This window comes from Epinephelus fuscoguttatus, linkage group LG7 (assembly GCF_011397635.1).
Source record: "Epinephelus fuscoguttatus linkage group LG7, E.fuscoguttatus.final_Chr_v1".
Taxonomy (NCBI): domain Eukaryota; kingdom Metazoa; phylum Chordata; class Actinopteri; order Perciformes; family Serranidae; genus Epinephelus; species Epinephelus fuscoguttatus.
Window position 1 is genome coordinate 138,327 of NC_064758.1, and position 212,299 is coordinate 350,625.

General features: G+C 41.0%; 2 protein-coding genes across 8 annotated transcripts; one reads left to right on the forward strand and one right to left on the reverse strand.

Annotated features, from left to right (window-relative positions):
- Positions 1–35,796: 35,796 nt before the first annotated feature.
- On the reverse strand, positions 35,797–70,219 carry mthfr (methylenetetrahydrofolate reductase (NAD(P)H)). Of its 5 annotated transcripts, XM_049581670.1 has the most exons (13): positions 69,372–69,908; positions 69,132–69,164; positions 68,790–69,051; positions 67,636–67,874; positions 61,084–61,194; positions 60,797–60,990; positions 54,216–54,466; positions 50,461–50,595; positions 50,048–50,228; positions 45,784–45,966; positions 41,787–41,888; positions 41,580–41,699; positions 35,797–38,088 (listed from the first exon to the last, which is right to left on the reverse strand). In XM_049581670.1, the coding sequence occupies exons 3-13, from the start codon at positions 69,035–69,037 to the stop codon at positions 37,867–37,869; spliced, it is 1,986 nt and encodes a 661-aa protein (XP_049437627.1). In that variant the 5' UTR covers positions 69,038–69,051; positions 69,132–69,164; positions 69,372–69,908; the 3' UTR covers positions 35,797–37,866. The 5 variants fall into 5 exon arrangements, with proteins under 5 accessions (XP_049437627.1, XP_049437628.1, XP_049437629.1 ...); XM_049581671.1 differs by lacking the exons at positions 69,132–69,164; positions 69,372–69,908 and adding an exon at positions 69,917–70,219; XM_049581672.1 differs by lacking the exon at positions 69,132–69,164 and having other exon boundaries at positions 68,790–69,046; positions 69,731–69,908.
- Positions 70,220–70,876: 657 nt separating this feature from the next.
- On the forward strand, positions 70,877–193,608 carry clcn6 (chloride channel 6). 3 transcript variants are annotated; one of them, XM_049581656.1, is made up of 23 exons: positions 70,877–71,025; positions 71,965–72,024; positions 72,169–72,234; positions 73,595–73,660; positions 73,750–73,816; positions 79,166–79,272; positions 79,810–79,936; positions 91,453–91,520; positions 95,514–95,572; positions 95,696–95,828; positions 96,813–96,926; positions 109,212–109,378; positions 110,483–110,594; positions 121,978–122,107; positions 122,723–122,876; positions 146,923–147,079; positions 147,288–147,394; positions 150,821–151,007; positions 170,333–170,493; positions 176,900–177,056; positions 177,209–177,316; positions 177,455–177,580; positions 191,754–193,608. In XM_049581656.1, the coding sequence occupies exons 1-23, from the start codon at positions 70,951–70,953 to the stop codon at positions 191,787–191,789; spliced, it is 2,544 nt and encodes an 847-aa protein (XP_049437613.1). In that variant the 5' UTR covers positions 70,877–70,950; the 3' UTR covers positions 191,790–193,608. The 3 variants fall into 3 exon arrangements, with proteins under 3 accessions (XP_049437613.1, XP_049437614.1, XP_049437612.1); XM_049581655.1 differs by having other exon boundaries at positions 70,878–71,025; positions 186,338–193,608; XM_049581657.1 differs by lacking the exon at positions 177,209–177,316 and having other exon boundaries at positions 186,338–193,608.
- Positions 193,609–212,299: the final 18,691 nt, after the last annotated feature.

Consider the following 212,299-nt stretch of genomic DNA (forward strand, 5'->3'; position numbering starts at 1 on the left):
TCTGATAGTATATATATGTGACAATAATCATATGTGTGTAATAACAGGAGAAGTATGGCACACACAGACAGACACGGACACACACACACACACACACACACACACACACACACACACACCACTCCCTATCCCCTCTCTCTCTCTCTCTCTCTCTCTCCTCTGTCCTCTTTCTCTTCTCTCTCCTCTCTCTGCATGTTGAGAACTCGGCCGTTTATGTCTGTCTGTCTGTGTTTCTCATACTTCTGCTGTTATTATACACATATGATTAGTGTCACATATGTATACAATCAGATATTAATTCAACATATTGTACTATAATTGCCAGAATTATAATTATCATATTATTACTTTTATTAATGTTGTTGTAAGCTACATTATGTGCAATAAACATTTTGGAGCTACTCTGACAGATTGACAGTCTGATCCTTGTGCACAGTGTTATTAAAACAAATAAAAATAAAAAAAGGACAGAGGTTTGATTTGATCATCACACATGTCAAAGTTTCATTAGGTCACATGGCTTATGTCTTCAACTTTCAAAATATACGCTCACACCACCTTCATAAGAACCCTTTACAGTTTTTAAAATTGAGTTTGACTTATGATTCTGGCTATTGTGGTACAACATGTGGGAAGTATATATTAATATCTGATAGTATACATATGTGACAATAATCATATGTGTGTAATAACAGGAGAAGTATGGCACACACAGACAGACACACACACACACACACACACACTCCACTCCCTATCCCCCCTCTCTCTCTCTCTCTCTCTCTCTCTCCTCCCTCTGTCCTCTTTCTCTCGTCTCTCCCTCTCTGCATGTTGAGAACTCGGCCGTCTATGTCTGTCTGTCTGTGTGTGTCATACTTCTAGTGTTATTATACACATATTATTAGTGTCACATATGTATACAATCAGATTTTAATTCAACATTTGTAGGTCTTAGTATATATTTGTGTCTGTTTGCTGCACTTAGATCCTCAAAGCAGCCAGTACACATCACTCAAGCTTTCACTAGGTCACATGATTTCAAATGAATATGGATGTGTTGTTTGATCATCACACATGTCAAAGTGTCATTAGGTCACATGGCTTGTGTCTGCAAGTTTCAAAGTATAAGCTCACACCACCTTCATAAGAACCTTGCATTTTTAACCCTGCGGGCCCTTATAAAAATCACACCTGTCCTTCGAACGGTGTGAACAACAGAAAATATTAAATATTAACATATTTCTACATTTTTTGCTTTAAATCTTTTAAGCAACTTGTTCTCAGATTATGCATATCAAATATTCAGTCCTTTTGAGGATTTTCACAATATCTTTGCCAGTTGATTTACATGAAGTCACTGTTACTTTAATGAAAAACATGAATTAAGATTAACTATATAATAAATGTTGATGGATTTTTTTATTTTATTTATCACAGTCTGTGATATGTGAATGATAAATAACAACACCAATTTTGATGCATTATCATTTTTGGGGCAGTTTCTATTTTTCAATAAAAATAGACACTGTTCCCCTTCAGGACTTTTTTGTCTTTGTTTTGTTGAAAACAACCATAAAAATATATTAAGATTTTTAACTATATTTTAACTTATATATATATATATATATATATATATATATATATATATATATATGTAGAGAGAGAGAGAGACATGGAGAAAAAAAATAATGTAACCTTAAAGCAACCTGCAGCTCATAATTTGCAAATTTTAGCGACACAATTACACTCACACACACACACACACACACACACACACTCCACTCCCTGTCCCCTCTCTCTCTCTCTCTCTCTCTCTCTCTCTCTCTCTCTCTCTGTCTCTCTTTCTCCCCCCTCTCTCTCTCTCTCTTTCTCTCCCTCTCTGCATGTCACTAACTCTGCCGTACTGCATGTCAGTAGTATACATACCAAATATTCATTGTGGGTGTATGTATGAGAGAGAAAGACAGGGAGAGAGAGATAGACAGAGAGAGAGAGAGAGAGAGAGAGAGAGAGAGACATGGAGAAAAAAAATAATGTAACCTTAGAGCAACCTGCAGCTCATAATTTGCAAATTTTAGCGACACAATAACACTCACACACACACACAAACACTCCACTCCCTCTCCCCCTCTCTCTCGCTGTCTTCTCTCTCTCTCCCCTCTCTCTCTTCTCTCCCTCTCTGCTCGTCACTAACTGCCGTACTGCTTATGAGTTACTCGGCCTATTCTGCAGAGGCTGTGTGTTCCACTGTCTTGCAGGTTAACTTCTATCACAGCGGTGCCTGGATAGTGTGATGTGTGTGTTGTGTTGCTGCTGGGGTGTCACATGCGCACTGCTGATTCTGTTATCATTAGTCATTAGTCAAACTGAACTTGAAGTGCCTGTGCTGTCACCTAAGTACGTGGTCATTAATTAGCATAACAATGGCTTCACTCTGACAGACACAGGCCTGTGTGTGTTTGTGTGTGTGTGTTGTTTGATCATCGCACATGTCAAAGTTTCATTAGGTCACATGGCTTAGGTCTGCAACTTGAGCTGGGGGACGACGGCGGGGGGCCGAGGTCCCTCCCAACGCTGCTTGCAGCTTTAATTATTATTATTATTATTATTATTATTATTGTTTCTTTCTTTCTTTCAGCGTACGCGACTTTCAACTGGAATTTGACCCCCTAAACATGCTCAAAAACTCACCAAAATTGGCACGTATGTCAGGACTGGCGAAAAATTTTATAACATGAAAAAATTAATCTGAAAAGTGCCAAAATGGGCTCTCTAGCGCCACCTATCTGTCTAGACCACTAAAATGGCCGCTGCAGCCAGTAGGAACGTCGTAGGAAGATCAAACCAAAACAGCCTCGTTCGTCTCATCAAGACCTACAAATCACACACTCGCACCTATGACCTAAATCCAACAGGAAGTGAGCTATTTCCTTTCAAAGTAAGATTTTTCCTAAAAAAAAGAAATTCCTTTAAAAAACATCTCCTCCTACACCGTTTATCGTATCGGCTTCAAACTCGCACACATTATTCTTCAACGTGTCCTTATCAATTATTGTGCGTAACTTTTTCAATCCTCGACTGGTTTGGATGTTATGGCGCGTTTCAGGTGATGTGCGCCAAAACCTCCTGAGGATTTGTTGTGCCACCTAGACACACTAAAATGCCCGGTGTGACGGGTAGGAACCACTTAGAAAGACCAAACCAAAACTGTCTCGTTCGTCTCATCAAGACCTACAAATGTCGCGCTGCAACCCCTGACCTAACTCCAACAGGAAGTGAGCTGTCGGTCTTTGAATGTAAGATGGCGTGTTTACAAATTCTGTCGATCAAAATTATTTGCTCCTGCACCGTTTATCATAACTGCTTCAAACTTGCACAAATTACAGCTCTACCCTGCTGAACATTACTTGTGAAGGACTTTGTCATAACTTGAACGGTTTGGATTTTAGAAGCGTTAGAAGGTGCAGGACACAACTCTCCTGATGATCTCTGGAAGAAAAGATGAGGGCCAACACACTGTAAACCTGTGATTAAGGTGACATTTTTCAGTCCATAGACATACAAGCTTTATATGTTTGCGTTCAGAACAAATTTATCTATCTGGTGATGTTTTCAGATTGAAGATGGGACCCACGGTTTGGCATCTGGAAGGATTTGTTTGAGAAAGTTTCAAGCCATTCTGCTCTGTGTCTGAGCTGCATGCAGTCCTTAATTAGCATAACAAAGGCTTCACTCTGACACACTGTCAGAGTGAAGTGTGTGGTCACACAGACATGACAGTATAACATTTACCAAACTCATTCCTAAAACTTTGTCATACTTATGTGACAATAATCATATGTGTATAATAACAGTAGAATTATGGCACACACAGACAGACACGGACACACAGAGACACACAGACACACAGACACCACCACCCACACTGCACTCCCTTTTATTATACACATATGATTAGTGTCACATATGTATACAATCAGATATTAATTCAACATATTGTACATACACTCCACTCCCTGCACCCCCCCCTCTCTCTCTCTCCTCCCTCTGTCCTCTTTCTCCCTTTTCTCCCTTTCTGCATGTCTAACTCGGTCGTCTATGTCTGTGTGTGTTATACTTCTACTGTTATTATACACATATGATTATTGTCACATATGTATACTATCAGATATTAATTCAACATATTGTACCACAATTGCTAGAATTATAATTTTAATATTATTGCTTTCATTAATGTTGTTGTAAGCTACTGTCATGATCATCTCTCATGCATCTCTCTCTGTCTCCCTTTCTGTCTCATGGGGTCCTGAGGATAGAGGGATGTTGTATGCTGTAAAGCCCTGTGAGGCAAATTGTGATTTGTGATATTGATTGATTGATTGATCGATATTTGTTTCTTGACTCAACAGCATTCAGTGACAGTATTTCAGTTACAGATGTAGTAAATTTAAAGACTCTGCAATGTTGCACCATTGCTCACTCAGAAATATTAACAAATAATTTGCAATATTAGGCTATAGGAATTATGTTCCATCAGTGTGACTAATAACATCATTGATAGAGATTATTAGTCATTGATAGTACGTCTTTGAAGCGTCATAAAGATTTTTAAAATGTAAACAATAAGACCTACATATTATGAGCATTAAACATTTCAGAGCTGATCTGACAGACTGACAGTCTGGTCCTTGTGCACAGTGTTATTAAAACAAATAAATATAAAAACGACAGAGGTTTGATTTGATCATCACAAACTGTCAAAGTTTCATTAGGTCACATGGCTTATGTCTATAACTTTCAAAATATACGCTCACACCACCTTCATAAGAACCCTTTACAGTTTTTAAAAGTGAGTTTGACTTATGATCCTGGCTATTGTGGTACAACATGTGGGAAGTATATATTAATATCTGATAGTATACATATGTGACAATAATCATATGTGTGTAATAACAGGAGAAGTCTGGCACACACAGAGACACACACACACACACACACACACACACACACACACACTCCCCTCCATTTACCCCCCCTCTCTCTCTATCTCTCTCTCTCTCTCTCTCCTCCTCTGTCCACTTTCTCTCTGCTCTCCTCTCTGCATGTTGAGAACTGGCCGTCTATGTCTGTCTGTCTGTGTGTCATACTTCTAGTGTTATTATACACATATTATTAGTGTCACATATGTATACAATCAGATTTTAATTCAACATTTGTAGGTCTTAGTATATATTTGTGTCTGTTTGCTGCACTTAGATCCTCAAAGCAGCCAGTACACATCACTCAAGCTTTCACTAGGTCACATGATTTCAAATGAATATGGATTTGTTGTTTGATCATCACACATGTCAAAGTGTCATTAGGTCACATGGCTTGTGTCTACAAGTTTCAAAGTATAAGCTCACACCACCTTCATAAGAACCTTGCATTTTTAACCCTATGGGCCCCTTATAAAAATCACACCTGTCCCCTTCGAACGGTGTGAACAACAGAAAAATATTAAATATTAATATATTTCTACATTTTTCGCTTAAATCTTTTAAGCAACTTGTTCTCAGATTATGCATATCAAATATTCATTCCTTTTGAGGATTTTCACAATTTATTTGCCATTTTATTTACATGAAGTCACTGTTACTTTAATGAAAACAAAACATGAATTAAGATTAACTATATAATAAATGTTGGATGGATTTTTTTTATTTTATTTATCACAGTCTGTGATATGTGAATGATAAATAACAACACCAATTTTGATGCATTATCATTTTTGGGGGCAGTTTCTATTTTTTCAATAAAAATACACACTGTTCCCCTCCAGGACTTTTTTTTGTCTTTGTTGAAAAACAACCATAAAAATATTAATTTTTTTTTTTTGATTTTTAACTCCTAGTCAGAGTATACATACCAAATATTCATTGTGGGTGTATGTATGAGAGAGAAAGAGAGGGAGAGAGAGATAAAGAGAGAAAGAGAGGAGAGAGAGAGAGAGAGAGAGATGGAGAAAAATAATAATGTAACCTTAAAACAACCTGCAGCTCATAATTTGTAATTTTTAGCGACACAATTGCACACACACACACACAAATTCCACTCCCTGTCCCCCCTCTCTCTGTCTCTCTTTCTCCCCCCTCTGTCCTCTTTCTCCCTTCTCTCCCTCTCTGCATGTCATTAACTTGGCCGTCGGTGTGTGTGTGTGTCATACTTCTACCGTTATAATACACATATGATTAGTGTCACATATGTATACAATCAGATATTAATTCAACATTTGTAGGTCTTAGTATATATTTGTTTCTGTTTGCTGCACTTAGACCCTCTCAACAGCCGGTACATATCACTCAAGCTTTCACTAGGTCACATGATTTCAATTGAATATGGATGTGTTGTTTGATCATGACACACGTCAAAGTTTCATTAGCTCACATGGCTTATGTACACAACTTGAGCTGGGGGATGACGGTGTGGGGGGATGACGGCGGGGGGCCGAGGTCCCTCCCAACGCTGCTTGCAGCTTTAATTAGGGACCTCGGCTGAAGGGCGAGGACCCTATTGTTCTTGTAAGGTTTATTCTTATTATTATTATTGTTTATTTCAGCGTACGCGATTTTCAACTGGAATTTGACCCCCTAAACATGCTCCAAAACTCACCAAAATTGGCACGCATGTCAGGACTGGCGAAAAATTTTATAAAATGAAAAAATGAATCTGAAAAGTGCCAAAATGGGCTCTCTAGCGCCACCTATCAGTCTAGACCACTAAAATGGCCGCTGCAGCCAGTAGGAACATCGTAGGAAGATCAAACCAAAACAGCTGTGTTCGTCTCATCAAGACCTACAAATCACGCACTTGCACCTTTGACCTAAATCCAACAGGAAGTGAGCTATTTCCTTTCAAAGTAAGATTTTTCCTAAAAAAAAAGAAATTCTTTTAAAAAACATCTCCTCCTACACCGTTTATCGTATCGGCTTCAAACTCGCACACATTATTGTTCACCGTGTCCTCATCAATTATTGTGCGTAACTTTTTCAATCCTCGACTGGTTTGGATGTTATGGCGCGTTTCAGGTGATGTGCGCCAAAACCTCCTGAGGATTTGTTGTGCCACCTACACACACTAAAATGCCCGGTGTGACGGGTAGGAACCACTTAGAAAGACCAAACCAAAACTGTCTCGTTTGTCTCATAAAGACCTACAAATGTCGCGCTGCAACCCCTGACCTAACTCCAACAGGAAGTGCGCTGTTGTTATTTGAATGTAAGATGACGTTTTTCACAAATTCTGTCGATCAAAAATTATTTGCTCCTACACCGTTTATCATAACTGCTTCAAACTTGCACAAATTGCAGCTCTACCCCTGCTGAACATTACTTGTGAAGGACTTTGTCATAACTTGAACGGTTTGGATTTAAGAAGCGTTAGAAGGTGCAGGACACAACTCCTCATGATGATCTCTGGAAGAAAAGATGAGGGCCAACACACTGTAAACTTGTGATAAAGGTGACATTTTTCAGGCCATAGACATACAAACTTTATATGTTTGCGTTCAGAACAAATTTATCTATCTGGTGATGTTTTCAGATTGAAGATGGGACCCACGGTTTGGCATCTGGAAGGATTTGTTTGAGAAAGTTTCAAGCCATTCTGCTCTGTGTCTGAGCTGCATGCAGTCCTTAATTAGCATAACAAAGGCTTCACTCTGACACACTGTCAGAGTGAAGTGTGTGGTCACACAGACATGACAGTATAACATTTACCAAACTCATTCCTAAAACTTTGTCATACTTATGTGACAATAATCATATGTGTATAATAACAGTAGAATTATGGCACACACAGACAGACATGGACACACAGAGACACACAGACAGACAGACACCCACACACACACTCCACTTCCTTTTATTATACACATATGATTAGTGTCACATATGTATACAATCAGATATTAATTCAACATATTGTACACACACTCCACTCCCTGCACCCCCCCCCTTTCTCTGTCTCTCTCTCTCTCTCCCCCCTCTGTCCTCTTTCTCCCTTTTCTCCCTTTCTGCATGTCTAACTCGGTCGTCTATGTCTGTGTGTGTTATACTTCTACTGTTATTATACACATATGATTATTGTCACATATGTATACTATCAGATATTAATTCAACATATTGTACCACAATTGCTAGAATTATAATTTTAATATTATTGCTTTCATTAATGTTGTTGTAAGCTACTGTCATGATCATCTCTCCTGCATCTCTCTCTGTCTCACCTTCTGTCTCATGTGGTCCTGAGGATTGAGGTATTTTGTATGCTGTAAAGCCCTGTGAGGCAAATTGTGATTTGTGATATTGATTGATTGATTGATCGATATTTGTTTCTTGACTCAACAGCATTCAGTGACAGTATTTCAGTTACAGATGTAGTAAATTTAAAGACTCTGCAATGTTGCACCATTGCTCACTCAGAAATATTAACAAATAATTTGCAATATTAGGCTATAGGAATTATGTTCCATCAGTGTGACTAATAACATCATTGATAGAGATTATTAGTCATTGATAGTACGTCTTTGAAGCGTCATAAAGATTTTTAAAATGTAAACAATAAGACCTACATATTATGAGCATTAAACATTTCAGGGCTGATCTGACAGACTGACAGTCTGGTCCTTGTGCACAGTGTTATTAAAACAAATAAATATAAAAGACAGAGGTTTGATTTGATCATCACACATGTCAACGTTCATTAGGTCACATGGCTTATGTCTACAAATTGCAAAATATATGCTCACACCACCTTCATAAGAACCCTTTACAGTTTTTAAAACTGAGTTTGACTTATGATTCTGGCTATTGTGGTACAACATGTGGGAAGTATATATTAATATCTGATGGTATACATATGACAATAATCATATGTCTACAATAGCAGTAGAAGTATGGCACACACAGACAGACACACACTCCACTCCCTGTTCTCTCTCTCTCTCTCTCTCTCTCTCTCTCTCTCTCCCCCCTCTGTCCTCTTTCTCCCTTCTCTCCCTCTCTGCATGTCGCTAACTCGGCCGTCTATATCTGTCTGTCTGCGTGTGTCATACTTCTACTGTTATTATACAAATATGATTAGTGTCACATATGTATACAATCAGATTTTAATTCAACATTTGTAAGTCTTATTATATGTTTGTGTCTGTTTGCTGCACTTACATTCTCAAAGCAGCCAGTACATATCACTCAAGCTTTCACTAGGTCACATGATTTCAAATGAATATGGATGTGTTGTTTGATCATCACACATGTCAAAGTTTCATTAGGTCACATGGCTTATGTATACAGCTTTCAAAATATACGCTCACACCACCTTCATAAGAACCCTGTATTTTTAAACCTGCGGGCCCCCTTATAAAACATCATACCTGTCCCCTTCGGGACGGTGTGAACAACTAAAAATAAGAAATATTAATATTTCTCTACATTTTTTTGCTTAAATCTTTGAACCAACTTGTACTCAGATTATGCATATTAAATATTCATTCCTTTTGAGGATTTTCACAATTTTTTTGCCATTTTATTTGCATGAAGTCACTGTTAATTGAATGAAAAAAAAAACATGAATTAAGATTAACTATATAATAAATGTTGGATGGATTTTTTAAATTTATTTATCACAGTCTGTGATATGTGAATGATAAATAACAACACCAGTTTTGATGCATTATCATTTTTGGGGGCAGTTTCTATTTTTCAATAAAAATAGACACTGTTCCCCTTCAGGACTTTTTTTTGTTTGAAAAACAACCATAAAAATATTATTTTTTTTTTTTTTGATTTTTAACTCCTAGTCAGAGTATACATACCAAATATTCATTGTGGGTGTATGTATGAGAGAAAAAGACAGGGAGATATATTATATATTATATATATATATATATATATATATATATGTAGAGAGAGAGAGAGAGAGAGACATGGAGAAAAAAAATAATGTAACCTTAAAGCAACCTGCAGTTCATAATTTGCAAATTTTAGCGACACAATTACACTCACACACACACACACACACACACTCCACTCCCTGCCCCCCCTCTCTGTCTCTCTTTCTCCCCCCTCTCCCCTCTCTCTCCCTTCTCTCCCTCTCTGCATGTCACTAACTCTGCCGTACTGCATGTCAGTAACTCGGCCTCTTCTCCAGAGCCTTTGTGTTCCACTGTCTTGCAGGTTAACTTCTATCACAGCGGTGTCTGGATAGTGTGACGTGTGGTTGTGTTGCTGCTGTGGTGTCAAATGCGTCCTGCTGATTCTGTTATCATTAGTCATTAGTCAAACTGAACTTGAAGTGCCTGTGCTGTCACCTAAGTACGTGGTCATTAATTAGCATAACAATGGCTTCACTCTGACAGACACAGGCCTGTGTGTGTTTGTGTGTGTGTGTTGTTTGATCATCGCACATGTCAAAGTTTCATTAGGTCACATGGCTTACGTCTGCAACTTGAGCTGGGGGCAACGGCGGGGGGCCGAGGTCCCTCCCAGCGCTGCTTGCAGCTTTAATTAGGGACCTCGGCTGAAGGGCGAGGACCCTATTGTTCTTGTAAGGTTTATTATTATTATTATTATTGTTTCTTTCTTTCATTATACGCGACTTTCAACTGGAATTTGACCCCCTGAACATGCTCCAAAACTCACCAAAATTTGCACGCATGTCAGGACTGGCGAAAAATTTTATAAAATGAAAAAATTAATCTGAAAAGTGCCAAAATGGGCTCTCTAGCGCCACCTATCAGTCTAGACCACTAAAATGGCCGCTGCAGCCAGTAGGAACGTCGTAGGAAGATCAAACCAAAACAGCCGTGTTCGTCTCATCAAGACCTACCAATCTCGCACTCGCACCCATGACCTAAATCCAACAGGAAGTGAGCTATTTCCTTTCAAAGTAAGATTTTTCCTCAAAAAAAGAAATTCCTTTAAAAAACATCTCCTCCTACACCCTTTATCGTATCGGCTTCAAACTTGCACAGATTATTCTTCAACGTGTCCTTATCAATTATTGTGCGTAACTTTTTCAATCCTCAAATGGTTTGGATATAATGGTGTGTTACAGGTGATGTGCTCCCAACCCTCCTGAGGATTTGATGTGCCACCTGGACCCACGAAAATGCCCGCTGTGACGGGTAGGAACCACTTAGAAAGACCAAACCAAAACTGTCTCGTTCGTCTCATCAAGACCTACAAATGTCGCGCTGCAACCCCTGACCTAACTCCAACAGGAAGTGCGCTGTTGTTATTTGAATGTAAGATGACGTTTTTGAGAAATTCTGTCGAGCAAAAATTATTTGCTCCTACACCATTTATCATAACTGCTTCAAACTTGCACAAATTACAGCTCTACCCCTGCTGAACATTACTTGTGAAGGACTTTGTCATAACTTTAACGGTTTGGATTTTAGAAGCATTAGAAGGTGCAGGACACAACTCCTCATGATGATCTCTGGAAGAAAAGATGAGGGCCAACACACTGTAAACTTGTGATTAAGGTCACATTTTTCAGTCCATAGACATACAAGCTTTATATGTTTGCGTTCAGAACAAATTTATCTATCTGGTGATGTTTTCAGATTGAAGATGGGACCCACGGTTTGGCATCTGGAAGGATTTGTTTGAGAAAGTTTCAAGCCATTCTGCTCTGTGTCTGAGCTGCATGCAGTCCTTAATTAGCATAACAAAGGCTTCACTCTGACAGTCTGTGTGTCAGAGTGAAGTGTGTATGTGTGTGGTCACACACACATGAGGTTTTAAATTACTTTAAAAATGACCTTAAAAGTATTTCCATGTATTTTATCAATTTTATGTCTCTGAAACCAAGAGACTGACCTGGAGGGTTGCAGTAAATCACCTCATTTCAAGTACAAGTCAGTAACAGTGTTACAAAGATCAGGAAAGAATATACATCTTTGAGGAAATGTTACATTCAACAACACAGTAGTCTCATCAAACACCTTTCTTTTGATGTAATTGACAGAAAAATTAAATGTAGTCTTTTTGATGCATACAACATTATGTATACTTCGTGCAATCTGTAACTCCCTCTGCCAAAAACAGGAAGTATGTAAACATGTGAGATATGTCAAAATGTCAGCAAACACTCTCTCTCTCCCTCCCTGTCCCCCCATCTCTCTGTCTCGTGTCCTGTTACTGCATGTCACTAACTCGGCCATACTGCATGTCAGTAACTCGGCCTCTTCTCCAGAGCCTTTGTGCTCCAGTGTCTCGCAGGTTGACTTCTATCACGGTGCCTGGATAGTGTGATGTGTGAGGAATTTTCAAATATAAGCTCACAATACCTTCAAAAGCACCCTTTACATGTGACATTGAGCTTGACAATGATTGCATACATTAGTTGTATACCCAAGCTTTTAACAGATGAAGAGGTTTTAAATTATTGTAAAAATAACCATAAATGTATTTCCATTTATTTGCACTAATTTGATTTCTCTTAATTCAAGTGATTGACGTGGAGGGTTAGAGCAAATTACATAATTTCAAGTGCAAGTCAATCATAGGAAAGAATCTATTTCTTTGAGGAAATGATATATGAAAAATTACAAGCTATTTTGTTTAATAACTGATGAGTCTTTGTAAAAATCATTGTCTTTTGTTATTCACTGTCCTTTATAATTCATGATTTTTCCCTGGTAATATTCTGGTATTGTGTTAAAATTTTGTTTGTAGTTATGCATTGTTATATTTGCAGTATAATGTTTACATAGCAAACCAGAGTGAAGTGTGTGTGTGTGTGTGTGTGTGTGTGTGTGTGTGTGTGTGGTCACACAGACATGACAGTATAACATTTACCAAACTCATTCCTAAAACTCTGAAAGAAATGCCTGATACCAAAAACCTGTAAATACAAGATGTCCTGGTGAAAGTCTTTTAACTCATGAAGAATGGGAATATATGTAGTCCTGCTCACTTTCTCCACTGACATTAACTAGTATATATTTGTGTGTGATTGCTGCACCTAGATCCTCAAAGCAGCCAGTAGACCTCACTCAAGCTTTCACTAGGTCACATGATTTCAAATGAATATGGATGTGTTGTTTGATCATCACACATGTCAAAGTTTCATTAGGTCACATGGCTTGTGTCTACAAGTTTCAAATTATAAGCTCACACCACCTTCATAAGAAACTTGCATTTTTAACCCTGCGGGCCCCCTTATAAAAAATCACACCTGTCCCCTTCGGAACGGTGTGAACAACAGAAAAATATTAAATATTAACATATTTCTCTACATTTTTTTGCTTAAATCTTTTAAGCAACTTGTATTCAGATTATGCATATCTAATATTCATTCCTTTTGAGGATTTTCACAATATATTTGCCATTTTATTTACATGAAGTCACTGTTACTTTAATGAAAAAAACATGAATTAAGATTAACTTAATAATAAATGTTGGATGGATTTTTTTATTTTATTTATCACAGTCTGTGATATGTGAATGATAAATAACAACACCAATTTTGATGCATTATCATTTTTGGGGGCAGTTTCTATTTTTTCAATAAAAATACACACTGTTCCTCCTCAGGACTTTTTGTCTTTGTTGAAAAACAACCATAAAAATATTAACTTTTTTTTTTGATTTTTAACTAAAAGTCAGAGTATACATAACAAATATTCTTTGTGTGTGTTTGTATGAGAGAGAACGACAGGGAGAGAGAGATAAAGAGAGAAAGAGAGGAGAGGGAGAGAGAGAGAGAGAGAGAGAGAGAGAGAGATGGAGAAAAATAATAATGTAACCTTAAAGCAACCTGCAGCTCATAATTTGCAAATTTTAGCGACACAATAACACTCACACACACACAAACACTCCACTCCCTCTCCCCCCTCTCTCTCTCTGTCTCTCTTTCTCCCCCCTCTCTCCTCTCTCTCCCTTCTCTCCCTCTCTGCTCGTCACTAACTGCCGTACTGCATATCAGTAACTCGGCCTCTTCTCCAGAGCCTTTGTGTTCCACTGTCTTGCAGGTTAACTTCTATCGCAGCGCTGCCTGGATAGTGTGACATGTGTGGTTGTGTTGCTGCTGTGGTGTCAAATGTGTCCTGCTGATTCTGTTATCATTAGTCATTAGTCAAACTGAACTTGAAGTGGCTGTGCTGTCACCTAAGTACGTGGTCATTAATTAGCATAACAATGGCTTCACTCTGACAGACACAGGCCTGTGTGTGTTTGTGTGTGTGTGTTTGATCATCGCACATGTCAAAGTTTCATTAGGTCACATGGCTTAGGTCTGCAACTTGAGCTGGGGACGATGGCGGGGGCCGAGGTCCTCCCAACGCTGCTTGCAGCTTTAATTAGGACCTCGGCCTGAAAGGGCGAGGTCCCTCTTGTTCTTGTAGTGTTTATTATTATTATTATTATTATTATTATTATTATTGTTTCTTTCTTTCTTTCAGCGTACGCGACTTTCAACTGCAATTTGACCCCCTAAACATGCTCGAAAACTCACCAAAATTGGCATGCCTGTCAGGACTGGCGAAAAATTTTATAAACTGATGAAATTAATCTGAAAAGTGCCAAAATGGGCTCTCTAGCGCCACCTAGAAACACAAAAATGGCCGCTGCAGCCAGTAGGAACGTCATAGGAAGATCAAACCAAAACAGCCTCGTTCGTCTCATCAAGACCTACAAATCACGTGCTCGCACCCATGACCTAACTCCAACAGGAAGTGAGATATTTCCCTTTCAAAATAAGCGTTTTCCTCAAAAAAAAAAAAATTCCTTTAAAAATCAACTAGTCCGACACCGTTTATCGTATCGGCTTCAAACTCGCACACATTATTCTTCAACGTGTCCTTATCAATTATTGTGCGTAACTTTTTCAATCCTCGACTGGTTTGGATGTTATGACGCGTTTCAGGTGATGTGCGCCAAAACCTCCTGAGGATTTGTTGTGCCACCTCGACACACTAAAATGCCTGGTGCGACGGGTAGGAACCACTTAGAAAGACCAAACTAAAACTGTCTCGTTCGTCTCATAAAGACCTACAAATGTCGCGCTGCAACCCCTGACCTAACTCCAACAGGAAGTGAGCTGTCGGTCTTTGAATGTAAGATGGCGTTTTTCACAAATTCTGTCGATCAAACATTATTTGCTCCTACACCGTTTATCATAACTGCTTCAAACTTGCACAAATTACAGCTCTACCCCTGCTGAACATTACTTGTGAAGGACTTTGTCATAACTTGAACGGTTTGGATTTTAGAAGCGTTAGAAGGTGCAGGACACAACTCCTCATGATGATCTCTGGAAGAAAAGATGAGGGCCAACACACTGTAAACCTGTGATTAAGGTGACATTTTTCAGTCCATAGACATACAAGCTTTATATGTTTGCGTTCAGAACAAATTTATCTATCTGGTGATGTTTTCAGATTGAAGATGGGACCCACGGTTTGGCATCTGGAAGCATTTGTTTGAGAAAGTTTCAAGCCATTCTGCTCTGTGTGTGAGCTGCATGCAGTCCTTAATTTTCACTCTGACAGTCTGTGTGTCAGAGTGAAGTGTGTATGTGTGTGGTCACACACACATGAGGTTTTAAATTACTTTAAAAATGACCTTAAAAGTATTTCCATGTATTTTATCAATTTTATGTCTCTGAATCCAAGAGACTGACCTGGAGGGTTGCAGTAAATCACCTCATTTCAAGTACAAGTCAATAACAGTGTTACAAACATCAGGAAAGAATATACATCTTTGAGGAAATGTTACATTCAACAACACAGTAGTCTCAACAAACACCTTTCTTTTGATGTAATTGACAGAAAAATTAAATGCTGTGTTTTTGATGCATACAACATTATGTATACTTCGTTCAATCTGTAACTTTGTCTGCCACAAACAGGAAGTATGTGAACGTGTGAGATATGTCAATATGTCAGCAAACTCTCTCGCTCTCTCTCTCATGTCTGCATGTCCTCTTTCTTCAGAGCCTTTGTGCTCCACTGTCTTGCAGGTTAACTTCTATCACAAACTGTCAAAGTTTCATTCGGTCACATGGCTTATGTCTACAGCTTGCAAAATATACACTCACACCACCTTCATAAGAACCCTTTACAGTTTTTAAAATTGAGTTTGACTTATGATTCTGGCTATTGTGGTACAACATTGGGGAAGTATATATTAATGTCTGATAGTATACAACGTTCAAAATATAAAGTCACACCACCTTTATTGGTTCCTGAAGACAGAGGGATGTTGTATGCTGTAAAGCCCTGTGAGGCAATTTGTCATGTGTGACATTGATTGATTGATTGATTGATTGATTGATTGATTGATTGAATTTGTATCTTGAGTCAACAGCATTCAGTGACATTATATCAGCTACAAATGTAGTAAATTTAAAGATTTGAAATGCTGCACTATTGCTCACTCAGAAATATTAATAAATAATCCCCAATCCCCAGGGATATATATATATATATATATATATATATATAGAGAGAGAGAGAGAGAGAGAGAGAGAGAGAGAGAGAGACATGACAAAAAAAATAATGAAACATAAAATCAACCTGCATCTCTTAATTTGCAAGTTTTAGTGACACAATTACACTCACTACACACACACACTCTCACACACACACACATACACACACACACACACACACACTCCACTCCCTGTTCCCCTCTCTCTCTCTGTCTCTCTTTCTCTCCCCCCTCTCTCTCTCCCTTCTCTCCCTCTCTGCATGTCACTAAGCCTGCCGTACTGCATGTCAGTAGTATACATACCAATTATTCATTTTTTGTTTATTTATGATAGAGAAAGACAGGGAGAGAGAGAGAGAGAGAGAGAGAGAGAGAGACATGGAGAAAAAAAATAATCTACCCTTAGAGCAACCTGCAGCTCATAATTTGCAATATGTAGCGACACAATAACACACACGCACACACACACACACACACACTCCACTCCTCTCCCCTCTCTCTCTGTCTCTCTTTCTCCCTCTCTCTCTCCTCTCTCTCCCTCCCTCTCTGCATGTCACTAACTCTGCAGTACTGCATGTCAGTAACTCGGCCTCTTCTCCAGAGCCTTTGTGTTGCACTGTCTTGCAGGTTAACTTCTATCACAGCGGTGCCTGGATAGTGTGACGTGTGAGGTTGTGTTGCTGCTGTGGTGTCAAATGCCTCTTGCTGATTCTGTTATCATTAGTCATTAGTCAAACTGAGCTTGAAGTGCCTGTGCTGTCACCTAAATACATGGTCATTAATTAGCATAACAATGGCTTCACTCTGACAGACACAAGCCTGTGTGTGTGTGTGTGTGTGTGTGTGTGTGGCAAAGTGTGATTTGTGATATTGATTGAGTGATTGATTGATTGATTGTGGGCTGGGGGACGATGGCATGGGGCCGAGGTCCCTCCCAACGCTGCTTGCAGCTTTAATTAGGGACCTCGGCTGAAGGGCGAGGACCCTATTGTTCTTGTAAGGTTTATTATTAGGGACCGAGCCCTAAGGCAGAGGACTGCTCACAGAGCAGTCCTCGCCAAAGGCGAGGACCCTATTGTTTTTGCTGTGTTTATTATTATTCTTTATTCTTTATTCTTTCTTCCGCCGCCTCTTTGAACTGGAATTTGACCCCCTAAACATGCTCAAAATCTCACCAAAATTGGCACGCACATCAGAACCGGTGAAAATTTTTATAAAATGGTGACATTAAACCCTAAAGTGCAAAAATGTGCTCTCTAGCGCCACCTAGGCACACAAAATGGGGCCACGTGTAGGAACAGAGAAACATGAAACCAAAGTGGCGTGTTAGTTTAATCAAGACCTAAAATCACACGCTGACAATCCAACAAAAGTGACATATTTGCCCTTTCAAAGTAAGATTTTGCCTTAAAACTGCCTTTCCTAAAAATCATCTTCTCATACAGCGTTTATCCTATCGACTTCAAACTTGCACAGATTACAGATCAACTCCTTCTAATCAAAAGTTGTAACTTTTTCATTACTCGCTGCGTTTGGATTTTGTGGCCTCCATAAGGTGAGATGTCAGAAAACGTCCTGACGATCTTCAAAGCTGTCCCATAGGAAATGAATGGCAGCGGGGGGGAGAAAGAGACCAATCTTCGGGCTTTTTCTAGCATTTACAGCGTCTCCATACTTTGTGCTACAGACTCCATTCCAACTCTCAAATGTTGCCACAGGTCTCATCTATTCACTCATGTTTTCATCTTTTTCATATCTTTTACCGTTTTTGATCTGTGCCTCTCAAAGTACCATGAGCAAAGTGGAGAAATTCTCACTTTACAATGGGTGTGTATTGCATGGAATGCTGTGAGCTAGAGTGGAGAGGGCTCTAAAAATCGTCTAAAACTTTTGTCTTTAACTCGCTGCCATGGCCACAATTTTCACTGTACAGACACAATTTATGCCACAAAACGTGAGGAAAATTTGTCCTGCTCGCAGATATGTTGACATGGAATCTCTCACACGTACACATTTTTGCTGAGTGGCTCCAAAGCGAAGGAGCGCCGATTTTCACTCTAGGAGAAATTTCTGGAAACAGCTTAGGTGCAACACATTTTAAACTCGCTCCCCTGACCATATTTTTGACTCGAGAATATCGTGTCACGTCACACGAAGTGGCTGTCTCTCAAAATCACTTTATTTTCTTGCTTGGACCAACGGGTTTGGGCATGCGAAGCATTTGTTCGAGGAGTTAAAACCCATTATAAACAGCCTTTGGTGAGCTGCTCTCCTTAGCTGTCTGTGTGTGCCACAGGTGCTGACAAGTCATTAATCGCCATGACAACAGCTGCACACACACACACATAACCACACGGCTCTCTCTGTCTGTGTGTCTCACAATCTATAAAGGACAGATTAGCAGCAGAAACTTCATTTGAAACAGCAAATACACATTATTAACCCCTACAGTGCCAAAATGGGCTCTCTAGCGCCACCTAGACACACTAAAATGGCCACTACAGCCCGTAGGGATGTCATATCAAGATCAAACCAAAACTGGTGTGTGTTTGACTTCACGCACTGACACCCATGACCTGATTCCAACAGGAAGTGAGCTGTTTGACCTTTCAAAGTAAGATTTCGCCTCAAACGTGGTCTCAAGAAAACACATCTCCTCCTACACTGTTTATTTTATCAGTTTTAAAGATGCACACATGCCACCTCAACTGCTACTAAACAGATCTTCTGTATAACTTTATCTCTCTCATCATCACATTATTTTATTTTGGACCAACAGTTTGGACCAACATGATTTATTTATTGTTTTGTGTTGTTTTGTCGTCTCTTCCTCAAAATGAAGGAAGAGGAATCTGATGGGAAGAAATTCGCCCATCTAATTTGCATAATGTGACATCACTTCTGCATACCTACAGCTACAGAAAACATTCAAACATCAAACACTCAGCTCTGTAAGGATTTTCTGATGTTTGTGGCAATATGTTTGATGTTTCTAAATAATTCACAGTGACGACATATGCTGGGGGCCGAAATGGGCGTGAGTGCGAGGTCCCGCCAAACGCTGCTTGCAGCTTTAATTCTTTATTATTCTTTCTTCCGCCGCCTCTTTGAACTGGAATTTGACCCCCTAAACATGCTCAAAAACTCACCAAAATTGGCACGCACATCAGAACCGGTGAAAAATTTTATAAAATGATGACATTAACCCCTAAAGTGCCAAAATGGGCTCTCTAGCGCCACCTAGGCACACAAAAATGGCCGCCACGGCCTGTAGGAACGTCGTAGAAACATGAAACCAAAAGTGGCGTGTTCGTCTCATCAAGACCTAAAAATCACGCGCTGACACCCCTGACCTAAATCCAACAGGAAGTGAGATATTTGCCCTTTCAAAGTAAGATTTTGCCTTAAAACTGCCTTTCCTAAAAAATCTTCTTCTCATACACCGCTTATCCAATCGGCTTCAAACTTGCACAGATGACAGATCAACTCCTTCTAATCAAAAGTTATTCGTAACTTTTTCATTACTCGCTTAGTTTGGATTTTATGGCCTCCATAAGGTGAGATGTCAGAAAAACGTCCTGACGATCTTCGAAAGCTGTCCCATAGGAAATGAATGGCAGCAGGGGGGAGAAAGAGACCAATCTTAGGGCTTTTTCTAGCATTTACAGTGTCTCCATACTTTGTGCTACAGACTCCATTCCAACTCTCAAATGTTGCCACAGGTCTCATCTATTCACTCATGTTTTCATCTTTTTCATATCTTTTACCGTTTTTGATCTGTGCCTCTCAAAGTACCATGAGCAAATGTGGAGAAATTCTCAGTTTACAATGGGTGTGTATTGCATGGAATGCTGTGAGTTAGAATGGAGAGGGCTCTAAAAATCGGCTAACTGTGCGTTCACACCAGACGCAAGTGAAGCGAATTCCACGCGCGTGACGCGAGTAATGCGCCGCCCGTCACGCCCGAGTTTGGACGCCTGACCATTTTGTTCATTCGCGTCATCGTGTCATTCGCGCGAGTAGCGGGGAAGCCGGCTGTGCTAACCGGAGCTTAGCTAGTGCTAACGTTCATAGTACAACCATTCTGCAAACTAATTAAACACACATATTTACAGAACTTACCAAGTAGACCAGTTTCCTCGGCAACTTTCACCCAAGCCTGCTCCTTTTTGTTGCGGTCTCTGTAGAGTAGACACATAGTATCATATAGCTCCGGGTAGCCACACACAGCAATGATAAGTTTCTCCTTCATCTCGGCATCAACAACTGGACGTCGGGGCGTCAAGACGTCACTGACGACCATGGCGGAGATAACCACCATCGCTGCTTTGTTGTTTACCTCCTCTGGAAGTCCCAGATGCGTCGGAGGGCCAAACGCCGTCGTTTTTGGGTTCACCCTATCCTGCAGAAGCACATCCAGCTCAGCGAGTTTCACCACCTCCTCCAGGAATTCCGTCTGGATGATAGCCGCTTTCAGCGGTACTTCAGGCTGACTGGGGCCCAGTTTGAGGACCTATTGGCGAGGGTTGGCGCCAGGATCTCCCAGCAGGACACCAACTACAGCCGCTCCATTTCAGCTGCGGAGCGTCTGTCCATCTGTCTCCTGTGAGTAGCAGTTTATTGCTGTTGACACACGCTAGTGACGTCGGGAGAATCTCAACGCTGATTGGCTTTCGCGGCACAGCGTCACGCGAATTCGCCTCAAAAGTTCAATATTTTCAACTTGAGCGATGAGGCATTGGATGCGAATTTCGCGTCTATCGCACTGCGCTGAACGCCTCTATCACGTCCATCGCGTCCATCGCGTTGCGCTAGACGTGTCCATCGCGCCGCCCGGCGCGAATTCGCGTCTAATCGCGTCTTTGCATTGACTTTGTATGTAATCTTGACGCGCGAATTCGCAAATTCGCGTTTGGTGTGAACGCAGCTTAAAACTTTTGTCTTTAACTCACTGCCATGGCCACAATTTTCACTGTACAGACACAATTTATACCACAAAACGTAGGAAAATTTGTCCTGCTCACAGATATGTTGACATGGAATCTCTCACACGTACACGTTTTTGCTGAGTGGCTCCAAAGCGAAGGGCGCGCCGATTTTTTTTTCTCATTCACACTCAGAGGAGAAATTTCTGGAAACAGCTTAGGTGCAACACATTTTAAACTCGCTCCTCTGACCACATTTTTGACTGTAGAAATATAAAACAAGACACGTGCGTTCACGAGAAGTGGCTGTCTCTCACAATCACTTTATTTTCTTGATTGGACCAACGGTTTGGGTATGGGAAGGACTTGTTTGAGGAGTTCAAACCCATTATAAACAGCCTTTGCTGATCTGCTCTCAGGAGCTCTGTGTGTGCCCCTCAGGTGCAGGCAAGTCATTAATCGCCATGACAACGGCTGCACACACAGACACAGCCACACGGCTCTCTCTGTCTGTGTGTCTCACAATCTTTAAAGGACAGATTACAGCAGCAGAAACTTCATTTGAAACAGCAAATACACATTATTAACCCCTACAGTGCCAAAATGGGCTCTCTAGCGCCACCTAGACGCACTAAAATGGCCACTGCAGCCCGTAGGAATGTCGTATCAAGATCAAACCAAAACTGGTGTGTTTGACTTACAAATCACGCATTGACACCCTTTAGGTGCCAGAGTTAATTGAGGAAAATATTCCATTTTCATTTCAACATTTCAAAAGGCTGTGGCTTTAAAGTGGTGACAGATAAAGGCATACTGTGAATGAGAAAACTATTCATCATGACCCAAAGTTTGTGATAGGAGTAAATTAACTCATCTAATTTGCATATTGTGGCATCACCAGCAGGCAGCCATATTGGATTTCATAAATCTCAGTCAAAAAACATTTTGAACACATTTACACAGTAGATTTATTTTGTTTTGTGTTGTTTTTGTCATGTCTTCCTCAAAATGAAGGAAGAGGAATCTGATGGGAAGAAATTCGCCCATCTAATTTGCATAATGTGACATCACTTGTACATACCTACAGCTACAGAAACCATTCAAACATCAAAATGTTCAGCTCTGTAAGGATTTTCTGATGTTTGTGGCAATATGTTTGATATTTCTAAATAATTCACAGTGACGACATAAGCTGGGGGCGGAAACGGGCGCGAGTGCGAGGTCCCGCCAAATGCTGCTTGCAGCTTTAATTGTTTCTTTCTTTCATTATACGGGACTTTGAACTGGAATTTGATCCCCTGAACATGCTCCAAAACTCACCAAAATTGGCACGCATGTCAGGACTGGCGATAAATTTTATAAAATGAAAAAAGTAATCTGAAAAGTGCCAAAATGGGCTCTCTAGCGCCACCTATCAGTCTAGACCACTAAAATGGCCGCTGCAGCCAGTAGGAACGTTGTAGGAAGATCAAACCAAAACAGCCGTGTTCGTCTCATCAAGACCTACAAATCACGCACTCGCACCTTTGACCTAAATCCAACAGGAAGTGAGCTATTTCCTTTCAAAGTAAGATTTTTCCTAAAAAAAAGAAATTCCTTTAAAAAACATCTCCTCCTACACCGTTTATCGTATCGGCTTCAAACTCGCACAGATTATTGTTCAACGTGTCCTTATCAATTATTGTGCGTAACTTTTTCAATCCTCAAATGGTTTGGATGTAATGGCGTGTTACAGGTGATGTGCTCCCAACCCTCCTGAGGATTTGTTGTGCCACCTGGACCCACGAAAATGCCCGCTGTGATGGGTAGGAACCACTTAGAAAGACCAAACCAAAACTGTCTCGTTCGTCACATCAAGACCTACAAATGTCTCACTGCAACCCCTGACCTAACTCCAACAGGAAGTGCGCTGTTGTTATTTGAATGTAAGGTGACGTTTTGGACAAATTCTGTCGAACAAAAATTATTTGCTCCTACACCGTTTATCATAACTGCTTCAAACTTGCACAAATTACAGCTCTACCCCTGCTGAACATTACTTGTGAAGGACTTTGTCATAACTTGAACGGTTTGGATTTAAGAAGTGTTAGAAGTTGCAGGACACAACTCCTCATGATGATCTCTGGAAGAAAAGATGAGGGCCAACACACTGTAAACTTGTGATTAAGGTGACATTTTTCAGGCCATAGACATACAAGCTTTATATGTTTGCGTTCAGAACAAATTTATCTATCTGGTGATGCTTTCAGATTTAAGATGGGACCCACGGTTTGGAATCTGGAAGGATTTGTTTGAGAAAGTTTCAAGCCATTCTGCTCTCTGTGTGAGATGCAGCTCTCATCAATTAGCATAACAAAGGCTTCACTCTGACACACTGTCATGAAGACATGACAGTATAACATTTACCAAACTCATTCCTAAAACTTTGTCATACATATGTGACAATAATCATATGTGTATAATAACAGTAGAATTATGGCACACACAGACAGACACGGACACACAGAGACACACAGACAGACAGACACCCACACACACACTCCACTCCCTTTTATTATACACAGATGATTAGTGTCACATATGTATACAATCAGATATTAATTCAACATATTGTACACACTCCACCCCCTCCCCCTCTCTCTTCTCTCTCTCTCTCCCCCCTCTGTCCTCTTTCTCCCTTTTCTCCCTCTCTGCATGTCTAACTCGGCCGTCTATGTCTGTGTGTGTTATACTTCTACTGTTATTATGCACATATGATTATTGTCACATATGTATACTATCAGATATTAATTCAACATATTGTACCACAATTGCTAGAATTATAATTTTAATATTATTCCTTTCATTAATGTTGTTGTAAGCTACTGTCATGATCATCTCTCCTGCATCTCTCTCTGTCTCCCCTTCTGTCTCATGGGGTCCTGAGGATAGAGGGATGTTGTATGCTGTAAAGCCCTGTGAGGCAAATTGTGATTTGTGATATTGATTGATTGATTGATCGATATTTGTTTCTTGACTCAACAGCATTCAGTGACAGTATTTCAGTTACAGATGTAATAAATTTAAAGACTCTGCAATGTTGCACCATTGCTCACTCAGAAATATTAACAAATAATTTGCAATATTAGGCTATAGGAATTATGTTCCATCAGTGTGACTAATAACATCATTGATAGAGATTATTAGTCATTGATAGTACGTCTTTGAAGCGTCAGAAAGATTTTTATAATGTAAACAATAAGACCTACATATTATGATCATTAAACTTTTCTGAGGTTATCTGACAGATTTTCAGTCTTTTATTTGTGCACTTTTTTATTAAAAAAAATAAATATAAAAACGACAGAGGTTTGATTTGATCATCACACATGTCAAAGTTTCATTAGGTCACATGGCTTATGTCTACAACTTTCAAAATATATGCTCACACCACCTTCATAAGAACCCTTTACAGTTTTTAAAATTGAGTTTGACTTATGATCCTGGCTATTGTGGTGCAACATGTGGGAAGTATATATTAATATCTGATGGTATACATATGACAATAATCATATGTCTATAATAGCAGTAGAAGTATGGCACACACAGACTGACACAGACACAGACACACACTCCACTCCCTGTTCCCTCTCTCTCTCTCTCTCTCTCTTTCTCTCCCCCCCTGTCCTCTTTCTCCCTTCTCTCCCTTTCTGCATGTCGCTAACTCGGCCGTCTATGTCTGTCTCTCTGTGTGTGTCATACTTCTACTGTTATTATACACATATGATTAGTTTCACATATGTATACAATCAGATATTAATTCAACATATTGGTTTGGATTTTAGAAGTGTTAGAAAGTGCAGGACACAACTCCTCATGATGATCTCTGGAAGAAAAGATGAGGGCCAACACACTGTAAACCTGTGATTAAGGTGACATTTTTCAGTCCATAGACATACAAGCTTTATATTTTTGCGTTCAGAACAAATTTATCTATCTGGTGATGCTTTCAGATTGAAGATGGGACCCACGGTTTGGGATCTGGAAGGATTTGTTTGAGAAAGTTTCAAGCCATTCTGCTCTGTGTGTGAGCTGCATGCAGTCCTTAATTAGCATAACAAAGGCTTCACTCTGACAGTCTGTGTGTCAGAGTGAAGTGTGTGTGGTCACACAGACATGACAGTATAACATTTACCAAACTCATTCCCAAAACTTTGAAAGAAATGCCTGATACCAAAAACCTGTAAATACAAGATATCCTGGTGAAACTCTTTCACCTCATGAAGAACTGGAATACATGTAGTCCTGCTCACTTTCTCCACTGACATTAACTAGTATATATTAGTGTGTGATTGCTGCACTTAGATCCTCAAAGCAGTTAGTACATATCAGTCAAGCTTTCACTAGTTCACATGATTTCAAATGAATATGGATGTGTTGTTTGATCATCACACATGTCAAAGTTTCATTAGGTCACATGGCTTTTGTCTACAAATTGCAAAATATACGCTCACACCACCTTCATAAGAACCCTTTACAGTTTTTAAAATTGAGTTTGACTTATGATTCTGGCTATTGTGGTACAACATGTGGGAAGTATATATTAATATTTAATAGTATACAAATGTGACAATAATCATATGTGTATAATAACAGTAGAAGTATGGCACACACAGACAGACAGGGACACAGACACACACTCCACTGCCTGTCCCCCCCCCCCCCCCGCCCCCCCACACTCTCTCTCTCACCCCTCTGTCCTCTTTCTCCCTTCTCTCCCTCTCTGTATGTGGCTAACTCGGCCGTCTATGTCTGCCTGTCTGTCTGTGTCATACTTCTACTGTTATTATACAAATATGATAAGTGTCACATATGTATACAATCAGATATTAATTCAACATATTGTACTATAATTGCCAGAATTATAATTATAATATTATTACTTTTATTAATGTTGTTGTAAGCTACATTATGTGCAATAAACATTTCAGAGCTGCTCTGACAGATTGACAGTCTGATCCTTGTGCACAGTGTCATTAAAACAAATAAATATAAAAACGACAGAGGTTTGATTTGAGCTGAGGATAATTCATGCAGTGTAATATTTGAACGTTAAGACAAAAAGTGATGTTCAAAGAAATGACTGATCTGCATAAATTCAGTAACTTAAGACAGTCCTGAGTAACAAAGAAATATGCAGCAGGTTAACTTCTATCACAGCGGTGCCTGGATAGTTTGACGTGTGAGGTTGTGTTGCTGCTGTGGTGTCAAATGCCTCCTGCTGATTCTGTTATCATTAGTCATTAGTCAAACAGCGGTGCCTGGATAATTTGACGTGTGAGGTTGTGTTGCTGCTGTGGTGTCAAATGCCTCCTGCTGATTCTGTTATCATTAGTCATTAGTCAAACTGAGCTTGAAGTGCCTGTGCTGTCACCTAATTACATGGTCATTAATTAGCATAACAATGGCTTCACTCTGACAGACACATGCCTGTGTGTGTGTGTGTGTGTGTGTGTGTGTGTGTGTGTGTGTGTGTGTGTGTGTGCCTGAGCTGGGGGATGACGGCAAGGGGCCGAGGTCCCGCCCAACAGCTTTAATTAATATTAATAATTAATATTACCTACAGGCTATTAAACATTATTCCACTCACATGACATGCAGGACAATTAATGATGGGCAAATGTGTTTGTGTGTGCGTGTGTGCATGGTGTTATATCAACACGTGTGGTTCTGGACACAAGCAGCTGCACATTTAACAGCCACACATCACCGACAGACCGCTGAACAACGCAACGGGTTGTGAATGAAATAAACTTAATTAAAACATGACAGTCTTGCATGAAATATCATTAACATTACTCTTTGTAGTCACATAGGCACGTGAACTACAGCGTTTCATTGCAAAGAATACATGTAACGGGTACACTTGTGCTGTTTCTCCACCATCTCGTTCAAATGAGCCAGATGTAGAGGGCAGGTATTTATACATCATGGCATTCAGCTGAAAAACTCTTCCGGATAGGAAGCTCTCGACCATCCTAGCTCATAGCTGCTTAAACCTTGCTGCTAGGTCCTAGCGCTAGCTCCTCACTACACAAATAAGAGACTTGGGACGGCCTAGAAGATGGCAGACCTCGAACGACTTCCGGTTCAAGCGAGGAGCTAGCAGTAGCACTTTAAAAATAAGAGACTTGGGTCTCTCTTAGACCTCTTTAAATCCCTCTGGATTTACTCTGGGTCCCTCTGGACCTGAAGTCTCTCTTCTCAGACTTCCAACACACGATTTGGCCCCCCTCAGGCTTGACCAATAGTCCGTTCCCCCAGCTGCTCTTTTAATTTCTGGCTGTTTCGTTTTAGACACAATGCCAATAACTCGTAATCAAATTTCGCTTCACTCTCTTAAGTTCAGCTTGTCTCTTAGCAGCTGTTCTGTGCACAGAACTTTGTCCTCCCCCCGACAACTTCTCTGTCTGCGAGGGATATCGTTATGCAGTGACCTCTTGGAGCACCCAGCCGCGCACAGTGACTGAGATTTTCAGGGTGTTTTTATCTTAGCCAATTCAGAATTTGTGTAAGGAGTTTTAAAGGTCCTTACCTTTAGTTTGCGCGCTTGTCACCCCACGCAGGGAGGATGCTCCTCGGAGTTACCACTAACTGCCGTCTTCCCTTCAGAGACGACTGTTCGTGACGCCAATTATGTAAGGAAAATGCCCAACTTCAGCAAATACTGAAATGAAGAGACTCGGAGAACCATGGAAAAAAGTTACAGCAAACGAGATCACTTTAATTGCAGAACTCAGTATACAAGTTGTAGGTACAACAGAACACCAGGTCTGAAAAGAGCAAAACCGTGAAAACAGTAGCGAACAATCAACCTTCAAATGCCTTTATAGTGGGCGTCTGTTCGTTCATGTGCATGTGAGTGTATGTGTGTGTGTGTGTGTGTGTGTAGGGACACGCTTGGGTCATATTCCCTGGGAATCCAATGTTCTCCTGCTTCCTTTGTTTGCTCCTAAAGCTGGACTTCATGCGCTAATATTTTCCTGTCTTCTTTGTTTCTCTCAGAGCTGGATCACACGTGTCTTTATCATCTCAAAACCAACTCTTCCTATTGCGAAACTTGGCACACCTGTTCCAACGGTCAGGTCACCCTAACCCAGAACGTTCTACCTCATTTGACCTCCCAAGGCTTGACTTACGCACGAACTACTCAAATTATCAAAACACTTCTTAAGGAGTCCTTTTTGCTGCCAAATCTGATATTTGATCAACTGCTTCCTAAACCTTGTAATACTGACCTTATTTTCACCTCTGGTATAAAATGATACATTATCTGCCTTTACACAATTAAATAGGTGGAGTAATACGGTGATGCAGTCACAGGTGTATGGTCATAGTGGTTTTACAATGGCTTCCAGCCAATCATAATCAAGGCTTGGATCAACCCGTTTTATAAACGTCATTTTCTCAGTGGCCATCTCATATTGGCCGGGAGCGGCATGTGTTCAATGTAGGAACGACACATTCTGTGTGCACTGTGATTGTGTTTAGCACAGCAAGACACACGTTCAGAGTGTGAAGTTGCACCTTATATGTTTAATTCAAATAAATTTTAGTGTGTTTATTTTTTAAGTAACTGTGACAAGATATAAGGAATATTGTGGACAGAAGAGACAATGACTACTAATTTTTACATGGTATTTCTGTTTATTTCAAATACATGTAAGTTTTATAATTCAGTGTTATGTTTATTATTTATTGGAACTTTTTCAGATACTTACTGTCTTATTTGATTTCGTCTGTTGAAGAGAAATTGAGAGAAATTATATACTTACCTGCTTACTTACCTTTAAGGGAAAAATGGACATTAGATTGGAAAGTTGATTTTAAAATGTAAAAGAGGATACATGTTATCATTGGAATGTTTTATATTAAAAAGAACTTTTTTACCTCTGTAAATATTATTGAAAGAAACACAAGTAACACTTTACAATAAGGTACACAAAATTAGAGTAGTTACTGAAGAACTAATGAGGAACTAAAGTACACAAAATTAGAGTAGTTACTGATGGACTAATGAGGAACTAATGAGGAACAAATGAGTAGTTACTGAGGAACTAAGGTACACAAAATTAGAGTAGTTACTGGGGAACAAATGAGGAACTCATGAGAAACTAATGAGGAACGAACGAGTAGTTACTGAGGAACTAAGGTACACAAAATAAGAGTAGTTATTGTGGAACGAATGAGGAACGAATGATGAACTAATGAGTAGTTACTGAGGAACTAAGTTACATAAAATTAGAGTAGTTACTGAGGAACTAATGATGAACTAACTATTAGTTAATGGTCAGTTCTTCAGTAACCCCTGATCAAATTTCAGAGGAGTAGTTACTGAGGAACTAAGGTACATAAAATTAGAGTAGTTACTGAGGAACTAATGAGGAACTAACTATTAGTTAATGGTCAGTTCTTAGTAACCCCTGATCAAATTTCAGAGGAGCATTTACTGAGGAACTAATGAAGAACTAACTATTAGTTAATGGTCAGTTCTTCAGTAACCCCTGATCAAATTTCAGAGGAGCAGTTACTGAGGAACTAATGAGGAACTAACTGTTGGTTAATGGTCAGTTCTTCAGTAACCCCTGATCAAATTTCAGAGGAGCAGTTACTGAGGAACTAATGAGGAACTAACTGTTGGTTAATGGTCAGTTCTTCAGTAACCCCTGATCAAATTTCAGAGGAGTAGTTACTGAGGAACTAATGATGAACTAACTATTAGTTAATGGTCAGTTCTTCAGTAACTCATGATCAAATTTCAGAGGAGTAGTTACTGAGGAACTAATGATGAACTAACTATTAGTTAATGGTCAGTTCCTCAGTAACTCATGATCAAATTTCAGAGGAGTAGTTACTGAGGAACTAATGAGGAACTAACTATTAGTTAATGGTCAGTTCTTCATTAACTCATGATCAAATTTCATAGAGGGGTTAATCACGACTTAATAATTAGTGAACTAGTTACTTCATCAGTACAGAATCATTACTCAATAACCTGTCCATTAGTTAACCTTTTTATGTCCTAAAGTAAAGTGACACATATTGAGTGGTCTTTCATTACTTCATCATCTTTACAATTAGTTCCTTAACAAAAAAAATCACAGACACCAGGATTCTTGAGAAGAGTTTAATTCATTATTTTCAGACCACATACACATTAATATGATCATCCATGTTATTCTGTACAAGGTGCTGACACACCAAACCGACATCAAAGAACTAGCGGCAACAAAAGCCAACTGTTGCGTCGTCTATGTCACCTCACGTCGCCCTGTGTCAGGGCGACGTGAGGCACTGCCCCATTGTCAAAAGACTCTGGAGTGATTTTATTGCGAACAATACTGAAAAAGAATTTAAGCTGTTTTGGAGGGATGTGCTGTTTGAACCCAATGAAATATTTATTATTAATCTCATCTTACTTTTGGCAAGATTTCACATTCACAAATGTAAGTTTACACATAGAAAACCTTCTTGTGTTGCTTTCGTTACATTGATTCCATTAAATTTTCCCTTAATCAAAAGGCAATCAAAACCATTAATATTTGTGATCATTTTAATATTTTCTTGTAAACTCTTATCCCCCCTGGCATATGTGATATATGACATATATGTGTAATGTTGAAGATCTACATTCTGTAAACTTCCCGTCTTACATAAAGTTGTGAAAAAAAAAAGACTACATCCTACGGCCAAGTAGCACGTACGTTCTGCGCCTGCGTGAAAGGAAATAACGCAAAAAGGGAAACCGGAAGTCCGTTGAATGCATAAGATCAACAAAGTAGTGCGAAGTGACAGAGTGATACATCCTGTCGGCCGAGGGGTTTTCTATCTGTGCAGCCGAGCACCGCAGCACCTCCACGGATTATCCACCTTATTTTTCACAGAAACACGGAGCCAAAACAGAACGCAGCCAGCTTCCATTTTTTTGTGCGACACTTCCGGTCCAGCACTCCTACCACTGTGTAAATGGGAATCGCCTTGTTGTTTACCTTGCTGAGTTTAGCTATATATATGTATATATCACATTTTTCACATCACTTTTTCACTGTTTAGACTAATCTGATGTTTGTAAAGTCTATAAACACAATGACTAAACAAACATTAGTATTTTCTCTGTGTGTAATTAATAACATGGTTATCGTAGATTAGCTGGGCTAACCGTTAGCTGTTAGCCGTTAGCCGTGTCTGTAATAACTCACTAAACTCACAAAGTGGCCTGTGAAAAAATTTTTTTTCCAGCAGTTGTCTTAGTTACAACATGACTGAGCTAACTGGAGTAGTTTCATGTCATATCCGACAGCGGGAGGCTTTTAACGGATGACCATCCTGATGTTAGCTTTGCTGCTAGTGTTAATGTTAGCTGTCCCTGTCAGCTGCAGCCACTGATGCTTTCTAGACATCGTGATTTCCCAAAACTGAATAAATACCACACATAGCAACACTAAACTGCTTTGCTAGCTCAATCATATTGTAACAGCTGGATGTTTGATGCGTACATGCTGATTCAGGAGCTATCAGAGCCGATCCGCGCATCACTATGGCTTAATAATCAACCCAGTCAATAAAAACAACCCATCCTGTGTTAGGAGTGTATGTCACTGACAGAAAGAAAAGGGAAAAAAGATAGAAAAGCAGCGTACACCTCACATATTTATTTCTCACAGTTGCGCACATGTTTGGCTGGCATGCAGAAGCACCGTCTGTGTGTCGAGGGTGCGAGCGGCAGCTTCAGCTGCTCAGGTAGAGAGGCTGTGTAGCCTGGTGTGTTTTTTTGCTGATTCCGTTCTGCAGGTTCTCTGCTGGTACACTGGAGACGGGGATCAAGCAGTTTGTCTCACTCGGGGTAGACTGTGCTTTTTTGGTTCATAGTTTATGATTGACGTGCGATTTATTCGCGTTTAGAGGGAATAAATCCAGACCGTCCTGGGGTCCGTTTCACAAAGCAGGTTTAACAAACTCTGAGTCTAATCCTGAACTCTGAGTTGATCTACTTTGAGATAGGAAACTCTGAGTTTCCAGTTCCAGAACAGCTGATTTGAATCAGTTTAATCAACTCGGAGTAGTTTCACTTGGAGTTAAGCGTGTGCAAAAGCCAGCATCAATGGAGCCCTGATTTGACGAGTCACCATGGCAACGCGGAAGAGGGCTGCGTTTTTCACCCCAATAGAATTAGAAATCTTAATGCGCTCATACGGCGAGTTTGCACATGTTTTCAAAAAGAAGTGCAACACTGCTGCAGCTGCAAAAGAGAGGGAGACGGCGTGGGAGAACATTGCTGCTCGGGTCTTGAATGGTAGCCTATTAATTTATTTCATTTAGGTGCAATCCCGCGGGGGAGAGGCGCACTTGGCAGCAGTTTAGGATGAAATGTAAACACATTGTTCAAACAGGTAAGACCTCGGCATAATCTCATGGGGGTACCTCATTTTGATCATGTTTTACATTGTAAAGTAAATATTAAGTGGCTGTTTGACTGTGCAGTTGTTTTATCCCCAACATAATGCTGTTTTCACACACATAAATGTCTTCTCATCTATATCATGTTCTGTTAAATAATTAAGCCTATTTAAACTTACACATACTTCTGCTCAGCCAACAGAAAGAAGGCAGATGCCTGTAAAACGAGCACACTTTTCTGACTGCCCTGCATGCAGTTGCCTTACTCAAGTGCTCAGCATCTCCGACATTGTACAAAAAACTTCCATTTGCAAAGAAACGCAGCGCAACACACAATATCTGCTGGGATGTGAGAGCATGACTACGACTGGTAATGTTGCAAATGTAAGGACGGATTAGGTTGTGTATGTAGATGATGGACTGTGACGTGAAACGGTAGACTACAGCTCAAAAATATAATTGTCTGGAAATGCTAAAACATCTATGCGCGGTCTGATAACCATCTCCCGACGAATATTTAATTCTCTACGCAGTAATGCTGCTCCTTCATCCACGGGATCGTTATCAAAAGGACATGCCATGTTAGTGAAAAAAGTCGCCACCGACTGTGCCTGATGGACTTCTAATATACTGACTCTGATTTTTTTTTAAATGATTTTTTAAAATGACAGACGGCAGAAGTAGGCTACGCCAAAACTCGCCTGCTGACTGACTGAATGAGGAAATCAAATGGAGTGTGTGGCTCTGAAAGAGGGCGGAGACAGAGAGAAACTCGAGGCTCATTGAGAAAAACCTGGTCCCGACCAGGTTAGGTTCATAGAGTCTGTCACTACGGTAACTGACCGAGAGCTTAAGTTACCTCTCTCTCTGAAACAGGCTAGAGGTACCCCTCTTTCTCTGGTTTGAGTTACCTCCCTTTTTGACACGGAAAACTCAGAGTTTCCCTCATTTCAGGGTTAACAGACTCTGAGTTTTCATTAAACCTGCTTTGTGAAACGGACCCCTGGTGTTTCCTCCGCAGGCCCCACTTCACTCAACTTCACTCAACTTCACTCAGCTGCCCAACAAACCCGCTGCTTCTTCCCACTTTAACCTGAATAACAAGCCAGGGCTCGGTGCTCCGGTTGGATCCAAACGGAGAGCCGGGGCTAGCTGGGAAGCTAGCGGAGGCTAACTGGCTGCGCTTCCCTCCGGTCTTGCTGCGGCTAATGCTCTGCTAGCCGCTCCCAGCTAGCTCCGGTTTGTTATTCAGGTTAAAGAGGGAAGAAGCAGTGGATCTGTTGGGCAGCTGAGTGAAGTGGAGCCTGAGGAGGAAGCAGCCAGTCAGAGGGATCTCTCTCACCGACAAGCTCCGCTGCCGATTCAACATGCTCAATCGGCCGAAAATTTGGAATGAATGATGAGTTCATCACTCCTCTGAAATTTGATTAGGAGTTACTGAAGAACTGACCATTAACTAATAGTTATTAGTTAATGGTCAGTTCTTCAGTAACTCCTAATCAAATTTCAGAGTAGTAGTTACTGAGGAACTAATGAGGAACTAACTATTACTTAATCATTACCTGCCTTTTTTGTGTACCCTAAAGTAAAGCGAGACATCAACATGAGGTAATGATTCAGCAGTCCTACTCATTACCTACTCAATAGTTACTCTTTTTGTGTACCCTAAAATAAAGTGAGACATCAAAATGAGTAGGTAATGATTCCCTACTCATTACCTACACATTTTGATGTCTCACTTTACTTTAGGGTACACAAAAAGGGTAGGTAATGATTAAGTAATAGTTCCTCAGTAACTACTCCTCTGAAATTTGATCAGGAGTTAATGAAGAACTGACCATTAATGAGGCTAATAGTTAGTTCCTCATTCATTCCAAATTTGTTTCATAGTAACTACTTTAAATTTTGTGCACCTCAAACAACTGTACTGTGAACAACGGTGTGATCAGTATACAGTACTTTACACGCAGCCCCCATGATAAATTCTTTAAGCTTAGCCTACCTAAAATGTGACACACTATCATATTTATTTCTAAGGCATCATCGTACAGAATAACATGGATGGTCATATTAATGTGTATGTGGTCTGAAAATAATGAATTTAACTCTTCTCAAGAATCCTGGTGTCTGTGATTTTTTTTGTTAAGGAACTAATTGTAAAGATGATGAAGTAATGAAAGACTACTCATTATGTCTCACTTTACTTTAGGACATAAAAAGGTTAACTAATGGACAGGTTATTGAGTAATGATTCTGTACTGATGAAGTAACTAGTTCACTAATTATTAAGTCGTGATTAACCCCTCTATGAAATTTGATCATGAGTTAATGAAGAACTGCCCATTAATAGTTAGTTCCTCATTAGTTCCTCAGTAACTACTCCTCTGAAATTTGATCATGAGTTACTGAGGAACTGACCATTAACTAATAGTTAGTTCATCATTAGTTCCTCAGTAACTACTCATTAGTTCCTCATTAGTTCCTCAGTCAGTACTCTAATTTTGTGTACCTTGAAGTGTTACCGAAACACATTCTCTATGAAGCTGCCAGAGAAGAAGCATCGTGTCCGAGCACCTTTATTGATTTCTCCTGTTTCTGGGTGTTAAATTTTGGAGGCACTGCTGGGATGAATGTGACGAGAGCCAGCTGTCCCTGATAGACGCCCCCGATCATCTTTCAACCCTTCTCATTTAAAGGTGAGGTGGAAAGTTGTGTGTGGTGGTCCAACAACTACACAGAAACGCTTGCAAGCAAGCTGAGGTCAACCACTGGTGCCAGGAGAGCTGCGTTGTCTGTTCTGCAAGGGGAAGGTTCTGCATCACACTAATGTTGTCCATGGGTCAGAGATTGAAATGGATTCTTGTTATTATTGGAATGTTTTATGTTTAAAAGAACTTCTGTACTTCTGTAAATACTTTTGAAAGAAATACATTTTCTGTGAAGCTGCCAGAGAAGAAGCATCATGTCCAAGCACCTTTATTGATTTCTCCCCTTTTCAGGTCGTTACAATAACAAGACAAGGGCAAGCAGCCAGCAGGCGCTGGACTTCAAAGCTGATCCCCACAGGACTCCACTCAATCTTGACTGGAGAAGGCTTAATGGTTAATGCTGTTTGACAGGCATGTCAGAGGATCAGTTATCTGTGGGTGTAGCTGTGCTGTAAGTAAACAGTCTGGACTCAGATCAATTTTCTCTGACAGAGATGAAAGTTTAGTTTTAATCACTGACTCTGTGACAGGACACAAGTTTCAACCTACAGTGAGGTGGATAACTCAGAGTTTACAATGAACCTGGGTATAAATCCTAGTTGTCTCAGAGTTTTTGAGAGCATAAATCGAGAGATGTTAAACTTTTCAAATGATAATCAGTAAATGTGTGCCTGGAAATCACCCCTTAAACCTGGCAAAAACTGTCAGAGAAATGCAAGACTAAAACGACTAAAAATTTTCGTCGACTAATACTATGAGGGATAAAAATGACTAAAAGTTGACTAACCCTAACCCTTTTCATCTTAAGAGGAGGACTAAATCTAAAATGGCTATCAAAATGAACACTGCGGGCTCAGGTGGCCAAACACAGAGAAGAAAACTGAATGGGGCTTTCATTAAATTAACTACATTCAATTTATTGAATCAACTCAAAATTTTGAATATTTTGATTAGGTCAATATTGTGATGTTGTACCTTCCTGCACAACAACTTGCATTTGGCACCCTTTCATCTGGGATGTAGGTCTCTGTGGCAAGGGTGACTGCGGTCTGTCTGATGTAGGTGATCTGGTCAACAGGGACAAGGGAAGGCTTCCAGTGTGTGTGTATCTTATCTACACGACCTCATGCCATTTATCTGTGAGGTGATGATTTGCACATTCAATTGTTGAGATGTTGAGTTACTCAATGAGAAGAAATCCCTGCCATGTCATCTTGCTGCTGCAGTGTTCTGTCCTCTGGCCTGGTTTTTGTACTTGTAGTTATGTAGTGACACAACTTAGTAAGTCACTCAGTGGGTTGTACAGTACTGAAAAACTATTTGCTTTTAAAAGGCGGCAGAGCAAATAAATAGGATGTACATTTAAAACATGTTAAGGCGGCAGGTAGATAGTGCTACTGTTGTCAGTGGTACAATATGGTCAATAGCAGCTCACACATCTGATGGTTCAACTCAGTGGTACTCAACCAGGGGTTTAGGGACTCTCAGGGGTCCTACAGGGAGATCCAGAGGGCCCCCAGAAAAATGGGGAATAGTTTATTTTCACCATTTAATTCACTACAGAAGAGAGCCCAATGTGAGAGACAGTGAGATGGCTGACTATATTGATAACAGGTTTCAATTCCTCCACTCAACTGTAGTTGATAACTTTAGAATTTTGGTCTTAATCATATCTAACAACCAAAATCTTTTCAGATGGAGGTCCATGAGGGGAATCTTACCAAGACCAATCTGGATCAATTGACTGGTCCTTAACACAGCAAAGGGTGAGAACTGCTGACAGGGCATCATCATGGCATCAAATAAGAGTTCCACTCATACACAACATCTCATATCTCTATCTTGATTTCATCTCTATACAGTACGTCATTTGTAATCATTTCAACGTCTAATTTGAATGATTGTCTTCCATGAAAATAACATTTACTGATAAGCACTTTAAAAAAATATGTTACAAGTTAACAAACCATTGTATGAGGGTTTTTTTCTTGTTTTTCAGTTAGATCCGTCCTTAAGGAGTCTCTTAAATTAAAAAGGTGACAGGGTTAAGCCCAAACTGTATGAGCACAAGTGTTGTTAATCAGCTAGGAATGCTGCAGAGGACAAGGCTACTCATCATGGAGATAAAAAATATTCAGTCTTTTGTATTTCGCTCAGCTGTGACAGTATGCTTAAAAACACTAATAAAAACTCTTAAAAACACTGACATACATTTTTACTGTATGATATGCTCTGTAGTGTAAGTAGCAATTTTTTTGACAATGCATAAAAGATCAAATATCAGTTCCATAGTGTTCTTTCTGTCCATAAAAAAGATGGCTTTTATTCTGAGACTGTTCCATCATTGAGTGGCCCTGGAGGGGTGTCGAGCAGCTCAAACATATCATTGATGACTTGCCACAGACAGTTCTCCAGAGGAAAGTCATTGTCCACCAGATTGACCAGGAAGTAGTTGTCATGGATGTACTTGATGATCATCCGTGAAGGAGACTCGTCTTCATAGAGCTTGGCCCACTGTTCAATCCACAAGGCAAAGGCCTCATCCTGTGGAAAACATTGAGACAGGTTTGATGAGGGGCCAGTCAGACTGACTAGTCCTAAAACCTGCTGGTGTCAAAAACAATGTGCTTCTGATAACAGTTTAAGTATTAACTCATCAAGGCCAGTATTTATCAGTGGGAGTAGGTAACTCGAGCCAAAGTAAAAACATTTAGCAACTTTCTGAACCTGGGAAATCACTCCCATCTGTGCTGGTATTTCAGGGGTGCCATGACCTGTTAGGAGCTGCAGGAGATGGTGCTGAGGCAGAGATGTTTTGGACACACTTTTTGAATGGAACTTTAAGGTCCTTAGAACCTTGCAATTTTGGTAAAAAAAATCTTGCAACAACTGAGAATTAGAACAGTAATAAATCAATCTCTGATCACTACTAGCACCTTTCAAGAGTTCCCCTTGAAAATGGAAGAGACATTTATTTAAACACTATCCCATTTCCTCCTGGATGTTACTACTTAAGTATCAACCAGTACAAGGCTGAACATTAGTGAATCCCTGCTGCAACATCCACAGGCCTTGGGGTCAGTGTTTTCCTGTATTCCTGCTGTCCCTGCTTTCCTCTTCCAGAGCCTCCTTGATTGCCTGCCCCTCCCACCTCTTTAAGGGATTGGCTCCACCTGTTTGGGGCTTTTAAAAGCTGGGTGAATCCAAGATGGCTCCCTCTTCTCTCTCCCTCCTGGAAGGCTGGTGCCTTAAGTGCAACACACACCGCCGTTGTGGCACGGCGCTGTGGCCGTCAAGTGCCTGGCACCCTCCTTGGTTTGTTTGGTTTGGGTTGATTATATTGAGTTTAGCCTTGGTTTCCTTGACACATACAGTACAGGCCAAAAGTTTGGACACACCTTCTCATTCAATGCGTTTTCTTTATTTTCATGACTATTTACATTGTAGATTCTCACTGAAGGCATCAAAACTATGAATGAACACATGTGGAGTTATGTACTTAACAAAAAAAGGTGAAATAACTGAAAACATGTTTTATATTCTAGTTTCTTCAAAATAGCCACCCTTTGCTCTGATTACTGCTTTGCACACTCTTGGCATTCTCTCCATGAGCTTCAAGAGGTAGTCACCTGAAATGGTTTTCCAACAGTCTTGAAGGAGTTCCCAGAGGTGTTTAGCACTTGTTGGCCCCTTTGCCTTCACTCTGCGGTCCAGCTCACCCCAAACCATCTCGATTGGGTTCAGGTCCGGTGACTGTGGAGGCCAGGTCATCTGCCGCAGCACTCCATCACTCTCCTTCTTGGTCAAATAGCCCTTACACAGCCTGGAGGTGTGTTTGGGGTCATTGTCCTGTTGAAAATAAATGATCGCCCAACTAAACGCAAACCGGATGGGATGGCATGTCGCTGCAGGATGCTGTGGTAGCCATGCTGGTTCAGTGTGCCTTCAATTTTGAATAAATCCCCAACAGTGTCACCAGCAAAACACCCCCACACCATCACACCTCCTCCTCCATGCTTCACAGTGGGAACCAGGCATGTGGAATCCATCCGTTCACCTTTTCTGCGTCTCACAAAGACACAGCGGTTGGAACCAAAGATCTCAAGTTTGGACTCATCAGACCAAAGCACAGATTTCCACTGGTCTAATGTCCATTCCTTGTGTTTCTTGGCCCAAACAAATCTCTTCTGCTTGTTGCCTCTCCTTAGCAGTGGTTTCCTAGCAGCTATTTGACCATGAAGGCCTGATTCGCGCAGTCTCCTCTTAACAGTTGTTCTAGAGATGGGTCTGCTGCTAGAACTCTGTGTGGCATTCATCTGGTCTCTGATCTGAGCTGCTGTTAACTTGCGATTTCTGAGGCTGGTGACTCGGATGAACTCATCCTCAGAAGCAGAGGTGACTCTTGGTCTTCCTTTCCTGGCTCGTTCCTCATGTGTGCCAGTTTCGTTGTAGCGCTTGATGGTTTTTGCGACTCCACTTGGGGACACATTTAAAGTTTTTGCAATTTTCCGGACTGACTGACCTTCATTTCTTAAAGTAATGATGGCCACTCGTTTTTCTTTAGTTAGCTGATTGGTTTTTGCCATAATATGAATTTTAACAGTTGTCCAATAGGGCTGTCGGCTGTGTATTAACCTGACTTCTGCACAACACAACTGATGGTCCCAATCCCATTGATAAAGCAAGAAATTCCACTAATTAACCCTGATAAGGCACACCTGTGAAGTGGAAACCATTTCAGGTGACTACCTCTTGAAGCTCACGGAGAGAATGCCAAGAGTGTGCAAAGCAGTAATCAGAGCAAAGGGTGGCTATTTTGAAGAAACTAGAATATAAAACATGTTTTCAGTTATTTCACCTTTTTTTGTTAAGTACATAACTCCACATGTGTTCATTCATAGTTTTGATGCCTTCAGTGAGAATCTACAATGTAAATAGTCATGAAAATAAAGAAAACGCATTGAATGAGAAGGTGTGTCCAAACTTTTGGCCTGTACTGTAGCTTGTGTTAGCTTCCACAGACTCATAACACCCAACACCCTCACCACACTACTGATTGCTGACTTAACCATTAGTTGTCCTTTGAGTACTTCAATAAATTATTTGTTTATTTAAAAGCTCAGGGTTCCTACACATTTGGAATTTCAAAATTCCATACCCTAATTTCTAGACTTCTCTGCATTTTTTGTTTGTTTTTTTCTTTAGAGAATATGCAACATCTGAGTAAATATATCATTGTATCATATTTCACATCATATTTAATTATTCTTAATAGGCGATTGTAACCAAGTACCATAATGGCATGCAAATAAAAACTCAGGTAAGTTCAATGTTTGGGCTGAGGCAAAAAGGTTGGGACTCTGGGTGCAAGCGATGCAGTAACGAGATGTCTGTGTTTTTTCCTTTCATGTGGCTCAGAATCGCCTTCTCCCCCATGTTGGCGATGTCAGACAATTTCACACAAAGCTTGCATCTAGCTCTGTGTGTGAACTGGGAGTCCTTGGCCAACCAGTATTTATATACGGTATTGTCAAGCCATCCATCCAAAAATTTGCATCTACCCATTGTGAACCACGTGAAACTCTTCTTGTCGAAGGTGCAGTGTTGGAGTGAAACTTGATACCTAGGGGGCTGGAGGAGGGTCATGGGGCAGTGGACTGGACATACCACTTGTCAGGTAAAAGGGGCGGTATGTTTTCTGAGACGTTTGCTCTCACACAAACTGTGCTTTGCCCGGCATAAAACACGATCCGGATTGATTAAATTATTTTTGGAAATACCTAAACTTCTATTTCAGAAAACAATATTTTAGAACAGTGGTAATAGTCTGGAAACATAAATATTTTTCCATACTTTATTTTTCATTTTCCATACTTTTTAATACCTGGAAATTGATTATTTCCATACTTTTCCATACTTTCCATACTTGCGTAGGAACCCTGAAAGCTGATTCCTGTGTCATCCTCCCTTATTTGTTATGCTCTCCAACAAACTGGGCATAACACTGCACACTAGCAGGACAATCTCCATCTTACCTTCCAGTACATAAAGCTGTCTGGGTCCACTACAGTAGGCTGAACAATCTCCCTGCCAGGAAAGATCCCCCATGTCACAGCGTTTGGCTGCATGTCAGGGGCATTGGTCAGGTTATGGCCCTGCACACAAAATATTTATTTGTACATTTTAACAATACACACTCACACACAAACATGGGGCGACAGGTGCTCTCTGTTCAAACTTACATGCACATTAACAATGTGGTAGTTGACCCGAGGTTCATACTTCTTCAGTATTTTGAGGAGAGCATTGACATTTTCACTGGAGGTAAAGAACTCCAGATAGGCCTGTTGGATTTAAAACAGCATTAAGGCAGCATATCAACATATCAAACAAAAATACCAATTCAATTCAATTTTATATTTATAAAGCCCAATATAACCTAACAGTCTTTCCACAGAATCCCTCGCTATCGGATCATTATTTGATTACTTTTGATTTCTTTTTACTCGATTACACGCCACTCAGCAACAGTTACTATTTTAGATGTTTATGAGATACTGCTGTCGCAAAATTTAAGGAAATGATTCCTCCGTTGTTAAATTTAATACCATGTCCTTCAGTAACAGAGGTTTCCCATACCAACTTTAACCTCTCCCGAATTGTTCATCTTGTCGATAGTGCCGTAGGCTCGCTGCGAACAACACTCGACTCTGTAGCACCTCTTAAAAAGAAGTTAACAAAGCAAAGAAAGTTTGCTCCTTGGTATAACTCGCAAACCCGCAAGTTAAAACAAATATTGTGAAAATTTGAAAGGAATTGGCGATGAACCAAACTGGAAGAATCTCGATTAATCTGGGCAGACAGTCTCAAAACGTTTAAGAGGGGCCTCCGCAATGCCAGAGCAAACTATTACTCAGCTTTAATAGAAGAAAATAAGAACAACCCCAGGTTTCTTTTCATCACTGTAGCCAGGCTGACTGAGAGTCACAGCTCTATTGAGCCTTGTATTCCTTTAGCCCTTAGCAGTAATGATTTTATGAGCTTTTTTAATGACAAAATTCTAACTATTAGAGGCAAAATTCATGACCTCCTGTCCTCAGATAGTACCTATCTGCCCTCACACACAGCTGTAAGACCTAATATATATTTAGATTGCTTCTCCCTGATTTCTCTTCAAGAATTGACTGCAGTGATTTCTTCATCTAAATCATCAACGTGTCTCTTAGACCCCATCCCAACTAGGCTACTTAAGGAAGTCTTACCTTCAGTTAACACTCATTTATTAGATATGATCAATATGTCCTTATTAACAGGCTATGTACCACAGTCTTTTAAGGTATCTGTAATTAAACCTCTCCTAAAAAAGCCCACCCTGGATCCAGAGGTGTTAGCCAACTATAGACCAATATCTAACCTTCCCTTTCTTTCAAAGATCCTTGAGAAAGTAGTCGCAGACCAGCTGTGTGATTTTCTCCATGACAATTTATTTGAGGAATTTCAGTCAGGATTTAGAGTACACCATAGCACTGAGACAGCACTAATTAAAATTACAAATGACCTTCTGATTGCTTCAGACAAAGGACTTATCTCTGTACTTGTTTTATTAGATCTTTGTGCGGCGTTTGACACAATTGACCATCAAATTCTGCCACAGAGACTGGAATACTTAATTGGCCTTAAAGGTTCTGCACTAAGCTGGTTTAAATCTTATTTATCTGATCGTTTTCAGTTTGTTCATGTTCATGATGAATCATCCTTACGTACTAAAGTTTGTTTTGGAGTTCCGCAAGGTTCTGTGCTCGGACCAATCCTATTTACTCTATATATGCTTCCTTTAGGTAACATCATCAGAAATCACTCTGTAAATTTCCATTGTTATGCGGATGAAACACAGTTGTATTTATCGATGAAGCCAGAAGAAAGTAATCAATTAATTAAACTCCATAACTGCCTTAAAGAAATAAAAACCTGGATGAGCACCAATTTCCTTATGTTAAATTCAGACAAAACTGAAGTTATTGTTCTTGGCCCCAAACAACTCAGACTCTGTATCTGATGACATCGTTCCTCTAGATGGCATTGCTCTGGCCTCTAGCACTACCGTAAGAAACCTTGGAGTAATATTCGATCAAGATTTGTCTTTTAATTCTCATTTAAAACAAACCTCACGGACTGCATTTTTTAATCTGCGTAATATTTTGAAAATTAGGCCTATCCTAATCTCTCAAGACAGATTCAGCAATTTACATTGTAGAATCTGTCGGCAGCTCTGTGTGAAAGACGACTACGGGGTGGGGGGGGGGGGCGCAGGGCTTTGAGTTTGAACGATGCTGCGCTTTAGCCAATCACAATGCAGGTGTCCCCAGGAAATGTATACAGAAACAGCAAGCTCCGCGTCCATAGCGACCGCTCCACCCAAAACGCTGTCTTATCAACGTGAATTTTTTTTTTTTTTTCCCAGCGGATGTCTTAGTTACAACATGATTGAGCAAACTGGACTAGTTTCATGTCGTATCTGACAACGGGAGGCTTTTAACAAATGACGTCCTGATGTTAGCTTTGCTAACTGTCCCTGTCAGCTGCAGCCACTGCTGCTTTCTAGACATCGTGATTTCCCATAACTGAATAAATACCACACATAGCAACACAAAACTGCTTTGCTAGCTCACTCATGTTGTAACTAAGATATCCGCTGGAAAAAATATTTTATTCACGGACCGTTTACTGAGTTATTACCTTATTTTTATACAGTCTATGGTTATTACAGACACCGCTAACGGCTAACGTTAACAGCTAACGGTTAGCCCAGCTAATCTACGATAACCATGTTAATTACAAAACACACAGAAATAGTAACGTTTGTTCAATCACTGTGTTGATACACTTAACAAACATCAGATTAGTCTACACAGTGATATAGTGACGTGAAAAATGTGATATATAGCTAAACTCTGCTGATTTTCTACCCAAAGTATTTGTAAACAACATGGCGATTCCCTGGGGGCACTGCTGGAAGTTAGGGCGTGAGCGATTGCCGAGGGTCCTGCACTTTCGTTAGTCGAAAAACTCCGGGCTGTGCCTCCAGAAGTAAAGGAAGAAAAAAAATTATTATTTTTTTGCCGATGGATTTCCAGATTGGGCCTATCCTGACCCAAAAAGATGCAGAAAAATTGGTCCACGCTTTTGTTACCTCTAGACTGGATTACTGTAACTCCCTATTATCAGGTAGCTCTAATAAGTCTTTAAAAACTCTCCAGCTAATTCAAAATGCAGCAGCACGTGTACTAACAGGAACTAAGAAATGAGATCATATTTCTCCTGTTTTATCTTCTCTGCACTGGCTCCCTGTAAAATCCAGAATTGAATTTAAAATCCTACTGTTAACTTATAAAGCTCTAAATGGTCAGGCTCCATCATATCTTAGAGAGCTCATAGTGCCATATTATCCCACCAGAACACTGCACTGTGAGAATGCAGGGTTTCTCTTGGTCCCTAAAGTCTCCAAAAGTAGATCAGGAGCCAGAGCCTTCAGCTATCAGGCTCCTCTCCAGTGGAATCATCTTCCTGTTGTGGTCCGGGAGGCAGACACCGTCTCCACATTTAAGACTAGACTTAAGACTTTCCTCTTTGATAAAGCTTAGGCCTAGTCTGCCGGGGGACCTCCTGTAATACATCTAATTGATCAGTTGCTCTTTCTGAGGTTTCTACCGTTTTTTTAACAGTGAAAAAAATGGTAGAAACCTCAGGAAGAGCACTGACTACTGTGGAGCAACTGAGGATAGATCCCTCTTCCAGGAAGGACAGATGTACAATAGATGTCGTACAGAACTGATCAACCTAATAAATTTACAGTGTTCCATATGACAAAATTAGACAAAGAGAGACAGAGAGAGACCGAGAGAGATGTAGGACAGACAGTAATGACAGCTTACAACAACATTAATTTAAGTAATAATATTATTATAATAATTACGGCTATTGTGGAACGATATGTTGTAAGTATATGCCAATATATGATAGTATATGTATGTGACAATAATCATATGTGTATAATAACAGTAGAGGTATGACTAATAACAGCAGCAGTAAGCATTATTAGGCAGGATCACGGCAGCAGCACAACCATGTCACACGATCCAGGCACAGCTGCGATGCGATAGAAATTGCCACACAGTGGAGCACAAAGGCTCCCCAGTAACTACATCTAAAAAGGCACAAACACGACAAAAGTGTCCCTACCTTCTGGAAGACATAGCCTCCTGCAGGTCCCCAGCCCACTACAGGGTCTGTGGAGGGTTTGCCATTGATGTTGGGCTGTGAGTTGATGGTGAGGACCCCTCGTCTGTTCACCTTCTCCAATTCATCCTTCAGCAGGTTGGTCTCTGGGGCCAGAGGCTCATCATTCCATGGCAAACAAATCACCTAGCACAAGAAGAAATCTTAGTCTAAGATTAACTTGGTATATTGTCTTCTACTTGACAACAGTTAACGCTACATAACTATGGAACACCTGTTGAGACATTTCACCATTTTGCAATACAAGCTTATTTCCTGTCATTATGAAAGTGAGATGTTCAAAAGGATATCAGTCCCTATGTGTGTGTGTGTGTGTGTGTGTGTGTGTGTGTGTGGTTTGCCTTGCTTAGTATTAAGACTAAAAGCAGGAGGAAATGGTAAGCCTTTGTCCAGAGTTCAAAAATACACCTGCCAACAAGTTTAAAGCTCCCTGGTTAACATGTTATATCTGGTTTGTTTAAACTGCACACATAGCTTTTAAGAGGGAGTTATGTGCTGCATTATGAACAGAGACCAAAACTATACCCTGTGCTCACCAGCCTATCAAAGTTACTGCAATGACTGCTCTATCTGGCAGCCTGGCCTGTAGCCACAGACACTGAACAAAAGTGCATGATGGATGAATAAGTTGTTCACCAAAAACTAGTTGCCCCTAAAATCACAAATGTTTGTTTTCATGTTTTTGTCTGTGTGTAGACTAAATAAACTTTAAGCTGAGCTTTAAGCCCAGTTCAGACCAATGATTCATGACGACAACAACAACAAAACGTTTTAGAATACTGCAGGAAAAGTTGCAGCTATGTCAGCTTGTCAAGACTTCAGTGGCTGATTCTAGAACGCAAGGAAGGTCACCTGTTTCAACAGCCAATCAGCTTGTAGCAAAGTCAGCTGGTCAGGTCAGTTTTACACTATCAGGGGACCCACTACAATATTATATTGTATTATACTATTATTGCAATATGCTAAGTATTGCAATAAAATATAGTGATATATTACCTTTTTTCCAAATGCAAATTATTTCCCAAAAGGAAAACTTTGTCAGCATCAGTTTTACCTCATAAGATAAAGTTTTCAGTCTATTCATCTTACTTTAATCATTTTTATTGCAGCAAAATGTGATGCAAAGCAGACAGACTGACCTATAAGTCATAAAACCTGTCAGAAATGCTGCATAAACCTGACAAACTGTTGGCAGATCTAACATCTAACCCTCTGTGATGCCAGATTAAGCACTTGAGCGATGCAGGTATCCTGCTAACTGAATGGCAACACCCATGTTAGAAGTGTTGTCTGTTAAAACCACAATCCCCCATTGTTGTGCTGCATTTTTGTAGGAGGTCTGCAATGTTTGCCCCGGTGCATTCTCGGAACCCATCGTCTGTATTCTGCAGCCGGCTCAAACGTGACTGGTCAATATCACGCGGACTACAAACAGTTTACAACCGGAAACCAGGGCTCTTCCACTCTTCTTCCGGAGGCAAGATCTCCGGGGTTTGCCTACAGACTCTACATTTACTGAATGTAGAGTCTGTAAATAGAGACTAGCTCCAGTGTGACTTTCGTGTACTGCTCTAGTTTGGAGAACAAGAGAGAGCAGTCGCCAGTTCTCTGTAAGATAATGTGCCGTTATGGTAACATAAATCCACTGATCTTGAAGTCCAGGCTTCACAAGTTAATGCCACCCTTCCTACTGTACTCAAAAGATTCCTCAACTTTATGCTTCACTTCTTTGTAGAGCTTGGGTACGGCTGTGTCAGTGAGAAAAAACATCAGGATGGAGTCACATACCTGGGTTACAGTGTTTTTAGCATGTAACAAAAGTGTTAGTTTTCAACAACACTGTATGGACAGATCTTTGCACATGAAGTAGGTGAAGGACTCTTATTTTCTTAGCTCTCTCAGAGTTGGACAGCAGTTTTGTCAAGCAAAGTGTGTCCGGTGTTGGTTGATCTTTCAGCAGAGCAGGTTTAGCCAAACGTTAGCTTGGCCGTCAGCCATCTCTGGATGGTGAAGTGTGAGGTGAGTCCTCATGTTTGTAGTGTTCTTATGTGTCATATACAAGACCTCCTTTCATTCTGTGTTAAAAAATCCAAAGTAAGTCCAGATGTTTGATTTAAATGCCAACGGTACATTTCTGATCTCTTTCCCCAGCGCCTCCATCTTTGTTTTGATGAACTTCCTGCAAAATGCCGCTGACTGAGAGCTTTGCTGACCTCACCAGAAAAAAACAAACAAACATCAGCATCATCTAGTGGACTGAAAACAGCAAGTGATTTTATTATTTTAGGGCCAAAAGTTGTACTAAAATGTGTATTTGCAAAAATTAATGTATATAATAAAAGATAAATAGCCTACTTGGTGTCCATGTATCGATACAATATTGCCACTTTTATCATAGGACAGCTCGAGGATGGCAGGAAAGGAAGCAGACAGAAGGGGAATGACACACAGCAAAGGGCCACAGGTTGAAATCGAATCTGGGCCGCTACAAGGACCAACAAACACTTCTAAACTCTTCAGAGCAAACAGCATAGTGGAACTAGCAGGGAAAATTAGTTTTCCTTGTTTACTCTGGCCATTGTTTACATCCTGCCTCAGGCCTGTGTCGTGAGCCGTTACAAACCTGGCTGGCCACATTATTAATGCAGAGCACAAACAACCAGACTTCCTGCTCATCGCTCTTGAGGACTTTAATAGAGCAAATCTCAGCCATAAACTGCCAAAATACTTACAACATGTCAAGTGTCCCACCGGGGACAATAAAACACTAAACTACTGCTGTAAAGTAATAAAGGACACCTATCACTCTGTCCCCCATGCCACTTCTGGACTCTTTGATCACAGTCTAGGTCATCTTCTTCCGACATATTACAGGCACACAGACTAAAATGTGCCAATCCTGCCACTATCTGGATGAACTCCCTGACACTGCGACATCTTATATCAGTGTTTTTGAGGACACGTGTGTAAAGAGGAGGTTAACTGGCAGGACGGTGGCTATCGTCACAGAACATTGGTCAAAATGTACAGCAGGAGAAGAGACGTAGGTTATTTAAGGTAGTTTATTCTCAACATCCAGTGAACATGAAAAGGGGGAAAACAGACACACATGGATCAGGTCTGCCACCCCATGTGAAGGTGAAAAGAAAGAGTGAAGGGCAGTGCAGCCTTAAATAGGGGAGTGAACAGGTGAACTAAATCAAGGAAATGAGGTGGCAAGCTAGAAACCACCAGAGTAATAAGGAAGTGAGACAGGAAGGAAGAAAATGGTCAACAAAATAAGAGCTTTACAACACGTGTGTGCCAATGAAAAACCTTCTGCACATACAACAACAATAAACCCTTACAGCAAAACTCAGGCAGTTTCGTCAGGCCAGGAAGGAAACCTGAGAAACAAGTTTTCAGCCAACGGCCAACTGTGGAGAGGCCTGCATGACATTACGTTCCCCCCAAACTGTGGCGATGACCCAAATTACTTTATACTGCAGGTTTGATAACACCACCCCCCATGCCCTCCCCATACATCCCATTGGACATGCTTCTGGATGTTTTCCTAGTCTTCCAGCTCTCACTAAAACCCAACATTTTTGCAATATTTTTCCACCATACAGAAGTAAAGAAGGATTTTATCAGTAAAATTTTACATCTAAGGAGGCATTACATGATCATTGACTTGATATCGGCCTAATTCAAAAAATCTGTAATAATGGCTGTATCATAAATAAGACTTTTGTAAAAGTTCTGAGATGTGAAAAAAGAATTATTATCCAGTGGTTGTATACCTCCATGCATCAGTCAAGTTTCTCTTACAGTTTAAATCCATATCTGTGAAAACATGGAGTCTTCACACCCATTGCCCCCCCAAAATCCGATTCATCACTGAGTCGAAGTGAAGGTTTGTGACAAATATCCCTCAAGGTGTCTTCAGATATCACGATCATGAGAATGACATAGATGAGGTCACATAGACCTTGACTTTTGACCTATGACTACCAAAATCTAATTTGCTCATCATTGAGTCCAAGTGGAAATTTATGCCAAATTTGAAGAAATTCCCTGAAATCATTCTTGAGATGTCGCGCTACACAGAAAGCAATGACATAGGTGAACACCACACAAGAGACACACAGGCCATCAGCAGTTTCATTTGAGGAGCATAATCAGTCCAAAACATAGAAAAGGTATCCATCATTTCATCTTTGTCTACCTTGTGTCCTTTGTGGTTTGGTTTGCCTGTGATGTAGCAGGTGAAGACTTGATAGACGCTATCTTCATTCATCAGCTCCTCACCCCACATCTGCAGCAGTGCATCTTTGGATGACTTACTCTTCAAGTAGAACAGGTAGTAGTCGTTTAACTCTCCAAAAGCTGGAGATGAGGAGTGTCCCCTGAAGACATCAATAACAGGATGCCTTTTAGTCCTGAGAGTAGACTTCTACATTCTACACAACAGTGGTACATTAACACCAATTTGCACAACACTATATTAATACAAAAATAAAGGAAGTAAAATCATTGATAACAATTCAACATTTATTCAACTGATAAAAATGTATAAATTAAGACATTAATATTGAAATTTTGTCATTCAAAATGTTTTAAGTTCATGTGGAACCACACCATCTGCCGTTGGGGAAGTCGTCCCAGTCCTGGGTTCTGTAGATGTAGCTCTTGGGCCGGGATGCCCAGAAGATGGGTCGAACATCTTCTACTTTCCGTTTGGGATGGGCACTCACAGCCCAGGGAAGAGGACGCCTAGTAAAGAACACAAGCTGTGAAACTCTGGACCAGTTTGAAGGGAAACTAGAATTATTACCCCATGGTTGTATGCTTCCACCCACCAGTCACGTTTCTCTCAGAGTTGACATTCATGTCTATGAAAACATTGATACTTCTCACACACCTACAACCCAGCAGCACAGATGATCTATACAATCACCAGTTTCAAGGTGAACAACCAAGATGAGTGACACCAATTCAGTGTCTGGCCAAATGTCTTCCCTTCTGTTCCTGAGATATGATGTTAAATAATGGCCAAAAAATTGTTTTATGTTGGATATAAAATATCATTACTTCATCATTTGTGTTAAGTTTTGTCATAATTAGCATAGGGATTCGTGAGTTATAGCCAAAAACCTGACTTTGACCTTTGGCCACCAAAATTTATTCAATACATTCTTTAGTCCAAGTGCATGTTTGTTTTAATTTTGAAGAAATTCCTTTAAGGTGTTCTGGAGCTATCATATTCACAAGAATGGGATGGATGTAAGTTTATCATTGAGTCCAAGTGAACGTTTCTGCAAAATCAGAAAAATTCCTTCAAGGTGATCTTGAGATATCGCATTCACAAGAAAGAGACAGATGAAGTAACGTGACCCTGAACTTTGACCTATGACCACCAAAATTTGATCAGTTTATTGATGAGTTCAAGGAAACATTAGTGCAGAATTTTAGGAAATCTCCTCAAGGTGTTGTTGTGACATAATGCCTCCGGCTATGGCTATCGCTGGTGCGTTGATATAACAAGAAAACAAAGAGCAGGAGCCTGTTCCACTAAACAAGGTCTGGTCCCTGTTCTCTGACAAATCTGCCTTCACTAACCTAAATAAATTTACCAGACTATCTATGAACTTGTGCATGTGAAGCAGGCGGGTTTGTAACAAAGAGCAAATCATATGCTACATTTGGGATACAGACCTGCATGTTTGATTAATTATGAAAATATTGGATCTTAAGTTAATTTCCTGCAGCAGTAAAAGTTACAATAATTAAAGGCAGTGGTAGAATATAAAATACAGCAATACAAACTGAAGAAACTTATAACCAACAATGAAGGCAGTATGCTACAAATCAGGGAATAAATACTCAGTAGCCTTGAATGAAAAAGTAATGCAACACTAGGATTTGTGTTGTTCATTATAATACATCTCTACACCCTGAACTGAAATTGACAGCCTTGAAAGGCAAACCGCAGGAATTGCCTGTGGTGTGGCATAATGAGCACATGAAAGTAAGCATCCTCCAGGTTGATTGATGTAAACCACTCCCCTCTGGTAACAGTACGCAGAACCTCTGCAGTACTGAGCATGTGGAACTTCAGGACCTTCAGGAACCAGTTGAGTCTCCTTAGGTCGAGGATAGGGCGGAGTCCGCTGTCTCTCTTTTCCACAAGAAAGTAGGTTGAATAGAACCCCTCGGGTTGCAACAGGGGATCTATCGGCTTGATGGCACCCTTGTCCAGGAGGGCTAACAACTCCTGGTTCAGGGCCTGGATTTTTGCCGGGTCGCGTATGATGGTCATATTGACCCGGCCAAAGACTGGGGGCCAGCGTCGGAACTGAAGTTTGTACCCTTGGGTTAAGGTGGAAACCACCCAAGGGTCCGTGGTGGAAGCAGCCCAGTAACTGAGCCGCTGCTGGGAAAAAAAGCCGACGACTGGCCCAGGGCCCTCAACGCCCGGCCTCTAGAGGCTCTGGGGGGGCGACGGGCAGCATAAAAGGTCTGAGGTTGTCTAGAGGGCAGTGCTCAGGGACATGAAAGTCCTGGGCCCCCGCTGAGCAGGCTGCTGAGCCAGGGGCTGAGACCTAACGTAGCCACTGGGGTAAGTCTGTGGATGAGAGCGGCGCTGGGGGGCAGCCGAAGAACCCCTAGGCCTGCTGGGAGGAGGCACACTTCTGTGAAGCCCAGAAAGCTGCTGCATCATAGGCTTTGGAGAGCAGGTCATCTGTGACCCAACACTGGGGTGCGAGGACACCTTGCATCTGGCCTCAGAGCCTCATCAGGTGAGACAATGAGAGCAGCTATAGTCGGCTCAATCGCTGGCATGCAGCCCAAGCCAAACTTGGCCGCATCCTGCATGGCTGCCAAGGTTCGGCCATTGGATGTTGCATGAGAGAGGGCTCTAGTATCCCTCCAGCATGCATGCAACTCCCTCAAGTATTCATCCGACGGAGGCACAGTAGAGGTGGCAGTAGCCGGACCACGCCTGAAAAAAGCACTGGCAGGAGCCGGCTGAGCATGTGGAACATCCAACTGAAGGTGGGCCAGGGCCATACGAATGATGGCTCCCACAGAGTTTAATCAATCAATTTTATTTATAAAGCCCAATATCACAAATCACAGTTTGCCTCACAGGGCTTTACAGCATACGACATCCCTCTGTCCTTAGGACCCTAGTTAATTATACACACCTATGCTGGGAGCGGGAGCACTGCCTTCACCAACAAAGGGTAGATTGCTGTGGCTATAAACACAAAAATTGGCACAACAGAGTTGCCACCAAAATGTATAAATTAAAGCAGGCTGAAAGAAAACGCTGGTGATAACTATAAAATCAAAGCAAACACAGCTAACTCTTTCTATAGTTAATAATACACACCTATGCTGGGAGAGGGAGCAAAGAGCACTGCCTTTACCAAGAAAGGTCAGATTGCTGTGGCTATAAACACAAAAACTGGCACAACCGAGTTTCCACCAAAATGTAAAAATTAAAGCAGGCCGAGCGAAAACGCCAGTGATAGCTATCAAAATAAAGCAAACACAGCTACTAGTTAGCTCAAGTGGGCACAATGCTAACTGCTAAGACAGGTAAATAAAGTACGTTAAATAACACTACAAATGTCGGGAGAGGGAGCGAGTACACTGCCTTCACCAACAATTGGTTAGCGTTACACATAATAAGAAAAACCTTAATAAAGTAAACTTATCACTAAGCTTGGTTAACCAGCAGTAGAGACCAACCACATCTAGGATGATGATCTGAAGGAGAGTCCATGGCAAACCGCAACAATCCTCTCATCAGAGCGTTAGCTCGTCGCAGCCCTTGGAGAGTGAGCAGCTCACAACTCTGACAAAGTTGTCACAAGGCTACCCGCGATGAGCAGCAGTGAAACGACGTTGAAATTTAAGCTTTTAGCTAGAGCTCAGTGACGTGCAGTCCACCTGTGAAAGCGAGAAGATGAACAGGAACAGATCTTCTGATGTCACCGGGAGATATAGGTTATCCGGGGTCATCAGGGGTCACAGGTGACTTTGTTGGTATAGATACTTGACCTGCGCATGCGCGAGATGGAGACATTCAGTGCTTAAAGCACTGCCTCTGGTGGTCAGGAAGGATGAAATAGAACTGTAGTTTCGCTTAACTGTGCATGAAGCTTAACAGTGATGCAGTCTTTCTTTTGGGTAATAATGACATCATCACTCTGCTTTGTTGTACTAGTACTATTTTTCCAACACTAGGATCCTACAGGAAATTACTTTTTTCTGCTTTTTACCTTTCTACAGCTGATAGGAAGCGATTCTTTGCTATTTTGTCCCTAAAACCCCACAACTACTTCAGCCCTAATGTGTTGTTAACAGGCAGAGTGACAACTGACCTGGGGTCCTCTATCCACAGGCCCAGCTGTCTGAGCACCTCCATGGTGGCAACCTCTCGATTCAGTGTGTAGAAGTGGAGGCCTGGTACCATGCCACTGTCCAATAGCACACGGCACATCTCCACCGCCTGCTGGATTCCATAGTTACGGATAGCAGCATCATTGTCTTTGATGGGCTCGATGACACTGGTAATCTCCTCTGGTACCTCCAGCTTCGACAGCTTAACAAGCTGACGCAGAGACTGGTAACCCTGGAGAGAAATGGATTTAAGTCCAGCTTTATCCAATTGGATGGTCTATTTGAAATTATTTGATAATAGAGACCAATAGCACATTTTTTAAGCATATTAATACACAGTTTTGCGGTGAGCACTAAATTTGGAACAAGCTTAGCTAACTTTAAGGGACAGTTCACTCCAAAATCAAAAATACATATTTTCCTCTCACCTGTAATGCTTTCAGTCTAGATAGTTTTGGTGTGAGTTGCTGAGTGTTGGAGATATCAGCCATAGAGATGTCTGTCTTCTCTCCAGAATAATGGAACTAGATGGCTGTAGAAACTAGCCTATTACTTAGCCACGGAGATGTTTAACCCCAGAGTGACCTGGTTGACGCACCTGACTTTAGTTTGATTTACTGTATGCTGTGTTGCTTCTGAATTGAATCCACAGGTTGTTCTTGGTTGCAGCAAAAACAATTTATTTCATCCACAGGAGTGTGAACAACATCCATTTAATTCGAAAAGAGACCAAACACTGCATACGGCGTAACAAACATTTTAGCGCCGTAGCAGTCAAAAACCCATTGCCCTTCCAAGGTCAAACACCTGACAGCATCAGTAACTCTCCTACCTTTACACCTGAGCATGAGAGCATCACAGCAACACCCCGTGTTCAAAACAGTGAACTATAAATTAAACCCTGGATTATTTCACAAACATATTAGGCTGCTACAATGGCACTCAGCTTGTGATGCTCTGAGTACCAAAACAAAAACTCAGGCAGACATTTCTACAGCAGATACCTCCAACATTCAGCAACTCACACTAAAACAATCTAGACTAATACATTTCACAGCAGGTAACAGGAAATATATGCATTTTGGATTCGGATTAAAAACTGATCCAAGATTCATCTTTTTCTGAACTGGGGACACAGCTTTTGTCCCCAGTGACTCCGCACGCACGGTATAGTGTATCTCCACTAACTGTACGATAGTCCTGCCATTGTTAGGTAAAGGAAAACTGCAAAGTGATCTTGCTTGATTAACAAATATTGTGTGGAAGGCCATATACATTTTGAGAGACACGCCACGGGCCGTTTAAAATGGGTTTGCAGACCACATTTGGCCCCGAGTCGGACTTTGGACATGCTAACTCTAAACACTGCAAGATCTAATGACGATGGTACAGTTGTGAGCTATCATGAATTGAGGGATTCCACTCTGCGTCATCTGCCCTTGTACTGCTCAGATGTGGTAGCTCTGGTACCCTGCTGAATGTTGCTCCACGTCGAAAAGTCCACCATGGGCATGGGGAAAGGTGCTCCGACTGAGTACTCATCGATAACAATTGGCTGATATTCGTTCTAAATAGTTGGATCAGTGGTCTCTATAAAGGCCAATCAGATGATGCAAAACACATGCAATAATTTCTCTATGCCCAGCTAAAATTTCTTCACTGGTCTGGCAGCTCTGACAAACTGTAGCTCATGATGAACATTCACTGTTAGATTCACAGTTTACTGCTAACCTGATGTCCAGCTCACCTGCCTGTCCTGAGTGCAGACACACTGGCTCTCTCCCCTTATTTGCCACTTACACACCACACTAAATTCTAATTTAGAGGCTGTGATGTACTCCGCTGTTTTCTGACAGTGTTTACATTTAGTTTTGTTTGTCCTGTAAAGTGCCCAGGGGTGTAGTGCTATTTAAGCACCAGCACGCACCTATGACACATGTGTATACATGACAGTTGGCTCATTTAGAAGATTATGTAACCACTGTTCCTACAAAGTTTACAAACATTATTCAACTTAACTGATCCACAAACAAAGTAACAAACTTTAATTTCATTAAAGTAAAATTCCTGTGCTATTTTTATGTTTTTATTGGGGGATACATGTTCTAAATATTGAAAACATGCTCCCTGCGTGCCCCCTGAAATTGACACCAATGCTCCACTGGGGAGACATGGAGGCCAGCAGTGCTTTGGTTGTGTGGTTACCTGTGCTGTAATGTTGTGTGCATTGTAGCCATGGTGTTTAAAGCCACTCAAAACTGATAAATAATGCATGGAAAACACCATTATTAAAACTTTAAGCTTTAACTCACTCCCTGCCGTCTCTTAAATTTAATTCACTGTCAAGAATAGTTACATTATAGCTGCTGCACAGCAGTGGGTCTGGGTTGGGCATTTTTAGGAGCAAGAATAAGAAAAAACAAAAAGGTCGAACATCTCTAAGTAGTAGTAGAGGACAACTTAATATGGAGGGCGCATGCTCGTGCAGCGACCAGCAGCTTGTTGCTTCTGTTGTTTGTTTATCTCTTTATTTCACCTATCTCGTCACCCAGCACTTCAAGACATGATCTGGTAGATCGACAAAGTTGTTTGTAAGATCTGCACTTACTGTCGTCTCCTGTAACATCGGAATTATGGAGTAAAGTCATATTCTTACTGTGGTTCTGCTGGCAGAGGGCTGGCGTGATTTACCTCCAACTCCTCGGATCCAGTACAGCAGGAAGTTCCTCCTTCAATGGAGCGCCCGCCCGGATCTCAATCCTCCCTCGGATCTAACCACCTCCGTGTCTGATTTATTTGACTTTAACCAGGGTCAAAAGATATTTTCCAGCGAGCCTCACAGGAGAGTGAGGAAATGCGGAAGGAGAGGTGGCGTGCCGGAGAGAGTTAAGCGTCAGCCTCTGTCTCGTACCCCTCTGTGCTGTATTATCTTAATAAATGCTCAGTCTCTTCGTAACAAAACGGACTAACTTCAAGCACATGTACACTTCTGTCATGAGTTCAGAGACGCATGTATTTTGGCCGTGACGGAGACTTGGCTGGCAGAGAGGGACCTGGACTCAGAGCTGGTCATTGATGGATTCGGGGTGCCTTTACACATGGATCGAGATGCCCAAACGACCGGCAAGACACGCGGAGGTGGGGTATGTCTCTACATTAATGAATGTTGGTGTAAAACTGTTGTGGTGAGAGAGAGTCTGTGTACTAAGGACATGGAATTACTGACAGTGTCTTTGCGTCTTCATTACCTGCCATGGGAGTTCCCGCAGATATTTGTTACTGTGGTTTACATTCACCCCAATGTGAATGAGCTTGACGCTGCGGAGACCCTCTCTAATGTTACGCACAGACTTCAGTCTCTGTCTCCCGATGCTCCCAACATTATACTTGGGAACTTTAATAACTGCACCATGTTGAAGTCTCTAAGGAACTTTTATCAATACGTCACATGCCCGACGAGATATAATAAGACTCTGGACTTGTGCTTTTGGTCAGTTAAAGGCGTGTACAAATCCATACCACTACCCCAGCTGACCACAGCTGCGTGCACCTTATCCCGGTGTACCGCACTGCTCTGCAGAGGGGAAAAGTGATCACTAAGCGGGTTAAGATCTGGACAGAGGATTCCTCACTGACTCTGCAGGGGTGCATGGACAGCACTGACTGGAATATTTTTGTGGACTCTAGAAGGGACATTAATGAATTAGCAAATGTTGTCAGTTCATGGGCGTCATGTTGTGAAGAAATTGTGCTTCCTGATAAAATTGTAAAAATTTACCCTAACAGCAGGCCCTGGGTTAGTAAGTTCTTGAGGATTTTGTTGAACAAAAAGAGACAAGCCTTTAAACAGGGTAAACTCTCTGAATTTAACAGACTGCAAAAAGAAGTGAATTTTGAGGTTAGGAGAGCCAAACAGACATATAAAGAAAAAGTGGAGGACAAACTTAGCAGCAATAGCCTTGGTTCAGCATGGGATGTAATGAAAACTATGACTGGTCTGCAAGATAGTAAATGCAGGAAAAAAGTGGTTTTAGATTGTTTTGACAGTAAGTCACTGGCTGATAACCTCAATCGGTTTTATCTTAGGTTTGATGTTAATGATTTTTTTAAGGAATCTGAATTTTTAAAGGCCAATCTCTCCAACTCTTCTCCTGTTACTGTATTCGATGAACGCTTTGTAGTTAACATCTTCAAGCATTGCAAACGTAAGACTGCCCTGGCCCTGATAACATTGGGAGCCATTTGCTTTCCAGTTGCTGGGTCCCATTTTTTATCGAATTTTTATGTTATCACTTTGTCAGCAGAGGGTTCCACAAATATGGAAACAGTCCAATATAGTCCCTGTTGCTAAAAACAACCATCCCAAGGTTCCAAATGACTATAGGCCAGTTGCTCTTACTTCCCTGGTCATGAAGTCATTTGAGAAACTGATAAAACATGAACTTCTGGTTAATACACAACATCTCCTTGACCCCCTTCAGTTTGCATATAGGATGGGGCGGGGCGTTCAGGATGCTTCCATCACATTGCTAGATCTTTTATTTAAACACTTGGAGGGCAGCAAAGCGCTAAGCTCTTATTTGTGGACTTCTCGTCAGTGTTCAACACCATCCAGCCACACCTGTTGGTGGATAGGCTTCTTAACAACTTTGGTGTTGACTCCAGTCTGGCTGGCTGGATTCTGGACTTCCTCTCTAATAGATCTCAGAGGGTGAATGGGTGTATGTCAAGAGTGATGTCTTCATCCACTGGCTCACCTCAAGGGTGTGTCCTCTCACAACTCCTTTACAGCTTGTACACTGATGACTGTAGGAGCCAGTTTTTATACAGACACATCTTGAAGTTCGCAGTTATTGTTAGCTATTGTTAGTCTCCTGCATGATAATGAATCTAGCCATGGCCCTGTGATTGACTACTTTTTAAACTGGTGTAAAAACTCTTTTCTTAATCTTAATGTATCTAAGACAAAGCACATATGCATTGACTTTAGACGCCATGCTCCTGCAACTCAGTGCACTGTTATTGATGGCCAAGAGGTGGAATCTGTTGTCAAATACAAATATCTTGGGTCCATCATTGATAATAAGCTCACCTTTGAGGATAACACAGAAATGATTTGCAAAAAAGGCCAACAACGACTTTTTTGTTTAAGGAAACTTGCCAAATGTCACATTGACAAAACCCTGATGACCCTTTTTTTTTTTTTTTTTTTTAAACAAATCTTACATTGAATCAGTTTTGACATTTTCTTTTATCTGTTGGTTTGGCGGTTTGAACACTAAAAACAAGAATGCTCTGTCAAAAATTGTTACTATTAGCAGCAAAATCATCGGTGCCCAGCAGAGTATGATAGTCAGGTGGTGAAGAGGGCAAAGTCCATTCTCTCAGACCATTCTCACCCTCTTCATCAGGAGTTTCAGTCCCTCCCCTCTGGTAACTGTTTCAGATTCCCCTCAGTTAAGTCTAACAGATACAAACACTCACACATTCCCTCAGCCATCACCCTCCTTAATGCAGGGAAAAGGAGGTGACTTATAGCCTCATACATGCACATAGTTATATTTATTTACTTATTTATTGCTGTTTTTGTATTACACTGTGGATAATGTTGTTTGTAAGATTTGACTCAGCTGTCAATTTTTAACTATGGAGATGGCAGAACTGTTGTTGTTGTTGTTTTTGGCATTGTGACTAGCACAAGAGTGTGTTTCCTTGTGTGGTTTGTTTTTCTGCCTATCATCAATGTAGCACTGTTGTGCTTGTTCTGGTGTCTGTTTCTTTGTCTTTCTTTTTATGTCAGTACCATGCTGCAGCACAAATTGCCCACTCAGGGACAATAAAGTTTAACTTGACTTGACTTAAACTAATTCCTACAGCAAGAGCACAATTAACCCCTTAAAATTAGGCTACTGGCAAAACTTTTTGACAATGTCCGTGCCATTTTAAAAAGCGAATCCCTGTTCAAACTTTCCCAAACCACCTCATTTTCATGTAAACTCTTATCCAGTAATTAATTAATCCACCTACTGTTATTCACCCTACTAATACGCGATTAATTAGCTGTACAAATACTGTACAGTCTTATAAATATAGTATGCCAATGTTTGTCTGTCACTTTATTTTATTTCACCTGATGAGTGAAGCTGAGCCACTTACCTATAGTCAAATAAATATGATCTTTATAGTACATTAATGTGTGTGTATAAGAGAGAGAGAGAGAGAGAGAGAGAGAGAGAGAGAGAGAGAGAGAGAGAGAAAGAACTAAAGGGGAATTTGAGCTATGAGGAATATGTTTAACAATCCTTGATATCATAATGTCATAACAAATTAAAATGTAGCGCGATATCATAAAGTCAGCTTACTGGTCCTGCTGAGTAAAATGTGTAATGTGAGTGAGTAAAAGCACAAACAAAGGGAATGATGACCAAAACAACAAATAGAAGACAACACAGTGAACACAATTTTCACAGAGTTTCGCAGTATGACCCCTCAACAATCAACCTGGGACTTCTTCATGATAATGACAGCAGTATTCCTGTTCTTGGAAGCATCAGTAAGTTACCTGAATGGGGAAGATTCCAGGTAGGATGGGACATGTGATACCAATCGCCCTGCAGTCATCCAGGAACTTGAGGAACGTGTCCGCCCTGAAGAACAGTTGGGTGATGACAAAGTCTGCTCCAGCATCCACCTTCTCCTTTAGGCGTCTGAGATCCTCCTCATAGCTCTCTGCCTCAGGGTGGCCTGTAGGGTAACCTGAACATACAAGCATATTTAAATTACTGACTGATACTTAAAATGGAGTTTCACTTAAACTGCCTTCTACTGATCTGGAAGCTGAAAACATACCGGCAACACAGACGTCAAAGTAATCATCAAACTCTGATCGGATATGTTTAACAAGGTCGATGGCGTAGTTGAAGCCTCCCTCCTCTTCCTCCCAGTCTGTTCCCACTGGGTCTATGGAGATATCAGAATATCACACCTTAGTTGGCAGCCATATGTAATGAGCATCTCCAATACTGTATTGCCCCACTTCCACTTCATGTTTCAGCTAAACTCGACTCACTATTGGAATCAGGTCCTTTTCTCCAATTTGTTTTCCACTGCAGATAGCCCCCCTTAAGTGTAGGAGGGATTATCAGCTGACTGCCATAGTGACGCTGTGTGAAACTGCCGTGACATCATCTCCAAAGAAGTCAAGGTGAGTAAAGCCATGCTGTGACACAACAGCAGGATCAGAATTTGAAAAGCCTGATACATTTTCCAGTACTTTGTTTGGTTATATGAGCTGTCATAAATGACCCATTTAACTCTGCTAAAACACCCAAAGCAGTGTGATTACATGAACAGTCAGTAAACCTAAAACGTGTCTAAAAGAAATGAAACAGCAGTGTGCCTTTTAACTAGGGATGCCCCAGTCTGATCTCAAATATCGGTACTGGTAGATCAAGTAATTTTTTAACTGATCAGGATCAGCTAAACTGAGCCTTATAGAGCTCTGTTGTTTTACATCAGCTGTCACACAGGTGTTTTTTCCTCACTAACCTTTCATGCACAACAACTCTTCAACTCTTCGCAGTCTGCCTCACCTCCACTTTGCTCTCCCTTGGCTCACTACTTACACACTGCATTGAACTCTACTGTAGAGGCTGCAATACACTCTGCCATTTTCTGACAGTGTTTACATTTAGCTTTGTTTGTCCTGTAAAGTGCCTAGGGGTGTAGTGCTATTCAAGCACTGGAATGCATCTATGATGCATGCACATGCATACACACTCTTGGTTAAGTTTTGGCTAGTTCCAAAAGTTATGTAACTGCTGTTCCTACAAAGTTTACATATATTATTCAACTGTAACTGACCAACAAACAAGTTATTCTGCTTGTCTTAACAGGACAACAATGTGCCAGCAGCACTGGTTGTCAGAGCTTACAAACTATGAGCCACCACTGATGAGCTCTGACTCCACTGCAAGGGTGTAGTTTTTGTTTCTACGCAGTGGGGGGGGGGACATATATTAAATTAGGGGTGTCAAATTATCGTGTTAATTGCAAATAATTAATTACAGTCATATTTAAGACGCTATGTTTTTTGATCGCGTTAATCTCATTCTTAATCTCTAACTTTACTGTTTCTGTATGCCACAGAGTTGCCTTTTATAAAATCTGTCTGTAGGGGTACGATTGGGCTTCTTTGTGCTTGAGTTGTGGGAGAGCTGTAGCGCTACAGAGCAGAGCCCCGCATCAGCATTGATGACTGTCCCCTGCAGTGGTGGTCTGCTCACTCAGGAGCCTATGAAAAGCTGTCTGATTTAGCACGCAAGTATCTGACCTCCCTGGCAACCTCCGTGCCTTATTTGCCGAAAAATTCGGGACAGTCCCAAAATCCAAGCAGTTGTCCTGAATCCTGAATCCTGCCCTGATTGTCCCGAAAATTACACTAGAGCAGAGTCTGGAGTAGTTATTGCCTGATAAAACATTAAAATCTGATCATAGTGGTTGAGGTGTCATGCAGCTCCCACCGGCTGGACCTTGGCTGCAGCAGTTCTTAGATGAATTATGGGCGTTGTAGTTTGAAGAAGAGAAGACAGCGCAAGTTGCAGCCGCAAGGACAGGGAAAGCGCATGCAGCCACGAGAAGGAGTGATTTGCACGTTGCAGTGCAGCCTCGTTCTAACTGTTCTATAAACTGATACAGCTATAACGAATGTACCAGGTGTCTTTTATTTTGTTAGCTTTTATTTTTCATTAAGTTTAAAGGACACTTACATTGATCACTTCCATGAAATAAAACCAGAAATTGAAAAGAGGAAAATAATTTAGAAAATTGTTAAAATAAAATTAGGGAACTGATCACAGATGTATTGTTTCTGTGTGGTTTTACATCTATTGTTGCGTAAATCTGCAGCTATGCTTTTAATGAAGCTGACATGTCATGACAGTCAAGCACCCCCCTGGCGGTTGAGACTGAAGGTTGCAGCACTCTTTATTGGGACTAATCTCAAAAACAATAGAATGTAATGGCTAGGTGTACTGCATCTGTGTTCAAGTGTGTTATTGTTGAAAACAATAAATATGACTTTATAAAACCACTTTTTGTAATATATATCAATCTTTTGATCATCTGCTACAATAATGTAATGAATTTAAATGAAAATACCTCAAGTTGAGGGCTTTTCTCAGCAATTTTGAGATGAGATTAAAAAGAGATTCATTAGATCAATTAATTACAGATCATAATTAATTAATCTCTCCATTTTTTTAATCTCTTGGCAGCACTATATTAAATGAGGTTTTATGTACCGCTTTATGTCTTGTCTGCATCAATTTATAGTGGGAATGCCTTTTAATTTCAGTTAAGTTAAGTTTAAGTTCTGAGCACCATGTGTTTAAGAGCTGAGGCTGAGTGCCACCCGCAGCTAGGGCTGGGCGATATGGCCAAAATATCATATCACGATATGGGTCATTTCATATCCCAAAAATGATACATATCATGATATAGCACATTTTAATCCAATGAATAAAAAGCTGCCCGCTGCGTCTCTGTGGGGCTGAGCCCTCAGTGTGTGTAGTGCAGCAGAGACAGACGGCGGTGGAGTTATATAAACTCGTTATGTTACTGTTAAGTGTCATAAAAGCTTCGTGAATTAAAAAGCCAAGAAGAGTAATTTATCAATGTGATCTGTGCAAAAGATGGACAGACACCAAATGACGAAAAATATTGCCGTAAAAAGTGTAATTTGCGTCACAATATAAATGATCGAACAAAATATGAAACGATAGACATTTTTCTCTCATCACACTATATATATATATATATCGTAATATTGCACAGCCCTACCAGCAGCCAAACACCACACACCATAAACAACAGCAAAACTCAGAGACTGATATCCATATAACTTCAATTAAAAACCTTGTCCCAATTAAATGCCCAGTCCCTTTTATTAGCCACGTGTAACTACACATTTTAACAAATAAAGGCCAGTCTGGTTGCCAAGCAGTTCACTTTTACATAAGTTCTTTGGATTTATAAAGCTTGACTGTTGACTACCCACTTTAGCTACCATTACTTAGCTGTATAGATCACACATACAAATATAAATGTTTTAACTTTTGTCAATATGGAATGCTACATATTGTTGGCTTGGTTTATTTCATTTTACTAAAACCATGAGCACCTGAGAAGACCATGATTCATTCAGATTTACTTGGTTGTTTGCCAAATATTAAATTAGACGGTCACCAGAGCGCCACCTAGTGGCGGATCAGTAAGTCCTTCATCAGATATCCTCAGGAGGGCATTGACAATGATTATACCAAGTTTCGTTTTAATCCGCCCAACCGATGTTGAGATATAATATACTTCAATTTAAAGAGCGCCACCTTGTGGTCATCACCCAAAACTTTGCACAGAGCCTCAGGGGCTCATGGGGAAGTGGTAACCTGAGTTTCATGTCATTCGGATACACCAATGTGGAGATATGCAGCACTTCCTGTTTAGAACGAAATCTGCAGGAAGTTGGTATTTAATAACTTGAGTATTGTTTGGAATATTGAAATTCTTTTAATAACTTCTTGTCGGAAGGGTCCACAGATGCTGTGTGCAAAGTTTCATGCCAATTGGTGAAATTGCCTGGGAGGAGTTCAAAAAAGTAGGTTTGCGACATTTTGTGAATTTGCGGAAAAAAAAGGTAGGCGGAAATGGGCGTATACCACAAGATTCAGCACAATTCAATGAACATGTGGATATAAGGTTTTTGAATGTGCGACAAAGTATATGGGAGTTATGACCCAAAACCCACTGTCCTTAATAAAAGCGCCACCTAGTGGTGGAAATTCAGAACGACAATAGATTATAAAAATTTTTGCCAGGTGTGACTTATATTCCAAGTTTGGTGAGTTTTGGGGTATGTTCAGGCAGTGAAAAATGCGATCATATGGGCGGAAAAAAAATAAATAAATAAAAAAAATTATATATATATATATATATATATATACAGTACAGGCCAAAAGTTTGGACACACCTTCTCATTCAATGCGTTTTCTTTATTTTCATGACTATTTACATTGTAGATTCTCACTGAAGGCATCAAAACTATGAATGAACACATGTGGAGTTATGTACTTAACAAAAAATGGTGAAATAACTGAAAACATGTTTTATATTCTAGTTTCTTCAAAATAGCCACCCTTTGCTCTGATTACTGCTTTGCACACTCTTGGCATTCTCTCCATGAGCTTCAAGAGGTAGTCACCTGAAATGGTTTTCACTTCACAGGTGTGCCTTATCAGGGTTAATTAGTGGAATTTCTTGCTTTATCAATGGGGTTGGGACCATCAGTTGTGTTGTGCAGAAGTCAGGTTAATACACAGCCGACAGCCCTATTGGACAACTGTTAAAATTCATATTATGGCAAGAACCAATCAGCTAACTAAAGAAAAACCAGTGGCCATCATTACTTTAAGAAATGAAGGTCAGTCAGTCCGGAAAATTGCAAAAACTTTAAATGTGTCCCCAAGTGGAGTCGCAAAAACCATCAAGCGCTACAATGAAACTGGCACACATGAGGACCGACCCAGGAAAGGAAGACCAAGAGTCACCTCTGCTTCTGAGGATAAGTTCATCCGAGTCACCAGCCTCAGAAATCGCAAGTTAACAGCAGCTCAGATCAGAGACCAGATGAATGCCACACAGAGTTCTAGCAGCAGACCCATCTCTAGAACAACTGTTAAGAGGAGACTGTGCGAATCAGGCCTTCATGGTCAAATAGCTGCTAGGAAACCACTGCTAAGGAGAGGCAACAAGCAGAAGAGATTTGTTTGGGCCAAGAAACACAAGGAATGGACATTAGACCAGTGGAAATCTGTGCTTTGGTCTGATGAGTCCAAATTTGAGATCTTTGGTTCCAACCGCTGTGTCTTTGTGAGACGCAGAAAAGGTGAACGGATGGATTCCACATGCCTGGTTCCCACTGTGAAGCATGGAGGAGGAGGTGTGATGGTGTGGGGGTGTTTTGCTGGTGACACTGTTGGGGATTTATTCAAAATTGAAGGCACACTGAACCAGCATGGCTACCACAGCATCCTGCAGCGACATGCCATCCCATCCACTTTGCGTTTAGTTGGACAATCATTTATTTTTCAACAGGACAATGACCCCAAACACACCTCCAGGCTGTGTAAGGGCTATTTGACCAAGAAGGAGAGTGATGGAGTGCTGCGGCAGATGACCTGGCCTCCACAGTCACCGGACCTGAACCCAATCGAGATGGTTTGGGGTGAGCTGGACCGCAGAGTGAAGGCGAAAAGTGCTAAACACCTCTGGGAACTCCTTCAAGACTGTTGGAAAACCATTTCAGGTGACTACCTCTTGAAGCTCATGGAGAGAATGCCAAGAGTGTGCAAAGCAGTAATCAGAGCAAAGGGTGGCTATTTTGAAGAAACTAGAATATAAAACATGTTTTCAGTTATTTCACCATTTTTTTGTTAAGTACATAACTCCACATGTGTTCATTCATAGTTTTGATGCCTTCAGTGAGAATCTACAATGTAAATAGTCATGAAAATAAAGAAAACGCATTGAATGAGAAGGTGTGTCCAAACTTTTTATATATATATATATATATATATATATATATATATATATATAAAAATAATCAGGAGTAAAACAATAGGGACCTTGCAGGTCTCCTGCTCGGGCCCTAATTAAAGCTGCAAGCAGCTGTGATCGGGCCCTCGCTCCCCCATGCAACTGCAGGGGCCTGAGGCATGCGGGGGCTGTGGCGCAGAGCGACAAGGAAGAAAAACCTTGGCAGGATGTTACTCTCTTCCTCTGAAGCTGTCATAAAGTCAGAATATGTCAGAATGTGTCCATTCCTTGATTACCAGTTAAGTTATTCATATTTCTTTACTCCATAAGGGCCCACTGATCAAAAGAATCAAAAGTGTTTCTCATAGAAATTAATCCAGGTTATGAATATTGTTTTAACAGGATAAAGTGGCGTTGTGTCGGGATGCCGGGTGCCATAATACTTGGGTGCCGTAAAACAAGTGTCATAATATAACACATAATTTATATGTTAACTTGAAACCTAATTTTTATACTAGTAATATTCATACTGGTTCAAATTAACAATTTGATCGCATTTCCCATCTTTGCTAAGCAATGTGTAAAAGGAATTAAAGGCCTGTCCCAAATATACTGTTACACTCCTCTTTACTGAGAACTGCTGGCAGAATGCGGCAAACTATTATGTTGTGACAGGAGCCTCGAAAAACTATGGAGTGAAGAATTCCCTCTTTATTTACACGTTCTCCAACCACTCTGAATCACAGAGGAGTGTACTACATGTTACAACCAGTCCTGTAATTAAGAATGTAAGAATGTCATCTCTCCTACCTCCCCTTAGTGCCATGATGTTCTTGAGGCCCAGGTGCTTTGCTTTGGTCAGGTGGCCAGTAATCTTCACATTGGTCTGGTTGCAGCAGGTCAGGTGGAGGATGCTTTCCAGGCCACAATAGTTAACAGCTGTGCTGGCAATCATCATAGATGAGGTTTCTTTGTCGGAGCCCGGGTCCCCTGCTGGGTGCCAGGTAATGTCGATGAACAGTGGCCCTCCGCTGCCCATACGGTCAAATCTGAAGATACATGAAAAAATGCTTGAAAGAAATTGTTCAGCTGTTTCTTAGATATTTTTTTGAGTGTTTATTAATAATGCTATGTTGGTTTGAATTTTTGATATTTGATATTCATTTCAAACATGTAAAAAAAAAAAAAAAAAAAAAGACATAAACATACAAACAGACAGACAGACAGAAAGTAATATTTGTAAATAATGAAAAGCATAATGTGAAAGCAATTGTAAAAATATAGTTACTTTGATTAACACAGTTGAAGAGGAGCAAGAGGAAGTATAAACTTATTAAATCCCACCCCTTCTCCATAAGTCACTGAATGAACAGAAAAAGACAGCATCCTTACATAGGTAAACCTATACCTTACATTTTCTAAATATACAGTTTTTATTACCATTTAACATTGTCACACAAAAATAACCCTACTAAATATACTGTATAATATTAATTACCAAATATCTAGCTTACAAACTACATACCTGTCTTAGTATATAATATAAATGACCAATTATCCATGGCTCCCAAATATAAACCAGTCTAAATGTATGATATGTTACCAATTGTCTTTGCCTAACAAAAATATTAATATTACATATCTTAATCAACTTGTCCTTCTATATTTTTTATTTTTATATTTTTTTTATTATATTAATAAATAAATAAATAAATAAATAAAATATACAAAATATGAATATATATACATTTTCCAGCATATATTGATCAAGTATGATGCTGATCATTGTATTTTTTATCACCCTCTTTTCAGATTAAAATGGGCCACTGTAACATATACGCAAACTAACTACAACTTTTCACTAATCCTTTGACCATGTCCTTGTGCGCAGCCTTTGTTGAATCGAAGCAAGTCATTTTTCCTGTATAAAATAATGCATTCAAGTCCTGTCGAATTGCACATGCCTTGAGATGAGGTTGACAGCTCCACTGGCTGTGCGGGGAGGAAAGAATTCCAGCGAGAACCAGCGGTCTCCGGACTCCGTCCTCCTGCGCATCTTGTCCCGCAGCCTGTCTGATCGGTCTGCGTCCAGCACCGGCGTAGAACATCGTGAGCTTTCCTTGGAGCTCTCCCCCCCGCTGTTGCTGGCCCCGCTGGAGTCGCTCTTACATGACTGCCAACTACCGTCCCCTCGCGGAACCTGGTTCACCATGGTAGCAGACTATACTGAGGGGAAAAGAACACACAGAACATGTCTTTCTGACTCTGTTCTGTCAGTAACATACAATCTTGAGCTGTAACGTTACCTGCGCCATGGGCAACAAACGTCACACCAAACCCTGTTCAAAAGTACGGTATGTCACTTATTGTTGACTGACTTTTTGACAACGTAACGTTACAATCTCATAAAGCAAAAGCTGAACATCTCTTTACAAAGAAATCACAATACTCTACAATTAAGGGGCAGGTTAAAATTTCAGTTACACGTGTACGATTATGCTTGCAGGTTTCTGTGCAGGGTCCATTTGGAGAGCACAATATCCTACCTGGTCCTTTTGCAGCAAGGGTAACTGATGTATAGCAGCTGCTGCTGATAACTCTACATCCCAAACACACTAACACGAGCCACTCGTTTTATACCCAGCTACACGTTTAGTCATGCGCACAAACGCAGGTAAACGAATGTAAATAAACATCTATGTAGAGCTTGCTAGCGTTAGCTCTCTTAGCTGAGCACAGCTAACGTTAGCTCCGCACCTCGCGAGCGGTGTTAGCCCATCGGTCCCTAAATTATAAGAGAAAAACTGAAGTTGCTCTGGCAACGTCCTTTCACACCGAGCTCGAAGCTAACACAGGTTACGATCTGTTTACGCTCGCGTTAAAGAGCAAACGCTGCTTTTCTGACCTCTCCCAGCCAGTTGTCTTTGGGCTGGCGTGTCGGAGTCTGTTCCCCCCTCACAACAGCTACTGTGCTTACAGCGAGGGACCCACAAATGGGGTACCTCGGCGTATCAGATGCAGTGAGCCTTCAAAGAGACGGTGTTGCACACGTCACAACACAATTCATGGAATCAAAGGGTAGTTTACTTACTCCTTACGTGGGTTCAAGACGCTGTACAGACCTTTTATCTATTTTATTTTATGAACCTAACTTTAGCTCAAAAATGTAAGGCCCAACTCATGCACTTGACACTTTTGAGTTAGTTTCTCACATAACATATACATAGGCCTGCTTGCTAAATAATTTTGCTCATTAGTATCATGTGCTTGTTAATTTTGTTAAATTCAGTTGAAATAATTGCACATTCTTCTCAAACACAAAGAGCATAACAAAATGTTAATAATAAAGTTAAAAGTGAACTTTTTTAAGGAAGGCCCCTTTCACCAAATGCAATATGGGATATCCCTGTATTTAGGAGAATGGCAATTGCGCGCTATTTGATAGATAGATAGATAGATAGATAGATAGATAGATAGATAGACACTTTATTATTTTCGAGGGAAAGGGAGAGATGTTACTACAGTAGATATGATTGTAGTGCAAATGTAGGTGGTAAACAGTGCAGGTATTTCAATGTGAGGTGATTAAAGTGGAAGAGCAGTGCAGGAGTAATGAATATTTTGCAATTTAAGATAAATATATGTACAGATGCCAATGCAAATACAGATTTATTTTGCGCAATTATGAAATCAGTTCCTGGCCAGATTCATTGGCTTTCGTTGCATTATCTGAAAAAATACATAGGACATAATTTCCCCATCCATTCGTGCGTGCATTTTAAGTTTGTGGTGCCTTTATTAAAGAAAATAGGATTGTGCGTAAATAACACGCACTTTTGACGATTTGGAATAACCTTCTCCCTTTGGCGTCACATGACACTGTAGGAAACGGCCAATGTTGCGTTTACTTGCCCTGGGAAATACATATTTTAAACATAGCCGCAGTGTTATAAACATATATTTTAAAATCAAATTTTAGGACACTGCTATAGCTTTGTAAAATAAAATTTGTGCGATATACCACCCACTAAATATGTTTTCAGGTTCTTCCAGCGATTTCGAACGAAGAAAAAGTTTGACGTTTGTAACCACAGTCCCTGAAAGCCACATGACACAACAACGAAGATGGCCTGTTGTGGAAACTGTTTTTGTTGCCAATGTTGCTGCAGAGAAGGAGAGACGCGGACACCCGAGGAACTGGTAAGGAACGATAAACCATCTGGCCAAAGCAGGGATCTCTCTATTTTATGATCAGATATTTTCCCTCTGAATTTCTCCTGAGCTTTGCTCTGTGCCCAGTTTTCTGGGTTGCTTGCTCCACCCTGCTCCACAGTGATTGTGTTCTAGTGTCTCATAAGTTAGCTTTTGCAAACAAGTAACAGTGACCTTTAATCTTTTCGCAATTTACCGACACCTAGGTTGAAACTGGCAATAATTCTCTTTACACTGTAACTTCGCCTCATGGGGTTACTGTTTGAAGTTTTTACTATGCTTATGGAAAGAACGCCCCTGGGCCAAACTCTGTTTTCACAAATCTGGCAATTTAGGGCTTTCTTATAAACCCACCTATCCATCCTTAACAACATTTAGAGGTTTTATGGCTTACCAGAATCATTTTGGCATGCACGCTACACGCATATAAGTATTTTGTGTTTACGTCAACAACATACTTGTTTCATTACCCATTTATACCAAAGGTCATCTTCCATCCATCTTAGTTTAACTTTTGTTAATTTTAAATGCATGGGAGGTAATTAATATGTCGACTTTACCTGTACATCTAATCATGTCTTTAAGCTATGATCTTACTCTCGATTAGGTGTTTACATTTGCAAAATACTTTAAATGTATTCAAATCTGAAACTGGCCTGTTCCACTAACCATGCAGTAATGGAGATACCCTGATAATTTATTAATTTACCACTTATTTACTTCTTACTTACTTCTTTGATGGCAAATTTAAGCAGTAAATGTGCAGTCAAGTAAGTAGCTGCATTCTTGAAAGTCTCCATGTTGTTGGCATTCAGTGAAGGACTTGTAGTCTGTAGCTGGCTTAATTTCGTGTGAATTGTTCCTGCTGTGCTGGATGTGTCCCTTTATTGATTATATTGTACTTAGCTTATTCCTTTTTTCCACAAGACAATCCTTGGGGAAATCCGAGATGAAGAAGATGAGATTCTGCCTAGGAAAGACTATGAGGTGAGACACGTGAAAAAACATCATAAGGAGAAAGATTTCCGGCAAACGTCTATGGGTTCAAGCTTCTCCTGGTACAGATGAGAGTCATTGGATGTCTGACATTGGTCTGACCCAGGTAATAGTTACATGTTTTGGCTTTGACAGAGCTTGGATTATGACTGCTGCATCAGTGAGCCCTATGTGGAGATCCTGGAGGGGATGGACAACAGGGTGAGACAAGTTAAAAATGTCTTTTGTAAAGTCATTGCTCAGATATGGATAACAAATCTACAGAGCACTCAGATGAGATTCGATTCGGGTGTCTTCACCCTATCAAATCTTACACAGGAGGAATATGATATAGCCTACTGGAAAAGTAAAACTGTGGAAGATGTATGTTTATTGTTTTGTGCTATATTTGAGGATCTACACAGGGCTTCTGATAATAATAGTGACAGGCAAACAAAGTCTTACGGAGCTTTGGGCTATCTTTCTGTTTGTGCTGAGGAGATGCAAAGCTTTGGGGCTTTGAACATGGCAAACACAGCGACATCTGGTGGCTTGCAGAACAAAGAGCAGTCCTTCAAGCAAGGTTGAAGCACCATAACGCCTTTCTGTTTGTAAAAGTTTTAGTCTCATATGTGTTCAATAACAGGCATACCCAACATGCACTTATGATCAGATGTGTTGCATTAAATAATGTGGGTGGTATTAAATAGTGTTGGTGGTATTGTGATGGTGTTGGTGGTATTGTGATGGTATTGTGCAATGTTACAGTAGAATCATTAATGAATGTCTTGGCCAGAATCCTGCAGTTTTGCCGACACAAGCTCTTTCCACTGCGATCTTATGTGTTTTAAATTTATTGTTGATATACAGTAGATGATGTGAAAGAACCACTTTAACACGATTTCTTGGAGTAGTGCAAACTGTCTTAAAAACTACTCAGCTCAGAGGCAGAGCAGGTCATCCTCTAATCGGAAGATCAGCTGTTAGATCAGTGTATGGAGTCTGCATGTCAAAGTATCCTTGAGCAAGATACTGAACCCCAAATTGCTCCCAATGGCTGTTCCATCGGTGTGTGAGTGAGTTAAAAACTGAGTAGCAGGTGGCACCTTGTATGGTAGCCTCAGCCACCAGTATGTTAGTGTGTGCCAATGGGTGAATGTGACTCATAGTGTAAAAAGCGCTTTGAGTGGTCAGATGACTAGAAAGGCACTATACAAGTGCAGGTCCATTTACCATTTACTCATGTAGTATGCTTACCTAAGTATGTTTCAGAAAAATGGAATAATTTATGTTTCAAAAACATACAGAAACGCTATGCGCCCTCATCAATCACTGTGTGGAAGCAATCATATCATACAGATGATGTTGAGAGCATAGAAACTACGTGCTGGTGGACACAAACATAAAATGGGATATTTGTATTCTGTTGGTCATATGACAAAAACAACTGAGAACTAAAAAATTGAGAAAAAAGATTCATAGATTTAAATTCATGATAAAAAGTCAGTTTACAATTTTAATTCTCAGTTTAAAATATAGTATGCGAAATCTTTGTATTAATGTCTTTTTCATCTGCCAATAGAAAGCCAAAAAGTATGAAGCGATGCGGTGGATGATGATGTTTGCTATTGGAGTCACAGTGGGTCTGGTAGGTGCATTTGAGATATCTTGGTTTTCCTTGTTAGATTCCAACATATTGCAGATGACCAGGGAATGTTACCTTCATGTCTCTTTCAGGTGGGCCTGTTTGTGGATTTCTTTGTGCGCCTCTTGAGCAAAATCAAATTCACTCTGGTTGGCGATTGTATCCTTCAGCACGCCTCTGCAGATTGAAACATGGAGTAACAAACAGCAGAATTTACTGCACATCAATGTTCAATGATCGACAGAAGCTTTTATGAAAATGTATACTCAGAGTCCACTCAGTGATGTGCTGTCTATAACAGAGTGTTAGGGCTATTGTTAGGGTTGCTGCTAGTTTAATGTCATTAAAACATTGTAATGTTATGAAAATAACGTTAGAATTTGGGGAAAACAAGTCACAATATTGGGCGGCACGGTGGTGTGGTGGTTAGCACTCTCGCCTCACAGCAAGAGGGTTGCCGGTTCGATCCCGGGCGTGGGAGCCCTTCTGTGCGGAGTTTGCATGTTCTCCCTGTGTCAGCATGGGTTCTCTCCAGGCACTCTGGCTTCCTCCCACAGTCCAAAGACATGCAGATTGGGGACTAGGTTAATTGATAACTCTAAATTGTCCATACGTGTGAATGTAAGTGTGAATGGTTGTTTGTCTCTATGTGTCAGCCCTGCGATAGTCTGGCGACCTGTCCAGGGTGTACCCTGCCTCTCGCTCGATGTCAGCTGGGATAGGCTCCAGCCCCCCCGTGGCCCTCAAGAGGATGAAGCGGTTAGAAGATGAATGAATGAAGTCACAATATTACAAACATACAATTACAGTAATTCTGTTAGGAAAAGTGGTAACATTACCTAAGAATCAAAATTATTGTAACATTTTAAGAAAGACATTTTTAAATTATTACAACCTCTTCTTTTCAGATTTCAGATTTATTCGCACACCACACAGAATCAACATGTGTCAACAGTTACACAAGTACAAGACACAATTGTGTGGAGTGCCAGGTCTCCTATGAAGCTATTTAAAGCTTATGGTGGGAGCCTGATCAGGAAGATGAGCCGTGACATGGTACAAGACATGTTACAAACACAAAACATATTGCAGACACAAAACACAAAACACACAGGACAAATCAACATACATTCATTCCCAGATCAGTGAAGGATACTATACATACGAATTAAGCATTTTTTGTTTCAGTTTCTTTTTAAAAACAGAGATGGATTTAGATGTTTTCAGACTCTCATCAAGCCCATTCCAGATCTGCAGCCCCCTGGTTATTATACTTAGACTAGTGCATTTCAGTCGTCTTTTTTTACCGTTTATAAGAATTGTATTTCTGGTATTATAAATATGCATGGGGTGGCTGACTGGGATGAGCTTGGAGAGTCTTGGATTCAAGTTATGGACAACTTGGTACATTGTAGAAGCATTTTGATGAACATTGAACTCAGCAAACCTCAGGAGATTATAGTTGTGGAAGAGGGAATGTGTGGGAGTGTTATAACCAGACCAGGTTATGGCTCGTATAATTTTCTTTTGTAAACTTTCTAATTTCTTCAGGTGACATAAAAAAATGACTCTTGTGCTTTAACCTTAAAACTTCAAGTAAATTCCTAGTCCCCTTTACTAGCCCAGTGTGACTACACATTTTGGTAAATAAATGCCTGTCTCAATTAGATGCCTGGTCTGGTTACCAAGCAGTTCTTTTTTTTAGAAGAAGAAGTTCTACGGATGTATAAAACCTGGTTGTTGGCTACCTCAAATTATGTGTCCATTCCTCAATTACCCTGTAAGCTATTCTTATTCCTTTAGTCCATAAGCTTCCTCAGATCAAAAAAATCAAAAGGGTTTTCACAAAAATTAACCCAAGTTGTGAGTATTGTTTTAACAGGATAAAGTGGTGTTGTGTCGGTATGCCAGGTGCCTTAATCCTCAAGTGCCAGAACACTCTCTGGAGCTAGATCAAATTAATGATTCATAATTGATGTATTATCTATGGCCTAATTATTAAACAAGTAATGTTCATACTGGTTTAAATAAACAATTTGATTGTATTTCCCATATTTGCTGAGCAACAGTTTTGTGTGAAAGGAATTAAAGGCCTGTCCCATATAGACGCCTGTCCTAAATAGGCCTTTTGAGTTCAGTGATTTAAGAAAATAATAGCCTGGACTATTAATTCAAGTTTTATGGTATATTTTGACTTTTTTCAAATTTAAAGGTCTAGTGTGTAGGATAAAGTGGCATCTAGTGGCGAGGTTGCAGATTGCAACCAACAAAAACGTCTGTCCTGTACCAAGCATGTAGGAAAACTTAAGTGGCCAATGCAGAAACGTGAATGGCCCTATCTAGAGCCAGTGTTTGGTTTGTCCCTTCTGGACTACTGTGGACTCAATGGAAGAGGACCCGCTCGACATGTAGATATAAATGCCTCTTAGTTCTAAGGTACCTAAGAGACAACGATTCTTAGTTTTAGTTTCATACCAGGCCCCCAGGAAATGTGCTGGACTTTGGAGACAATTTGACATAGTGGCCGAACATAGATGTATAATAATATCTAGATACTGACACCAGGAGTTGCTTGCCTGGCGCATATGCCAAAAAAAAAGTTTTTTGGTTACGGGTTTACTTTTGCGCTGTGCGGCTCGCTGAATGTATGCAGTAGTGTTTCTCCCGCTGGCCCTGTTCCTGCTTGGCTTATAGACTTTACATTGCGATAACATCACATATTTTTAAATAGTTTTTCTCGGCTCAAGAAAAGTTTTTCAAATATGAAATCAAAACTCTTAATACAAACAGTTTTACAGACGTCTCTTTTACAGTGGTGGCCCATACAGGGGATTTTGTTTTACTGCCATACTGCGAGTGGCCACTGGGAAAAATTGGAAGTAAGGCTGAGTAGCATTCCTGGGGGCCTTTGGCCAGTCTGTGTAACTAAAACCTCTGGGTCCATCACATGGTGCCGTGGGGCCCAAAATACATTTTTTCCATAGGTGTCTGTAAATCAGTGGATATATTTTTGTAGCATCACAAGCCCCGCAAAATGACTCATTTCACTATCAGAATTTGATCCATTTAGTCCAACATTTTTATCCCCACTGAAGTTAGCAGAGCGTTACACTGAAGTTAACTGTTCGGCCGGCAAAGCCTCTTGTGCACCTGCCATATGGGACCAATGATGTGGAAGATCAGGGTAATTTTATGTCTGCAAAGTCAAACTTGTTTGGCTTCATGCACCACTTACTAGCTTTCATAGGAATGAACAAGGCCCTGCCTCCAACACTGTATGCAAGTCTCTTTGTTAGGGGTGGAAATCCCCAAAACGTTATTAACAGGATACTGAAGTCATAATACAATATTATTGCAATTTTAAATATGTTGCAATATGCTGAGTATTGCAATAAAATATATTTACTTTGAATTATATCCCCAAAGGAAAATTCCGTCAGAGACTGTTTTATCTATCTATCCTATCTATCCCAGCTAGAAATGCAGCAACAGGTCGCTAAAAAACACCCGAATTTGTTGGCTGAGGGTCACACATGAGTGAAATCAACACTTGCAAATCTTCGCCTCCTGTTCAGTTTCATTCAGTGTGAGCTGAGCTACGAATAAAACATTTGCTTCTGGTGGCAAAGCAAACTCACATCTTTGCATCACATGGAACTTTGTGGAACTCTGACCAGCGAAGTCACAGCCTCAACCAACGGCACAGAAGTATAGGTAGAAGAGATATTGATGGTTGCCTTGTTCAACCAGCTGATATTGTCCGTGAAAATACTAGGGCTGTAGTCAACCAAAGAAATTCTTGGTCGACTAAAGTCGTACATAATCTTCAACTACTCGATTACTCGTGGGGGAAAAAAAAATCTGCACGTTATTTTTACTTCTGCGGTGGTGTGTCTGTGCAGTTACACCTCCAAAACACTAGGTGGCGGTGGAGGACTCTGTTAAGTGCTGTAAAATTTAGTTGATTCAAAACACACATTAAATATGGCTTAATAGATACAATTTAAAACAAAAGTGCACAAATTGGCTTCACTATAAATTGCAGCGTTGACAGACAACCACTTGTCTGGACACATTTCCCCCACCAATACAACATGCTAACATTATTAGCATAAGTCTATGGCATTTTACATTGTATAAATTAGCCTAGCATCTAGCGATCTTTTCCTCTTCTCATATAAAACCAGGGACAACAGCAACATTAAACAAAGGTAATGTCACACAATTTGGCTCCCACAGCTCATAAGATTCACCAACAAAACAACTGTCTTATACTAAACACGTTTTCTAAGCAAATACAACATGCTAACGTTATTAGCGCCAGCCTATGGTATTTTACATTGTATACATTAGCCTAGCAACTAGCGATCTTTCCCTTGTCTCATATGAAGCCATGATAAATCCCAAAGTATAAATCCCTGAAGGATAGATCACATACAAGACTTAAAATGATACTTTAGTGGAGGCTTTATTGTCTTCACAATTTATTGTTTCTTATCTGTGAAATACAAGTAAATACAAGCTTCCTTTCCACTGAGGGAAATGGTTTCAGCTTACAGAAACTCACAAGAGGTCTGCATCACCGCGACGCTGAGCGTAGGGTGGGTGAGTTCAACTTTCTGTCAACAACAGGAGTGTTTTGAAAACACCCCCATTTTCATAGGTAACTTAGCCTGCCCCATTGTCTGGAAACACAGCAATGAATCGCTAAAAAATAACCGGTCTGGTTGTCTGTTTATAAAGTTTTCAGTCTGTTCATCTGACTTCAGCCATTTTGCAGCAGCAGCAAAATGTGTCAGGTGGACTGAAAAAGCTATTGATAATATAATTCTAGTAGACGACCTAAAGTTTAATATGTACTTGTAATATTAATAATTTATATAATAAAAAAATCAATAGTTGGCATTGTGTGACAATAAGATATTGCCACACAAAAATATTGTGATACCATGCTGTATTGATTTTTTTCCCCCACAGTTACTCTATACATCCATGGATTATAAACTAATGAAAACACAGTTATGAATATTAAATGAAATTTCTGCCAATATATCCTCCTTAACCCTACACACTGAATCTTTAAGACTTGATTCTCATAACAGTATCTTAATTAACACCACAGATTATTTTAACTTCATTCTTGAAATCTCTCTTTTTTCCCCTTACAGTACTTCTATGTATTTCTTTACCAGGATAGTACAATATGTAGGCCTGCAGTTTTTCTTTTGGTTTTGTGTTCTGCTTTCACTCAGTAAGTGTGCGTTGTGTGAAGATTATTAGTGGTCTCCCTGCACAGTTAAATGCAGAGTAGAGTAGTACCTGCTGGCATACAGCAAGGTAGCCATCATTCTCCATTCATTACAATATGTTCTGAAAATAAACCAGCTGTCAAATGTACATTATCATTGTGTTTGAACATTGTTGTATTGATACGGTAACATAATTCCCTAAAGAGACAGGTTTATCCTCAGTGTTGGTGTTTTTTTTACTTGAGCTGAACACCTCCAGCTATAGAGAAGTGCAGTGATAAAGGCTGTCTCCCTCTGTCTCTGCTGGAGCTCCTGGCTTTCAACATGACCTTTGTCTTCATTGCCAGTGTGCTAGTCCTCATCGAGGTAAGGCTGCTCAGATACAGTAGGTATTCAAATTTCAATTTTAGTGATTTTCTGCTGGCAATGAGCATCTGTGACCTGGACTTCAACTAGAACCTGCTGATCACTGTTTCCTCCTGAAACAAACAAAAAAAACTTCAGGTAAAAACTCCTTAAAATTTTAAGAAGAAGCATATTTGTTACAATTAAATTCTGGCATGAGGTCTTAAGCCAGTGGTGAGAAAAGTCCCTACATAAACGAAGAATGAGTCAAACTGTCTGCTGGACAGGTGTTCATCCTTTGGTATAAAAGGTCACAGACTGGTCAAGGTGGTAAATGTAGTTGCACTGCAGTATATGTGCTTTATTGTCATTACTTTACAGGAGAACATAAGTTTTATAGCCTTAAAGTGTTTGACCCCATTTCACCTATTACCAACAAATTGTGACATGTTGTTCAATTTTTAATTCAGATAAACTTTTTGTGACACTAGAGAATACACTAACCTGTGATTTCATGTGATGATGCTTACATGCTATGTTTTGGTGTTCTGTGATCAGCCAGTAGCTGCAGGTTCGGGAATCCCAGAAATCAAAAGTTACTTGAATGGAGTAAAGATTCCAAGAATTGTCCGGCTGCGAACTTTTCTCTGCAAAGCTGCTGGAGTCCTGTTCAGTGTGGCTGGAGGTAAAGTATGAGTACAGCACTAAATGTGTACAAGAGATGTGTTTTGATCAAAGTGGATGACCACTGACATTTTGATTCCAAATCGCACTGAATGTTGCCAGTTTTCCGGTAAAGACATTGAAAATGTGTCACGGTTTTTTATTTTGTGTATGTGTGGGCTTTTTACAACAGTGAGAGCAGAGAGTAAAGGGAAAATGCCCTACAAACAAAGAACAAGAAGATGAATGTACAGTATATTCACATTTTCTTATGCAGTCTGATAAGAGATAAGCAGTGTTGCTCTGATTATTTAATGAATATTTAAAAGCACTGAAAACTCACACTGAACTTATTTCTCTCAAATATTGGTAGCTTATTTGTTAAAATCTTCATTAATGAGCCCTTCTCCTTTTCCAAGATAATCCATCCACCACAAGTGTGGCATAGCAAGACATTAATTAAAAAGCTTAATTACTTAACAGGTGTGCCTTGGGATGGTCACAGTGAAATGTGCAGTTTGATCACACAACAAAATGCCACAGATGTCACAAGTTTTGAGGGAGCGTGTTACTGGCCTGCTGACTGCAGAAATGCCCACAGAAATATTCTCAGCTACATGTAGTTAAATGTGCAGTTTTACGGGTTATTTGTATAACCAGTGCAATAACCAGAAACCACATTTGAGACGTTCAGGCATGAAAAGCGCTCACCTTTTGCCGTTTTCAATACAAAATGGGTGACCTATGTGAATCGTGTAGATCCGATGACAAAATATGTGGACACGACGGCATGTTTTGTTTTGTTTTTTTTTTTTTACCTTAAAAGACCTTAAAAGAAATGAGTGTACGTTAACATATTCATATCTATAGGCCTAAGCCTCACACACGTCCATAGGCGTATATTTGTTTTACGGCGCAGATCAAGGTCGAGTTCATCAATCTATGGTAGTACAGTCACCTGCTTAAAAAAATCCAGTAATATGTCCTGTATGACAAACAGAAAGAATTCAAGGGGGATTCGGGGGGTTCTCCCCCAAGAAAATTTTGAAATTCACACAGTGAAGTCCTATTTTCATGCAATTTCATACAGAAATAGATAAATTCAAGGACTTTCAATTACCTATGTACAGGGCTGGACTGGGACAGAAAAAAATGCTGACATTTATGTATCTTATTTGTACGGAGTGAGTCCGCGCTGGAATGCACGTGACGGATCCAGTGGACATCCAGTATGCGGTCTAGGTGCTACCGAAGACATCAGACTACCAGTGAGCCGACTTACCTTTCTTCAAGTTCAGTCAAGCGCCTCTCAGTTCACTTGAAAAGTCACGTCCTCCCCGACGCGTGAAACGGCCCGTAGTCAGCTGGGACTAGAGCTGCCCAATCAAAGCGGAAATATGGATTGCGCATCAATCAGAGAGTAGTTTTCCACAGAAACATTTGGCTGCACTCCATTTCGCTCAACTGGTATGCCAGTCAGGCAGAGTCTGCCCCTCTCCTCTCCTCTCCCCTCTCCACCCACCCGGTGCGCCGGCTGTTTAAAATTAATTTAAAATACTCAGCTACCAGCCTTTTTCCAGCGATCGTCGGTGGCATGAGAATTAGTTGGGCAGAGTAAGACCATGAGATGGAAGGTGAATGCGTGTGTCACACGCCAGATGCGTGAGCGTTGGCAACCCTGACATATGCGCTTGGGCATTTCATGAGAGAAGTTGTCAGTCTCGTCCAATGGGGGATTGGCCATTGGGACATTTGGGACGAATCCCGATGGGCGGTCACCAAGTGGGCCGGTGGGGCTGGCCCGGTGAGACTAGTGAATGTTAAGCTAGTTGCTACCTGTCAGTACTGCAATGCGCGTCCCTCCCATACTAGTCTCGCCACCAGACAATCAGAGATCTCCGCCTTCTGATAGTCTGGAGACACTCCATTCTAAAGTGTGTTTAACACACCAGCGAAAACAGCCGGCAACAAAGCAACGCCTCCTGCATTTTTGAAAAGGACACTCCTCGGAAATGTGCTGTCCCCCTTTTCTCGTCCGCAAGGAAACAAGCATATAGAGAGCTTGAAAATAGATGCCGAGAGATTTAACTCCGTTTTATCAAATGTGTGCTTATCCGTGAAGAAAATATTTTTTCCAGCGAATGTCTTAGTTACAACATGATTGAGCTAACTGGAGTAGTTTCATGTTGTATCCGACAAGGGAGGCTTTTAACAGATGACGTCCTGATGTTAGCTTTGCTGCTGCTGTTAGCTGTCCCTGACAGCTGCAGCCACTGATGCTTTCTAGACATCGTGATTTCCCAAAACTGAATAAATACCACACATAGCAACACAAAACTGCTTTGCTAGCTCAATCATGTTGTAACTAAGATATCTGCTGGAAAAAATATTTTTTTCACGGACCGTTTGTTGTGAGATAACTTATTGTTCATATGAGGCTACCGTAGCCAGTGGGGGGCTGGGCATGATAACGTGATGACGTGACCTGAAGCCGGAAGTTTAGCAGCAGAATTTACTGTTAGCCATGTGTTGTATGCTGGTGAAATAAATGGAGTTACGAAGAACCCGTGTCTCCCTCCTGCCATGACATGGTGTCAGAAGTGAGGACTCAACGCTAACGCCGGAGACGAGATGGCTCAGTTTGGTCCCCCGGAGCCGTTCGACTTTTCCCACCCGGCGGAGTGGCCGGTGTGGAGGCAGAGGTTTTCCTGCTTTCGTGTGGCATCGAAGCTGGATAAAGAGAGCGGTGACGTTCAAGTGAATTCATTCCTCTATTCTATGGGGAGAGATGCGGAGCCTGTCTACAGTTCATTTGTGTTTCCTGCTGCCACGGAGGCTATTCCACACCCCGAGTTTGACTTTAAAATTGTGGTGGAAAAGTTTGATGAACACTTTGTACCCGAACGGAACGTCATCCATGACTGCGCCTGCTTTCACAAGCGGACCCAACGGGCTGGTGAGACCGTGGAGGCGTTTGTCCGGAGCCTGTATGAGCTCGCGCAGCAATGCGAGTTCGGCAACAGCAAGGATGAACAGATTCGGGACCGCATTGTGATAGGAATATTGGACAAAGAGGTTTCACAGAGGCTGCAGCTCGAGGCAGATCTAACGCTGGAGAGGGCGATCCAGCTCGCGCGCCAGAGCGAGCAGGTCAAACAACAGAACGCGGAGCGTGTGGAAACTGGAGTGAACGAGGTGAGACACAAACAGTACGGCAACACGAGACGGAGCTATGATAAATCACGACAGCCACATGGACAAAAATACAGCGACACTAAACTGAACTGCCAACGATGCAATAGAATGCATGATAAAAAAGAGAGCTGTCCTGCCCGCAATAAAAGATGCAGGAAGTGCAACAAGATGGGCCATTTTGAAGTTGTATGCAAGACCAGAATGCTAAAAGAAGTCAGGACAGAGGCTGTGGCAGATTTGAAGGATGATACATTTTTCATAGGCGGACTTTTCCTTGGAACTGTAACCGAGTCAAAGCCAACCATCATAGAAGAACCCGACTCAGACACAGATTGGGATGTTGAGCTGATGGTGAATGGTATCCCAGTTGATTTTAAAATCGATACTGGAGCTGACACGACTGTTATGACAGAAGAGACATTCAGTGGGTTACGGCGGAGGCCCAGACTGATCATTTCCAGGCCGACAGTGTACAGCCTGGGAGGGAAAGTTTTGTGTGTGGGAAAATTCCTTGTCACTACCATGTTCAAGGGGCAGAAATATCAGTACTGGATTACAGTCATTAAAGGACAATATATAAATAACTTACTGGGCAAGTCTGTGGCAAAACGAATGGGACTGGTTACAAGAGTCAACGAAATCAACAGCAGCGTAACAGAGGATGTGTTCGGAGAAATGGGATTACTGAACTGTGAGCCTGGTAAAATAGAACTGACTGATGACGCAGTGCCATGCAGTGTAAACACGCCACGCAGAGTTCCCTTTCCACTTCTCCCAAAAGTTGAAAAAGAGTTAAAGCGCATGCTCAGCCTGGGGATCATAGAGGAGGTCACTGAACCCACAGATTGGTGTGCACCAATGGTGCCTGCTCCAAAGCGCAACAAGGATGAGGTCAGAGTGTGTGTGGATTTAAAACGGCTGAACAAGGGAGTAAAGCGGGACAGCTACATTCTGCCCACACTGGACAACATAACGCCCAAGCTAGCCGGAGCCAAGGTTATCTCCACTTTAGATGCCTCAAGTGGGTTCTGGCAGATCCCACTGGACCCCAGCTGCCAGAAATTAACCACCTTCATAACTCCCATGGGCAGATTTTGCTTCAAACGTTTGCCATTTGGGACTACATCAGCGCTTGAAATTTTCCAGCGGCTGATGAGCACGCTGCTCAAGGACATGGAGGGGACCGTCGTCGTGATGGACGACATCCTTGTCTACGGGTCTAATAAGGAGGAACACGACCGCCACCTGAATATGGTGCTACGCACGATTAAGGCTTCAGGCCTCAAGCTCAACGGAACAAAGTGCCACTACAGACCGAAGACCGAACTACAGTTCTTTGGGCACATAATCAGCGCCGACGGTGTGAAACTGGATAACAGCAAAGTGGTGGCCATCACCAAACTGCCCAGCCCTACAAATGTGGAGCAACTGCGCCAGGTGCTTGGACTCATAAACTATGTGGGCAAATTCCTTCCTGGCCTGTCCACCATGCTGCACCCGCTCACCAGTCTACTCAGAAAAGAGACTGCATGGGTCTGGGGTGAGCCTCAGGAGCAGGCATTCAACAAGTGGCAGCACCAGCATTATGTTACTATGACGCAGGCTGGCCAACCGTGGTCAGCGCAGACGCCAGCAGCTATGGCCTGGGCGCTGCCCTGTTACAGGACCATGAGGGAGAGCTGCGAGCCATCGCCTTCTGTTCTTGCACTCTCACAGATGCGGAAAAAAGATATTCCCAGATCGAGAAAGAGTGCTTGGCGTCTGTGTGGGCCTGTGAGCGCTTCACCCCGTTACATCCAGGGGATGGGCAGGGTCCGTCTTCAAACAGACCATAAGCCTCTGGTGCCATTAATTAACACATATGGTCTGGACAAGACCCCATTGAGGTGTCAGAGGCTGCTCATGCGCCTAATGCGGTTCGATGTCATCGCGGAGCACGTCCCAGGTAAACAGCTGGCAGTGGCTGATGCACTCTCGAGGCAATCCCTGGATGGAGACCACAAGTCAGACACTGATGGTCAGGTCGGAGCATATGTGAACACTATGGTGGCTAACAAGCCAATCAAGTCACCCAAGCTGGAGGAAATCCGCAGAGCCACACAGGGTGATGCCGAATTTCAAAAAGTGATCACCTTCATCAGAAAAGGGTGGCCAGAGAGAATGGCAGAGTTCTCACCCCTGCAAGGATTTCACACAGCCAGAGCTCACCTTTCTGAATCAGATGGTCTCGTACTGTACCATGATTGCATTGTAATCCCCACAGCACTCAGATCCAATGTTCTAAACCAGCTGCACGAAAGTCACCAGGGACTAACCAAGTGTTGAGAGCGAGCCAGGTTAACGGTCTGGTGGCCCAGCATCGGGGCCCAGATCACCAAGAAAGTGAGATCATGTGACTTCTGTGCAGAGCATAAACCCACACAGAGACATGAACCACTGGTAATGACTCCCCTACCCAGTGGCCCCTGGCAAAGGATTGCAGCTGATCTGTGCGAGCTGGAGGGTAAGAGTTACGTCATTGTAGTGGACTATTTTTCAAGAGACATTGAAATTGCTCCTCTTACTACTACTACAAGCAGACAGGTTATAGGCAAGCTCAAGCACATATTTGTGAGATGGGGAATTCCATTAGAACTGGTCAGTGACAACGCCACGCAGTTCACATCGGCCAAGTTCCAAGACTTCAAACAGAGGTATGGTTTCACCCACATAACCTCCAGTCCCCATTACCCTGTGGGTAATGGGGACCGCCGAGAGAGCTGTCCAAACAGCTAAACACATCCTCAAACAGTCTGACCCCTGCCTAGCTTTAATGTGTTATTGCTCTACACCAATCGCCGCGACCGGAGCGAGCCCCACTCAGTTGATGACAGGACGACAAATCCGTGCCACTGTCCCAGCACTAGAGAAGTCATTGCTGCCACAGCCAGCCAACTGGGACCTCGTCTACCAGAAAGACGCTGCGGCTAAGGAAGCTTACAGGTTCTTCTACAACCGCAGGCATTCAGCTCGTCCTCTCCCTGAGCTGCACCCAGGTGAAAAGGTCAGGGTGAAGCTCGACGGGGACAAAGGTTGGAAGACACCTGCTACAGTCATCAGCATGTCTAAGGAGCCAAGATCCTATGTGGTGGAAATGGACAACGGTACAGTGACTCGTCGCAACAGGCGACATCTCCACGCTGTCCCTGAGACCGCCAATCCAGTGGAGCAACAGCAGTGTGCTGCTCCTGTCCCAACACAGCATGACTGCAGTTCCCCAGCTACGGTGGTGGCGACTCCACAGGAGCCGTCACAGGGCCAGCCATCGCCAGGTCCCGCACCGCGGTCTCCTCTCCAGTCCACCACTCCCCGGAGACTGACCTCCAGGGGCCGTGAGGTTAAACTGCCTCTCAGATTTAGAGACAAGATCCTATGTGGTGGAAATGGACAACGGTACAGTGACTTGTCGCAACAGGCGACATCTCCACGCTGTCCCTGAGACCGCCAATCCAGTGGAGCAACAGCAGTGTGCTGCTCCTGTCCCAACACAGCATGACTGCAGTTCCCTAGCTACGGTGGTGGCGACTCCACAGGAGCCGTCACAGGGCCAGCCATCGCCAGGTCCCGCACCGCGGTCTCCTCTCCAGTCCACCACTCCCCGGAGACTGACCTCCAGGGGCCGTGAGGTTAAGGAGTCCTCTTTATTAGATCTGTGCGAGTGTTTGTTCTTACAGGAGACACAGACAAGGATGAGGACTGAATTTAAGGGGGGGGGGGTTCATCCTCCTCTCTCTCATAAGGGCAGAATAATCCCTTCTCAGGACTGAGTGTAATCTACCCCGATGATGTCCAGTGTTCAGTTGAGGAGAGAGAATGGGAGAGTATTATTATGAAAAAAAGTTATGTTTTATACTGTCAAATGGAAACTGATACTGTTTATGCATGTTACGGTTTATTTACACTACAGTGGAATAGTTATAAATGTCTGCCTTTCAGATAGTAGGTTCAGATGTAAGAGAAAAATGGTTTGCAGTTCAGTGGCAAGTAGTAATTTCACTGATTACTTATAATGTTTATTTCTCTTCTAAAAAGGAGAGATGTTATGAGATAACTTATTGTTCATATGAGGCTACCGTAGCCAGCGGGGGGCTGGGCGTGATAACGTGATGACGTGACCTCAAGCCGGAAGTTTAGCAGCAGAAGTTACTGTTAGCCATGTGTTGTGTGCTGGTGAAATAAACAGAGTTACGAAGAACCTGTGTCTCCCTCCTTCCATTACACCGTTTAATTAGTTATTACCTATTACAGACACCGCTAACGGCTAAGAAATAGTAATGTTTGTTCAGTCATTGTGTTCATAGACTTTTCAAACAACAGATTAGTCTAAACGGTGGTACAGTGATGTGAAAAAAAAAAAAATATATATATATATATATATATATATATATATATATATATATATATATGTATAGCTAAAAGCTCTGCTGGCGATTCCCTCTATAGTCCGGCCGGACGCATGAGTCATGGCCTTGTAAAAGATTATGTTTGTTTCTTTTAGTTGGCGAGAATGTGTCGCCGCAAACGCGACAAACATCCACTAACTTTGACGGCGTTTTCTGCGAGTGCGGCTGAGCCATTTTGTACCGCTACATGTGTTTCTAGTGGGACTATGTTTACAAGCACAAGAGTTCAGCGAGCCACCGAAGGACCGCCCTGCGGATTTACTATTGGTTCTGCAACGTAGGGAGTTTTTTTTAAACTCTGAAATTGTATCCGCCCATCTAAACACAAAATCAGGGAGAAAGTCATCAGTCTTTAGTTAAGCAAAGCGTCTAAAGACTGACTTGTGAGTCTACTCCCATACTAGCTGTGTTCGAAATCGCACCCTATAGTGCACTATATAGTGTGTTCGCCATTTTGTAGTGTTGTTCGAATTCTCGCAGTTAATTTCATTCACTATATAGTGGACTATAAAATACCCACAATGCACAGCAAATGTGAGTGAACAAACGATGTACCCTACATTGTACTCGCATATTCCACAATGCAACGCAGTCGTCTTTTGCCAGAGGAGAAGAAGAAAAAATTTCAGTTAGTGTCCGAAATCTCGTTCAGTTGTTCCCCATGTAGTGCACTATATAGTAAACACGAAATAGGGAATAGTGAGTGAGTGAGTGAGTGGACAATTTCGAACACAGCTATTGTTTGTTTGCTGTGAGATGTTCAGAGGGAACGTAGGGGTCAATCTTGTGTTTTGATGCTTGAAGGAGGAGATAAGAGCGGCCTCCTCCAATACGAAAGAGGCTCTCGTTTTTCTTCAAATGTGATTGGCTCAGCCGCAGTCATCAGTCATTACTCATGGCAAACCAGGCTAGTGTGACCGTTAGTGCTAGCTACTGAGAAAGGAGAAAGACAGAGAACATGGATAAAGCCGGTAAAAAAGAAAGGGTGGCGTGGAAAAAAACTTGAATAGAAAAACTTAAATCTTTACAAAAAGAGGCAGCAAAGTGCTCCAAAATAACCAACCTGTTTGGCTGCGGCATTGGTTGACGGGCTGAGGCTGCTGGTGTTGCTAACGACGGAGATGGAGCTGGAGCCGACAGTGCCATTATAGCAGGTGTATTAACGTTAGCTAACGTTCGTGAGTGTGTAATGTGCAAGTTTGGCTTTGGCAAATTGCGTATTTCTTCTAGGTGTCTGTTTCAAGAGGCCAACTAGCCTACTAGGTATTGCAATAAGTCATTATAATTTAAACCTGTACTAAACGAAAATATGTGCTTGCTTTTTTCGTGTGGATGCACGCATTTAACATTAGGTGGTGCCCCCACCTAATTTTGTTGTAGTAATAAGTTGACTAAAGGTTGACCATAGGGCCTATTGCCCAATTTATATTTCTTCAGTTCATGGCTGTGAGTCATGGAGATAAATTGGGCTTATGTAATACAAGAGCAGGGCTGGGCAGGACAGGGCAGACAGTTATGTTGTACATAAAATTAGATGCATTAGGATAGAGTCATATGCTTTTATTTTAAGTTAAATAATAAGCACATAGCCATTTGTGGCCAATTCATTATTGCATTTATTTTATAGTATGGAATTAAACAATAACTGCTGATTTTCTTATGCAGTGGATTCTGAGGACAGCGTTTGTGTCGTGTATACAATCATATAGAGGATTATAGGTAGAAACGTGCGGGCCGGTGTGTGGGCCGATGCACCTGAATGTCCCAGGCTGAATTTGTGTCCCAGTCCGCCCCTGGTCTCGTCTCTTATACAACATATGTGAACATGTAAAGATACTTTATTTACACTTAATTATACATTCATACTTTTGTTTTTATGCAGTCTTGTAATTCTGCATGTGACCACCACTAGAGTAAATCTAAAAGAAATCAGATATAAGCATTTGGAAGCTAATTTTTCCACCAAAAAAACAATCGAGGAGCATAACCACTTGCATCTGGACAAGGGGAGCGGCACTGTCAGGATCCTCTTCCTGGACTTTTCGAGTGCCTTCAACACCATCCAGCCCCTTTTACTCCAGGAAAAACTCATCAGAATGCATGTGGACCCCTGCCTGGTTGCTTGGATTTCCGGCTACCTCACCGACAGACCGCAGTATGTCAGGTTGAAGGACATCACGTCTGACACTGTGGTCAGCAGCATAGGAGCTTCGCAGGGGACTGTGCTGTCCCCCCTCCTCTTTACTCCGTACACAGCGGACTTCTGCTACAACTCTGAAACGTGTCACATTCAGAAGTTTGCAGATGCCATCATGGGATGTATCAGAGACGATGAAGAGGAGGAATACAGGAGCCTGGTGAGGAACTTTGTTGTCTGGTGCCACACAAACAACCTGCAGCCTAACACCTCAAAAACTAAAGAACTGGTCATTGACTTTGGGAGGGACAGACCCAGACCCAGACCAGTTCTTTTAGGAGCAGAGGAGGTGGAGGTCGTGGAGACCTATAAATATCTTGGCCTGTGGCTGGACAACAAGCTGGACTGGAGGAGCAACACTAAGCAGCTTTACAAGAAGGCTCAGAGCAGGATGTACTTCCTGAGGAGGCTACGATCCTTCAACATCTGCAGGAATCTCCTGTGGATGTTCTACCAGTCCGTGGTCGCCAGCGTCCTTTCCTACGCTGTGGTGTGCACATCAAAGGCAGAACTTTCCAGGTTGGAAAAGCTGGTCAGACGGGCCGGCTCGCTGGTCGGCATGAAGCTGGACCCCCTGGTGACAGTGGCGGAGAGGAGAACTCTTAACAAACTGCGGGGCATCTTGGACAATGCCAACCACCCTCTGCACACTGTCATCAGCAGCTGGAGGAGCCGGTTCAGCGACAGGCTGCTCCTTCCAAAGAGCCGGACAAACAGACTGAAAAACTCCTTTGTCCCCCGTGCCATCAAACTGTAACCATGTACAATACAATACATGTGCAATAATAACACAACCATACAAATACTGTGTTCTGTTTATACTGTGAATACTGAATACTATGTAATTTATATATATTATATAGACACGTATATATATATATATATATATATATATATATATGTATTTCTCTCTATTCTTCCAGTGTTATTTTATTTTATATTATTTATGTATATGTATATTTAACAGTGCTGTGTGTGATATGGAACTTCAATTTCCCTGAGGGAACTTCCCAAAGGGATTAATAAAGACATGTCTAAGTCTAAGTCTAACCCTGGGACCCAATAGCAGGTGCGGGTCTTGTATCCTTTTCACCTTTTTCACCCCTGACCCAATTTCATGACTGAACTTAGTGAAATGAACATTAGTTCTCCTTTTACTGCTGATACTTGAACTACATGAAGCTGAGAATACTTCTGTACAGGACTTTTACTTGTAATAAAGATTGTGTGTGTGTGTGTGTGTGTGTGTGTGTGTGTGTGTGTGTGCTGGTATGTTTACTTAAGAAAATAAATAAATATTTATTCCTCCACTAAATTAAACTTTGTGAATGTATAGGAAAGGTAGAAGTCATAGAAGCAATTTTCTTCTAAATGTCTCACTAAACTTTGTAACTCAGTAAACTCAACAAGAAACAAAAAAAGTTTTTGTGAACAACTCCAGATGCAAAACTGTAACCTTTCATGTAAACTCAAGCACATATGAAACAATGAAAAAATACTGTACGTCAGCTGTAACCTCCAGCTAATATAGAAGCAAAATGTCAGGATGTAATGATGAGGGTTAATTAGAGATACAGTGACTGATCAATCAGTGCTATCATTGATGTACAGGTGATAAGTCAGTGATGAGCAGGTGGACGGACAGTGCCTCTGACTCTGTGTGTGTGTGTGTGTGTGTGTGTGTGTGTCTGTGTGTCCACTTAGGTCTGTTTGTGGGGAAAGAAGGTCCAATGATACACAGTGGAGCCATTGTGGGAGCTGGTCTTCCTCAGGTACCCCGCCACACAACCTGAACGTTACATCAACAATCAGTGACATAAACACTGATTTTTACAGTTGAATGTACTGCTTATGCTGAGATTCTATTTATTTTTATGCTTATGCATGTCAAGATGTTAGGGTTCATGTGTCTGATTTTATATGTCTACAGTATATATAACCTTTTTTTAACCATGGATGACCCCACTGACAATCCAACTCCCATTTGCACTTCACAAAGATAGCAGCATTACACTTTACATATAGACAGAACAAAACACAACAATATATTACAGAGCTACTAAATGAAATATAAACAGAGCACCAATCTATTTGAACTCTTCTGCGTACAGGATTTGAAAATATCTGACCTTGGCATCTCTTAAAGGAAAGGCTCACAATTTTTCAAGCGTGTTACCTACTGTGGATGTCAGTCAGCACACCCCTAGTTAAGAGAAGCAGGCAGGAGTGCTGCCACAGAAGCTAAGCAAGTCCTGCTGTAAACGAGGGCAATAGCAGGGTATGTTTTAACCACCTAAAAAAAAAAAAAAAATCAGTATAAGTTTAAGTATACACAGTTTTTTTTTGGACTATCCAGTCAACAAGTTACATTCCTTTTTTTCGATATTTTATATGTTGGTATTTTATATATTGATAAGTCACAGTCTGAAAATCACCCTTTTTTTAAGACTGTGACTTATCAATATTGATAAGTCACAGTCTTGAGGAGGGTCACAGTCGTGAGGAGGGTCGCCTGTTCGAGTCCCCGTCCAGACCAAATATGGAGTGTGGACTGGTGGCTGGAGAGGTGCCAGTTCACCTCCTGGCCACTGCCGAGGTGCCCTTGAGCAAGGCACCGAACCCCCCAACCGCTCGTGGCGCCTGACCAAGGCAGCCCCCTCACTCTGACATCTCTCCACTTTGTGCATGTATAGGTCTGTGTGTCTTTCGGACCTGTGTGTAATTGACAGCAAGAATGAAAAAATTGAATTTCCCCTCAGGGGAAAAAAAAAAATACTTACTTCGTAAAGGTATTCATCCTGGCTCATGAGGTTGTCCATGGTTTTGCCCAAGTACAATATGACAAAAGAGTCATCAGCTTTTTCCCAAAGATGTTCCTTATGTCTTTGGAAATCTCCTGCCAATATGGATAGACTACTAAGTAGGGCTGGGCAATATGACCAAAATCTCATATCCCGATATAGACGAATTTGGCGAGCGATTTGTGTATGCCGCCATCTTGTGGCGGTGCCATTGCTGTGGTGATATTAGATGGTGGCCTCCGGTAACTGACGAAGGTATCTTAAATGAGTACCGATATTAATATAGAAATTCATCATTTGTTTGAGCGATAAGCAGGAAAGATTAGAGTAATAGGGAGATAATACACTGTATCATTAAACACTGTGCAATATAACGTTAGCATACGTTACGTGTGCTGACGTTAGCAAGCTAGCAGCGTGACATTTAATCATTATGGACAGGCTACGTGACTAAAAACAACAACGACATGTGTTTGTGTTTTGTTTTAGGTATTCAAGAATATTTTATTGATCGCCTGGCCTCCGTTGACCAGAAGAACGGCAATTACAGGTCTCTGATTGAGGGTCAGAATTACCTGAGCTCCGGATGGGTCGGGCAAATTTTACACCGCCTTTTAGACGACCGTCACATCATATTGAAGGCAATGAATATTGAACGCCTTCAGTATGATGTGATGGTCACATAGCCTGTCCATAATGATTAATTGTCACGCCTTCATCAGTTACCGGAGGCCACTGTCCAACATCATCAATCCAGCTATTCATGATGCTGTCATTGTAGAGAGTAAGTTCACAATGACAGCATAATGAATTGATGACTGACACGTCACCGCAGCAATGGCGCCGCCGCAAGATGGTGGCATACACAAATCGCTCGCCGAATTCATCTATAGGTGATTTCATATCCCGATAACGATACCTATCCGGATATAGCACATTTTAATCCAATGAATAAAAAGTTGTCGTCAAGCAAGCTAGAGAGTGAGTGAAGAGAGGGAGCGCTGGCAGTGAGAAAGCTGGTGAATCAGATCAATGAAACGTCCAAATGACGAAAAATATTGCAGTAAAAAGTGTAATTTGCGTCATAGCGATGTAAGCGATAGAGCAAAATATGAAACGATAGACATTTTTCTCTCGTCACACGATATATATCGTCATATCACACAGCCCTACTAGTAAGCATTCCCAAAAAATATGAAAGTGGTCTGCACTGATTTACCACACAGCCTCCAGTATTCATCCCGCCCCTGAGATCCCTGTTGTAGAAGTTTCAATTTTGGAGTCACAAAATATCGTTGTATGTTTTTCTTAGCAGAACTCCCTCTCTCCAAGATCTTGAATTAGTGGTCCTAGCTTGACCCCCCAAGTATTATTCCAATCATCCTCAGATGTCTTCAGGCCCAATTCCCTCTCTCATTTCTGTTTGACCTGGACAGTGGAATCATTTTTGGAGTTTTGTAATCTGTTACATATTCGTGATACAAGATGTTTGGTGTCTTTATTCTTATATACAGCAGTGAGTATATTGCCACCAGACTCCTTTGACAAAAACAGTCACTTTACTCACAGAAAACGGGAGCTGCTGGTCTACCGCTGACTCTATCAGTTAGTTAGTTTGTGCTTTTGTGTGACTTTGGTTTTATTTTTAAGGGTTAGTTCGGATTCATTGAAGTCACACAATAACACTAACTAACTGATAGAGTCAGCGGTAGACCAGCAGCTCCTGTGTTCTGTAAGGTAAAATGAGGTAAAAGATTTTTATCAAACGAGTCTGGGGGCTTCAGTTCCCTGTCAGAAAGAGCTGTTTGGCGGCAAGGTAAAGTGGTGAAAATATTCTCAATGTACTGTCCACTTAAACAAGGCTGACCAGAAATACCCTTTTTTTGGCAATGGACCCAGTTTTTGCTGGCCTTTCCATGGCTGGAGCTGTCCCCAGAAATGTCCCTGTTTTTGACTGCAAGGCTGCCAACTCTCAAATGACTGTGATACTCAAGCAATTGAGACTTTTTACGTGTTATCATGCCACATGTTTATGGGTAGATCATGAAACAATTTGCAAAAGGCCCAACCACCTCACCTATATAAGAGCAAGGCACATTGCTATGTCTATTTGTTGATTTGGGTTTTTATTTTGATAATGATGATGATGAGGATGATGATGATGAGGATTATTTAAAGTCTCTTCATAGTCATTATGCATCTTTTTTTGTGGTAATTTTGTATGTGATTATTTTGTGTGTCTTTGAGACCATTTTGTTAGTACACATAATACACAATACAAATATTTAAATTAGAATAGAATATAAATGATAAAATAGTCAATAAAATAGAAAAAATATATAAAAATTGCACTCCAGGAAAAACTAAAAAGGATATATATACTACATATATAGTACCCAATTTTATCAGTTGGTCTGTACCATACTTTATTATAGTGCAACAGTTACCATTTCTAATGAAACATGTATTGTCCTCATCTTATATTTCATAGATAATAACATTGAGTATTTGAATGATATTGACCGACAAGCTGGAAATGTCCCCAGCTGTCATTTCCAAAATCTTGCCACCTTAACTTAAACTGATACTGATTTCTGTAGGTGGCTAAAATACATTTTGTTGCCGACCCCTCTACAGCAGTACATTGTTTAGCTTCTGTGGTGATGCTCCTGCCAACAGACACCTACTATAGGTAATACACTGACTCTGGATAAGTACCTCATACAGCTCCACTTCAAAAGATCTGAATTATGCCTTATAAACAATAGTCTGGCGCTCACATGTACATTGAAACAGGGTTTGCTTGCTGTAGTCATTCCTCTTGTTTATACTGGCCATTGAAAGATTACCTCCTAATGCATTTTGATTGTAAAAATTATTGACTATGAAATGGTCCAGCCACTCATGCATTCGGCTTGTATCATGGGTTAAGCATGTTCATCAGATGTTTTGTCCCTCTATCAGTTTCAGAGCATCACTTTCAAGAGGATCAAATTCGATTTTCCATACTTCCGCAGTGACCGGTATGGCTGCGGTACACTCTTATTACCAAAACATTGTACACTGTTCACTGCTTCCCTTCAGCTCAGAATATGTGGGAAATATTGTCAAACATAGCTTATTGTGTTGACTTAACTGTTTTTCAGGGACAAGCGAGACTTTGTGTCAGCGGGTGCTGCGGCTGGAGTAGCTGCTGCCTTTGGTGCTCCTATAGGTGGCATACTCTTCAGTCTGGAGGAGGGGTCCTCGTTCTGGAACCAGGCCCTCACTTGGAAAGTGGTATGTTACCTTATTCAGTAAACACAAAAAGGGACTTGTTAGTTTGCGGCCACACTAGCAGTGCAAGTGTCACTAAAACCCTGTTTTCACCATACACTTTCGGAGTAGTACCTTTGGAACCTAAAGTAACCCTTCAGACATGGTACTAGACCCTAGGTCTGTTTAGCATTTCCACTGCAAACAGTACTCTTAAATGTGTGTGTGTGTGTGTGTGTGTGTGTGTGTACTTGAAGATCCACTCATTACTAAAAGTCAGTGTCATCTAAGAAAGACAATATAAACTAATTGAATGGTCAAAGTTGTTATATTGAAATTTAGGTGTGCTGATGGATTCAATTCGTCAACTCATGCATCGAGTAACATTACAGTAAACATTACACCTTAAAAGTTGATGTCAGTCAGCCCAGTGAGTCACATTATTTTTTTCTCAGTCTACAGCTGCTGCAAGAGGCAGCAAACATCCTTTCATTCTATAGTTACAGTTTACTGATGTATGTACGACTACTTCAGTATGAACAGTGGTTACATAAGCTTCAAAACCAGCCACAACTTAGTCTTGAGCAAGAGTGACAGTCCTCTATTGTCCAATCAATGGACTGCATTGTGTCTAGTTCCACCTTTTAGTTCCAGATCTGTGTGCTAGGTACCCAAACAGAGGAGTGACCAAAAATGGGGACAGTAAGGAACAGTTTTTCTGGTACCAGCCACAACTTTTCATGGTGGAAACAGAAAAAATGTGTACCAAACTGAATTGAACTGTACCAGACTGCTTGCTGGAAACATGGCTTCAGTAAGTATGCAGAGGTTAAAGGTCAAGAACAGTGGGCAGCCATCAGTGGATATCACTAATACTTGAAAAGGCCAAACTAGGGGTTTCCTCTATCAGCCCACTGCCTCAGTCTGTCAGCGAGAACTGGACTATACAGTTACACCATACATAGCATGAAGTACTTTTCTCAGCTCCTCTGTTTCATTTTGTTTTAGCTCTTCTGTTCCATGTCGGCCACTTTCACCCTCAACTTCTTCCGATCTGGGATCAACTTCAATAAGTGGGGCTCCTTCCAACTGCCTGGTCTGCTCAACTTTGGAGAATTCAAGGTAAAGAGTCGCTAAAAGGGGATTTATGGTTGCACATAGACTCTATGCACGTAGCCTACGCATGTCGCTATGCCGTTGTGAGCATTTTTACTTCTGCGGTGGTGTGTCTTCATCACTCTGCAGTTACACCTCTAAAACACAAGTTGGCGGCAGAGGTTTCTGTGAAGTGCTGTTAAATTTAGTTGACACACACCCAAAACACACATTAAACATGGCTTAACAGAGACAATTTGAAAAACAATTACACAAATTGGCTTCACTACAACTCACATTTTCCCCACAAATACAACATGCTAACGTTATTAGCACAAGCCAATGGCATTTTACATTGTATAAATTAGCCTAGCAACTAGCGATCTTTTCAGCATATACATAACAACAAAAACATATAGGTAACAAAGGTAACGGCAAACAGTTTGGCCCATTACAACTCACAAGGTTCACTGACAAAACAACTGTCCTGTACTAAACAAGCTTTCCAAACAAATACAAAATGCTAACATTATAAGCACAAGCTTATGGCATTTTACAATGTATTGATTAGCCTAGCAGCTAGCAATCTTTCCCTCTTCTCATGTGAAACCTGGATAAATCCCGAAATATAAATCCCTGAAGGATAAGTCACACACCAGACTTAAAATGCTATTTTAGTGGAGGCCTTACTGTCTTCACAATTTATTGTTTCTTATCTGTGAACTTAAAGTAAATACAAGCTCCGTTTCCACTGAGGGAAATGGTGTCAGTATTAGGCTTGAGGACGTGTCATCACAACATCATGCACCGCCCCCTTTGGGCCCCCTTCCGCCATTTTGAAAGCATACCACCAGAATCGGCTTGTTGTGATCAGAAGTTATTGTGTTCCCGATGCAATCAATGCGGCCTAAACATCTCTTTAGCTTCCATCCCTGCCAGACATTTACAATCAACAGACAGTGCACACGTAGAGCTTCTAAACATCATATAAAGGACCCCTCACACCTCTTCCACTGCCTGTTTTCCCCCATGAAATCAGGTAAGAGGTCCGTCCGCAGACAGTCAGACTCCTCAACCCCGAGCACATATGCCCCCCCCACAGCTGTCATAATAAATCACTTCATTACACGGACGCACATTATCCTAGATTATTTATTAAGCCTATTAACTGCACTTTTAATTTTATTTAATTGTCCTGGAAAGAGAATTTTGTTTCCTTATGTATGAAAATACATAAGTGAAATGACAAAGAAATCAACCAATCATGATCACAACAACCTCCTCTGTTCACAACGCAAACACAACACCACTATTCAGACAACATAGCAGGTAGGCTAGCTCAAAGGTGGAGGGTGTAACCTTACCTTTGCAAGCACAACTGTGTTTTCACAGTTTTGGGGCTGGTATATGGACAGGTCTTTCACCCAGCTGCAGCAGAACTGCTCGTAGCTTTCCAGCGATTTGTAGCTCTTGAATTCTTGCATGGTATAGTAACTAACTCCAAAAACGAGGTAATTCACTATGTCCATAAATGTGGAAGACGGTAAACGGTTCAGGTCGCTGCTCCATTCTGCTGCAGGCAGCTTGTAAGGGTCGAGGTTATTTCTTTCTTTTAGTTTTTCTAAATACCTCTTTCTGGAGTTTTTCTTTATATGGAATCTTTTCTTTCACTTTATTTTTCTCCATTTTTCCTTATTTCCCTTATTTTCTCGAAATTTATCCATCTGAAAACCTATTTCCCATCCGCTGTCCCTGCAAAATGAAATTCATTCTTTTCTGTCACCAATTAATGCTAAACAAAATAAATCTTAAGTATAAAATAGATCAAAATATATACGGTGTGCACTATTTTTACGTCTCCTTGCTTAGTGTAATATTAATGTGCCTGCCGCGGCTGGTGCTGTGAGCGTTTGGTTGCTATGAAGACTGTTAAGAGTGGGTCAGCTCGATCTTAGAACATCCTCTTAAGCTAAGAGCGATCTGGCAAACACGGCTATTATCATGTCAACATACAGGGAAAATGTGTCCAGAGTTTATGACATTTACCGGGAGAGCTAGAGCCATTTGACTAAAGCTGACATTATTACTGTTGTAGCATGATGTTATTAGGCTAAATACTACATTTCTAACAGTGTCTGAGCTGATTTATGGACACAGCATGCTTGTAGGCTGCTGTAACGTTGGTTTACGTTTACAGGTTTACAGAGGAAATAACGGGAAATAACGGGATGTGACTTAATCGGGTGAAAATATCGTTAGTGAAACAGAAACAAGCGTTAGTTAGGGGACAAGAGCCAAGAGTCACAAAGACTCACATATGTTAAAAGTCACAACCGGTGTATTTACTGTATGTGTCCGGGGTCCTTCGCCTGTGGAACGAGTAACACCACTAACTTCTCCCCAAACAAACACATATTTCTGTTAGGCCTATGTGTATCACTAATGTTCTTTATGTATTATGAAGAATGTCAGACTGGCCAATCAGTGGCAGAGTTGGGCCCAGAGTCACAAATAACGCATTTTGACTGACACAGAACTGGCATGGTGCCGTTTCCCGAACCTAATTAAGTAGGCTACTTACAATGGCATGAAAGACAATAATAACAATGCTACAGTTTAAAAGGAGATCTCGCCAGGTTTATACAAGTTTACGTTGGTCACTGATCAGTGCGGGCATCTAAGAGGAAGTGACAATGGTGGCTCATGGGAATCCAAAACGTTATTGCAAGGGAATACAAAACTATTGCGAGGGAACTCAAAAGTATTGCAAGGGAATGCAAAAGTATTGTGAGGGAACGCAAAATTTATTGCGAGGGAGCACAAAAAGTATTGCGAGGTAACACAGTGTATTGCAAGGGGACGCAAAAGTCAGTCAGAAGTCGAGTTAGTGACATGCAGTACAGCCGAGTTAGCGAGATGCAGTAACAGGACATGAGTGTTAGCAAAGGAGAGAAGGTGCTCGGTGTATTATAGGAGGTCCCCTGGCAGACTAGGCCTAAGTCAGCCTAACTAGGGGTTGGTACGAGGCAAGCCTGAGTCAGCCCTTACTATAAGCTTTATCAAAAAAGGAAGTCTTAAGTCTAGTCTTAAATGTGGAGACGGTGTCTGCCTCCCGGACTGCAACAGGAAGATGATTCCACAGGAGAGGAGCCTGATAGCTGAAGGCTCTGGCTCCTGATCTGCTTTTGGTGACTTTAGGCACCACAAGTAACCCTTCATTCTCAGAGCGCAGTAAAGTAAAGGTAACACATATAAAAAGACTTCAATTCAAAGAGCTCCTGAAAGTTTGGGTGCCTGCAGCCTTATTGGTGAAAAATTGATAATGTTAACCTCTGCGCTATGCAGATTGTGAGGGGTCAAGTAGGTTTTTTTCAGGATTTGAATCAATTGCAAACATTTGTTTTGCACCAAACCACTCCTTGGTGGAAAAACAAACACACACACTTTAACCTGCTCATCATAACTCCCTTTTTTTGGTGAAAATAAACATTGCTGGGTGCATGCAAATTAAAAAGTAGCTTTATGGGCTGATTTATGAATCTATTTACCATGGTAAGTACTTACTGTTTACTAGTGTAGTTGGTTGGCATTCACAGCAAGTAAGTGAGTTTGGAGTGGCAGGTGCCAGACATGCTCAAGTCATTGTGGGGACCATGGAGAGACAATGCAGAGCATAGAGAAGCAGTCAGAGCTACAGGCTACAGTGAGGCTAAAAACAGAGTTCATATGACGTTTTTCCAAACAACTTTTTATGTCGGGGCTTCAGCACACTTGGATCACTATGGATGAGCAGTATGGAGATACTTTGTGGATTCAATTTTGTGTTCTTGGACGTTAGTCTGGGGCACCGTCTGCCATTAGGTGTGCTAGCCGCTCCCCCCGCCGATCTCCACAAGGGATGTGAGGAGTCTAAAACTTCACCAGGGCCTCCATCAGCGTATGGGTGAGTAGATAATGGCTGAATTTTTATTTATGGGTGCACTATCCCTTTAATGTCACATGAATGATTAGAACTCATTTTCAACCAAAAATTAAGGTACTGCTTTTTTCCTTTGTAGGGCATTACAGTCTAACAGTTTAGATGTGGACGTTAACCCTGCACCTCTGCTAACTTAAGAAGTAGGCACAAAATGTTGGCAGGCTAAGACACCATGTAGAGTGTAAATATGATTTGTACAAATCTGTCCAGGTCACCTCACCACAAAGTCAGCTCGTGCAGCAGCAGTGGAGAAAGTGTCAGCACAGACAAAGAGACAACACATGTGCTCTGGGTTCAGTGCATCTACTGATCTCATCTCTTCCCAATAAATCCAGAGTTCCTGACAGTTTAACTGCGGATGGACTGAAGACAGGCTTGCTGAAGACAGCACAGGATTAAGTATCACCGGGGCACTGAAGTCATTGGCCACCTGGAAGGGATCAGTGACTTGGTAGCAGAGGACATCCTGTATCATGTGTGCTGCAAAGTTCTTCTCAAGACAGGTGGTCGTTGCTCCAAGACTAAAGATGTAGGAAGGAAAACTTATGAGGAGTGAGAGACTGCTTCCTATGAGCTCTGTGAATGGTTCAGAACTGGAATGGTGAATGGACCCAGAACTCTAACATGAGGTGATGACACTTGTCCAAGTCCACGAAAAGATGCAGCACACAGTCTGATATCCCTAGTCAGCTGGCACTTGTTCCAGGGAGCCTTCAGATGTTCTTGAGCCTTGTGAAGACAGACGATAGCCATACAAGATGGGGCTTGCCATACAACAGGATCATAGTTTCAGGTCCAAGTGGATGGTCAACAAATTACACCAGCTTGGGTGCACAGAGTCGTATGCAGAGACACAAAATTACAAATACTGCTTCCTCAGTGACAGGAAACAAATGGAGTTGGCATCTCTGATGCTTCTGGTGCTCTTGCTACCATAGTTGAAACTGATGATTAGATAGATGATGAGGTTGAGGTTGATGTGATAGTGACATCGACTATGAAGGTAAAGTTCAAGGTACAGGTCCCATCATCGCTCAGAAAAATTCCCAAGGTTGATGACGAGATCATTAACCTAAACTCACTTAAGTTGCCCCTCCAACTGATATTCTTCGCCCAACAGGATGTGACAGTCAAGACAAGCTCTGAGGATGAGCTGACTCCGTTCCCCTTGTCATTGTTCAGCAACAAAGATCAAAAATGAACAAGACAACAAGGCTTTTCTGAGGCCTGAAGGACTTGACCAATCCACTTGACCTCACTGACCAACCTTGCTCCAGTGTGGGGGTTGATGCTGGATGGCTTCTCTACATGGTGACGTGCGAACAAGGTCAGACTTGGCAGGAGGTTGCCAACAGTTACCTGAGCTACATCAATCAATCAATTTTATTTATAAAGCCCAATATCACAAATCACAATTTGCCTCACAGGGCTTTACAGCATAAGACATCCCTCTGTCCTTTGGACCCTTACAGCGGATAAGGAAAAACTCCCCCAAAAAAACCCTTTACCAGGGGGAAAAAAAATGGTAGAAACCTCGGGAAGAGCAACTGAAGAGAGATCCCTCTTCCAGGATGGACAGACGCGCAATAGATGTCGTAAAGTACATGCAATGCCAGTTGCTCTCAGAAGATCACTGTGGTCTTTCATGGCTATAGCAGCTCGCTTAAAGATCACCACCACATCCGCCGTACGAAGAACTCCTGCCGTGATCTACGGATTTGACCAGATATGATACATTTGACACTAAGGGCAAAGTTCATGGACAACACTCATAACAAGAGTGAGGTCATCCGTCTCCTCTCTTCAACTTCAACAAACAACAGATCACTTTGGAGCAGTGTGACTATGATGCTGACACTTCGATTGTGACACTGACATTGGCTGCTGCTACAAATGACTGTTGAGGTCAGTAAAACATTTTGTAGCATTGTTAGATTTCTAACATCAACTACAATTTTGTGGTCAATATTTTTTGCTGTCTTGTGCTGTATTTTTATGTGCCATGTTGTGTTTTTATTCTCAGGAGAGTTGTAAAATTAATAAATAACTTGACAATTGCATGTTTGATTTTGTTTTTTGCTCACTTCAAGACACTTCGCACATATGTTGTTCTGTTTTCAGGTGCAGGCAGAAGATACAGGGGTGCTGGTAGTGCTGGTGCACCATAGCTCAAGCACCAATCATCCACTCTTCTTAAACACTTCTAAGGGCTCTTACAATGTCAGGAAGATCCGAGAAGCTCTCTCTCAGAAACAGAGGTGTATCTTCCTTGACATACAAGCTAGTAAAGGCGCGATGACCAGGGCTGATGTCGTAATTTTCCAGCACCTATACCATGCACCAGGTACGGCTTTGGGTACAGTTCGACACAACATGTTCTCACCGAAGTCAGTGGCCAGGCTGATCAAACCAGAAACTTTATCTCCAACACGGGGTGCAGCTGCACAGCATTCTCTCCATGCTCATCTCCAAACCCATGACTGGATGCTTCTGCAGAGCATGTATTTGGACCCCAGTGACTATAGATGGATGGTAGGAGTTTATGGTTATGAGCCGATGCAAGACACAACAGTGTCTTGACACCTGCATGGTGTCAAGGTTATCTCAGCATACGGAAGTTGTAAAGGCATTACATGCAAGAACTGTATCCATGATGATGTAGAGTCTGTAGAAGACCCAGACCTAGATTTTTGAGACATTTGACATTGTGGAGCAGTAGTTTTCTAACTAGTATTTGAGATATTGAAATAAATGAATAAAGCTACTTTTGAATTTACATGTAAAAGTGGGCATGGCTCTTTTTCCACCAAGAAGTGGTTTTGGTGATAATCAAATGCTTGCAATCAATTCATAATCCAGAAAAAACCCTTGTTTGACCCCTCACAAGCAACATAAGGCAGAGCAAAACATTTTCAGTTTTTCACCAATAAAGTTGCAGCTCTCATGTATTTTCCTATGGGAGTTAAATTCAAGTCTTGTTATATGTGTTATTAGACACCTTTACTAACAGTGTGAAGAAATTTCTTGGTAAGGAATTCACCCCTAGATTTTTGCAATATTTATTCATTAGCTAAACTTCAAACCACAGAGATTCAGTTAGAAGCTACAAAAGTACTGAGAGCTGAACGCACTTTTAAAAACACAGAAAAAAGACAAAGCCACAGAAAAAAGACGTAACGAACATATGCATGCAGGCATTTCATGAGAGAAATTGTCTCGTCCAATGGCGGATTGGCCATCGGGACGTTCGGGACGAATCCCGATGGGTGGTCACCAAGTGAGCCGGTGGGGCTGGTCTGGTGAGACTAGTGAATGTTAAGCTAGTTGCTAGCTGCCAAGTCTGCAATGCGCGTCCCTCCCATGTTGTTAGTTTGCTGTGAGATGTTCAGAGGGAATGTAGGTGTCAATCTTGTGTTTTGATGCTTGAAGGAGGAGATAAGAGCGGCTTCCTCCAATACGAAAGAGGCTCTCGGTTTTTCTTGAAATCTGATTGGCTCAGCGCAGTCATCAGTCATTACTCATGGGAAACCAGGCTAGTGTGACCGTTAGTGCTAGCTACTGAGAAAGGAGAAAGACAGAAAACATGGATAAAGCCGGTAAAAAAAGAAAGGGTGGCGCGGAAAAAACTTCTTCTAGGTGTCCATTTCAAGAGGCCAATTAGCCTACTAGGTATTGCAATAACTCAGTATACAGTGCTCAGCGTAAATGAGTACACCCCTTTGAAAAGTAACATTTTAAACAATATCTCAATGAACACAAAAACAATGTCCAAAATGTTGACAAGACCAAGTTTAATATAACATCTGTTTAACTTACAACATGAAAGTAAGTTTAATAATATAACTTAGATTACACATTTTTCAGTTTTACTCAAATAAGGGCGATGAGTAGAGAAAAAGAGTACACCCCACAACAAAAACTACTACATCTAGCACTTTGTATGGCCTCCATGATTTTTAATGACAGCACCAAATCTTCTAGGCATGGAATGAACAAGTTGCCAACATTTTGCTACATCGATCTTTTTCCATTCTTCAAGAATGACCTCTTTTAGAGACTGGATGCTGGATGGAGAGTGATGCTCAACTTGTCTCTTCAGAATTCCCCATAGGTGTTCAATTGGGTTCAGATCAGGAGACGTACTTGGCCACTGAATCACTTTCACCCTCTTCTTCTTCAGAAATCCAACAGTGGCCTTAGATGTGTGTTTAGGATCATTGTCATGTTGGAAAAGTGCACAACGACCAAGGGCACGGAGTGATGGTAGCATCTTCTCTTTCAGTATAGAGCAGTACATCTGTGAGTTCATGATGCCATGAATGAAATGCAGCTCCCCGACACCAACAGCACTCATGCAACCCCAGATAAGGACACTGTTTCACTGTAGGCACCGTGCATTTTTCTTTGTATCCCTCACCTTTGCGTCGCCATACAGTTTTGAAGCCATCAGTTCCAAAAACATTTATCTGGCTCTCATCACTCCAGAGTATAGAGTCCCAGTAGTCTTCATCTTTGTCAGCATGGGCCCTGGCAAACTCTAGGCGGGCTTTTTTGTACCTGGGTTTTAGGAGAGGCTTCCTTCATGGACGGCACCCACGCATGCCATTCCTCTGCAGTGTACACCATATTGTGTCACGAGAAAGAGTCACCCCAGTTTGGCTTTCTACTACTCTCAGGTCTTGTGACATTTCTCTTCCATGTGGTGCCATTGCTAACAACATGAAATGGGAAGGGGTTTACTTTAAGTAACACCCTTTTATAGTCAACTATCTGCTGGACACCTGTGTAATGAATAATTAGACTGACCTGTGGTTGATTATTGTTAAATTGGACATTGGTAGTCTAAAATTTAGCTTTGCTCCAGAGACTTTCAGTGGGATGTACTCATTTTTGCATCACCCTAATTTGAATAAAACTGAAAATTTTGTTCTCTAAGTTATATTATTAATCTTACTTTCATGTTATAAGTTAAACAGATGTTATATAAAACTTAGTCTTGTCAACATTTTGGAAATTGTTTTGTGTTCATTGAGATATTGTTTAAAATGTTACTTTTCGAAGGGGGTGTACTCATTTATGCTGAGCACTGTAATTTAAGCCAGTACTGAAAGAAAATATGTGCTTGCTTTTTTCCTGTGGTTGCACGCAATTAACGTTTGGTGGTGCTCCCAGTCCCAAGGACAATGAAGCTGAGGGACAGACTAATCCCAGTCGTGATGAGAAGGAGGATGAGACCAGAAATATGACAGGTGTAATGTGAAGGCATAGCCTACTATGCATTACATTTTAGCCAGAGGAAAACCTTTTTAGTAGTACTAAGTGGGATTTTTTTGTTGTAGTATTAAGTTGATTAAAAGTTGACCATAGGGCCTATTGCCCAATTTATATTTCTTCAGTTCATGGCTGTGAGCCATGGAGATAAAATGGGCTTATGTAATACAAGAGCAGGGCTGGGCAGGACAGGGCAGACAGTTATGTTGTGCATAAAATTAGATGCATTAGGATAGAGTCATATGCTCTTTTTTTAAGTTAAATAATAAGCACATAGCCATTTGTGGCCAATTCATTATTGCATTTATTTTATAGTCTGGAATTAAACAATAACTGCTGATTTTCTTATGCAGTGGATTCTGAGGACAGTGTTTGTGTAGTGTGTACAAGCATATAGAAGATTATTGGTAGAAACATGTGAGCCGGTGTGTGGTGCACCTGAATGTCCCGGGCTGAATTTGTGTCTCAGTTCACCCCTGGACTCGTCTCTTATACAACATATGTGAACATGTAAAGATACTTTATTTACACTTAATTATACATTCATACTTTTGGTTTTTGTGCAATCTTGTAATTCTGCATGTGACCACCACTAGAGTAAATCTTAAAAAAAAAAAAAAAAAAAAGATATGAGCATTAGGCTTGTGCCGGTTTGAAAATTTTCCAATCAGTTTGATTTAAAGCCAAATATCTAATCGAACCAATATATCAAATTATATACCTAATTTTATCACTGGGGGTTGCATTTGAGCTATTTTTCCCAATAAAAGCCCATTATAGGTGTAATGCGCTTCCAATCCACTAAGTGGCGGTAATGCTGTATTAACCGCCAATACACACAAGGTTACACAAGAAGAAGAAGACGCAGAAGGACACCAAGGAACCTTCCTCTGACTCCGCTCTCTCAGTGGAGACACGGCGGTTGAGAGGGCCAAACGAGAGGATGTTCCTGTAGTAGTTCCAGCCCCCTAAATAGTACCAGGAACTTCTTCAGTGGAAACGGGTTAGGGCAACAAACTGAATGACTGCTGACTGCCTTGCACTTTTCCCCGCCCCCAGTGAAATTTGATCTCTCGCAGCAGCAGCAGACAGCTGAGCGGAGCAGAGCTGTGGAGTCCCTCTGAGACAAACTAAACACTTGTAGGCTCCTCCAGTTAATTAATAAACAAACATAAACCTTATTAAGTTGTCATAATGCATGTTACAATGCAAGATAAGTTGAATATAGCCCCTTGACACGCCGCTGATGAGAAAAGCTTTTTTTTTCTCTCTCTCTTCCGGTTTATTGGGTTGATGAGAATTATACCGGGTGGAGCTCTTAAACCGGACCAAACTGGTTAAACCGGAAATCGGCACAAGCCTAATAAGCATTTGGACGCTCTCGTATCCTTCTCACCTGTTTCACCCCTGACCCATTTTCATGCCTGCACTTGAAGGGAGTCAGTTGCGCTTTTAGCCCTGCTCCAGAGAAGGCCCTTCTCTTGAGTGGCTCGGCATGGCTCAGCGTGTCTTAATTTGTAATGGAAAGACAAACAGGTGTTGCATGGTTTGACTCTGTGTGGCCAAAAGTGGTAATGGAAAAAGGTTTAAGACTCACTGCTTTTAAAACTTTTTTAAACTTCCCTTGACACCACTGATACTGCTCCCTGAAGTCATATCTCATGGTTGCCTCATTGCAGTTATATGCAGTTATATAATAGATGCAAACCACCTTTCTCAAACTAAACTATAATAAATCTGGTATGATTGTCACTGGTCCAAAATCCCTCACCAAAACTGCTCACAGCTTCCGCCACACCAGCAACAGCCTCACTCTGTCTTTCAACCCACACAATCTTGGATTCATTTTCGACAGCAAACATCTATGTCATTATCTAAACAGCACTTTTGTTTTCAAAAATATAGCTTGTCTCCTTCCATCCCTCCCCTTTTCTGCTGCTGGAACCTTGATCCATGCCTTCGTCACATCCAGACTCCACTGCTGCAATATTATTTTATGTGGTACATTATCCAAAGTCCTTGATAGAATTCCATTACATCAAGAACGCTGCTGCTCAGGTGCTTACTCCTGCTCCCATGACCACAACACCCACAACAGATTCAATTCAAACTCCTCATCACATACATAACCTACTATTACCAAGCCCCCTCCTACCTTGCCCACTATACTCCTTTCTTCAGACTCCTCTCATATCTCTTGACACCAACGTCCTGATTCCACCATCCAGAACAGGTGACAGACTCAATAGCTGCTTCCCAAAACTCCCTCCTCCACCTCCTCCTCCTCCTCTCCCCAAACACATCTGTAACTGCACTGTACTGTTATCTTTTTCAAGAAATAACTCAAAACCACCTATTTAGAATTGCTGTTAATATTGGATTTAATGCTCTGGGCTATATTTTTCTATCTATCATGTTTTGCTCTCAAGGAATTTGTATTTAACTTGAGGTGTATAGCATCTTTTATTCATTCATTCATTCATTCATCTTCTAACCGCTTCATCCTCTTGAGGGTCGCGGGGGGGGGGCTGGAGCCTATCCCAGCTGACATCGGGCGAGAGGCAGGGTACACCCTGGACAGGTCGCCAGACTATCACAGGGCTGACACATAGAGACAAACAACCATTCATGCTCACATTCACACCTATGGACAATTTAGAGTTACCAATTCACCTAGTCCCCAATCTGCATGTCTTTGGACTGTGGGAGGAAGCTGGAGTGCCCGGAGAGAACATGCAAACTCCGCACAGAAGGGCTCCCATGCCCGGGATCGAACCGGCAACCCTCTTGCTGTGAGGCGAGAGTGCTAACCACCACACCACCGTGCCGCCTCAGCATCTTTTAGCATCTTGAAAAGCATTCTATAGATAAAATACACAATTATTAATATTATTATTATTATTACTATTGTTGTGAACAATAGTAATAACAATACCAATAATAATGATAATAATGATGATAACAATAATAATAATAATGATAATAATCATTGTCAGGCTGATATATCATATGAGCACAATAATGTATCAGTTTAACCCTGCTGAAACACTCCTGTTCTTCAGTGTTCAGATGGAGATAAGAACTGCCACCTGTGGACAGCAGTGGACCTGGCTTTCTTTGTCCTGATGGGGATGGTGGGTGGCCTGCTGGGGGCGCTCTTCAACTACATGAACAAGAGCCTGGCCAAGTACCGCATCAGACACATTCATCCAAAGGCCAAGTTTATCAGGTGATTGCTATCACCTGTTCACACAGAGAACAGTCCGACATCATGCCTTTCAATCAAAGATAGTGACTGTCTTAAAGCCACAGTGTGTAGGAATTTCTCCCATCTAACGTTGAAATCATACATTGCATTCAAACGGATAGCGCACTCTAGCACCTCACTGTTTCAATCGCGTATTGCAACAAAGGTAGCCGCTGTGTACCAAAAAGCTATGATAACATTGATGAAACCATGTCATCTGATACTTCATGGAGTATTCATTCAGGCTCCTACTCAGACACACATGACACGACTTGACAAACCCCCTCCTCACCATGCTGGCTGTGTTTACAAGGTAGGACTGTTGGGGCGAGTGTAAATCGAAACAAACCAATCACGTCTTGTCTTTCGATAACTGACAAGTGGCTCAACCTCACACACCTCATCCCTCTCCTGGCATCACTGCACTGCTGACTGCGGCGCTGGCCTGTGATTGCATTACCTTTTTCCTTCAGCAGCTCTTTCCACCTGGGAAAGGCTACCCTGATGTTGACCCTCGTTTTTTGAATTTGCCAGTCACATTGCCTTTTTGATTTTGCACTTTCTTGGCGACGATGATTCCGTCTCCCGTGATGCTGCATATGATCCTGCATTATGCTCAAAGAGTGGGACTTTGTTATGCTGCAGTAGTGCTGGGGTAGTAGCGAAGCGCCTCTTGCTCCTCTCTTTCGGCTTCTCAGTCACGCAGCGCTGGCCTGGCTCTCAATGAAAACGCCAAAGGCGGGGCTATTCCCTGGTAGTGCTATATGTCCCTTGCGGGCAGATGTATTTTCAAGATGGCGAAATGTTATGGAACCCCCCAAACGACTTACCCGCCCAATGTACAAACAAATCTGAAATTCTCCTTTTAAGAGAATAAGTCAGATTATTGGTGGAGGCAATAATACACCTATGATGACATATTTATGATTGCACACATCGATTTTTGCCAATAAACAACTGAAAATGCTACACAATGTCCCTTTAAATATCATTTGAACTTTTGAAAGCTGTGATTTGAAAATGTGAGCCTACTTTCTTTTCAAGCATGTAATTACAGAAGCTGATCTGGTGTCTGCACTTTTCCAGAGTTCTAGAGAGTCTGCTGCTTGCCATGGTGACAACAGTGGTGATATTTGCAGCTTCCATACTGTTGGGTGAATGTTGTGACCTGTCCTCCCCTACAACCCATAACACCACAGTAAGTATCAGCTCTGTCCTCCATCATTAATAGTACTGAGAACAAGGCCACTCTGACATGATTATAATATAATAATCTTAATAATAATAATAATAATAATAATAATAATTTTATTAGGGGGAGGCAAAACACCACTCGCCACCACAGGGCTGTAGGCTTCATAGGAGTTTTAAAATGTTGTCTTTTGTGTTATTGGGAGCCAGAATAGAAGGAGTCATGGCTCAAAACTTAAATTTTATCTCCTAGCCACCACCACTGCCCGTCAACAAAAAAGAAGAGAACATGCAATAAGACAAATGCACTGGACAGAGGCAATCATCAGAAAGACTTGCAGTGCAGTGCACACTTCATATCAGGTTAGGGAAAGAGTATTTTCTGTTGTAGGGATGAATTTTGTTTATTAAGGGTTATCATGTCCACCTAATTGGAAATTAGGAAAGAGTTAAGAGGAACATTGGATTTCGCTGTGATGCTAACGTTTTAGCATATTAGCTAACATTAGCTTTGATAGCAAAACAAACAGGAGGATACCGTTCAAGTGTCGTCCTCCTTTCTAAGATTGGTATAGTAATCAATCACAAAGCCTGCCATCCCATTAGGGATGCACCAAATATTCGGTAACCGAATATATTCGGTAACCGAATATATTCGACCGAATATTGCAAAAAACACACACATCCGGTATTCAGTGGAGTAAGTGAAAAGCAAGGCTGAATAATAGCGTTGTGTTTTGATAACGCAATCAAACAGCGTGCGTCACCGCACTCGCATTTGCGACTAAAAATACTTTTGTGCGAGCAAAATAAATCATTAGAGATTTCAACCAGCAGCAGCAATACAGCAGCCATAGTGTTTCACGGTGCAAGATAAGGCTTAACGGCGATGGAGAATTCCGGCTCCAATAATGTCCTCTTCTTGGCGTCATGACTGCCCAAAAGTACCTGGACAGCCGAGTCGTGGCGGCACACAGGTATGTGACATGTCAGAGGAGAAACGAGCCGTTCACATTTCTCTCTGTGTGGCAGGGAACGGCCAACAAAAACCTCAGTGCACTTTAGGGACTGTTCTTTACTTATGAAGGGACTGTTCTTTACTTAGGGGAGGAGGGTGGCTGGTTGATTTTTATTTTATTAATTTATTTTATTTTGATCCCCCCTATGTTTAATCACTTATTGATGCTGTTTTTGAAGTATGAATAAGTCAATAAGTAATTTATTCCATTGAAATATCAGTGATGTATTATAGAAAGGTGATTTATCTTTTTATAAATGACAAAAGGCACATCTGCCTCATTTTCGTTGTGGTATCGTGATACTACTCAGAACCGTGATACTTTCACTGGTATCGTACCCTGGGTCCCAATTTTGGTACCATGGCAACACTATCTGGAGGGGGTTCATCTGCAAAAACTAATGAAAAACTAAACAACTGTATTCGGTATATGGTATTCGGTATTCAGCATTCAGCCAAGCATTTAATTTTATTCGGCTTCGGCCACAAATTTTCATTTCGGTGCATCCCTACATCCCATCTTTAGCAGTCCTGTCAAATCATCCATCCACTAAATGAGAGCATACGAGTCAGCAGTCTGGTCCCGTTGGTCAGAGTTTACTTTTTCAAGTAACACTCGCAGTCCCAGAGAGTGAGCGACCTGACATGGTGCGTTCGTAAACTCAGTCTGACGCTCCACACTAAAGTGACAGCCCTGTTGATCGAAGAAACTGAGCGTTTTTTTTTCTGTATGAATGAACGAATGGTTAAATTAATCACACATTCACTCCGCTCAGCTCTCTGCTGCTCAATCTCCCCTGATAGAGTGCCAGAGTGTGCTCTGGACCTGAACAGTACATTACGACAGCATCCCAAACAGTTCAGTTTGTGCCAGAGTGTGCTGCGGCACTCAGAATGAGTATTTCTGAATGCACCACTTGCATCATTTTCCTTCATTGTCTAAAACAAGCCAATAGAACATGCTAGCTAGCACTAGCTTATGTCTGTGGAGAATTCTTTTGCCTCCAGCTAAGTCTTGCCCACCAAAAAATGCCTGAACATGCTGCCTTTGCATTTTTACACAGGACCAAACAATTGTAGCTTCTTGCAACTCCTATGTGTGATTATAGACATGTATAGACATGTAATTCAACAGCTTCAGCCTTTATTGTTATATATAGAAAGTGCTGCTGATGTGTATGTTACACATCAGCAGCGCATTCCAAACAATAACAATGGCAAACATGGCAATGATGGCTGATCTTGTCCTCTGCTCAGAGGGTTAGGAGCTCCTGGACATTATGTTTTCCCAATTTACGGACATTTTCAGCCACTATTCTTCTTCTTTGAGCCAGCCGCTAACTGTATCAGTTACTTTTTATATCCCTGCTGTATTTTGCACACATAACACATCGTCAAAGCGTCACACCGACGCCTCCCATGATCCTGTCCTGCCGACTGTCCTATTTATACAGACATTGTCTTGGTGCTGTTACTACCCCAGTCCCAGCTCAGAGGCAAGACAACTTCTTCAATTCAATTTGCAAGTCTGAAGTCTTGTCTCTTGCCTGCTGTAGGTGTTTATGTTGGTTCTAACATGTTTGTGTGTGAACTGGGGGCCATTGGGGGATGTTTTACACATTATACACCTGTCATAATGTGCAGGAGACTTTGTCGCTGAGTGTCAGGCAGCACCAATCAGACCTGCAGCAGACATTATCACTATTGTTAGCAACAGAGCTGGGAAGCTCATTATCTCACAATTGACAGGTGCTGATTTTCGCAAAACGTTCATCATTGAATTCATAATTTTCATCGCTTAGTCCATCCATCCATTTTCTGCTGCTTATCTGGGTCCAGGTTGCATTCATTTAATTAATGATATTATTAGGAATTATTGTTTTTTACTGCTGGGAGGCACTGACAAAAATGTGATTATAATAATAATAATAATAATAATAATAATAATAATAATAATAATCATCAGGGTTCAACGCTAAGGTTTTTTTTCACTTGCCCGAAGTCAGTTTTTACTTGCCCTATAAAAAATGTTTAATTTAAGCGGCTATCAATTAACAAAGACTGCAGTTATTTTTATGTTATGTAATCTTTATTCACACTGTTTTTATTAATTAAAACAACATATGTCATGTATTGTAGCTTAATTCCTACACAAATATGACAGTGTCAGGGCTTAAAGTGAAAAATTTGTCAGTCATTCTCCGTCTATAATTTTACGCCCATGCCCACCTCTATTTATTTTTCACCCCTCTCTCCAGTTCTGCTGTATTAACACCGGGTTTAATATATTTTGCTTCCATCTCTCTGCCCTGCTCTACTCTACTTCAGTGCTACTTAGCTTTCTCTCTACTCTACCAGTAGACTACCACACCCACCTGTTGCACAAAACGCACACAACAGTGTTTCCCCTAGGATGGAGTTGTAGCAGCGGAGGTGAAGCACACGCATGAAAAATAATTTTCACATGCGTGAAACTTTTTTGTATGCTTGCAATGCACAGCCTGCTGGGATGTTTCTGTGTATCTACTGCTAGGCTACCAGAAGGGCTCTTTCTGCGCCGTGCGCCATACAGAGAGCAGAGGAGAATTGGTAATGTGTGACCATGTAGAGACAGAAATGACACAATGACATAACACCATAAATAGTATATTGTTCTTTTATTATATGAAGCATCTGTCACACAAAATAATATCAATGGGAGCTGTGGGCAGGACATTGATACACAACGTGTGCCTGTGACTTCAGTTAGTTTACATGCCTGACCTTGAGTTTTACTTGCCCCAGGCAATTGGGCAATCGTTATTGTTGAGCCCTGATAATAATAATATTTTTGTATAGCACTTATCTAAAGAAATTTACAAAGTGCTTCACAAAGTGCATGAAAATTAGACAATAAAACAATACTGTATTTAAAAAAAAAAGGAAAAAAAGGAAATAAAACACAAAAGGTACAGATCACCAAAGTATAAATCAGGCATTAGGGCTATGTTTACTCCCTATTGCTGCTTTGCTGTAATGCTAATCTGTGTGTTGGTGCTTTGTGTTGCTTGCATGTCTGTTTGTGCTAAAATGCTGTTTGTTGTTCTTGTGTTATAGTATTGCACTGGTGCTCTAATGTTGCTTGTTGCTTTGCATGGCTTCTGCATGACCTTGACAATTTCTAATTGCTGTAGTTAATGCTGTCTTTATGTGTTTATGCTGTCTTTGTCCTGTGAATTGTCCTGTGACAATTTTGGTCCTTTCATTAGCCCCTTTTCCACTAACATTTCCAGGAACTTTTATTTACCTGGGTGAAATAATTCCTGGTAATGTGTGTGGTTTGCATTTCCACCGCACCTCAAAGTTCCAGAAAATGTATTCAATTCAGGCTGATAACATAGATGATTCGACGTGTGCCCTATATTTATCTCCGCCAGCTTATTGGCTGGTAACATGGTAATGTAAGTGCTGGTAGAGTGAGTAGGGGCTGTTTGTCTCAGCCAGCAGCTAAGTTTAAAAGTATTTTAAGATAAGTGTCAAACTAAGTTAGTCTACATACAGACAGCTGTCATTTGAGCTTATTAGTGACACTTTGCTATCAGCTGAACTAGCGTGCTGTCCTTGTGTAAGACATAAGTTAGTGACGGTGGATGAGAGACTGTGGACGGAGCTTTTTAAAATTTCTCTGTCTACATGTTTCCATGTTCATGCTTGCTGAACACATGTATTGATAAATTATTGGCTTCTTACTTGCCAAGGTTTAAATGACCTATGGTTAAGCCCCGCCCTCAAATGCGATGAGCCAATCGCAGTGCATATAGCCATTCCCACATACTCGGACATTCTCTGCCTGGACGTCCATTGAAATGCATTACAGAAAGCTTTTCATTGACCTTCTCAACAGTAAAATGATTAATATATCCCATGCATAGTTTAGGCCCTTTTGGTTACTTCTCAATGACATCTGATCGTTATGTTTCCAAAAATTATCAATTCCCTTCTGCGAAATGCCGTGTACTGTGACACCTGCCATAGTGCTGAATGTTGATATTTTGTCCGAGTGAGTGGAGGGGGGCGTGGCTTAGCCATAGGTCAATTGCACTCACAGTCAGGGGCGTAGCCATCATTTCAGAAGTGAGGGGGACAAATTGTTCAGAGGTCTGTTGAGTGATTTATCATCCTCTTGCGTTCAATTGCACCTGTCCTTAGCAGCTAAAGAACCACATAACCACAAACATCCACAGTACAGCACCTGGGGACCAACTTTAGTTCTTTAAATTTATATACTATCAAAATCTAAAGTTTTAGCTGCCAAACTCTGGTTGAGTTGACACAGAATGACCCTTGAGCATCTACAGGGTAAATAGCCAGATAATTAAGTGCCAAATAGCAGCCTGGTTTCTCCCTGTCCCTCTTCTATCTATTGCAGTAATATAGATAATAAATGTGCAAAGAAAAATTTTAAAATAGAATTAACAATAGTAGTGGTGACATAGCTGTGGAAATTAATCGCAAACTCACTTTTATGCTATAGATATTTTCTCCCAGCCAGTTATAGTTTCTTCTCACCTGTGAAGACCCTGTATGATCATCCTTGCTGGCCTCTGGTCCACTGTCTCCTCCCTGACCCTGCTCTTTCTGTTGTGGCAATAAAGATTAAAGAGCACAAGTTCTGCGCAGAAATTAAGGAAGAGTAGGTTTATTCCCTAGCATGAAACTAGCTAGCAAGTGATTTAACATAGTTAACAATAACATTAGTATTCTTGTTAACTAGCTTAACTTGATATATTGGCATTTATTAATTAGTTATCATTTAGCTAACATTTTCTACATGCAACAGCATTACTCAACACGGTTTGTTTGGAAGAAACTGTGCAAGGTTTTTTGCTTCTTGCTGGCTGGTTTGCTGAACATACAGCAGCACTGCCCAGCAGCACGTCTCATCTGTGCAATTGATTCTGATCACAACAAGCATGTGTATGCTGCCTGGCGCCATCTACTCATGGTGTGTTTAAAGACGGCTCGGAAAAACACGTTGACACATGTTAAAAACAAATTGAACGGTTGTAAAAAGTGCGGGGGACAGAGGGCACAGATACAGGAAGTGCGGGCGACATGTCCCACGCGTACCCCTTGTCCACTACTCCCATGTTTACAGTAATGTGTGTAGCTGCCATCAGCTCGAGTTTATCTTCACTTTGTTTCAACGCAGCCGCACTGCTGTTCACAGGTTACCCTGTCGTGTGTGTGTGTGTGTGTGTGTGTGTGTGTGTGTGTGTGTGTGTGTGTGTGTGTGTGTGGAGGAGATCAGCGCCGGCACAGAGTGCAGAGGAGAACCGACATCGTTAGCGCTTATCAATACTACGGTCTTTGATAATTTAGCCCCGGGTCTAATTTAGTATCGGGTTTCGGTACGGAAGTGCGGAACGCTGCAACTGTGTGTTCCATCACACAGCCCCACCCCTCAAAAATTCCAGGGAGTCTGAAAAGTCCTACCCCCCTACTAGGTACTTTTTTCAGGGAAAGTTTGGGGTTGTGGGAAAGTTTTTTCCCTGGGTAATTTCGGTGGAAACGTGCCAAAGTATTTCAAAATAACGGGTAATTGATGAAAGTTCCTGAGGTGGAAAAGGGGCTATTGGTTTCAAAACATCTTGCAAAATGACTGCAGCTGAAAATTAGCCAGCTGGCTAACACTGGCACATTTACAGAAATGTCAATTAATGTGCATTGTCACCTGTAGTCACCAGCCTGGATCGAGGGACAACTAGTGAGGGTAGGCTGGAGGATCTCAGGTCACGACTTGGAGCATAGGTAGTCAGAAGCTCAGCTATGTAACTCAGTGCTAAACCATGTTGAGCTTAAAAGTTATTAAAAAGATCTTAAAATCAATTCTGAAGTTAACTGGCAACCAATGGATGAAGGCAAGAACTGAGGTGATATATGACCTACAATTTGTCCCAGTTAAAATACGAGCAGCAGCATTCTGTACTAGTTGAAGCCAAGCTGCTGAAGATTTACTGAGACATTTAAACAGTGCGTGACAGTAGTTCAATCAGTCAATCAATTTTATTTATAAAGCCCAATATCACAAATCACAGTTTGCCTCACAGGGCTTTACAGCATACGACATCCCTCTGTCCTTAGGACCCTCGCAGCAAATAAGGAAAAACTCCCCCCAAAAAACCTTTAACGGGGGAAAAAAAGTGGTAGAAACCTCAGGAAGAGCAACTGACGAGGGATCCCTCTTCCAGGATGGACAGACGTTCAATAGATGCCGTACAGAACAGATCAACATAATAATTGTAATAATAATAAATAATATTAAAGCTGCGAAGCAGCGTTGGGCGGGACCTCGACCCCTCGCCGTCGTCCCCCAGCTCACGTAGATGGTGCGAACATGTGACCTAATGAAACTTTGACATGTGTGATGATCAAACAACACATCCATATTCATTTGAAATCATGTGACCTAGTGAAGGCTTGAGTGATGTGCACTGGCTGCTGTGAGGATCGAAGTGCAGCAAACAGACACAAATATATACTAAGACCTACAAATGTTGAATTAATATCTGATTGTATACATATGTGACACTAATCATATGTGTATAATAACAGTCGAAGTATGACACACACAGACAGACAGATATAGACGGCCGAGTTAGCGACATGCAGAGAGGGAGAGAAGGGAGATAGAGAGAGAGAGAGGGGGAACAGGGAGTGGAGTGTGTGTGTGTCTCTGTGTGTGTGTCTGTGTGTAAGTGTGTGTGTCTCTGTGTGTCCGTGTCTGTCTGTGTGTGCCATACTGTGAATTTGTGAAAAACGTCATCTTACATTTAAACAACAACAGCGCACTTCCTGTTGGAGTTAGGTCAGGGGTTGCAGCGCGACATTTGTAGGTCTTTATGAGACGAACGAGACGGTGTTGGTTTGGTCTTTCTAAGTGGTTCCTACCCGTCACACCGGGCATTTTAGTGTGTCTAGGTGGCACAACAAATCGTCAGGAGGGTTGGGAACACATCACCTGTAACACGCCATTACATCCAAACCATTCGAGGATTGAAAAAGTTACGCACAATAATTGATAAGGACACGTTGAACAATAATGTGTGCGAGTTTGAAGCCGATACGATAAACGGTGTAGTACTAGATGATTTTTAAAGGAATTTCTTTTTTTGAGGAAAACTCTTACTTTGAAAGGAAATAGCTCACTTCCTGTTGGATTTAGGTCATGGGTGCGAGTGCGTCATTTGTAGGTCTTGATGAGACGAACACGGCTGTTTTGGTTTGATCTTCCTACGACGTTCCTACTGGCTGCAGCGGCCATTTTAGTGGTCTAGACTGCTAGGTGGCGCTAGAGAGCCCATTTTGGCACTTTTCAGACTAATTTTTTCATTTTATAAAATTTTTCACCAGTCCTGACATGCGTGCCAATTTTGGTGAGTTTTGGAGCATGTTCAGGGGGTCAAATTCCAGTTTAAAGAGGCGGCGGATGAAACAAAGAATAATATTAAAGCTGCAAGCAGCGTTTGGCGGGACCTCGCACTCGCGCCCGTTTCCGCCCCCAGCTTATGTCGTCACTGTGAATTATTTAGAAATATGCAACATATTGCCACAAACATCAGAAAATCCTTACAGAGCTGAACGTTTTGATGTTTGAATGCTTTCTGTAGCTGTAGGTATGTACAAGTGATGTCACATTATGCAAATTAGATGAGCGAATTTCTTCCCATCAGATTCCTCTTCCTTTATTTTGAGGAAGAGACGACAAAAACAACACAAAACAAAATAAATCTACTGTGTAAATCTGTTCAAAATGTTTTTTGACTGAGATTTATGAAATCCAATATGGCTGCCTGCTGGTGATGCCACAGTATGCAAATTAGATGAGTTAATTTACTCCTATCACAAACTTTGGGTCATGATGAATAGTTTTCTCATTTACAGTATGCCTTTATCTGTCACCACTTTCAAGCCACAGCCTTTTGAAATGTTGAAATGAAAATGGAATATTTTCCTCAATAAACTCTGGCACCTAAAGGGTTAAAATGGAGATGCTGCCCCTGTCATGTCTGAATGTAAGATGTAGACACACGCACAGACATCATGTTTCTGTGAGTTTGTGTGTGACAGCGGTTGCCATGGTAATTAAGTAAGCGCACCTGGCAGAAGAGCAGAAAGAGACAGACAGAACACAGAGAGACCTCTTTTAGTGGAGATTTAACTCCTCAAACAAGTTCTTCCCATTCCCAAACTGTTGGTCCAATCATGAAAATAATGTGATGATGAGAGAGATAAAGTTATACAGAAGATCTGTTTAGTAGCAGTTGAGCTGGCATGTGCGCATCTTTAAAACTAATAAAATAAACGGTGTAGGAGGAGATGTGTTTTCTTGAGACCACGTTTAAGGTGAAATCTTACTTTGAAAGGTCAAATAGCTCACTTCCTGTTGGAATTAGGTCATGGGTGTCAATGCGTGATTTGTAAGTCAAACACACCAGTTTTGGTTTGATCTTGATACGACATTCTACGGGCTATAGTGGCCATTTTAGATTATGCATATCAAATATTCATTCCTTTTGAGGATTTTCACAATTTATTTGCCATTTTATTTACATGAAGTCACTGTTACTTTAATGGGAAAAAAAACATGAATTAAGATTAACTATATAATAAATGTTGGATGGATTTTTTTATTTTATTTATCACAGTCTGTGATATGTGAATGATAAATAACAACACCAATTTTGATGCATTATCATATTTGGGGGCAGTTTCTATTTTTCAATAAAAATAGGCACTGTTCCCCTTCAGGACTTTTTTTTGTCGTTGTTGAAAAACAACCATAATTTTTTTTTTTTTTTTTTTTTTTGATTTTTAACTCCTAGTCAGAGTATACATACCAAATATTCATTGTGGGTGTATGTATGAGAGAGAAAGACAGGCAGAGAGAGAGAGAGAGAGAGAGAGAGAGAGACAGACAGACAGACAGACAGACAGACATGGAGAAAAAAAAAATGTAACCTTAAAGCAACCTGCAGCTCATAATTTGCAATTTTTAGCGACACAATTACACACACACACGCACACACTGCACTCCCTGTCCCCCCTCTCTGTCTCTGTCTCTCTTCTCCCCCCTCTCTCCTCTCTCTCCCTTCTCTCCCTCTCTGCACGTCACTAACTCGGCCGTACTGCATGTCATTAACTCGGCCTCTTCTCCAGAGCCTTTGTGCTCCACTGTCTTGCAGGTTAACTTCTATCACAGCGGTGCCTGGATAGTGTGACGTGTGAGGTTGTGTTGCTGCTGTGGTGTCAAATGCCTCCTGCTTATTCTGTTATCATTAGTCATTTGTCAAACTGAGCTTGAAGTGCCTGTGCTGTCACCTAATTACATGGTCATTAATTAGCATAACATTGGCTTCACTCTGACAGACACAAGCCTGTGTGTGTTTGTGTATGTGTATGTGTGTGTGTGTGTCTGTGGCAAATTGTGATTTGTGATATTGATATTGTATATTATATTGTATATTGTTTTTTTTTCCAATGTAACACTACAAAAAAAAGTAAAAATGCATAAAAACTGATATTCCCCATAAACATTGCCTGAGCTCAGACAGTTGTAATCATTTAAAAAAAAATCTCTGAAAAACTAGAGAATATTTCATTTTTAGGCTGTTCTTTGTATAAAAATGAGTGGTACATCACAGAAACTGGCCTGTAAAGGGTTAATTCACTAATTATATTGTTTGAATTATAACAGTCATGGTGGGAGAGAAGTTAAATAACATAACACCTGGGTATAGGGGCAAAAGACTAATCGAACCATCTAGTTGCTGGTTCCCTCCGAAGTTTCCCTCTAACACATCGGACTTATGAAGTCGAACAAAAGAAAAAAAAAACAGTAAAAAATAATTAAAAAAAAGTTATGACTTCAACCATCACAAGGACTCAATGAGTCCTTACTGGGTGAGTGGATGGAATTTAAAACCGTCTGTAAGGGTTATGAGGGTTTCAACAAAAAAAATAATAATCTTAAAAGACAAAGCCATTAAAAAGTTATGACTTCAACCACCACAAGGACGCAATGAGTCCTTACTGGGTGAGAGCTATAGATTTATTTTACACATTGAAAAAAAAAAAAAAATAAACTTTTATCTTTTTTTTTTAAATTTATTTATTTATTTTTTTTAATTTCAACATGAACAGATAAAGACAAAACTTCCCCAAAGCATTTTGCTAAAGCATGCTTGCAGCCAAAATGCTGCTCAATAGAGGAACGGGCGAGGAATCATTGAGTCCTTGCTGGGTATAAGCACACCACAGTCATCTCACCAGACTCTCTACACTTAGCATCATGTGTTTATTATCTCGGATTAATTTGTGAGTTTGTTTTCAGCTGTCTGGCAGCGAGGATATCAACTCAACCATTCGCCAGTTCTTCTGCACCAACAAGACCTACAATGACATGGCCACATTGTTCTTCAACCCACAGGAGGCTGCCATCCACCAGCTCTTCCACCAGGATGGTGAGATGAACACATACCTACACATACACACACACACTCACACAGACGCACATGCACACAAACACGCATTCATAACAGCTCTTTGTTAGATAAATCGTGTCCTTTGTAAAAGTACACCCTTGAATTTTCTTGCACTTAAGGTGCATAGTTTATATTTCATTGTGTGCATTTTTTGTTTATAGTTTTATTGGGGGTCCAAGCATGGTGTTTTGCTGGGATTATTAGTATTTTCATGACTATAGGAAGACACTTGAATAAAATCAAATAGCTTTTAGTTCATATCTTGCAATCTGTACATCGCACCTTCATGCTTTGTATTCACATACTTTTTACATAGATCTCCATTTAGTGGCACAGCCAAGTCCATTTCTGCCAGTAACAGTAAAGTACAGTAAAATAAAAAAGTTGTAAAAGTGCAGATTTAGTGAAATTGCGAAGCCTGTTAAATATACAAATTTGATGAATATAATAAAAAAAAAAATGAATTTATTATGCAGCATTACTCATGTTTCCATTGTCTCATGCTGCCATCTGTTCTAGTGCTAAGAATGTAGGCAGTAGAAGACATTTGCTGACTGGTCATATTGAACAGCTGCATCTTGTTCTTCCTGTCAGGTACCTTCAGCCCTGTGACTCTGTCAGTGTTCTTCCTGCTGTACTTCCTGTTGGCCTGCTGGACCTACGGTGTGTCTGTACCGAGCGGCCTCTTCGTCCCCTCGCTGCTCTGTGGGGCGGCTTTTGGGCGTCTGGTTGCCAACATCCTCAAAGTGTAAGAACAATGTTCTCCTAAAGTCATAATGACCAGTGTTTGGCTGCTGTCTTCTTTTCCCAGTGACTATGAAATGTCACAAATATCAAAATGAGTCAGAATCGTATTCAATATGGCAAAATATGTCACAAATGACCAGTGTCATTGGTTAGAGGCAAGCAGGTGAACGTAATGGATGCATTCAGCAGCTACAAAGGCAGATATTTTTATGCCTCTGTGCCAAGGATAGCCATGGCCTAAGGTATTATGTTTTTCGGCTGGCCTTCCGTACGTCCATCTGTCCATCCATACGCTCATTCCATTCTTGTGAACACAATATCTCAAGAATGCCTCAAGGGAATTTCTTTAAATTTGGCACAAATGTACACTTGGACTCAGCAATGAACTGATTTGTTTTTCATGGTCCTAGGTCAAGGTCACTGTGACCCTGTCTGTCTCATTCTTGTGAACATGATATCTCAAGAATGCCTTGAGAGAATTTCTTAAAATTTGGCACAACCACTCACTTAGACTCAACAATGAACTGATGAGATTTTTGGGGACACAGCTCGGGGTGGGGTTGTTTGTGAAGTATCCATGTTTTCACAGACATGGATTGGATGTAAACTGTGAGAGAAACTTGACTGGTGCATGGAGGCATACAACTGCAGGGTGCTTATTCTAATTTTCCCAGGAATTTGTGGAGACCAAAAACAGAGCTAAAAGAGGGGGAATGTTGATCTGAAATTGATCAGGTAGACACAAACACTCCAAAGGAATGATCATGTTGCTTTGTGTTTGCTGGATGTGTGATACCTGCTAGGTTAGCTTGTAGGTGAGTTCTTCTGCCAAAATGTAATTCTTTGATGAAGAGAAGAATTTTCAACACAATTTATATGTTAGGTTGCAAACAGTGTGAACTTTGGACAGAACCACGCTGGCTGTTTCCTCCTGCCTACAGTCTTTAAGCTTTAAGCTTTAAGCTAAGCTAGGCTAACCGCGTCTTGACTCCAGCTCCGTACTAAACAAATAGACATGAGAAATACAGACATGAAGAAAATGGATAAGTACATTTCCCAGACTGCTGAACTACTACTTTAAGGAGAAAGTTAAGGGGAATATTGGTTAGAGAAAGTTTTGAATATACATTGTGTTTAGACGCTGTGTTTAGAACTTAAAATGTCTTCAGAAAAGCCAGAGAAATGACAAACTGCGAACAACGCCGCAGGTGGCGTGCAAACGAGATCCAACACACCTGCACCAGGTGCTGTGCTGACCATCACCAAGCTGGTTGCCGAGCTGGAGAAAAATAAAACTGCGATCTCTGCTGATATACAGGCTTCACTGACTCCAATTAAAAAAAACTTTGAATGCAGTCAAGGCCAAGGTTGAAGATTTTGGACCGCGTTTGATTGCAATGGAAACGGCTCTTTCTGACCACAGCGACAGGCTGATTAACCTCGAAACCCAGGTGAAGCAACTCCAAGCAGATGACACTTATCTCAAACAAAAAACAGGCTTTGAAAATGTCATGCTACGTTATTGTTTGAGATTAATTAATTTGCCTGAGGATTGTGAAGGTCGCTCAACCACAGATTTTACATTAGCACTCTTTGTTGATGTATTACAAGATGAATCATCCATATGTCCACCAGAGCTGGATGCCGCTTATCGTGTGGGGAGAGCCAAACCAGCTGACGGACAACGATCTCGACCCATTGTCATTTGTTTCACACGCTGTAAACGGAGGGACCAGGTGCTGGCCTTGGCGAAGAAACGTGGGCAACTATTTTATCAAGGTCGCAAGATCTATCTTTTTCCAGACATGAGCCGCAACCTGGCTAATCAGCGCGCAGCCTTCAATGAGGTGAAATCCAAGCTTTACAAAGAAAGCATCACGTTCACACTACACTTTCCGGCCGTGTTGGCAGTTACAGTGAAAGACGCAGAAACATCAATTCAATACTCCAGAAGAAGCCGAGAAGTTCATCAACAGTAATATGGCTAAATAATTATTCTGCAACAGGTATGGCTCACGTGAGGTCCATAGAGTATTTCCTTTTTCTCTTTCAACTCTTTTTCTCTTTTCCCTCTTCTTTGACCACGGACAAATGCTGAAACACCTGTAATTTATTGTTTTTTTGTTTTTCTTTGCATTTCCACTCTACTTTTTTTCTTTATATATAGGCTCTATATTTTTTATTTCTATTTATTGATTGATTTATTTCGATTAACTTGGACATATCATATTGGGACACATATTTGTGATGAGGATGTCTCCTTCCTGTTATGGACTTTTATATTTTGTGTTATTGATTTTTAGTTATACGGACTTCAAGCTCTGGGAAAAGATGAACTGAGACCTTACGTTACAGACTGAGGGACTCGTGAACTGCATACTGATCAGAACTATTAAAAAAACTATTTTAACAATTATTAGTGTAACATCTTTATAATCTGATGGTCTGAACAAGGCAACACGGAGGAACGGACTAGATATGTATTTCCACATCAGACATTAATTTTGTTGACTCTGAATCATCATGGAAATAATGGCTGCGTCTTGCCTTTAGGCCCTCAAGCTCACTCACCTCAGCAAGGTAACTGTATGTGTCTTTGTGTGTATGTGTGTGTGTGTGTGTACACGTGTACTCATGCGTGTATGTACGTGCACGTTCTGGAAGCATGACGACCCTTTTTTTTTTTTTTCTTATGCTTACTTATCCATGTCCACATGCATGCACAATATTGTTTTTCATATTTTAATATTGTTATACACTTCTATTGATATTAGATTGGTATGACAGATGGTTCAGGTTCAAATAGAGGGAAAACTGGACGTTCTGTTCCTCACGTTCCATTTCATAGAATGTGAGGGGTATGCATAGTCAGGTGAAATGTGCAAAGGTTTTTTCTCATTTGAAACACTTTAAAACAGATATTTCATTTTTACAAGAGACACATCTGCGTACAGTAGACCAACAATATCTCAGTACACCCTGGATAGGGCACATTTTTCACTCAAATTTTAACTCTAAGACAAGAGGTACAGCTATCCTCATTAATAAGAATCTTAATTTCACCCATTCCAATACTGTGTGTGATTCTAATGGTCGGCTTATCATAGTAACAGGGTGCCTTAACCATATTCCAGTGGTCCTTGTAAGTGTCTATGCTCCAAATTGGGATGATGCAGAATTTATAAAAAAAAAAAAAAGAAAAAACTCATTTCATCAGTTCCTAATTTGGAAACCCACAGGCTAATATTTGGAGGCAATATTAACTGTGTGATGGATCCCACTCTAGATAGGTCCAGTTTTAGAAAGGTCTCACCATCCAAGCTGTCCCAGGCCCTATCCACCTTTATGGATCAGTGTGGCAGCATTGACCCATGGACATTTCTTCATCCAACTGGTAGGCAATACTCACACTTTTCGCAAAGACATGAATCTTATTCCTGGATAGATTTTTTTTTTTTTTAAATAGACAATACATTGCTCCTTTCCATAACATCAGTTGAATATTCTCCTATAGTTATTTCTAATCACTCACCTCTTAAACTTAATTTAAAGTTTGAAAATGAACAGAGAAAGTATTACCCTTGGAGATTTGATTCCACATTGTTATCGGATGGCAAATTATGAAATACGATTAGTCAAGCAATCAATTTCTTTGTGGAGACCAATAAAACAGAAGGTATTAACCTTCTGTTTAAACAAATCAGAGCAATCAATCAGTCAAGCAATCAATTTCTTTGTGGAGACTGAAGAGGCAAAAATCGGTGCCTGGAATTGGGCCTGGAGGCTCCCGACCTTGTCCTCAGAAACACTGGAGACAGGCAGAGTCCGATGCAATCGAGTTTAATGTGTTCACAAGCTTCAACACATACAACTCATGAGTCAAGCCCTGGAGCAGGACTGAAAACTAGCTCTCAGCACATCTGCTTTTATGCTGGTGGAGACTGGGTAGAGTCTCCACCTCCTTCTGCTAATCCATCCCACTCCAATCCAAAGCTATTGGTGGCAACCTTTTTCTTTTTGTCCAATCTTGAACAAGCCCGTTTTTAATGGTGTATCACTTTCATTTTGAACCTGGAATGTCCCAAATCTTCCACCCTTAGCTTTAGATTTGCTTTCACTTTATTTTTAAAAAAACATGTGAATCTTAGGGACCTTCTTTATGCAGCCCCTTGTGCTCTTATGCAATATAAACCTTTAACTGTGCATCAGGTGATACAAACATTTGAATGTGTGTGTGTGTTATCATTATACAGAACATGATAGGTTATATGTGTGCTCTTTAGTGTGGATACAGTGTCAGCTCATAACTCTGTATTGTGAACACTTCGACATGTATAACAGTGCTTTAACACATATAGATGCATTTCAATCGGTTTTATAAGACCTTATACATAAAACATGGTTATATGATGGTTATGTGGCTTTTGTTTCATAATCAACTTATGCGGTATAACACTTCTACTTGATTAGGGATTAACTCTTACACTACAAGACCAATAAAACAGAAGGTATTAACCGTCTGTTGTATTGGTCTCCACAAAGAAATTGATATTGACCAATAAAACAGAAGGTGTTAACCTTCTGTTGTATTGTTCTCCACAAAGAAACTGATTGCTTGACTAATTTTAACGACTTTTGTTGCTTTAACTACCAAAGTGAAAAATGATGTGCAGAGGTGGAATAACTTGCCACTCTCTCTAGCAAGCAGAGTTCAATCGATCAAAATGAATATCCTGCCTAGATATTTATAGTTATTTCAATGTTTACCTATTTTTTCAAAAAAAGAGAGAAAAAAAAACACTTATGTGTAATTTGGATAACAAGTCACCAAGTCCAAGTCACTGTGGTGAAAATCAAGCCGGCCAAGTCGATTTCCTGCTATAAGTCAAGCAAGTCACAAGTCAAGTCATACTCACAATTTCATAAAGATATTATAACATAAACTGTACCCAGCGGTGGAATGTAACTAAAAACATTTACTCAGGTAATGTAAGTACAAATCTGAGTTTTTCTCTTCTCAAACTACGTCTAGAATAGAATAGAAAGAACTTAATTCATCCCCGAAGGGAAATTCAGCTGTCCAGCAGGTCATAAAAGACGAAGAACAACCACACTTCCCTTCATCAACAACAACACAGTGGTATTAAAACAGACATAAAATAAAGTTAAAATAAATGCATAAATAGAAACTATAATAAAATAAAATTGTCCATTCCACAGTCCCGCCAGTTGTTGCTAATATGTGATGTGTGTAGGTGTGTGTGACTGGATTCAGGAGGTGTTAAACAGTGTTATTGCAGTGGGGACGAAGGATCTCCTGAAACGCTCTGTTCTGCAACACAGTGAGATGAGCCGACTGCTGCAGCTGCTCCTCTGTCACTCCAGGAGGCTGTGGAGAGGGTGTCTGCTATTGTCCATTATAGCTTTCAGTTTGTTCAATGTGGCCCTCTCCACCACAGTTCTTAGTGGGTCTAGTCTCCTGCTGAGCACTGCCCCCCGCCAACTTTACTTTGGTAATCATCTAAGTCAAAATGAGCTCCACCTCAACCATCTACAACAGTAAAATCCTGCTTTTACATGAATGCATGAGTCAGAATCATCTAATGAGATTATAAACAGTAGCAGACTACAACAGTCACGGGTTATTTTTGCAGTTCATATACAAGTAGTTTTTCCTGATTACACTCACATATTTTTACTTAAGTAACACTTTAAATGCAGGAATTTGTGTTGAATTTGACTTGTAACAGATCATTTTTACAGGGTGGTATTAGTTACTTTAACTAGTGTGACAGATTTAAATTCTTCCTCTGGTCAGGTGAAAGACTCCACTCACATAACATACCTGCTGCTGTAACAGAGCAGTTGAGATAATACCACACTGTTAAAATCCCCAAACACGAGCCAAGCAGGAATGGGAAGCCAAAAAAATGTAACTGAAAAGTAGCAGATGCGCACAGCAAGCGCACATACACACACACACAAATAGTGAATTTATTTTAGGACAGCAGGCAGGAACAGTGGTTACACACCGTGGCAGTATCAAAACCTCATACAAATACAAGGAGAGCCTGAGTATATAAAGCTAGCAGCACATGTATCACCTCTGATAGTGGTGACTGTGTGTGCGCAACGACCCAGGGGTCACAGTGTGTTGCTGGTTGCAAAGTCAGTTGTTGAAGAGAAATCGGGGAGAAGCTATCTAAATATGTATTAGGTTTTACAGCTGTGTTTGAGGTCAGATTGGTTCCATTTGAGGGCAGGAGGTCATGAATTTATATAGTTGCAGTAGAATTAGAATTTTGTCATTAAAAAAGCTCATAAAATCTTTACTGCTAAGGTCTAAAGGAATACATGTCTCAATAGAGCTGTGATTCTCAGTCAGCCTGGCTACAGTGCTGAAAAGAAACCTGGAGTTGTTATTATTTTCTTCTGTTAATGCTGAGTAATAGTTTGCTCTGGCATTGCGGAGGCCCCTCTTATACGTTTTGTTCCCAGACTAAATGAGATTCTTCTAGTTTGGTGAACTGCCAATTCCTTTCAAATTTTCACGATATTTGTTTTAATTGTTGGGTTTGAGAGTTGTACCAATGAGCAAACTTTCTTCGCTTTGTTTACTTCTTTTTAAGAGGTGCTTCAGAGTCGAGTGTCGTTTGCAGCGAGCCTGCAGTGCTATCGACAAGATGATCAGTTCGTCGTTTGTTAAAGTCTGTATAGGAAACTTCAGTTACAGAAGGACATGGTATTAAATTTAACGTTGATGGAATCTTTTTCTTAAATTTTGCAATAGCACTATCTGATAAACATCTAGCATAGTAACTGTTGCTGAGTGGCATGTAATCAAATAAAAAGAAGTCAAACGTTATTAAATAATGGTCTGATAGAGAGGGATTCTGTGGAAAGACTGTTAGGTTATCAATTTCAATTCCATACGTTAGAACTAGATCGAGGGTATGGTTAAAACAGTGAGTGGGTTTATGTACACCCTGACTGAAGCCAATGGAGTCTAATCATGAGATAAACGCAGTACGAGGGAGTCATTATCAACGTTAACATGAATGTTAAAATCGCCTACAATAATAACTTTATTTGATTTAAGAACTAAACTGGATAAAAACTCTGAGAATTCAGATACAAATTCAGAAACCAGGCCAGGAGCACGGTACACTATAACAAATAAAAGTGGCTGCAAGGTTATCCACATCGAAAGTAAAAGACTAAGAACAAGGCTTTCAAAGGAATTATAATCTAGTTTAGGTTTAGAGCTGATTAACAGACTAGAGTTAAAAATGGCTGCAACAGAACAGCTTTTAATTTTTATTAGGTTGTTATGCACAGCTCCTCTTTGTTTAATTTTAGGTTTAGATAATTTAGGTGGTCGGGGGACGTTTGTATAAAACTATGGGTACTATGAGTTGCACTAGAAGCTCAGAGAAGCATGTAAGACTGATCTCAACTCTGGGTTGTCAGGGTTTTGAATTACTAATAAACATGGCCAGGTTTCTAGATATGAGAGAGCAGCTCCATCCAAAGTGGGATGAATGCCGTCTCTCCTAATCAGACCAGGTTTTCCCCAGAAAGTTTGCCAATGATTAACAAAACCCACATCGTTTGCTGGACACCACCTGAACAGCCAGCGATTAAATGATGACATGAAGGGTCAAGAAAAAACTATGGAGTCAGACATAGTTTGAGCAAATTCACACACCATAGCAACATTAATTTTTGTGACCTCCAATTGGCATAACCGGGTGTCATTGCCGCCGACGTGAATAACAATCTTATGAAATCTACATTTAGCCTTAGCCAGCAGTTTTAAATTTTACTCAGTGTTGCCCGCTCTGGCCCCAGGGATACATTTAACTATGGCCGCTGGTGCTGCTAACTTCACGTTTCTCAAAATAGAGCTGCCAATGATCAGAGTGATCAGAGGCTCAGCGGGTGTGTCGCTGAGTGGGGAAAAACAGTTGGAAACATGAACAGGCTGGTGGAGAACCGTGGGCTTCGGCTTGGTACTACGCTTCACCGGGACAGTTACCCAACCCCCTGCTGCACGGGGTTTACCGGGGGACTGCTAGCAGAGGCTATGCTATGTGGGTCTGTGCCGGCTACAGGGGGCTGGCTAACTACCGCAGCTACAGAGTGATTTTCTATGGTGCGGAGCCGCGCTTCCAATTCACTAAGCTTCGCCTCCAACACAGCAAATAAACTACACTTGTTATATTTACCACTGTTGCTAAAGGAGGCAGAGGCATAACTGAACATCTGGCACACCGAGCAAGAAAGAGTAGGAGAAGGAGAAGTCATCGCTAAGTGTTGAGCTAATGTAGCTAACAAGGCTAATAACGTGCAAACAACAGCTAAGATTAGCAAGAAAGTTGTTAGAAAGAGGAGAGCTATAGGTGCTTAATAGGGCTGTAGTCTATTGGTCGACTGGTCTATTATTTGGTCGTTATGCTCTTGTCCGACCAAATTCTCATTCTCTCTGTGTTACTTTCATAAGGAGAAAAGTGCTACCAGAGATATTGGATGAAGCGAGATACCCAACTCAGCTCACTTCCTGATTTAGTGACGTCAGCGCCACGCCCCCGTAGGAGACTTGCGGCAGCTCTGAATGTATTGCCATCAATGAGGAAAATGAACGTGATCACAATTTATGGTCAATTCTTTCGCCTTATAGTCACTAAAGTAAATATTGGGTTTGTTTTCCACAAGCCACACATCTTACCAACATTCTGACACTAAAGCTGCATTTTTCATCCGCACAGATCAAGAGAAAATTAACTTTGTTTGAGCCCTGTCCGTCTCAGAAAACAAGTTCTCGCGAGATCTTGTGATCTTGATAAACAGGCGGTAAAATCACAATTAGCTTACAAACAGTTATTTACCACTAGTAATAAATAAAAAAGGCTAAGTTGGCTGTGAAAATGGGGGTGTTTTCAAAACGCCCCTTTTGTTTACACAACGTTGAACTCGCCCACCCTACGCTCAGTGTCGTGGTGACTTAGACCTCCTGTCAGTTTCTGTACACTGACACCATTTCCCTCAATGGGAACAAAGCTTGTATTTACTTGTATTTCACAGATGAGAAACAATAAATTGTGAAGACAGTAAAGCCTCGACTAAAGTAGCATTTTAAGTCTTGTGTGGGATTTATCCTTTAGGGATTTATACTTCGGGATTCATCCTGGCTTCATAGAGGAAATCTCCGCTCGTCGCTAGGCTAATTTATACAATGTAAAATGCCACAGGCCGGTGCTAATAACGTTAGCATGTTGGATTTGTTTGGAAAACGTGTTTAGTATAAGACAGTTGTTTTGTAGGTGAATCCCGTGAGTTGTAATGGAGCCAAACTGTGTGCAGTTACCTTTGTTAAATGTTGCTGTTGTTCCTGGCTTTATATGAGACAAGGGGAAGATCACTAGCTGCTAGGCTAATTTATGCAATGTAAAATGCCATAGGCCAGCGCTAATAAAGTTAGCATGTTGTATTTGCTTGGAAAACGTGTTTTATTCTGTCCTCACAATTGCGTTCTGAGCAAGACTAGACAGATAGCGAACAAAAACTCCAATAAACCGTGTTCTTGAGAAAGATGTGGCTTTACTGGTGGTCGTTTTTGTAAAACTGAAAAATACAATACAAAGCATATATCCGTGTACAGCAGTGGCGGTTCTAGGCCAATTTCAATGGGGGGGCCAAGCTAGGGCCAGTCCTTTTGATACAGGGGCACATACAAGTACGGTCAAATATCTAAGTCTGAACAATAAGATATATATATATATGTGTAAAGGGGTCCGGGGGCATGCTCCCCTGGGAGAAAATTTTGTATTTGATTTAAAGGCATCAATCTGGTGAATTCTGATGGCAGTTTATGCCTAGATTTCAACATCTTTGTGCTTTTTATGTGTGAAAAATGTTCCATTTTTACTGATAAAAACACTAGGTGTATGTTATGGTGAAGGGTTACACTTAAAATACGGCTAAGTATTAGTGGTTAAACATTTCAGTAATCAAAAGAAAAATGACTGACGTACTGATCTGCCTCTGGAGGGCTATTTTAATATTTAAAATCATGTGCAGACAAAATATTCTTTTAAAATTCTTACACTCACAAGTACAGTTCCAGATACGCAAAACAATACAAAATACGCAAAACGAAAGGAAAACAAAAGGTGAGATTCAAATAAATTACACACAAACAGGCACAAATTACTGCTTTCCTCCCTCAACAACATGGACGATAAAACAAAACTTAAGAAAAGGCACTACCTAAAGTGTCCACTAGGGGTCAGTAAAGGACGAGTAACTAAACAGGGGCCAGAACATGTTTAGTATAAAAACGGTTGTTTTGTTGGTGAACCTTGTGATTTGTGATGGAGCCAAATTATGTGCCCTTACCTTTGTTAAATGTTGCTGTTGCCCCTGGTTTTATATGAGAAGAGGAAAAGATCACTAGACGCTAGGCTAATTTATACAATGTAAAATGCCATAGACTTGACTAATAACGTTAGCATCTTGTATTGGTGGGGAAATGTGTCCAGATAAAGACAAGTGTTTGTCTGTGAATTGTGCGAGTTATAGTGAAGCTGATTTGCATACTTGTGTTTGATATTGTCTCTATTAAGCCATACTTAATGTGTGTTTTGAATCAACTAAACTTTACAGCACTTAACACAGCCGTTCACCGCCGATTAGTGTTTTGGAGGTGTAACTGCAGAGTGACGCAGACACACCACCGCAGAAGTAAAATTAACATGCAATTTTTTTCTTTTTTTTTTTTTCCACAACTAATCAATTAGTTGAAGATTGTGTACAACTTTAGTTGACCAAGATTTTCTTTGGTTGACTACAGTCCTAGTGCTTAAACAGAACTAGTGTAGGTTAAGACGTGAAGTAGATGTTAAGCAACTGAAGTGAGAAAAAACAGAAAACAAACCGGTAAGAGTTCGCTAGAGCAGCACAGAAATGCTATCACAGAAACATCGGAAATGGCACAACACGCTTACCGCAGTACGTCAGCCCGTCAGCCCAGGTAAGGTTGTCTCGTCAGCCGTTCAATATTATTGTCAAAGTTATTATTAAGGCGTATAAAAAATTTTGCAATTGGCCGGCTTTGTCGCTTCAGGTATAATGTTACTGAAGGCACAGCCAAAAACAAGAAAACTCAGGACAGACTACAATCTTGGACGTGGCGAGCAAAACCTAAAAGTTTAAAAGAATTTCGATCGTAAGAAAAGAAAGGGTTACGCAGCAACCGAGTATAAGAGCGTAACAGGTTAAAGCATAAAGAGTATAACTAGAAGGAAGGATGGCAAAAAGAAAGAAGAGAAAAGTAAAAGGAAAGTAAAGGAAAGTAGTTAAAAGAGGGAAGTGTAAAAGTAAAGTAAAAAGTCTGGAGATGCGCCAAACTCACTAGTTTTATCTGACCAGGCTGAGTGGGCGTTTTTGAGGCAAGGCGGGTCTCTTGGTTTAGACATTACTTGATTTCGGAGGAAACTTAAAGCAGCTGTGAGGAACTATTCATTTTCGTTGATTATAGCGCCCCTTTGGTCGAAGCAGTTTGACACCCACAGCCTGGTGTCGTAAAATTCCGACTGCAGCCGGCAATTACCGCATGCATTTGTTTTGGAGAGCGAGAGGATTAACTAACGCCAGGTCAGTCCAAGTAATTAGTGGAAACAGCAAAATTACTCAGTAAATTCTCCTGTCAGGTTTCTGTTCTGATCTAATCTAATCTGTTGTGTATTTTGAGCTACTAAGGCTACTGTAGTAGTGTGAGCCTCAAGTTCTTCTGGGTAATGTAGTAGCCGTTGTTGTGCTACTGGAAACAATGAGAAGCAGCTGTGTACGTTCGGTGTAAGGAGGAATAAACAGTTAACAAGTCATCTGCTGAGTCCGCATTATTATGTGAAAAGAATACTCAGACAATTTGGGAGTTATGCCCTTTCTCTATCATTTTCATATTTAGACAGCGGTTAGCATGGCACTTGTAGGGGGTCAGTACATCTTGCGCGGAGGGATACACCGGTGAGCAACAGCTGCAGCTGGCTCTGGGACAGGTACGCTAGGTCACTCGGTAAAAGCAGACAAAGAGACGACACGGACGATATTACTCACCCGACTGAAAGCTGTTCCTCAGCTCCTGCAGGCCTGGGGCGTTTTTTCCAGTTCATCTTAGGAACATGAAAAAAAGTTTCAATCACGCCAGGATTAGTGATTGCTGCAAAGTTTTCATTCCTCGTGATGCATTCTCTACGGCGGTTTTCCTCCTGATGATATATCTCCCCAATGATGGTAGCACCGAATCCCATTCTGTGCAACTAAATGGGAGCGGAGGATTCAGCCTCTCTTCTCGCCCGCTCAGCATCTAACACGTGGAGTTCCTCATCTGTGTACTCCGGCTCAAACAGGTATGGCTCTGGATCTGTGTCCACTACAAGAAACTCTTCAAAATCACTTTCAAAGTCGTCCATTGCAGCTACTAAAATCCGGAGATATCGCTTGGCTAAATAAACAGCTGAGTTTTGTTTGCAAGCTACGTCTGTGCCCGCTCACCGGTGTATCCCTCCGCAGATCACAGCGCAGGACGTACTGACCCCCTTTAAGCTCAATGCTAAACGCTGAGACCCAGCCACTGGACGTACAGACACAAAAAAGATAGCGATAATGTTGTCTCAATATGAAAATAATAGAGAAAGGGCATAACTCCCAAATCGTCAGAGTATTCTTTTATGTGAAGATACACAGTGAAGACATAACATAATCCTAACACAGCAAAGCTGTTACCTGCAGCCTTCGCTTGCAAAGCTAACGCTACTAACGTTAGGTCAGCCCAAGTAATTAGTGCAAACATGCTAACGTTACTCACAAATTAGTAGTAAAGTAAGACCTGTTCATAAATGTTCTGGTGTAGCTCTGAATTTCTTATAAACTGAGGACAACTGCCTGCTGTATATTTGTGTTCAAGGTCACAGTCACAGATAATTTTAGATGATGCTCCTTCATTATCTGCCATGACATCAAAAGTACAACCAAGTCCTCATAGATACATCTCTGGTAAAACTGTTAGGTGTTATGTGTTCGGCAATGCCTGTTACGCACTGCTTACTCGAAGAACACTGTAAACACGGCTCCTTCTTCTGTGGTTTAATCGCTGCGGGCCGCTGCGGGCGAGCAGAATCACTTCCGCCTCGGGTGCCGTGTTCTGGTTTGCTGACTTCCACTGTGTGTCCGACCTGAGCAAGGCTACGCTAAATAGCCATATAGAGAAAGGCTTTTTTGTCGCTGTTGGGTTCAAATAAATATACGGATCTTCAAGGGGGGGGGGATACGAACTAGGGACAGTTTTATTAATGGTAAAAAGTTCCCCACAGCTGCTTTAATGAACTGTATTTTGCAATTTTATATACTTTAACATATTACGCGAGATAGACGCATACTCTTCCTATTATGGTCAAAATCGACTCTTAACATCAAATTAGATTTAATACGATTATTATACCGCATACAGTACAGGCCAAAAGTTTGGACACACCTTCTCATTCAATGTGTTTTCTTTATTTTCATGACTATTTACATTGTAGATTCTCACTGAAGGCATCAAAACTATGAATGAACACGTGGAGTTATGTACTATGTTATGTAAAAAGGTGAAAATGTTATGTAAAAATGTTATGTAAAAAGGTGAAATAACTGAAAACATGTTTTATATTCTAGTTTCTTCAAAATAGCCACCCTTTGCTCTGATTACTGCTTTGCACACTCTCGGCATTCTCTCGATGAGCTTCAAGAGGTAGTCACCTGAAATGGTTTCCACTTCACAGGTGTGCCTTATCAGGGTTAATTAGTGGAATTTTCTTTCTTTATCAATGGGGTTGGGACATCAGTTGTGTTGTGCAGAAGTCAGGTTAATACACAGCCGACAGCCCTATTGGACAACTGTTAAAATTCATATTATGGCAAGAACCAATCAGCTAAGTAAAGAAAAACGAGTGGCCATCATTACTTTAAGAAATGAAGGTCAGTCAGTCCGGAAAATTGCAAAAACTTTAAATGTGTCCCCAAGTGGAGTCGCAAAAACCATCAAGCACTACAGCGAAACTGGCACACATGAAGACCGACCCAGGAAAGGAAGACCAAGAGTCACCTCTGCTTCTGAGGATAAGTTCATCCAAGTCACCAGCCTCAGAAATCGCAAGTTAACAGCAGCTCAGATCAGAGACCAGATGAATGCCACACAGAGTTCTAGCAGCAGACCCATCTCTAGAACAACTGTTAAGAGGAGACTGCATGAATCAGGCCTTCATGGTCAAATAGCTGCTAGGAAACCACTGCTAAGGAGAGGCAACAAGCAGAAGAGATTTGTTTGGGCCAAGAAACACAAGGAATGGACATTAGACCAGTGGAAATCTGTGCTTTGGTCTGATGAGTCCAAATTTGAGATCTTTGGTTCCAACCGCGTGTCTTTGTGAGGCGCAGAAAAGGTGAACGGATGGATTCCACATGCCTGGTTCCACTGTGAAGCATGGAGGAGGAGGTGTGATGGTGTGGGGGTGTTTTGCTGGTGACACTGTTGGGGATTTATTCAAAATTGAAGGCACACTGAACCAGCATGGCTACCACAGCATCCTGCAGCGACATGCCATCCCATCCGGTTTGCATTTAGTTGGACCATCATTTATTTTTCAACAGGACAGTGACCCCCCAAACACACCTCCAGGCTGTGTAAGGGCTATTTGACCAAGAAGGAGAGTGATGGAGTGCTGCGGCAGATGACCTGGCCTCCACATTCACCGGACCTGAATCCAATTGAGATGGTTTGGGGTGAGCTGGACTGCAGAGTGAAGGCAAAGGGGCCAACAAGTGCTAAACACCTCTGGGAACTCCTTCAAGACTGTTGGAAAACCATTTCAGGTGACTACCTCTTGAAGCTCATGGAGAGAATGCCAAGAGTGTGCAAAGCAGTAATCAGAGCAAAGGGTGGCTATTTTGAAGAAACTAGAATATAAAACATGTTTTCAGTTATTTCACCTTTTTTTGTTAAGTACATAACTCCACATGTGTTCATTCATAGTTTTGATGCCTTCAGTGAGAATCTACAATGTAAATAGTCATGAAAATAAAGAAAACGCATTGAATGAGAAGGTGTGTCCAAACTTTTGGCCTGTACTGTATATCAGCAGAACACAAGTATGAAATGTTTTGTGCACACACCCTACAAACTAGTCTGCAGTTGCATCACGTACAAAATGAGAATGCACATATTAATAAAGACAAGTTGATTAATCAATGCAACTATATCTTAACTCGAAATATAATATGGGATTCCTATGGAAACCCTTCTTAACTATTGTTGGGAACATAATTTTAGGTCTCACACAGCAGCACCAAATATGTAGGGATTTAAATTCGGGCTTCACACGGAGGCACCAAATATGTTGGGAACATAATTTTAGGTCTCACATGGCAGCGCCAAATATGTTGTGATCAACATATTAGGGCATCACACAGATGCACCAGTTATGTTGGGGTCAATTGGCTATTGGAAATAATTAATAAGTATTAATAATAATTAATGAAAATTAATAATCATGTTAAATAATGTGACTTAATTAATATTAAATCACCTCGTGGGGCATCATTCCCATAAAGGGAAAATGATAGCCAGTTAAAGATATCAGTCTCATAAAATACGCTAAACTATTAATTTGGAGTTTCAATTAATAATTAAATTAATGACAACAACCAAAATTCACTCTTGTGCAACATTAAAGGCATGATTCCAAAGAATTATATTTATTCACAAAGTAGCAAAGCAAAACCAAACACACAAATTCTAACTAACTATATACAACCTTGGTGTGTGTCTGTGTGTGTGTGTGTGTGTGTGTGTGTGTGTTTGTGTGTGTGCGCGTGCGTGCATGTGTGTGTGAGAGAGAGAGAGAGAGAGAGAGAGAGAGAGAGAGAAAGACAAAGGCGGGTGTGGTGATCAAAGGCCTACAAAACAAAATGTCTGACAACAGAGAACTACAAGATGGCCGAATCAAAGCTGGCTTCAGTTCGGGGAAGGTGTTTGTCTGACCGTGTGGTCAGGACAAAGACAAAGGAAAAGAAGCAGGAACTTTGAGATGCCTGTTTGGGTGTAGCTCTGTTGAAAGCATATTTGTTAATAAGTCTATGTCAATGTGATTTGTGTTGCAAACGGTCTGGATTAGTGCAGAGATTGTTTAGTTGTGTGCAAGAATCTGTTTGTGAACAGTATTAGCAAACTAAACACTTAGCCTTGGCGAAGCCAACTAATTAATGACCTAAATGCAAACAATCACAACAATACCTCAATGATAGCATTAAATCACATACAGCAAGTTAAACAGTCTTGCTTAGCCTGTAAATCTGTGATAAAGCTATGCCCAGTTGTTACTTTATCGATCCTTGAGTGGATGGGAGAAAGAGTCACTTGGTGGTGTACTGCTTTGTTAGCCGGCACAAGCAGGCTGGGAAGAGCTGTGGTTCCAGCTGCAGTCTTTGCTGTGTCCTTGTTCCAAAGGTTCTGATCAGTCAGAAGCCAGTTGCTCGGGGTCCTTGCAGATTTCGACGCTGGGTGCTAACTCAGTTTCTTGTTGCTGGAAAGCTAGTTGCAAACCTTGTGCTTGCAAGTCTAACCTCTCTGGTTCAGGTTTGCCTCAACCTTGAGGGTTGGCAAGTCGTGGTCCAGGAAAAAGAGAGTCTGTTAGCAATTAGCCCCACCTTTGATGGTTCAGGGCAAGGAGCAATGGCCTGAGCATCTGGGCTGTTCCAGGCCCAGCAGGAAAGAGGTGTGGGCTGCTTCCCATTTCCAGAGTGAGAGCAGGACTGTTTGAAAGGAGCAGAATTTAGCTTAGAGTTTGGTGACATCACAGAGGGGCATGTCACTGTAACAGTACTGCCCAGTCAAGCTTGATGAGTGGTGTCTCACTGAGGTGTGAGATGACCTCCTGTGGAGATGAGTGTCAAAGAGCTCTCTTTATTCGAAGACAGAGAGCATGCAGAGAGGGAAAAGCCTGTCCAGTTTAGATCTTAACAAATGACAAATCATCTGTGGTCCTGTGAATCCCAACACTATCATCACAAGATGGCAGTATGACTCTGTGTTAAATGAGGGATTAAACATTTGAAATTGAACACTCATACGATGACCTACAAGAGTGGAAAAAAAATATTCAACTAAAAAACAAGGATTATGCACAGTTACAATTTTAGAACATGGATAAAATGTATAGTTTACTTTCAGGAGACATTTCAGGTTGGTTAACAAGAGAAACTCCACTCAGGAATTCATCCTGAATTTACGACTTCCACATCTGATGGTCTTATCTTATTTTCACTAGGGTGAGAGTAAAACGTTTGATCTTGGCACATGGGGCTCTGGTCAGCCATGTTAAAGGGAAAAAGCATCAAGACTACCAAAACCCACTCAACAGAATGCCAGTGTCAGCACATATTTCAAAGCTGTTGTAGCAAGGCCAGATACTGTTCCAGCTTTGCGTCTACTGTATGTGTAGACACAAAGGGATTCCATATCATATTCCACACTACGTTTTTGTTAGAATGCCTGTCTTAGGGCAAAGCACACTGGAGCAAGAGTGTCATGATAGTGTGCTATGATTGTCTAACATTACTTATATTAAACAGGGTTCCTGCAGATCCTTAAAAAGTCTTAAAATGTCTGAAATTAAAATCCGGGAAATTAAGGTCTTAAATTGTCTTGAGTTTACCATTAATTTGCTGTAGGTATTAAATTTTCAGACAGTGCGTTTAAGGTTGATGGGAAAGCACAATGGCCCACCATAAAACATCTAATAGCGTGTATTTTTTTGATTAACTTAGTACAAAGACAGTGTTGTCAATGAGAGACTCCGCTATGAACATCAGTTTAACGGTATGTCAGCTACAGACGTTGACGTAAGACTGTGTGTCGCCATTTTGTTGTTGTCGAGGTGAGCGGTCAAAAAAGACTTTTTCTTTAGGGACCATGGGACTCAAAGTCGTCGAGTCACATAAGAAAGGAGGAAAGCACCAGCAGTACATGGCAGCAATGAGCCATAGCGGGGACAGGCTAATCCCTGTATTGTTTGCAGCACGACGTTACAAGTAGACTTGCACTGATTAATTGGCAGGGCTCGGAATCGGGCTGGTTTTCACGTGATCAGCCATGACCTGCGACCAGCCAGTCAGTCTAAAATGCCGATTTAAAATGCCGGTCAAATTCCTGGCGCGCCACATGATTGACATCGCGTAATATCAGCAGCGCACACACATGCACATGTGCAACTCACGGCTTGGGTGATGTGAGGAAGGGGACCCCAGGGACACACTGGTTTGGGTAGGACAACTATGGAGTAAATGATTCCGGCCAGAGTATCAGGTTCGAAAGGATATTTTAATTTTCAATGACAACAACAAACAAAGACAAACTGAAAAACACACAAAGTTGACATGCTAACCAAATTAAACTCACTCTACTGTAAGTGAAACACAGGCGGCTTCTCACCTTAATCATTGACGCACACACATCAAAAGAGAGAAGGAGAAAGTTGTTAATTGTCCGTGTTGAACTTAACTGTGGAGCTCTCACTGCTAAACTGTGCCACTTGAAACTGTCGAAGCGCGTGTCCACGTGCGGAAGATGCGTGTGTCTGCGCGCTTACTGGCAGGCGCATCCTGAAGGCCTGTGTGAATTTTCCACAGGCAATATTTTTACTTTTTGTCTATTCAAGAAATTATCTACAAATGCTATACACCAAGAATTATTATTTTATTTATCTATGTTTTTATTTATGTATGCCTTTTTTACTTATTTATTTTAATACTGTACTTGAAGTTATATTTGAGCAAAAAGGAAAATGTTTCTTAACCTGTGTCACTGTTTTTGTTTGTTTGTTTGAGATGATTTTTGAAAAGCTGGTTGAATCTTGGTTAAAATGTTCTAATAAAGGAAAGATATAAAATATTGCAATATCTTGTGTGCTGTAAAGTTGTTTGAAAAAAAATGAAATTGGAATCGGCCATCCAAACACTCTGCAAATCGGAAATCTGTATTGGCCCAAAAAATTATCGGTGCAAGTCTAGTTACAAGTTCAGACTCCATCACCACCTCCCATTCGGCTATGAGAAGCTTCATTTCACTGCCAGAGACACAAAAGGCAGAGGTACTGTGGGTTCTCCACACTGCGATGAGGCACAATTCATTTAAATCTAACGAGGACATAAGTGGCGTCTTTGCTGCCATGTTCCCCATTTCGCAGGTTGCAAAGACATTCACCTGTGGTGAAAATAAAACGGCATATGTCGCCAAATATGGCATCACTTCTTTCATCAAGAAGGAGCTTTCCTGCAGAATTAGTGAGAAGCATATGTTATCATGTTTGATGAAAGCATGAATAAATCGAGAAAGAGCAAACAAATGGACCTTCATTTGCGGTTCTGGACTACTGATGATGAGACCGGCACACACACCATGTCATCTCCCGCTACTATGGGTCGGAGTTCAGGGGTCACTCGAGAGCCAAGGCCATGTTGGGACATTTCAGTGTAAGTAATGTTACGATTGTGTTTGAAATCGCATACTATTTATACTATGTGTGGTGTAAAATTGAGTATCGTTAGTGCAGTCCAAAGCCCCTATGCTAGCGGTGTAAACACCAACACTCCCCTGGTTCTCAGTGCTCACTATCCGGGCAGAGTCAGCAGAGGACCGCTAGATACATGGCTAACTGAGATAACAAACTGGCTAACGGCAGCTACAATTAGCAGCAGTTCTTTGAAAGCATAGCTTTACAAACTACATTGGAAGAAGTTGAACTACAGCAAAGCTGCCCTAGGGATAAATCTAGTATGGTTATTTAATTTTATTTTTCAAATAGCACTAAATCACAACAGAGATCATATAAGGTCACCGTTCCCATAGAACAGGTCTAGACCATGTCTTTTTATTAAACAAACTAAATAGCCTTATGTTATTTATCTTATTTATGCAATTTCATTTCATTTCTGTCTCTACAACATTTGTCCCCCACCCCTCAAGCAGTAAACCTAGGGTACCAATAATGTAATGATTAATGTAAATTATTGTGTGTGTGTTTGTGTATGCCCGCATTGTATTGTTATTTATTGTATATGTGTGTGTGTGTGTGTGTGTGTGTGTGTGTGTGATTTAGTATCTGTATGTGTCTATGTGTATATAAGTAAGAAATCATTAGAATAACAAATAATAACAAAAGAATAATTGCTATTATCACAATTAAGTTGTCAGGGGTTTTGATGGATGTTTTTGATCTCTCTCTCTCTGTGCTATATAAGCACAACCATTATTATTAGTATTAGTATTAATATTATTATTATCGTCATCATTACACTAATGGAACCATCCCTTAACCTAATGTGGTTTACTTGGCACATTGAATTGGTGATTTCCTCTTTTTTTCCAAATGTGCAGGAAGGTACAAAGGAGCTGAATTTGAACAACATGCTCTCACTGTCAATGGATGGGCCCAGTGTTAATTGGAAGTTTGTTGAACTCTTACAAGAGGAACACAGAGAGCAGTTTGGTACAGCCCTACACTACAAATAATTGGGAGTTGTGGCCTTCACACAATGCACAACTTGTTCAAGAATGGCTTCGGGTGTGGCAAGTTGAGAAAGTCCTGAAAGTCCTGCACTACCTGTTTCATTGTGCACCTGCAAGGAGGGAAGCCTTTGTGTTAGTGACCAAGTGTGATACATTTTCTCTGACATTTTGTGGACATCGTTGGCTGGAAAACCTTCCAGCAGAGGAGAGAGCCATTGAAATTTGGCCATATATCGTCACCTATGTGGATCAGGTCAAAGCCAAGAAGCTCCCCAATCCAAGGTCATCGTCATATGACAACATCGCAGAAGCCCGGATGGATCCCATTATCCTGGCAAAGTTGCACTTCTTCATGAGTCTCTCAAGAAGTTTTCAACCTTTTCTCACCAAGTACCAGACAGATGCCCCTATGATTCCCATACCCTGCAGAGATTTGGAGGATCTAATCAGGGTAGGCCTAATGACTACTAAAAATGTATAAATGGTTTAGTCATTCAAGCACCATTATTTACAGAGGATATGAACAATAAAACAAAGTAATGAGTTTTCAGCATGTTGATGTTTGTAGTAAGTATTCTAAATAATGTAATACTTTTTCTAATTTTGATTATAATAATAATTATTATTATTATGCCTGTGCTATTCTGTTTTCAGAGCCTTCTCAGACACTTCATAAAGCAAGACGTCCAGGTTGATGTTTCCCCAGTAAAGCTGGTCAAGCTTGATGTGACAGACCAAAGGCTTTGGGTCAGTCCAAAGCAAGTGGACATTGGCATGGGAGCCACAGCTGCCCTCAAGGTAACATTTATTATCTTAGATGACTTCAACAGTGTGTTATAGCAGCTGCAACGTCACTTGACTAGTGAAGTAATTATGTTGAAAATTAAGAGATTAGATGAATTGTTTAGACATCAAGCAGTTGACATATTAACTGGATTTGTCAAATGTTGTGTAGTGTAAGTTACACATAGGAAGAGTTTAATTGATGTTTCAGGTGACACTTGTGACTTTTGTGCTTTTGTCAGGGAATGTCAGGCAGTCAGAGTGGTGGAAGTGAGCGTGATGTGTTACTGTTCATCCGAGACAGCTAGAGTGCTCTGTCACAAATTTGTCACAACATTCTATTAAAGTGCCCACTGAAATACCCCACTGGCCGAAATATGATGTGCCTGGACCCCCAAAAGATGCGCGCTGAACCAGACACATCCCTGCAAAAAAATGAAGGCCCTCATCATGAAATTTGTGCAGGACAAGAAGTTGTCAGGAGGAGTCACAGCGGGTAATATGTGTAGACATAGGACATGTGAACAATATGCCTAGTGTTTAGCAAAGGGAGTCTTTGGGCTCCTAAATCAGTGGTTTTAAAAGTGGATTCCAGGGGTCCTTGAGGAGCAAAAAGGGGAATCATTTATTTTCACTAAAATTCTTCATAGTTCACAGTGACAGAATGTATGTCTATTTTGGTCATGGGATTCATACACTTTATGTAATAAAACATCTAAAAGCAAAAATATTAAAAGATGGGGATTTGTGGTCTAATTTGTGTCAGTTTAGGGTTTATTTTGATCAGCAAATTGCCATATTTTAGATGTAGAAGTTTAACTAGCCTATTATTTTGCAGTTCATCATTTTAGTTGTATTTTATCATTGGAAATATAGCCTAGTATGAGTTATAACAAATGTCTGTAGGCCTAATATTTAACTGGAAAATAGTACAAATGTGCTTTACTTTATCTAAATGCAGGTGATGAGATTGCACAACAATTTCAGCAGTTCCTCTTCAGTGAGGCCAGAGGAGAGGAATTCATGGCCTTCAGTGTGTTGGACGGAAAATCACGAGTTGACAGCTTCCTGCATAAGGCCATGAATGGATATGCAGAACTTTGGAGCTTTGTGGAGAAGCTGCTGCTTCTGTCCCATGGACAAGCTACTGTGGAGCGTGGATTCTCCATAATGGAGATGTGCAATATGAACAAGGACACTGTAGTCTCACAGAGACTAATCTGTGACTACGTGAGCATGTGTGGTGGAGTGCTCAAATCGGTACAGGATCAACTTGGAAGATGAGAGGAAGAAAAAGGAAAAGACAAAACAGATGGACAAGAGAAAAAGGGCTGAAGATGAGCTTGAAGAGCTATGCAAGAAAAGAAGAACAATCTCAAGTGTGTGCGAAACTCTAGAGAAGGATGCAGATAGCCTTGGCAGAGAAGGCTGAGAATACAGCAGGGACCAAGATGGCAGAACTCATCACTAAATCCAACTCAATGAGAAAAAGATGCAAGGACAAGAGAGGGGAGTTGGTGGACCTAGACCGTGAAATTGAGAAGAGAGCGACAGAGCTATGCCACATGTCTTGAGGAGAATTTGGGATGTTACAAAACAATGGACCTCTCTGTTCATTGGTTTCTCTCTTTAAGTCATGTAATAACATTTGTGTTGTTTTTCAAACAGTTATGTACATTACTGCTTTAAGTGATGTAAGTGTTACTGTTATTATTCTGTCTCTTAATTTGGGAAAAAAGGTCCCTAATGAAAAATGTTTCTTAATTTGCACATTGCACATTATTGATAAAAAATGTGAAAAGTGAAGTTTTGTTTTCCAATGTAGGAGGCAATAAATTGTGTATTTTCTACCAAAGAAATCGTTTTGACATTTTAAATTATATTTGTTGAGGTCTTAAAAAGGTCCTAAAAAGCATTCAATTTGACTTTTAAAATGGTGCAAGAACCCTCTTAAACAACCTACAGTAAATAAAGGCATGGAAATGGGGTTAAATGTTATGAAAAAGTTTTTAATATTCATTGGTACAAATGTGTTTGAACCCGAACATCCCTGCTGGTCATGCAGGTCTACAGTCCACATGATGGAATGTGCTAACTAGATGATTTTCTCTGTCTCAGTCTTTTTCACTTCCTCTGCTATCACAGCAGACAGCGATCACTGTTAGCATACTAACTGTGTGCACTTCACCTCACACATTCTCACTGTATATTCCTCCCCCTGCTCTTTCTCCCCTCAGCTTCCTCTAATTTAGGGTTGCAGCGATATACCGGCTTCAAGGTATACTGTAATATAAAAGTTGACAGTTATCATACCTTGTACATTTGCTTATGTACAATATTGAAAAAAATGCAACTGGATGAAGAATCTCACCTTTATTTTACTTATTTTTATAAAGGAGACTTTTTACACATACTTCCATTAACAAATAGCTTGTTTCATTTATAGTAATAAAATGTTTGTTCAACCATATCAAAACCCTTCTGTTTTCATTTCTTTTTAGGGTCATATTGACTGATAATAACAATAAATGTGTAATATCGTTATAAAACAGCAATATTTTTGGAGATAGTTGTACCGTTGTACCCTACTCTCATCACATATTGATTCCCCACAGTCTGGAGTCATACTGGTTCCTAATGTGCGTCTGTCCTCTGTTAGGAAACTGGGAATGGATATCTACTCCGGGACCTTTGCTCTCATCGGAGCTGCCGCCTTCCTTGGAGGCGTGGTCAGAATGACCATCAGTCTGACTGTCATCCTCATTGAATCCACCAATGAAATAACATACGGGCTGCCCATCATGATCACTCTCATGGTACACTGTCATGTTATATATTTCAACATTTTCTACTATCAACCAGTGTGCTGTGTTTTAATGAATCGGATTATATGAAATTATTTCATGTTTGTCTGACAACAATATTAAGTAAAGAGATGTGTTGATGAGTTCAGTGGTGTGTATGATCCAGTTGTGTATTTCCTGTCGGGTTTCACGTAGTAAATGGTTTTGTGTTGATTATCAGGTTGCCAAATGGACTGGAGATTTTTTCAACAAGGGCATCTATGACATCCACATCCAGCTGAGAGGAGTGCCACTGCTGGAGTGGGAGACTGAGGTTGAAATGGACAAGTAAGATTTGTTGTTTAACAAACAACAAAACTAAAGCTGAAAACACACTGGCGCCCTGCAGTGTGGTGCATCATGTGACACGTGTCAAGTGCCGCCCCTAACACACACTGGATGTGTCGTGCTGCAGCTCATCAACAGACGACCGTGCAGAGTTATTACTACTTTTACTAAGAGATCTATACTTCTTCCACCTCTGCATTAGCTTAAAATCGTGGGGGGGTGGGGGGGGTGGGGTGGGGGGGGGGGGGGCATTAAATTCTGGGGGCAGCGAGGCTGGAAATAGGACAGTGACATGAAATGTCATGGGGCAACCACGGGGAAACCAAAGGGGTGTATTTTATGATGCTTGGCATTGGCTGCCAGTGTGGCTTTAAGAGACTCTGGTGACTCCTCACAGCCATCTGAATGCAGCAGGTATCTGTTGCATCTGCAGTCTTTTATTGGATTGATGATGTCACTGTTATAGCGTGTCGGTGTTAGGCAGTAGTGATGCTACAAGTACATTTTTCTGTAGCATGGTGGTAGCACTGCTATTTCCTGAATTAACCCTTTAAAAACTGACCTACAGCAGATGGCCGCAGGAGATTGTTGTTTGTGTGATTCCATTTAAACAGATCAAAAATAAGAACTATAACAACTAGAACATTCAGTCTTTTAGCAGAAAAAAGCTAAGGCTTTTGGTTTAAAGCGTCATATCCTCATGTTACCTTACCTTATCTGCTGTGCAGATGTAGTATTTTGCCATATTTACACTGTAATTTCCCCTGGGAATTTTTAGATCATTGTCATAATCCTGTATTTATTGAGCTAAATAAAAAAAAAAAAAATAGAACATTCAGTTTTTTTGTAGCACAAAGTTAAGGCTCCTGTCTTCCATGTCATCATGTTCTATGTTCATAATGATGTTGTTGCGCACATCACATGTGGTGCAAAAATGCGCTCTGGTGCCAGCAAGATGAATAATGAATCCATTACAATGCCTTTACACTCCGCTCATAAAAAAAAAAAAAAAAAAAAAAAAAAAAAAAAAAAATTCAAATAACTTATGGAGTCTTAAGAAAGATGTTTCATGTTTATACATGTTCATGTCATGTTAATGATAATTTTAATACTTTTAATAATTCTTATGGTTTATTGACTTACATAACCTTTCAGCTGAGGTTCCACAGATTTTAGAAATATGAGGCATTTGAAGGTGCTCTAAGAAATGGCATCACAGTTAGCAAAAATACCGATCTAGGCCCTGATGGAACATTTCTATTGCAGAGATCAAAGGGTTGAAGAGCTTTTCAGTAGCTTAGCTCTTTTATTGATCCAGAAGTGTAGTAGCTTCCACACAAACTACATTTTCCCAAGCATTTTTGAAGCTCAAGTGCTGTGGAGCGTTCTGCTGCAGTCTGAAATGAAACTGCTAAGCACCAGTAGGTGATGGCACCGCCATACACAGATGTGCATGTGTAGCTGACAGAGGCACTTCCATATGACAGTGACATCATGTACCAATCCTTGGGCTGATACCTACAACATTTCTGCTGCAGGGAAACACAGACACACAAGCTTGAGTTTACTTGATGGAAAGAATTAGACAAATGAAATACTGTACATTTAGGGGGAAATAGGTGGGGGAAAAGAGAACAGAGGAAAAGTGGAAAGGTTTTAAATACTCTGACATAATACTTTTGTAGTTTTAACACTGATCAGCAGCAAAGGTGAGGAGGTAGTGGTGTGTCCAAGGACTGTCTGTATCATATGAAACTCAGGAAAAAACAAGGTGCTCTTGAAAGAAAGGGTCAGCACAAGGGAGGAAAAAATAAACTTCATGCATGAAGCATAAACAAATGTACCTGAATTAAGTTTTCATTTTTTAAAATTATATTAAAAAACATGGCTACTTGCATTAAAACACCAACCTTTTTTGACCTTAAGTTCACCATATGATTCCCGAGCGCGGCACTGCTGCTGCTCACCACTCCCTCAGGGGATGGGTCAAATGCGAATGGCCCCTTTTTCTCTAAAATTTAGAGAAAAAGGGGCCAGGCCATAGATGTATGATGCACATTTTAGTTGAAGTGAAGTGTTAAAACATATTTTTAATTTGGTGTATAGGCTTCACATTTGTACAGCTGAAGACTGTAAGAATCGCTTTAAACCTACAACAATGATTTATGAACATTAAAATGTTAAATAAAAGAACTGTTATTCAATTTTTTGGTTAACTCCACATGGAGCCACTGGAGAGGTGCTAAAGAGCCACGGGTTGCGTAGCCCTTAGGTAAAGGAAACAAATACATATAAAGACTGAGGTTACAAACAATAACTCAAAAGTAACTCAAAAATGAATAGCTAAAACTAGAACAGGCGGTACAGTGGCTGAAGCCCAATGTCAGCTTGTATTGACTTCAGCCCCCCTGGGACCCCCAAAAGGATAAGTGGTTACAGAAAATAAATTAATAAATAAATTAATAAAGCTAGAATAGATAAGAAAACCATAATTTACTCCAGTATTTGCAAATCATGCACTGTAACTGATGTTAATATGCTACAGTGTGGTATGCTGTACATTAGTTTAAGATTCTTTTTGTTGCCAATTTGATTTTTGAGCAGTGAGAACAGCTTATGGTTTAAAAACAAAACAATTTAACATAACACTTATTGCCTGCCTATCTGTTTGACTGACAGTTTCATTGATCACTGAGACAGCATTGATTTGAAATGAAGTTGGTTTAATCTAAAGAAAAAATAACTTTATCGTAGTTAAACTACTTTTGCCATGTTGCTGTAGCTTAACTTCCTACATTTGTCCAGGTGGGCACTTCAGTGTACCTTCATTTCATGTAGAGTAACTGGCAGCTTTGCACACAACACTTTCTATGCAGCTTAGCCCTGTTAGTTGGTTTAAGTTTGAGCAGCTAGCATCAGGACTGTTGGAGTGTTAGGGACTTACACACTGAACAGAGATCAAGGTCAATTAAAGCTTCTCTCCTCTCTAAGAACTCCCTCAGGACTGTCTGTTCCTGCCAGTCCTCTCCCAGTGTCTCCATCCAAAAACAGCAGGTTACCGGGGGCAATGACTGTGCCCGTCATTTTCTTTTTACCAAGTCTGACCAACTAGCATATTTTTACTCACAATACAGGCAGACATGAGGCTACAATGATCAACATGATGTGACAGTAGAATCATGTTGAGACATTTTACAATGTGGGCCCATAAACAAGGAGATTGTAATACAAACTTACTTATTTGTGGATCATAGACAGGATGAATGTGGTGTTACTTTCAGGTAATTTAGGATAGGAAGGAAGGAGGATTAAGGGAATAGTTTTATTTCCAGTCTCTCAGTAGTTATTTCATTACAAAAAATACTCATCTTGGGTGAATTCTAACAGTGCACTTCCTGTGTTTCTGTTATCTGTGTGTTATCAAAGATTGACAGCCAGTGACATCATGGAGCCCAATTTGACCTATGTGTACCCCCACACCCGGGTCCAGTCTCTGGTCAGTATCCTGCGCACCACAGTTTACCATGCCTTCCCTGTGGTCACTGAAAACCGGCAGAATGAACGGGACTTCATGAAGGGCAACATCCTGGTCAGCAACAACATTCGCTTCAAGGTATGTCCTGTGCCATTTAACATTTTTAGTGGGTAAAGCCCAGCCTCATATCCAGAGGGAGTTGGATAAAGAGAGGAGGGGCTGAGTGTCCTGCCCCAGGACATTTTAGGAGTCAGGAATGACCTTGTGAATTTGAAACATTTCTCTGATGATGCTGCCAGTCTACCAGCAATTTATACTGTATGGCTAAAGCATGAAAATAAAACGTCTGCCTGTGTATGTTCTCAACTCAACTTTTTACTTATAAACTAAGCACAAAAAGTAAGGAAATTTGTGTTTGGTAGATTATTTCTTTGTTGTAACAATGCTTCTTGGCAATAAATCTTATACTACTGGAAAGTCTTTTTATTTCCCTTTTAACTATTGCCACATTTGTAAAGAACATGCATTTGTGGGATGAGCAGCAGAGCTGAGTATGTGGGTTGCGCCCATGAAAAACTTACCAGATCTTCTCTTCCAATGCCAAACAGCTTTTTTGCTGTTGCTATTGACTCTTGTTTTGAGCTTCTGTTACCCCCAGGTGCTGACAATCAGCACCTGTGAGCATGGGCCCTGCTACAGTGGTCAGCGGTGTCTGCTCCAAGAATTGGCATACCACGTTTGACTGATCTGGGCAACTTCAAGCTGGGGTTCTGCAAAACCAAGTTGCGGCATTATTTGGAGTGAGTCCTAGTACTATCTGAAGGCCAAGTTCCATGTAACGGGGGATGTCAGAGACAGGCCGCGAAGTGGGCCTCCCAAGAAGACCATTTCCTCATCCTGTCAGCACTTAGGAATGTAGGCAGTCTTCTTCAGATTTGCAGTCAAGTTTTGCAGACCGACGGCTCTCTGCCCAGACAATCCGGAACAGACTGCACGTGGTGTTCATGCTAGAGTGACCAACCGAACCACGTTGGCTGAGTTGTGACAAATGCTGGTTGAAGAATGGGATGCCATCCCACGGCAGTGTGTGACCAGGCTGGTGACCAGGATGAGGAGGAGGTGCCAGGCTGTTCCAATATGTCTTTTTTCTTCAGACTTTAATCATCCAATGCACCAAACAACACTAAACACGAGTCAACAGCAAAAGAAAGCTGTTTGGCATAGGCAGAGAAGATATGGCAAATTTTTCATGGGCGCAACCCAATTCAATTCAATTTCAATTCAATTTTATTTATAAAGCCCAATATCACAAATCACAATTTGCCTCACAGGGCTTTACAGCATACGACATCCCTCTGTCCTTAGGACCCTCACAGCTGATAAGGAAAAACTCCCCAAAAAACCCTTTAAAGGGGAAAAAACGGTAGAAACCTCAGGAAGATCAACTGAGGAGGGATCCCTCTTCCAGGATGGACAGACGTGCAGTAGATGTCGTACAGAACAGATCAACATAATAAATTAACAGTAATCCATATGACACAATGAGACAGAGAGAGACAGAGACAGAGACAGAGAGAGATGCAGGACAGACGGTAATGACAGTAGCTTACAACATTAATGAAAGTAATAATATTATAATTAATAATAATATATTAATATCTGATAATATACATGTGTGACAATAATCATATGTGTATAATAACAGTAGAAGTATGACTAATGATGACAGCAGCAGCAAGAGGCATCTGGCAGGACCACGGCAGCAGCACAACCACACACGTCACACTATCCAGGCACCGCTGCAATAAGAGTTAACCCAAGAGACAGTGGAGCTGGGGCTGGAACAAGGAGCCTGAGCCAGCCCTAACTATAAGCTTTATCAAAGAGGAAAGTCTTAAGTCTAGTCTTAAATGTGGAGACGGTGTCTGCCTCCCAGACCACAACAGGAAGATGATTCCACAGGAGAGGAGCCTGATAGCTGAAGGCTCTGGCTCCTGATCTACTTTTGGAGACTTTAGGGACCACGAGTAACCCTGCATTCTCCGAGCGCAGAGTTCTGGTGGGATAATATGGCACTATGAGCTCTCTAAGATATGATGGAGCGTGACCATTTAGAGCTTTATAAGTTAACAGTAGGATTTTAAATTCAATTCTGGATTTTACAGGGAGCCAGTGCAGAGAAGCTAAAACAGGAGAAATATGATCACGTTTCTTAGTTCCTGTTAGTACACGTGCTGCTGCATTCTGAATTAACTGGAGAGTTTTTAAGGACTTACTAGAGCTACCAGATAATAGAGAGTTACAGTAATCCAGCCTTGAGGTAACAAAAGCGTGGACCAATTTTTCTGCATCTTTTCGGGTCAGGATAGGCCTAATTTTCGCAATATTACGCAGATGAAAAAATGCAGTCCGTGAGGTTTGTTTTAAGTGAGAATTAAAAGACAAATCTTGATCAAATGTTACTCCAAGGTTTCTTACGGCAGTGGTAGAGGCCAGAGCAGTGCCATATAGAGAAACTGTGTCATCACATAAAGAGTCTCTGAGTTGTTTCAGGCCAAGATCAATAACTTCAGTTTTGTCTGAATTTAAAATCAGGAAATTGGTGCTCATCCAGGTTTTTATATCTTTAAGGAAATTATGAAGTTTAGTTAATTGATTACTTTCTTCTGGCTTCACAGATAAATACAACTGCGTGTCATCCGCATAACAATGGAAATTTACAGAGTGATTTCTAATGATGTTACCTAAAGGAAGCATATGTAGAGTAAAAAGGATTGGTCCGAGCACAGAACCTTGCGGAACTCCAAAACAAACATTAGTACATAAGGATGATTCATTATGAATATGAACAAACTGAAAACGATCAGATAAATAAGATTTAAACTAGCTTAGTGCGGAACCTTTAAGGCCAATTAAGTGTTCCAGTCTCTGTAGCAGAATTTGATGGTCAATTGTGTCAAACGCCGCACAAAGATCTAATAAAACAAGTACAGAGATAAGTCCTTTGTCCGAAGCAATCAGAAGGTCATTTGTAATTTTAACTAGTGCTGTCTCAGTGCTATGATGCACTCTAAATCCTGACTGAAATTCCTCAAATAAATTATTATCATGGAGAAAATCACACAGCTGGTCTGCGACTACTTTCTCAAGGATCTTTGAAAGAAAGGAAAGATGAGATATTGGTCTATAGTTGGCTAACACCTCTGGATCCAGGGTGGGCTTTTATAGGAGAGGTTTAATTACAGCTACCTTAAAGACTGTGGTACATAGCCTATTAATAAAGATATATTGATCATATCTAATATATGAGTGTTAACTAAAGGTAAGACTTTCTTAAGTAGCCTAGTTGGGATGGGGTCTAAGAGACACATTGATGATTTAGATGAAGAAATCACTGCGGCCAATTCTTGAAGAGAAATCAGGGAGAAGCAATCTAAATATATATTAGGTCTTACAGCTGTGTTTGAGCTTAGATAGGTACTATCTGAGGACAGGAGGTCATGAATTTTGCCTCTAATAGTTAGAATTTTGTCATTAAAAAAGCTCATAAAATCATTACTGCTGAGGGCTAAAGGAATACAAGGCTCAATAGAGTTTTGACTCTCAGTCAGCCTGGCTACAGTGCTGAAAAGAAACCTGGGGTTATTCTTGTTTTCTTCTATTAATGCTGAGTAATAGTTTGCTCTGGCATTGCGGAGGCCCCTCTTATAAGTTTTGAGACTGTCTGCCCAGACTAAACGATATTCTTCCAGTTTGGTTAATCGCCAGTTCCTTTCAAATTTTCGCGATATTTGTTTTAACTTACGGGTTTGAGAGTTATACCAAGGAGCAAACTTTCTTTGCTTTGTTAACTTCTTTTTAAGAGGAGCTACAGAGTTGAGTGTTGTTCGCAGCGAGCCTACAGCGCTATCGACAAGATGATCATTTCGGGAGAGGTTAAAGTTGGCATGGGAAACCTCTGTTACTGAAGGACTTGGTATTGAATTTAACAACGGAGTAATCATTTCCTTAAATTTTGCAACAGCACTATCTGATAAACATCTAGTATAGTAACTGGTGCTGAGTGGCGTGTAATCGAGAAAAAAGAAATCAAAAGTAATCAAATAATGATCCGATAGCAAGGGATTCTGTGGAAAGACTGTTAAGTTATCAATTTCAATTCCATACGTCAGAACTAGATCGAGGGTATGGTTAAAACAGTGAGTGGGTTCATGTACACCCTGACTGAAGCCAATGGAGTCTAATAATGAGATAAACATGGTAGCCAGGGAGACATTATCAACGTCGACATGAATGTTAAAATCGCCTACAATAATAACTTTATCTGATTTAAGAACTAAACTGGATAAAAACTCTGAGAATTCAGAAACAAATTCAGAATATGGGCCAGGAGCACGGTACACTATAACAAATAAAAGTGGCTGCGAGGTTTTCCAGGTCGGATGTAAAAGACTAAGAACGAGGCTTTCAAATGAATTATAATCTAGTTTAGGTGTAGGGTTGATTAACAGACTAGAGTTAAAAATAGCTGCAACTCCCCCTCCTTGGCCGCTGCCTCGAGAAATGTGGGTATTATTATGACTGGGAGGAGTGGATTCATTTAGACTAACATATTCATCTTGACACAGCCAGGTTTCAGTGAGACTGAGTAAATCAATATGATTATCTGAAATTAATTTGTTTACTAACACTGCTTTGGACGATAGAGACCTGATATTTAACAGTCCGCATTTAATTCTCTTGTTTTGTCTTTCTGTCACAGAAGAGGTTTTAATTTTTATGAGGTTGTTATGCACAACTCCTCTTTGTTTAATTTTAGATTTAGATAATTTAGGTGGTTGGGGGACAGACACCGTTTGTATAAAACTATGAAAACTATGGGTGGGTAATTGCTCAGAGAAGCGTATAGGACTGCGACTCTGAGTGCTGATCTCAACTCTGGGTTGTCAGGGATTTGAATTGCTAATAAAATTTGCCAGGTTCCTAGAAATGAGAGCAGCTCCATCCAAAGTGGGATGAATGCTGTCTCTCCTAATAAGACCAGGTTTTTCCCACAAAGTTTGCCAATTATTAACGAAACCCACATTGTTTGCTGCATACCACCTGGACAGCCAGCGATTAAATGATGACATGCGGCTAAACATGTCATCAGTGGTCAGATTTGGGAGGGGTCCAGAGAAAACTACGGAGTCCGACATTGTTTTTGCATATTCACACACCGAGGCAATATTAATTTTAGTGACCTCCGATTGGCATAACCGGGTGTCATTGTCGCCGACATGAATAACAATCGTACTGAATCTACGTTTAGCTTTAGCCAGCAGATTTAAATTTGATTCAGTGTTGCCCGCTCTGGCCCCAGGGATACATTTGACTATGGCCGCTGGTGTTGCTAACTTCACGTTCCTCAGAATAGAGCTGCCAATGATAAGAGTGATCAGAGACTCAGCAGGCGTGTCGCTGAGTGGGGAAAAGCGGCTGGAAACGTGAACAGGCTGGTGGTGAGCCATGGGCTTCAGCTTGGAGCTGTGCCTCTGGCGAACAGTTACCCAACCTCCCGGCTGAACGGGTGTTACCAGAGGACCGCTAGCTGAGGCTATGCTATGTGGCTCCGTACCGGCTACAGGAGACTGGCTAACTACCGCAGCTACTGAATGGTTTTCCATGGTGCGGAGCCGCGCTTCTAATTCACTAAGCCTCGCCTCCAATGCAGCAAATAAGCTACACTTGGTACAGTTACCACTGTTGCTAAAGGAGGCAGAGGCATAGCTAAACATTTGGCACGCCGAGCAAGAAAGAGCAGAGGGAGAAGCCATCGCTAACTGTAAAACTAATGTAGCTACCAAGGCTAGAAAACGTGCAAACAACAGCTAAGAGATTAGCAGGGAAGTCGTAAAAAGAAGGAGAGCTGTAAGTGCTTAAACAGAACTAGTGTCGGTTAAGACTTGAAGTAGATGTTAATGGAACTGAAGTGAGAAAGCAGAAAGTAGGCTAGTAGAATTCACTAGAGCAGTACAGAGACGCTGTCACAGAAACACTGGAAATGACAACTCGCTTACCGCAATATGTCAGCACGTCAGACCAATTCAATTTACAGTTTTAATCATACATAGATGTTCAAACTTTCCAATTTTCTCAATAACCCTTGAGCTTTGACATGATGAAGGCCATGTGACATGGTTAAAAGCAATTAATAATTCATTACCTTTGTCTTCTAAGAGGAATGGGTAGAGTAAGAAAGTCCTCAGCTAGAGTCACATCTATACCACTTTAAGGCATCTTCTGCCTGTCTCTTGAGCTCTGAGACATCATCCTCATCACCTTCCTTCTGCAGAGAGCAAGGTTTGTATCTCTGGCTGAAATGGTGCAGCACCAGCCTCTGTGCACAGCAAGCCCTAGCCAATGTTGCCGCCATTTCAGGTGTACTGTGTCCATGGTCCACTGCTTTCTCCCGGTGCTCATCCCCAAGGGTTGCCTCGTGAACCAGAATGTCCGCTGCATTGCACAGCCTCAGTGGTCCTTCCCTAAGAACTGAGCTACAGTCTCCTAAGATGCAAACTTTCCTCCCAGGAATGGCTTCTTCCAGCACTTCACTTGGTAGAATGACACGCCCACTCTCCAGAGATACAGGCTCACCAGCTTTCAACCTCCCATAAAGCGGCCCTGGTTTCAGGCCTGGTTCCTTCAGGATTTCAGTCTTCAGTCTTCCAGGTTGATCATGCTCCTCAACGCAAAAACCAAAGGGGAGGATGTGGTGGAACAACCTGAAGGCCTTCACCACAAACGTCTTATCCTCAAAGAGGGGGTAACAGTCACTTGAGACATCCACCCATGTTTACCAGCTCTGCTGCTCGTCCCACAAATGCATGTTCCTTACAAATGTGGCACAATTTAAAAGGGAATTAAACAGGCTTTCCAACAATATAAAATTTATTTCTAAGAAGCATTGTTGCAACAAAGAAATATTCTACCAAACACAAATTTCCTTACTTTTTGTGCTCAGTTTAGATATAATATAAACAGTAGGGGTAAATGAGGGCCAAACCGATGGTTACAACTTTAAAATCAAGACTGTAATGTTACTTCACATTAAAAAATCAGATTAGAAATATAGGTATTTAATTTACTCATAAAAATACAGAGAGCTCTAATATCTAGACACAGTGGCCTCTAGTTTCCCGGCGTGGCGCAGGGTGGCAAACCCCGCGCAGAGCTAGTTTCGAGCAGCGCAACCTGAGGCGCACTCAGTTTGGTAGTTTGGCAGACCGAGGTGCGCTGAGATGGGTGTGGTGGCGCAGCAGGGGGAGGTGTCGACAGATCCAGCTTGGCGCAGTGACAGTTTCATGCCAAAAAGCTTCGCCAAAGGTGCGTTTCAAGCTCGCCAGCTGAAACCAGGTCTACTGTCAGTGCAGGTGGAGTGTAGCCAGTGCAGTGGAAGTTTGGCTGACCGGCGGACAGTGCACACACATAACCAAAACCTCACAGGCAGGTTTCCAGAATGTCAGGCACATTAACAATGTAATAAATACCCACATAAAGCACTATTCAGTGTAACTATCTGCAATCAGCACATAAATGTATCTCTATATTGACTGTCCCGTCACATCTGATATCAGATCAAAGGGGATTGGCACCATTTGGCACGTTTGGCACGCGCAAGGAACCCAACCTGATTTAATTAACACAGCTGCAAACTAATGAGTTCACATCCCTCTCAGCCAATCACGAACAGCCACAGCATCAGATAGGGAGTGTATATTCATCTTAGAAAATTCAAAAGAAAAAAAAGAGTGAGACTTCGAGAGAGAAAGAGAGAGCGTGCACATACGACAGAAATGCAACATTGATTTACAATTGTGGTGACTTCTCCCAGGCTACCTTTGCATCATCAGCCTGTGGAAGTCTGCTCCCAGTTCCATTTATTCAGACACTGCGAGCTTGGACCTCTCAGACCAAAACATCAATTTCCTCCTGGGAGACGTTTGGCCGTCTGACACTGCTGCTTTCTTCTGCCATGGCGAATTGAGTAAACTCTCATTACGCCTTCGCACGGCACATTTAAGGGTGAGGAGAGGGGCTCATTTGATTGGTGTGATGTGAGTCGGCTGTGTAAAACCCACTCCACACCTTCTCTCCTCCCTCTTTCCGACTTGTGCAGGTAGGAGGGACGGAGGTGGGAAAGAGGAGTAGCTGCGCCAGTGCGCATGGTGTGCCAAACTTGCAAAATCCACCTGGCCACACCCAGTTGGCAAAGCGCAGGTGTGCTGTACCTCCGCGTCGCCCGGTCTGCGAAACTAGAGGCCAATGAGTTCCACAGTTTAGGGGCATAAAACCAGAAAGCACTCTAAACAGAACATCTGTGGGGCACGTGACATTTAAAAGTCAAGCAGTGGAGGACCTTAGTGATCTAGCTTCAACATAAAATGATATTCTGATGTATGGAGGAGCAAGGTCATTTAAAGCTTTATTAACAAGTAAAATAACTTCAAAATCAATTCTAAAAGATACAGGTAGCCAGTAGGGCTGGGTGATATGGACAAAAAAATAATAATATCTTGGTGTTTTCAGGCTGGATGGCGATACAAGATATATATCACGGTATTTTCTACTAGGTGGGCTACATGTTCAGTTGCAAACTGATCCACGGCTTAAGTCCCGTTATTTTTGCTGCATATATTTTTCCACAGCAGGGCAGGTAAAAGAAGTTTACCTGTTGGAGGTGAGCTGTTTGTTTGCAGCTTCTTATCTAACATCTCCCTGTGGCTGTTTCTGATTTCACTTTCCTTCCTGTAGTATTATTAAACTTGTGTTCATTCAAGAAAAGCTGCCAATAAAGTTTTGCTAATTCGGTGATAAACATATTTTAATTCCAGTAGTCTTAAAAATAAAAGTCCTCTGTTATTTTATGTAAAAACTTTGATTATGAAGCAGCAAAATAAGGAACAGGACGCAGGAGAGAAACTAAACTCCAGACCACCAGTGGCGGCTCCTGCCAAATTTCTCGGGGCAATTGTTGTGATAATGGCTGAGGTGACCCGTTCAATGGGTAAATTTGAATTAATTTGGCTCTGCAATGACTGAACAATCCACTGTGGTAATCAACAGACTAATTTTCATTAGTTTGCCCACACAAATACCTGAATGTAAACAGAGACCTGTTTTACCATTATTCAAATAAAACTGAGTAAGGTATTCACTGAGTCATTGTCAGTCTTAATCAGAAAACATTTTATTATAGCTAAGTGGAAATTAATTTTGTGTTCTGATTAAAGAAATAAATGAAGGCATACCCTGCAACTTAATATAATGCACATCACATAGTATCACTGCTCTTTGACCTGACCTGAACATTTTTTGTTGTTGTTTTTCAGTTTCAGTTATATATTAGGGGGACATTTTGGGCATTGTATATGGTGACTACTGCCCTGTCAGCATGCATAATTAGGCTACAGTTGTCTGGGTATGCAAAGGTGAAGTGGCTGGTGTTATCATACAAAGTTTGATGGAGTGTCAACTGGACAATATGGAGATATTGCATCTTGAAAGCCAGACTACAAATGTGGATAGACAGGGAGAAACACACGCAAGCCTAAGATGTGCTAAGATATGATATTCCTCACTATATGAAGTGACTGATAACAAGGTCTGTATAATGGATTGTAAAGAAATTCGTCAGGTTTTCATTTTGTAGACAATTGATCTGTATGTATAGCGTGATGGGATGACAGCACAATGATGTGTGTGGTATCACATGAAAGCTCTGCTCCTGCGCTTTCATGTGATATGCGTGGCATTTCTGTGCGACCCTGCATTCACAAGTAATCCATCCAAGAGTAATGTGCAGGGGTCGAAGTTCTCCGGCACAGCGCCGGATTTCCAGCGTGGCAAAGTTTCTGTCCGGCACGCGCAGAAGTGCTCTGCAGTGCGAGCATTTCACTCGCATTTGCCCCTAAAAATATATATATATATATATATATATATATGTGCGAACTGGGAAAATGATTTAGGAGCACAGTGTGCGAGTAAACACAACCTACTGTTTACCGTAATCAGCATCAGACGTTTATTCATCGATTACCGATCGAATAAATGTATTTTAAAACTCGCTCCTTTGGCTCTGATACAGCCGTCTCCCTCCCTGCATGCAGTCCCCACTGCACTGGGCTTTGTAACAATGTCCCGCCTACAGCCCCCTCTGATTGGTTACACGGCACAGTGATAGCCAATCAACACTGACGCCTGTGCATGCTTTTGAATCATGTCACATTGAGACACACAGCACAGAGGCTCCGGTAAGCCAGCGGTAATTTTGAAGGTAAGGTAACAGAAACCAGACAGAAACGAAAGTTGCAATAAAAATCCTCTATGCTGAAGTTTTAAAGTCACCACCACAACATTATATGATCCATTTCAATGATGACATGCTTGCCCAGAGGCGAAATTTCGACGTAACCGCCTGTTTAATTCACATCAAGCGCAATATAATTTTGCAAACAGCCTAAATGATTTAGCTTCTAAAAATAAATAGCACCAAGGCAAAAAAGACATGTAGGAGCTATAAGTCAAAAAGTCTGGTAACCACTGAAAGTTTAATCTTTATAAACTCATTATGCTATAAAAGTTTAATCTGAAAAGTAACTACTAAAACTATAATTTTTTTGTTCGTTTTGATAAGAAACACGTTCCTTTGCAACACATACGTTTCTATTTCTTCATTTTGTGACTGCAACACCAAGTCCTCCGCTCCGGAAAAGATTTCAGATTTCAGGCACACAAATCTTCCATGCTTCACATTTCAGGCACAAAATTTTTTCTTGCTTTAACCCTTGAATGTGTGTGCAAAGCTGTATGAAAGCTCTGTTATACATAATTTTAGTGTAACTTTATCATTTTTTTTCATTGTGAAAACATTGGACTACCGACAGTGTCCGACAAAGCTGCAGTTCCGCTGTTTCATGTGATATGAGAGGCTTCTCACTAACGCAGGGTTCCCGCAGATCCTTAAAAAGGCATTGAATTGGGGCGTCAGTGGCTTAGTGGTAGAGCAGGCACCCCATGTACAAGGCTGTTGCCACAGCGGCTCGGGTTCGAGTCCAGCCTGTGGCCCTTTGCTGCATGTCATCCCCCCTCTCTCTCTCCCCCTTTCACACTTAACTGGCCTGTCCATTAAAGGCAAGAAATACCCCCCCCCCCCCCCCCCAAAAAAAAGGCATTGAATTCATTAATCTAAAAATAAGGCCTTAATTGGCATTAAAATATCTTACATCAATCTTTCAAAAGTCTTAAAAATGTTAACACATGGTAAGTAGGATTTTATGATTGTAAATAGTCTCAAATCTAAAAATAATAGGTAACTTTTTTTTTTTTTTTTTTTTTTTAAAAATAATTTGCCAAATAGCGGTAACGTCACGCAATCACAAGAGTGGAACCTACAAAACAGTGATGTGTTTGCGGCCGTGACTCTCAGAGCAGATGCACGTCATTCATGTAGCAGTCGGACCACATGGGAAAGTGTAAATTTAATGAAAATTGTCTGTCCAACAAAGATTTTTCTGGATGGCTGAAAGGCAGTGGAGTCCACACACAGCACAGCGCGAAGCACAAAGCCTCAAAATCAAGCTGTCAACAAACTGTTCTACTCTCATCTCTATTGTGCCTCCACTCTCATCTCCAATATCAACAATCTCTGGACAGTGTTCGGGTGCATGCCTGCGCTAAAAGTAGAGGTACTGTGGTGTCTGAACACCTTGACAAAACACCAGTCACACTAGGGCTGTCAAAAGCACCATGAAATTGAGTTCGAATATTTTCGAATTAATTATTATTTTTATTTATTTATTTATTGTTTTATTTTTTTTTATTTTTTTTTTACAAAAACACAAAAAATAAGATGCTTATTGCTGACGCAATATGAACGTGACACTCGGATGAAAACACCTGTTCTGACCTCACTGTAGTGCCAGGTATGACCAACTTCTGCCTCGCTATCTGAGCAATGTTTCGATACTTCAGTGCGTAGTTTTCCACCACAAGAGTGGATCCTGGTCGGCTCGTAGTGGTGTCTAATTCTGGTAACGTTTCATCTCTTCTTCAAAAAGGGTAGGCAGGGAGGCAGCAGGTGCACGACTCTCCCTGTATGTCTCCCCGAACAGGTCACACATTGTGGACAGCGCAGTGGGTGGTGTTGGCGCAGTGGGCTCCTCCATCTGCGCCTTTCCCTCCGTCACTGTGTCCCTCTCTGGCCCAGCTCGTGTGCGAGCCATCTCAGCCCGAACGGGATTCGCCGTGATATACAACATTACTGATAGTATTAATTAATTATTAAAGATATTCGAATTATCAAATTTAGGTTCGAACTTATAAAAAATATATATATTTGAATATATTTCAAACTTCGAATTTTTTTTTTGACAACGCTAAATCACACAAATCAAATGAGGGAGTTTTTTCATTTGTGTTGATTGTGTCATTGGTCTTAAATTTCATTTCAAGTGGCATTAAAAAAGTCTTTAAATGTCTTAAATTTAACTAGCCTTAAGCTGTAGGAACCCTGTAACGGTCGCGGAGAAAATCCATAGAGAGGAACGAACAGGTGTGAATTTGGGCACACTATGTGTCATTCCTTTTTAACCTTTGAAAAAGCCTCTTGGATCAGCTGGAAACACAAGTTGATCTTGAATGTGACCGCTGCACAGTCCATGTCGGAATAATCGGAAAAATGAGTTTCCGACTGTAAAGCAATATTTCAGTGGAAACGGTTGACGACATTTTTTAAACATTTTGAGTGATATCTTCTTTGTAATGTCCATGATAGAGTTGGGCGATCTTGTCCATATCCTATCGTCCATCGCCATCTATCGCCATCTAGTGAAATCGCCGATGAACGATGTCATCGCCGGGGGGGGGTTCATTGCGCGTCACCGCTGAAACGTTCACTTATAGCCTCTGTTTGGCGTTTCAGCAGCTTTATAAAACTCTTGAACATGTAATGGCTCCTTAATTAACATGTTGACTTTACATAGACGGCATATCTTTTCAATTTCTCCTGACATTGTGTTGTTTGGTTTGTTCACCACTCCGCGACATGCGCGTTAAGGCCCGAACATACTTGGGCGGAACATACGCGGAACGGATTCCGCGGAGGTCCGGGCGGACTCAAAGCGGACGTCCGCAAGCCCTGTGCGCGCAAAGCTCAGATTTTACAACCGCGCGGACTCCGCTCCGCGCACCAGTGACTGCTCGGCATGTATTTTTCACATCGCGGGGATTTTTCGTGGACATTTTTACAGGAAACTACAATGCGGAAGTCAGCGCTCGACTATGAAAGCCCGAATGACTGCGGACATTCCTCGCGGAGTCCGCTCCGCTTATAGTACACCCGAGTATGCTTGTGTGGAGCGGGCGGAGGCGTTGATCCCCCCCCACCCTCCGCTCTCTCACTAAGCAGCCTCCTTCTGTCTCCTCTCACTCAGCCTCGTTCAGCCTCGATCTTGTCAGCATGCTCCACACACACGCTGTCTGCCAATGGGCGATCAGATCGCCCATTGGCACAACCCTAGTCCATGATGTCTCCACATTACCACCTAAACGCTCATGAACACACAATGAAGTAAGAACGACTTCTCAACATGGGAAATCGGACCATCCGAGGAGCACATGAATGATACTTGGTGGTTTACGTATGAGACAGGGAGACACCACCGCTACCTGCTTGACTGCGGGCGGCCCAGCTTTTGAACCTACTTCAGATAAGGAAGAAGTGCGCTGCTCGGCATGGCACTGCCGACTAAACTGATAACAGAAACACAAATCGGCGCAGCATGGCTTGACAGTACGTGGCTAAAAGTTACCGAGGAAAAGGCCCACAGTATTGTACGTGTGCTACTGCGGTAACTTCATTCATCCCACAGATTGATGTAGCGTAGCTTGGCAACATAAAGACCGATGTTGCACTGTAAACTAATGAACAGACAGATTCAACAGAGGAGCAGCTCTGTGTCTCTCTGGGTGATAATGGAGAAACTGTGAGTGAGTGAGGGGGCAGAGCTGTGAGGAGAGAGGAGAGGTGCACACTATCTAATCTATATCGTGCTTGAAAATAAATCAATATATTGTAAAAAAAAAAAATCGATATACCACCCAGCCCTAGTAGCCAGTGTAGTGATTTCAGCAATGATGTAATGTGATTTATTTTTCTTGTTTTAGTCGAAATTTTGGCTGCAGCATTGGACTAGCTGTAGTTTTCTTACTGTCTTTTTGGGTAATTTGGATGGATTTGGATTGTTTTTGGTGGAACAGGTAGCAGCAGCAGCACTAAAATAGTCACAAAAATGCAGGATTTATCTAAATGGGCTGATTTTTTACAGCTCATCTCCTAGAATCAGCTTCCAATCATTGTTGTCACATCGTGAGTGACAGGTGTCGTGACACGCCCCCTTGATTTACTGTCCAGTTGGGCTAAATAAATTCAGGCCAGGCCACTGACTTTTGGCCAATGACAGTGCGTGGAAGTACAGTGAGGGCCTGCCCGCTGTTACTGTAGTGGAAGAGTGAGCGTTGAGTCTTGCGAATTGCGTTAGCATCATGCTGAACGAGGTAGATTATTTTAAATGTGAGAGAGAGAGAGAAAGGGAGAGAGAGAGAGAGCTTTTGGCATCAGAACATTTTTGTAGTTAGCCTAATTCTCTAGTTTTGTTGTAGTGCATTGTTGCTGTAACCTGGTACTGTATGTCGGTGTGATGTTACTGTTACTGCAGCTGAACTATTGATTAGTATAGGCCATAGGCCTAATGCCTTAGCCCTCCCACCCCATTTCACCAAGAGCCGCTACTGCAAGTATGAGACTGTAACTGTGTGGACCTTAAACTAATGACAAAGGAGAAATCTGGACCCTGTGGCTGGACCAGCTGAAAACCACTGCACTAGAGCACCAAATGTGGATTTATGCCAAACTACTCCCCAACAAATGCACTGCTTCCTCCAGTTTTACTAACGTGATAAAAAAAAGACAGTGACCTGATGTTTTAGGAAATTACTGAACCTTTTTAAAAATTAAACCGTATAATTGAGATGTTTTTAAAGATTTAAGTTATCATTAGGAACTGATCAGCTTGGAGCTGAGAGCCACATACAGAATGAAGAAGTCAGACATGGCTGAGTTTTGGGCGCATGCTCGTGTAGCAACCGGCAGCAAGTACGTCTGTGTCAGTCAGTGTTTGTTTAAGTGTTTTTTCTATTGATCCTGGCTTTGAACACAGTGGATCTGGTCTGATCAGCAGGGCATAAAGGGATATGGACTGATTCATGTTTATTGGTACCCACGTTTCCCACAAATAATGGAGTTTACAGCATGTTTTATACTGTGGCTGGCGTTCTGCCTCTCCCATGGAGATCTGGAGCGGATTCAATACAGCAGAGAGTTTCTTCTGCAGTGGAGCGACTCTTCGTCAGTTTCTCCCCCGATCTGATCTCCCCGTTCCTGGATTCATTCACTGACTACAGGAATGATCATCAGAGGGAGTTTAACAGCCCTCCGTCACTCTCTCGTATTCCTCTAACGTCCATCATCCTCTCAAAAGCCCAGTCTATCCGTAATAAACTTGACGAATTGCAAGCCCATGTTCGATTCCAACATGAATTCAGAAATGCATGTCTGTTGGCATTTACTCAAACTGTCAGACAGTGACTTGAATGCGGAAATGTTCACTGATGGATTTGGCGAGCCGGCCCGCCTCGACTGGGATGCCGGTGTCACTGGCAAATCATAGGGCGGGGTCGTGTGCCTCTATGTTAATGAGCGCTTGTGCAAAACTCGTTGTCAGAGAGGGACTCTGCACTAAACATGTTGAACTGCTGGCTGTGTCTCTGCGCCCCTTTTATTTGCCCCGGGAATTCCTCCAGATATTTGTTATTGTTGTGTATATTCATCCGAGAGCTAATGAGGAGGAAGCCTCGGAGTCTATCCTTCAGGTGACCCAAAAGCTGCAGTTGATATCTCCCGTTGCGCCCATCTTTGTGCTTGGTGATTTCAATCATTGTTCACTGAAAAAAAACTCACAAGAACTTTTACCAGTATGTCACTTGCCCAACCAGGCAGAACAAAACTCTTGATATGTGTTATGGTTCTGTAAAAGGTGCATTCAAGTCCCTCTCCCTTCCTTCACTGGGAGGGGCTGATCACAACTGTGTGCAGCTCATCCCTGCATATCGCCCTGCCCTCAGGAGAGGTAAAATCATCACTAAACAGATTAACAACTGGACTGATGATTCCATCCAGACCCTGCAGGGCTGCTTTGACTGTACAGACTGGGACATGTTTAAGGAATCTTGTAGTGACATTCATGAGCTGACTGACGTTGTCAGTAACAACCGTACAGAGCTGAACCTGCTTAAAAGGGAAATTAAGAGTGAGATAAAAAGGGCAAAACTGAATTACAAAGAGAAATTGGAAAGAGAACTTGCCAACAATAAGTTGGGGTCTGTTTGGAATGGCTTAAAAACTACTGTTGGGTCAGAAAACAAAAGCCACAAAAAGGTGTCTCTCGATGGTTTTAATTCTGACAGTCACTTGGCACAGGAGTTCAGTAAGTTTCATCTTAGGTTTGATTCCTTTGATTTCAGCAATGAAATCTTAAATTTTAAGAACAAGCTATCCTGTTCTGGACTTGTTCCCTTTGATGTCCTCTCTGTGGCCAATTCTTTTAAACAGTCTAAAACCGGGAAAAGTCCGGGTCCTGACAACATAAGTAGCCGACTGCTCTCTTCCTGTGCCGAACTGTTAGCCCCCATTTTTTATTATATTTTCCAGTTGTCTCTTAACCTACAGAGGATGCCAAGGTGTTGGAAGCAGTCCACAGTTATACCCATGGCCAAAATCAACCACCCCAAGTTTTTTAATGATTTTAGACCTGTGGCCTTGACTTCCCTTGTCATGAAGTCTTTTCAAAAATTATTAAAACGGGATCTACTTACAAACACTGGACACCTACTTGACCCTCTGCAGTTTGCATATAGGGCTGGCCATGGAGTAGAGGATGCTACTGCCTCCTTATTAAACCTTGTTTACAAACATCTTGAAGGAAACAAAAACCATGCCAAGCTGCTATTTTCAGACTTTTCATCAACTTTTAATACAATCCAGTCTCACATTTTAATTGTGTGCATTTATTTTATTAGCATTAAGCCATCAAATATCAGCCAATGAACCATCATCAAGGGACAGACAGTAGAAGTTGTGGATCATTATAAATATCTCGGGACTACTGTGGATAATAAGCTTAATTTTACTTGCCACTCCGACGCTCTCTGCAAAAAAGTCCAGCAACATCTGTCCTGCCTGAGAAAACTGTCCAAGTTCCAGGTTGACAAGTCTCTTATGATCCTTTTTTTATGAATCATATATTGAGTCTGTCCTGACTTTCTCTCTTCTCTGCTGGTTTGGTAACCTCAATACCAGGTCCAAAAATTCACTCAGCAGAGTTATTAAAATGAGCAGCAGGATATTGGGAGTACATCAGTGTACATTATCTGACCTGTATCATATGCAGATATTAAAGGAAGACTAATGTCATTCTTTCTGACAGCTCCCACTCTTTACATGCTGAGTTCCAGTATTTGCCTTCTGGGTCTCAGCTCAGATTTCCCCCTGTTAAGAGTAACAGACATAAGTACTCCTTTATCCCTACAGCCATTTCCATTTTGAATGCGGCTCAGGGGAGGAGTCATACTTGACTTATATATTCTGTGGCTCACTTGTTGCAGACTAAGATTATGCTTGACAATGATACTGTTACCTTGCACTTTCCTACTCTGTGTAGGCAATTCTTGGATGCTGCATTGGCATATTGGATTCTATTTTATGTAACCTCTTATTGGCTATATCCTAGTGTCTTCTGCTGTTTCAGCACACTGTGTGTGTCCCCCACCCCTTTCGGACCTTGATTGTATGTTTTTATGTATTTTTGTTTACTCGCCTGCACAACCAATTGCCCTTCGGGGACACTAATAAAATTTGAACTTGAGAAAGCGCTGAGAGACAGACTATGTTGTTGGTTTGGCTGACATTGTTAAGAATAAGAAATATATAAAATAATGTCAGACATATGACCCAGGCCACATTGCCTGCCTGAGCAGTATGTGTGTGTCACAGTGCCGCTTGTATGTATGGGGAGTTTTTCCTTATCCGCTGTGAGGGTCCAAAGGACAGAGGGATGTCGTATGCTGTAAAGCCCTGTGAGGCAGATTGTGATTTGTGATATTGGGCTTTATAAATGAAATTGATTGATTGATTGATTGATTGATTGTATTTTCACCGCCTGTGTTAACAGATCAGAGCAGCCACACTGCAAGCGTGAGCAGCCTGGCTCAGGTGCAACTCAGCTGTGGAACATCAGTTTTTTTGACTAGACACATGCGGTTTTCAGCAACAATAGACAGTGACAATGAACCTTTGATGATCATATTGACATTACACAGTTACAGTTTCAATTTCTGTGCCCGTCACAGGTATGAAAAAATACAAATATTTCTTTTTAACTTTTTCCTATTTTCATTTCAAAATAAAAGCCCTCAACAACGTTTCTGTGGACAGAATCCCTTCATTTGTTAAGACAAGGCTTTTTATTCTAAAATATTTGCAGGACTCTGTTGTTGACAGCACAGTGGCTGCACAGCTCCATAAATTTGTGGAGTGCCGGCTTTTGATTGTGGAAAAACGTAAGTTACAGCAGCATGCAGCTCTGCAGCTGCACTGCAGCAACAATGCTGTCTGTGTGAACACCGCACATGTGCAAGTTGCTGCACTTCATTGAGGCAGCTGTCCGGCAGTCAGTGTGGCCCTATGCTTTAATATCTCTTGTTGCATTAGGCCAGTTTAGACAATATTGCAAATCAATGAGCAGCACTCTATGGCTAAATTGAATTTCCAGTATTTTTATCATTGTGTAAATAAAACACTAGATTTTACTGGATTAGGTGGAAACAGACATTCCCATTTGACTGCTTCATCTCTAAACAGTTTATCAATCAAATTTCCTGAAAATATATGATACCACAATACATACTGATGTCGCAATATAAAGTCACATATACCATGATAGATAATTATATCTTTATTGCATTTTGAATTAAATGTGCATACATGTTGAAACAGTCCATTAACTCTCTGATTTAATCAATCAATGACAAAAATATTTTCTATTTGGCACCTAGTATAACAGCTTTTAGGTGCATAAAAAAACTGACTTTTACATTTCTCTCCTAATATTTGAATGTGCCTCAGCAGGTGATGAAGCACCAAAGAGATTTTGTCTCAGGAGATGATTATTCAATGTTTATTCAGGAAAAGTGTTGATTACGTTAGTGTTTGTGGGTGTTAGAGTGGACCTGGTCTTGACATCAAGAGAAGTGTGCACAACCACAGCAAACTGATTTATCAGACTTTTACCCTTCCCTGTTGCATGAAGAAATCCAGTGTTGTGTCCCGTGCGGGGGAACAGCGGCGGCGCTGCCAGTCCATGAAGTCATACCCATCCAGCGAGCTGAGGAATGTTTGTGATGAACAGAACGCCGTAGTAGAGCCTGCAGAGGAGGGAGAGGACCTGCTGCAGCAGATGTTAGAGAGGAGGTAGGTCACACACACACACACACACACACACACACATACAGGTACTACAATAAAAAGTAATGTAGACATTTAACATGCCTGAATGGAAACATGTATCAAGAACAATTATTTAGCCTTTCATCTTTAATAACTGAAGTGTTTTTTTTATAGTGACATTATTTTCCATACTACATTCAAATCAAATCAAACCACAGAAACCAAAGTGAAGAGGTGTTTTAATACTGCCCAGCAGATCGCAGTATAGATTTCTATAAAACAATTCATTCAGTAATTAAAAATTTAAAGCTACATAATTTTTATTTAAGGTGTTTTTCATTTAATAATGACTCAGTAAATGCATTCATTAAAAGTTAATGCATATTAGAATGTGCTTCACATTTCACTTCATTTCTTTGATTATTTTTTATTATTTAGGCATTTTTAAATCTTCCGTACTACAACAGCAGTCCAATAATTGAAAGTGCAAAATTAATAATATAAAATGTAATTCAGGGGAAACCTCTTATAGTGATCGCATCTGCTGAGATTATTGATGGCTTAAAGAAGATGATTATTATAAAATACATATATATATATATATATATATATATATATATATGTACAGTGCCCTCCAAAAGTATTGGAACAGTGAGGCCAATTCCTTTATTTTTGTTGTAGACTGAAAATATTTGAGTTTGACATCAAAAGATGAATATGGGACAAGAGATCAACATTTCAGCTTTTATTTCCAGGTATTTACATCTGGATCTGATACACAACTTAGAAGATAGCACCTTTTGTTTGAACCCACCCATTTTTCATGAGAGCAAAAGTATTGGAACATGTCACTGACAGGTGTGTTTTGTTGCCCAGGTGTCTCCCAATTACATTGATTATTCAAACAATAAATAGCACTGAATGTCTGAGCTCAGTTTCAGATTGGGTACGATAGATTTTGCCTGTGCAGACTGCATTTAGAGGTGGAACCAACATGAAAACCAGAGAGCTGTCTATGGGTGAAAAAGAAGCAATTGTGAATCTGAGAGAAGATGGACAATCAACCAGAGCCATTGCACAAACATTGGCCATAGCCAGTACAACCATTTGGAATGTCCTGAAGAAGAAAGAAACCACTGGTGTACTAAGCAACAGACGTCCAACAGGTAGACCAAGGAAAACATCAGCAGTTGATGACAGAAACATTGAGAGCTGTAAAGAAAGACCCTAAAACAACTGTTAGTGACATCAGCAACAACCTCCAGAGGGCAGGAGTGAAGGTATCACAATCTACTGTTCGCAGAAGACTTCATGAACAAAAGTACAGAGGCTACACCAGAAGATGCAAACCACTCATTAGCAAGAAGAATAGGAAGGCCAGGCTGGAATTTGCCAAAAGGTACAGAGATGAGCCTCAAAAATTCTGGGAAAAAGTTTTATGGACTGATGAGACAAAGATTAATTTTTTCCAAAGTGACGGAAAGGCGAAAGTTTGGAGAAAGAAAGGATCTGCTCATGATCCCAAACATACAAGCTCATCTGTGAAACACGGTGGAGGTAATGTCATGACTTGGGCTTGCATGGCTTCTTCTGGGACGGGCTCTTTCATCTTCATTGATGATGTAACACATGATGGCAGCAAAATGAACTCAGAAGTCTATAGAAACATTTTGTCTGCTAATTTAAAGAAAGATGCAACCAAACTGATTGGGAGATCCTTCATCATACAGCAAGATAACGACCCAAAACACACTGCCAAAACAACAAAGGAGTTCATCAGGGCAAGAAGTGGAAGGTTTTAGACTGGCCAAGTCGGTCTCCAGACTTAAACCCAATAGAGCATGCATTTTACCTGCTGAAAAGGAGACTGAAGGGAGTAACCCCCCAAAACAAACAACAACTGAAAGAGGCTGCAGTGAAAGCCTGGAAAAGCATTACAAAAGAAGAATGCAAAAGTTTGGTGATGTCAATGGGTCACAGGCTTGATGCAGTTATTGAAAGCAAAGGATTTGCAACTAAATATTAAGTCTCATTCATTTTAATCTATTTTAAGTTTATATGTTCCAATACTTTTGCTCACCTAAAAATTTTGTGTTCCATTATAAATAATGCTATCTTCTAAGTTGTGTATCAGATCCAGATGTAAATACCTGGAAATAAAAGCTGAAATGTTGATCTCTTGTCTCATATTCATCTTTTGATGTCAAACCCAAATGTTTTCAGTCTACAACAAAAGTAAACGAATTGGACTCACTGTTCCAATACTTTTGGAGGGCACTGTATATATACAGTACAGGCCAAAAGTTTGGACACACCTTCTCATTCAATGCGTTTTCTTTATTTTCATGACTATTTACATTGTAGATTCTCACTGAAGGCATCAAAACTATGAATGAACACATGTGGAGTTATGTACTTAACAAAAAAAGGCGAAATAACTGAAAACATGTTTTATATTCTTGTTTCTTCAAAATAGCCACCCTTTGCTCTGATTACTGCTTTGCACACTCTTGGCATTGTCTCCATGAGCTTCAAGAGGTAGTCACCTGAAATGGTTTCCACTTCACAGGTGTGCCTTATCAGGGTTAATTAGTGGAATTTCTTGCTTTATCAATGGGGTTGGGACCATCAGTTGTGCTGTGCAGAAGTCAGGTTAATACACAGCCGACAGCCCTATTGGACAACTGTTAAAATTCATATTATGGCAAGAACCAATCAGCTAACTAAAGAAAAACCAGTGGCCATCATTACTTTAAGAAATGAAGGTCAGTCAGTCCGGAAAATTGCAAAAACTTTAAATGTGTCCCCAAGTAGAGTCGCAAAAACCATCAAGCGCTACAACGAAACTGGCACACATGAAGACCGACCCAGGAAAGGAAGACCAAGAGTCACCTCTGCTTCTGAGGATAAGTTCATCCGAGTCACCAGCCTCAGAAATCGCAAGTTAACAGCAGCTCAGATCAGAGACCAGATGAATGCCACACAGAGTTCTAGCAGCAGACCCATCTCTAGAACAACTGTTAAGAGGAGACTGCGCGAATCAGGCCTTCATGGTCAAATAGCTGCTAGGAAACCACTGCTAAGGAGAGGCAACAAGCAGAAGAGATTTGTTTGGGCCAAGAAACACAAGGAATGGACATTAGACCAGTGGAAATCTGTGCTTTGGTCTGATGAGTCCAAATTTGAGATCTTTGGTTCCAACCGCCATGTCTTTGTGAGACGCAGAAAAGCTGAACGGATGGATTCCACATGCCTGGTTCCCACTGTGAAGCATAGAGGAGGAGGTGTGATGGTGTGGGGGTGTTTTGCTGGTGACGCTGTTGGGGATTTATTCAAAATTGAAGGCACACTGAACCAGCATGGCTACCACAGCATCCTGCAGCGACATCCCATCCCATCCGGTTTGCGTTTAGTTGGACGATCATTTATTTTTCAACAGGGCAATGACCCCAAACACACCTCCAGGCTGTGTAAGGGCTATTTGACCAAGAAGGAGAGTGATGGAGTGCTGCGGCAGATGACCTGGCCTCCACAGTCACCGGACCTGAACCCAATCGAGATGGTTTGGGGTGAGCTGGACCGCAGAGTGAAGGCAAAGGGGCCAACAAGTGCTAAACACCTCTGGGAACTCCTTCAAGACTGTTGGAAAACCATTTCAGGTGACTACCTCTTGAAGCTCATCGAGAGAATGCCAAGAGTGTGCAAAGCAGTAATCAGAGCAAAAGGTGGCTATTTTGAAGAAACTAGAACATAAAACATGTTTTCAGTTATTTCACCTTTTTTTGTTAAGTACATAACTCCACATGTGCTCATTCATAGTTTTGATGCCTTCAGTGAGAATCTACAATGTAAATAGTCATGAAAATAAAGAAAACGCATTGAATGAGAAGGTGTGTCCAAACCTTTTGGCCTGTACTGTATTTTTTTTTTCATTATTTCTAATGCAGATCAAAAATTTGTACATTTATGAAATGAATATCAAGTAATGAAACTGACAGCTTCACTATTCACTGAATTTCATAGACTGTTTCAAGAAATGGGCAGCAGTGGGGCAGTTGTTGGCGTTGTTTCCTCACAGCAAGAGGGTTCCAGGTTTGAGCTGTTCCCTTTGTGTGGAGTTTGCATGTTCTACCCGTGTCAGTGTGGGTTTTCTTCAGGTTCTCAGGTTTCCTCCCACAATCCAAAGACTTCAGGTTAGGTTGATTGATAACCCTAAAATGGCCCTTAGGTGTGAATTTGAGCATGAATGGTTGTCTGTCTCTATTACCCTTTTTTCATTACCACTTTTGGCCATGCTGAGTCAAACCATGCGCCGCCAATTTGTCTTTCCATTATATTCCATCAATTACATAATTGCGATGAGGCAATTGGTTAAGTCGAAGTGAGTTGCAGTGACAGTGGATTTAGTAGAGATGTAGACCTGGATGTCATGGGCATATCAGTGGAAATGGAAACTGTGACAATGAATGATGTTACAGTTGGGGAGTGTGTAGAGAATGAACAGGAGAGACCCAAACACTGACCCCTGGGGGAAACCTTGGGTCAGAGTGGTTGTGGAGGAGGTGCAGTTGTTGATGCTGGTGAACTGGTGTCTGATCGTGAGATATCACAGTCGGGGGAGGGCAGTGTCAGTGGTGTAGAGGGAAGTTTTAAAAGCAGCAGTGAGTCTTATGGCCTGTGCGGCTCAGCTGTGGAACATCTAAGGGTTCATAGTTTTGCCTATTTTTTCCACTAGACACATGCGGTTTTCAGCAAAAATAGACAGTGACAATGAGCCTTTGATGATCATATTGACATTACACCACTTTTCACTGCAGTTTCAATTTCTGTGTCTGTCACAGGAATGAAAAAAAATTAAATATTTCTTTTTAACTTATTCCTATTTTCATTTCAAAATAAAAGCCCTCAACAACATCAACATTTCTGTGAACAGAATCCTTCCATTTGTTAAGACATGGCTTTTTATTGTTAAATATTTGCAGGACTCTGTTGTTGCAGCACAGTGGCTGCACAGCTCCATAAATTTGTGGAGTGCCGGCATAACTCATGTCTGCCTGTGCAGACATGAGTTATGTGACGCTCTCGGTCTCTCTGTGTACATGTATACTCAAACACACATATCGCGCACCCAAACAACCTGTGGGCGGGACTAACTAACGTCAACCTTTTTTCTGATTAGCAGAACTAACCCATCACTCAATCCATGTAGCATTTAGGGGATAGAAAATGCATGGGAAATAATTATATTGGATAAAACTATCCTTTGACACTCTTATTATTATTAAAACTGTGGTTAATAATGTATGTCTCTTTTTTTCCTTATCTCCCATTTATTTATGTAGTCCCATATATTATGTGGGTTACAGGTACAATAAGAGCCTGTTGTCTGCAGCTCTTCATCTAAAATCTCACTGTGGCTGTTTCTGCTTTTACTACTTTTCCCTGCAGTATTATTAGACCTATTATTATTGAAGAAAAGCTGCTAACAAAGTTCCACTAAGTCAGTGATAAATACATTTCAGATCTTTCAGATTCTTCACAATAAAAGTCCCAAATATTTTTTTTATGTAAAAACTTTTATTGTGAAGCAGCAAAATAAAGAAACGTTGCGTTTTCATCAGCAGTACCATATAAGACTTCTGTACGGCTGAAAGCGAACATGAAACAGTAAAATAAAGCAGATATCTAAAGTAAAAACGGGACGCAGAAGAGAAACCAAACTTCATACCAGAGAGATTCAGTTAGAAGCTACAAAAGTACTGTGAGCTGGACACACTTTTAAAACACCTTTCTCTCTGGTCTCCTGCGCAGGCAGACATGAATTATGTCTTGCAACACACACGCTTGTTTCAGGGGGAGAAGGGGGGTCGTCCGGGGGTTGGATGTGGTCGACGAGATACCACTGCTATCCGCTTAATATATGGGACTACACACCACTGCAAACAGCTCACCTCCAACCACCACCAACTTGTTGTACTTGTGCTGAGTGATTTAACTTTAACTTTACTTTACTTTGCATTTAAATGTCATCACTTAATACAGTGTGTCATTGGTTAAAGACACACCTTCAAGCAGGTAGCTCTATTGTAGTGGAGATGCAAATCCTGCTGCGCTGTCCTGACATGCCAAGTCAAACCAAGCCAGCATGAGTGTGAGAGAAGTGTATATGAGTCAGCCCAGTGACTGACTGGCAAGCTGTCCAAGGTGTACCCTGCCTCTCGCTCAACGTAAGCAGTGATCACTATAGGAGGTTTCCACTATTATAATAAACTATATTATGGAAGTTAATACTTGAATAGCTGAACATGGCCATTGCTTTTAAAGACAACTTTTCAAACGTGACGGTGTGCTTGAAAATCTGGCTTCTGTCAGTGTCATAGTGCTGAAACAGCCCTCCTGTGATTGTTGTGTTGTTGCTGTCCACATGCAGGCATGCTCCCTACCCCAACCTGTATCCAGATCAGTCTCCCAGTGAGGAGTGGACCATGGAGGAGCGCTTCAGACCACTCACCTTCCACGGCCTCATCCTGCGTTCCCAGCTTGTCAACCTGCTCATCAGAGGGGTCTGCTATGCTGAAAACCAGTCGGTTAGTCCCACAAACACACACACACACACACACACACACACACATACACGTACACACACACACACATATATACACATATATATATATATATATATATATAAATATATATATATGTAAGTCATTTTTGTGATAGATTTCTTATATACATTCAGAGCGCCACCCAGCCCAGGTTGTCCTATGCAGAGATGACTGAAGATTACCCACGTTACCCTGACATCCATGACTTGGACCTAGCCCTGCTAAACCCCCGCATGATAGTGGTACGACCAGTTCAAACACTCAGAGTCGGAAGAGTACTTTTCAGAGTGGAATAAAAACAAAAATTTCAAACAAGATTTTTGGATATGTAAATAACAATTGTGTTTCAGTAAAAAATATGATGTTTCCTGTGTTCCCAGGATGTAACCCCCTACATGAACCCATGTCCCTACACAGTCTCGCCGAACACCCACATCTCCCAGGTGTTTAACTTGTTCAGGACCATGGGCCTGAGACACTTACCGGTGGTTAACGCTGTCGGAGAAGTAAGTAGTCATTCAAAGAGTTGTTCTGTTCGTAAATGATAAAGGTTTTCGTTCCTCCATTGTGGGCTTTTACAGATCGATACTAAGTTTTGTCACTCAATGGACCTCATTTACCAACTGTTCTTAAAGAGAAATCTCCTCTTAAAATCCATTTACACAGTTTTCACAAAGATTTTGACATTAACCAATGTTTGGTTTTTTTGGGGGTTTTTTTTAGGATTTGTTCTTAGGTAGAAACAGAATCTACACACACTCAAGAGCACCCTTAGGCAGATTTTGTGCTGAAATGTTTGTGCTAAATAATTGGTTATTAATTTTCTTCACTTCTACTGTTGTATAATATTATAGGATAATATTTTTTTATCATATATAATATTAATGGTTACTTATAATATTAAGTAACCATTTTAATTATACATTACAAAAAGCAGTATGGTCTTTTAAAATAAGCACTACACAAACACTCTAGTTCACATCAGTGATGTCAATGGGAACTATTCCATCTAAAAATTAGTGATTGATCATGCTAGAAAATGTCACAGGCAGCTTGGGTGGGCGGCACACAAAGTGACAAACTAGCTGAGTAAGTTATTGATAACTTACAGAAACATTGTGTGAAATATTCCACCTTCCACCTTCTCTTCCCCACTGTTAATTTTATTAACTAAAACTATGATAACTTTTTTTTTCCATAATGAAAACGAGACGATGCCAAGCTGAAAATAGATCTTGATAATAGGGATGGGCAACACAAGCAAAAACACTATTCAAAAATTGTGGCAAGTATTCGACAATTTTTCGAATAATCGCCCCCCCCTCCCGAGCCACGCACACAGAGATCCATTCATCTTTAAAGGCCCGAACATACTCGGGCGGAACGGTCTCCACGGAGGTCCGCCTGGACTCAAAGCGGACGTCCGCAAGCCCTGTGCGCGCACACCAGTGACTGCTCGGCATGTATTTTTCACATCGCGGGGATTTTTGATGGACTACCTCTTGAAGCTCATCGAGAGAATGCCAAGAGTGTGCAAAGCAGTAATCAGAGCAAAGGGTGGCTATTTTGAAGAAACTAGAATATAAAACATGTTTTCAGTTATTTCACCTTTTTTTGTTAAGTAAATAACTCCACGTGTTCATTCATAGTTTTGATGCCTTCAGTGAGAATCTACAATGTAAATAGTCATGAAAATAAAGAAAACGCATTGATTGAGAAGGTGTGTCCAAACTTCTGGCCTGTACTGTATATTCTGCATTAAAAAATTTTATATCAATATATTTTTGACAGTATCCACATTGCTTTATCAAAATTACCTTTAGACATGTAGATCAAGTTTAAGATCAGTTCTAAATGAACATCATAAACAACTTAAACTAGATATCTAAAAATCTAAAACACAGATTTACTTCAGAGAAAACATCTTAGGTCATAATCAATATTTAATACATGAGGTGACAGGGTTTTCAGATGGTGGATCCAATGGTGTTCTCTTCTAGAGAGTAAGACATCCAAGTTTCCACCTCTAGGGGGGAGAGATACCTCTTCAATGCAGTAAATGACAAAAATTCAGAACATGAGTTGAGGTATGTAAAGAAATACTCTAACTGGGTCTTGAACCCTTTAAACAGACAAAATATATCATCCAAATACCTGTTCTACAAGAATATATTGTCCTTGAAGTCATGATTAGAGTAAATAAATTTATCTTCAAAGAAACCCATATACATGTTAGAGAATGATGGTGAAAAAGAACTACCCATGTGGACTCCATGTTTTTGTGTATAGAAGGTGTTTTGGAACATCCAGTAGTTGTGTTTTACAGTTAAATTAGACAACTCTAAGAGACATTCTTTTGAGGGACTTCCTATAAAATTGTGTTTTGAAAGGAAGTACTCCAGGGCCTCAATACCTACATCATGTGGTATGGATGTATACATAGCATTAACATCAAAAGACACCAAATACAGTTCTTCCTCTTCTGAGAGAGGTTCCATGGATTCTATTATGTTCACTATATGTCCTCTGTCCTTTGTGAAGGAAGGAAGGTTCTCAGCTAACGGTCTGACAAAGTTATCTACAAAAGTAGACAGATTCGAGGTAAGGGAGCCAATACTGGCAACAATAGGTCGGCCAGGTGGATGTTCTAGACTTTTATGTATTTTTGGTAGTGTATAAAAAGTAGGAATAATAGGTTGTTCAACCTTTAGAAAATCATAATCTTTTTTGGGGATTTCACCATTCTGAAATAGATTTTCAAGGGTTTCATGGACAGTATTCTTAAAGGACTGGGTGGGATCCCCAGGAAGTTCATTATAATAACTGTCATCTGAAAGTTGTCTCAGACACTCATTAATATAGTCAACTTTTTTCATGACCACTGTAGCACCCCCTTTATCTGCTTGTTTAATAATAATGGATTCATCTGACTCTAAGTCCTTAAGGGCAGCCTTCTCTTGTTTAGTTAGATTTTTATTAGATTTATGATGATGTTTATTCTTTAAAAGTTTGTCTACTAGTCTACAGTATGTCTCAATAGAGTTACTACGGTTAGAGGGAGGTACAAACATACTTTTGCCTCTAAAGCCTGTATTCTTATTTTCATTCGGTAATGTAGAACTAGGTGGTTGAGAACATTCATTTTCTAGTTGCTCAGAGGTGGATCTATGTTGTTTGAAAAACTCTTTTAGTCGTATATTTCTGAAAAACTTAAATAGATCTACCTTAATATCAAAATCTTTGACATGATCAGTAGGCACAAATGAGAGTCCTTTGTTTAACACAGAGAGATGGGATTCATTTAAAGACTTACTAGATAGATTAAACACAGTCACTTCTTCAATTGATGGGCCCGGGAGCGGGTCCATGGTTTTTCTCTTCTTTCCACATCGTGTACAGCCTTTTCTCTCCCTTGGCCGTTTCTTCTGACTGACATACCTGGCTGTTCTCTGGCTCGGTTGGATAAAAAACTGGAACTTGAGGCTGATGAGAGCTGGACATCAACAAACTGATTAGTCTGTTGATGTCCAGCAGGTCGTCTCTTGGGGCTGCCTTCAGGATTCCTCCAGTAGTAGATGTTGCCCTCACGTGCATCTTGCTTGTCCTTGTTGAATTTTTTTGATCTTCATTTCCATAATCTCTTTAGAGAGCTTCTTATTTTTCAGAATATCATTGAATTCATCCTCATCTCTGATTGCTTGAGATAGAGACGTTTTTTCTCATCAATTGATTTGTCCAATTCTTCTAGGTCTTTTTTAAGTTGGTCAACCAGCAGGGTCATGAGGTCAAAAGCACATTTATTTAAGATGGCACACCAGCGTTCGCAGAATTCTTCTGTCTTTTTGCCCAACATGGGTTCCTTCTGCCATCTCAGGCTTCTGGGAATGACTCCTTGTCTATTTGTCTAATTTAGTCACTGAGTGATTGCATGCAGGTGGGTTTTGACCCAGCGTTTGGAGAGGTTAAGCAGTTCATTAGAGTCTTCTGCAGGGTGTGGCACTGACTGATCAAACAAAGACTCACTGCAGATGATATCTTCTCTTTGGCGTTGGCTGAATTCAAGGTGCTGATCACTGGAGGAAGATCAGTAGAAGAAAAAAGTGTTGCACACTCTTGCTCCATATGCAGTTTATTTAAATCAATGTTTCGGCCACGCGGCCTTCTTCAAGATTTGCACTGATCACAGACAAAGGAAGGCTATATAGGTCAGTTGGACCACGCCCTGATACTGATTAGCCAATCATATTTCCCCACTTGGGAGGAGTAACTAGGTCCAAAGACCATGGGTGTCTATATGTTAAACATAGGTCAAGGTCATCAAGGATCAAACTGAAATAAAAGGTCAAAAGACCAAACAAATAGTAAGATCATCGAAGACCAACTTAAATAGAATGTTGAAAAGAAAATAAGGTCCGATAACTAAATAGAAATTAAAGTCAGCAATGACGAATGGAAATTAATGGTCTTGTGACCGAACAGAAAATACCATGAATGGTGAGGTCCTAGTGACCCTGGGAGTCTATGTATAGAACATAATAAAGGTCAGCGAGGACCAAACTGAAATAAAAGGTCAAAAGACCAAACAGAAATTGAAATCATTAAAGACCAATTTAAAAAAAAATGTAGAACAGAAAAAGTCCTAGGACCAGACAGAAATTAAGTCAGCTATGACAAACAGAAATTATGGTTCGACGACTGAACAAAAATTACTGTAAAAAAGCATGAGGTCCCGCAGACTATGGGGGCACAGCGTGAGCGTTTTAATAAGCATTCATGAATGGAGTCACACACATACAACCGCATGAACAGTCAGTCAGACAGTGAGTGCCTAGCAAGTACTCTAGCCCTGCTATCTTTATAGTTTACAAAACACATGCACATCAATAGTCAAAATATGTGGCGCCTTGACATTCCTAAGACACAACATCTCTTGAGACTAACAAGAACACTTTGTTGTTGGAGCCTTTCTGGCTCGTAACCTTTAACCTACTTCCATTAGGCCTCTGCTATATCTAACACTGCTATCACAGTAGAGGTTAAATGAGCAACACATATCATTAGGTTAGAAGTTCAGTTTCATCAAAACAAGTAACCTTATACAACACATTATAGGTTAAATATGTTTAAATACCAGAAGGACCAACTGAAAAACAACAACAAATGAATATATTCGTGAGTACTTTGCTAATCTAGTAATAGTAGAAGTAGGATCTGCTGTGGCAGTTATTGCAACTGTTGAGATTTTGAGACCTTGCTATTTGATGAACAATTATTTGATGTCCGATAAAGGCATAAAGACTACCAACACTTAAATTTAAACACTACATGCATCTTTTCCAACAATTAGTAGACGGAGATTATAATTGCCCTATTAGATATAGTGGGTCTTTCATGATAAATGTTCTACCACCAAATGGATGAGTGTCACGAAAAGGATAAGAGATTACATGAGCATCTTTGAGAGTATACTGGCAGGCTGCATCTCTCTGTAAGCAGTAAGACAAATGGGCACCCTGGATCTCTACTATACGGCAAACAGAAAAAAATCTGTAGAGCAGAACTGCAAACTGTGTATGAGAGGGCAACCATGCAGCAATCTTGCTGAGGTCAAAATGAGTAACCAACTCCTATGAATGCCCTTAATGATGCGAGCGATAAGGAAATAGTCAACAGCACGGGCCTGACGCTGCAGTTGCTTGGGGGTCAGGGTTCGATGGGGGCTCGTTGGGTTTCCTTGGGGCCCACCTGGCCCGCTGGCGCTCGCGGCGCCGGGGTCTGGTTGGCACCACCTTCTAGCCCCTCTCATCCATCCCTCCGGCCTTCGGGCCGGGCCTACACTGGCCTGGCCTCCTAAACCACATTTAGTTCACCTACCACACATTTCACAGTTTTAACGCACCACATACATTCACTCTTCGAGGTGCAGACCACTGATGGATTGGGGGGCTTCACGATGGGGCAGACTATAGGACAGTGGTGTCCTGTAGCCCTCCATGCTGCCCCCCGGCCCATCCTCATCTGTCCTCCAATTTTAAAGCACCACACACACCTACATCTTGGGGGACAGATGGGAACAGGTTACAGGTGCCTTATGGCTGCACAGGCTGCAGGTCAGCAGTGTGCTGTAGCCATCAGCCTTGTCCCCACCTGTCTCCTATGTCCCTCAATTTTAATGCACCACATCACATTTATCGGCACTCTGGGGGGAGGGGTCTGCGTTGGGCGGCGGGTGGGTGGGCCTTCCTGCCCTGCCCATTTGGGGTGTGTCTCTGGCTCTCTGGGGGTGCTGGCCATTGCCGCCCTGGGTCCTAGGGCCTGCGTGGTGTCCTGCAGCCTCTGCGGCTCCCTGGGCGTGGGGTCTGGGCGCTCCTGCGGCCTTGGGGTGCCTCGCCGCCCGCCTTCTCCCGCAGGGCTGGGACATTGGCCCTGGACCCTGTTGATGGTTTTCATAAACACATTGGGAGGGTTCAAATACACGCGTGCATGTTCGATACTTCAGCTCCATGACGCATCACAAAGAACCGATGGGAACACTCAAAAGGGGCTCAGTTGCTTCTCAAACCTACCACACTGCGCTGGCAACTCTTCTCCACAATCGGGCTCTCCTCCACCACCAGGACTCTCACATTTCTGGTGTTCAGCATAGACTTCTCTTTTTTTTTTCTTTTTTTTCTCTTTATTATACATTTATTTGTTTATTTTTGGTAATCTGTGTGGAGCACAACAACCTCAAGGCCACATTACATCAGCTACGCTGCCTGTTTCTCCTCTGTTTTTTTTTTTTTGTTTTTTTTTGTATGTTTGTTTGTTTGTTTGCTTGTTTGTTTGTTTTCTCCTTCTTCTCCACATGCACTGTCGCTATATAACTCAGGACTTAAGCACCTGTCCGTCAATCCCCCCTGTTTGTCCCTTACTTTCCCCTTGACACACTACGGTGTATTACGGCCTTCTCTGGCTCGTATTAGGAAGTTTTTCCAATGAAGGCTGATAGGCTAGTCTCCAGGGAGGGTGGGTGATGGTCACAACCACACACAGTATGGGTATAAAATACTTGACTGCAGGATTAACAGTGCATCAATCTTCATTAAAAGCTTACACCCTTTTGTGGCGCTAAGCTACGCAGACTAATGCAGACAGGTTTAAAAAAAAAAAAAAAAAAAAAAAAAATGGAAATAGTCAACTGATTAGAGGCTGCCCCACGGGTCTGCTCTACATGACAGACTGAAGTATGTTCCAGAAACAGAGTCACAGATGACATCAGAGAATCACATAGAATTAGTGAGTCTGTGGTGGATTTAATATGTAAAACATTGCCCAAAATTACAGATAATTATTCACAACTTTGAGCCATTACTACCAGAACCATCAGGGATGTGATGAACACTGCACTGCAGTCAGTCTGAAAATGTGGCAATTATAAAACAGCAGCCAGCAATGAAGAAAAACAGTAAGTAGGCATGAATTTAAGCAATCGATAAATAAAATTTCACTGAAATTGCATCTAAATGATTTCGTGAGATATACATAAGTGATTGATTGATTGATTGATTGATTGATTGATCCATTTCTTAATGTACATATTAATTAACCATTGTGGAGGACGCCCGAGACTTGCCAATGACTGCTGCTGAATTACTGTGTATATGATAGGTGAAAAAGCAACAAGCAGGTGGAAGTTAGGACAACACTGTGAAAGAAGCTGAAAGACTTATCCTTCAAGTAATAAGAAGTTTAGTAAAGAGGACTAAGCCATGAAATTCCCCCTCCAATGTCATGTGAGAGATACAGGCCCTGCTAAGAATGTTTTGAATTTTCATCGACTAAAACTATGAAAGATAAAAAAAAGAATAAAATGTGACTAAAACCAAATAGCATTTTTCGTCTCAAGACTAAGACCAAATCTTAGTAGCTGTCAACATTAAAACTGCTCTTCCCATCTATCTGTCTCTCAAACACACACACACACCTTGGAGGGCACCTCAGTGCCACATCCCATGAATCTTTTTGTGTTAATTTATATCCACTACAAACGCTATTAAAGGCGCTATATGTAAGAATGTAGCCAAAATGGTTACTGCACTCAAATTCAAAATACTGCCGCGAGTCGCGTGTCTCCCCCCCCCCCCCACAGAGGTTGCTGGACAGCAGCACGCTGGAGACTGATTTGTTTACCCATGGGCGGCTGCCGTGGCAGGGCCACGTCGCTGCATCCTTGATCTTCGATTTTCCAGCAGACCGTTCAAGCAAGTCCGGCTTCTCTGCTGCTAACGTTGCTGCCGGGATACAGCTCATGAGGAGCCGGCTGCTAATGCTATGTACCGGGACACTGCTAACACTGCTGCGGGAACACAGCTCATGAGGAGCCGGCTGCTAATGCTGTGTACTGGGACACTGCTAATGCTGCTTGCCGTGCTGCTGTAGCTCAGTCGTAACTTTAACTGATGCTGAGACTCTACTGACTGCGTGACTGGTAGACGGCGGTGGGTGGCGCAACAGGCCAAAAAACAAATTCAGAACATAAACATGATTTGCGGACCGTAAAGTTTTTTTAAATGCGAATATTCTGGCTGTACTATTGTTGTCAGTGAGATCAGTTTGTTATGTGAACATTATTCCTTAGTCTCTGTGACATATTAGGAGGATTTTATGACTATTTGCTTTATATTTCTTACATATAGCTCCTTTACATATGGCAGGTTGTTTGGCGTTCCCTCCCTGCAGAAGGCCCTTAACTTCAAAACTTTTAGTTTTTTAAATGTTTAGAGTCCAGTGCTCCACCCTCTTTAGACTTTAATTGAGGCATTCTTGACTTAATCCTCTCAACTTTTTTCAGTTCAATTCAGTTTTATTCATTAAGCCCAATATCACAAAATACAGTTTGTCATGTTGTTCTCTTCTTCTTCTTCTTCTTCTTCTTCTTCTTCTTCTTCTTCTTCTGGTACTTTTTTCTCTACTTCTTCAGTTGTGCAGTCTCATGCCCTTTTATAGGGGATTACAGGGCATTTACCTATGCTAATTAGGATCAACTGCCACATGCTTTCAATAAAGACTTTCCTCAGGACCTTTCCTCAGGACCGTTCTTAAGAGCAAATATAAGGGGAAAAAAAACCTTAAGAAGATACTTGAAAATGAGGCCCAGTGTTTTGATAATGACATACAAGGGAAAACCCCCGATGAGAATGTTGTGTTGTTGTCTAACATGCCGTGACTTATGTTGTGTCTGGCCTAACTCTTTTTTTATTATTATCTGCCATCTCTTTCAGATTGTTGGAATAATCACAAGACATAATTTAACCCACGAGTTCCTTGTGGCTAAACTGCGACAGCACTGCATCACTATCTGACCCGACTCTGGACATTCTGCCGTCCTTCCAGCCCAGCCTTTGTTTAGCCTGGTCCTGAGCCTTTGTCTCTGTCCATTCCTAACAGCATGCACACACTCTCTGTGGTACAGTTCTCCATTAAGTGAAACTGTTCAGTTGTATTTCACTCAAGTCTTACATTTTCAGTTAGTGAATTGTCAGCTCACCTCCAGCCTAGCCTAGGATCCACCGCTTCAGTGGCAGGACTGGAAGCATAGACTAGGTATACTGCAACAGAACCATATTTGACTTTAACATGTTGATCTGTACAGAAAAAAAGTTTTACATGACACAAATATTACCCAAACTATCCATATTGAGGGCTGATAATTCATTGCTGTGCATTCAGGCTGTGAGCAGCAGGACTGAGGAGTTGCTCCCCTCTGACACAGCAACATTACGCCAGATTTCCACTGGATGTGTGTCCGTTGCAGAACGACAGTGCTGGTTATCCGCTGCGTGCTCCGCCGTCCGTCAATACCCACCGGCTGCGTTTGTTGTGCAGTGCGGTGCAGCTCTGCCGGAAGACATCTCAGTGCACTGCCATGATTAATATCTCCTCGTCCATGGTGTTCACGGGGTGAAATGACGTCTGAAAACCTTTGACCTGTTGACTTCAGGCCTGCCTCTGCCCATTATGTAGTTTTTAAGGTGTAGTGCAGGGAAATATGATCCGCCGTCAACACTGTGTACTTTATTTTGAAAATTAACCGGATGTTTTATTGTGTCTCTGTGCACGACTTCCTGCCCCGCACGATCTGCTCTGTGCTGAATTGCTGCGTTGTGCTCCGACGTCCGGCAAAAATAGAAGTCCTGCGTATCTGTTGCGGAGGGCTCCGGAGTGCTGGAGCTGAGACGGAGCCGGTGGTGGTGGAAACACACACTTTTTTTTTCTTTTCTTTTTTTTTTTTTAGATATTTTTTGGGGCTTTTTAGCCTTTAATGGATAGGACAGACAAGCATGAAAGGGGGAGAGAGAGAGGGAGTGACATGCAGCAAAGGGCCACAGGCTGGAATCGAACCCAGGCCGCTGCAGCAACAGCCTTGTACATGGGGCGCCTGCTCTACCACTAAGCCACCAGCGCCCCGGAAACACACACATTGACTAGAATGGAATCCTATTGGCTCCGCTGCCGTGCCGGAGCACAGACACAACCAACACGCATCTGGTGGAAATTGGCCTTTAGAGGTTCTGACAGCATTAAACTTCAAACATCAGCCATCCCAGAAATATTTTGGTGACTCCAAGATTATTAGAACTTCACTCAACTCCTCATGCTGAAACCAGAAAAAGTTGTGCTCTCCCCGTCCATGCACCAAATAATTTAGTTTTTATCAAATGTTATCATAAATGATCAAACTGATAATAATACAAGTACCTTTCTTTTAATAGGGTGAGCAAGATACCTTTGCTAGCAGCAGCTCACACTAGCTTGTTGATTGTCCCATCATGAATCATATTCATTTAACTCCTGCTTTAAGTTCCATTTTCCTCCCTGCTTGTCCAGAAAAAAACTTGATGACAACTGAAAAGAAGTATTCAGTGACTGAAACAGGCCTGGTGCTGAGCTCACTGGCCGCTGTTTCTGCTGGTTAGAGACACAATTTACAAATCAGACTTTGGTAAGCAGAATTCCTGATGAAGAAGTCATTTTCTTAGTCATTGCTACGGGACTACATCCATCCAAAATGCACCAGAACAAGGGCTTAAAAATAGCAGTGAATTTGAATGACATTGATGCAGCTGTACAGGTGACTTTTACTATCACAGCTTCTATAACTCCACTGCAAATGGCATTGGTAGGGCTGATATTTCAAAGATTTCATATTGTTCAGCATGTTTCACCTAGTATTAACATAAATTTCAGTTATCGGAACACAAGTGAACAGCAGAGGCACATCACCATCATGCATCTCCAGCTGACCACACATTCAGATTTTATTACTGCCCATGTCACTTATGCTAGAAGTTTAAGGACCCCACGCAATGTTATTATGACCACACTTTCGCTGGCATGCTTGCTAGTCACATTAGCAATTGTAACGGTACAGCTTAAGATATTGCTGTGAGCAGAATTCAACACGTCTACTTCCATAGTCCAAAACCATGGATGGTCACGCAACACTTTGTCCACCTTGTCATAAAATAAGTACATTAAAGAGCATTAGCACGCTGTCTCCAAAACAACTGAGACATGTATACTTGCATCCACATTGCATTTGCAGCCTACACGACAAGCCCCTACAACGCCCACCTCCAGTCCAAGACAACTGTCACCAACGTGACGGTTAATTGAACCATGATACAACGTGACACTGAAGTGAATAAATATGAGGCCAAATGTAGCAATAATTTTTATTATTTATTATGCATGAATATGTGATCACCTTAAGCCCAATTCAGACCAAAATTTGTGATTGAAAACAGGCAACAGTTTGCAATGCGCCGTTCTGCTGTGTTCTAAAAACCTGTCGGTTCACACCAGTGCATCTGGATGAGACGGTGTATCATCTCTATGCAACAACTCTCTGTACTCCGGCTCTGATTTCCAGCTTTGCAGGCTTATTTTGTGGCTGAATATAATTTGTAGCTTATTAAAATATGAATTAAAATAGCGATACTAAGATACTGGCTACAGTTACATTTGTAGTAGTGATGAAACAGCAAAAAACAGAAACAAAATGAGCATCAGATGGATTGTTTTCATAATCAGTACGCCACAATAATAATAATAATATTACACAATAATAACCAGCACCAATTAATCATTCAATGAGAATGTGTGTGTGGGCAGGGCATAAGCACATACAGTAGGCAGCAGCAGTGACCCACCATCCAACACCAGCACACCTTGAGGATGGAACAGAGGGCTCAGCGGGGACGGAGCACCCTCTGCAGCAAGCAAAAATGCTGTCTGCGGCTATTTTGACCTGACCGGATTTCTATTGCACACTCCAGTCCGCGGGAGCTGGGAAGTACAAAATAGCGCTTTTTCAAGGGTGGCGACGCTGGAAAAATAGGACAATAGCGTAAAGTGCTGTGGCGCAGCACATCAACGCGCGTCGAGCCACCGCTGGTGTGGGTTTGTAAATAGAAAATGGGGGCAGCTGTTTTGATGTGCGTCGTACGGTGCCGGTGTGTTTTGGCCTTTACAGGTGACACCATAGCCCCGTTTTCACCAAACACTCTTGGTATAGTACCTTTGGAACCAAAAGTAACCCTTCAGACATGTTAAGCAGACCCCCGGTCTGTTCAGTGTGTCTACCATGAACAGTTCTCTTTAATGCAGGGGTGGTTGTTGTCACTCACTGCTTTGTCCAGCATTCGTTGTATTTCCTCATCACTGGTGACACAGGGGATCTCGAGGCGCAGCCGGGGGGGAGGAAGGGGTCTGGTTTGGGGACCTCAGAATTGCATTTCTGCTTTTCGCAGATGATGTGGTTCTGTTGACTCCATCACACCATGACCTCCAGCATGCACTGGGGCGTTTTGCAGCCGAATGTGAAGCAGTTGGGATGTCAGCACCTCCAAGTCTGAGGCCATGGTTCTCTGTCGGAAACCGGTGGATTGCCCTCTCCATGTTGGGAGAGAGTTACTGCCTCAAGTGAGGGAGTTCAAGTATCTTGGGGTCTTGTTCACAAGTGAGGGTAGAATGGAGCGTGAGATGGATCGGCGGGTCGGTGCGGCTTCTGCAGTGATGTGGGCGCTGCGTCGGTCCGTCATGGTGAAGAGGGAGCTGAGCCGGAAAGCAAAGCTTTCGATTTACTGGTCCATCTACGTCCCAACCCTCACCTATAGTCATAAACTCTAGGTAGTGACCGAAAGAATGAGATCGCAGATACAAGCGGTGAAAATGAGTTTCCTCCGTGGGGTAGCTGGGCTCAGCCTTAGAGATAGGGTGAGGAGCTCGGTCATCCGGAGGGAGATCGGAGTAGAGCCACTGCTCCTTCGCGTTGAAAGGGGTCAGTTGAGGTGGTTTGGGCATCTTACTATGATGCCTCCTGGGCACCTCCCGCTGGAGGTGAACAGACTGCAATGAGAGTGTCTCTTGGTGGGATATTTAAAAATAGCAGGTTTGTGTATTTAGTCCTTCTTACTGTGCATTCTCACCAAAAGTGTCATGAGCGTCATAAGCGGCCAGCAGCCATTCATTTTCAATATATGCTTGCTACGAAGGGCGTCTGGAGCGTTGGTGGCAGCAAGCAGCGCAATGCCAGCGACCGAAGCATCACTGTGAAGTTGAGAGAAGCTCGGCAAGCGCAGCGGGGAAGCAGCAGCCAATTGCAGACCGTGAATATTCTCAAGGCGGGACAGTGAAAGAAAGAAAGAAAGAAAGAAAGAAAGAAAGAAAGAAAGAGATCTTCTGCAGCGCAGCTTGAAAGCCCCGCCCCCTGGCAGCCTTCTGCAAGCCCTGCCAGAGCTGCCAGGCAGCACGATGCCAGCGACCTGAGCGACCGCTTGCGCTCATGAAGCTTTTGGTGTGAATGCACAGTTAGGCAAGCACAGGGGTTTAGTGTTGCCATGGAAACATCGCTCCACAATGTTTTTTTCCTCCAAATGAGGATAAGAATATATGCAGTTCATATATCATCTGGTAAGAATAATATATATCTTTAATCACTTGAGATACAGTCATTACTAAATGTGTAAGTCATCCAAGAGAGACCAGAAAAACTAATGGAATGGTCAAAATTGTCATATTGAAAGTTAAGCTTTAAGCATTAGCTGATGGACTCACGTCATCAGCTCATGCATTGAGTAACATTACAAGTAAATGTTCCACCTTAAAAGTTGTCGGCAGTCAGCCCAGTGAGTTATTATGTTTTCTCAGTCTACAGCTGCTGCAAGAGGCAGCAAAACATCCTTTCATTTTATAGCCCTGAGCAAGAGTACCCATCCACTATTAACCAGTCAGTGGATTGCAGTGTTTCTAGCTCCGCCTTTTAGTACTAGATCTGTGTGCTAGGTACGCCACCAGAGGGGTTACCAAAAATGGAGACGGTAAGGAAGGTTCTATTGGTACCATCCACAACTTTTCACAGTGGAAACAGATAAACAGAGTACCAATCTGAACTGTACCATAGTGGAGTGCTTGGTGGAAACAAGGCTTATCAGCCGGCTTTTGATGAGCTGAGACCAGAACTTTTCTCTGCAACGTTCTAAAACGGTTTTGTCTCATCGCGAATCTTTGGTCTGAACTGAGCTTTATAAGTAACAAGATGTAACCCTTACCATTACCCTTCCCCTAACCTTAACTTTCTCTCTTTTATCCTAAAACTTCATTGCTAGCTAAATGCTAACTTACCATTTTCTTCAGGGTTTTGCATCTGGACCAGTGATTGGAGGGGGCTGATCGCATAGGTGTGGTGGGCGAGTCTTGGAACTGTTACAGCCACAGCAATACCTACTCAAAACAAGCACCAAGTCCTGCACTTATGACATTGTTCTTGTCAGGGACACTTCAGGATGCATTGGCATTTACACTACAAAATATATGTTATCAAATATATCTGCATGCACAAGTGTTTTTAGTGATCATATCACAGTGTGTCTTGGTGATAGTTTACACTTGTGTTAACCACTGTCCACTTTTGATTGGATCACCAAAGACACATGTTAATACCAGTTATAAATAGGTTCAGTCTGCAATTATCTTTTCAAATTCATAATTCTCAGCGCATTTCCTGTTGTCATTGCCTGCTGTGCTTATACACTGTCTATGTTACACATTGCATGCCCTGTTGTCCTGTCAGTTTTTCTCTTTAACACAAAATGGAGAAAACTAGCAACCTGTGCAGAACAGACACTAATCATGAACCATTCGAAAATAAATCTAAAGAGGCATTTTAATTTCGACACAATAAATGGAAAATTCTTAGACAAAGGTTTCTTCATCTTAGATTAGTTAGTTTGAAAACGTGAAAGCAAACTACCTGAGTGAAATATTACTTACAAAGGTTTCCTTGCTACCTTTATGACAGAATGTTTCTTTGAAGTTTTGATCATTCTTTATCATTGTTGTCACTGTAGCACTTTTATTTTTGACTGCTGTCTGTACATTTCTGTTTACTGTGTAAGTAACTGGAATATATGCACTAAAGCAGGCTGAAATCCCGTCACAGCCTGCCACTGAACTAGACCTCAGTAGTTCTAAGAAGAGTTTTTTCTCAGTGACCATTTCAGTTCATTCCAAGTTGGACATACAGTAGCATTTGTAACCATTCTAACCACAGTAAATACATTGGCATCGTTCTGCATTCATGATATGGAGTATTATTTTCACTGTCATTCAATTAATTTAGTGTAGAGTGTGTTGGGGCTAACAGGACTGTATGTTTGACAGTTCGGGATAATGTAGACTGTGTGATGTCTTGTTATGTCAGGGAATTTCTAAACCACAAAATCCTGTTTTAATAAAAGTAATGCATAAAATATTTTATGTTAGTCCTCTGCTATCAGGTTTTCAGCAATATAGTATGGTTTTGGTCCATTGTCCTAGTATATTGTTTCATCGCCCTAAAAGGGACTAAAAATGTGACATGGCACAAAGGCAAGTTAGAGGAAGTGGAATTGTACCTATGGTGATGGACATAAAGTCCATGGGCTTTCAGGTTGATCGATTGTTAGCAACCATGACAGCGCATATATGTACATCAAACATTCCTGTTTTGTGTGTTGTTTTTGCTTTATGTTTTATTTAAGAGATTATTTTTATACAATTTTATTTGTATGATTTGCTGCCTGTGCTGTGAATGGTTCACTGTCATTTAATTGCATTTCTAAATGGTTAACATTGTTTATAGTCAAGGCATTGCTCCCTTGTTGTTGTTAAAAATTATTTTGTTATCCAATCCATTCTAAATACTACACATGGCATGGCAGGTGGTGTGCAGAGTATGAGATAAAGAGAAACAGTGGACCATACGTGGCCTACTGTGAAGCCAGACCTGAGGGACTGTTTGCCAGATACTTTCTGTTTCCTATGACTGATGCATAGATCTAGGCAGTGCCCCGTGCTTGCTCAGGAATTTGTAGTTTCTACAAATGTGGAGAACTGGCACATGGCAAAAAAAGCTACAGCCATGGAACCAAAAAAAAAAGCAAAGAGACCTCTGTCTTGTGCCTTTATTATTGTTCAATTAAAGGTCCTTCTGTTTAATCAAACATACAAAGTGTGTCTGTATTTTTTTTCATGCTTCCACACCAGATCCATGGCTGGAAGCATTGTTTTTCTGGTTGTCTGTCCGGACGTACTCAAGAATACCCTGAGGGAATTTTGGCACAAACATTCACTTGGACTCAAAGATAAACTGATTAGCTTTTGATGGTCATAGGTCAAAGGTCAAGTCTATGTGACCTCATCTGATTGTGAATGTGATGCCTCAAGAATACCCTGAGGGAATTTCTTTAGATTTGACACAAACGTCCACTTGGACTGAAGAATAAACTGATTAGAATTTTGTGGTTGAAGGTCAAAGATAATACAGAATGTGTTTTTCGCTATAAGAATTCTTATGTTAATTGTGACACAATTTCATACAAATGTCTAAGTTGATAAAATAGTAGCAAAGTAGTGACAGATTATATCCAAAAGGTCAAAGGTCAGTTTCACTGACATCATAATGTTTTGCATAAAACACTTTTCTGGCCATTATTCAACGTCACATCTCGGGGACAGCAGTGGAGACATTTGGTCAGATACTGAATTGGTGACACTAATCTTGGGTGTCCACCTTTAAACTGTGCTGATTGTATACGTAGATATTTTATGTTGTTGGGGGCACAATGGGTGTGAAGCATCCATGTTTTCACAGGCAGGGATGTAAACTGTAAGAGAAACTTGACTGGAGCGTGAAGACATACAACTGCAGTGTTTTAATTTTAGTTATTTAAATAAGACATAGATAAGGCTATACATAGTAATGCTACACAGGTTTTAAGTATGCACTGTTTACTAGAACAAAAAGATTAGCCAATTAAACCTATATTTTGATAGACAAAAAAGTTATCTGCAACTATTCAGTCATTTAAAGCCATAGCTGGTAATGTTGGAGAGCTAGCAAGATTTGAAAGCGGCACCTCCTCTAAGCTCCGCCCCCTCCTCCCCCTCCCGTCAGTGCTCTGTCCAAAGCCACGGCCCCACACAAGCTTGAACGCGCATCCTGCAGTCAGCAGGGCAGAGGAGAGCCGAGTAAAATAACAAATCCCCCCGAAGCAAACAAATAATTACCTGTCCAACAGAAAGACAGCAACCTCTGCATCGCTTTTCAGGCCCTTGAGCTCCCTCAGTTGTCTCCACCGTTCAAAAGCTGCACGGATGTTGATGTCTGGTTTGTCCTCTCGCTTTATCCAAAGCCTTTTTCATCACAGCCTTTTCTGCCTCTGACTTTCCTTTCTCAGCCTGTTTAGCGGGGCGAGCCGTTACAAGTGACAAGTGGAAAAGTGACAAACTCAAGTATACCCACCATACCATTCAGAATGCCAGAAAAAAGATTAAGTATGTCCCAGTACATAGCGTACTGCATTTGACATACTGGAAATACCAGGATGTTCTACTACATCTGGTCGCATTGTGCAAGCCAAAATGCTTGCTTATTGCGCAATTATCTTCTAAATATGCTTTGAATAGTCTTAGTCATCCCAGAGAACAGACAGATGCAGTGGCTGCAGCTCCGCACTCTTCCACTCCTCCTCTTGAGCTCTTTGTGCACAGTATGTTCCTGCAGCACCAAACCACATGTCAGATTTCTTTCAATGAATTATCAGACCCATGGTGGGGGAGACGCAAACATTATTTCAAGTTACGTTTTGGTTTATAAAGACACATAGAAGTAGGTGACAGTTCTGTCTCTGCTCGCACTGAGCAGTTGGTAAACCCAAATCTGACAGAGTTGAAGGGAGACTGTGATTTTGTTGCCTAAATTAGTGTGGCTGTGGTGAAACGTTTCTGTGAAGCGATATTAATCCAGATTGTCTTATGGTCCCACCACCTCCCCGGCATGCTGGCCAGCAGCCTTACATGGTCAATTTACAACCTGACAATACTAAAAACACCCATATCCTCCATCAACATCATCATTGCATGTCATTATTTATTATTCTTTCTACCTTGTCTCTCTCCATCTTTTCTTTGTCATTTCCCATTAGCATTGTTACAAACATACCTCAAGTGATTTCAATTTCAATTTTATTTATAAAGCCCAATACCAAAAAATAACAATTTGCCTCACAGGGCTTTACAACATACAACACCCCTCTGTCCTTTGGACCCTCTCGGCGGATAAGGAAACACTCCCCAAAAAACCCTTTAACAGGAAAAACATGGTAGAAACCTCAGGAAGAGCAACTGAGGAGGGATCCCTCTTCCAGGACGGACAGACGTGCAATAGATGTCGTACAGAACAGATCAACATAATAAATTAACAGTAATCCGTATGACACAATGAGACAGAAAGAGAGACAGAGAGGGATGCAGGACAAATGGTAACGGTAACAGCTTACAGCAACATTAATGAAAGTAATAATATTATAAATATAAGTCTGTCTATTGTGGTACAATATGTTGAAAGTATATATTTATATCTGAGAGTATACATATGTGACAATAATCATATGTGTATAATAACAGTAGAAGTATGACTAATGATAGCAGCAGCAGAAGGCATCTGGCAGGACCACGACAGCAGCACAACCACACACATCACACTATCCAGGCACCGCTGCAATATAAGTGGAGCACAAAGGCTCCGGAGAAGAAGCCGAGTTAGTGACATACAGTATGGCTGAGTTAGCAAGATGCACTAACAGGATATGAGAGAGAGGGAAGGAAAGAAGGTGCCCGGTGTATTATAGGGGGGTCCCCCAGCAGACTAGGCCTAAGTCAGCCTAACTAGGGGCTGGTACAAGGCAAGCTTGAGCCAGCCTTAACTAGACTGTGGACTGTGGAGATGGTGTCTGCCTCCCGGACCGCAACAGGAAGATGATTCCACAGGAGAGGAGCCTGATAGCTGCATCTTGCTAACTCGGCCATACTGTATGTCACTAACTCGGCTTCTTCTCCGGAGCCTTTGTGCTCCACTTATATTGCAGCGGTGCCTGGATAGTGTGATATGTGTGGTTTAGGAAAGGCTTTTCAACCCTTGACCATATTTTTGTTCTTCACTCACTGGTTGAATGGTACTTGCATAAGAAAAAAAGACTGTATTGTGCTTTTGTTGATTATAAAAAAGCGTTTGATTTGGTAGATAGGTCATCACTATGCTTTAAATTAGTTGCACTTGGTATAAACGGAAGAGTATTAAATGTGATACATAATATTTATGAGAATGCCAAATCTTGTGTTAGAGCTGGTTATGATTTATCTGAACAATTTGTATGTAATGTAGGAGTGCGTCAGGGGATAATTTATCACCACTATTGTTTGCACTATATTTAAACAACTTTGAAAAATACGTGAGTCAATGGTACAACGGACTTCATCTTTTTTCGACTGAATGCCGCAATGTGATGAAAGGTGAAATAGGGATATATTTGAAATTATATGTCCTGCTTTATGCGGATGATACGATTGTACTGGCAGAGACTCCTTCAGAATTACAGGCCGCATTAAATGCAGTTGCTTCTTATTGTAAAAACTGGTATTTAACTGTCAACACAGACAAAACAAAGGTTGTTATTTTCTCTAGGGGGAAATTACGGATACTCCCAGAATTTAAGTTTGGTTCAGATAAATTAGAAGTTACTTTTGAGTATGACTATCTTGGAACGTTATTTAATTTTAATGGACGATTTGATAAAGCAATAGCTAAGCAAGTTAAACTAGCTAAAAGAGCTTTATTCTCCTTGGAAAACAGAGTTACTAGATTACAGTTACCTGTTGATATACAATGTGAGTTATTTGACCAGCTTATAGTGCCTATTCTTATGATTCATATTCATATGGAAGTGAAGTCTGGGGATTTCATAAACTTGACCAAATTGAAATGCTTCACAGATCTTTCTTGAAACGTTTACGTAATGTTAATAAACGCACAGCAAATTGTATTATTTATGGAGAGTTTGGTCGAAATAGTTTAGATTTAAAGGTAAACATGAGAATGATTAACTTTTGGGTACATTTAATTAGTTATAATACAGCAAAAATCTCTTTGACTGTGTTTATTGTTTTCAAGACTTTGTGTGATGACAATATTTTTCAGTGTAAATGGATTTCCAAAGTTAAAAATATTCTTGATGATTGTGGTTTATCGTACTTACATGACGCTGGACGGATGAACCCTAAACATTTAAAATTAATGATTGAACGTAGATTATCTGACATGGAATTACAGAGATGGCATGAGAAATTACAAAGTAACCCTTTATGTGATAGTTATAAATTGTTTAAAACTGATTTCACTTTTGAACCTTATCTGATTATGTTAAGACCTGCCGAAAGAGTTTGTTTGTCTAAGTTTCGGTGTGGAAATCATAAGTTACCTATCTCTGAGCACAGGTATGATCGTGAAAATGTCCCCCCGAAATGTACTCTTTGTTTGACTGGCAATCGAGGAGACGAATATCATTATGTACTTGTGTGTTCTTTTTTGATAAAGAGAGAAGAGAGTTGGTCGGACAGTTCTATAGAGCAAATCCAAATATTTATAAGTTTCAAAAGTTAATGTCATCTCGAAAAGTAAAGATCTTGTCAAATTTGTTGAAATTTTATAGAAAATCTTCAATAGTTTCTCTTGATTTGCTTTGACTGGTATGTACGTACACAAATTCTGTTTTATTTATTTTGTTGTGCATTGGCTGCCGCCTGTCCTGATTTGTTAATTAGGGTTCTAACCCCGAAGGGGTAGAACCCTTCTAAGATTGTACCGATTTATTATTATTATTATTATTATTATTAGGGTTCTAACCCCGAAGGGGTAGAACCCTTCTAAGATTGTACCGGTTTATTATTATTATTATTATTATTATTATTATTGTTATTATTATTATTAGGGTTCTAACCCTGAAGGGGTAGAACCCTTCTAAGATTGTACCAGTTTATTAGGGTTCTAACCCCGAAGGGGTAGAACCCTTCTAAGATTGTACCAGTTTATTATTATTATTATGATTATTATTATTATTATTATTATTAGGGTTCTAACCCCGAAGGGGTAGAACCCTTCTAAGATTGTACCGGTTTATTATTATTATTATTAGGGTTCTAACTCCGAAGGGGTAGAACCCTTCTAAGATTGTACCGGTTTATTATTATTTTTTTTTTTTGTTGTCTGCCGCTTGAGCTCAAATTCCCGTGAGCTGGAATGAGCCAGAAACCTGAAACTTGGCCCAATGATTGGAAATGATGTGCATCAACTTTTATTAAAATATGAGCCCAGTCGGCCACATGGTGGCACTGTAATTAAGTTTTAAAAATGACTTTTTTGGGAGGCCACGCCCCTCACACCATAATTCTGATTGACTTGAAATTTTACACACAGGTCCAGCTCAATGTGCTCTACAAAAAAGCCTCAAGGACCATTAAGCTTCGCCTACTAGATTTTTTTGCTAATTTACATATTTTGAAAAACAGTAAAATGACATAAACATTTACAATTTTGACTCCATCAACACCAAAGTTGGTACACGGCTTTGGGGGATGACAAGACACATTTCTATTACAAATGAGCCAGATTGGTCAAAAAACATGGCCGCCACGGACCAATGAATCTTTGCTGTGGGCGGAGCTTAGAATTGATTGGCCATAACTCCCACACCCTTTGACCTATCATCACCAAACTTGGTGGATAGGTCCACAATGAGACTTGGAAGCTGCCTACCAAAGCATTTTGAGCTCAGCCTATAGGGGGCGCTATAAATGCCACACATCTGTATCTCAAAGACCATTGGATGGAATTTCACCAAATTTGGTATGCATGCTCTAGGGGTGGCTATTAACTAATATCTTGAGTGCCATGTTGATAGGTGAAAGTGGGCGTGGCCTATTCGTCATTAACCATCATAATTTGCGTTTTATTAATTTATGTCCAGCTGGAAGGACCTAGGGACATGAAACGTGGTACATGGACTATAAATGACATCCAAATACTGCTCAAAAAATTTGGTCCCAATCGGCCTTATGGGGGTGCTATAACATAGAGTGTAAAGCTTGAAAGGCTCTGCCCGCCGCACCACAAGTGCTATTGACTTGAAATTTTACACACACATCCTCCTGATCGTCCTCTACAAAAAAGCCTCTTGCACCATAAATGCCGCCCTTACAGATTTTTTGCTAATTTGCATAATTTGAAAAACAGTAAAATGACATAAACTTTTACAATTTTGACTCCATCAACATCAAAGTTGGTACACGGCTTTGGGGGATGACAAGACATATTTCTATTACAAATGAGCCAGATTGGCCAAAAAACATGGCCGCCACGGACCAATGAATCTTTGCTGTGGGCGGAGCTTAGAATTGATTGGCCATAAGTCCCACACCCTTTGACCTATCATCACCAAACTTGGTGGGTAGGTCCACAATGAGACTTGGAAGCTGCCTACCAAAGCATTTTGAGCTCAGCCTATAGGGGGCGCTATAAATGCCACACATCTGTATCTCAAAGACCATTGGATGGAATTTCACCAAATTTGGTATGCATGCTCTAGGCGTGGCTATTAACTAATATCTTGAGTGCCATGTTGATAGGTGAAAATGGGCGTGGCCTATTCATCATTAACCATCATAATTTGCGTTTTATTAATTTATGACCAGCTGGAAGGACCTAGGGACATGAAACGTGGTACATGGACAATAAATGACATCCAAACACTGCTCAAAAAATTTGGTCCCAATCGGCCTTATGGGGGCGCTATAACATAGAGTGTAAACCTTCAAAGGCTCTGCCCGCCACACCACAAGTGCTATTGACTTGAAATTTTACACACACATCCTCCTGATAGTCCTCTACAAAAAAGCCTCTTGCACCATGAATGCCGCCCTTACAGAATTTTTGCTAATTTTAAGAATGTTAAAAACAGTAAAATGAATAAGCTTTTGAAATATTTGTGCTATCAACACCAAACTTGGTATGAGGCATCGGGGGACCGAGACACTCATTTCTATTACAAATGAGCAAGATCGGACGAAAAACACGGCTGCCGTCAAGCAAAGTGTCCTTGGAAAGAAGCGGTGCTTAGCGAATATCGGCTGTAAAATGTTAACCGTTTTCCCATCGTCACAAAACTGGGTAAATATCATCAGAAGGGGACCAAGAACACACCCAAAAAGATTTTGAGATTGGCACATAGGGGCGCCACCGCCATTCCCAGATATTCCGTTTTTCCCCAAGCGGTTTTCCCATTGAAAATGAATTACGGAATCTTCAAAATCACAAAATTTCAAGCGGTAACTACCGATTCATACTTTCAGCTCGAAATTCAGCATTTTCTGAAACTTGGTTATAATGGAAGTCAATGAGAAAATCCTTCAAACTCACTCATCTTCACCCACACTTCACCAACTCATACATTCACGTAGAAACTCCATTCCAACTCTGAAATGTTGACATTGCCATCGACTTTCAGTGACTGATTCATATTTTCCATATCTCTTTTAGTTTTTCTACACCAGCTGTTTAAAAATCATGACATTTTCAGCCCTTCTCAGAATTTATAATGGGTGTGTATTGCGTGGAATGTTGAGAGTTAGAGTGGGTGATGTCATCGCTAGAGTGCACAGCACCTCTGAAATCATCAAGAAATTTTCTCTTAAACTCACTGGTGCGGCCACATCGTTCACTCTACATACACAAATTGTACACCAAATTGTAGGAAAAGCCGTTCCGGTCGCAGAGGTGCGACCGCTGGAGAAAATGGATTTAGGGTTTTGGCTGCAGGTGGTCTAAAAGGACAACAAGTCCAACCAACTGCCCCATTCACTCCCATGTTAAGTGAGAGCCCAAATTTCTGGAAGAAAGCAGACCATTCCACTTATGTCCATCATGGCTCTGGCCTCATTTTTCACACCACAGAATGAAATTTACACCTTTGTGATCCGCATCCTGTCTTCTCGCTCACGGTGTGCTTTTTGTAGCTGTAGCACTTACGGTTTTCATTAAACAGTTGGAGTTTGAGAGAAACTTTTGGCTCAGTTTCTGCCTTTTCTTGGTGTATTTAAATTTGACTGTGCCATTGCCAACTGGTGATTAGCTGTTAAGTTAAGCTGTTTTTCTATCTGTAAGTGGACATACACACAGACAGACAAACAGACTCACACATACACAAACACGCGACAGCACGTGAACATACACACATTCAGGCATGCACACACACACAGACACACAGTGATACATTTACTGCTATTAATAATTAGCATATTGGTATGGGGATACTAGTTGGCAGCGAGCATCAGGCACACTCAAAATTTCATGTGAAATTTTCTAGTTCATTCATTCACTCATTCATTCATTCTTGAAAATGAAAATTTCATTCATGAAAATTTCAAATGCTCTGCAGAGATCAGATGAAGGCCACAGGATTTGTTTCAAGCCAATTTCCCAATTGCGTAACTTCTATCATCAGGCCTTATGACCACATTATCATGAGATACATCGCCAACAGTAAAAACATCACTTTTAACACAGTTAAAAAGCTCCATGTAATGTCTTCTCCATAATTCCATAATATGTACACTGCCACTTACCCCCTCCATACTGGAGGACAAAGGTATTTTACTATGATTCATAATCTTGACTTCATTCCAAAAATCATTAACATCATTTTGTTGCATACTCCTAGCCAATGCATTTGCTCTCAGATGGAGTCTCTATGTGAAAGTATACCACAAATGTTATTATCAATCAATCAATCAATTTTATTTATAAAGCCCAATATCACAAATCACAATTTGCCTCACAGGGCTTTACAGCATACGACATCCCTCTGTCCTTAAGACCCTCACAGCGGATAAGGAAAAACTCCCCCAAAAAAACCCTTTAACGGGGAAAAAAAACGGTAGAAACCTCAGGAAGAGCAACTGAGGAGGGATCCCTCTTCCAGGACGGACAGACGTGCAATAGATGTCGTACAGAACAGATCAGCATAATAAATTAACAGTAATCCATATGACACAGAGAGAGAGAGAGAGAGAGAGAGAGAGAGATGCAGGTAATGACAGTAGCTTACAACAACATTAATGAAAGTAATAATATTATAGTTATAGTTCTGGTTACTGCGGTACAATATGTTGAAAGTATGTATTAATACCTGGCAGTATACATGTGTGACAATAATCATATGTGTATAATAACAGAAGAAGTATGACTAATGATGGCAGCAGCAGCAGGAGGCATCTGGCGGGACCACGGCAGCAGCACAACCACACACGTCACGCTGTCCAGGCACCGCTGCGATACGAGTTAATCTGAGAGACAGTGGAGCACAAAGGCTCCGGAGAAGAAGCCGAGTTAGTGACATCCAGAATGGCCGGGTTAGCTAGATGCAGTAATAGGATACGAGAGAGAGAGAGAGAGAGAGAGAGAGAGAGAGCGAAGGAGAGAAGGGGCCCGGTGTATTATAGAGGGGTCCTCCGGCAGACTAGGCCTAAGTCAGCCTAACTAAGGGCTGGTACAGGACAAGCCTGAGCCAGCCCTAACTATAAGCTTTATCAAAGAGGAAAGTCTTAAGTCTAGTCTTAAATGTGGAGACGGTGTCTGCCTCCCGGACCGTAACAGGAAGATGATTCCACAGGAGAGGAGCCTGATAGCTAAAGGCTCTGGCTCCCGATCTACTTTTGGAGACTTTAGGGACCATGAGTAACCCTGCGTTCTCAGAGCGCAGTGTTCTGGTGGGATAATATGGCACTATGAGCTCTCTAAGATATGATGGAGCTTGACCATTTAGAGCTTTATAAGTTAACAGTAGGATTTTAAATTCAATTCTGGATTTTACAGGGAGCCAGTGCAGAGAAGCTAAAACAGGAGAAATATGATCGTGTTTATTAGTTCCTGTTAGTACACGTGCTGCTGCATTCTGAATTAGCTGGAGAGTTTTTAAGGACTTACTAGAGCTACCTGATAATAGAGAGTTACAGTAATCCAGCCTTGAGGTAACAAAAGCGTGGACCAATTTTTCTGCATCTTTTCGGGTCAGGATAGGCCTAATTTTCACACTATTACGCAGATGAAAAAATGCAGTCCGTGAGGTTTGCTTTAAATGAGAATTAAAAGACAAATCTTGATCAAATGTTACTCCGAGGTTTCTTACGGTAGTGGCAGGGGCCAGAGCAATGCCATCTAGAGAAACTATGTCATCAGATAAAGTCTCTCTGAGTTGTTTGGGGCCAAGAACAATAACTTCAGTTTTGTCTGAATTTAACATCAGGAAATTGGTGCTCATCCAAGTTTTTATGTCTTTAAGGCAATTATGGAGTTTAGTTAATTGATTGCTTTCTTCTGGCTTCATTGATAAATACAACTGAGTATCATCCGCATAACAATGGAAATTTATAGAGTGATTTCTAATGATGTTACCTAAAGGAAGCATATATAGAGTAAACAGGATTGGTCCGAGCACAGAACCTTGCGGAACTCCAAAACAAACTTTAGTACGTAAGGATGGTTCATTGCGAACGTCAACAAATTGAAAACGATCAGATAAATAAGATTTAAACCAGCTTAGTGCTGAACCTTCTAAGCCAATTAAGTGATTCAGTCTCTGCAGTAGAATTTGATGGTCAATTGTATCAAACGCCGCACCAAGATCTAATAAAACAAGTACAGAGACGAGTCCTTTGTCTGAAGCAATCAGAAGGTCATTTGTAATTTTAACTAGAGCTGTCTCAGTGCTATGATGCACTCTAAATCCTGACTGAAATTCGTCAAATAAATTATTATCCTGGAGAAAATCACACAGCTGGTCTGCTACTAAGTGCTCAAGGATATTTGACATAAAGGGAAGATTAGATATTGGTCTATAATTGGCTAACACCTCTGGATCCAGGGTGGGCTTTTTAGTAGAGGTTTAATTACAGCTATCTTAAAAGACTGTGGTACATAGCCTGTTAATAAGGATATATTGATCATATCTAATATATGAGTGTTAACTAAAGGAAAGACCTCCTTAAGTAGCCTAGTTGGGATGGGGTCTAAGAGACACATTGATGATTTGGATGAAGAAATCACTGCAGTCAATTCTTGAAGAGAAATTGGGGAGAAGCAATCTAAATATATATTAGATTTTACAGCTGTGTTTGAGGTTAGATAGGTACTATCTAAGGGCAGGAGGTCATGAATTTTGCCTCTAATAGTTAGAATTTTGTCATTAAAAAAGCTCATAAAATCATTACTGCTAAGGGCTAAGGGAATACAAGGCTCAATAGAGCTTTGACTCTCAGTCAGCCTGGCTACAGTGCTGAAAAGGAACCTGGGGTTGTTCTTATTGTCTTCTATTAGAGCTGAGTAATAGTTTGCTCTGGCATTGCGGAGGCCCCTCTTATAAGTTTTGAGACTGTCTGTCCAGATTAAACGAGATTCTTCCAGTTTGGTTAATCGCCAATTCCTTTCAAATTTTCGCGATATTTGTTTTAACTTACGGGTTTGACAGTTATACCAAGGAGCGAACTTTCTTTGCTTTTTTAACTTCTTTTCAAGAGGAGCTACAGAGTCGAGCGTTGTTCGTAGCGAGCCTACGTTGCTATCAACAAAATGATCAATTCGGGAGAGGTTAAAGTCGGCACGGGAAACCTCTGTTACTGAAGGTATTGGTATTGAATTTAACGACGGCAATCTTTTCCTTAAGTTTTATGACAGCACTATCTGATAAACATCTAGTATAGTAACTGTTGCTGAGTGGCATGTAATCGAGTAAAAAGAAATCAAAAGTAATCAGATAATGATCCGATAGCGAGGGATTCTGTGGAAAGACTTTTAGGTTATTAATTTCAATTCCATACGTCAGAACTAGATCGAGGGTATGGTTAAAACAATGAGTAGGTTCATGTACACCCTGACTGAAGCCAATGGAGTCTAATAATGAGATAAACGCGGAAGCCAGGGAGTCATTATCAACGTCGACATGAATGTTAAAATCGCCTACAATAATAACTTTATCTGATTTAAGAACTAAACTGGATAAAAACTCTGAGAATTCAGATACAAATTCAGAATACGGGCCAGGAGCACGGTACACTATAACAAATAAAAGTGGCTGCGAGGTTTTCCAGGTCGGATATAAAAGACTAAGAACGAGGCTTTCAAATGAATTATAATCTAGTTTAGGTTTAGGGCTGATTAACAGGCTAGAGTTAAAAATGGCTGCAACTCCCCCTCCTCGGCCGCTGCCTCGAGGAATGTGGGTATTATTATGACTGGGAGGAGTGGACTCATTTAGACTGACATATTCATCTTGACACAGCCAGGTTTCAGTGAGACTGAGTAAATCAATATGATTATCTGATATTAATTCGTTTACTAACACTGCTTTTTACGATAGAGACCTGATATTTAACAGTCCGCATTTAATTCTCCTGTTTTGTCTTTCTGTCACAGAAGAGGTTTTAATTTTTATGAGGTTGTTATGCACAACTCCTCTTTGTTTAATTTTAGATTTAGATAATTTAGGCAGTCGGGGGACAGACACCGTTTGTATAAAACTATTAAAACTATGGCTGGGTAACTGAACTAGAAGCTCAGAGAGGCGTTTAGGACTGCGTCTCCGAGTCCTGGTCTCAACTCTGGGTTGTCAGGGATTTAAATTACTAATAAAGTTTGCCAGGTTCCTAGAAATGAGAGCAGCTCCATCCAAAGTGGGATGAATGCCGTCTCTCCTAATAAGACCAGGTTTTCCCCAGAAAGTTTGCCAGTTATTAACAAAACCCACATCGTTTGCTGGACACCACCTGGACAGCGGTTAAATGATGACATGCGGCTAAACATGTCATCACTGGTCAGATTTGGGAGGGGTCCAGAGAAAACTACGGAGTCCGACATTGTTTTTGCGTATTCACACACCGAAGCAATATTAATTTTAGTGAGCTCCGATTGGCGTAACCGGGTGTCATTTCCGCCGACGTGAATAACAATCTTACTGAATCTACGTTTAGCTTTAGCCAGCAGCTTTAAATTTGATTTGATTAGCATGTAGGCGAGCTGAAAACCCGATTTCAAGAAATGTGTGACTTGGAAAGAGTATGTATTGCTTGGAGCTTTCAGGGACAGAGTGGGGAACGTCTTGCACTATGGCAGATGAGGGTCACGGTGGGTGGTGAGGGTCACGGTGGCTGGTTTGGGGCGGAACAGGTTAGAACCCGCAAATTGCCGCTCGCGGCTATATTTATTTTTTGTTGTCTGCCGCTTGAGCTCAAATTCCCGTGAGCTGGAATGAGCCAGAAACCTGAAACTTGGCCCAATGATTGGAAATGATGTGCATCAACTTTTATTAAAATATGAGCCCAGTTGGCCACATGGTGGCGCTGTAATTAAGGCTTAAAAATGACTTTTTTGGGAGGCCACGCCCCTCACACCATAAGTCCGAATGACTTGAAACTTGACACACAGGTCCAGCTCAATGTGCTCTACAAAAAAGCCTCAAGGACCATTAAGCTCCGCCTGACTAGATTTTTTGCTAATTTGCATAATTTGAAAAACAGTAACATGACATAAACTTTTACAATTTTAATTCAATCAACACCAAACGTGGTACACGGCTTTGGGGGATGACACGACACATTTCTATTATAAATGAACCAGATTGGTCAAGAAACATGGCCGCCACGGACCAATGAATCTTTGCTGAGGGCGGAGCTTAGAATTGATTGGCCATAACTTCCACACCCTTTGACCTATCATCACCAAACTTGGTGGGTAGGTCCACAATGAGACTTGGAAGCTGCCTACCAAAGCATTTTGAGCTCAGCCCATTGTGGGCGCTATAAATGCCACACATCTGTATCTCAAAGACCATTGGATGGAATTTCACCAAATTCGGTATGCATGCTCTAGGGGTGGCTATTAACTAATATCTTGAGTGCCATGTTGATAGGTGAAAGTGGGCGTGGTCTATTCATCATTAACCGTCATAATTTGCGTTTTATTAATTTATGAGCAGCTGGGAGGACCTAGGGACATGAAACGTGGTACATGGACTATAAATGACATCCAAATACTGCTCAAAAAATTTGGTCCCAATCGGCCTTATGGGGGCGCTATAACATAGAGTGTAAAGCTTGAAAGGCTCTGTCCGCCGCACCACAAGTGCTATTGACTTGAAACTTTACACACACATCCTCCTGATAGTCCTCTAGAAAAAAGCCTCTTGCACCATGAATGCCGCCCTTACAGAATTTTTGCTAATTTTGCCGTCAAGCAAAGTGTCCTTGGAAAGGGCGGTGCTTAGCGAATATCGGCTGTAAAATGTTAACCGTTTTTCCCATCGTCACAAAACTGGGTAAATATCATCAGAAGGGGACCAAGAACACACCCAAAAAAAGATTTTGAGATTGGCACATAGGGGGCGCCACCGCCATTCCCAGATATTCCCGTTTTTTTTCCCAAACCGTTTTCCCATTGAAAATGAATTACGGAATCTTCAAAAATCACAAAATTTCAAACGGTAACTACCGATTCATACTTTCAGCTCGAAATTCAGCAATTTCTGAAACTTGGTTATAATGGAAGTCAATGAGAAAATCCTTCAAACTCACTCATCTTCACCCACACTTCACCAACTCATACATTCACGTAGAAACTCCATTCCAACTCTGAAATGTTGACATTGCCATCGACTTTCAGTGACTGATTCATATTTTCCATATCTCTTTTAGTTTTTCTACACCAGCTGTTTAAAAATCATGACATTTTCAGCCCTTCTCAGAATTTATAATGGGTGTGTATTGCGTGGAATGTTGAGAGTTAGAGTGGGTGATGTCATCGCTAGAGTGCACAGCACCTCTGAAATCATCAAGAAATTTTCTCTTAAACTCACTGGTGCGGCCACATCGTTCACTCTACATACACAAATTGTACACCAAATTGTAGGAAAAGCCGTTCTGGTTGCAGAGGTGCGACCGCTGAAGAAAATGGATTTAGGGTTTTGGCTGCAGGTGGTCTAAAAGGACAACAAGTCCAACCAACTGCCCCATTCACTCCCATGTTAAGTGAGAGCCCAAATTTCTGGAAGAAAGCAGACCATTCCACTTATGTCCATCATGGCTCTGGCCTCATTTTTCACACCACAGAAATGAAATTTACACCTTTGTGATCCGCATCCTGTCCTCTCGCTCACGGTGTGCTTTTTGTAGCTGTAGCACTTACGGTTTTCATTAAACAGTTGGAGTTTGAGAGGAACTTTTGGCTCAGTTTCTGCCTTTTCTTGGTGTATTTAAATTTGACTGTGCCATTGCCAACTGGTGATTAGCTGTTAAGTTAAGCTGTTTTTCTATCTGTAAGTGGACATACACACAGACAGACAAACAGACTCACACATACACAAACACGCGACAGCACGTGAACATACACACATTCAGGCATGCACACACACACAGACACACAGTGATACATTTACTGCTATTAATAATTAGCATATTGGTATGGGGATACTAGTTGGCAGCGAGCATCAGGCACACTCAAAATTTCATGTGAAATTTTCTAGTTCATTCATTCACTCATTCATTCATTCTTGAAAATGAAAATTTCATTCATGAAAATTTCAAATGCTCTGCAGAGATCAGATTAAGGCCACAGGATTTGTTTCAAGCCAATTTCCCAATTGCGTAACTTCTATCATCAGGCCTTATGACCACATTATCATGAGATACATCGCCAACAGTAAAAACATCACTTTTAACACAGTTAAAAAGCTCCATGTAATGTCTTCTCCATAATTCCATAATATGTACACTGCCACTTACCCCCTCCATACTGGAGGACAAAGGTATTTTACTATGATTCATAATCTTGACTTCATTCCAAAATCATTAACATCATTTTGTTGCATACTCTAGCCAATGCATTTGCTCTCAGAGTCAGTTCATTCCTCTTAATATAATGTACTGCATATTTGAACCTAGCAACAGCTTTCTTTTTAATTTCACTCTCAGGTTCATGCCTTGATTTACCAGCGAGAACCCAATTTTTAAAAGCTTCTCTGGCTTGCTGGTGGAGTTCATCCACATACTCATTCCAGCCTGGCCTGAAGCTGTACTTCTTTGCTTTTCTCTGAATGAGTGGTTTACTAGCCTCATTCAGACCCTGCACAATTCTGTCATATAGTACACATAGCTCTTCTTTGTGATTTGGCTTACCACAGTTGAAATTATCACACATTATGGCATCATATGGAATTTCAATGTTACCTATGGTCTTCTCAGTCAAGTCATGATAATGTAGCAGGTCGTTTTCTGAGAGTTTAGCCCACTCAATTTTCCCACCATGATTAACCTGATTATCATCCATGGTCATTGTAGGTAGGTTTTCTACATTGAGCATAATGGAGCCAGGCATGTGGTCCGTTGTTGCAAACCCATACAAAATCTCAACTTTATCCACACATTCATGGGCATCAGCTGTGCTTACACAATGATCTAGCCAGAATGTTGTATTCCAAGCCTCACTGACATATGTATAGCTATCTGTTGGCAAATGGATCTTACTTGTTAACAAGAGCTTATTATCATGACAAAATTCAACTAGGTATCGGCCAAACACAGACTTCCTATCAGAGATATCTGCAGTCAAATCACCCATTACATAAATACGGGTACATTCATTTTCCTCAATAAAAGAGCCAATAAAAGCAAGCTTTTGAAGATATTCGTCCTCATTACTGGAACATTCATAAGGTGTGAAAACATTCAAAATGATAAGAACATTACCATTATAAGAAACTTTTATTGCAACACACCAGTCTACTCTCAATCTAATCACACTGATCAGAGGGTCATATTTTTTATGCCACATAATGGCCACACCTCCAGGTATTCTGCCTTGAACTAACCCCAAGCTCAAATCTGTGGTTGACTCCCCCACCCCATGGAAGTTACTATGAACAGAGTTAAACTTGTCCAGGTCCTGTTTAGCAAGAAAAGTTTCTTGTAGACAAAGAATGTCAGTTTCCTCAAGGAGTTTGTCAACAACAAGTCGCCGTGCCTTATCCGCTGCATTGTGTCCTAGACGCAGGCCGCGTGTTATATGACACAATTCTCATGAGAAGTAGACAAATCTTATGCATGTCACCCAAGTAAGCGATGGACAAAATGATTACTGCATGTCATTTCCCCAAGCTTTCTCTTTACATTATGTTTCTCTCCACTCTCCTTTCTGCTTACATGTATAACTCCTTGTATGTTCACACAGTTGATCCTGGGTTCCAACTCCAATGTAGTTACTCAGTCTTGTTAATCATTAATGATATGGTGCAGATTTTAAGTTTAATACTATTATGGCCAGGACAGTCTGACAGACTGACAAACAGACATTGCAGGTCTCTCTCACTCTGTGAGTTTTGCTAATAATTGATGACTTCCCATCCTACAACATAAGTGAAACAAACATGATGTCAGGACATTTTTTACCCTTGAAGAGGGGCACATGTAGGCCTATTTTAGATTTAGTAAAATGCCACAGATTAGCCTATGCTTTTGGAACTTCACCTGGTTGAACAATATGGTAAATAGGCCTACTATCATTTTGATTTCATTTGATTTGGAAACATAAAACATTACATAACATTTGTATAGACTAGTGGTTGTTCAGGTGGGGTTAAGAAAGATAAACACAAAAAGCAATGTTGTAGGAATTGAGCAGAGAGAAAACAATGACATAGAGTACTGGGCCTATCCTATTTGTACCTAGCTAATGTATCTGGGTCTCGTAATAAAGAAAAGGAGGACACTTTGCTTTTTTTTGGATGTATGGACTGTTCTCTTTAATGCCAGCATTTGCACACAACCACTGCTTTCTGTTCATGTATCCTATATTCGCCACATCGTGGATTATCTAAATATTCTCCATCAGGGGGCGCCATATGAACACAATAGTGTCATAGACCACAGCTCTCCTAGATCTGCTGCTGACATTACACTATTTGGGTGCAGCTCTTAAAAGACTAACCCAACCTAAAAACGCCTGGAAATAGTTCTATATTTTGTCCATATTGAGCTTATTTTTTCAGGTAGTACCAAGTATTATACACCATATTCAGGAAAATCTACCATTTTATCTGATGCAGTGTAAAATCACATTTATGCATGACCTTTGAATGAGCATGCCATATTTCACAAAAAAATTAAATTTCCCAGTAAAGAAAACTTGTGTTTTGTTGAATATTTCAGTCAACCAGGGCAGTTTTTTTTTCAATGTGAAAAGTTGTAATTTGGTGTTTTGAAGCTACATATGAAGTTTTGTGCAAATACCCTTTTTCTTCTGTGAGTTACAGCTAATTGAGGCAGACTTTACCACTAAAGACCTCATATACACACACAATATACTAAACATCAGCAACTAACAGGAACAATAAATGTAGATTTTGTCAACATTTTCATATACCAACAATAATTAATGACTTAAATGACTTTGGCTCTCATAGAAGTGTTATATATATGTTGGAAAATGGCCAATCTGTTGATAAATGGAAGACCAGATTTTTTTTTTTTTTTTTTTTTTGTCTTGAAATGGCAACTTTCTGAAGACAAATGATTCATCATAATGAAGATAGTAATAATAAAACAAATAACAAACAGGTAACAAAGTGCTTCAGAATAGTCACAATAATTATTATAAAAGATGAAATAATAATATTAATGATGATAATAACAATAATAATAATAATAATAATAATAATAATAATAATAATGATGGTGATGAACGGAAAAGAGGCCAGCAGAGGATTATCTCA

Coding starts and splice junctions, on each gene's coding strand:
- mthfr (XM_049581671.1), bottom strand. CDS start 69,037: ATGGTGAACCAGGTTCCGCGAGGGGACGGTAGTTGGCAGTCATGTAAG. Junction 50,229..50,460: donor GACTTCCCCAACGGCAGATG/GTGTGGTTCCAC, acceptor TGATGTCTTCAG/GGGACACTCCTCATCTCCAG. Junction 41,889..45,783: donor GAGGCTATGTCTTCCAGAAG/GTAGGGACACTT, acceptor TAAATCCAACAG/GCCTATCTGGAGTTCTTTAC.
- clcn6 (XM_049581655.1), top strand. CDS start 70,951: ATGGCCTGTTGTGGAAACTGTTTTTGTTGCCAATGTTGCTGCAGAGAA. Junction 71,026..71,964: donor CGCGGACACCCGAGGAACTG/GTAAGGAACGAT, acceptor TTTTTCCACAAG/ACAATCCTTGGGGAAATCCG. Junction 109,379..110,482: donor CCAAAGGCCAAGTTTATCAG/GTGATTGCTATC, acceptor GCACTTTTCCAG/AGTTCTAGAGAGTCTGCTGC.